The sequence below is a fragment of the Dermochelys coriacea genome, chromosome 18 (genome assembly GCF_009764565.3).
Source record: "Dermochelys coriacea isolate rDerCor1 chromosome 18, rDerCor1.pri.v4, whole genome shotgun sequence".
Classification (NCBI taxonomy): domain Eukaryota; kingdom Metazoa; phylum Chordata; order Testudines; family Dermochelyidae; genus Dermochelys; species Dermochelys coriacea.
Genome location: NC_050085.1, coordinates 6,635,538 through 6,864,689, shown reverse-complemented (window position 1 = coordinate 6,864,689; position 229,152 = coordinate 6,635,538). Strand labels below are relative to the sequence as shown.

Genomic DNA, 229,152 nt, shown 5'->3' with positions numbered 1-229,152 from the left:
TGATGATTCACCAGGCGCTGGCAGCTCACACAGGGTTTGTTTTCCCATTCATCATTATAGGTGCTACTGTCCATCTAGTCCAATGTGTCCCTACAGCTCCCCTGCTAGTTCAAAACAAGTTTTCTGCAGCCTCACCAGGTCTGTTCAGCCGCAAGACTGACGTTCCGCGCCGTGCGTTGAGGCAGGGCTCCACCCAAGCAACAGAAGGTCCTGCTGTAACCCCAATTTCCCGCTCGCCTCCAACTTTTACTGGTTCTGAGGCATCCTGAGCTGCGTGGAAGGCAGGCCGCAGAGCCGCTGGGAAGAATGCCCGAGCGCCAGAGGGTTTTGCAATGCTGCCGTGCACGGCTGCACAAACTGTTTGTACGCTACTCACCCGCTTGAGCCAATGACACCAGCCTGATAGAACATGGCTGGAGCTGGAGCAGCGGGGGCTGTTTTGGTAGCCATGACAACTTTGTGTGTGTGTGTGTATGTGTGTGTGTGTGCCTGTATGCAGAGAGAGGCTTGCAGGAGATCTAACACAATTACCATAGAGGAGATAAATCTACTAGATCTCTCCAACTAGATCCCTTGCATGACTCAGTGCGAGTTAACCTTTTCCCTCCCAGCAGATCATTTATATCAGGGGTTCTCAACCTTTGTCCTTCTGAAGCCCCCCAATGTGCTATAAAACTTCCATTGCCCTCCCCCTCCATGCCACAACACCTGTTTTTCAGTAGATTTAAAGCCAGGGATGGTATGAAGGGGTAACAAGCAGAGCAATTGCCCAGGGCCTCATGGCACAGGGGGTCCCGTGAAGCTGAATTGACCAGGCTTCGGCTTCCGCCCAGAGAGGAAAAGCTCAGGGTTCAGCTTCAGTCCCAAGCAATGGGGCTCGGGATTTGGCTTTCTGCCCTGGGCCCCACTGAGTCTAATGCTGGCCCTGCGCTCTGGTTTATTCTGGTGAACCCCCTGAAACCTTCTCGTGGCCCCCCCGGACCCCTGGTTGAGAATCGCTGATGTATATGACTCAGTAAACAAGGGATACAAGTATTGACAATGTTAATAACAGGACAATCAGGTATCTGCCCAGGACAGGACTTCCCAGCAGCAATCAGTGCCCATAGAGAGGCAATACGGTCTAGCGTGGGGGTTCTCAAACGTATCTGATCGCTCCCCCCTTCTTTGTATCTGGAGTAGTTTACATCCCCCCTCCCTCCCTGTCCCCACCACACAAGGACATTTACCGATCTATGCAGCAGCGCTGCTTCACTTGAATCAGTTTCAGCTTCTTTTTCGCTTCAGTTGTTGGGGTGTTTTTTTTACCAAACAAACCACTGTAATAAGAGCAAAAGCAAAACTGCGATTGTGGTCCGTGCTGACAGTGAAGTGTGCACACTGCATCGTAGCAAACGGCTTAGCATACAGAGGGCAACGACTATTTTCTATAATGCTACACAAGCTTCACAGAAATCCGTCAAAATGCACAGCGCCATCTGAGGACCAGATATGGAGGAATCCATTTTGCTAGTTATTCATTGCCAGGGGTAAAATGTGCTCACTACGGGTTTTTTTTCCTTAAGCTCTTCACGCCCCACTAGAATATAATTCTGTTATTCTGTCCACCCCATCACCACCCAAAAGGGATCTGCCTCCCAGTTTGAGAACCTCTGGTCTGGTGGATAGGGTACTGGGCTGGGAGTCAGGAGACGTGTCCCCTATTCATAGATCTATGATTCTAGGACAGGAATACCAGACACATGTGGTATATAGCAGGAGTTCTCAAACTGGAGGTCGGGACCCCTCAGAGGGTTGCAAGGTTATTACATGGGGGGTCGTGAGCTGCCAGCCTCCATCCCAAACCCCGCTTTGCATCCAGCATTTATAATGGTTTTAAATATATTAAAAAGTGTTTTTAATTTATAAGGGGGGGGGGTCACACTCAAAGGCTTGCTATGTGAAAGGGGTCACCAGTAAAAAAGTTTGAGAACCACTGGTATATAGTAACACACCATTCAAGCCAATTTCCTTGACCTGGCTAGACAAGCCTGGCTTGCTGCATGTGGCTGGACAAATCCATTTCCTTGACATCCTTGGTACATCATCAGCTCCATTACTATTAATAATCCTTAGCACTTCTATGGCATCTCCTAGCATTTGATAGACATTAATTAAGTCTCACAACTTGTCCCCTGTGAGGTGGGTAAGGATTATGACTCTCCAGGGCAAGGACCATCTCTTCACTTGTGTTTCTATAGTTTCCAGCACAATGGGGCCCCGGTGCTCTTAAGTGCTACTAAGAGCACAAATGAACAATTATTATCATTCGCATCTTTGAATTGCAAAATTCAGGCACAGGAAGACAAAACCAATGTCTCTGAAAAAGATATCTAGGGAACCTTGGATAAATCAATTCAAACATCTTAACACACAGCGAGGGGTCCAAAAGCAAAGAGATCAGGTGCATCGAGAAGGTATATGCTACTAGCCATTACATGCATTTACAGGGCTGTCTAGAGGAATGAGCACAGAGTGGATGAAGTCTTAGGCTAGTCACTCCACCTCTCTGCCTGGCTTTCCTCATCAGCAAATTGGGGATAATATTATTTCCCTATCTTAGAGTGAGGCGAAAAATGGTCACTGGTTTTGGATGCCTCATTTTTCGGCTGCTGAGTTAGAGACTTGAGCCTGATGCACCCGCTGAGCACCTGCAGTTCCCATGAGTGGTGGGAGTCCAGCACCTTTGAGAATAGGACTCCTGGCATGTTAAGTTGGGCTTCCAAAAAATGAGATGCCCCAAATCAAAGGCCACATTTTGGCCTTGCTGCCTGACCAGTAAACATGTAAAGAGATGGGTAGCTGCTAAGCGTCATCGTTTAACCAATGGCATGTCCTTGCCCGAAACCCGAGGCTCAGGGTTGGCCACTTCCTGTCAGAAAAACCAGAGAAATAGAAGAGACCAGCTGAAAGGTCACAAGAATGGAAGAGGAAGGGTGGTGCAGTGGTTCCAGCTCTAGCCTAGAATGCCAAAGAGCTTCCTTGCTACAGACTTACTGTATGACCTTGGGCAAGTCACCTAGTCTCTCTGGGCCTCAGCTTACCATGGGTAAGTGGAGATGACAGAGGAGTTGTGAGGATAAATGCATTAAAAAGGATGAGTGCTACAGCAAGGGGGCTATAACCTAAGATAGAAAGAAAAGTGTTTACATTCGGGGTGGGGGTGGGATTCGGCTGGCAGGAATTTAGACAGGACAGGAAGCAGTGACCTTAAATATCAGTTTGTCTCTTGGATTGGTTGGTAGGAGACATCACCTTCCAGAAGAAAGTGGTGTATGTTCCATCCAGCAATATGCACCGCTGATGGACGATGGACAGAGAAGTATACAATACATGAGTATTAAAGAAATGGTAACTCATGGGGGAGGTGCATTAACTGGTCCTTGGTGACCAAGGGGTTAAGCTTCCTTCTTAATAGGTTATATGTATAATGACTGCTTCTTAGATAGAAGGGAGAGGATACCTTTGGGAAGGCCAGGGTCATAGGAGTGGCGTGGGGCGAAGTGATACTCAGGCCAGGAGAGTTTCTGTTACTCTTTTCTGCGTGTATTAACCTGCACAGCATTACAGTTATAAATATGGGGCTAGATCCTCAACTGGTGCAAACTGACTGACAGCCTCTGCGGAGCTAGTCGCAGGACACTTTGAGGAAAGCCCTTGCCAAATGTGCATTGCTTCTGCTGAATCAGTCCCCCCAGCTGTCAGGGAGATTCAAAGCACTGGGTATCCTAGAGAAGGTAGCCAACATTGACAGAACCAAGCCAAGAGACTGTAATCATCAGAGATGTGTTCAAAGCTGCACACCTGCTGGACCCAAACTCTCCAAGCACTCAGATTGGGGATTGGAAGTTCAAGCTGTTGTAGTAATTGGGCCTACATATGTAACCCGCTTGTGAGCCCAACTGCGGGAGAGAGGATAAAAGTTTGTAAAGGGTCCCAATAACCTCTAACAATGAACCCTGATGGGAAAAGGTGCAAAAGAGAGACAGACAGGCTGGATGAGTCCACACAGAGAGGCCTCATGATGTAACTCAAGGGCTGTGTTAAGATCATGCCCGGTAAACAAGAGAGGTGTGGGACCAAAAACCAGTGAAACCAAATTGGTTTGTTGGAAATTAGGCTTAATTGTGAGCAAAATGAGGGGATGAGTTATTCCACACACCGTTCTCTTGTGGGGTTCTTAAAAAGAAAAGACTTTGGGGAGGAATTAACACCTCCATCTCCTGGGACCCACCAGGACATTGCTGGGCCGTCATCATGCTGATTCAAAGAGATGTCCTGACTAACCAGGCCAAGAGAGGGACCCAAATAACACCCCCCATCTTGACTGACTCTGGGTGAATCCCAAACACCCCCGGGGATGTGAGACTTTGTCACACACACCCTCACTTTCTGTGTCTTTTTCCTTCCCCACCTTATCTCATCTCTCTCCTTTTGCCCTCTGACTTAGTGGACCAAAACTGTCTATTTTCAACATTGTGGCCAGAAAGGCAGCTAAAAGCAACGCCCCAGCAGCGTGATGCTGATACAAGTTCACCAGCTCTCAGAGGGAGTGATAAAACCATGTGCTGGGCCTGCGGTTTTCCAGCGATAAGGTTAGAAGTGAGAGTCCACCCCAGAGACAGAAGCTGCATTTTCTGTCTCCGCTGTTCTTTTCTTGTCCCTCGTGTGCGTTTGGCTCTTGTTGTTAAAGACTGATCCCGTTTCCTAAGAAGACAAAACACAGCTCCAGCCCATCTCAACTAACGTCTCTTCTCCCCAGAGGGAGAGTTAGTCCCATATTTCATACCATCTAAAAAGCTGTCAAACAAGGAGTTATTTCTTCGAGAAACTCTCTACAGCCCAGGGAAGGGAACATGGAATACAGCTAAAAGAAAAGCTTTACTTATTACTTTACATTTCAAATACTTTAACTGATTTTCTTTCTTTTCCATAGCTGCGACAACAGGTTAAAAAGTTGTTTAATGAGGTGTTTGCCATGGTACCAAACAGGCTAAGGTCTCTGTATACCGAACTCTGAAATTTGTTTAAAACTTGTTTAATGTTGGACAGTTTCTGCTTTAATGTGCTCTAACTTGCAAGTGTAGCCAAGCCCTTAAGACTCCTTGGACCCCTTTATTCCATGGAAATGAATACAATAAAGTCCATCTCCAGAGAAGGAGAGAATGAAAGGAAGATGCAGAAGGAAGACAGACAATCCCAGCCCCCTCTGGAGATTATATAGGGAAATCACTGCATATTAATATAAATAAATGCTGGATAAGAGGTATAGTATGCAACTGCCCAGCCAGATTCATGCACAAACTGAAGGTGAATACAACCATAAGCAGGATCTTATGCACTCACTGATCTTGGGCTGGTCCACTGCACAGAAGTCAATTTCCCCCTGAGTGGAAAGAAAGAAGTTTTCAAACACAGAAGGAGCAAGGAGTGGCTGGAGGCAGATGTAGGACCCACAAGTGAGTCAGCGAAAGCAGTTTAATTGCAAAAGGAATTGTCGCTGCAGAAAGCTGAAGGTGCCATGTTTGCCAGGAGGAGGGTGGGGAGCGAAAATGCCAGTGAGAAAGAAATACATTTTCCAAGGGGAGGAAATGAGAAACCCAGAAGGAATTACAAGGGTTGCGCCAGAACAGTTGGTGAAGAAATTAATGTTACCAAACAATGGGCAAAGCACCAAGAGCAGCCTGGCTCATTCATCGCATCTGGAGGAGGCGGCAAGAGATTGGGAAAAGTACAGCAGTTCTCAGAAAGCAGACTGAAGGCAGCGGAGATGCAGAGATGGGGTATTCAGACGATTAAGAATAAAAGAATAGTTTATAACAGTAGCACATAAAGATCTTAATCAGGATCAGGGCCCCATTGTGCACAAAGTGCTGTACAAAACACAATGAAAGACAGGTTACAGTCAAAATAGACAAACTCTTTCCCTTGGAGGGGAAAGAGAGGCCCAAACTGGTCACACAGCAGGTGTGATTTAGGATTAGAATCCAGGTCTGAGCATTCTCCAATTCAATCCACAGACCACAGAACTTCCCTACAGAACCCAAAGGCTTGATTCTCCCCTTCCTGCGATCTTGTGTCATCATCCCACATACAGGGGTACGTGGAAAGTAGGCACAAATATTGCTCCCAAATCAGGATTCTCCACTCACTACCAGCATCGGGAGCATTCCACACCTATGGTGCCCAGGTCTAGATGATGACACAAGGTACAAAGCTGGGGAGAACCAGGCCCAAAATGTTTAGGGCCAGCATTTCAATCACAGGGCTCATGACCATGCAGAGTTGCATTGGTGCAACATAGGGTATGATTTGAAACCAGTTTAGTGAAACCAGCACAAAAGGCTGTGTGGACACTCTTATTCACGGCTGCTACTCTGAAACCCCTCTTATTTCAGTGTGACTCAAGTTTATTTCAGATTAGTTCAAGGTCAATTAGAAATTAAAACCAAAATAAGCAACTCTTAGGGCATGTCTACATATAGAGATGTTCCTGACTAATCGTTCCAGTTTAGCTCAATGTGTAGACACACTTATTCCACAAGTGTGCCTTGTGCCTGTTCAATTTCACTTTAACTTCAAAGTGGGTTAAACTAGCAGAAACAATGCTCTTGTTAGTGGAATACAAGTGCCCACACATTGAGTTAATCAGGAACAGCTATTGTGCTTTAAATTCACACCCTACCTTAATCCACATACATTTTCAAGTGTAGACAAGTCCTGAAGCTGAAATAAGAGCACCCACACAGGTTTGTGTGCCAGTTTAAGGCTATGTCTACACTACCGCAGCAAGTCAACCTATGCTACGCAACTCCAGCTACATGCATAATGTAGCTGGAGTTGATGTACCTTAGGTCGACATACCACAGGGTCTACACCGCGGGGGGGTTGACGGGAGAAAATCTCCCATCGACTTACCTTACTCTTCTCGTTGGCGGTACAGTACAGGGGTCGACTGGAGAGTGATCTGCAGTCGATTTGGTGGGTCTTTACCACAGTGGATCGATCTCAGAGCGTCAATCCCTGCCGTAGTGTAGACCTGCCCTAACTAAATTGTTTTTTAAAATGGTTTAAATTAAACTGATACAAGTTGCTCTTGGAGACGCCCAAAATATAAGCCACTCTTAAACCGAAATAAGAGCATCAACAAAGGAGTTTGAACCAATTTAATGGAACCAGTTTAGGTTTTGTCTACATTACAGACATATATTGGTATAACTACCTCACTCAGAGGTGTGAAAAATCCACACCTCTGAGCAACGTAGTTATACTGACCTAACTCACACACACACGGTGTAGCAGCGCTATGTTGGCAGGAGAGCTTGTCCCGCTGATATAGCGACCCTCTCTTGGGGAGGTCTCCCATCAGCTTCGAGTGTCTTCATTAAAGCGCTACAGCGGTGCGCCGGTGCAGGTGCACCAATGCAGCATTTTAAGTGCAGACTTGCCCTTAATTAATTCAGCATAACCAAAGCAGTGCTACCCTTGGGCAGACAGGGCTGGGGTTCCAATGCTGCTGGACTTGTCTAGATGAACGGCTAGCATGCAGCAAGCTGGGGTATTCATCTACCCCGCAGTAGCATGCCAAGCACTAGCTGTCCGTGGGGACCCTGTTGCCATGCAATACAAGTAGGGTGACCAGATAGCAAGTGTGAAAAATCAGGACCGGGGGGGGGGGGGGGTAAATAGGAGCCTATATAAGAAAAAGCCCCAAATATCAGGACCGTCCCCATAAAATCGGGACATCTGTTCGCCATAAATACATGTACCTAGTGCTCACTGATCTATTCCCATCTCAAAGCAGGCAGATCACAGCACTCTAGGGAACCTTTAGTACGTGGCAGCAGAGCGCACACAGCCAGTTCGCGCACGGCAGGTTACTGCAGGGTAGACTGACACACCGGCATGCTGCGCACAAACAGATCACGAGTGTTTCTCAACGACCCATCTGTGGACCGGCACCGGTCCCTGAGATCTCCCTGACACAGTTTAGGAAGGCAGTAAGCCGGTCCCTGGTATCAAAAAGGTTGAGAAACACAGGTCTAGATGAGCCCAATCAGCAACGTGGGTTAGTTTGCTCATTCCCAGACCAAACTTGCATTTTCTGTGGCGTGAGGCGAAAACATCCAGAACTACACAATCAGCTCAGTTTAGACAGGGCCCGATCCAAAGGCCTTTGATGGCAATGGGAAGACTCTGACTGACTTCAACAGGCTTTGAAGCGGGTCCAGACTCTTCCAGTGTTGAAACCAACCAGGGAAAAATCAGAGGAGCCCCACGCCTGCCTGCCTGACTGTGTCACTGGCCAGGGGAGAAGAGCGGGAATGCTGATCAGAAACAGAGGCAGACACATATCGTCCAGTGAAAGACCCAGGGTGAACTGCAGAAGACCATGGCTAGCAAACCCAGAGGAACGTTTGGAGACAAACAACACAAGGAGTCAACCCAGGGGTGCGGAGGAGCTGACAGCTGTAGATTCAATCCCCTCAGCCTTCAAGAAAGGGACCTTTCAACACACTACCAATCACAAGGCCACAACAGGAAGCATGGTCCAGGGGTTAGCTATCTGAGCAGATGAAAAACTGGCTTTGATATCCAAGACAGAGGGTTGCTTGTGTGTGGAAGTAACTCATGACAGAAGAAGGGGGACTGCTGAAGTGTCTCAAACCACTTGGAATAAAAGTGCGGCTGCCCCAGATTTCTGTGCAAGCTTTCCTGGGGTCTAAAGAGTTGAGTTCACTTTTTCTTGTCATTCTCAGCAACTTTTGCCACCCCTCTGCATGTCGGATGCAGGCAACAGGGTGTTGGTAACAGGACCCTGTGGATAGATATTTTTATATTGAGCCAGCCTGTAAAGCTCCCTGAGGCTATATAAATAAATGCATATTTTATTATTACTGTAAATAACCAAAAAGCACAAAAATAAACACATCTGACATATCCTAGATTCAAAATAATTCTGGATTCTCCTTTACCGGAGTAAAAAAAAAATCCCTTTGTTTCTTTCCGGCAAGGCTGAAAGCTCAATAACTTCGACCCAGTTTGTGACGCTGTTGAAAACTAATCCTGCAGACAGATGCTCTCTCAGTTGTACTTTTGCAAAGGGCCTGTTTTCTGCACAAACATTAACAATTTATTGGGAAGGAGAAGCCAGGGATACTTTCTCTCTCTAAACTCCACTCCCTAGCCCTAGAGTTGGAATAACTTCCCAGCCAAGGAGTGTATTTTCACTCCTCTTCTGGATATTTTTATTTGCTTTACATTATCATTTGCTATCTGTATTATAAACATACCATTCCTCTGCATGCTCTTCACAGAGGCTCACCCTTTAAATGAATCAATGAAGAGGGTCCTCGCTCCCAATGGATGACTGAATTTTATGCTTGTAAATGGAGGCTCACTGAACTATGGTAAATCCACGAATGCACAGACCTTCCTGGATCAAACTTCTCCAAAGTCTAGGCTCCTCCCATCTGAGCTAAAGGAGAACCCTCCCTGGCAGCAGTATAGAGGCTATGACACTCAGTTGAGCAGTTCTGATTCCAACCAGTAAGGGCAATGGTGAAGATACCCCTAGCAAGCCCATTGCCATACACTGTGTGCAATGCGCTATCCTCCCAGATTCAGGTACCTGATTCCCTACATTCACTGTGCAAGTCTTTCCAAATGAGACTGAAGAAGACCTCCTAACATGACAGAAAAAGACGCAAGCACTAGGAGGCCTCCACCTGTTCCAATGCCAAGTACAGCAACGAACCACCAAAATGCACCCCGAGCCCACCAAGCATCATCTTTCCCCCAGCTAATGACAGAGCAGCATGTCCACATTCCCAGGGGGAAACCTATCGCTGTGCCCAGCTCCAAGGAAGGCTTGAGTAGGACTTAGTGCAATGGACCCTCTGCTAGCGGATCACAACTCAAATACCCTGTGTGGGTGGCAGCAGGAAGGGGGGAGAGGGTCCCAGAAAAGGCCACAGGAAGAAACACTTGGGAGACTTAAAGTTTATGTTGGCAAACAGATTTCCTCGCTGGTTTTATAATTCCCCGCATTTTGACTCTTCCCCCTTCTAATGAAAACGAACAGCTCTGTTCATTGGAGATCAAAATAATTGGAGCAACAAATAAACACATTATCAAGGCCTAGAATAAAAGATGGGATCAGCCCACTGGATTTCAGGAAGCTATCAGAGATGGGGAAGGCAGATACCGCTTTGACAGCCAACATATGCTCGATAATAGGCTGATTTCTCCTACAGCCAGTTATTTTACCATCTGGCTCCTGCAAGTGAGGGCATTACGGAGGGGAATTAGTGAGCTAGTTCTCCCTCTCTGAATTGACGGGTGGAGATCCCTAACTGCTATGGGGGGGGGGGAGATATCTGGTTCCTGTAAGGCAAGTGCATTAATGCAGACTCGAAACAGCGAGAACAGTAGAAGCTGTGCATAGCTATACTGGACAAGGGCCATCACTTATGCCTCTGCAAAACATGCCGTATGCCACATGGTTGTCCTGGGGGTTTAGGGGAAGAGATCTGTCCCCTAGCCTTTGTATAATGGGGTGCACGGGGTGGCAAAGAACAGTCTCGTATCAGAAGCGACACAGTTCTCATGGAATTCTTTTATTAGAAAATGTTGCAACAACATATAAGGGAGAATAGATGCAGAGAAACAAGATAGTGAGATTAAAAAACAGGCCTGATTCCCTATCGATTGCCTTGCCCAGGCTCCCATCACACCAGGCGCTGTACAAACACAAAACAAAAAGTCTCTGCCTCAAAGAGCTTCCAATCTACGTTTGGGCAGTCATTTATACCGGTACAAAAGGGCTGTAAAATGCTACCCTTGTGATTTGTCTCACTGTTTCCTTGTAGTTCCCTGTCTGTCTGTAGATACCTGTTCTCTCTCATCTTTTATTTAGACTGCAAGCTCTCTGGGGTAGGGATTGTCTTTTTGTTCTGTGTTTGTACCGCGCCTAGTGCCACAGGGGCCTGGTCCATGACTAGGGTGCTTAGGTGTTACAGCAGGACAAATAAATAATAATAGTTTTACACCCAATGTGCTCTGGTAGTACACCATTTGGGGTGTTTCTCTTAAAGTCCCAGCCCCTGGAGGCATGTGATCAAGTGAGCATCTCAACGTTCATTTTTTAAAAGTTTCTAGCCCTCACGGTGGTGGGAAGAGGTTACAGATGGGACCTGAGTCAAAGGGAAAAGATGCCTTATTGCAAAAATCACCTAACCAGAGAGATTTCAGAGTAGCAGCCGTGTTAGTCTGTATTGGCAAAAAGAAAAGGAGTACTTGTGGCACCTTAGAGACTAACAAATTTATTAGAGCATAAGCTTTCGTGAGCTACAGCTCACTTCATCGGATGCATTTGGTGGAAAAAAAATTGGTGTTTTTTTCCACCAAATGCATCCAATGAAGTGAGCTGTAGCTCACGAAAGCTTATGCTCTAATAAATTTGTTAGTCTCTAAGGTGCCACAAGTACTCCTTTTCTTCTAACCAGAGAGAGCGTCTCGAATAAGATTACAACCAGGCTACTCCCCAGGCCTGCCAATAGCCCTGGGTTTGCATCTGACAATGCAGGGCGATTATCCCTGACTGAAGAGGCTACAGTGTTAGAAGTTGTGAGATAGGACAGTTTTGTAGCTAAGGCACCAAACTGGGACTCAAGAGATTTTAGTTCTATTTGCAGTTCTTCCACAGACTGCTTGGGCGAGCAAGCCCTGTCCATAAAGTGGGCACAATAATCCTTGTCTGCCTTGACTAGTCAGACTGTGCTTTCCTTGGGGCAGGCTTCTCTCTCACCACAGGTGTGTGCAGTACCTACACAATGGGGCCCCGACCCTGCCTGGGGCCACCACGTACTAGCATAGTACAGATGAGCGTAATCAATCCAGACCTGTAATACAGGGGACTTTTTAGTGCATCCTAGCGAATGACATTTTAAGAAGACATGTTCTCCCTAGCAAGTAAAGGGGGAAAAAAATTAAAAACCAGGAAAGTTGAAGCATCTGCTGCACCTCGCCAGCCCAGGTGACTTAATACGCGTCTAGGAACAAGCTGGCAAATCTTCTTTATTAGTTTATTTTTAGCCTTTATTTATTGACAGCTTCCAGGTGCTAGAACTGCAGCCAGCGTGCTCTGTTCCCATCCTCTGTTTGCGCAGTTGCTTTCCTTGCTCACTGTTAATCATGCAAGCCAATTTCATCTGCCTGGGTCTCTCTAGCAAGGCTCCGATGTTAACGCCACTTGCCTAGGACCTCGGTCCTCTCCACATCCCCATGAAGGCTGGGCCTTCCCAAGCAATGGATTCCACACCAGGCATTCCACATGCAGGGTTCCAGCTGGGATGATTCTTTGCGGCGTGACACAGCAGTCGTGAACTACAAACGGTTTCCTGGCACCACGAGCAGATAGGAGAGAAGATGTTTCAGCCCGAGCTGCCCTTAATGGTTTTGAAGATGAAACAAAGAAAACCAGACTATTTCAGCAACTGCGTTTACGTCACAATACGGCACGTCACTAGCACTAGCATATTATGCACGGCTGCTGGCATGGGAGAAGGTAGAAATAATAAAACTATAAAAATGGAAGGAAAAAAAAATATACAAGGACATTTCCAATTTTTTAGAACAAATATTTTCCAAAACCCAACTTTTTCGCAATTTCTATTTCGCGGGAAATGCCACAATGTTGAAATTTCCCGCCAAACAGAAATTCTGAGTTTCCAACGGCAATACCTGAGACCATCCTCACACAGAACCTCACTGTTCATCGCAGCCTCTTCTCCAGTGCTATGCTCAGTCCAAGGTTCAGTTCCTGGAGCGACAGGGTTTCCATAACCGCCCTTGGGACGCTGCTGTGCAGCAGAGGGGCACTGTTGCAATCTGAAAGCATTTTGGAACCGACCTCAAATGTCTACTTCCCAGTTTCATTCTTGTGCCTCAGTTACATCATTTAAATCCCCCTGAAATGTTCCTTTCCATCATGGGAGCTTACAAAGGACTGGGGTAACTGCATATCACCCAGCAACACTGCTGATCTCCAAAAGCAACACTTCAATATTTCTCTTGGCCACGAAGCAGGGTCTGCTGGGACAGGCGGTGGAAAATGGTTGGGATTCCATTATCATCTGACGAGGATCAAGACGCAGAAGGATGAGAGGATTAGATTCCTTGGGCCATTTTAATCAAGTTACAGAGCCCTGCATCACGATAACACAAGCCAGCCAGCAGGGCTAGGCCATCATGATTTTACCGCCACATTTATCCTCATGGTGTCTAGTTGCCCATCCTCAGCTGCATTTTTAGGAATACGGAGCATCTGCTACGCCCGCGGAAGCCCAGGGGATCTGCAGCTGCTCAGCACCTCTGAAATCCAAACCCAATGGCACCTTCCGTTGGGCACCCAAGAATTGAGATGCCCAAAATGGAGTCATCGACTTTAAACCCAGGAGGGACCACGAGATTCTCTAGTCAGACCTCCCGCACCTCTGAGGCCACCAACACCACCTGGTCACCCCCCTACCAAGCCCCATAATCAGAATTAGACCAATGTATTTCAGCCCTTTGGAGACTAAAGGGTCGTGTGCCCCAGACAGAGACCACCAGTGTCTGAAGGCCCCACAGTGGCAGGGAACAGAGTAGGTAAAATATGCCCAGATAATCCTGGCAAGTGATCTATGCCTCACACTGCAACAAAAGGCAAGAAAACCCCCAGCTCTTTCCTGACCCCACATATGGTAATCAGTTAGACCCTGAGCATGTGAGCCAGAACCAGCCAACCAAGCACCCAAGAGAGAATTCTCTTTGCCATTTCAGTGCACCAGCCCACCCCATCCACTGTTTTATCTCCAGCCATGACCATCTCTAATGCCTCAGAGGAAGGAGACAACTGCAACAACAAAATCCGAGTACAATGGTGGGGGGAGGGGATTGCCTTCTGACCCCGCAGGTGAAGTCCTAAAGCATGAGATTGGAGATTTTGGAACGTTTTGACATCCCCTTCAACTAGGGTGACCAGATGTTCCGTTTTTAAAGGGACAGTCCCGTTTTGGGGGACTTTTTCTTATATAGGCGCCCCCACCCCCTGTCCCATTTTTTCACAGTTGCTATCTGGTCACCCTACCTTCAACACACAACAGGTCAGCATTAGGACTGCGATTAGAACTCATGAGTCTCCCGCCTCTCAAGGCCACGCTCCGGTGGCTGGACAACGCCGCGTTCCACACTGTCTCCGAAGTTATGTAATTTTAATCAAGAACACTGTTTTAAGAAGGCAGGGCTCCAGGTTCCCACGGTCGGACTGTTTGTTTTATTTTAAATCTTATTTATTACCTCCAAACCCCCATTAAAATCTGCCCTCCGGCTGGCTTTCCTGTTGGCACTTGCTGTCTAATCCCTCTAAATTACAACCAGCGCCACTTGCGTCTTTCAAAGCACCTTCTCATGCACTTGAATGGTCTTTAAAGAGAGATACCCTAGAGTATGTAAAGGTGACTTTCAAGAGGGAAAACACAATAAAGTGGGCTTGTGCACTTTTCTGTTTCTCTGTATTGAATAAAGAACACTTGGAAAAGCTTTATTTTATTGCGTTAAGGTTTTCTTTCTTCTCATTTTTTTACATGAGAAATTCATGTTATTACCGGCCTGGGAAAAGTCTATAATTAGCAAGACCCAGTCTGGGGTGTTTTGTCACGCAGGGCAGAAAATAGTCCCAATGCCCCCTGAAAGACCAAGCAAAAAGCAAACCAAAACAAAGCCAATGTAGCGCCCCCGATGTTGATTTGATGCTCCCAGAAGTTGCTGCCCAGGGCAACCACCCTCGTTGCTCACCACTAAGGCTGGCCCGGATGTTTAGTGAAGACCTTATGTTGGGCTGTTCTGGGGTAGTGTGTGTGCGTATGTGTGAGGGAGTTGCATTTGAGCAGCTACATTAGCACAAGTCCCCGTGTAAATGTATTGCACTAGTGTAAGACAAGGCCTGCACTAAGTTGCCAGTGTAAGTCACAGTGGTGTAGTTTGTTTACGTAAGAGGATTGTCCCAATTTCCCTAGTCTACACAAGCCCTTAGGAAATTTCCATTGTATAGACAAAGTGAAATGACAACAGCACGTTATGGAAATTGAGAACGGAAGAGATTTTTAATCAGGCAGCTTAAAACTCTTTGATTGTTATTTTTGCCACCGCCTATTAAACTATAATAACTGATTCACATTTGGGATAAAAGAGTCTTTGTTAATCATTCAATAGCTCGCCCATTCAACTGAGGTGGCAGAGTTCAAAGTACAAATCCTGCAAGACTTTGTCCTCCAGTAAAGCGCGAGGAGACCAGGATAGACATCATGGAGATTTTGAAGGTTGAAATAAAAATCCCTCTTTTGTTCTCAATTATACAGAGGCAAGAAAGAAAAATAAGGAACAAAGGCACAGCCTAATTTTTAAAAAATCCTTTGCAATTCAGCTTTCAAGCCCTAGATTCAACCTACTGTATGTTTTAATTGTTCATACATAGCAGGAGCAAAGAGGGGACTTCTCCCAATTCTAGAGAGATGAGAATGAACCACAAAATTCCAGTCTGGATTTTGATTATTCGCCCTACCCCAAATTCAGGAGGGATGCTTGGATCCATGATTTTCAGTTCAGGCCTATCACACGGGTAGAAGTCCGCTGTAAAATTTGGGTGTAGATCCAGATCTGGACTCTGAATCCCCTCAAAGAATTGATAGCATTTGGATCCGGGGGCATTTACAGATGACAGATAGGCTTGGGGTTAAGGCACTGGTCTGGCTTTGAAGAGGTCCAGGTTCAATTGCTGGCTCTGCCACAAGCTTCCTTTGTGACCATGGGCAAGTCACTTACAGGCCAGATTGTCAAAATAGCTCATTGCACTAGATGCAGAAAATCTAGCCACATGGTTAGGTGCTGAAAATGGCAGCTGTTAGGTGCTGAGCTCTTTTGGAAACCTGGCCCTGCCTTTCTATGTGCCTCAGTCCCCCTTATTAAACCCTGGGATACTAGCACTTCCCCACCCCACAATGGGATGTAGGGACAAATACAAAATGTCTGCGAGATGCTCAGATTCCATAGAGATGGGAGGCAGGTAAGCAGGCAGATTTCTGATTCTGAAGAATCAACAACTAAATTTCACCAGGAAATAAACTGTCATTTATGCTGGACATGGCCGAAAACCTAAAAAAGTTCATGCTACAGTGATGCATTCCTAGCCCCAGCAGCTCCAATTGCGCTATACCCACAAGGAACAAAACTGAATCGCATGGGCCCTTGCTCCATTAGAAACACAAAAGACTGGATCCTCTGCAGATGCACTCAGCACAGCTCCATTGACTTCAGTGGGGCAACCCTGGTTCACACCACATTTGGGGACAGGAAGGAATTTCTCCCCAGGTCAGATTGGCAGAGGGGGCGGGGGGAGGTTTCGCTTTCTCTGCAGCGTGGGGCACAGGTCACTTACAGGTTTAAACTAGTTTAAATGGTGACAGGTTTCAGAGTGGCAGCCGTGTTAGTCTGTATCAGCAACGAGGAGTCCTTATGACACCTTAGAAACTAACAAATTTATTTGGGCATGAGCTTTCGTGGGCTAGAACCCACTTCATCAGATGCTGTTTCACGTTGGAGTCTGTTTTTGAAGTAATTTTTTTTGTTAAAGAATGGCCACTTTTAGGTCTTGAGTGACCAGGGAGATTGAAGTGTTCTCCTACTGGCTTTTTAATGTTATAATTCCTGATGTCAGATTTGCATCCATTTATTCTTTTGCATAGAGACTGTCCGGTTTGGCCAATGTACATGGCAGAGGGGAGAACTGCAGAACTGGAATTAATTTGCAAACTGGACACCATCAAATTAGGCCTGAATAAAGACTCGGAGTGGTTAGCTCATTACAAAACCTAAACCTAATTTCCCCCTACTGTTACTCACACCTTCTTGTCAACTGTTTGAAATGGGCCCCTCTCATTACCACTACAAAAGTGATTTTTCCTTCCTTGGTATTCTGTTAATTGAATTGTCTCGTTAGACTAACCTCACACTTGGTAAGGCAACTCCCATCTTTTCATGTATTTATACCTGCTCCTGTATTTTCCACTCCATGCATCTGATGAAGTGGGTTCTAGCCCACAAAAGCTTATGTCCAAATAAATTTGTTAGTCTCTAAGGTGCCACAAGGACTCATCGTTGTTGTTTTTAAATGTTGAGTTCTCTGACACTTGAAGTCTTTAAACCATGATTTGATGACTCCAGTAACTCAGGCAGAAGTTCGGGGTCTATTTCAGGAGCAGGTGGATGAGGTTCTGTGGCCTGCGATGTGCAGAAGGTCAGACGAGATGATCACGATGGTCCCTTCTGGACTTTAAATGAGGTGCAGCCTCCTAGACCATGAGTTGTTTAAGAAAACTGATTTAAGCTACTGAGCCCTGTACATTTTAAGTTCCCTGTCCAGATCCAGCATCTCCCCATATCAACATGCAAATGCTGATCTTGGGAAGGGGATGTGACTAACACCAGGGTTTAGATAGCAACACCAATATGGACTGCTGATCCATCCCCCCTTTCCAAAGTCCATGCGCTGGAGTAAACATTCCTCGTGAAAGAGATAAGGACCTTTTCCCTGGCAGAGAAACCCAACAAAAATAAACCCATGCTGTGCTCAACTCAGCTGGAGTTTCCTGATTCAAGGGCTAGCATCCAGACACACAAGTGTGAAACCCTACTGATCTACGGGGAGGTTTGGGTGGGTTTGAAGTTTCTAGTTAAAATTCTGGCCTCTGAAAAGTTTTGTTTCAGGAGAAAAGATGCTTTGTTTCCTGCTTCCTACTTCCTCTGGGAGATCAAAGATTGAGAATGAGCAAAAAAGGCTCAGATGGCAGGAGGCAGCCCTTAGCTCTAGCCTATGGATGGGAGAAATTGCACAGTGAAATTTACAGGGTTGCTGGGAAATCTGTCACGTAATAAACATGAGCTGGACATACAGAAACAGGACCTGAATTACAGCTGCCCTGGCATGCAGAGGCTCCTGATGAAACTACAGGATAAACATATAATTACCATTACACAAGCCAAGTGGAAAAATACCTAGTTGCTGCAAATGCAACACACCGTGCAAATCGAAGCGAGCAAAGCAGTCACATCCTGAAGGAAGTACAGGTGGAATTTCAACTGATCTTGAAAACAATAGTGCCACCTGGACTGATGACATTTTCGGGAGAGCAGCACAGAAGCAGCACCCAGAGGCCCAGTGCTTCAGAGAGTGAACTCACACATGCATAGGTGGTGGCCCGGAGATTCATCTAAGCACTGCCACCCATTATGCAAAGAGCTGCTTTTAGCAGGAGAAATGAGACTAGGTAGAACCGCCTTGCCTTCGTCTGGGCATAAGGAAAGCTCAATCAAAGGTCATCCAGGACATTTAGGAATAAGACCCTAAACTGAAATGTCAGCTCTGAAGACTTCCACAAGCAAGGAGTGGATGGAGGTTGAATTCTACAGCTGAATCCAAAGCTCGGGGCATTTTGAACTTGGTGTTCAGACTCCATCCAACAGGGAGAGAAGTTGGAGCTGCAAATTTGGATCTGAAGCTCGGCTGTCAGCTCAGACCTGCTTGTGTCTAAAAGAAACCTCCCAAAGCTCTCTCTCCCTTAGCCAAACCCAGTGAGGGAGAAGGAGATACTGACGAGGCAACAGGGGGTTTCCATGCAGGTTGTAAATGAAACAGCCAATAGAGGCAGAAACAATGCTGGTACTTTCACAGGGAAAAGGTATCCGAGGCTATTTCTTTCTCAACTCTTCATCAATCCCTCCCTTCAGCCAATGCAGATTATTTCAGCATTTTACCCAGTCCGTTTTAAAGTGTCCCAAACGACCTGCTTCTGCCTTTTCCCTTGAGACTCTGCTCCCCAGCCCTGCAAACTCTCACGCATGTTCTTAACTTTTCCACGGGGAGTCGTCCCATTTAGGGAGTCCTCGTTTACTGCTTTGTATATCTACTGCTTTCAGAGGAAAGCAGGTGTGACTCCGTGCATGCTGATGGGATTGGGGCCAACAGGGCGTTTTCTACATATTCATCACAATGTGTCTTTGCTCAGTTTCCTCCCATAAGCCCTGGTTATACCCTTAGGCCACCTAAACATTTGCTCTCCGTGCTTGTAGTTGCACCTTTCAGCTCTCCATGGACACTGATGCTAACCTCCCCACCAGCCCTTGGTTAGCCAAGGGGCACATATGCAGTCCATTTACTCTTTTTTCCTAATTAACCTCCGGCCTCTTCTCCAAATTCCCTCTATTTGAGCAATGTCTTTCTAGCACCGGGGTGCCCAGAAACATACGCAATACTGTAGATTCCGGGTCGGATTCTCATTTATACCAAGACCCCTTTACACCACTCTGGCAATGCAAAGGGCCTAAATTACAAGCATAAATGGGCCGTTATGTAAATGAGAATTAGATCCCTTATTCCTACGTGTTTCCTGATACAGACGATCATTTCCATTGTCCAATATACCTCTGTATGTACACTCCCAAACATGCATTTTAAGTTCTCCCCTACCGTGCCCTCTGCTGTCACTCCTAGATCATTTCCAACACTGACTGTTTTCCAAGGATTTCCTTCCAGATCTGCCGTTTGGATTCCTGCTCCCCAGAAGGATTAGCTTGCCGCTTTCCAGCCCAACTCTCATTCTGTTATTACCAGCCTGTATTTTCAAACTTGCAAACTGTCAGACACAGCCTCAGCGAGTGCAAGGATACTGCACGTGGAATGCCCGCAGCAGCAGTCGCAGGCCAGTGAGCCACGGTGTTCCAGCCATTAATTCAGAATACGGACGGCAGTCAGTAAAATCTGTGCTTGGTTTCATTGCAGTGCCATTAAAATGCAAAACTTACCTGCACTGGGAGAGATCCAGTAGTCCAAATAACACGTTTGGTACCTGACACATTTCAGCCAGAACTAGGGCTGTGCACTGCACTTAACTGGACACGATCTGGGCAATGTAGCAGAACACAAGTATCATGCTTTTGGTTTCTGGGGAACTTAGAACAAGGCACAGAGACTTGATAGTGAGGTCTGGAAACTATGGCCCTGATCCAGCAAAGCGTGTTAGCTAGTGACTAGTCCCATCACGTTGATGTCAAGTGGTCAAACTCACATGCCTGAAGTAAGGACACGCTTGAGCACTTTGCTGGATTGGGGCCCAGTAGTTGTGCCGATGATGTATCCTCTGCATGGGTGTTAGCACTGCACCAGATAAACGCCCAGTACCTCCTGTCCCAGCATGCAGCAGGCACTATGTAAAACCTGGAGTGGATTGCTCCCGTCTGTCTACATCCACGTCTTGTCTTATGTTTAGTTTGGAAGTTCTCTGAGGCTGGAACTGTCTTTTTTGGGCTGGGTTTGTACAGTGCTTAGCACAATGGGATCTTGGGCCATGCTTGGGGCAAATCAATTAACAATCGTAATAATCTAGACCAGCACCGTCTGATTTTTTGGCTTGTTCCAAAGACCAGGTCGGCAAATAGAGATGCCAATCCCAAGACAGTGTAAAAAGTATGAACAAACCAGTTCCATCAGTAAAATGGGACCTGTCCTGATCTTTCACTTGAAACTTGCATAGAACTTTAACTTTGAGGTCCACTAAAGTGCATTTAGGTCACACACACACATACACACCCCATTTTCATGTGCTTCTGCACCTCCTTGCATCAACCAGGATTCAAAACCAGAGGCAGTGGAACACCAGGGGAAAAACTCCTATTCCTGAGCAATCTGGGCCTGAAGATCAGAAGCAGGAAGGATCTTGAAATCACACAAAGTAATCTGTTCTCTTGAGATGTTCAGCCTGATTTTTGAAACCAAAAAGGAAGCCACATGTCTAGTTGAAATAGACTGATTAGAGATGTTTAGCAACACCTGAATGTTTAGCTGTTTAGCGAAAACCACCGATTGCCCTTTGAATAGTCATAGTTATTACAGATACGCTGGAGATACGCGAGACATAATGGGGGCTTACTCTGCAGCAAAGGAAATTTAGGTGAGACTCTCAAGTTAATTTGAAACCCCAAGGAGCCCAAATACAGGACTCAATGCAGTAGAACCTCAGAGTTACAAACCGACCAGTCAACCCACACACCTCACTGGGAACCAGAAATACGCAATCAGGCAGCAGCAGAGACAAAAAAAAGGAAATGCAGTACAGTGCTGTGTTAAACGTAAACTACTAAAAAAATTAAGGGAACGTTTAAAAAAAAAAGGAAACCGTTTCTGTGCTTCTTTCATTTGAATTAAGATTTTTTAAATCTCCATTTTTCTTCTGCATAGTAAAGTTTCAAAGCTGTATTAAGTCAATATTCAGTTGTGAACTTTTGAAAGAACAGCCATAACGTTTTGTTCAGTGTTATGAACATTTCAGAGTTTCGAACAACCTCCATTCCCAAGGTGCTTGTAACTTGGAGGTTCTACCATAGATGAAAGAGAGGGTCAGTTTGGATGACATTGTATGGTGGATCCATTATAGCATCCAGTCATCAGGTCAATGACTGCTTGTCTATCCCCACCGCTTGTCTGTCTATCATCTCTCTTTTGTTATCAAGATGTTGAATCCCTCCTCCGATCAACTCATGCCAGGCTCCATCGCCCACTTGTTACATTTTGTGTTTTCTCCCAGGCTGCCCCCTCCCTTGGGAAGCGCTTCCCGTAAGCATCGGCAAAGCTACCTCTATGCTTCAGATCCCTCTTTAAAATTTTCCTTTGCTGCAATGTTTAGAAAACACTTGGAAATGGTTCGGCTGCGGGTCTGTGGCGACCATTGCCTATCCTATTGACCCGTACTGTCTCAGTGTTTCCTTGGGCTCCCCCATCTGCCTGTCCATCTGTCATCTCATGATCTATACTTAGATTGTCAGCTCCCTGGGGTAGGGAACCACCTCTTTGTTCTGTGTTAGTACAGCACCTGGCACAATGGGGTCCTGGTCCAGGACTAGAACTCCTAGACACTACCTTAATACAAGGACATCAGCAAGGTTCAACCCTTAGGATCTTCAGCACCAGAGCACTTGAGCTAGAGGAATTAACCCCATAAACTAGGAGCAGTAGTAGGCAGTTATTCACTGTTTCAATCAGCCACTAGAAGGGGACACAACACTCAGTCAATCTGTGGAACTCTTTGCCAGAGGATGATATGAAGGCCAAAACTATAACAGGGTTCAAAAAAGAACTAGATAAGTTCATGGAGAATAGGTCCATCAATGGCTATTAGCCAGGATGGGCAGGGATGGTGACCCTAGCCTCTGTTTGCCAGAAGCTGGGAATGGGCGACAGGGGATGGATCACTTGATGATGACCTGTTCTGTTCATTCCCTCTGGGGCATCTGGCATTGGCCACTGTTGGAAGACAAGATACTGGGATACATGGACCTTTGGTCTGACACAATATGGCCGTTCTTATGCTCTTATGAAACACCATACACATGACAAGCGTGCTACAGAGCAAGGGAGCAAAAATGTGATCAGAAGAGAGTGAAAAGAAATGGGGAGTTGGCAAGGCAGGGAGATATACAGGGAGACTGCTCCAGACAGCAGAAGATGTAGGAAAGAAGGCTCTTGCACCAGCAGTGCTGAGATGGGGAAGGGCCAAGTGAGGAGGCCTTGAGAAAGGGCCAGTTCACAAGGAGTGTGTTCTTCCAGCAGTCATCTCTTTCTTTCTCTAGGGCCCAAGTCTACCACCCCATGCTGAAACAAAGCAGTACTTTACTCCGCTGATTTCACTGAGCCAGACTGTCTCCTCTCCTTGCACTGTGTGCCTTGCTCCGCAGGCAACCCCTGGAAATGAATGAAGCTGTTTGCCAAGCTGGGAAAGGAGGCAGAAACTGGCCCAATGGAGTGAGGTGCATAGTAAGGCATGCTCAGCATGGGGCAGAATGGAGCCCTGAGTGAATTCAACCAGGAGGAGACCAGGATCTGTCCCCACCGTGGAGCTCACTAACGCCCAGGATCAAACTCAGTTATTACTGCTGGGAAGTTTCTGAAGCTGCCCCCTGCCTGCCACACAGTGCTGTGACAATAGCGTGGTTAGAGCGCCTCCTGCCGGCCACGAGGAGGCAGTACTGACTCAGATCAGGATGACGGCAGAAAAAGTGGGCTGGCAGAGGTGGGAGGATTCCTTAGATGGTAAAGCAACAGAGAGTCATAGCTTTCTAAAGCCAGGAGGCACTGTTAGCATCATCTAGTCAGAGCTCCTGCACAACCCAGGCCAAAGAACCTCACCCACTAGTCCCTGCATGAAACCCATAACTTCTGGCTGAGCTAGGGCAGACCTCTGAGAAAGACACTGACCCACTCTTGGTTTAAAGACTCGGTAGGACAAGTGAGAGTAACTGGTGGGGGAGGAAAGAAACAGAATCAGAAGCAGCCCTCTCTCCTTAACATCTGCACAGCCTGCCTATGGGCCACTGAGCCTTTGTAAGGGGGATGGGGCTACAGCGGCTCCCAATCGCCCTCACCACCCCAGAGAAATGTCATCCTGCATTCGCCACAAAATGAGTTTGTTGTATCAGGCCTTTTCCAGAAGCAGCCGCGGTTCAAATCCCCTGCACAGCCTGTTGTTTTTCAACATCTATTAGCCGCATGATTGAAGCGGCACAACAACTGAAGGCAAGAAAATACTTGTGACATTAAGCAAATGTTGGGCAGCCTGACCAAGCTAGCAATGGCCACACATTCCACAGTGCAGGCCCTGGTAACCACCATCAGCTCTGAAAACATAGTGAAAAAGGGGCAGAAAAATTCTTGAGTTTCAATTGCCATCCAAGTCAAAAACATGTGACCTTTAAAGTTTGATGGGAAGCTAAACAAAAGGCCATGGAAAGGTAGAGACGGGCTACACTCAGCTAGTGGACACCATTATTTACACATTGGTTTCATTGTGGCACCTTAGAGACTAACAAATTTATTTGAGCCTAAGCTTTCGTGAGCTACAGCTCACTTCATTGGATGCAGTGAGCTGTAGCTCACGAAAGCTTAGGCTCAAATAAATTTGTTAGTCTCTAAGGTGCCACAAGTCCTCCTGTTCTTTTTGCGAATACAGACTAACACGGCTGCTACTCTGAACCTGTCATTGGTTTCATTGTTCATGAAGTCACATTTCCCTCCAGCTTCATGTCTGCAAAACCCCTGGTGAAATTTGCCCCTGCTCGAAGCAAGTTCTGTTGTTCTATTCTATATCTGTTGTTATACCACACTCATCACCACAATATCTGAGTGCCTTCCAACACTGCATTGAGCAACAGGACTACCCATCTGTCACTTCTTGTTTGTTCTCTCCTCTCCCCAGAGGGAGAAAGGTGTGGAGTGGCGTGTCCTGTTTTGGTAGGGGCGGTTTGACTGTTATCTGTTAAATACAGCTGTTGCTGTGTGTTCATATTAGAGAAGGAAAGGTCAGAGAAGTCTGCCTTGCACGTGGAACGGAAAGTGGTGAGGTTTGTGATAGTCCTGAGTTCTTCGGGAGTTCATAGGGTGCACAGAGCCTGGCCCAAATAAATTTCACACAATCTCCCCCACACACACACTGCATTTCACATGCAAAACTTAGACGCATGCCCCTTTTGTGCCTGTGACTCAGGTCAGTGCACCATCCCATTGTGTGCACACACAAATATCATGCGAGCCACATGGGTGTGTATGCACTTGTACAAATACAAATAGCTGTATGCACAGCATTGGCAGCCAGGACTTCAAATCCAGCCCCTGGCATCTAACCCATCCCATAGACCGCAGACAAACAGAACAAATGTGGAGCCACCGTGAGCATCTTGCAGTTGAACCTCAGATTGGAAATGCACATTTCTCCCAGGTCCTGAACATGTTCTTGCTCACAAAGGAAAGGCTCCTACCGAAGTGGCAGCCAGAGCACATCTCAATTATGCCATCTAGATCATGCTGCTTATCAGAGGATCTCAGACTTTCTGAACCCCAGGGCTCCTTCCTGAGTTGGGGGGAGGGGGCAGTGTGTCACATGCGTTTGGGTAAAAACACAAGGCGCAATGCAGATCCCTGCCAAAGTCTTCATCGATCACTAGGCGGTTGTGAACCCTAGCTTGGAAACCTGTCTGACATGGTACAGCCCAACAGTCTGAGGTAGAACCTGAATGGTACGAAGGGGAACTCCACCCCCCGGTGAATCAAAACAACGGGCTTGGCCGAACTCTGAGCCCACCACCGTCAACAGTTGATTCCAACGGGAAGAGAGTGAGGCCAACGCTGAGTGCGCATGCAAACCCCACCCTGAATTCCCGCTGAAAACAGGAAGCCTTCGTTCTTTTGAAACCTGTTGCGGGAACCAGACACAGTATTATTGCATGGGTCAGCAATATAAAAACTCTGCCTTATGCACCCTTGGTCCTGACCAACAGCACCTCCTGTTGCTCCAGTCCTGGGCTTCCCCACCCCCCCCCCCCGAGTTGTGCCAATCGGACAAGACTATGGGAGGGTTTTGTGGTGTGGGTAAATCACTTAATCTTTCTGTGCCTGGAGATTAATAATACTCTCTTTCCCACCCTTTGTCTATGTAGCCTGGAGGCTCTTTGAGGCAGGGACTATCTCTCACTATGTGCTAGGCACTGTATGTAAACATTGGGACCCTGCTCTCAGCTGGAGAGCCTCGATGCACCTATACCACCACGAGTAAAGATACTTTCCCCCAGTTTTCTGCATTAAAAGCTCTTCTGGGTGAACCTGTCTTGGTGGGGCAAAACCCATCTGAGATCAGCTGGGCTTGGCCCAGGGTTTGAGCCCAGGGTTCAAATGCTCGCACCTAAACAGGGCTTGCAGATCCTGCATTTACAGGGTCAAACTGACAGGGCAGAAATCTGCCCTGCAAGATGGAGGCACAGTGGAGTGGGGATTGGAGGGGAGGGAGACGTTGCTGGAGCACGCAGGAGCTGACGATTCTCCTGGGGTGCATGTCACTGATCAAAGGGCTCCATGCAAAGCCCTTTCACTCAGCATTTGTGCAGGAACCACAACGGGGCCCTAGGAACCTTTGGTTGCAAAGCCAGACACGCTAGAGGACTCACATGCATCTTCTTAACTTCTGCCCTCTGTGCACGTGCCCATCCCCTTCCCCCCCCACACACAGAGGTGATCCAAAGCTCATGGAAACCAATGAACAGACTCGCCCTCGGCTGTGGATCGGGCCCTAAACCCTGATGGCTTCTGCCATCATCAGGTCCCGAGATACACTCATTCAGCTGATCACCGTTGTCCTTGACTGGCTACTTGCCTTTGATTGATTATCCAGTCTTCAGGGATTCCCCCTGAGCAGATGGCTCTGCTCTGGATTCCCCACTTCCTTGTCTTTGCTGTTCCCTAAGTGTTTGGCTTTTTTATTGGTACAGCACTTCCTCTGCAGGAGAGACACCGGCTAATGTTTACCACTTGGTACCTGGCAATCTGATTGTTTACAAAGCAGGGTCCTCATTAGAAATAAGGGCTTGACTCCTCTCTGTTCCTTTATTGCCCTCATGCTCTCACATCATGCTTTTGTTTCTTAAAGCCCTATGATCAAAATTATTCCTGGCCATTTTTTAACAGTTTTGTGGGGTGTCGTTGCAATAATTCTTTGGAAGCTTGAAATGTAAAACCTGTTTCATCCCCTCCCCATGGGTTTTCCTCTTTTACATAGACACTCTACCGGTGCATCCAATGATGTGAGCTGTAGCTCACGAAAGCTTATGCTCCAATAAATTTGTTAGTCTCTAAGGTGCCACAAGTCCTCCTTTTCTTTCTGCAAATACAGACTAACATGGCTACTACTCTGAAATCTACTGGGTTGTTATTGTAGGGTGCTTATTTATTTTGATTCATAAAAATTCTACAAAGAGCATTTCTAGCCATATTCTGTAGGGCTCAGACTCTCAAAGGTATTTAGGCCCCTAACATCCACTGAAATTATTTAAAATCAATGGAAGTTAGGAAACAAAATACTTTTGAGGCTCTGACCTGTGTGCCTAAATTTATCAATCTAACTCACCACAAATCCCCCTCCAATAATTCCCCATACTTACAATTCCCTGCCCACCCTATTTTCAAATGCCTGTGAGAAAATATTTACCTTGGCCCGTACTCTGAAAGGCCCCAGATTTTGCACTGTTTTAGCTTGCATGTGCTCACTTCAGTCCACTGATCTATTACTGTCACACTGCTCATCACAAGTGCAGGGCTGGTGAGTAATTTTTAAAAATAATAGTGCAGCATTTTTTCCAAAACACTTTGCGTGTTCAGTGGGCTGTGGATACCGCTCTGTGTGACTTTGGGGTGGGAAAACAGCCCTGGCACAGTGGGTTGGCACAAGGCCTATGAATCAGGCGGTTCCCATTTAAGCCCTCAAAACAGGGTTTTATTTATGGCTGGGCGTTGCGCTGGCTGTCTGCGCAGGGCTGAATTTCACCTTTGGTGAACAGATGCAAGTTACAGCCACAGCAGATAGGTCCAGAGTTTGACCCATCCACTTTGATAAGGCCCCTTTAGCACTGCAAGATTTTTAGAAGCCAGTTTGTTCTTTCCCCCTCCCTCCTTCCTCCAGTGTCATTAATTTGGTTAACTTTGTATGAAAAATGAAAAGGATCCAATACAGAGCGAGATCTCAGAGGTGTTTCAATAACAACCAGATCCCGTGGCTGGAAGTTGAAGCTAGACAGATTCAGAGAAGAAATAAAGTGTAAATTTTTAACAGCAAGGGCAATTAGCCATTGGAATAACTTACCAAGGCTTGGGGTGGAATCTCCACAACTGGAAACTTTTAAATCAAGATTGGATGTTTTTCGAAGAGCTCTGCTTTAGTTCAAAGAGGGATTATTTCGGGGAAGGTCTATGGCCTGTGTTATGCCGGAGGTCAGATAAATGATCACAGTGATCCATTCTGACTTTATAATCTATGAAAAAGCACCTGTATCTTAAACCATGTTTGGAACTGGTTCCAGTAACAACTTTAAGTGGTTTTAATCTCATCTTCCTGCTGTATTAAATCATGCTAAACTCCAAGCAATAGGTGAGCAGTTATGGTGCCGCACAGGCAGATCTCGGGGCAGGATGCTATTAATACTTAATCGGATGTAGAGGTAGGGTCTGTGTCATATATGCAGGTTTCAGAGTAGCAGCCGTGTTAGTCTGTATTTGCAAAAAGAAAAGGAGGACTTGTGGCACCTTAGAGACTAACAAATTTATTTGAGCATAAGCTTTCGTGAGCTACAGCTCACTTCCTCGGATGCATCATGCATCCGAGGAAGTGAGCTGTAGCTCATGAAAGCTTATGTTCAAATAAATTTGTTAGTCTCTAAGGTGCCACAAGTCCTTCTTTTCTTTTTGTCATATATGCAGTTTCCCAGTCACATCTATATGAGACAGGGTGTATAATGGAGAAACAAGGTGGGTGAGAGGATATCTTTTATTGGACCAACATCTGTTGGTAAAAGAGACGAGCTTTGGCACTCCACAGAGCTCTTCTTCAGGTCTGGGAAAGGTACTCAGTATGTCACAGCTAAATACAAGGTGGAACATGTTGCAAGAAACCATTCAAAATGAAGTGGGCAAGTAACCCCTCTGCCAATCATAGACAAAGTCTATGAGTATGTAAACACAGGTTTTATACCACTTTAACTATATCCCTTGGAAATCTGTAGTTAAATCAGCCCAATTTATAAAATCAATTATTTAAATCAGCCCAGTGAGGACCCAATTATACCAGTTTAAAGGCCCATTTATAATATACCTCATTCCTGTACATTTAGAAGAATAAATTCTACCACGATAAGGCACCTCTAGCCTGTATAACTGCATGTGCTAGGGACTGTACCAATTTAACTATTGCATTTAAACACAATCACTCCCCTCACTGACACAGTTAAACCAGTACAAAAACTGCATAGACCAGACCTTAGTGATAAGTGGCCTCCTGTTAGCAGACTCCGCAGAAAGGCCAAGGACACACCGGGCCATAGAAACTGAACTCCCCTGAGCCTTATGGGTGAGCTCTCCGGGAAAAGGTTGAGGCCCACGGATGGATTAGTAAAGGGAAGCTCCTACACGTTCTGGCTATAGAGCAGATCCTGCCTGGACAAACTCCCCTTCTCTAGAGCGGCTGACCTGGCACTGTCTATCAGCATTAAAAGGACATGAAAACTTTCAGAGATGATGATAAAACATTATCGCTATTTTTCTGAGCCTTCCCCTTTCCTTCACCAACCTCAGTGTTTGCAACATTTTAATTAACCGCCCCAGGGAGAATCTGCCATGCCTTCATTACCACGACCCCTTGGCCCGGAGTTTTGCCCACAATAGCAGGAAAGAGGCGACCTTACCCTAAAAAGATGCAACCATCCATGCAGACATCCCACTTCCTCCCGCCTCCGCGGCCCTGGGACAGGCCTTATTCCACCCAGCAGGGTTAGCTAGCCACCGCAGCCCTGACAGGGCCAGACGCTTTCTTTGATCTGGGAGAGGTTACATTTCCTCCGGCTTTGTGCCTGTATTCCCAGCGTGTGGCAATAAGGGCAGTCACAGCCTAGCCCCCCAAATCCTGCAGCTGAGCAAGATTTTCAAGCCAGGGGCTGAGCTCTGGGGTCCATTCCTTAGCCAGTCCAGCTGTCTGTTTTGTGGGGTGGGGGTGGGGGGGGTCTTGTTGCCATGCCTGCAATCGACATAGCCACATCTAACCCAGGCTGGGCTGGCGCTGGAAAGAAGCAGGAGGGAATCGGAGCGGTCACTTACCCCAGTTACACGCCACAGCCTTTGTTGTGATGTTACAAAGGAGCAGGCAACCGAGCAGAAGGCTCCCAGCAGCAGCCCATGCTCCGACTGACAAGGCAGATCGCTCCTTGCACACTCACTCACACACACACACACACACTCGTGTGTCTCCTCTAAGTCTCTCCTCCCCCTGCCATCTCCCAAAAGCCGCGGGGGGGTGGGGGGGTCTCATCCGCTAGCAGCAGCCCCCGGCTCCGAGCCGCTCTGGGCTTTTGCAGCTCCGCTCTAGTCCGTGCACAGGACCCAGCCAAGCGGGTCTCTCCCGGCCGCCCTCCCGCACCCGCTCCCGGCCAACCCCCTCGGCTGCTCCCGGTGCCAGGAGCCTCCCCGGCAGCCAATGGCAGCGCGCCGCTGCCCACCCCCGTCGGCAGGGCCGCTTGGCTCCCGGCCGGCCGGCGCGATGAATATTCAGGAGCAGGGCCCCGGCCGCAGCGGCCCGCGCTGGGAGACGGCCCGTTCCCGCTTTGCACCGGAGCGACTCCGGTGTCACTCCTGCTTTCCACCGGCCGGATCAGGCCCCTCCATGCAATCTCTCATGGGCTCCGCTCCCCCTCCCCGGCTGGTAGGGTGACCAGGTGTCCCGATTGTATAGGGACAGTCCCGATTTTGGGGGGGGGGGCTTTTTCTTATATAGGCGCCTATTGCCCCCCACCCCCGTCCCGATTTTTCATATTTGCTGTCTGGTCACCCTGCCAGCTGACCCCAGCACCCAGCTGGCCGTGCCTGGTGCAGGGCCACATCTGGGGCGTATGGGCACCCGTGGGCCAATCTCTCCCACTGCACCCCAGGGCGACTGATTTTTAGCCCCTCTTTTTGTTCAGTTGGGAGGCGCGGTGAGCTGCTGAGGACTGGCGATCTCAACACAGCTGCAGCCGGTGGACAGGGCCCTGGGCGGAGGGCATCGCGCTGGCCGCCTGTTACACACCCCTGTGCGCACACGCCCCCCACTTCAGGGCCTGTTCCCCCAAGTCAGCGTGTCCTGGTGGCAAGAAGATTTTGCAGCTCCCAGATAGCAAGGATGAAAAATCGGGACAGGGGTGGGGGGGTAATAGGCACCTAGATAAGAAAAAGGCCCAAACCTCAGGACTGTTCCTATAAAATCGGGACATCTGGTCACCCTACTCCCAACGACCAGCTCCCAGACAGCTCTGCCACTGCCCCTCAATGCTAGGTTTGCTAAATTTGGTGGGACATATTCCTGGAAATTTAATCACATGATGTAATCTTTAATTAAAGGTTCATCTTTAACTCCTGGAGACTCCAGGCCAGTCCTGGAGGGTTGGCAACCCTACTCAATCCTGCCCTGCAGCCCCCCCCCCTCCGTTATCCCAGCTCCTGACTCCCCAGATACAGCTCTGCCAATGCTCCTCAATCCTGTCCTAGTTTTTCTCCATCCTGGTGTCTTCTGTTACTTGAGTCCTGAGCCGCTGCTCCTCAATCCTGACCTGCAAACCCCCCCCCCCCACCACCACCACCACCACCACCACACAGGCGCACACACAGATGTTATTCTCGCCGTGGAATTTTGCTACAGATTTGGAGAGAGGCGATTGCGGTTTAGGGCTGGAAGAAGAGGGGAAAGTTTGTCCGAAGAGGTGTGCGGTCCATTTATTATCTTTACTGAGCTCTTGAGAAGCGTCAGGCTACGTGGGAATTAATTAATTAAAGGAAATGGGCATTTTTATAATAAATAATGTTTTCCATTTTTATAGCACACGGAAGGAACAAAACTGTTTCAGTCCCTATTAACCACCGTGCCACTGAAACGCAGCCAGCAGCCTCCTTTTGCGCGAAGGGCAGCAGCCAGCGGGAAGCACATTGAACAGCAATGCCCAGGAAGAAATTAGAAAAGGAGCATTTGTGGCACCTTAGAGACTAACAAATTTATTTGAGCATAAGCTTTCGTGAGCTACAGCTCACTTCATCGGATGCATTTGTTAGTCTCTAAGGTGCCACAAGTACTCCTTTTCCTTAAGGTGCCACAAGTACTCCTTTTCTTTTTGCAAATACAGACTAACGCGGCTGCTACTCTGAAACCTGTCATTATGCAGGGGGAAATTGTGGCCAAGCGGACAGTGGAAAACCTCTTCTTTAACAAAACACGCCCTAGGAACCTTAGATAAGACAGAATCCTGGCTTTTAAGGGCTCAGCCCAAGGCCCCCTACATCAGGTGGAAACCTACGTATCCACCTTTGAAGGAAGAAATATCTTCATGAACGATTTAGATAATGGCATAGAGAGTGCACTTATAAAGTTTGAGGACAATACCAAGCTGGGAGGGGTTGCAAGTGCTTTGGAGGATAGGATTAAAATTCAAAATGATCTGGACAAACTGGACAAATGGTCTAAAGTAAATAGGATGAAATTCAATAAGGACAAATGCAAAGTATTTACTTAGGAAGGAACCATCAGTTGCACACATACACAATGGGGAATGACTGTGTAGGAAGGAGTACTGCGGAAAGAGATCTGGGGGTCATAGTAGATCACAAGCGAAATATGAGTCAACAGTGTAACATTGTTGCAAAAAAAGCAAACATCATTCAGGGATGTATTAGTAGCAGTGTTGTAAGCAAGACACGAAAAGTAATTCTTCTACTCTGCACTGAGTAGGCCTCAACTGGAGCATTGTGTCCAGTTCTGGGGCCACACTTCAGGAAAGAGGTGGACAAATTGGAGAAAGTCCAGAGAAGAGCAACAAAAATGATTAAAGGTCTAGAAAATACAACCTATGGGGGAAGATTGAAAAAAATTGGGTTTGTTTAATCTGGAGAAGAGAAGACAGAGGGGACATGAGAACAGTTTTCAAGTACATAAAAGGTTGTTACAAGGAGGAGGGAGAAAAATTGTTCTCCTTAACCTCCGAGGACAGGACAAGAATCAATGGGCTTAAATTGCAGCAAGGGCGGTTTAGGTTGGACATTAAGAAAAACTTCCTAACTGTCAGGGTGGTGAAGCACTGGAATAAATTACCTAGGGAGGTTGTGGAATCTCCATCATGCGGGATTTTTAAAAGCAGGTCAGACAAACACCTGTCAGGGATGATCTAGACCAGGGATTCTCAAACTGGGGGTTGGGACCCCTCAGGGAGTCGCGAGGTTATTACATGGGGGGGCATGAGGTGTCAGTCTCCACCCCAAACCCCACTTTGCATCCTGAATTTCTAATGGTGTTAAATATATTTTAAAAGTGTTTTTAATTTATAAGGGGAGTCGCACTCAGAGGCTTGCTATTTGGAAGGGGTCACCAGTACAAAAGTTTGAGAACCACTGGTCTAGATAATACTTAGTCCTGCCATGAGTGCAGGGGACTAGACTAGATGACCTCCCGAGGTCCCTTCCAGTCCTACCATTTTACGATGCTGTGAAATTGACTCACCCCCAGAATTCAACCTATGACCTGAGCCTCCAGTGCCTTGTGTGGTCTTGTCTTTTATCGTTACTCGCGCTAGTGCTGTGCAAAGCATGGGTAAAATGCTATCAACTCAGAACCCTCCACGCTCGCACATTCACTTTGCACAAGCATAAGTGATTCCATCAGGCAGCAGGTAGAGCTGGTTAAAAATGGGGGGGAGGGGAATGTGGAAAATCTTGAAATTGTTTTTGTTTTGCAGGATTGAGAAACACACCACAACCAGCCCCACAACATTTTCACAATGTCTTAAAACTAAAATCAGTAAGAGCAGGAAGCAAAACAACCACCAAGGCCACAGAGATCAGAGCAGAGGGGAAACGTGCAAGACAACGTTAACCCTATTGTGTTTGGGAAGAGCAACGGAGCAGAAAGATTTAGCTTAGAGCTGGGCTCTGGGCACCACCCTCGGGCCTTGTCTTCACTAGGAATAAAGATGCGTTCTTACCTCATGTTAGCTCACGTGGTAACTGACATGAGTTAAAATCCTAGTGAAGACAAGGAAATTTGTAGTTTTCACGTGTATGTGTTAACAGGTCAAGTTAAACCCGAGACTCCCCAACAGTCTTTACCTCGACCTGCTGACACACGTGAAAAATGACAAACCGTCTTGTCCTCACTAGGACTTTAACTCACGTTAACTCAGTCTCTAAGGTGCCACGGGTACTCCTTTTCTTTTTGCGAATACAGACTAACACGGCTGCTACTCTGAAATAACTCACGTTAGTTACCATGTGTTAGCCAAAGGTAAGAAAGCACCATATGACCTAGAGAAGATCCACCCTCAGAGGGAGCCATTCACTTGTTATTCTGAAGAGATTACAAAATTAACTAAAACTATTTAGTTTAAACTAAAAAACAGCCATTAAAAAAAAATAAAACAGCCAGTGTAAAGCAGGCAAAGTGAAGGAACGGACCTGGCACAATCCTGAAGAGAGTGAACAATTGAGCAATGTTACCCTAGTAACCCTGCTGTTTTGAAACTTCTAGACCTAATTTTCCATGAAGCCAAGGAGAAAAGATGCTCTGATCCTGGCAGCAGGAAAGGAAATACCATGATGGGAAGAGAAAACATGTTACTCACATAAGCAACTCTGGGAGCAGCAGGGTAAACCAGCCGGCTTAGAACTAACAAGCCAGTGAGTCCATGTGGTGGACTCTGCCATTGGCTCTTGAGACAGGGTCTCCTGGGTAGCAGATTCCAGGTAAACATGGTCACACTAGGGGCTATCTCCTGGTTCATATGAGCACAGTGGTGAGCAATCGCATCTCTTTTGGATGGAGCCTCACCCCGGGGCCTTGCAGTTCATCATGGAATAAACACACAGCATTGCAGAACCCACTGCTGTGCATGCTCCAGCATCACTGGCTTTTCACTGCCCTGTCCAAAGCCCTCCCGTTGGTGACGTAGAAGGGAAGGGCCCAAACCGCATCATTGGAGCCGCAGTCTTCCCTGGATCTAGATCACATTTTGGGTGGTGTGGGGGTGAGGCTAATCCAGCCGGCAGTGATCACATCAGAGGCTGAGAGATCCTGTCCTTCGTCGTGACTGCAAACCCTGCTCCCGTAGGAGGAATCATGCAGTGAGAACTCTGCGTGACTCAGGACAAGAGTGGGCGAGGGAACAAGGCTGACAATTACTATTGGTCCGACAGTTCGGCTTGTGTCTTGGTCAAGACTCTCAGGCCAAAGACCTTTGACAGGACTGTAAGGAAGATCTGAAGGGGTGAAAATCCACCCCCACTGTCCCCCCGCCTTCTACCCAAAAATACAGCTGGTGTAAGGACTCTACCTGGCTCTGCTTTCATCACAAGGTATCAGGGTAATGGCATGGCTGTTTTCTTCCTCCAATGACATCTGGGGACCCTTGGGAACAAAGCTTATGTTAGAGCAGCCTTGAGACTGCTCTGACCTACACCAGGGACTTGGCAGGGCCCTGAACAGCCCCAGAGTGCAGAAAGTACAAAGAGCATTTAAAGTCCTCACCCACTGAGCCAAGCACAAGTAAGTGAGAATCATCCCCTTTGTTTGCGGAGATTACTTGTTGTAAAAGGAGAGTTTCCCATGCACCTAAGGCATTTAGGAGCATATGTCCCATTGTCTGTCAGTGACATTTATGCCCCTAAATTTCTTAGATGCTTTGGAAAATCTCCCCCATAAATGTTATTTTATTGGAATTTAAGGGGGGTGTTTGGGATTTTGGGGGTGGGGATCAGCCATGAACTATGCGTGTGAGATTTGGGGTTAAATTGTTCAACCTCACATAGTCCCCTTCTCCAACATACAGGAGTGCTCAGATTGAGGGGAAGGAAGGATTCTCTAGTAAGGTTATGAGGATTAAAAATACATCAAATGGGCAGGTAAGCAATGGATTTAAAATGAGCTAAGACCAAAAAAACAGAAAATGTCTGTCACTTAAAAATCATAGACTCAAATTGTTGGACAGATAAGATCATGCACCAGCACCCTACTGTTTGCTGGGGACATCCCACCCTGTTAGTACGTGTTGATCCCAATGGGAACATGTTAAGTGTTCCAGTGACCAGCTAACGAAGGTGGCTCCTTACTCCACATGGCATAGGATGGCGGGGGTGGTTCTCTAGAGAGAGAGGATCTTGGACAGGGGTTCTCCCTATAAATTTGTTAGTGGCCTCGAAGTGTGGCCACCACTTCTTGCTGGTGGCTGCTCTGACAATTTTTCCAAAAATACTTAATTAACTTGAGAAAAAACAAATAAATATGGACATACACATGTTCAAGTCATTGTAATTTATTTATATAGGGTCTTTTTGCAGATTCAGTAATAAAAATCATGTACAATTGTCTCTATTCTTTACGGGACCCAAACAGAATAGAAACACAAATAAGGTGCTTTGCATGTTCTTGTCTTTTTTTGTTGTTGATTCTTTTGCTTTTTTTTCTTTTTTAGACTTGCTAGCTAGTAAGCCTGCTGCTGTGAAAAGTGATACTTGTATGTTAATATCACTTTTCACTGCCTCCCAGCTAGCTGCCAAGTCTTCTGTGAAAAGTGATATTAACAAACATACAAATATCACTTTTCACAGCAGGTTTACTCAGTCCTGGCAAGATGAGGGACAAATTAAGCCCTGGATGGGGAGGTGGGTAAGGAGGCAGCGGGGGTCAGAGGTGATGGGGAAGGTGAGCCCAGGGGCCAGAGCCTGGGGGCCAGAGCCCAAAGCCCCACACCTGGGGGCGGGAGCTTGCCACCACGTGTCTGGAGCCAAAAGCCCCGTGGCCTACTGCCCGCCACCCCAGGGCTGAAGTCTGACCCCACCACCTCCAGGAACTCAGTGCTTGCCTGCTCCTCCAGTGTTTGTGTCTCCAGAAGGGGGAAAGGCCCAATTCCTGCTGGGGGCCCAGTGTGAGGGGCCATTGGTTCCTTCCCCCCAAATCACCGCCCAGGAGGCTGTGGCCACAAGAAAAACCCCTGGTGGCTGCATTTGAGAAACGCTGACCTAGGGTATGGGCTAATCAGTCTTGAGAGAGGAACCTAGGAGCAGCCAAGCCCTGGGAGGAGGCTTGAGCTGATCTTTGTTAATTTGTCTTTTAAATCTACATATTGCATGGATTCTCTCAGAGTGGGTTGGGTGGGGCAACCCTCCATAGACCAGTTAGAAAAGGATGTATTGGCAAGTGCATTCCTATCAGCTCCACGATTTCCTTATTTGACTGCTAGGCAGTTCATAGTGAGGCAAGTATTAAACTCAAACACATGGAAACCTTCCCAGCTCTGTCATATCATTTTTAAGGCAGGTGAGATAAGATTATTTCTAAGTATTGTCATTGTGCACTCTGTATTAGCTCTAAGGGAAGACAATTTACAAAAAAATTAGCCTACTGAAGAGATCAATGGGATTTTAATTATTTCCTTTATGAAATACCAGAGCCACCACCAGAAGTGACTTATAGCACAGGAGACATTCACATTAGACAATGGAAATACAAATAAAGGAGAGACGGAAAAGAAAGAGGAAGAGAAAGCATAGAGTAAGTAATTGTCAAAAGGTAAAATGCCAAACCAAATCAGGAGTAAGGCCAGCATTGTGAACTGAAAGCTAGGAGATGTGGGTTCTGGCCCCACCCGTGCCATCAACTCCCTCTGTAATATCAGGCAAATCATGTAAAATGTGGGTGTTCTCTAAAAAGTAGCTAATGAAGCAGGACACAGTGCTACTCACCATTTCTGCTCCCAGTGTCTACCTTTGCATTAATTCAGTGATACTCAGATCTCTGTGGTTCAGGAACCAAATTAACAAACAACATGATTCAAAAAAGCCTCAATAGTGTGAGTGCTTGGTTTCATTTATTATAGTACTATTCATATTTAAACAGCATGATGGGGAAATATTTAGTTTTATATTATTCTCACAGCAAATAAATTAATAAGTTAGTGCAAGTTGATAATTTCATGGGTTAATAACATAGAAAAAGCATCCTGATTGGTTAATCATTAAGTCATGCAGTGTTTTAATCTCATGTGCTGCAAAGAGCTGCAGGAGACACATGAAAGAGCCACTTGTGGCTCCCAAGCCGGTCTGAGTATCACTGCATTAATTAGTCTTACACCACTATACTTCAATGGCACTTTTCCTGCTTTGTGCTGAGGTCAGAGAGCAGAGAATCCGGTGGATAGTCAGTTTTTCTGCTGAGGTTAGTGAAAAAGAGCAGGTTTCACTCCCAATCACCCTGCAGAAGCAGATGCAAATTCTCTTTCCTCTCGGGCACCAATGACAGAATAGCTTACTGCATTACAGTTAGCTCCACCTGCACTAACCCACCGATGGCCAGCCAGCTGCATTCATGTCACCAAAGGCCACAGTCAGGAGGCACTGAACCTGCACAAGTGTAATCGAGCCTGTATTATCGGCCAGGAGGCCAGAGATGGAAAGGAGCCAGCTGGACTCACCCATCCCAGCACCAGTGTGCAAAGCAGACAGAAAAAAGAGCAGACTGTCAGACAGTGTCAATCGGTGTTTTGGAGCAACGGCAATTTATGCCAGCTGAGAAGCTAGCCTGACATTTTTTCTCTTGTCAATGGAGCACAACTGAAATCCTCAGAGATAGACAAATCAACTTGCTACTTTTTTCTTTACAAAGCTATTTTGAGAGTGTACCTATGCGTTAGCCCCACCATGCCTCAGTTTCCCCTTCTGTACAACAGGGCACAGTCCACCATTGTAAAGCACTTTGAGATCTGTGGCTGAAGCGTGCTTTACTGCTGCTGAGTATTAGGATGCCTGAGTGCTCATAAGTGAATGTTTCCTGTTTTGAATTAAGTGCTCTGGAAATTGCAGCTGTATGCATTCCAGCTTCTCCACTCACTTTCACTGAGACAGCCCCAGTGCCGTATGTGACAAGCCACTTGAAGACATATTAGGAAGCAGTACAGCTGGTCAAACAGTGTGGACAGGAAACCTCAAGCCAGCCCTATGCAGCACGGCTGCTAATGCTGTTCGGACCACGTTGCCCACTCTTCTTGAGGCATAGGCTCTCTGCTGGGATTGCCGGCCCTGGTGCAGCTGCACAGTTCAAAGACACAGTTTATGCTAGTGCGGCAGGATTTGCGCTGGTACAGCTTCCCCCCTGTTTGAAACCAAGAGAAACTATCCCAGTGCAAATTCCAACGTGTTTGTGTCTCAATTAGAGGTCTGTACAACTGGTGCAACTCCCCTAGTGACTGCAGTCCCAGAGTAGACACAGCCTTATTGTCCCTTAGCACAGCTGATTCACGGTCCTTGTATTTCCCGAGGTGGAGGCAATGGATAATCCCATCCGGTCTGGATTTCTACTCTCATTTCCTCCTCTCCCCACCTCCATCTCTCCCTCCCATGCTCAGCAGCCAGGCTGCCCCCTATGCTCTCTCTCTCCTCTTCCTCACTGTCACTCACAGTCCCCAGGCCCGCCCATCTCTGATCTGCTGTCCCACGGTTATCTTGTCTTGGTAACGTGTGAGCTCAGACTTAACAGCGGAAGCAGTGTTCTGGGGCCCAGCCCTGGGAAAAGGGTAGAAGATGCCAGGAAGGGCCAGCTTGCAGGGCTGTGGCTGTCACCAGATATCCCAGCAGTGCATCCCTGAGGGATGATCTGCAGGAGAGGGCTGGGCATTGCAGAAGTGGCTGAAGTGTGCCCAAAGCCCACCCTTAAGTGGAGACTGATGGAGGAGACTTGCTGGAGTGGTTGGTCCAGAAAAGCTTCCCATTTTGAAATGTGCCCCAAACCCTCCTCCCAGCTGCCAATCCACCCCTTGTGGGATAAGTCACCTAACTCACCTCCCAAGTCCATCAGAGACCAGGTCTCTTGCCTCCTGGGCCAGGATGGGTGGGCCTATGGAAGAGGTAGCACCCATGAGGAGAAAGGAGAGAGCAGGCAGAGAGCATCTCACATCACCTCTGCAGGGCATGCGTTTGGCTAATACAGGAGAGGGGATGCAGGGTAGCTCTCACCTGCCGGCAGGTGGCCATGAGTCAGGAAAGGAAATGGCAGGCCCAGCGAGAGACCCAAGGAGTGTTTGCTCACTGTTTGCTAAAGCAGGACATCTCCTAGTGCAGGAAGAGGACAGACTCCCTGTTTTCTCAGCAAGCATTTAGCTCCCTTGCTGGGATGGAGCTAAGAGGAGCTGCATTTCAGCCAGGCTGTGTTAGCTAGTGCTAGAAGGAGGGGAATGAGAGACAGGGCTATTGGTTTAGGCCCCGTCTACACTGGCAAGTTTCCGGGCAGTAAAGCAGCTTTGAGCGCTGTAACTCCTGAGGTGCACACACAGCCAAGCCCCTTAGTGGGCAGAAAGTGTACCGTTGCAGCGCTCTAAGAAAGCCACCCCGACGAGAGGCGAAAAGCTTTCTGCACCGGGGCTACAGCACTGCAGTGCCAGTGTAGACACCATGGCGATTACGGCGCTTCGAATGGCGTCCAGGTGTCGTCCCACAATGCCTGTTCTCACCTCTCTGGTCATCGGTTTGAACTCTATTGCCCTGCCCTCAAGTGATCAACCCTCAGCCCCACCAACTACATTCCTTTGCAAATTTGAAAGTCCTCTTCCTGTTTGCTCGGTGACGCATGCAGTGGTTTCAGTGCATCTTTCCAGGTGGCCAGGCCCGCTATACCCACCAGGCGATCCCCCGCTTGGAGCAATGCCGAACTGCTGGGCCTGATTGGCATTTGGGGAGAGGAGGCTGTCCAGTCCCAGCTGTGCTCCAGCCGAAGGAATTATGATACCTACAGACACATTTCTCAATGCATGACAAAAAGGGGCGATGACCGGGACACACTGCAGTGCAGGGTCAAAGTGAAGGAGCTGTGGAACTCCTACCACAAGATGCGGGAAGCAAACCGCTGTTCCAGTGCTGCGTCCACGAGCGGCTGGTTCTACAAAGAGCTGGACGCGATACTCAATGGAGACACAACCTCCACTGTGAAGGCCACTGTAGATACTTCATTGGCTCTATGCCAGATGAGAGCAGACCGAGCCAGGAGGAGGAAATCTTGGAGGAAGAGGGGGAGTGGGACCCAGAGGCAGAGGATGACCCGTTGGCCAGAGATGCAGGCAGCCAGGAGCTCTTTTCTATCCCAGAGGAGCCTAGCCAGTCACAGCAGTAGAAGCTTGGCGAAGCGCAAACAGGAGAGGAGGCCCCTGGTAAGTGGATCTGATTTTGGGAATTGCTGAAGCGAGTTGTTGGGGGCAGGTGGGTTGCAGAAAGCAGGCTTGTCTCCCATCGCATGCTTAATCTGAGTGGCAGAACAAGCTGTTGATAGCCCCCCCTCCCCCCACTTCATGGGAATCTCCCTCAGAGATCTCCAGGAAACTCTTGGGGAGATACTTGGCAATCCGCTGCCGCAGGTTCCTCGGCAAGCTGCTTCGTTTTTTGCCCCATTAACGGTAACTTTCCCGTGCCACTTTGCCATGATGGGGGGGGGTTCCACGCTCTATCCGTAGCATTCCACTCCTCCCTCCTCACAGTCCAGCACTGTGGACTCCCACTGCCCACTGCACTCAACACCCGTCCATCTGCAGTTTGGCCCTGCTGAAGTACAGAACCTGCTGCATTCTACTCCAAAGGAGAAGGTTGGGTATGATCCCTGGACATACACAAATCTGTAGCTGTCCCGGGACCCCTCCTCCTCTTGAGACCTTCCCTTCCCCCATGCCCCCTTCCCCACCCTGGTGATGAATTTTTTCATTTGACTCTCTTCTCTGGTTGTTGTCTTTCAATAAAATAATTGTGTTTGTTTGAAAGCAATCTTTATTCTATTAAGTAAAAGCAAAAAGAGCACTGCAAAGCAACATACAATTATGTTTAGGCCCCTTCTTGCATCATGTGCACCAATCACCTCCTAGCATTATAAGCACTGCAATCCTGAGCATAGCAACAAATATTAGTGGCTTTCAGCTTCAAATTGCTGCCTCAGCGCATCCCTGATCCTTATGGCCCCACGCTGCGCCCCCCTAATAGCCCTGGGCTCTAGCTGTTCCAACTCAGCCTCCAGGCGCTGAGTCTCTGTGGTTCAGCCTGAAGTGAAGCTTTCACCCTTCCCTTCACAAATATTATGGAGTGTACAGCACGCGGGTATAAGCATAGGAATATTGTCATTGGCCGGGTGCAGCTTGCCACACACGCATTGCCAGTGGGCTTTTAAATGGCCAAATGACACTCCACAGTCATTCTGCACTTGCTCAGCCTGTTGTTGAACTGCTCCTTGCTGCTGTCAAATTGCCCCGTGTATGACTACATGAGCCACGTCATTAAGGGGTGGGTGGGGTTTCCCAAGATTACAATGGGCATTTCGACTTCCCCTATGGTGATATTCTGGTCCAGGAAGAAAGTCCCTGCTTACAGCTTCTTGAACAGGCCAGTGTTCCTAAAGATGTGTGTGTCATGCACCTTTCCGGACCAGCTTACGTTAATGTCTGTGAAACACCTATAGTGATCCACAAGCACCTGGAGAACCATTGAGAAATACCCTTGCAATTACTGTACTCGGTGGCTAGGCAGTCTGGTGCCAGAACTGGAACATGCGTGCCATCTATCACCCGTCCACAGTTAGGGAAGCCCATTTGTGCAAAGCCATCCAGAATGTCACGCACGTTGCCCAGAGCCACAGTCTTTCGGAGCAGGATGCGATTAATGGCCCTGCATACTTCCGTCAACTTGAGTCCAATGGTCAACTTTCCCACTCCGAACTGGTTAGCAACCAGTCGGTAGCAGTCTGGAGTAGCCAGCTTTCACAGTGCAATCGCCACACGCTTCTCCAGTGACAGGGCAGCTCTCATTCTTGTGTCCTTGCACCGCAAGGCTGGTGTGAGCTCATCACACAGTTCCATGAATGTGGCTTTCCTCAAGCGAAAGTTCTGCAGCCACTGCTCGTCATCCCAGACATGTATCATGATGCGATCTCACCACTCAGTTCTTGTTTCCCGAACCCAAAAGAGGTGTTCCGCTCTGTTCAGCGCCTCCATGAATGCCACAAACAATCTCGTGTCATAGCTACTATGTGTGCTGAGATCAATGTCGCACTCCCCTTGCCTTTGTAGTTTAAGGAATAACTCCACTGCCCTCGTGACGCAGCAAGCAGCATATTGGTCAGCAGTGTGGGATCCATTCCTGAAGCCCGGAGGCAGGACGCGCAGTACACAAACCATTGAAAGATGGCGCCAAATGCGGATGGAAGCACAGGGATTGATGGGATGCAAAGCAATGCATCATGGGACATTGGGACTGGACCCAGGATGCCCCGCAAGCCTTTCCTCCTTCCCACAAGTCTTAGCGGCAAAAGAGAAAGAGGTGCTCTGTGGGATAGCTGCCCAGAGTGCACCATTCTGAATAGCACTGCAAGTGCCGCAAGTCTGAACACACTATTGCTCAGGCAGCTGTCAGTGTGAACACACAACAGCGGTTTTCCTTCGGCGCTCTCTGAGGGGCGCTGTAACTTTGCAAGTGTAGATGTGCCCTTATATTCCCAGCTCTGCTACTCGCTCACTGTGGGACCTTTTATTATCTCTATATTACTGTAGGGCGTAGCAGCCCAGGTAATGAATTGGGCTCCCACTGTGCTAGGTGCTGTACCAACAGAGAATAAAGACAGTCTCTGCCCCAAGGAGCTGACAATCTAAGTGTAAGACAAGAGACAACAGCACACAAAGCACATTATGACAAACATTATTCCAATTAGTACAAAAAAACCCCAATCATGGGATGCATTATAATATTTAAAACTGATGTTCATGAGGGGTGACCATTTTTTAAAAATGTTATATCAATGGTACACCACAATTTGATGAGCTTGTGTGGATACTTTTCGAATTTTAGTTTTTTGGTGCAAAATAGTCAGACTTTGTGTTAGTACTTTTGTTTGAGTTGCTGCAGTTAATTGACTAATTTGCTTATTTCCTCCTAGCCATTGATACAAGGTGGTTGAATTAACCCGCAAAGAAAAACAAAAACTCAGGGCATTATTGGCATTTGCTCGGTGAACATATTTATTTGTATGAATCAGAAAATAGTAAGTGACAGTAGGGGTCTGCAGTATGGTTACATTACACATATATTGTTGCCCAGGTGCCTTTGAGTACACCTTTTGTTGCCACACAATATTTTAACATTTAATAATACAAACACAAGTCTTGTGTTGACTTATAGTTTTTGCTAAAAGTAACAAATTATTTTTACCTTGCTGTTGCCATACTGGCAGTATTTTAGAAAACGATTATTGCCCTATTTTTAATTTTGACAAGGATGTGCTGATGGGCTTTTTTTCATTTTTGCATTTGAGCTGTACCGTAACTTTGTTTGCTAATACCTTTATGTTTGTAGCATTTAGAACTTTAATTTTTGATTTAGGTTTACTCAAAGCAGGTTTTAAAACTTTTATTTTTTATTTTTTAGCCTTTTTTTTTTTTTAGGCTACCCTTTTTTAATTTTTTTTATTTTTTGGCTGCTGAGCAAATGTCATAACCTTTATTAGTTTACATAAGGTAGTTTTAAGGCAGCTATACCTTTACTGCTCTGCCCCTTACCGTAGTCAGGGAAGGTGTTATAATGACCTTTCTTTATATATATTTATTTTTATACAAACACCCACGTGCATTTAGCTGGGCTTGCATGCTGGAAATTGGTTGACTTGCTAATTATTACTGGGGGGAGGGGGTTAGTAATTAATGTTTTTACATTTTTTTTTTGGTAATTCTATTTTGTGCTTAGAATGTATGTTTATTATTGTTTTAATGCAGTATTTTTTTAAAAAAACATAATACACAACAATGCCAGCAACACAAAACAATTTTGGTTGCGACGGTAGATTCATGGTATTTGGAGTTGCTCTTCAGCTGGTACCAGCTTTTTTTGATTTCTGAAAGACAAACAGAACATGTTTCTACCCCTTTGGGGGTGGCAGATTATTGCTTAAAATATCCCTTTCTTTTACAAATACGCTTGCTGACTGCAGGCAAAACAGAAGAATTACCCCCATACTTTCCTGTGGTTTTTTTTGTAGGTAGGCCATGTTTTAATGGCTTTTACCTTTTAAGGGTTTAGGGTGAATTAGTCCACTGTGCAGTTATGAGGTGATGTGCCTCAGTTGTTTGTTTGTTTTTTTTATACAGCAGACCAGGTATGTACTCATTTTTTTGCTGTGCTAAGCTTTAAGTTTATTTGCAGGTAATAGCTGAGAAGCATTATTACTAGAATGCCTTAAAGGTGGTTTGTTTGTTTTTTAAATTATACACACTATACATTGTTACAAGGGGTACTTATTAACATTAAATTTATTCCAATGTTTAATATTAACATTAAATTTATTAAAAGTATTTTGTTATACCATGCCTTTTATTTAGACATTTGTTTCTGAGGCCAGTGTGTTCAATGTTTTTTTGAAATATTTGCATAGGCTTTTAAATTTAAATTATATTTTGGGGGTTTTGGTGAATTAAAAGTTCATGCATATAAGCAGACCCCTTTTGTACTTGTCTTCAGATTTCAGCACAGCATACACAAAAAAGGTCTATTTTTTTCTAGTTAGGGTTAACCTGTCCCTCTCTTATTCTTAGGTTTGACTTTTTTTTTTTAAACACGTTATTTGGAGGGTTATAATTTGAGCCTTTTGCTTTCAGGTAGTATGTTTGCTGACCAGGTATGTTCTTTATTTGCGGCTTTTTTGTGCTGCCATTTATGGGCAGGGATTGGTTTTTTCGTTTTTTATTAGTTAGGTAATTTGCATTAACAGAGATGCTTTTTGGCTTGCTTTTGGATCCAAACCTATTAGCAGCTCAGAGAGTCTATCTTAAAAGGGACACAATTAACTTCCACCAGAGTTTTGATTACTTTTTTACTTTTAAAACAAACAGCGATTTGAAAAAGAAAATACAACCTATGATGGCTCCTTTTTGAAGACCTTGCAGGATTTTAATTAAGTAGCTGTTTTGTTTGCATTTCTTTACCCCTTCTACAATATACACTGCACATGTCCTGGGGGAAATGCACTTTTTTTTTCCATAGTTTAACTTCTAGAACATAAACCATATTAATTTTTACATAAGGTGTAACTGGTTTTTTTGTGCTTACCAAGTTTTTATGTACCCTTACCAAAGCGACAGTCTGATTACTCAGAGCCACCTTCAGGCTCAGTGTTTTTAACATTGCTTTTTTGTGCACCTTACCCCTGCTTGTGCTCCAGAGGCCCACTGTCCTTTTTTCCTTTTTTCTTTTTTAACTGCAGCTCTTGGCTGCCTTTTATTACATTGATGACTTTGTTTTTTATTTAAAAACATATCGAATGTTATAAATCATTAAGGCACCTTAAGGGTTAAATGCTAAATACCAAAGCCAAACAACACTAGTTACCTGTGTCTGGCAAAAAGTTTGTCAGTTTTGCAACTTTGAATGAAAGATCTAAATGGACTTTTAGTGTATTATTTAAAAACAAAACAAAACCAATTCATATTAAACCTACAAAACAAGAGTTTTACAAACGGGGAGTGTTGATTTAGGTTCTTAAAACCTTACATATTTACATAATATATTTACACAGATGTACACAGATTATATCTTTTTTTATACATTTGGGGGCAGTTCCATTCCTGTAGAAACCCCCTTATGTTCCTTTAGCAATTTTGACTAACTTTACCATTGTCAAATGATTTAAATTAGATTGTTTCTTTGCCTGGATTACTTACAGACATTTATAGATTCATAGATACTAAGGTCAGAAGGGACCATTCTGATCATCTAGTCCGACCTCCTGCACAGCGCAGGCCACAGAATCTCACCCACCCACTCCTATGAAAAATCTCACCCATGTCTGAGCTATTGAAGTCCTTAAATCATGGTTCAAAGACTTCAAGGAGCAGAGAAGCCTCCCTCAAGTCAACCATGCCCCATGCTACAGAGGAAGGCGAAAAACCTCCAGGGCCTCTCCAATCTGCCCTGGAGGAAAATTCCTTCCTGACCCCAAATATGGCAATCAGCTAAACCCTGAGCATATGGGCAAGATTCACCAGCCAGATACCCAGGAAAGAATTTTCTATAGTAACTCAGATCCCATCCATCTAATATCCCATCTCAGGGGATTTGGCCTATTTACTCTGAATATTTAAAGATCAATTACTTACCAAAATCCCATTATCCCATCATACCATCTCCTCCATAAACTTATCGAGTAGAATCTTAAAGCCAGATAGATCTTTTGCCCCCACTGCTTCCCTTGGAAGGTTATTCCAAAATTTCACTCCTCTAATGGTTAAAAACCTTCGTCTGATTTCAAGTCTAAACTTCCTGGTGGCCAGTTTATACCCATTTGTTCTTGTGTCCACATTGGTGCTGAGCTTAAATAATTCCTCTCCCTCTCCTATATTTATCCCTCTGATATATTTATAGAGAGCAATCATATCTCCCCTCAACCTTCTTTTAGTTAGGCTAAACAAGCCAAGCTCCTTAAGTCTCCTTTCATAAGAGGAGACTTCCATTTCTTTGGAAAAGGACCCATTTTCCCTTCAGAATGGCTGCAAAGAAACCAAGAATTTTTTTCCTATAACACTTTTTTTAGAAAACATTTTTACAAAGTTCAACTGCTTAATTCCCTTCAGCCTTTGCAGAGTTAACTTTTTTTTTAAATTACTTGCTTATTTTTTAAAATGACATCTTTATTAACTCAGATATCACCATTCCAAAGTATTGTTCCAGGGATTTGAATTCCCCAGGCCTGTACTTACTGCTCCTCAACTAGCCCCCACACCTTCTGGTCCTTTTTTTAAACATTTTTTTTAATTGTGAAATTACAACAATATTACTTACAAAAATAAAAATAAACCACACTGCCCAAACTTCTATATTCTTCAGAGTTTGGTTTAACACAGCAAGATCTGTTTAAAAGGAGTAATTTCTTGAACAAAAGGTATTGATCCTTGTTCTTCCCCCTTGGAGGTGTCGTCTTCGGATTGCTTTCTTCTATACATTTTTACACGGTGCTACCACTATTTGCCCATGCTCCTATATCCTTCAGAGTTGGGTCTCACAAGAAGTATTTGCCCAAAACTCCTGTATCCTTCGGACTTGGGTCTCACGTAGAAAATACTGCCTGACACTCCTATACCCTTCAGAGTTCAGGGTCAGAGTGAGAAACTCTTTTGTTTTACTCGACTCCCACCGCAATTCTCCATCAAAAATGTTATGCTTATAAGAAGCACACGGAAACTTTTTAAAGGGGATAAGGCAATATGCCGCATTTATTGAGAGTACTATTTAAGCATTGAAATCAGTATATGCTTCCATTCGCACACACATACGAAAAGGTTCTGCAGCTGGATCTTAGGGCTTGTCTACAGTGGCATTTTACAGCGGTGCTACTTTCTCTCTGTGGGGTGTGAAAAAAAAAACCCTGAGTGCAATAAGTTTCAGCGCTGTAAAGCGCGAGTGTAGACAGTGCCCCAGTGCTCCCAGCACTGGTATTTTCGCCCCTCGTGGAGGTGGGTTTTTTAGAGCTCTGGGAGAGCTCTCTCCCACTGCTCTGCCACGACTTCACAAGCCAGTGAAGACTAGCCCTTATAGTTACCAGTCCTTTGTGTTGCTCGGTCAGTTCCAGTAGCCAGCTGAAACTGCACACAAGGGAGGGGAGCTGGGCTCTGTCGAACACATTAGAAGCTCTGATGTTCATGCAGAATGAATCCAAAGTCCCATGGCAATACACCCTTCTTTATAGTGATAAGTTCCCATACAAATCTATGGACCTTGCTGTGTCACACCAGAGCTGTCAATTAGGAGGTATTCAAGGTTGCTTTATTCAAGGTTAGCATTATTTTGAGTTGTTACCAGGAGGATTTGCAGCTGTCTCTTATCTAATCCTTTGGCTCAACTCCTTATTTTGTCCTTGGGGTGTATGCCTTTGTTTTAGGGTCATCAATCTGCCATCCGGGTGAAAGTTGGCACCTCTTGACTCCTCCACTCCCTTCTTGACCATCTGGCCTAGCTGGCTGTCCTTTCTCAGTTAATTACCAGACATTCTTTACTCACACCAAACAGCAAAGAAGGCAATTACAGCCATAAAGCTTTTATTCATCTAAGAACAAATGTTAACACAATCAGCAAAAAATAAACACAGAACAATTTTTTCTTACTACGTCAAAGTTAGCAAAATGGAGTATAAGGCAAAATAAGCAAAATGGAGTACAATTTTACTTGAGACAATTGGCCTACACTATGTCTCACCTTCCCCCAGAGGATCCGTGCGCGTCACCAACATGAATGGATTTATCCTGAAGATGCCCGTCCAAGAAAGGGCAGGACAATTATCCCCCATTCACAGATGGGGAACTCAGGCCCAGAGAGATTAAATGACTTGCCCAAGGTCATATAAAGAGATGGTGGCTAAGTCATAAGTAGAATCCAGATCAGCTAAGTCCTAGTTCAATGCCTTAACCACAAGACCATCCTAACTCATTTAGGGGCTCTTTGGTGTTAGGGTGTATGAGTTTAAACCATGCTTCTGCTAAGCACTGCACTCACCTTGTTATTTTTGTCTCCCCCACTGTCCCCCCGACCCACTTGGTTGTCTCACCAACCTGTCACGTCGTGTCTTTTAGACCGTTATGTCTTTGGGGCAGAAACTGTCCTTTCCTGTGTGTTTGCACAGTGTTTAGCTCAGTGGGGCCTGACCTGGTTGGCCTCTAGGCACCACCCCAAGATAAATGCTATTAAAGCAGGGCACCTTCCATACTGGTCATTAACAATGTATATTGTATCAGTATCCAAGGCCACTAAGGACCTGCCTTGTTATCACTATGCTGCACCCCAGTCACGATCAAATAAAGCTGCATGGTCAGCAGCAGGGACAGAATTCACGTCCTCCTGCTCCCAAAGGACCCCATCACTTAAGCCAAAGGAGAATCCCCATAATCTTTTAGAAGTATAGCGGCTATGATACATAGCTAAACTGTCCTGATTCCCTCCAGCAGGTGGCAGTGGTGCAAAGACATGTTACTTCATGAGACTTTATATGTGCTAAGAACACATGTGCACAATGGAGAGACGCATGCAAACTCACTGATGGGCTGTAGTCAGTAAGGTGTGGTTTTGCTCAGTTCAGTGGATGTCGTTTAATAGGTGCTTGTTCAAAAGGGTTCTGTGGAGCTTTCCTTGACAGTCACATCTCTGCCCATAACCAGAGGCTGCTGGAAATTACCCTTCCCAACTCTCTCAGTGGCTGGGCAGTTGCTATCCCACACATCACTAGCTTCTGACCAGTCACACCCAGCGTTCTGCCTGCCAGACCTCAGTCATAAGAAGATATTTCATGATGCCACCTCCGCCCAGCTTGGCTTATTAAAAAAAACACTTCAATTATTGCCTAACGAACCAGATAAACCAGATAGACAGCCCCAGCTAAATCTAAGGGAATGGGATGATATTACAGCAGCACCCTGGCCAGACCCACATACTTTCTAAAAAACAAACAAACAACCAAGTCAGCCTTTATCAAACTAGCACTGTATGGTGCTTTACCTTCTGGGGGTATATCATCTGCCTGAGTTGTTCCACTGCCTCTTGCTCTTACCTCCCAGTGCCCTGAATCTGCAATCAGATCCACACAGGCAAACCCTAAAGCCCCTGTGACATCCCACTGGAGGCAACAGATGGCCACACATGTGTACAGTTCTAGCCACACAGATGCAATTGCACAAATGGGGCCGGTAGCGCTTCAATATTGTCCCACCTTTGCAGTGTTGCCAGCTCTTATGATTTCATTGCAAGTCTCATGCTATTTGCTGTTTTTACTACAGCTCTAGTTTGTGGAGTCAGGGGACAGCAAGAAAGAAAAGGGACATTTCTAGATTTTGTGGCTGCAGAGAAAAGCTTGAAAATCCTTTAAAGGTTCAAAAGCCACAAAGCAAAAAAAAACAAACAAAAAAACTCCAATATTATTATTATTATTTTTAAATCTCATCATTATTTTTAAGACAATCTCATAATTTTGGGACCCTGCCTTATGATTTTTGGTCATTTTAAAGCTTTTCTCTGCAACCAGGAGGGCTAGAAACTTTTTAAACGAAATACAAGAATTTTGCCTAATCACATGACTCCAGGTGCGGGGGTTTTATTAATAAATAACAATCCCTAGCTCTTTTATAGCACTTGTCATCTGTAGGTCTCAAAGTGCTTTACAGAAGGAGGTCAGAATCTTTATTCCCATTTTATAGATGGGGAAATTGAGGCACAGACAGGGAAAAGCAACTTGCCTAAAGTCATCCAGCAGCAGAACCAGAAATAGAATCCAGATCTCCTACAGCCCAGCCCAAAGTGCTAGCCACTAGTACACAATGCCTCCCAAAGAGCAAACTGTGATGAAGTGGGACTGTTCTTAATGTTTCCTCTGAATACTGTAGGGGTGCCTCAGTTTCCCCTAGGCATTTCTTAAGTCTCTAGGTGGTGGGATAAGAGAGTATAATTGTTGCAGAGCAAAGGGCCAGGGTACATAAATGGCCAACACTCTGTCTCCTGGCAACTGATGGCCTGGGCCCTTCCCCCCTGCAAGGTGAGAGCTAAAGGGTTGGAGAACAAAGGAATCAGGTGACCTCCTGACCCGGGAAAGGGACAAAGCCCAGAGGAGGAGGGGCTGGAGGGGGAATCATTTGGGGCTGGCTGGGGATGAGGAGTGAAGTGCAGACATGGTTGTCTGGCTCACTGCCCCCCAAAATGGACCCGGCTGAGGGGTCCTGTTCTCTGTACCTACAAGCTCTGTTTTAGACCATGTTCCTATTATCTACTAAACCTCTGTTTTACTGGCTGGCTGAGAGTCACGTCTGACTGCAGAGTTGGGGGGCAGGACCCTTTGGCTTCCCCAGGACCCCGCCTGAGTGGACTCACTGTGGGAAGCGCACAGAGGGGAAGAGGTTGCAGAGTGCTCCGAGGTCAGACTCAGGAAGGTAGAAGCTGTGTGAGCTGTGTGACCTGCAGACAGGCTGCTCCCAGAGAGGAGACTTCCCCAGAGTCCTGCCTGGCTTCGTAGGGAGCAGTTCCAGAGCATCACCCGGGGACTCCGTGACCCAAATATCACAAGACTCGCAATAAAATCACATCATTGGACATCATGGGAATATGCATATGAGCGATGATAAAAAAAAAGAAATAGACAGTCTGGAACAGGTTATCATTTTCTTTACTGATTTTCTTTTATTCACATAAATCAAACAAATTCTGACAGGGATTTAAATGACAAAGCCGTTATATTCTCTCCATATTAACAGCATCTACCTCCCCAAGGAAACCTTAGCCAGTCTGACTAACTGCAGAATGGGGTAAAATCACAACCAATCTCCCAGCACTTGATAACAGTAACTCGCAGCGGGTTGAGTAGGAACCAGTCAGACCTTGCAGAGAGAGACACAGTTGGGCCTTTGTACTTGATTTTGTTTCCTTTGCTCATTCTGAGAAGGAGGAACATTGAGGATTCCACAGTGAGCCACAGCTCCGAATGACTCAGGAGAAATGTTACAAGTGTTTAACGCAGCAGCAAAGGGTTAAGCCTGGGACCAGAGCACAGAGGATTCAAACCAAAGGGCTGATCCCTGGAGAAGAAGTCTGAGCACAGCCCTGGGCCACTCTTCCTTCTCTCATTGTCTCCCAGGCTTGCATTTCCCTGGAGATGAACCTTTCCTCTTGCACTCTGGTTCTGGTTTTGTTTCCTTGTCCCAACGAAACAGGATGGGAAAGAAGGAGAGCAGGTGTCTGCATTCATCCACTCTTAAGAGAACACACTAGCCATGCGTCAGGTTTTGTCATGTTACACCGTTGCAAGTAAATGTCATGAACTCAATGCCACCCTGCTATGTGGGCACTTTACTCAGTTTCAGAGTGCCTGCCTTCTATCAACGGAGCACAGGTCGATTCCTTAGTGAGCTTGAACCAGTCTAAGAGTGACCGCTCATGAGGGTGGCAGCCAGTGCTTAATTTGTAATGAAAGAGGTGCTGGGGTTCAAGCAATTTTTTTACATTCATAACTGATTCATAACTGATGCAGCAAGCCCAGAGGTGCCAGGGCTATGAACTGCCTGTGACGGGTTCGGTCACAGAGACCGGTCACAGAGCCCCCTTGGGACTGCCACCTGTTGTGCTGAATTTACCTCTGAGCCCATTTTTTCTGCCAGCTTGGGACTCCAGACCCTGCCTTGTTGAGCCAGACATGCTAGCCTGCTCAGCAGGTCACCTATCTCCAGCATCCAGACACTCAATTCCCAATGGGGTCCAAACCCCAAATAAATCTGTTTTACTCTGTATAAAGCTTATACAAGATAGACTCATAAATTGTCCACCCTCTAGAACACTGATAGAGAGATATGCACAGCTGTTTGCTCCCCCAGGTATTAATCACTTACTCTGGGTTAATTAATAAACAAAAGTGATTTTATTATGTATAAAAAGTAGGATTTAAGTGGTTCCAAGTAATAACAGACAGAACAAAGTAAGTTACCAAGCAAAATAAAACAAAACCCACAAAACTAAGCCTAATACATTAAGAAACTGTTACAGGTAATATTTCACCCTTAGAGATGTCCCAATAAGCTTCTTTCACAGACTGGACTCCTTCCTCATCTGGACCCAATGCTTTCCCTTGGTACAGTCCTTGTTAGTTCCAGCAGACATCTTAGGTGGAAAGCAGGGGTGTTCTCATGACTGCGACCCTCTTTGTTCTGTTCCACCCCCTTTTATAGCTTTTGCACAAGGCGGAATCTTTTGTCTCTCTGGGACCCCACCCCTCCTTCTAAATGGAAAGGTACCAAATTTAAGATGGATTCCAGTACCCTGTGATCTGGTCACATGTCCTGTAAGATCCCAGCCTTCGTTCTTCCAGGGCTGGCCTGCACACACCCAGGAAGGTTTGCAAGTAAACAGAGCCATCTACAACCAATTGTCCTAGTCAATGGGAGCCATCAAAATTCTAAGCCCCCATTAATGGCCCACACTTTGCAAAATTACAATAGGACCTCGGAGTTATGCTTCATATTCCTAGTTTCAGATACAAGAATGATACATTCATACAAATAGGATGAACACACTCAGTAGGTTATAAGTTTCGTAATGATATCTTCCAAGAGACCTTTTGCATAAAGCATATTCCAGTTATATTATATTTACACTCATAAGCATATTTCCATAAAACATTATGGAGTGCAATGTCACACTGCTAAGCCCAGAGGTGCTGGGGCTATGAACTGCCAGGCCCTGGCACAAATTAAGCACTGGTGGCAGGGCAGCATTTTAACTAAACCAATTTCTGAACTAACTAAGGGTACTTCTGCACTGCAATCTCAGAGCCCAGGTCAATTGATTTGGGCTTGCAGGGCTCGGGCTCTGGGGCTAAAAATTGCAGTGTAAACGGTCAGGCTTGGGCTGGAGCCCAGGCTCTGAAACCCTGCAAGCAGGGAGGGTCTCAGCCCGAGCCCAGACGTCTACATTGCAGTTTTTAGCCCCACAGCAGGAGCCCCACAAGCTGACTTGGGCCAGACACGGGTCTCTTATTGCAGTGTAGATGTACCCATAGTTACACTTGTGCATGCAAAACAAGGCCTCAGCACCTGGGAATTCATCTGCCCTTCCGAAAACATTGCCTGGAGTCAGCTCTGCTAGCTCTTTGCTCCCTTTCAGCCCAATTTCCCGCCTCACACTGGAGTCATTCGCCCCCGGGCAAAGAGAAGAAGAGAATCAATTTGTCTGCATGCTAAGCCCGATCACATCTGGGTTCTCAGGAGCTCCTGCTCCCCTCTCGCCACAATAATTCGGCAGCAGAATAGCCAGGGAAACTTCTCCCGCTTCCTGGAGCAGCAGGGCCGGAGAGCACTGCAAAAGGGACTCAGCACTTGCCCAGGAGGGAAAAGTGCCTCAAAGTATATAATGGTGACTAACTACGGGTATAGCTTATCCTCCTTTCTACATGGGAAGAGCAGTGAGGACTAATGGATAGTGCACTAGACTGGAGGCCTGGGTTCTATTCCCAGCTCTGTCACTGACCTGCTGAGTGACCTTGGGCAAGTCACTTCCCTGCTCTGTGCCTCCGTTTTCCCAAGCTGTAAAATGGAAGTAGGGATCCTGACCTTCTTTGTAAAGCACTTTGGCATGCACTGATGAAAAGCGCTATATGAAGAGTAGGCATTATTATTTTACTGATATAACTGCATCCAGATAGGGCACTTGGACCCAGTCTAGTCAAAGCAACACAATTTCCTAATGAAAACAAGCCTTTAACTGTAAAGAAAATCAGCTGGGGAATCAGAAGAGGAACAAACTTCCCACAGGAGGTTCCCTCGCTCTGATCCTTTAATATACCAGCCAAACCACCTCAACCCAGTTTTCATCAAAATCCTATTGACCGCACAACACACTCAGCCAAGCGCAGTGCCGTGGATCCACTCCACCTGGGAAGACAGACAGTAAAAAGCTTACTTGGTTCCTTTCAAATCCTCCGCTTGCCCTTCAAAGAAGCAAGCCCTTTGGTGCTGCGGACAAAGCTGACTTTGCTCCTGTGTAGGATACTGGTTTGGATTCTCTGATGTCTTGTCTCTTCCTCCCAGCTACAGCAGCTCAGGGACACAGGAGTCTGGAAGCTAGTCAGACACTTGCAGGAGAAGCAGAGAACCTACAGGTATGGGCATTACCTGTCTCCAGAGTGACTACTATTGACTCAGCATGGGCTGGGCTCTCTGAGTCAGCCAGTGACTTAGGGCTAGGAAAGAGCTGGAAATTAAAGCTGTCCTGGCACCACCTAATGGATGCCTAGAGGCAGAAATCCTTCCTCCTTCATTGTCAGCTGCAGAATCCAAGTCAGGATTAGAATGCAACTTGGCACCAAGGGCTAATTTCCGCCTTTGGCATCTGTTACCAGCAAGGAAGGCTGTTTGCTGAGGACAATTAGCCTAGGTCTCCTTCATGAAGAGCACCTGGAGAGGCCTCCCTCATGTGTACACACTAATAATTAAAACCACTGTAGCAGCTTTGAATTGCGCATTGCCCGGTGCAAGAGGTGAGTGCTAGTAATATTGGTCAAAGAAGGCACATCTACCTCTCCTCCCAGATTAGTGTCATCTGCAAACTTGCTGAGGGTGCAATCCACACCATCCTCCAGATCATTAATGAAGATATTGAACAAAACTGGCCCCAGGACCAACCCTTGGGGCACTCCACTTGATATCGACTGCCAGCTAGACATGGAGCCATTGATCACTACCCGTTGAGCCCGACAATCTAGCCAACTTTCTATCCACTTTATAGTCCATTCATCCAGCCCATACTTCTTTAACTTGCTGGCAAGAATACTGTGCGAGACTGTGTCAAAAGCTTTGCTAAAGTCAAGGAACAACACGTCCACTGCTTTCCCCTCATCCCCAGAGCCAGTTATCTCGTCATAGAAGGCAATTAGATTAGTCAGGCATGACTTGCCCTTGGTGAATCCCTGCTGACTGTTCCTGATCACTTTCCTCTCCTCTAAGTGCTTCAGAATTGATTCTTTGAGGACCTGTTCCATGATTTTTCCAGGGACTGAGGTGCGACTGACTGGCCTGTAGTTCCCAGGATCCTCCTCCTTCCCTTTTTTAAAGATGGGCTCTACATTAGCCTTTTTCCAGTCGTCCGGGACTTCCCCCGATTGCCATGAGTTTTCAAAGATAATGGCCAATGGCTCTGCAATAACAGATACATTTTTTTCATACAATATGGCCCCTAAACGCAAGCCAACTACTTCATCTGGTGCTCAACTGAAGAAACAGCGATCTGTTCCAACGCTGGAGGAAAAACTGGCTATGTTGGACTTATTGAGAGATGATATGTCGGTCTCCAATATGGCACATAAATATGGCCGCCACGAATCTAGCATCTGTGCCATCAAGATTCGAGAGAGAGAAATTTGTCAAGCCGTGGCATCAAGTGCTCCAATAACTGCTAAGCTGATGAGCCAGGTGCATGATAAGACTTTAGTGAAGACTGAAAAGGCATTAAACTTCTGTCTGGAAGACATGAACCATAAACGTATGCCTATCGATGGCAACACATTGCGAGAAAACGCTCTTAGCCTCTATGTGCTGTTCAAACCTCCCGACGAAGAGGGACAGCCTTCTGATGAGAAGGAATTCAAAGCCAGCCAAGGTTGGCTTAACCGTTTTAGGAACCGCTTCAACCTCAAAAACGTGCAGACTACTGGTGAAGCTGCATCTGCCAATGAAGAGGCAGCAAAAGCCTACCCTGAACAATTAAAGAAAATCATAGATGAAAAGGGCAATCTTCTGGAACAAGTTTTTAATGCTGACGAGACTGGGCTCTTCTGGAAAACAATGCCCAACCGCACTTACACTTCAAAATCAGAAAGACAAGCCCCTGGCTTCAAAGCAGCTAAAGACCGTGTGACTGTGTTATTTTGTGGCAATGCGGCTGGGCATTTAATAAAGCTGGGCTTGCTCTACAGAGCTGCAAATCCCCGTGCCCTAAAAGGCAAGAACAAAAATCTCATGCCTGTGTTCTGGCAACCAAATAAAAGGCTTGGGTGACGGCAGCATTATTTCTGGATTGGTTCCCTAAGTGTTTCATTCCGGAGGTCAAGCGGTACCTCTAAGAGAAAGGATTTGACTTTAAAGTGTTGCTGATCATAGGCAATGCTCCCGGCCACCCTGCGGCACTCCAGCTTGCGCATAATGCCGTTGAAGTCGTCTTTCTTCCTTTTTTATTCTTTCATTCTTCCGTCTCTCTCTCTCTTTTTGACTACACACGATTTTCGCCTTACGCGCTGACTTTAGAACCTAACCCCTGCGTAAGATGCGACTCTACTGTATTCCTAGCTTTGCTTGCTTCCTGACTCCAGTTCTGATCCTCAGTGCTGTTCTTGGTTGCTGACTTCAGCTCTGACCAATATGCATGACTGCCCATGCCCTGCTCCATGACAGCACCAGCTGTCACCCCCTCTCCTGCCCACCACTAAGCATGTACTTGGAGTACCTCTATAATACAGCAAGTGCTATAGTCTCTAGCAGGTGCACGTCTCTCATCATGGGAGGGAACATGGAGATGTTTTCACTGATCTGAATGAACAGACACTGACTTCCTCAGGAACAAACCCTGACAGAAGGGCCAGGGGGTCTGGAAGCCATGGCTGTAGCATGGGCTCTTGGGGCCTAGGCTCCCCAGTTTGGTAACCAGAAGCCTGGAAAGTCCCCAATTCCATTGTGTGAGGAAAAAGGCTGGAAAATGGTTGTACAAACTGTTCTGTGACAGGCTCATCCTGCATAGCAAAGAAACCTAATTGAATGGGCCTGCATCTGAGTGCTCTTTCCATATTACTTAAAACAAATACAATGAAAGGGGGTAAAGATCATTTGCTCATACAGCTCCTCCTGCAGCCAGAGCTCTCAAGGCTTCCATGTTCCATGGTGGGATGGACCTTGTTAGTCATCGCTCACCCAACATGATGGAACCATAATACAGATCAGTTGGAACAATGCAATAAACTGGCATACGCAGATAAATTTAATATTATCTGAGCAATGCATCGAAGAGCTTTAAATATGAGCAACACATTTAAAGCAGTGAACATAAACATCTGACCATACTGGACATGTGCCTGGTATTGGCTCAATAGTTACTGAAGTAGCAGCTGGAACATTTCCTGGTAAGCCTTGATTTACAGAGTAGGGCCCAGATCCTCCCAGGGGATTTAGGAACCTAAATATCTTCAAGAATCTGGGCCAAAAATCTCCAGGCCCATCTAAACACTTAAGGTCCCATCCTGCAAAACCTTTTCCCACCAGGTATTCCTATTAACCTCAGTGGTGGCTGTTTGCTCGAGTCAAGATTTGCAGGGTCAAACCCTTCATTTCTCTAGGATGACCTCGCTGTCTGGCCAAGTCCCCATCTTTGGCTTTCAGTATTTCCTGAACCAGACGCTCTCTTCAGTGCACAGTGTACTCAGCCATTCAGCCGACTGCCTGAGAACGGCAATCAGCACAGATCTCTAATCTAGTGCCAGGGCAGGAGTGCAATTGCCTTCAAGGGTTAAGGATTTCCTTCAGACTTCCTCTTTGGAAGGAATCTGGGGCTCTGCTTGCTGCTTAAGCCCCTGGAGACATGGAAAAAATCCTGTTTTGCCAAGAAAGTTCATCAGTTTGGGGGCAAGCGAGAACAATTTTGTTTTGATTTGGTTGGATTCCCTCCCCCTCCTTTCTGGTACATTCTTTAGCAGCATTAAGCAAGTGCTGATTCAGTCCTCAAAGAATGAAGTGTTATAACCTGGCTGGCACCGCTCGACTAGTTTCTACCTTCCCATTTGGTCCGCGTCAGGTCAGCACATGTGTTGAGAGGAGGGGGAGAAGAGAAGGCTGCAGGGAGATCTGATGCTATTACAGTGAGCAGAAATCAGCTGGATTTTCACCTGGATCCCTTGACTTGCCTGAGCCAATGGTGGTTAACCCCTTCCCTGCCAGGAGATTGTGCATACAATGTGATTCAATAAACAAAGGATATGGGGAATTGCTAACCAAAGAACAATCAAAGGTCTGCCCCAGGGCTTCACACACAGAAGGGGGGGTGGTAAACACAGAAGAGGTGTGTGGGCTTCACATACAGAAGGAGTGTGTGGGTGGGTGAGAGAGAGACAGAGAGAGAGGGTGGTTGTAATGTATCTCTCACTTCAAACTGTATATAGGTATAGAACTGAAAATACAATAAACATATAGCCAAAACCATGGGGCTGGCCCGCTTAGGGTACATCTGCCCAGCCATCAGCAATGAGACTCAGATCCCAAATTGACACACTCGGGCTCATCATACCGCACTAAAAATAGCTGCATAGAGGGCGCAGCTCCAGCTCTGAAGCCCACCCTAGTCCCTAGGCTTCAGAGCCTGTGCTCCAGCCAGATTAGCAATGTCTACACAGATATTTTTAGCTCAGAGGCTTGCTACCCTGAGTTGGGTGGAGTCTCAAAGACTGGTCCGTGGACCAGCGCCAGTCCCTGAGATTTCCCTGATACAGTTTCGGAAGGCAGCAAGCTGGTCCCTGGTATCAAAAAGGTTGAAAAACACTGGTGTAGACGTACTCCTAAAGGTTAAAAGCCTACTGCTGCTATTGATTAATGAAGCTACTCTTTTAGCTCAAGTGAAAGAGACTGAATTTTAGGAGCTGAAGGGCCCCAGTTCGACCCCTCCTGATGACTCATGGTGCTGGCCATTACATTTGGTTTTCCAACCATAGCAGCAGATAGTGCTATTGTAATGGTGCTCACAGGGCTTGTTGGATATGGACACCCACGAAAGGGTTAAGCTGTTGGAAGCAGCATCCTGCTCATACCATCTGATCAGCCAATCAGAGTTTGTTTTGATGATGTAATGCAGAGGATCTCAAACTATGTCCCATGGAGCTCTGGGACAGGTGGCTGGCCACATGGTGCTGGTTCCTCCTGGTTTCCCACTGCTTTTCCATATGCCCATCCTGGAGGCCTGTAAAAGAAGCTGCAAACAAGGCAGAGGAACCAGCAAAGCTGCTTGCGTTAGGGATTGCTGCTAGATACGCTGGGAAACGGGAGCTGCCCATAGGCACTAGCAAGCTCAGTTAAGCCCAGTTGAGTTCATCTCTTAATTCTTAATAAACTCAGTTGTTGCTTTTCCAGCTCACCAAGTCTCGACTCTTTAATAACTGTTGTTCCAAAGGCAACGGGGCAATGCTCCCCTTTCTGGCTAGCCAGAGAGCAAGAGGTGGTTTGGGACGGCGTCCCATTAACACAAGCCAGGATGGAAAGTTGGGGATTAGTGGTGTCTGGCAGCAGCATATGGAACTAGAGAGCTGGTGAGATCAGAGGCAAGGGCAGTGACAGAGCGGGCATAGGAAGGGAGAGGATGTTAATAGGAAGCGGGACCATGTATGTGAAGGAAACGGGGCCAGGGAAGTGGAAGGGCAGCCAGGGAAGAAAAAGGAAATGAAGAAAATGTCACTGCAGAACCAGCTAGAAAGAGACTAGGAGAGGGAAGACCTGAGCAGCTGCAACATCCTCTATTGTGGGAACTCTGCTTCTATCAGGATCGGGCCGCCCCCCAAAATGAAAGCAGTAGAGGAAAAGGAGAATGGGAAATGCACCTGGGGAGGTGAGTACAGCTTTGGGTAGTATCTCTCTCTGCACTGAGCAGATGAAGGGCTAGAACAGCTGCTTTCTGACCAATCATTTAGTTCAATGTAAAATCTATGGGCAAGATTCTGTTACAGTTACACCTGTGTGAATCCAGGGAATCTCTAGTCAAGCCAGTGGAGTCATTCCAGATTTACACCTGCAGAACTGAGAGCAGAATCTGGCCCTTCCCCTGGAGTAAATTCTTGCCTCAAAAACAATGAGCCAGACCCCTGCTCCCTCTAGTCCCCTTCTCTCTGCCAGCACTGCATACTTGAGAGGAAGGTGCAACACAATTGGTCATCATCAAAAGTTTCAGAGTAGCAGCCGTGTTAGTCTGTATTCGCAAAAAGAAAAGGAGTACTTGTGGCACCTTAGAGACTAACAAATTTATTAGAGCATAAGCTTTCGTGAGCTACAGCTCACTTCATCGGATGCATTACATCCGATGAAGTGAGCTGTAGTTCACGAAAGCTTATGCTCTAATAAATTTGTTAGTCTCTAAGGTGCCACAAGTACTCCTTTTCTTTTTATCATCAAAAGTGTTCACGTTTTTGTCGAAAAACTGAACATGCAAAAAACAAAAGCAAAAAGGGGTTTTCCGCAACCAAAACTTGTTTTTCACATTTCTGAGAAAATTTGGGATGCAAATGTTCATTTTTGTTATTTTTTGCAGGTGAAAAAATTCATTCCCCAGCCAGACCTATCTTTCTGTCTGCATTTCCAGCTGTCCACCATGGCGGTATCTGGCTATCAGTGTCTTGGTAACACGATGGATGGAGAGACACAGAGAAAGCATCTGATCAGTAAAATGATTTGGGATAAAATTCTCTTTCTTCTACCCTTTGTAACTCAGTATGGGAACGTGCCTGACACCAGCATAATGACATGGGACTGGTACCCTGTTAAAGTGCATTCTGTCATATTCCATGGAGATGATTCTGGTGCCAGGGTACCCTCTGCTGGCACTGATGAGATAAAGCACCTACCACCGCAAGGATTTTTTTTACGCCCAGCAACAGCAAGAGCCTTTGCTTTGCAAGCAGTTCATTAATCAGTAAGCCTCACGACACTCCTGCAAGGTAGGTAAGCGTTATCATCATATTTTACAGATGAACCAGCTAAGGCACAGAGAGTATGACTACACTGCATTGTAAACCTGGTGAGACCCAGGCTTGTGGACTTGTTTCCAAGCCCTCGCTTGAGCATCCCATACTTAATTGTAAACCTCGGCTTACAATTGCTGGACCTGGGACTCACAGCTGTGCTTTCAATCCATACTGCACTGCACAGACCTTCTGACTCAAGTCTGCATTTTGAGCTGCATCCACACTGCAAATCAACAAGGCTTGGATCCAAGACACAGCGGGACTTGGGCTCTAACTCACCCTCCTACCAGGATCCTAGGAATCAGGTCCTGAGTACTTGCTGAACCGAGTGACTGATTTGTGTGTGGATGGAAGGGGGGCTTGGGCTCAAACCTGAATCAGAGCCCCGGCTCAGTATGCAGTGTAGACATTCCCGGAGAGGTTAGATGATTTGTCCGAGTTTGCACAGTGGCAGAGATGTGAATAGAAGAATCCGTGAGTCCTGACTCCCAGGACTCTTCTCTAACCACTAGATAACACTGCTTCTCCCAAACAAATTTAAATACGTGCCTTAGTGTGTTACAAAATAAATCTGAGGTGCTCTCAGTGCCAACAGTCACCTTATTTTTATGATTTACATTCCAGTAGCACTAGAGACCCCAACGGAGACCTGAGCTCCATTGCACTAGGTGCTGTACATATCCATAATAAGACCCCCTTCCTTGCATAACGCAGAGTCTAAAGAGACAAAGTCAGGAGGGGAAACTGAGGCACAACAATGTGAAGGGACAGAAAGAGACTCTCAGGCTCCTGACTCCAACTCCAGTGCCCTATCAGCTCGGCCATCGTACTAAACAAGACCCTGTGTGAGGTGAGGAGTCATCCAGAGACAATCTACAAGCCAGGAGCTGGTCTGGCGGCTCTCAGGGCAGGTACATAGCCTCACAGGAGAAACAGCTGCTCAGTCTGCCCAGCCTCACTTCACGGCTTCGACTCTCCCCTACCTGATAGTGCTGGCAGACTCCACAGACTGTAGCCTTCTCCAGGCTGCTCCAGCTCCAGCCCTGCCCTTCCTCCGGCCTAGCTCCCGGCCCGGCTCCAGCTCCAGCCCTGCCCTTCCTCCAGCCTAGCTCCCAGCCCTGCTCCTGCTCCAGCTCCAGCTCCAGCCCTGCCCTTCCTCCAGCCTAGCTCCCAGCCCTGCTCCAGCTCCAGCCCAGCCCTTCTTCCAGCCTAGCTCCTTGTCCGGCTCCAGCTCCAGCCCTGACCTTCCTCCAGCCTAGCTCCCAGCCCTGCAACTGCTTTGTTCTGGACCCGCTTTCGACTCCTGGCTCCAGTTCCTGGCCCGACTGCCACTGCTCCGACCACTAGGCCCGACCCTCCACATCTTGGTTTCTGAAATCCCAAACCCAAGTGATCACAAACAGGCTGTAGCGAGGAGGCCTCCCTCAGGGAGTGACAGGGAGGGACCCACAACACGCCCGGTGGTGGGCCGAACCAGGAGAGCCACGTCCGCCTGCTGGAAGCGGAAGAGCAGGAGAGGAAGGGGAAGTACAAAAGGCAGACCAAGCAGCTCCCATGCAGGACTGGCCAGAGCTCCCCGAAACGATAGACGCGGGAACCCCCGAGAGGGAGATTAGGAAGCAGCCCAGGGAAACCAGGCCACAGTCTGGTTGGGAGCTGGCCGGTTACAAGATCAGAGTGTTGCGGGCAGATCCCTGCTGACCCAGTGGCGGACACAGTTAGGGCCCTGGCCTGGGATTCGGAGGAGTTTGGTGGGCCTGTGTCCCCCCTGCTCCCCGCCTGTAGTGGCAGTACTCTCCCTCCTTAGGCCAGGGGCCCTGTGCTTCTTGGGCAACTCTACCGGAGCCCCATAGAGGCTCTTGGTGCTCTGCCCGAAGTGAAGGCAGAGCTTACCCTTTGCTTTGCTGCCCGGCCCTGACTGGGTCTGGGGCTCACAGACTGCCGTACTGTTCTGCCCGGCAGGAGGACCGGACCACTAGTGTGACGGCTTGGGTCACAGAAACCACCTTTGGGACTGTCACTTGATGTGCTGGGACTACCTCTGAGCCCATTTTTCCTGGCAGCTTGGGACTTCAGTGCCCTGCCTGGTTGTGCCAGACATGCTAGCTGGCTACACACACAGACCCAGGTCTGAACCACGTCCCCTAAAAGCTGCAGGATTAACTGAAGACAGTTTAAGAAGTACTCCTTTCTCCAGCACCCAGATTCCCAGTTCCCAATGGGATCCATACCCCAAATAAATCCATTTTACTCTGTATAAAGCTTATACAGCTCATAAATTGTTCACCTTCTATAACACTGATAGAGAGATATGCACAGCTCTTTGTTCCCTCAGGTATTAATACTTGCTCTGGGTTAATTAATAAGTAAAAAGTGATTTTATTAAATATAAAAAGTAGGATTTAAGTGGTTCCAAGTGATAACAGACAGAACAAAGTGAATTACCAAGCAAAATAAAATAAAGCATGCAAGTCTAAGCCTAATACAGTAGGAAACTAAATGCAGGTAAATCTCATCCTCAGAGATATTCCAATAAGATTCTTTTACAGACTATACTCCCTCCTAGTCTGAGTCCAGCAATCACTCACCCCCCTGTAGTTACTGTCCTTTGTTTCAAAGTTTCTTTTAGGCATCTCTTTGGGGTGGAGAGGCTATCTCTTGAGCCATCTGAAGACCAAATAGAGGGATTTCCAGGGGCTTATATAGTCTCTCTCTTGTGGGTAGAAACCCCTCTCTTACCCTGTGTAGAATCACAGCTACAAGATGGAGTTTTGGAGTCACATGGGCAAGTCACATATCCATGCATGACTCAGTTCTCTACAGGCCACATGTTAGCCCGAATGTTCCCAGGAAAGCTCAGATGTGGATGTGGATTGGCGTCTATCAAGGTCCATTGTTAGCCAAGTACTTCCATTTACCTGAATAACCCCTTCACACTATGTTGATCAAATCTGCCTTAGGTGCTTTCTACAGCAAACACTTTAAATACAAGCATAGAGCCAACACTCCTAACTTCAGATATAAAAATGATACATGCACATGAATAGGATGAATACATGCAGTAGACCATAACCTTTGCAAAGATATGTTACATGGCATTTCTAGCATAAAACATTCCAGTTATGTCATATTTACACTCATAAGCATATTTCTATAAAGCATTATGGGGTGCAACATCACAACTAGAGGAAGCTAATTCCCCCCCTTTGGGCACCTTTACAGGTATGTGACAGTGAGGAGGCGTGGCCTCCCTCAGAGACTGACGGCCATGCAGCCTACTCAGATCAACATGCCCAAATATTCTGCTCTAATTTATGAGCTTCAGGAGAACAATAGCAAGTAGGAAAGATTCTTCATAACTGTCTTCTTCCTTCTGCTCTGCTGAGGGTCTAGGCAAGCTCCTTCCATCACAACTGAAAGCGACTCCTTCTGTTTAACCAGCCACATTCTGCAGGCCCAGAAAATATTCAAGGTTGACAATATTCAAGTGTACAGCGGGTTGCGTCAGCAAGTTGCATCCTCAGAACAAAAGAGAAAGCGGCCAGGAACAGGATGTTTACAGTATAGGTGGGCCAGGAGATCCAGCAGATCCTGATTTAGACTTTGAGCTTTGAGGCCATGGGTTTGTGTTCTGCAGCAACCCAGATAAACCTCTCAGTATCCATGTTATTTTCCACCACCTCAAGAATGCCTTTTAAGGGTAGCAAGGAAATTGATCTGGTTTCTTCACGCTCTTCCCGCCTTCCAGGAGATGAAGTGCTAGGAGCACATTCAATCTTGCCTTCGGTCAGCTCCATAAATGGCTCCCTTGGGCATTAAACCCCACAAGAAAGGAGAATAATCATACAAATAAACATTTAAAAACATAGGATCCTGGAGCGCCAAGGACACACCTACCAGGCAGCCTTCCCCTGAGAGGTACCTCTCTCATTTCTGTTTTCAGAAAGCCTGTCACCTTAGTATCTACTTCACTTTGGAGTGACAATTGGGATCCTTTGTCCTGCCTCCTACATATTCTTTGTGATACGAGCTTCCTTGTCTCAATTTGCTGATTAAATATCCTGGATAGCGGGGCAGGGGGGGTTACTTGCCTGATTTATCATATTTATTACACCAGATTACACCCATTGTGAGCCTCTCTAGCAGCTGCCCTTTCCTTTATGCTCCCCAGTAACAGTCAAAGCTTCATTTAATGCTGCCTCCCTACCAGTAATAATGCCTCACTCGGAATTGTTTAAGGCAACACAATGCAAATGTAACAGCCATCATCTTGGTCAATGAACCAGGGACCTCTGGAGCATGAGCTAAACAACTCATCTAGTAGCAGACTCCATATCATCCATGGACAAGACATGAGGTACTGAGCTGAGCTGAACTCTTCTGTTGTGTTAAACAAACTGGGACCCCAAGAAGGGGATGTGATTGGACCATGTGAGTCTCTGTCTGTTCTTCAGGGAGCTGAGTCAGGGAAAATGAGGCAGCAGGTGGGGAAGTTGACCCCATCACAGGGGTGGGTAAACTGGCAACTCCAAGCTGAACACCCCCATTCCCTGGAATTTGGGGATGGGCTGTATTATGTTCGTCCACGTACTTTCAGCCTGAATGATTTAGATTTTCGTTTAACAAAATGAGAAAGAGTCAGGTCTCCTGGAGATGCGCCTCTTCTCTAACATGCTGCCTCACAGTAACGACGCCCTCGGCCGACAGACTCGGAAAGGCATAGCACACCGAAAACGAAAGCATAGCAGCTACCTAACTACATATCCAGGTGGAGGTGGAAGCTGTCCAGATCTGAACCCCGCAAAGCCATACCTGCCACTAATGTTTGGGGGGTGGGTCAAACCTCAAACTGGAAGCAGGAGGCCTGTTTTCAGAGTCCAGTTCAGCTATGGATGGAGATGAATGACATCTCATGAGAAGAATTTGTGAGTGTTCCCAAAATGTAGCCTTGATTCGGCCCCCTAGCTTGATCTGCCTTAGCCTTAACTTGATTGGAGAACCGACTCCCCCTGCATGGGATAGAATAGCAGCCACTGACCTCAATAGAAGTTATTTGTGCCTTATGGCTGGAGAATAGAGCCATGGTATCCCAATTCTATGCCCTTTTTCCATCTCTAATCCACAGGCAAGAAATAAATATTGGTATGTTACAGAAGGGACCATCAGATCATCTAGTCTACCGCCAACACCACCCCAGCACCCATACACTGAACCCAACAACCAAAATCAAACTGAAGTATCACAGCCCACAGGAGACTAGAGTGATCTGTGCCACAAACAGAGGACAAAAGGGACCCAGGTGCACCAGTGCCCAAGGCACCCAGAATGGCAGAAAATTGATCAAGTGAGATGTACCCAGATAATCCTGGCAAGTGACCTGCACCCATATGCTGCGGAGGAAAGTGAAACCCCCCCAACTCACTGCCAGTCTGACCTGGGGGGAAATTCCTGCCTGACCCCACCTATGACAATTAGTTAGGTCCTGAGCATATGAGCGAGAACCAGCCAGCCAAGCACCTGAGAGAGAGAACGGTTGGTGCCACCACAAAGCCCTGCCCCTCCCCATCCAATGTCCCATCTCCAGCCGTGGCCAATCCTGATGCTGCAGAGGAAGTAGATCAGAAAAAAGAAACTCAGGATACATGGGGGAAGAGGGAAGGGAATGGGTGGCCATCTGCAACCTTGAAGTATGAGCTTTTAGGAACAAAAGACATAAGACAAGTTTCCTCCCTTGTATACACAGAACTTACCAGACCAAATATCAGAACCTAGCCTTACAATTTTGACCTGGGAGTCCTGAATTACATGTCACATCATGTTTTTGTAGGAATAGTCTCTTAACTGTAACTGAGCGCTGGCTAATATGGAGCAGCAGGAGTGCCTAGAGAGCTGATTATTTACCGTGTCTACCACTGTATCATCAGGATCTGCTAATACAGGCCTGTGCACATCTCACTGAACTCAACGGGACTTTCCACACGCAGGGGGATCTGGGCTAGCAGACCCCAATGCAGGATAGGGGATAAAGGCTCCTATTAGCTTTCCAGTAGTCACTCCATTTTGACCACCTCTCCCTAACTGGGTCAAAATAAAACAGTTCAGTCTGAAATTCCTCCGGTCTGATATTCTGGCAGAGGTGCATGAGTGTAAAAAAAAGTCTTTGTGGGGAGGTTATTAATGGTGTTAGCTCGCTCTGCTCCTTCCCCACATGCACCTTGCTTCGCACCTCTTGCCCTTGGCATGCACCGCTTGTCCCTGAGCGGAGCCATCTTGGAACACTTCTAATAAAAAAAGCTAAATTAAGAGAATGAGCTTTGCCCTTCTGTGGTCCCTGGTTAGCTTCAGAATGTGACCTCCAGGCATTTCCAGGCAGCAAAAAATAAAGTTCCATAGTGAAGAGAAATTAAAATAGGCCAAGTCGTATAAACGAGTCCCTTGTTTCATTAAAGTCCTCGGGGGATTCCATTAGAGGTGTTCTTCCATGCAGCCACACACAGAATTACAGCCCTGTTGGCTACTGTCTCGTAAGACAGAGTCTAACAATGGATAGCAACAGGCACTGACTTTTCTTGTTCCCAGTGGGTGCTCCCCGACTCTGCCCCTTTCCCCCAGGCCTTGCCCTCGCTCCGCTTCTTCCTGCCTGTGCTCTGCCTTCTCCTCTGGTGCAGATTATTTCCAGACCAGAGCAAGGCCAGCATTGGATTGTGATTGTCTGGGATAGGATCTGCTTCCCAGTTTGCTTGTGGGGCAGCACAACTATGCCTTGACTCTCGCTCAGGGTTCATGGCCAAATCCTCTGTGAGCAGTGTCCTGTTGAAATTGTCAAAACCACTCAGCAGGAGGATGGCAGAATCGAGCCCTGAGGGACAAATCTGAGACCAGTGAATACTTTGAATCTCTAAGACATTTAAAGAAATTCCAAGAACAGAACGTTTGGCGGTTAATAGGACAAGGCCCTTATGAAATTTAGGAGTTTGAAAACTTAGAGGTAGGGTTGCTATAATCTTGGTGTAGCGCTGTACAACCAGGGCCCTATAGTGCCACCTGCTGGCCAAGCCTGGTGCTGCAGGCACTCTCTGCCTCAATTTCCCCCTCCCAGGTGGGTCCCCCACAGCGGCTGGAATTGGTGCTGTAGCTTAGCTCTCCGCCCAAGTCAATCATTAAAACTTAACCCCTTCCAGGATAACAAAAGTCTAAACAAACCACAAATTCTTTCACCCCACTTGGCTCCTCTTCAGCCCACCTTCTGGACTCCCTTTACAATTCTCCACGCTAGGAGGAAGCCCTTACTCCCAGGCAAATTCCTTCGTGTCCTTCCAGACCCTACTTCAAGGCCTTCCATAAGAGCCAACTCAGCGTGCTCCCTGGAGTTCCTCCTCCCCTACACTGACTTCTCTGCCCTTTTATGAGGCCCAGGTGTTTATCAGGCTGTCACCTGACCCCAATTAGTTCAGCCCCCTTAGGCTGGAAGGCAGCTAATTAGGGCACAGGTGGGGCTGATTGAACCTAAGCCTCCTGGCCCTTAAAGGAGCAGGCCATCCCGTAACACCAGGATTTTAAATACCTTGTATTTAAAAATAAAATCCATGATGCCATCGCTGGGAAATTCAAAGCATAAAAGCAGGGACCACTGTTTGCATAGTATCTACAGGAAAGGAACATGTGCGTTCCAGTTGCCGGCTCTGCGTCAGCTAACCAGTTCTCTGTTTGCCCAGGTTTCGATAAGGACGTCCATCACCATGGTATCTGTGCCTGTGCTGACCCTTATCGAGGGTGGCACTCTGTAAATCAATCAGCTCTGTTAGAAACAGAATAAAACAAAATAAACGTTTGTCAGGTTAAAAAGACCAGATTTGCAGCATTTTATTTTCCAGCTTCCTGGGAAGGGTTTAAAAAACAATGGAAAATAAGAAGAGGTCTTTCCAAATATGGCTGAGAGTTGTTTTAGGTGAAATGTGGCTGAAATATGAGTTGCAATTGTGCACCTGCTTTTTACATTTGCCAGTCTATCCACAGAAGAGCTCTGTGGCGCTCAAAAGCTTGTCTCTTTTCCCAAAAGAAGTTGGTCCAATAAAAGATATATTGCCTTACCCACCTTGTCTCTCTACATTTATTCTGCAATTTCACCTCTCTTAGCCAATCGGCGCTCCGGTCTGCTGTTGAGTTACTGAACCATAACTTTATCCTTATTTCTTAGTTATGCAGTTCTCTGCGTTATGATTGACTGAGGAGTTGGGCATTTCACAAAAATTGTACTCTTCTTTCACAAGAACCATCCAACATGCAAATCCCAGTATGCTGGCTGGCTGAGGGCCAGTATTACCCACTTGAAGAGCGGTGATTTGAATAAACTGGCATGCTTATTTGCATGAATTGCATAAGGCGCTGATTCTGTAAGGCACTTAAGCATATGCTTCATTTTAATTTGTGAGTACTCCCAATTGACTTCAATAAGACTATCCTTGAGAAATTCAAAACATAAAAGCAGTGACCACCATTTTTGTAGGGCCTACAAAAACAAGCAAAAAACCAAAGCCATATGAACGCCAGTGGCTGGCTTTGCATCAGACGCAGCAATGAACTAAAAAACTGTCTACCTAGGATTCTATAAGGTCATCCATCTCCACTGGATAAGGGCCAAAAGAAGCACCTAAGTAATACAGTCAAGTGAGTTTTATAAGGCTTGATCCTGTACCCAGTAAAGTCCTTGACAAACCTCTCATAGATAGCTAGATTAGAGCTGCAGAATAGGTCTTTCTCAATAACCATAAGGAGGTTATGCAAATTCCTTCTCCCCAGTTGGCTACTACCCTCATAACTCCTCCCCCCGCTATCCCACCACATCGCAGCTACTATGTACAATGTTATTGTTTAAAATGTATTTATTCATGGTGGGAGGAAAGGAAACTAACTCTCCTCAAAAGTCCAGGAGCAGCGTGGCGGAGACACTGAGAAGCTCGGGAATAGGTGGGAAGCGACAAGGGGGGAAAGAATGGCAGGATGAGGGGCCCGTGTTTCTATGGGTCTGCTACAGGTGTCTGCATCACCCCCAGTGTAGCCAATTTCGCATGGGCAGTGGCTCAGGCTAGCTGCCCAGGTATATACCCAGGGGGCCTGGAAGGGGGTTCTATGCAGTGATTAGCCTGAGCCACCTCCCATGCTAAACTGGCTACACTGCTATTTTTAACTCATTAGCTTGAGCAGAGCTAGTGTGTGTCTATCTACCCACACTGGAAAGCTCACTGTCAGCTACAGTGTAGACATACCCACTGTGACAGATATGGTAATTTCCTCCAGTATATATGGGAGACCTTATTGTATTAAGGCAGTGGTTTGCAGCCTTTTTCCATTTGCAGACCCCTACAAAATTTTGAATGGAGGTGCGGACCCCTTTGGAAATCTTAGACATAGTCTGTGGACCCCCAGGGGTCTGTGGACCACTGATTGAAAACCACTGTATTAAGGTGATGTATTACTGTGGGCAGGGATTGTATAATACCTTTCTAGGGGGGCAAACGTGACAGATTTAAGACCTGAGAGTTCAAAAGACTATACTGAAAATGTGCCAGACAAATATGCACTTTGGGAACAAAAAGTGCTAATGGATTTCCTGGGGAATTCCTAGGGAGAAATTAATGCAAATTCCCTGACTCAAGTTATGCAAAAAACCCCCAAAAAAACAAAAAAAACAACCACAGCCTTTTGAAGCTATGCCCTGAGGAGAGGGTCATTGCCTGCTGATTACCTCTTGCACAAGGCTGAGATCAAAGACCAGAAATGACTGCTCTGCCCTGTCTTTGTTCTGATTCTGAATCTAACATGGATGAACTTATAACCATGAGGAAAACCCAATGCTGAGTTTTGAAGAATTAAAACTACCAAAGCCCTAGGCTGGAGTTGCAGGGTGATTCTGGTAATCTTTTTAGCATACATGTAGGTTCTTTTATTGTTTAGTATGTTTTCTCTGTAATGCTTTTACCTTAAGATTAAGTGTGCTTGCTTAGAAGGAGGTGGATGGTAACGTATAACTGCAGGCAATCCACTGGTCACAGCCCTTGAAGAGAAATCAAAGTGGAGGCCCTGGCCTTTTAGGCAGTTTGGCTTGCTGGGGATATCACAGTGTAGGCAGGGCACTGTGCAGCCTCACCACCCCCCCCCCCGGCCCCGGCCCCGGCTCCACAGCTAGAGGAGACTATCTGCTCCTGGCCCACTGCCCTCTTATAAGGGCCAGCTGAGCCCTGACTGGGGCATGGCCACAGCTGAGCCTGCTTCCCCACTCAGCCTGGGAACTGCTTGCTCCCAGCCACAGACTCTCCTGGGCTGTTTTCAGTCCTTCAGGGCAGGAGCGGGTGACCCCCCATCACAAAAGGGAGAGGTCAGTCTGCTTGGGCTGCCCTGCCGGCTGGAGCTCTCTCCCCCTGGAGGGCCACTGCTGGCTGGGACCCCTTCTGGAGCCGCCGCTGCTGTGGGGTAGGGGGGGCTTTGCCGGCCTTCCAGTTACTTACCCCAGGCCTTCCCCACCCTCTGGCAGGAGTCCCAAAACCTGCAATACCACAGTCAGGAGCTAGTGAGACGTGGGTCTCCAGCCAAGAGAAGTGACGGCTGAAGAGATGGATCCTAAAGTGGATACCCTCGGTGGAACCACGGAAGGGGACTGCAGCTGCAGCTGCTCTGAACTCGGATGCCCATCAGGAGTAAGAATTGTTTAGTGGTTTGGGTGCTGACTAGTTCCCTGCTCTACCCCAGATTTGTTGTGTGAGGTTGTGCAAGGCATCTGGTCTCTCTGGGCCCCAGTTCCCTATCTGTACAACGGGGATAATAGCACTGCCCTGCCTCACAGGGAAATGTGAGAAGAAATCCACTGACGACTGAGAAGTGCTCAGGTAATATAGTGAGGAGGGCCGTATGAGCACCTAGAATAGTGAAGGTGATTTGGATACCTAAACCTCCTTTAGCTGCTTTGCAAATCCCATCCTACAAGCATCGCTACTGGCAGGTCTCAGTGACTTTTATTATTTGTTAGTTATTAAGATCTATGGGCCAGGTCCCCATTGTGTTAGGTGCTGTACAAACCGATCATAAAGATGATCCCTGCCCCAAACAGCTTGTCACCTTCTCCCCATCCCTTTCCTTTTCCAAATTACAAGCACAACTAAAAAGTAGGTTCTAATGAAAACCCTGAGTGATATATCCTTCACCATAACAGAAGCAGGGAACACAGAACTTTGGGCATCCTGTTTTAGGCGAAACCCTGATGTTATGGGTAAACACCCCTTTGAATATGTGCAACTATCTGCCTGTTTCTTACAGAGCAGCAAAATGATCGAGAACTGGCAGAGAAAAAATACAAAACCCAAACAAATGTATTCCTGGCACTCCAAAGAAATCCAGAAAAAAGGACAGATGTAAACCAACTCCATTGAAATCAATGGAGCTACAGTGACTACACCAGCTGAGAATCTGGCCCCAAATTCCTGATGATTTATGTGTTTAATTCCTGGGGGGAAGAATTATTGTTTGTTCTTTGTATTGCTGCAGCACCTAGGAGCCCCAGTCACGGACTAGGGCTCCACTGTGCTAGGCGCTGTACGAACCCAGAACACAAAGATGGTCCCTTCCCAGGATAGCGGTGCTTTAATCATGGCAGTAAAACAGTATCCCAGGAGCCTTTCTGCAAGAGCCACAGAATGACAAGTGAAAAATGAACTAGCCTCCACCACTATTATGTGCAGCAACCCTACCTGTGTAGATTCTGAACTGTCCACCTGATTGGAGTTGCATATTAGGAACAAAGCAGCTGTCTCATGGATAAAAGGTGTAATTCCCTGCATGTTTCTGTTGGGAAACTCATATTTCTTCTCTTCTTCTCCTCCTCCTCTTCCTCCTTCTTCTTCTCATAATTATCCTCATCCTCACTGTATTGCCTACAAGCCCTAATCATGCACCTGGATTAAACAAACACACACAGCCGGTGCCCCAGAGAGGTTCTGGTCTAGCGGCATAATGCAGTGCTGTGGTACACCTAACTGATGACTGTCCACACCCACTTCAATTGGAGAAGTCTCTGTAAACACAGTCACAGGCCTCCTGAGATTACATGACAATGCATATCATGCAGTACCATAACTACTCCGGGGAGTTAACAGGCAGGACCAGTTCTTCACTCTCCAAATTACTTTCCCAGGGCAGTCCAACCGCAGGAAAAACCAGTTTCTGGAAATCCACACCTTAGCGTCATATGATTCTGGCGTCGAGTTGCATCAGCGCTCATGACACTCAAGGGGAAAAAACCTTTATTTTCCTGCCCGCAGCCCAGACATCACCAGGTTTGCCACATGGCCACTTTGTAAAGGGAGAACCAGTTCTCTAGTAGAGACCAATTGCAGTGTGCCATTTTCCTAAGGAAACCTAATGGCCATTATGTGATAGAATGAATTCCTTGATAGCAATCTTGCTTGTGCTTGATATCAAAGCATGAGATATCATACAGGTGTTCACAATAAATTATAATAATAAAGGAAACTACAGTGCTGGGTGCCATTACATAACAGATAGATAGATAGATCTTCACACTTCTCTAGCTCCTGTCATTCCAGGATTTCAAAGCACTTTACAAACATTAATGAATGAACTTCATAAGTCCCCACTGAGCATTGTAGAGCATTGTACAGTTGCGAAAACTGAGGCAAGGGAGGTGAAATGACCTTGCCCGAGGTCCCACATTGGGTGTGTGGCAGAGGCAGACATACAACCAGTTCTGATTCCTACCCCTGGGCTTTAACCACAAGATCATGCTCTTCTGTATAAGTGAGACAACCGCAAAAGGACTCCGGGTGAGTCCCAAATGATCCATATTCTTATCTAAACCTTAGCAAAACCTTCAGATCTCGCTTGTCAGTCCCTAATTTGAACCCCTTTCTGTGCCTTTTCCGCCACCTAAGCTATGACCTTATACATGTCGCTGACATCCTTAGACTAAAATAAAAAAAGTTTCAAGAGGTAGTTGGTGACCCTTAGTCCGTGACTGGCGCCCTTATAGACTGTAGCCATCTGCCGAATTGTCTTGGGTCGCTATTGCTGGTCTATTGAGGGCACCAAACAAAAGTAAAACCCCTAGCACTTCCCCAACCAAATCTAATAATAATACTCAGGGTCAGCACTTAAACTGGGATGAATCAGCATTGCTCCATTCAGCTGAGGAGTTGTCCCTGAACACTTACATGCAGTATTATATGTGCAAAGCACTGTATAAACACCAGCTAATTAATACTCACCCTTCTGAGGTAGGGATGCAGCTCGGTATAGTGGAGAGAGTACGGACTTGGGACTCAGGAGACCCGGTAGGTAGGTATTATTCTGCCCATTTTACAGAGAGGGAAACTAAGTCAGATTAATAGTCAAACTCTGCTTTACACTAGTGTAAATCAACAGCAATACATCTGAAGTCAACGGAGTTACACCAGGCTTCCACCAGTGAATCTGGCCCGAAGTGATTTGCTCAAGGTTATAGAGTGAATCAATGGCAGAGCGAGAAATGGGCATCAGGGATTCCTAGCCCATTAAGGTTGAGCAGTAGCCACTTCCATTAAGCTAATTGGGATTTTTTTTTACATCAAATCTTTTAGTGTAGTTCTTGAGTGAACATCCCCTATACCAGCCCCAAAGGAATGGGATTAAACTGGTGAATTATAGTTCTGTATTCTGCCTTCTGATTGTTAAACCTCCAGAACAGGGAAGAATAGAATGTAAAGAGGTAGTGTTTTTCCAGTAGTTAGAGCAAAGGCTTGGGAGATGAGATAGTCCTGGTTTCTCATCCCTAATGTGACCCAGTTATAGTTTTCAGAGTAGCAGCCATGTTAGTCTGTATTCGCAAAAAGAAAAGGAGTACTTGTGGCACCTTAGAGACTAACAAATTTATTAAAGCATAAGCTTTCGTGAGCTACAGCTCACTTCATCGGATGCATTTGGTGGAAAAAACACCAAATGCATCCGATGAAGTGAGCTGTAGCTCACGAAAGCTTATGCTCTAATAAATTTGTTAGTTATAGTTTTGTCCTTCACAACATCCCCTGGCAACAAGTTCCACAGGCTGACTGTGCATTGTGTGAAATACTTCCTTTTGTTTGTTTTAAACAAGCTACCTATTAATTTCATTGGATGACCCTTAGTTCTTGTGTTAAGCGAAGAAGTAAATAACACTTCCTTATTGACTTTCTCCACATCACGCATGATTTTACAGCCCTCTATCATCTCCCCTCTTAATCATCTCTTTTCCAAACTGAAAAGTTCCAGTTTTTTTAATCTCTCTTCATATGGAAGCTGTCCCATACTCTTAATCATTTTTGTTGGCCTTCTCAGTACCTTTGCCAATTCTAATGCATCTTTTTTGAGATGGGCTGACCAGAACTGCATGCAATATTCAAGGTGTGGGTGTGCCATGGATTTATATAGTAGCATTAGGATATTTTTCTGTTTTATTATCTACCCTTTTCCTCATGGTTCCTAACATGCTGTTGACTTTTTTAACTGCCGCTGCACATTGAGAGAACTATCCACAATGCATACATGTATCTATAGCACCTATTAGCAGAACAGGGCCCTAATCTCCATTTGGGTCCACTGACAGTACTGGAATACAAATAAATAATAATAATAATAAAGGTTTCAGAGTAGCAGCTGTGTTAGTCTGTATCCGCAAAAAGAAAAGGAGGACTTGTGGCACCTTAGAGACTAACAAATTTATTTGAGCCTGATAAAAGAATACCAAGACATAACAAATAGGCAGTTTTACCATTAGCCTTCATTCACGCAGGAGGATTTCATTGTAGCATTTTAGTAAGGGAAGAACTCCTCCCTCCCATATTAACTGAATTAACAGCCTCTGCCCCCCCACCCCCCCGCAAAGTCATCCTGTCCTAGAGATGGAGCTGTTCTCAAAGCTGGACTTTGCCTGCCTCCTTCTTTCACAGCTCTTTCCTTTTTCGTGTGCATACATGTGTTTCTGTTTTGTATTGTAGCATTTGTTCTGGTGGCTCATATTTACATTTTAAGTGCATCTGGTGGGTGGGCGCTAGGGGAAAAAAACCAACCCTTTTCTTTAACAGGAAACAAAACAAAATTAATTAAAGCTTTTGAATTCTTTCTTTTTGTTGCACTCTTCCTCCAAACCAGGTAGAGTTTTGAAATTCGATTCGGATCTCTTTGGGAGGAGGAGAAAGTTGATTTTTTTTAAAGGTAGTGGTGGGGGGGGGGGGGAGCGGATAAAAAAAACCCTAAGAGGAGGGGGGTTGGGGTTGAATGAATAAAAAAAAGGGAAGGAAGGCGGATCCACGTGGTTTAATCGGAGACAGACAGAGATCCCATTGTTCAATTTTTTTTTTTTTTTAAAGGCAGAGCCAAAGAAAAAGGGACGCTGGAGGAAAATCTAGAAGAGGAGAGCCGGGGAAAGCCCTAACCTGAATCAAAAATAAACCGGCGGAGCTACACGGGCGAAAAATAAAAATTAAAACCTGCTGGAAAGAGTTGGAGAACATTAAAGTTTTTTTTTTCTTCTTCTTCTTGATTTGGAGCAACTACAAACCCAACTCCCCGAACAGGTGTTTATGGATTTTATTGGGGGGGGGGGGGGAAGCGCATCTTTCTGTGTGTTTTTTATCCTTTTCTTGAAAAGGCCTGGGGACGGATCCGGCTAATAGAAGATCAAGCTCTGAACCCTGGAGGCATGAATTAGATTTTTGTGTCATTTTTGAGCCGGGCGGGGGAGATAATTGAGTTGATTTTTTTTTTTGTAATAAGGGGGAGGGGAGTTCAAAGACAAAAGCAGCTTCAGGTGAGGGGAACCCCCCTTTCCCCCCCCCCCCGCAGACACACACTTTGCGGGTGCCTTGAGGGGAGAGACAAAGTGGGGGTAAATTTTACTTTTTAAGAGACTTTAAAGCGCTTTGTAAGTATCACAGTGATTCGGGCTGAGGGAGGATGTGGGTCGATAACTCTCACCTATAGTTTTTGGAGCCGGCTGCGGGGGGGGGGTGTCCCCACTTGTGTGCGGGGTTTTTTGTTTGCCAAGGTGTAAAACCGTCGCTGGAGCTCATCACCCCCTTTCTCCCTGTGTGTAGGTTCAATGCCCGGATCTTTTCTAGATTGTCAATTTTAATGGGGGGGGGGGGTTTCCTCGCCCCTTACATCTTGTCTGTTGGCTAGTTTGAATGCTAATGGGGGGGGGGACGACGACGACACACATTTACCCCCTAAACTTTCGCAGGAGTAGTGCCATGGCCATGCCAGTTTGTGTTTTTGTTTTTTGTTTTTTTTCCAAGGTAGCAAATTTTAATCCATCTAGGAGGAAGGGGGGAGATTTTTTCGGTGCGATTTTCGTGCTTTTGGGGGGGGGGGGGCAGTTTCCCTCCACGAGGCGGCGGCGGGGGGGGGGGGGAACTATTTTGTCTTGTGAGGGGTTTTGTTGTTGCTCGATTGTGTGTAACCTGCGGGGGTGGGGGCGGCCCGCTTTCCCCGGCCGCCTCCAGCCCCGGGGGACCCTGCCGCGATGGGGGCCCGGCGGCCGGATCGGGGCCCATGACCGCCTGTGTGTGTGTGTGTGTTTCTCCCTCCCTGCCCAGCCGGCAAGATGCCCCGGAGGAAGGCGGCGGCGGGGCCCGGGTGGGAGGCCAGCTCCGGCAACGGGACGGCCCGCTCGGCCGGCAGGAAGCGGCCGGGCCCCGGGCCGAGGAAGCGGGGCCGGCCCGAGCGCGGCGCCGGCGGCGGCGAGGGCGGCAGCAGCGGCGGCGGCGGCGGCAGCAGCGATGAGGACGGGCCCCGGGAGCTGCTGCTGGCGGCGGCCGAGCTGGACGGGGCCCCCGGCGGCAAGAGGGCGGCCAGGCCCGGGGCGGGCGGCGGCCGAGCGGGAGGCCAGGCCGTGGTCATCAGCGAGCCCGAGCACAGCAAGGAGCGGATCGTGAGAGACGGGCGCCGGGGGGAGCCCCCTGCCCCATAGGCCCAGGCCCGGGGGGGGAGGGATGGGAGCCCGGCCCCATAGGCCCAGGCCTGGGGGGGGGGATGGGAGCCCCCCGCCGGCCCCATAGGCCAAGGCCAAGGCCTAGAGGGGGCGGGATGGGAGCCCCCCCCGGCCCCATAGGCCAAGGCCCGGGGGGGGAGGGATGGGAGCCCCCCGCCGGCCCCATAGGCCAAGGCCCGGGGGGGGGGGGATGGGAGCCCCCCGCCGGCCCCATAGGCCAAGGCCCGGGGGGGGAGGGATGGGAGCCCCCCGCCGGCCCCATAGGCCAAGGCCCGGGGGGGGAGGGATGGGAGCCCCCCGCCGGCCCCATAGGTCAAGGCCAAGGCCTAGAGGGGGCGGGATGGGAGCCCCCCCCGGCCCCATAGGCCAAGGCCCGGGAGGGAGGGATGGGAGCCCGGCCCCATAGGCCCAGGCCTGGGGGGGGGGTGGGAGCCCCCCGCCGGCCCCATAGGCCAAGGCCAAGGCCTAGAGGGGGCGGGATGGGAGCCCCCCCCGGCCCCATAGGCCAAGGCCCGGGGGGGGAGGGATGGGAGCCCCCCGCCGGCCCCATAGGCCAAGGCCCGGGGGGGGAGGGATGGGAGCCCCCCGCCGGCCCCATAGGCCAAGGCCCGGGGGGGGAGGGATGGGAGCCCCCCGCCGGCCCCATAGGCCAAGGCCCGGGGGGGGAGGGATGGGAGCCCCCCGCCGGCCCCATAGGTCAAGGCCAAGGCCTAGAGGGGGCGGGATGGGAGCCCCCCCCGGCCCCATAGGCCAAGGCCCGGGAGGGAGGGATGGGAGCCCGGCCCCATAGGCCCAGGCCTGGGGGGGGGGATGGGAGCCCCCCGCCGGCCCCATAGGCCAAGGCCAAGGCCTAGAGGGGGCGGGATGGGAGCCCCCCCCGGCCCCATAGGCCAAGGCCCGGGGGGGGAGGGATGGGAGCCCCCCGCCGGCCCCATAGGCCAAGGCCCGGGGGGGGAGGGATGGGAGCCCCCCGCCGGCCCCATAGGCCAAGGCCCGGGGGGGGAGGGATGGGAGCCCCCGCCGGCCCCATAGGCCAAGGCCCGGGGGGGGAGGGATGGGAGCCCCCCGCCGGCCCCATAGGTCAAGGCCAAGGCCTAGAGGGGGCGGGATGGGAGCCCCCCCCGGCCCCATAGGCCAAGGCCCGGGAGGGAGGGATGGGAGCCCCCCGCCGGCCCCATAGGCCAAGGCCCGGGGGGGGAGGGATGGGAGCCCCCCGCCGGCCCCATAGGCCAAGGCCCGGGGGGGGAGGGATGGGAGCCCCCCGCCGGCCCCATAGGCCAAGGCCCGGGGGGGGGGGATGGGAGCCCCCCCCCGGCCCCATAGGCCAAGGCCCGGGAGGGAGGGATGGGAGCCCCCCGCCGGCCCCATAGGCCAAGGCCCGGGAGGGAGGGATGGGAGCCCCCCGCCGGCCCCATAGGCCAAGGCCCGGGGGGGAGGGATGGGAGCCCCCCGCCGGCCCCATAGGCCAAGGCCCGGGGGGGGAGGGATGGGAGCCCCCCGCCGGCCCCATAGGCCAAGGCCCGGGGGGGGAGGGATGGGAGCCCGGCCCCATAGGCCCAGGCCTGGGGGGGGGGATGGGAGCCCCCCGCCGGCCCCATAGGCCAAGGCCAAGGCCTAGAGGGGGCGGGATGGGAGCCCCCCCCGGCCCCATAGGCCAAGGCCCGGGGGGGGAGGGATGGGAGCCCCCCGCCGGCCCCATAGGCCAAGGCCCGGGGGGGGAGGGATGGGAGCCCCCCGCCGGCCCCATAGGCCAGGCCCGGGGGGGGCGGGCGGGGCGCCCCCCGCCGGCCCCATCGGCCACGGCCCGGGGGGGGAGGGATGGGAGCCCCCCGCCGGCCCCATAGGTCAAGGCCAAGGCCTAGAGGGGGCGGGATGGGAGCCCCCCCCCGGCCCCATAGGCCAAGGCCCGGGAGGGAGGGATGGGAGCCCCCCGCCGGCCCCATAGGCCAAGGCCCGGGGGGGGAGGGTTGGGAGCCCCCCGCCGGCCCCATAGGCCAAGGCCCGGGGGGGGAGGGATGGGAGCCCCCCGCCGGCCCCATAGGCCAAGGCCCGGGGGGGGAGGGATGGGAGCCCCCCCCCCGGCCCCATAGGCCAAGGCCCGGGAGGGAGGGATGGGAGCCCCCCGCCGGCCCCATAGGCCAAGGCCCGGGAGGGAGGGATGGGAGCCCCCCGCCGGCCCCATAGGCCAAGGCCCGGGGGGGGAGGGATGGGAGCCCCCCGCCGGCCCCATAGGCCAAGGCCCGGGGGGGGAGGGATGGGAGCCCCCCGCCGGCCCCATAGGCCAAGGCCCGGGGGGGGAGGGATGGGAGCCCCCCGCCGGCCCCATAGGCCAAGGCCCGGGAGGGAGGGATGGGAGCCCCCCCCCGGCCCCATAGGCCAAGGCCTGGGGGGGGAGGGATGGGAGCCCCCCGCCGGCCCCATAGGCCAAGGCCCGGGGGGGGGAGGGATGGGAGCCACCACCCCCAAGTAACCAGGGGGAGAAGAGATGACAAATAGTCCTCATCTTTCTGAACCAGGGGGTATGGGTCCCCTCGTGCCCCCCATCACCTAATTGGAGCTAGGTGGACTCCCTACTTGTCCCCACCCTAGAATAACTAGATAGAAAATGTGGAAAAACCAGGACGAGGGGGGAATAGGCGCCCATATAAGAGAGAGCCCCAAATATTGGGACCATCCCTATAAAATCAGGACATCTGGTCACCCTACCCCACCCTGAAAACCACGTGTGGGCAGTATGCCCCCCTTTCTCTGTGAACTGCTGGGGGATAAATCCCTCTTGTCATCCCCCACTTAGTTTTTGTGCAGAGGAAATATATAAATAGCTGCTTTTCTTAAAATTGACCTAGCTAGGGTTGGGGGCGTGTGTGTGTATCTCTCTGTGTGTGTGTGTGTGTGTGTGTGTGTTCCTTTTCTAAAAATTAACAATCCATGGGTTAAATACGTTTAATCACATCAGGTGAAGATTTCCTTCACTTCCTTCCTTCTGCAAATGGCCTGGACCCCACCCCAGTCCCTTTAACCCACAACAAAAGCCTTTTAAACTATCTCCTCCTTGCAAAAAGAAAAGGAGGACTTGTGACACCTTAGAGACTAACACGTTTATTTGAGCATAAGCTTTCGTGAGCTACAGCATCGGATGCATCCAATGAAGTGAGCTGTAGCTCACGAAAGCTTATGCTAAAATAAATGTGTTAGTCTCTAAGGTGCCACAAGTCCTCCTTTTCTTTTTGCGAATACAGACTAACACGGCTGCTACTCTGAAACTCCTCCTTGCAGTTACTCTTGATATTTATCAAACATTTTCTCTCCTTCTTGGCTTGATTTTTTGCCCCCCATGGGGAATTTTAGCCTCTGTGGTGTAAGCACCTGTCTTCCCACTCCATGTGGGTCAGTCCAGGGGTTGGCGTTCTTCCTGGAAATGTAGGGGTACTTGCATTTTGGATGGGGTAACTGTTATGGCTACTTTGGATTTGAGGACAGAAGTTCAAACATGCCCTGAAAATGGATTTCCCCCCCCCCCCCCCGTGTCTTAGATTAGGCCCCTTGCTGAATCAAATGAGCTCACTTTTTTTGGAGGTGTGGGGGCCTTCTCTCTCCTAAAAGAAAAGGGAATTTATGCACTGCGAAAAAATCTGGCTGGGATCTTTGAGTACCCATGTTTTGTTTGATTCCTTCTTTATTTGGGGAAAGGGAAGTCCTTTTTGGGTGGAAGGGAGGGAAGTCTGGATATTCCCCAGGCCAACAGAAGAAAAACAAGCCTCTCAAATGTTCCACAGGAAGGATTTCGATGTCAAACTTACCTTGGTCACTAACAGCTCTTCCCCCTAAAAAAAGCAAACCAAAAACCCAACCCCTTAGTTTTACGATCATGTGAGTGACTGTGCTTTGCTGGGAAGTGGGGTACGTGATCCGTTTATTACATGTGCAGGCAGACATTGATGTTAGAGAGGCAGAGGCTTTGCTTTTATCATGAAAGAGAAATCATGATCTTTATTTGAAAGAGAGTCCCCCCTCTCTGGTTGGGATGCCATTAGAGGAGCCCAGCTTCCTGAAAGAAATTTACTGGCATTGGAAGCGGGGAGCCTCCCCGCAATTCTTCAGCTTGAGAGAAAGACTTCATGCTACACGTATTTGCGGTGCTGTAGCCTTGTTGGACCCAGGGTGTGAGACAAGGTGGGTGAGGTAATATCTGTTACTGGACCAACTTCGGTGGGTGACAGAGGCGAGCTTTGGAGCTCCATAGACGGGTGGAGCTGGAAGGCTTGTCTCTCTCACCCACAGAAGCTGATCCAGCAACAGATGTGTAACAGGGAAGATCTTGCCAATGCTCCCTGTCTGGTATTGGCCTGTCTCTGTCAGGGGAAGTGTGTAGGGTTGGGGGCTGCATTGGACACTCCAGGGGATGTTATTACAGGGCAGGAGGATTATTTGTTGTTTGGAGAGAGACACTGTTAAGAGCTTTGAGGTTCCCGCCTTGTCTCTGGCAATGGCAAATGACTCTGGGGGCTGGGGGAAGGAGAAGAGGCAGGCAGTGCACATGCCCAGTTGCTCCCAGTCCTTTTTTCCCTCCCTCCCATCTCCCCAGGACGTGGGGGAAGCCCTGCTACTGTAGGAGGGGGTCAGGCAGGCACTGCGCATGTGCGCGTTCCTGGTGTTTCCCCTCCCCAGGATGCAAGGGAAGCCTGGCTCCCTTGTAAAGGCATAAGCTGGAGAGGGCTTGTTGCGCATGCCCAGCGTGTTCTCTCACTTCCCCTCCTGTCTCACCAGCAGGTGGGGAAACCCTGCTTGTATAATGGGGGTAGAGACAGTAGAGAACTTGATTAGCATTGTTGCCAGCCACGCTTCTCTTTTTTCCTTTTGTCTGGGGGCAGGGCTGTTTGCAAGGAGAGAGGCAGGGAGCTGGAAAGTGCACAGAGCTGCTGTGGATCCCTAATTAAAATGGTCTGACTAATTATAAAGCTCCTGACTTTTGCAAACCCCCCCCCCCCCCCCCCAAGCATCTGGAATAAGATGAGATGTTCTGCCGAAACAAGCACTGATCTTAAGACACTTTTGTACTCTTCTCTCGCAAGAAACAGCATGTGAAAAACCACTGAAATCATGACTCCTCCATGCTGCGTGTATTAGGCTGAGTGGTCTGCATTATAGTGATCAGTTTTATACAGCAGCCAGAGTTTGCTTGGCACAGAATAAATAAGATGCAGTCCCTACCCCCAAGAGTTTACAATCTAAGCTCCAGATTTTACAGTCTGAACCATGCGGGTGGACCCTCGTGCCCATGTGCAGCCCCATTGAAGGTTATGAGCGTAAGAATCCAACTGTGCTGACCCAGATGGATGACTGAGGCTTTATCAAAAAAAAAAAAAAGAGAGAGAGAGACAAGGGGATTGGCGCAAAAAGATGGAGAGTAATTTGAATAATGTTAATGTAGTTACTTAGTTTTGTTACGAAAGCATCTTGGCAGCTTCTGTTTTAGTTACTGTAAGTTTTTGTTTGCGGTTGTGAGCAGAATCTTCCTTACCCCTGGGATCTTTATAGAAACAGCATGTCTTCCATGAGGCTGTTCAGTAAGCAAAACCTTAAACACATGCCTGACTTGTTGGCATTGCTTCTGCAACAGTGTTTATGATGTTGCATTTTCATTTTTATGGGGGGTGAGGGAGGGTCCCATGTTCTGGGACTGACATCTGTGCAGGAGGCTGAGCTCCATTAGATGATGGTGGTGTGATGCCAGCTACAATGTTAAAGATGTCTGAAATAGCAGAAGTGTCGGTGACGCCATGAACAGTTGGTCTGGGTTTTGTTTGCTTCCTTTTTACTGACCAGTTAAGCGTGGAAGTGTTTTTAAAGTATTTGTTGGTCTTGTAGTTTTTTTCCTTGTAGAACAGAAGTACGTGCCAGACTGAAAGGTTAGTACAGTGCAGACTGTTTTAAACCTCCGAAGACCACCCCCGGCCAGACTTCAGAAGAATATTCAAAACTGCCTCCAGTCTAAGCCTTTGGGTTGTCATGAGGCATCTACTTAAACTTCCAAGCATGCAGGAAAACCGGGGCTTTGGATCTGCAGGTGCTCAGCCTCTCTGAAAATTAGGCCTAAAGTGTCCACTGATGTCATGATGCAAAGGCCAAACTTGACTATTGGGTCTTTGATTTTCCCTGTGGTAACCGTGCTCTAATTTATTTGAATCTTGTGGCTAAAGCCAGCTTTCAGTATTTGACTTGTGGGTAGGGGAGTAAGCATTGGGGAATAGCTTTACTTACAAACAAGCTATGGAAAATGTTTTGCTCATTTCTTTGAAGTAGAAGTTGCTTCTGCATTGTCATGGCTTGGCCACTTCTTTTCTTGTACATTATGAGACTTGGAAAGGGAAGGACCCATCCTACAAACAACTTCAGCCTGCTTTGCCAATAAGGTCTACGCTCTGCTGTTGCACGTGCATGCAAGTTTGTGATCTTTGTCTGAGCTGACGTAATGTGTCGTAACAGTCCCTTTGCTCTGCTCACGCAAGTGATGTTGGTCATTTAGTGGGGATGCAAGTTAAATTCAGCAGCGAGATCACACAGTGCTGTGTGAACATGTGCATTCAGAGGGCTTGTTAACTCTGGGATGAATCCATGACGTAAGCCAGACTTATTTACTTGCCCTGTTTTGTAGCTGATTGCAATAATACACTCTCTAACGGACAGGCACCTTTAACACCCGTTGCTTGTCTAAAAGATGCAGCCTCCCAATGAGTCTGTTAAAAGGTTGAACATCAGCCTTTCAAACATCTTTTTTCCCTTGAGATACAATTCCAAAGTAATTTTACCCTGAAAACCCCATTTTGCTGATTGAAGAAAGCACCGTATATTTTTTTCCCCTTCCATCACATCCATCTTAGCACAAATTACGTGACTAGGATCTAAGTAGGCAGCAAAGGTCCAAAGAGCGTGCTTAGGTTAGTGTACAGGGAAGACTTCTTTTATTGCTAACTAAATCTTTGGTATAGTCTTTTAACCTGGACAATACTGAACGTTCTGGACTTGGCACCTTCCATTCAGGGAAATTGGACTCCACTTGCGATGGGTCGAATAGCCTTAGCTTGTTTTTGCTGCGTTGCTGTATTCTTCCCATAGCCATTGTACAGCATCTTGTCATCGTGCCTGTCCTCGCAAAAGGAAAAAAAAACAAACCCAGACCAAATAATATTAATCCCAACTTCATTAATAAAGATGACAATTAACTCTGAAAACCTGTCCGGTCTCCCAAGCCAACATATCAGTCACTGTGAGAAGCATCTGTAATTACCGCAGTGTATTAAATTTGAAACTTTTTTTTTTTTTTTTTTTTTAAAAAGCATGGTTCCTGTTGCCCCATTTCTAAAGTATCTGCAGGCAAGCTGTTGTTTGGTAGCATTGTCTAGATTCTGATTGTGTGATGGCAGCAGAATATCTTGGTATCTGAACGCTGAGTGATGTGCTAGCCATGTCGTTCGGTACCAGACCGTATCTCCATCATTCCCGATGTGGTACAGCATCAAATACTCAATTGATTTGACTGGATGTTCTGTGGAAAACAGCTGCTGGAAAACAAGTTTTTCTCCTTTGCTCTATTTCCTGATCCATTAGGCAGACCAGGAAGTTGTAGGAGTAAAGTCAGTTGAACCTACAGAGGGGTTTGCCTCAGGAAGAAATTCCTGTTTCTTAAGACAGATGCTTTGATGTAACATGTATTCAGGAAGCTCAGGCTCTGGAATCCCTGCTGGAGAAATAAAATTTGTGGCCTATCAGTTACAGGAAAAGGGGGACAGAGAAAATTGGGCATGATCTGAAATAGTCGGAGCATTTGAAAGGCTTGTGGTTCTAATATCTCTGATAAAGATCTTTAAATAATTTAAATGGAGTTTAGGTGGCTTCCCTGTCAGATTCTTGGGCTGTTTCTCTTCCTTTTCAAGGGTGTCTGTGACGAACCCTCCCTCCCCCACTGCTGTTTGTTACAGAAGTGTGCTGTAATGTTGGCTTTTGGCTGTGTACTTGGGAGTAAAACTAAATGGATGCATAATTTCCCCAGCCTTGTAAAAGTCAGAAGCCATCGTTTGAAGCATTCTCTTTCGGGGCATTCTATTTTAGTTTGTAAGTTGCCAACCAAAGGTCAGAGTGGCTTCTTCTGGGGTTTTATATTATCAGTGATTGCAAACATAATGACTGGGATGTTCAAAGGAGCCTTAAGGAGTTAAGCCCCCAGCTCCTATTGTATTTCAGGGCTGATTGGGTGTCTAAATACCTTAGCTCCTTTGAAAATCCCAACCAATCACTTAAATTTAAGCTCTAGAATTCTTGTTCCCACTCTTATTTTTTAAACCTTCTTAACATGGGTAAATTCAGTCCTGTGGAGCGGGGTATTCATTTGCCTTTGTGAGTGGCACATGGACAGCATTGCAGGATGGATGATGCTGGCTTTTGTTTTCTGAGCTGTGTGCACATTCGGGGCATAAAGGACTGGATTTTTCAAAGGTGCTGAGTACCCACCTCTTCCAGGCTGCAGCTGGAGACATGTAAGCCCCAAGCTTGAGAAAATCAGGCCCACAGCTTTGAATATGGCTATGCTATGTCAGCTGTAAAGGGTCAGATTTTTAAGGCTGGAGAGTCTGTGTTCCCCAAAGAATTTGAGGTTCCGAAAAAACTCAATTGGTCCTTTTGTTGCTGATTAGTTCAGAATAAGTGATCTGACTAGAAAGCCTGCTTTCTTACTTTTTGGGGCTGCCAGGAAGTGCTGTGGGGCGCAAACAGTGCTCCTGAGAGCAGGAGTGCTGTGTGATGATGCTCAAAGTGGGGGGTGAGATGGCGGTGGGCTCTGAAGAGAGTCCCATCTTGACTTGTAGGATGATGGTCACAGTGGTGGGCCTCGCTTTGGGAGAATAAGGGCTAACATGCAGTGGGCTGCCAGAATAAAGTGGGGGTGAAGGGAAAAGGTCCCTGACGTTAATGAAGGTTTGAATCCTGTGCATGGTGTATTTGACTCAACTCTCTGAACAATTGAAATCTTCAGCCTTAAGGAGCTAATATATGTTCAGTACAAAGTGTTACATCTGCTGTATCCTAATGTCTCTAGCCAGGACCTTTCTAATGGCCATCCAGTTTTAGTTGTGGGGGTTTTTTTGTTTTTTTTAAAACTATAGGCCAGTTTTATTGGAGTTTATCCTCTCTCTCGGTACTGTGAATGTAACTTGCAAATACGTGTACTGATCGTTAGTTGCTGCAATGCATTTGGTACTAATCTTCACCAGATTTTGAAAAAGAAAAATCAGTCTAAAAATAAACAATAGGTATAACTGCCATGCTACAAGCCGCAATGCTATTGCGATGCAATAAAACACTCCACGATTGCCCAGAGCATCTAAATGAACGGTAGCGATACTAACAAACTGTTTGGTTTCATGCCACCTGCTCTCTCTGTATGCTGAGGTAATTGCAGAACAGTTGCAATTCCTATTTGCCTTTCCTGTATGCTCACCTGATTCTTTCTCTTTACACCTGGCAGAAACTCGAAGGGTCCAAGTGCAAGGGGCAGCTTCTGATATTTGGAGCAACCAACTGGGACCTGATTGGCCGTAAAGAAGTGCCGAAACAGCAAGGTAGGAGAAGCTAAGCAACATATGTGTCTGAGTGGCCCATTGTGGATAAAATGACAGTATTAACGATACTGCACTGCAATCAGGAGGTGCAATCAGGAGCTGCAGTGTCTCCTCCTGATTGCAGTGTAGACATACCCTTTAGGTGACAAGCCTGATGTCTGTTGCTTGTCTCTTTTTCTACTGTCCCCATACCAAAAACAGTCAGTCATGCTCTGAAAATCTTTTACATATTCAGGACTAAGCCCTTTGAAAGGAGGAAGATGCAGTCTTAAAACTGACATTCTTGGGATAGCCAAATGACCTGCAAAGGAATTAAAATACCAAAGCAGTGTCTGAGAGAATTGTGGTTTGCTGTAAGGCATTGTCCAAGCTAGAATCTGCCTACCGCCAAACTGTCGGAGTGCAATGAGATCGTTATTCACCAGCAGTAGACATCATCACAACGTTGTCTCATCTGAAAGGGGGCGCCATGACCAGTACATTTCCCCCGTTGTACCATGCTCGGGGTATTTGTTCAGTGCCAGCTCAGAGGGAAGCGTGCCCTTGCATCCCTTCCTTGAAGATCTCCTGGTCTGATTTTTGACAAGCTCAACCATATAGATTCTAACAAGCGTCTCTGCCAAAGACACAGTGACCAAAGCTTAACATCTGTGGTATCTGTGAGGTTGGTGGCCTACAGTGCTTCCTCTAATTTTTCCCACCCATGTGCAGAATGAATTTTGTTATGTGCACCAATATGGAGGTGAAGTGTGACATGTCCCCTTCGGATTGGAGCACATAACAAAATTCATGTGGTTGAGGGGTTTGGAGTGTGGGATGGGGCTCAGGGCTGGGGAAGAGGGTTGGGGTGCAGGGGTGTGAGGGCTCCAGCTGGTGGTGCAGGCTCTGGGATGGGGCCGGGGATGAGAGGTTTGGGGTTCAGGAGCGTGCTTCGGGTCTACGGTGGGGAGAGAGGACTCCCCCCAGCTCACTGTCCCTGTAGCAGCGAGGCAGAGGGTTGGGGTGCTGGGGTGAGGGCTCCGGCTGGGGGTGCAGGCTCTGGGATGGGTCTGGGGATGAGGGGTTTGGGGTGCAGGAGGGTGCTTTGGGGCCAGGGATGAGGGGTTTGGGGTGCAGGAGGGTGCTTTGGGGCTACAGCAGGGAGAGAGGACCTCCCCTCTCCCCCCCGCCGGCTCCCTCTCCCCGTAGCAGCACCTGGGCTGGGGCTGCAGGATAGGCGCCCCTCGCCCGGCCCCAGTAGGTCCGGGCTGCATCTTTGGGTGGGAGGCAGGCTGGCACAGGTTGGGGGCTGGGCTAGCTTGGGGCCGGGTGCGGGGCTTCCTTTCCCTGGCCACGGCAGGTCCCCGAGGGGGTTCCCTGAGCGCCCCCACGGCGCTCAGAGGCTGCTGCGCGGCCGTGCAGCTTACAGGGAACTTAAGCGATCTAGAATATTTCATGGATGCTGAACAGCTTTCACTTTGGCACTTGTTGGAAAGCTAGGCCAAAGCTCCTGGAACACACAGCCCTGCATTAATGCACCTTTTGCTTTCAACGGCAGCATGTGGGGCAATGCGGAGTGGAAACATTTGAAGCCTTAAACATTCTGAACAAGGGCCGGTCGAGGAGTGAGTTTGCTTCCTCTTTCTCCAGTCTGTGCAATGTGCCTATTCTCAGCGAGCAGCAAGTGGATCTGATCCTCCTGTTGGATATGGGAATCCCTGTATCCTGTAAAGCTGCTAGGGGGACAGGCACTCCTGTTGACTTTTGCAACGCTTCAAAAATTCACATCCGTGATCGGAATCTAGTTGGAGAGCCATCTGAAGCCAAATCTACGACGTCAGTGCTTTGCTGGGCAGCTTTCTCTGTTATTGTGGTTAGATGACTTAGAGGGCTCCTTTTTTCATGAAGTTGACAGATTTCCACTCTATACGGCTAAATTCAGTGCCTTGCATAATGATAGGTTTCAGAGTAGCAGCCGTGTTAGTCTGTATTCGCAAAAAGAAAAGGAGTACTTGTGGCACCTTAGAGACTAACAAATTTATTAGAGCATAAGCTTTCGTGAGCTACAAATTTGTTAGTCTCTAAGGTGCCACAAGTACTCCTTTTCTTTTTTAGAGGGCTCCTGTGAGGCATATGGCTTCTTGCTTCTTCATGTGAAGTTATTGAATTCTAGGTGTCTGTATTTGAGGCGCTGCTGCAAGAGATTGCAGCATAGCAGATCAGTGGCCACTTATTTGTAAAACACCATTTGATTTTTAACAGCCTCTGAATGTTGTCAGTATATAGCCATGTGTATTACTTATTGGCATGCCTTAGGAAAGAAGAACAAGTGATGAACAAGAGCTTAAAATATTTCTGGTACTTAGAGTTGTTTGGGGCGTGAAATGATAGGAATGCAACAACAGCAAGGTGATTAGACTAAGAAACGGTGGTTGAGGACTTGCCCTGATTTGACCATCTGGGGGAAAACTTGTTTTCTAAAATGTTACAAAAATTGCTGTGGGGGAAAAATGTGTGCTTTTCTTCATTATAAAATGTTTAACTTAATTATGTAACCTTGTAGACGTGTGTCATGCTTTCTATAAAAGACAGTACCAGGGTCCAATATATGTACTGATGGCCTGATTTCCAGAGTTGTTTAGCACTTCTGAATATCAGACCAGGCATTCATTGAAATATTCTCTTTAAAGACTTACTTGTGGAATTGGGTTCTCAGTATCATGTGAGAATGAAGGACAAAGACACCTTCTCCACTGACCTTGAGAACTCATAGCCTGTCTGTTATCAGGAGGTTGCCTCCTTGTCTGTACTCACAGTGAGCTCTTTGTTTGGTCTCTCATTTAAAGGCAAACTGCACCTATTGTGTTCAGCTCAGTAGTCTAGATGTTCAAAGTAAAAAGCATTTCTTGCTCTGGAAAATTAGGAAATGTGTGGATTTTTTAAAATCTATAATTAGTTAGCGTTTCTGAACCTTGGACTGAAGACCGCCATCAGAGGAGGGTGGTGCAGTGTTTAGAGCACTAGCCTAGGACTTGAGAGACCTGGGTCTGAGTCTCTGCTGTGCCACAGACTTCCTGTGACACCTTAGGCAAGTCACTTAATCTCTCCGAGCCTCAGTTCTTTGTCTGTACAATGGGGATAAAAGCCCTGCCCTTCTTCATGTGGGGGATGGGGTTGTGAGGATAAATGTGTTAAAGGTTAGGATGCACTCAGATACTGTGATAACAGGGGCCATAAAGTGCCCCAGAATAGCTAGATACTGCTGATGTTCAGTGATGCTGACGGAAGTTAGACCTTCCAATGACGGCTTGCCAAACCGTCAGAACTCTGCTATTCAAACAAGCTACTGATTTTTCAGACTGCTAAATGAACATCAAAATGGGTTTATAGTCTTTGGAGTGTGAGGATCTGCAAAGCAAAGGTCACATGACAGCACTTTTCAGCAAGGTGGCTGCCTCCAGTAGGCTCAAACATGACAATTGTTGCTAATCATTTATAATATTAATAATAGCTCGCTTTTATCTAGCATGTCTCATCTGTGTACCTCAAATGTCCTTTACAAAGGAGATCGGGATCATTATCCTCATTTTACAGATGGGGAAACTGAGGCACAAAGAGGGGGAAGTGACCTGCCCAAGACCACCCAGCAGGTCAATGGAAGAGTCAGGAATAAGACCTGGGTTCTCCTGAGTCCCCGTCCAGCACTCTGTCCACAGTGTAACTTCTCTCGCCATTGATTCCTGGTAACAAGTGATTCTTACCTTGTGGAGTCAGACTGTTGGACTGAGTAAAATCAGCATAACTTTCTGTTGTTGTTGTTTATCTCCATGGTAGTGCCTAGTGGATCCAACCAAGATCACAGCCCAGTTTTGCTATGTGCCGTACAGACACCTAGTACGAGACATCTCTGCAGTGAAGAACTTACAGTCTAAATGGAGGCGACAGACAAAGGATGGAAAGGGAAATAGGGGTAGAGGGAGATGAAGCAACACTTGCCCAAAGACACACAGCACATCAGCGGTAGAGCTAACAATGGAACCCAGATCTCCTTAGGTCCTAGTCTAATGCTTCTCCATCTAGACCATGCTACCTTGGTTCTAAATCTTTTGTTATCATTTTGACTGTTGTACTGTCTCTAGAGCCTTCGAGCTGAGACCGATTGAGATGTTCAAAGTCAGTTAGGGCAGGGTTTCTCCACCCGTGGGTTGGGACCCAAAATCAGGTCTCCAGAATGTTTCCCAGGGTCGCTTGGCAACTCCTTTGGCTCCTGTCCCATGAGGGTGGCTGGGCTCACCTCCCTGCTCCAGGCAGCGCAGCCCCTAGGGTCCAAGCACCACTTGGGTTTGGCCCAGCCATCATGATGATGGAATCTGGGTAGGCCAAATTTGAGTGAGTGGCACTGCAACCCCATGAGCCAGGTCACCAATGGGGCCAAACCTGAGCAGCGCTACAACACCTGGAGCAGAGAACCAAGTCCAGCCAGCCCCACAGCACAGGAGCCACCACTTTGGGGTGAGTGCTGGGCAGGATTTGACAAAAACCACCCCAGGGCCTCCCTGCCCAAGACTATTTACTCTGTTGCGACAGGTCATAACCATTTACAAATGGGTCCTGAGCTCAAAAAGGTTGAGAACCACTAAGGCTATTTAGGCATGCAGCTCCCATCAAATTTAACAGGAGTTGCGTAGTTAAATGCACTAGTTGGCTCTGTAAATTTCGAGTGCAGCAATGAACAGACTTCCTCCATCTTAGTTAGTCAGAACAGTTAGTGCAATTCAGTAGACACTGACAGATGTAAGCCATACCAGAGGGAATTAAAAACCCCAGTTAAACTGCATTCCAGAGTTGTTAGCAGATACACCATTTTTAAATAGTGTCAAATAGACCAGTCCTGCTTGATTTCTGTCATCCGAGATAAGCATGTACAAACCACTCCTGTTGTTTCTCTTCTCCATGTTTGGAACCCACTGGCCATAGCTGCATATGTGTAGTTTCACTACCCCAGTGGTAAATGGTGATGATTCCTCAAATAATTAAAATGGGGGAAGTGCTTAGCTCAGTAATTTGTCAGTCATTCAGCTTCTTTGTGTTAATCCAGTCCGCTCTGAGTCCTCTCCCTCCAAAGTGCTCTGTTCAGTGGCATATCCTCTAGTACATCATGTGCTAGTGTGGTCCCTTACGGTATCCCACCACTTATCCTTGTTGGCCTCTGTCTTTTTCCCTTCAATCTTGATCTGTTGGACTCTCATAGCCACATGTTATTAGGAATGCACTTTACCTGTCTAAACCATCTGAGCCTGCATTCCCTAATTTTTTTCATGGATGACTGTTACTTTGAGCACATCTCTATCATGCACAAGAAGAACAGGAGTACTTGTGGCACCTTAGAGACTAACAAATTTATTTGAGCATAAGCTTTCGTGAGCTACAGTTGCATCCGATGAAGTGAGCTGTAGCTCACGAAAGCTTATGCTCAAATAAATTTGTTAGTCTCTAAGGTGCCACAAGTACTCCTTTTCTTTTTGCGGATACAGACTAACACGGTTGCTACTCTGAAAACTACCATGCACGTTCCTCCCATGGTCTTTCTTGTTTACATCACTTATCCATCTTAACTTCTTGTGGAACAGATTGTTTGTTCATGTTTCTTCTGTTGTGTAACACTGAGTATTTGGTTTTTGTGAAACACCATTTGATTTTTAACAGCCTCTGAATATTGTCGGTATATAGCTATGTGCATCAGCCAGACATTTAAAACTGGATGGACCATCGTTTTTTAGGCTTTCCCTTTAATCTTACTGGTATCTTCCTGTCACATATGACACCACTTCTCTCTCTCCATGTGAGCTAGGTTTTATTAGCCTACTTCTAATGTTGTCCTCAGTTTCCCCATTTTCCCAGAATCTGGAACCCAGATACGTGAAACTTCGTATTTTTGGTATTGTCTGCCCATCTGGTTTCAAAGATAATTCTTCAGTGTTCATATTATTGAAATTACACATCATATATTCTGTTTTCCTGTTAATTTTGAGCCATTGTCTCTCCAGTACATCTCTGTATTCATCAATATCGTCTTCTATGCAGTGAAGAGAAAGATAGTTTCGAATATCCTCTGCAAATAATGTGCACCAAGGTGCCTCTTTCTGTGCTCTTTCTGAGAGTATCCAGGGCAAGTATAGACAGCATCATCATCATTCAACGTTTGTAGCTAAAACAAACAAAATAATTACAGGTTTCAGAGTAGCAGCTGTTAGTCTGTAACTCCAAAAAGAACAGGAGTACTTGTGGCACCTTAGCGACTAACAAATTTATTTGAGCATCAGCTTCCATGGGCTACCGCCCACTTCATCAGATGCATAGAATGGAACATATAGTAAGAAGATAGATATATACATACAGAAAATATGAAAAGGTGGAGTAAGAGGCTAGTTAATTAAAATGAATTATTATCAGCAGGAGGAAAAAAACTTTTGTAGTGATAATCAAGATGGCGCATTTAGACCGTTGACAAGAAGGTGTGAGGATACTTAACATGGGGAATTAGATTCCCATATGTTTAATGACCCAGGCACTCCCAGTCTCTATTCAAACCCAAGTTAATGGTATCTAGTTTGCATATTAATTCAAGCTCAGCAGTTTCTTGCTGGAGTCTGTTTTTGAAGCTTTTCTGTTGCAAAATTGCCACAATTTAATAATAATAATTGGTAGCTGCCATTATTGCCAGCTGCCAGTCTCTAACAAACTTCTCTGTGGTATTCTCAGTCACATTTCACACACAGACTGCAGAATTTGTGACTAGGAAGCCCAACAAAAAAATGCAAGTTCTGTAGTGCTTTGCACACTTATAATGCTTTCCACTAATGAATTAAGCCGCATGATGCCCCTGTGATGTGGTGGAGGTGGTTTTTTTTTTGTTTTTGTTTTTTTTTTTAAGTACAATGACAAAGTATTTAAAAGTGCATGAAATTGTTTAGAGCCCAAGATATGAGCTTATTGTAAATCTAAATAATACAGTGTCGTAACTACAGTGCTTTGTGGTGGTAGATCATTGGCAAAGAAAGGCTAAAGGCATAAAGTAAGATGGCTAGAACAAACAAGATCTAATATGCATAGAGTGGAGTGTATCCATCAGAACTCAGTTTGTAGGTAGTGCTCTTCATCAGTCAGAGGCTCTCATTCCTGGTGCTGAATGCCTCAGCTATCATTGAAGTCGGTGGGTGCTTGATACGTTGCAGGATTTAACCCTTTGTTCCTTATGTGTAAAATTGGACAATCTGTAGGTACCCAGCTGGGTGCTGTGAAGCTAAACTCACTGATGTTTGCAAAGCACTTTTAGATCCCTGGATAGAGATGCTGTATTACAGCCCCATTATACTTATGGGGAGAATTAAGTCACGAAAGATCAAGTGACTCCTGAAGTCATTTGTTGTTCAGTATTTTCAAGCCTCATTGCGTGGTATGGTCAAAGCCACCTAAGCAGGATGCAGGTAATTGCAACAGTGATTTTAATTGGTTCACTGAGGTCCCCCATTCTTTCTCTAGCTCTGTCACTTTGTCAGGGTGCCTATAATTGCTGGGGTTGCTTTGTTGGGTGGTTTTTGGTGTAATTAACCTCTCAATAGAAATCAGCGGCGTTAATATAACTCTGAAAAGTCACAAATATCCTGCGGTCCTTTCCCTGTTCCTGTCTCATGTTGACAACCAAGACTATCCTGTAGCATGACAGAACACTGAGGTGAACGTAAGATGTCAGTGGTCAGCTGGAAACTTTTTTGGATCTCTGCAATAGCAGGTACATAAAATATAACCACGAATCAGCTGAATGAGGTGAGTTGCAGGAACTACATAGCATAACCCTAAATTTTGGATAAACTCTGGGATAAAACTGAATCCACATACCTGTCCCTATTTAAGTGGGTTTTCTGTGTGGACAGTGACTTGTTAGAGATGATTTTAGTGCACTTGCTGCTGACTTCATGTTATTTGTAAGACTTGTCTGTATTCCGCTTTCTCTACAGTGGCTTACCGTAACCTGGGCCAGAACTTGTGGGGGCCTCACAGATATGGGTGTCTCTCAGGGATTCAGGTACGGACTGTGGTTTCTGGACCATGTGCAGCTCATAGTCTGCTCATCACCACAGAGGGGAAGCTCTGGAGCTGGGGTGAGTAGTATGCAAAAAGAGTGCATCAGTAACCCTTAGATCATGAATCAAGTAAAGATATTGCTGGCATAAAGGAAGGCAGTGGTCTCTGCACGGCTCCTAAAATTATCAGCTGTCTGTACCGGAAGTGCTGAAAACGTGGCTGAAAACATTCAGAACTAGTTCCTGAAACAGCCTGGCTTCTGCCCTAGTTTTGAAGGGATATGTGGAACTAATTTGTACATTCCCCTAAACTCTTCTGTTAAGTGTTTGAGTCAAATAATCTAGCCTCTTTTCCCAGCTTCCACCAAGTGCACCAAACTTGCCTGGTATGTTCTAAGAGCTGCCCTTGAAACAGAGTTCAGTGGAATGGATTAGATCTTTGACAGCTAGTGGGTGACTTGCCCCTTGCTGTATGTTGTGAATCCTGAGGAGACTAGTTCGGATGCACTAGAACGGCAGTTCTCCACCTTTTCCATATCATGTCTCCCAAGCTGCAACTAGCAAAGCTTCAAGGCAGCCATAAGAAAAGGAAGTATGGTCACGCCCCTTTGAGACCTGTTGCTATCCCCAGGTTAGGAACTCGTACAATAGGCAAGCTCTGCTTGGGAAGGATGGAGGAGTAGATAAAGTTCAAAGGATTGTTTCTCCTAGTGTGAGGCATGGTCACACTGAGAAGGGGTACAATGCAATGAGCAGGAAAAGGGATTGGAGTGTCTGTAGTATGTTCTTCCTTTTTAAAATTAAAGGTTATTGCCTGCTCATGCGTGTTGTTTGTGTGCACACTTCTCTGTAGGTCGTAACGAGAAAGGGCAGCTAGGGCATGGAGATACCAAGCGTGTGGAGGCTCCAAAACTCATTGAAGTTCTCAGCAACGAGGTGATCGCATCAGCAGCTTGTGGACGGAACCACACGCTCGCTCTGACAGGTACGGGAGGCTGCTGGGAAAGAGGAATTGGGCTTGGGCTATCAATCTTCTTTCAGGACCCTGCAGAATACTGGGGCATACAGGGAACTGGTGCATCAAATACTGATCCTCAGGAAATGCACAATGCACCTGGGAATGAGAGAGATAACCTAGGGCTAGGTGGCAATGGGAGATGGAATCTTAAGGTGCTCTCCTGACCCCATTGAAGGTAATGCATGTGTTGTTTCAATGGGACTGGGATTTCACCCTTAGTCTTTTGATCCCAAGGCTATCAGAAGCTGATAGGGTCTTGGAAGCAGCATATTCAGCTCCTGGTGGGTAGCGGACACCTTGGCTTGTGAAGGGATGCAAAGGGAGTCCTTGGCCAAGAGCTGCGTTGCAGGGTCTCGTGGTCAAAGGGATCGTAAAGAATATGAAGGCTATTGAAAATGGTCTCAGTCTTACTCCACTTCTGAAACTTCCATCACTGGGCATGAAAGGAAAAGGTACTTGAGGTTTGTCTGCGTGGTGCTGCAGTCTGGACTACGGGGATGTGAATTGTAGAGGGCTCTAAATGCCCCGGTAGACCGTGCTGGCACAATGATACCTAGTGCTTATTAATGTTTCAAGTGGGACTACATTAGTGCCTTTTAATTCACACCAGCGGTGTCTACACGGGGCAATTAGAGTGACCCATATGAGCATGCTCTACGTTTCATATCACAGTGTAATGTAAACAAGCCCTTGGTCTTGTTACTTAGAACGTAAGACATGGCCACCTGTGCGTGGCCCCTCCTGCAGATAACTATCTCGATAGCAGTGCTATAAAATGGTGATTATGCCACCTTATTGCTAATTTCTCTTACTGGGATACATTCCTTCTCTGGTCTGGGCTGTACTACAAAGTTATGTCTGCTTAACTACATTGCTCAAGGCTGAGAAAAGTTTCACACCCTGTGTGATGTAATGAAGCCAACTTTAAGCCCCAGTGTAGATGCCGCTAGGTCGATAGTTCTTCCATCAGCCTAGCTACTGCCCTGGAAAGGTGGATTTGCTACAGTGACCGAACAGCCCCTTCCATCGCTGTTGTCAGGGTCTGCGTGCTACAGTGGCTCAGCCACACTGCTGTAGCCTTTCTAGTGGAGACCTACCCTGAGATTCTGGATGGCTTAAAGCTTATCTATGTGGGGGCCTGGCCTTTACTTAAAAGTTAGGCTGACATAGGTACGTAGGTCAGGGCTGTGAAAAATCCATCCCTGTGTCCAGAATTTGGTGACCTGACCCCCACAGTAGATGTAGCTGTGTTGATGGAAGAATGCTTCTGTGGATGTAGCTACTGTTGTTCGGGGAGGTTGTGTCTACACTGATGTGGGGGGAAACCCCAGTGTGGCAGCGTAGGCAGTGTCTACACTATAGGGTTAGGCCAGCATATCTATGGCCACAAAGCTATGCCAGTATAGTTCCCGCATATGTCTGTGCTACAGAAGCACCCAGGAAAATTAATCCAAATTAACTAAAGCTGTGACTTTAAAGTGGATTTGTTAAACTGCTGTGTGGATGCTCTTATTCAAAATTAAAATGGCCTTAGAAGGGAATTAAGACAAACCAAATTAAGGCCATGTTAATTCCAAATAAGAGTGTCCACACGGGTTTAATATGATTTAGCTAATCCACATTCAAAGTCACTAAAGGTGTGAATTTTAAATAACTTGAGTGTCCCTCTGTAGACAACCCTAATGTTTAAGTTATGGCACTTGGGGCAATATGCTTTAATTTAGCATGGATTGGAATGACCACCTCCATTCTGTGTTAATGGTTTTCCAGCAACTCTGCATTAACATGGAGGTTTAAACTTCTCCCTTAACTGCCAACCCTCCTCCTTCCCCTGCATTTGTTTCCCTCTTGTTCCAGAGAGTGGCTCTGTATTTGCGTTTGGAGAGAACAAGATGGGACAGCTAGGTCTTGGCAATCAGACAGATGCAGTTCCAAGTCCCACTCAGGTACTTCTAATGCTCTTCTTTGGGTTTCCTCTGTCAGTCAACGGGTTCCTTAATTTCTCACGTCCTGGCTACTGCACTGGTGACCATTTTGGGGCATGTTGATCCTTAAAGCCAAATTGCTTGGACTTGGTTCCAATAGGAGGAGTGAAGGTCGGGGGAGACGTGGAATCTTCATCCAGAACAAAAAGTCTGCCTTATATTTTCTTCTGTTTGTTGTTTACTGACTTGGAAAATAAATAGACAAAATACAAGATGTGATGCTATTTGCTGGACTAGTGGAAAAGCCCTATCCAAACTGAAGATTATACAGTGTTACCTGAGTCAGTTTAAACCTGATGTCAGATTAGTACTGGCTAACATGGCTTACCTGGCCAATGTGGATGGTCCAAACCATTTTAAAGCCATGCTCTAGATTAGATCCCTATGTAGTTTAGAACATAAATTTATAAAGCCAGAAGAGGCCAGTGTGATCATCTAGATCCTCCTGTAACTTTTAAATGTGGTTTTAAAATGTTGTTTTCCCCTCAATGGCCAGGCAATCCAGTGTTCAAACGCTCAGCTGCTAGATTGGTCCCTGGTGTGGCTGGGGACTCAGAACATCCCATGTGAGTTTTTGGACCGCCATAAATTGAATTTTTGATAGACAGGCTCTCGGATTTTCATATCACAAAGTCAAAACAATGGTCAAATTGGTCGCCCATGGAGGAGATTACCTGTTTCTTAGCCATTCCCATTCTTGTCTTGGAAAGCAAAATGGATCAGGGAGGAGAGCTTTCGCACCTCGGCTTGGAGATTAAACAGAGCCCGCCGCTGCCTTATAATCACTGGGATCCATTCTCTTATGGGTCTGGGCTGAAGACGCAAGAGTCAAAGGGTAGCAAAATATTGCCCCAGTGCATGAAGTAATTGAAGAGAACATCCAGCTGAGGGCAGAGTGGAAGCTTACCCGAGGAGCTGTCCTAAGAAACGCTTACAGTCTGTCTACACGGGAGCTGGTGGTGCAATTTCCAGCTCGAGTAGATATAACCTACTGTAACTCTGATGGAGCTGGAGTGCTAAAATACAAGTGTATCCACCGTGGCACAAGCAGCGGGAGGGGCTAGCCTAGCCACCGGAGGATGTACCTAGCAGCTCAGATGGGATTGTACTGGAGGCGGCTAGCCTCTCCCACCAGCTGGCTGCACTTCCATTTTTAAGATGCTGGCTTGATCAGCACTAGCGTCTCCTCAAGCTAGAACTTACACCCCCAACTCCAGTGTAGACACACCTCAGTTCTGTTTTCTCAGTCTCCTTTCATATTTCTGTGGGTTACTAATCGAATTGACCATTTCCCAAACCCCTTTTTTCCTCTTCCCCAATATCGGGACAGTTATTCAAATGACAGGCCAGGTTTCTTCCGTTAGGTTTGCACAATTTTGGGTGTAAATTGGTACACGCTAAACATAGCCACTTGGTGTATGCAAACGTCCTGCTTCACTGTACATGCAAATACCTGATTTGCCTAGGTAAGTGGGGCCTGGTATTTGCATATGTGTCAGAAAACAACCGTGTGCCCCTTGAAAGCCTAGCCATGTATTTGCTTTGTGAGTCTGGCGGTGCTCACTGGCAGCCTAGAAGGGGCACTTGAGTCACTCTGTTTCATCTGTTTCCAAATGCTACTGTTGTCTGCTTCCTTTGTAGATAATGTACAATGGCCAGCCTATTACCAAAATGGCCTGTGGGGCTGAATTCAGCATGATCATGGACTGCAAAGGAAACCTCTATTCCTTTGGGTGCCCCGAGTATGGACAGCTGGGTATGGTGGCTTATTTTTAAAGGACTATCTAGTTTTAATGACCGCAGACTTAAAATCCAGCCTGAGACAGCCACCAAGTTTTTTTGTAGACTGGCATGTTGATATGATCTAAACAATAATGGAGGCCGGGGGCGGGGGGGGGCAGGCACATCTTATCTCAGTCCCCTTCCAGAGGAGATGGTGTCCTTGTGTTTAAAGCCTACAATCTGGCTTCTCTTCTCTCTGCTCTGTTTGTATGACATTGGCCAATATGCTTCTCCTTTCTATGCCTTGGTTTCCCCAGGTATACAATGAGTGCTTCTACGCTGCCTCACATGGGGGTGGTGAGGCTTAATTTGCCAATATTTGTAAAGTGCTTTGGAGATCCCCTGATGGAAAGGGAGAGAGAAATGCAAGGCGGCGGTGTTACAACAAAATGAAAGCCATTGCCCCTGGAGTGTCTATAAACCCCCATCATTTGGATTGCTAGACTGTGCAGCCTATCGTTTCTGTGACGCTGACAATATGCCACTGTGCAGCCAGGCAGCGTGTTAAATTATTCATGAGCTGTACTTTGTCTGGTTAATGTCTAGTAGCTGTGATCTACAGAGCAGGGAGTGCGCATGCTTTCCTGCAGTAGAGGCTTTGATGCAGCCACAGGGTGCATCTTCTTGGAGGGTGGTGAGGATTTCCTCAGCAGGCTTGAAGGGTCTGCGAGTATGTCTGCACTGCGGGAAAAGACCGGTGGCTGGCCCAGGTTAGCTGACTCAGGCTTCCGGGGCTATAAAATTGCAGTGTAGATGCTCAGGCTGGATCCCAGGCTCTGAGGCCCCAAGCAGGGTCGGGGAAGAGTCTCAGAGTGCAGGCTCCACCCCGAGTCTGAATGTCTACACTACAATGTTTAGCCCAGAAGTGGGCAAACTATGGCCCGAGGGCTGCATCCGGCTATTCAGATGTTTTAATTCGGCCCTTGAACTCCCGCCAGGTAGCGGGATCCCAGGCTTGCCCCGCTCCAGCCAGGGAGCGGGGTCGGGCACTTGCCCCGTTCTGTGTGCCATGGCTCCATGCGGCTCCCAGAAGCAGCAGCATGTCCCCTCTTTGGCTCCTACACTAGGGGCAGCCAGGGGGCTCCGCATGCTGCTTCTGCCCCAAGCGCTGCCCCTCAGCTCCCATTGGGAGCTGCAGGGGCGGTACCTGCAGACGGGGCAGCACACAGAGCCGCCTGGCAGCGCCTCCGCATAGGAGCCGGAGAGTGGACAAGCTGCTGCTTCCAGGAGCTGCTTGAGGTAAGCACCACCCGGAGCCTGCACCCCTGACCTCCTCCCGCACCCCAACTTCCTGCCTCAGCCCTGATCCCCCTCCCACCCTCCAAATTCCTCTATCCCAGCCCAGAGCACCCTCCTGGACCTCCAACCCCTCATACCCAGCCCCACCCCAGAGCCTGCAGCCCTCGCCAGAGCCCTCACCCCCTCCCATACCCCAACCCCCACTTTAATGTGCATTCATGGCCTGCCAAACAATTTCCATATCCAGATATGGCCCTCAGGCCAAAAAGTTTGCCCACCCCTAGTTTAGCCTCATGAGCCCAAGTCAGTTGACCTGGGCTCTGAGACTTGGTGCCGTGGGTTTTTTTTATCACGGTGTAGACATACCATGACGTGCTAGAGGTGCAGTTTCCTGACAAAATGGGAAATGACATTAAATTGCCGGTAGGGGAAATCAGGTGGAAATCCTTTATAAATGGGAAAAGCTCCAGGAATAGCTGCAAGGAATTCTTCCTCCTTTCCCTTTAATGAGAGGGGAAGCGCTTTTGGGAGCTTTTGTTCTGTGTTTGTACTGTGCCTAGCACAGTGGGGGCCCGGGTCATGACTAGGGCTCCTAGTGCTCCTGCAGTACATGTAATAATGGCTGTATGTAGTGAGAAGTATTCCACACCTCCCTTTTCAGAGGGAGTCAAAGGTTAGCAAAGAAACTGTTACCCCTATGAGTGTAGTAACTTAGAATGGTGCTCCTATCCCATGGGTCATGGGATGCCTCTTCAAGAGGGTTCCTGCTGAGTTACTGAGTGGTGTAGGCCAGGGTACCGGCCACGCAGAGTTCCTTTTCACATCTGTCTTTGCCCTACAACAGGACACAATTCCGATGGGAAGTTCATCGCCCGTGCTCAGAGGATAGAGTACGACTGTGAGCTGGTGCCCCGTCGCGTTGCCATCTTCATCGAAAAGACAAAAGATGGGCAGATCCTTCCTGTCCCTAACGTGGTCGTGCGAGATGTGGCCTGCGGTGCTAACCACACGGTAAGGCTGGGATTTCACTTGGCAGTCTGAAGCACTGCCCGCAGTATTGCTCCTCAAAGAAATCGATTCCCTATCTAGCGTTGCTCAGTGTTTGGTCATTGGGATTCTGCTGGGATCTGACAGAAATTGATTTGATGAGTTCCCCTCAATGTGCTGTACGTTCCACATGTAGTTAAATCACTCCCGGTGACTGGCAGTTACGTAGTCTCTAAAAATGACTTTCATTTGTGCTGGATTCTCGGTAATGGGCACAGAGCTGCACTGAACCGATCTGGTCCAGTGCCAAGAATTTTCTGAGTTCCAGGAGTTTTGGGTTTGGAATCTTGGTTTGTCCCATCTCTAACCAGAAGTTACACTAGACCTCGCTGAAAACCTTCCCTCATGTTTATCCTCCGAGGCGTTAAAGCCTTCGGTGCTTTTTCTTCACTTCTTTCCATCAGCTCTAAGTAAGGGCATACCGACGCTTGGGCCAGGGGTTTTATTCCCAGCTTGAAGAGACATACTCACGCTAGCTGTGATTGATTGAGCTAGTGTAGTTGCAGGAGTGTAAAGGACAGGACAGCTGGCTGCCCTGAGTATGTGCCTGTGGTCTCTGATCAGCACATACTCGGGACTGCTAGCACGTTCTTCTGCTTGTCCTGCTGCAGCTATGCTCTGCTTTCAGTGTGCTAGCTAGGAATCCCATCCCCAGCTCCAAGTGCAGACCTACCCTAAAAGTATGTTCATTCCAGATTTAAGGCTGTAATCCCGTGACTGTGGACTATTTGCAAGGCTTTAGCCCATGGCACAAAGGTTTGATCACAACTTTGTCTTGGTGCATGTTGAAACTTCTCTAGGGATAGTTGGAATCAGACACCTTTTCTTAGAATCGGTAATTCACACAGTGGAAGGATGGGAAATGTGCTAAATCTGCTGACACTAATCTGTAATATAGGCCATCGCTTGCACAAACCTTCTGTTTCTCCCTGCCCTGCTTAGGGTTTGAGTCCAATCTTGGTGTAATCAGATTATGATTTTTACTTTGCGTGGGAGGTGTCCTAATCCAATTTGAGTAGTTTGAATCCTTACCATTTAGGGGTTTGAAATGCGTAATAATAGATTAAAAATAATAAACTCCCTCCAAACCTGAAAATCCACTCTGTAATAGCTTGATGAGACACAGACGGACTTGTTAAGCAAATAACAGAGGAAAAGATACATGTGTACCCACAGGATGCCTGAAGTATAAATGTCTTTTGCAATTATTGTTACTGAGACGTTTTATCTGACTGAAGCTGCCATGTGACTTAACCCCTCTAGTACTGGAGGCCACATCTTGGGTGGCAGCTAAATTCTAATTGTTGTGTAAATGCACCAGGCAGAGCCCTGGGATTTTATGGCCCATTGTTGAGTAGCTCTGTACAGAGCAGCACAAAAGCTCTGAGCGGGAATCCTGGGGGAGGTGTAGGGGTCCTCAGCTTGTTTGCTCTTTCTCCAGTTTAATCAATATTGGAGTATGAAATTGATGGAATTACCCAGCTGTCTAGACACCTAGCCCTTTTTGCTTCTGGCTTTATTACTCGAGGAGAGGAGTGGGAAGACATGTGACTTAACAACAATTAAGATAAGAGGGGAAGAATGGAATAGTTGGCAGAGAAAATAGTGGAATGTCCTTGTATTAAATGCATCATCTCAGTGATTTCAGCCCCTGCAGTGTAGAATTCGCCATAGGTTATCTTTATGCCTCTGATAAGCTGCATTTGGTTGTCTGCCAAGATCTGTAGAGCAGAACCGATAATCTATTCTGCAAATAGCTGCATGGTGGGGAGACATCTTCCTATGTCTAACCCAACTGCATGTCACCATCTGTCCCTTTGCAGCTTGTTTTAGACTCCCAGAAGCGTGTGTTCTCCTGGGGCTTTGGTGGCTACGGCCGGCTGGGCCATGCCGAGCAGAAGGACGAGATGGTGCCACGGCTGGTCAAGCTCTTTGACTTCCCGGGCCGTGGGGCAGCTCAGATCTACGCTGGCTACACCTGCTCCTTTGCTGTCAGCGAAACAGGTCAGTTGCCCCATCTTTCTTTGCAGATGCCTTGGCACAAAGCCATCATTCTGCACAAAGTCTGTCTTGTGAGAGCCATGCTCCAATAGACAGCCTTTGTCTCTGTTCAGGGAGAGCTCACTTATGAATCTTCCTGGTATGTTTAGAACAAAACCTGGAGTGATTGACCAGCATGTGTTACATCGTCTCTGCAGATCCCTTTCATAGCGTCCGTGCATGTGCATTTCAAATGGATTTCTGTGTCCGAGAATATCTCAGAGCCTGACGTTGGTTGGTTTGTTCTGTTTTGCAGGTGGCCTGTTTTTCTGGGGAGCCACAAACACCTCCCGTGAGTCAACCATGTACCCCAAAGCTGTGCAGGACCTCTGTGGCTGGAAAATCCGCAGCTTGGCCTGTGGGTAAGTGACCGTTCCTGTCCCCAGAAATGAGGAGGTGGGAACCGTTGTCCACAGCTTGCCTGAATGACATCATAGAAGTAGTGCTGTTAGTTGGCAGATCCAAGGACCGAAGGGGCTGATAGTAGGAGCAGTGAATCTGGCCCCATGAAATGGCTCTTCCTGACTAGTTATATTTACATACACAGAGATCTGATTTGATTATCCAGGCCTTGGGTCCAGCTCTGCTTGATGGATCCAGGCAGTGGTGTTGATTTTGTTTGCTTTTTGACCCTGTGGTAGGGGAAAACCTGCTGGATACATAGGGTGGGTATTCTTAATAGCAGTAGAGAAGGAAGGGAGGTCTGAGGCCTGGTTAAAGCAAGGGCGGAGGGAAATGGCCAACAATAAACGAATGTCTGGGTGCAAATATCTCCTCCTAGAAAAGGCTTGTTGCATTGTCCTGTGCTGGGAGGGAGCTGACGTCTTTGTTTAGATTCATTAGGAAAGGTGGAGAACCCATCATGGGACGTCTGACCTTTCAGTTCCTGCTGTGGAGTTGAGATGATGGGTTTCGTGGGGGGTTGTGTGGTTGCTGCAGTCAGTGGGGCGTGGGGGAGAAACTGTCGTCAAATCTTTAAAAGAGACCAGGTGGGTGAGTAATGTCTTTTATTGGGCCATCTTCTGTTGGTGAGAGAGACCAGCTTTGGAACTACATAGAGCTTCTCTCCCAACAGAAGAGAGAAGATCTTTGGCTCTATAAAGATATGACCTCTCCCACCTGGTCTCTCTCATATCCTGGGACCAACATGGCTCCAACACTGCATGCAAATCTTCAAATCAAGTGATCATTAAACAGGTTTTAATCAGTGTATTCTAAAATCTCATCCCTTCTCCAGCACTGATTTGTAGCACTCCCCTGTGTGTGTGTGGGGGGGGGGGGGGGGAAGAAGGGGTGCTGTTCAGTGTGTCTAGGTTGCTTAGAGGATGCTTCTGCTTGTATTAATGGGAGGTTTATGAGCAGCATGAGCATTTGATTAGAGGTCCGAGAAAAATGAAATGATTCTATCTCCTCCTCACCTCTTTAAATCCCTCTTTCTCCACAAGTCCTTCCTCCTTGGTCTCCTATCCTCTTCACCCTCTCCCTTATCTGGCCTGTTGTCTCATGCCACACCTATCTTTGTCTTGTCTCTCTTTGACTGCAAGCTCTTCAGAGTGGGGAACATCGGGATCTGTTTGCAAAGTCCCCCTGTAAATATACTGTTACTAATTTTACTATGCTGCAATGAAGAAACCTAGCACATGACCTCTAAGGGCCCTACAAACTTTTAGAGTAAATCTTTACACTGTGACGTAAAGATTTCTTTTCCCACTTTCTCGATCTAGGCATTCCCCTGCATGTTCTTCTGTCACTAAAAAGCAAGCTTCTGATACGTGGATGTTCATTCAAATGAACATTGATCTCTGACTTGCCTGACTGCTGTTTGAGTGGGAGCATTGTATTAGTGGACATGGGAAGGGAATCTCTTTAAGACCTAATGTTTGTTCAACCTCTCCTTGATTTTCTGTTAAAGGTTTTTATCTTGAGTATGTTACAGGGCTTCTCTCAAGTAATTTAGGCCACCAACTCTTGCTGGTGGCGGCTCTTACAAACCTGGCTCTCTATTCCTGCTTCCCGTGCCCTTCAGTGAGAGCCTGCCCCAGGGAAGGTGGGTCAGGAACTCACCTGCCACCTGCAGAGTCACAGGTTCCTCATGTCCCAGCCGGGTGGGAGCAGGGGAGCTGCCCAGGGGACTGTTCTTGGGACCGAATGCCACAGCTGCCTCCACTGACAAGAGCCACCTCTGGCGCTGTGCCCGCTGGCCCCATGCATCTCCAGAGGCGCTGCCCAAAGCCTCCGAAGAGGCTGGGTGGTACAGAGCGCTGATCCCCATTGGCAGTGCCAGCACAAACGCCAAGGCAGTGCTTCTCGCTGCCTTTGGTAACGGCTATTCAGGAGCAATAGCTGGGCGGTGCAGGGAGGGGGCGCTGCTTTGCCCCGATCTCTGCCAATGCTTGGGAGGTTGTCGTGGCCACACAAAAATTCCACTGGTGGCCACGTTTGAGAAACGCTGCATTAGGGAATGAATGGTTATGGGAATCCATTTTGAGGCGGGCCTCTGACTTCAGTGGGGCTCCACAAGGATCCACCCACCCAGGCCAGTTGCAGCTGGATCAGGCCTTGCAGCACTTTGGAAAACAGCTGGACAAGGGTTTGCATCTGAGGAAGAAAGCATCCAAAAATACTTGGGGAAATTCTCTTCTGGTACCAAGCGGCCAGTTGGCATGGGAAACGAAAAAATGGGGCTGCCGGGGGGCGGGTGTGAAGGCAGATCATGTAGCAGTAACAGCCTGTGTACCTGTTTCAGGAAGAGCAGTATTATAGTGGCTGCAGATGAGAGCACAATCAGCTGGGGCCCATCTCCGACCTTCGGTGAACTGGTAAGAAGGCAGCTGTGGACTTGCACAGAAACCCTAGCCAGGCTGGTCCGGTACCAGAGAAGATAAGATTGCAAGCAAAGAGATGAGGAGAAACAGCATTACAAGTGGACTGCTGTGATCACTAAATTAGTGGGGTGTTATATTTTTAAATGGTCACTGTCCTCAATTTAGTTATTGAAGGGAAAATTTTTTTCCTCTAGCACATGTTGAAAAGTTAGCCTGGAAGATGCAAATAATAGGTAATTTACACAGAGATGAAGTGCTACACAGAAACGCACCTTTCTGCTCACTCCTACACACACAACTACGCCGAGTATTCTCCCAGAGAAAATTACCAAAATATTCCAAAATGAATTTTTCTGGAAGCAGGGAGCTTGTGCGGGAGGGAAGGGGAGGAGAGGGATGCGTGGGTGCACTTAACTCATAAACCCAAGTGAATTCTGTATCTCAGTGAGAACTGGCTTCCCAAATAGCTGGAAACACTCCGCGTTGCCTTGTGCCTAACAACCTCTAGAAGGCAATAGGCTTCACCCTAATTGTCTTCTTGTGTCTAATTATCGAATGTTTTAATTATCGAATGTTTTATCTCACCACTTGTTTGAGCCCATGTAACAGCCCTTCTATCTCATTCCTTAAGAACTATTTGAGGGCTGGGGTAGTGTGACATAACAATCTAATATGCACCATTTTCCCAGGGAAATCATAGTTTGACTACTTCTGCTGTGCTGGGGTGGCCGAATTGCACCTTGCAGGCCACATGCGGCTCTTTTACCATTAAAGTGTGGCTCACGGAGCCCCCCGGTCTTCATCTACCAGACTGGGAGCGGGGAAGCTCAGGACCTCTGCCTTGCAGCAGGGTGATGCAGAAGGTCCTTCTGCCCAGTGGAGGGTGGAGGTCTTGAGGCTTCAGCCCTGTGAGGTGCACCTTCCAGGGCTCGGGGCTTCAGGAACAGGGCTGAATACCCAACCCCTGGCTCCCGGCAGGTGTGCCCCCTGCTCTCAAACTTCTGAAGAGTGTTGTAGTGGCTCAGAGGGCCAGTAAATTTGGCCACCCCGTGCTATACTTTTGTATGGTGACTTTATATCTGCCTTCTTGGTTCGAATTCTCAGAGTCCCAAGTGACTGGGGTAGAGCTAGACTGCTTGTGGCTCTGGATTTCTCTGTGCATGCATTGCAGTGTTTTGAATTTTCAGTGGTTTCAAGATTTAGCCACCATATTGGGTTTTTTGTTTCATACTGATTTAGATGTTCTGATCTCTTCCTCCCCCCCCCCCCCCCCCCCCGACCTGTCTATTAGCTGCCTTATCAAAATCCCGTTGCTCATCACATTTGACTGCTACTCTTAGAACTTTGGAAAACGAAGTTTCTTTGGCCTACCTACCCCTTTTCCAAATGAAGCTGAAAATAACATAATTCTGAGTTGTTGGTGAGGTGTTCTTTCCTTTCCTCATGCCTCAGCATCAATACCCCACACGCATGCTGGCAGTCTGGCTTTGGGGATAACATTTTGTTTTCCTCGGCAGAACCATTTTTGTAGGACCAACAAAAAACCCAAGGATTTTATAAAATACAAACTAGAAGCCAGAGCCTTTTTCCTCTTGGTCTTCAGGAAATCTTTTTTGTAATTGCTAGTTCTTCCCATGTCTCTGCTGCCCTTGCAGGCAGTTAAACCTGCCTAGGAGAATCGCTGACCTCCATACCTTTTGGTTATTCCATGGGGCTATTCCAGAAGCCGGTGCAAACCAAGGGAATGGGCCAAATAACACAATCCAGCCTCTTGGACAATGGTTAGATGGTGGTTTACCCTCTGATCTTACAAGTCCCCTTCTGCATTTCTCTTCACAGGGCTATGGAGACCATAAACCCAAGTCCTCTACTGCAGCCCAAGAGGTGAAAACCCTAGATGGAATTTATCCAGAGCAGGTGAGAGCAGACCCAGCAAATAAAAACGCGAGCCGTTAGCATAGCAGACTGGATTGCAGCCTGAGAGGTTCATTTCACGTCTCATGCTTCTGAAAATCATCGCCCTATTCATAATCCCATTCCTCGTAATACTCTGCTTTGATGCTTTGAAGCATGGCAGCGAGATCCCTGTTTAAACTCAGGATACTGGGTAACGGGATTGTCCTATGCAAAATACACCAGCAACTGGAGGTGGAGAGAAGTGCAGGGAAGTCCGTTTTCCGTAGGTAACGGAAAGGCGTCTGTGTATAGACAGTGTATAGGCGTCTGTGTATTGCTGCTCTCAGAGAGGACTGCATAAGTAGAAACCTGGCTCAAACAAATTGTTTCTGGGGTGGGTATGTGCCATGTGTATGCACAACAAGTGGGGAGGAAGGCTGTAAAATGGAGTAAAATCCCCGTAGGTGTAGAGTAGATGCTTGTTAATGTTCATTAATCCATTCATTTCAAATCTGCACAGAAATTGACCAGAATCCCTACTCCATCCCTTATGCGGATACCCAAGCAGGGAGATGGTGTCCATCATTCGTGTCACCATGACACCCATGATAGATGCGTCTGCAAACCTCTCACAAGGAGTTAGAGGAACGTGGGGATGGGGTGTAGTTTAAATCAAGACTGGATGCTGTTCTAAAAGATATGCCCTAGGAACTAGTCTGACCACCTTCCCCAAAGTAGATGATCACAATGGTCCCTTCAGGCTTTGGAATCTAGCGATTGTGCACTTTGCTAGTCCTTGCACACTGTTCCTCCAAAGGTGAGTTGTAAGAAGCCACTGATCATAAAAAGACTTGTGGTTTCTCTAGCTCTTACTTAGCAATTTTTATCAGTAGAATTCCGTGTGCCTTATAGTCTGATCAGTATCATTACCTTCATTTTATACCTGGGGAAACTGAGGCACCATCACACAGCAGAGCCAGGAATAGAACCCAGTCTCCTGAATCGCAGGCCAGTGCTCTACCCACTAGACCTCCCAACTCAGCCGTTTGTTAGCAATGGAAATCCAGTATAACCTTTAGGGTGGCAAATGCTTTGTTCTGTCTACCCAGGTGGCGATGGGCTACGCCCATTCTTTGGTGATAGCCAGGGACGAAAGCGAAGTGGAGAAAGAGAAACTAAAGAAGCTGCCTGAATACAACCCCCGCACCCTCTGATAAGGCCAGGGCCCCGCGCCCCCTTGCCATGGCAGCTGTCATTTCCAATGTGCACTGGGACCGAAAGAGATTGCAGACCGGCATTGAGACTTGACCGAAGCTTTTTGTTAGACTTTCCAAGGTTCAATTTTATAAGCGATTCGCAGTTTTAACTACCTGTTACTGTATCATTTCCAAAGTGTTCGGTTCTTTTAAACGTTTGACATTTGCTCCTGGCTCACGAGTTCCTATTCCAATGAAAATGGCAGGACCTTTTGGCATATAAACCCCACGTACTTTGGTGAGCAGTGGAACAGCTGCTGACGCATAAGAAGGGCCATGTGGCGCCTGTTGCATTGAATTGAGGAGAGTCCCAGTTGCCATGAAGAGCTTGGGGGAAGATTTGGAGAGGCACAAATGGCCATAAGCACCCAATTCCCATTGCCTTTCAATGGAAGTTAAACCCCTAATAGCCCTGTGTGCCTTTGAAAATCTACCCTGAGTGTCTGTGGGGCCATCTCTGGTGAACCGAGGCAGTCAACTGCTGAGATCTCTCTACAGAATCAAATTTACATTTTCATCTCTCTAGTTTTAATGTGCTGGTCTCTATTCTGTGTGAGGAGCATCTGACATAAGCCCCAAGGAGCGGGTATCCAGCTGTGTAACCCCTTGGTAGATTAAGCTGCGGGACTCTGGCTGCCACCTATTTCATGGCTGTTTCATAAGCGTTGACCTTTTTGTGCGATTTAAATTGTTTCCATTCAGATTAAAAACCTCCATTGAGACAAAATCTAGGCCAACTCATTCAAATAGCCCCTGGTGCCTTGGTAGATGGGTACCCCCAAATCTGACACACCTTGGGGCTCATTTTTCAGCAGAGCACTCTCAGCTCCAGTTGAAAACAACATGATCGGCAGGTGCTCACCCACGCGGAAAAATGAAGCCCTAGGTATGTCAAGTCAGGATTCAAAACTTGTGGTCACTTATGAAAAGGCTGTCATGAGTGGTGCTCCTGAGTGTTGATTGTAAATGAAGTTGATTCGAAGTGAGGTTGATTCCAAGGGTGATTGTGTTTTGTGTGAGGTTTTCATAGCAATTTGCCCAGCTGATGATTTCTTTGGGAGTCTGAAGTCTTCAGAAATGGGGCCTAAATGAAAACCCAGGATTCAAACACCGCTGAATTTGTTTGGGGATGGAAGGGTTCGATCAGAACTTTGCAGCTCAGGCCTTTCCCTTTGGTTGGTGAGACATGAACCTTGATCAAATAAGTCTTATTTGCCTGCTTAATACATACTATACATAAGGAGCCCACTGCAGTCAGTGGGCTGCTCTGAGCGCATAGCTGAGCATGTGTATAAGTCTTTGGAGGATCAGGGCCTCCGACAATAGGGGGGTTAGAATTAGTCAGAAAACAACACCTCAACGCTGAAATTTCAATAAACGTCTTTCCCTAAAAACTTGCGGTTTTTTTTACCAGATCTCTGCAGGCATTCGTTAGGGGATCCTTTGTCTTCCTCTCCTTGGAAATTACTGCCTCCTGCTGATCCATGAACCCTGTCTATACAGTCGCATCCAATTCCTCCAAACTGGGTGTTGGAGCAGGTGCTGGGCCAGACTCTGCTGGTGAAAAAGGACAGCATTTCCACCAGCAGGGACTTGGCCCTCGATTTAACTCTTGAGCAGCTGTTGAACCAAATTGGTTTTGCTGGTGGAGAGACGCAAAGAGCTCCCAGCCCTGGACGGTCTGGAGGTTTATTATTTTTCAATTACAATCAGATACCCACCAAAAGTTTCTTCCATTCCAATATTCTGCACTGTGCTGGAGAAACAAAGGTGCCTTTTAACAGAGTGCTCTGCTCTGTCTCCACACAAATGTGAGCATGGGCTTTTCCTTTCTCGTTACCCTAGCAAGTTGCACTGATCTCTAGAGGCAACATTTGCTAGCATCCTGGTACACTGCAGTTCTGGGATTCTTGCTGTACTTACTGCAAAAAAAAAACTTTGTTTATTGTGTTTAAAGTAAAAAAAAAAATTCCTCGAACATGGAAAGCAGCTGGGAGGAGAAGTTCTTCAATTGAGTCTTTACTTTGCTAGTTTAATAACGTTAGTCAGCCTTTCCCATTTACAGTATTGAGTAAAGCCAGTGGCCTCAATCTTAACCATCTTCCCTCCCCCCCCCCCCTCCAGCCAGGTATTTAGGGCCCATTTGAAAGCCCAATAAATTTAATAGGAGTTTTTTCTATTGACTTCTGTGATTCCATAGACTTTGGATCAGGTGGATTTCCAGAAAATTGGGATTTCCCTTGCGATGTCAGACCACAGCAGTAGCCATCTGCAGTGTTTGCACCTGGTTAATTCTGCATGGAGCAGCATCGAGTGTTTAATGAAACTGAACTGAATTCCTGTTCAACAAGGTGCCTACATGTACAGTTATTCAAACAGTGCGGCCGCAATTTTTCCAAAATATCTGACTAATTTTCAGTGCCTGTGTTTATGGGAGGCTAATTTAGTCACCTGGAATTTCTTTTGCTTTGTTTTTTCTCCCCAGATGCACTAGGCACCCAGAGCTCCCATTTTAAATCAATTGTTGTCATAGGCACTCAGTGCTTCTGACAATGGGCCCCCAAGTGTCTTAAATGGAACACCCTAAATTAGTCAGCCTGAAAGTAAGAGAGATTTGTCCTGAGAATTGAAATCCAGGCCAGAGGTTCTGCAACAGTCAAATTCACCTGAGCCTTTTCACCCACATCACCAAAACCTTTTCACTGAACTACAGTTGCGGCCTGTCTGTCTCTTCTCGGTGTAATGCCAGACTCCAGAACAAAAATCTCCTTTCAGACTGTGTCCTGAGCTCACTTACTAGCCCACTAACAGATGCAGGACATAAGCGGACAGAGGTTTGACTTGCCCATTACCAGTTCCCAAGATATTGGTTTGCAGCACTGGAAATCTTAACTCTTACGGACCCTTTCTGGGGTTGGGAGTTTGCATGCCAGAGGGCCAGGGGCCAACTCTCCGTCTGACCTAGGATTAAGCTGTTTCAGCTATTTAAAAAAAAAAAAAATTTAAAATAACCTTCACCCAAAAGTTATTCAAACCAAAAGGGGCTGAACCTCCCAAGGCAGGCGGAGTCCTGCCTGTGATAGTTAGAAATTAAACATTATTCACGCTCCTCATTAACTTCTCCCCCAGCTGCCTTCTTCGTGCTCTTACCCTGGGAGAGTGAAGGAGAGTCGGAGAAAAAGGATCTTGGAGCAGTTTTTGGTTTAGACGAGATGAAAGGTTCCTGGGTTAGTGCTGTAATTGTATTTTCATGGGGTTTTTTTATATTTCTTGGAGTAAATGTTTAAATAAACAACATCATTGTGTACACCCTTTGGTTTACAGGCCTCTGTTGATAGCCTGGAAGTGGGCATGTGTGCTAATCCTCAGTATTTTCCCCCTTCTACTCCCCTAAGTGAATTTACTTGTGAAAAAGATGCCATACTGATAGGAAACCCTTCAAAGTTAATCTTCTGTGCTTGCACCCCTCTCATGCCTTAGAGCAATGGCTCTCAAACTTATTTGATCATGGGCCCCCCCCATTGTGTCTGTATTTGTGTGCGCCCCTCCCTCTTGTGCCGCACAAGTACATACACTGTTTTATGAGCACCGCGTCCTCTGCTGATTGTCTGGGGAAATCAGCGTTGCTAGTTATTCACAGCTGTGGGTAAAATGTGTGCAGTAAGGTGTCTATGTGTCTCTCTCTCCCCCACCCCGCCCCAAGCATCTCATCCCCCCCAGTGATGTACCCCCCACCCTGAGAGGGGCTCACTTGCCAGTTTGAGAACCTCTGACCTAGAGGAAGCACTTCCACTCAGAGCGCGGTCTCCTTGGCCCAATCAATCCCTGGCCTCTGCTGAAACTAGCAAGGGTGCCAACCGCCAAAATGTTGGCATTGTTCCTGATTTCTAGAAACTCAGCTGAGATCACAACTCATTCCTCCTGGGCCACCAAACTGCAGTTAGATCAGGCCTTTTCTTCGCTGCTGACTGTAGACTGTGGCAACATAGTAGCTTTTAATGTCTCTGGCCGTTTTGTGCCTATTTCCTGCTGGGTTAGCACAGTATTTCATTGGCACGGAACAGTTAAACAGCGGACAAATGTCCTTTGCACTTTACCAACACTGCATGCACGGCTGCTTGTGCACCAAATGGCGTGGCTAGCATATTAACGTCTGTAGAGGGCAGGGAAAGCAATGCCTGTTGTAGAAGTACTTAGGAGCCCCTGTCATGGACAGGACCCCATGGTGCTAGGCGCTGTACAAACACAGAACAAAAAGATCGTCCCCGCCCCAAAGAGCTGACAGTCTAAGCCTCTTGGGCTTCCCATCATTTTGATGGAAAGAGGTTCTGTGTTACAGGCTAAGCTATCTGGCAGACTTATGGGAGTTTTCTGTTCTCCCTGCTCTCAACCCCATTTCCAAACACTTTCTTAGTTCAGCTGCAGCTTGATAGGGTCTCTCTTCAAAAGACAGCTCACTGGGAGAGGGTTGTGATCCTACATCTGAACGGGGAATTTCAAGAGCACTACTGCAAATTTCACCTGCCCTGATTGGCGCCTGCTTGAAGTGCAGTTGCTCTCTGAGAAGTGACCACAAGAATGGCAGGGCAGGATTCCACAGTTGTGCCGCAACGGCTCCCACAGCAACTGCCTCAGTTTACAAATAAAAACATGGGGAGAAGGGTTTTTCCTCGTAGTCACTGCTGCAAACTCCTCCGGGGCTCTGCGGTGTAAGATGGGTTCTTTCCTTTACCTGAACAGTTACATAGAGTCTGGGTTGCTCTCCCAGGGCTGATCCTGGCTCTGCAGGGCTCACAGGTGTCAACTGCTCTGTCGCTATGCTTTGGGCACGATAGTCAGATATTGTACCTCTGCTGAGTCGTGATTGGAATAGCATCTGTTGAGTAAGAAGCGGCCATAGAGTATTGCCAGCTGTTCCTACCCTAACAGCACTTTTAAGATTTCTTCCTTGATTTCTTAAATTGATGCCTCAAGCATTGTATTACCACCCAAACTGCTCCTTTCAGACAAGAGCATGTGTCCGTGTCAGCTCTTTCCTTACTCTATTCCCTCGCCCTTTCTCTTCAGCGCCCCAAACTGAATTTGTCTTGTTCCAGTCAGCACATAAGGCAGATGGTGAGAGGAGCCAGCCTCTCTTACATAGAGAAACCAAGAGGTTAAAAAAAAAACTTGTGCACTTCTAAAAACAAAGGCCTCTAGGAACGCTTAGGAGCAATACACTGGAATGCGTTACCTAGGGAGGTGGTAGAATCTCCTTCCTTAGAGGTTTTTAAGGTCAGGCTTGACAAAGCCCTGGCTGGGATGATTTAACTGGGACTTGGTCCTGCTTTGAGCAGGGGGTTGGACTAGATGACCTTCTGGGGTCCCTTCCAACCCTGATATTCTATGATTCTATGATTCTATGAATACCAAAAATCTGCTTGGTACAGAAGTCTTTTGGGTGCCGATACTGATTGCAATCCACTCACTAAAACGGGTTTATTAGATCAGAAAGTCTTTTCAGCTCCTGGATCCTATGTATTCTCACTGCTTTACCCAATTAAACATGCTCAAGCACTTCAATGTAAAGACTCCATGCTAGAAAGCTGTTTAAATTGTCAAGACAATATGAGTTAACCCTTTTACCGCCTCTCCCCTAGTACTGTGGGATTATGAACTGTGGAGGGTTATTAGCCATGTCTTGTAATTTCCTAATCTTAAAAAGGGGCTTAATTTACAAAATGTATCGGGGATATAAACCCCCATGCTCCAGTCCCTAACTAGCAGGGGCTAGGAAGGCATTTTCCCTTTACATGGTTCTGTTTTAGTTACCCACTGCAGGGTGTCATGCTCTTCCTGTGAACCGTTTAGCACCGGCCAATAGGGTTGCCAACTTTCTAATCACAAAACTGAGCACCCTTGTCCTGCCTCTGCCCTGCCCTTTCCCCAAGGCTGCACCCCTTCTGAGGCTCTACCCTCCACTCACTCCATCCCCCCATCACTTGCTCTCCCCCACCCTTACTCACTTTCACGGGTCTGGGGCAGGAGGTTGGGGTGTGGGAGGAGCTGTGGGGTACAGGCTCCGGGAAGGGCTCAGGGATGGGGTTGGGGTGTGGGCTCTGAGAGGGAGTTAGGAAGGGGTTACAGCCACGGGTTGGGGTGCAGGTGGGGATTCAGGCTCCAGTCAGGTGGTGCTTACCTCAGGCACTTGGCAGCTCAGCGGGACTAAGGCAGGCTCCCTGCAGCACCCGGAACTGGCTGACACGTTCGCCTCCTAGGCGCAGGGGCAGCCAGGCGACTCTGTGTGGAGTGTGACCCACATCCGCAGGCACTGGCCCTGCAGCCCCCTTTAGCCATAGTTCCTGGCCAATGGGAGCTGCGGGGCGGAGGCAGCTTGGGGAGCCTCCCTATTGCACCTGCACTTAGGGGGCCACAGGGACATGCCAGCTACTTCCAGGACCCGCGCGGAGCCAGGGCAGCCAGGGAGCCTGCCTTAGTCCCACTGCGGTGCTGACCAGAGCCACCAGGGTCCCTTTTCGACCAGGCTTTCTGGTCAAAAACTGGTCACCTGGCAACCCTACCAGCCAATGTCCCAGACAGAAGGCTGGACTATATGGATCCCAGGTCTGACCCATGCTGGCAGTTCCTACGATCATGTTTCTATAGCACGGGAAGTGTGCTAGGCATTCCGTGAACTAGTCCGGCACGGTTCCAGCTCAAAGAGCTGACTTTAGAGATGGGCAGTAGCAACAATCAAGACTGAGGGAGGATGAAAGTTACAAGAATATTATGTGGTTACATAAACTGGGTGTGCATGTGTTGGAGCATGTCTCTGGGTGTGGGGGTGCTTTGGGTTGTGGATCTGAGCATGGGAAGTGAGAGCTGGAGAGGCTGGGTTGGGGGAGGGAGGTGGTGAGGACGGGTGTGAGGGATGGGCAATGGGAAGGTGGTGGTGACCAGCAGCATGAATGCAGGTAGTGGGGTGAGCCAAGAAAGGGAGGTAAAATCAGCTGAGGAGCAGTGGAATGGATTAAAGCAAATGGCAGGTGAGTCCGTAGTGTGGGCCCCAGGCTGCTGCCAGGTGGTCGGGTCCCGCAGTGAAGGGAGAAGGTGAGCGGCAACGAAAATGATCCTCTGATACCCGGCTGCAGCTGTATCAGGGGTGTGGGGCAGGGGGATGCAATCACACACCCAGTAATGCATATCAAGCCACTCTGGTCCAGTGGCAGCCCGTCTCCATCGCGGAGTGGGGCAGGCTGCTGCTTCTGAAGGCCTGTTGTAGGAGGTGTACGTGGAGGAGGGCAGGCGATGGGAGCGGGAGCAGATTTCCAGATTGACCCAGAGAGGGAGGGCAGGTGTGCTAGGTCCTGGCTGCAGTGGGATGTCGCCAATATTCTGGGCATTCTGCCTTTCTGGGGCTGGACTGTTCTGCTGCCCCTAACCACCAGGAGGAATAAGGAATCCAGACATAAGCCCCAATTTGCATCTGCTGCTTTAACCAAAGGACAAAGGGACTGGATCAGCCGGTAGAGGGCAGTAGCACGTCACAAGGAGCATCCTAGCACAGTCCACAGTTCTTTCTCTTACCATATGAAGTGGGTAAGCCAGGAATGCAATGGGCCCAATGCTCTTCTCCCATGGCTGTAAGTCAGGATTGACCCTACTGGAAATCAAAGGAGCTGAATCTGTGTGAAAACAGACACCGGAGCAATGGGCTCAATGCACTTACTGTTTGTTTCTGCACCGACGTATAGAAGAATAAGCTTTCAGAAGAGTTTATCCAAAGTGGATATTGCACTGCCGTTCGGTCTGTGACGGCATTGGCTAGCTCTTAAATCAAATAGCTCATTCGGAAGCAAGCTGGATCTCAAACAGCTGGGTGACAAAAATGCTGCATGTTTAATTCTGCCCTTTCTTCACATCCTCCACTGTGATCTTTTTAAAAAAAAAAAAATGGTCTGATGATTCCCTAGGCTCCCTCATAGCCTTTACCTTGACCTGCAACACAGGTGAAAGCTACAAACTGCTTTGTCTTCACTAGGATATTGTGTCATAACAACAGTCATGTTGTGTCAGACCAGTGGTCCATCTAGCCCAGTATCCTGTCTCTGACAAGGGCTAGTATCGGGCCTTCAGGGGCAGTGTATAGAACAAACAGGGCAATTTTGGAGAGATCCACCCCTGTCTTCCCTTCCCATCTTCTGGCAGTCAGAAGCTAAGGGTCATCCCAAGCGTAGGGTTGCATCCCTGACCACTTGCCTAATCCTTATTGCTGGACCTTTCCTAATGATGTCATGATATTTTTCTTATGTTCTATCCCTTTCCTAATCGTTAATAAGAAAAGGAACACTTGTGGCACCTTAGAGACTAACACATTTATCTGAGCATAAGCTTTCGTAAGCTACAGCTCACTTCATCGGATGCATCCGATGAAGTGAGCTGTAGCTCACGAAAGCTTATGCTCAACTAAATTTGTTAGTCTCTAAGGTGCCACAAGTCCTCCTTTTCTTTTTTTGCGAATACAGACTAACATGGCTGTTACTCTGAAACCTAATCATTAATGCTAACATTCTGTGAACTCTCAAACTTTACATAACACAGCATGGTGGTCAACTTCCAGGTGGTCAGAACTGTATTGTCCAGTCAGGTGTTTTCTCCAAACTCAGGGCATCTGGCCATTCATGTGCTCTGTGAGAAATATTACCATGCCAGGTCTGAAAGTTGAATGGTTGGAGTGGAAGTGATGAAAAGTTACTTTTCACCCTCCAAATGGAAAAAGCTACAGCCCTACATGCCACTTGACTTCTTGTAATTCAATAAGGTGTGGTTGTGAGGAGGCCCCTGTGCTTAAGTACTCAAATAACTTCTTTAAAGCGGTGGCTCTTAACTTTTCTAGATGACTGTACTCCTTTCAGTAGTCTGATTTGTCTTGTGTACCCCAAGTTTCACTATACTTAACTAGTTGTTTACAAAATCAGACCTAAAAATGTCTCAGCACCCTACTACTGAAAAAATTGCTGACTTTCTCATTTTTACCCTACAATTCTAAAATAAATCAACTGGAATATAAATATTGTACTTACATTTCAGTGTATAGCATATAGAGCAGTATGAACAAGTCATTGTATGAAACTTTAGTTTGCCCCAACTTCGCTAGTGCTTTTTAATATAGCCTGTTGTAAAATTAGGCAAATATCTAGATGAGTTGATGTACCCCAAGGATCCACATTGTGTACCCCCAGGGATCCACGTACCCCTGGTTGCCTTAAATGACAAACCAACACAAAAAAAAAATTTACAGGGAAAGTTGCAGCTCCCCCAGGGAATGTGGAGAGGAGCGAGCCCGAGAAGACGGGTTCAGCTTTCACTACTCTCCCTAACTTGTAGCTTTTCCTTTCTGTAGCAGAAGTGGGACCCTGTGCTTAAAACTGGAGTTAACTTTTTTCCAACAAAATATGTAGTTTCATCAAAGCCAAACCAGGGAGGAGGAGGAGAGACTATAGCCTGGTGGCTAGGGCCTGGGCTTGGAATTTGGGAGACCCTGGTTTACTCCCTGAATCAGAGTGAGGTGAGATGAAAACAATCTGCTTTGAATGAGCTGAACAGGGACTTGACTTCTGCATCCCAGCTCAATGCCCGCCCCATTGCCTGCCTTCCTTCAAAATCTTGGAAGTTGCCATGCAAGGGAATTGTCATCCTCCGATCAGCTGTAGTTAAGGCACAGAACTGGGATACTAGACTATTCTTTTCCCGTCTCTGCTACAGTCTTCCTATGTGACCTTGGCCACATCACTTAAACATTCTGTGCCTCAGTTTCCCCAACTGTAAAACAGGGCTGCTAGTACTTCTCTGCTGCATAGATAAGGATAAATACATGGTGACTGGAGGCCTTCTAGGTTCCTAGGTAGCTATAATAAATTAGGTGACACACACACCATTAGGGTCCTATATTTGATAAGCGGCAAGAAATAGTGGTGGGAATTACAGTCCCAGCAAACTGTCTGACTCATGTGGCAGAGAAGGGAATGGGGTAGCTAGCGATTTCATATGCAGGTTAGTAATGGGTTTCTTTAGAAAGTATTGTTTTTATTGAAGTTACAAATTCAGTGGTGGGTGAAGCGAACCCCAGGAAACTGTATGTCACATTCATCTTTAGGTTCCCTCCTCTGGAGGAAAAAAAAAAAAAAGCAGTGAGCTTTATTTCACCCCCTTTGCTCAGGGGATCATATTCCACCACTTGAAGGAGAAGGGTTTCCTGCGGACATTGGTGCCGCAATGGATCTCCCCGGAGAGGGTGTGGTAGGTGAAAAAGTCATTGATGAAAGTGCAGGTCAGGCCCAGGGGCTCCAGCAGGGAGCGAACGTTCTCTTCCAGGCAGCACCGCCCGTCAACAATCGGCCCAAATGGCTTCGGGATGCCCAGGTGTTTCCCCAAGACGATCATGTTCACCTGCAGCCAGGAGAGGAAAGACAGGATGGGAGCACTGAATATATTGTTACACCAGCCAGATGCATTCCTTTACAAATTTCACTGCAGTGTCTTCTGCATAACTCCAGTGTGATGACAAGAAAGATTGCAGAGCCAAGTGTTGGGGGATACAGTGAAGACAGCCTACAAAGCTACAGTGTGCAGATGGACTCAAGCCACAAAACTCAGCTGCAGATCCAGCTCCAGACACCTCAAAGTTTGGCGTGAGCCCCTCTGCTACTGAGATTTTTTTTTTTTTTAAACAATGCATAGTATATTGACTCCTTGTTATACAGTCCCTGCACTGACAAGTCACACGCAGAATCGGGGGGTTGCTGAATAGTTTTAAGCTGAGGATCTCAAAGTTGAGCCCCAGCTTAATGCTGAAATTCTTATAGGCACTAACTCCCTCTCCTGTTTGTGACTGGGAGACCACTTCCCTTCCCATGCGTGATTGTGCACGGCAGGAGAGAGGGTCCATGCCATGGCCCAACAGCCCCCTGGCACCTACAGCAATTGCCCTCCTGGCCAAGGACAATAGGGAAATCAAGGCCGCTGAGCTGTTCTTAAATACAATCTAGCAGCTGGAAATGGGAAGGAGCCAGAAACGTGTAATTTCTACAGTTCCTAACTGATGGGGGGGAGGAAGAGTTTTGAGACGCATGGCCTTGCCTGAGCCAACTGGATTATGTTTAGCCATCAAGTAGCAGATGCTGTCTCCATTCTTATAGAAAAGAGTGTACAGTTAATGGAAAGCGACTCCCATGGGTGTCCCTGGCCATGCTGCAACCAGGGTTAGCTAGTCTCTACCGAGGTCTCCTTGGCTATGCCTATGCTGCAATAAAACACCCGTAGCGCCAAGTCTCCGAGCCTGGGTCACCTGATTCGGGCTGCAGGGCTAACACTAACAGTGTAGGTGTTTGGGCTGGAGCCTGGGCTCTGAGACCCTCTCCCCTCGCAGGGGTTCAAGCCCAAATGTCTCCATGACTATTTTTTAGCTCGGTAGCCTGAACCACGTATGCCCAAGTCTGCTGACCCTGGCTAACCACGGCCCTGCCTTGGCTCTGATTGCAGCGTAAATGTACCCTCTGGGTATGACTACGCCAGAGCTGGAGGTGGAATTTCCAGCTTGCGGAGACGTACCCACGCTCGCGCTGATTGAGCTAGTGCACTAAAAATAGAAGTGTGGCAGAAATCCAAGGCACGTGCTCAGGGTGGCTGCCCTGTCCTGCTTCTATTTTTAGCAGGCTGGCTCAATCAGAACTAGCGTGGGTACGTCCTTCTAGCTCCAGCGTGGACGTGCCCTGCGTGGCAGAAGAGAATGATTTTGCTCCTCTGCATGGACAGGAGGCAATGCTGCCCAGGCAAACTCTAACGCATCATTTTAGGATCCATTTTTATTTTCGGCTATTTTTAATTATGAATCACCGATTATCGTGGTGGTGCCTGGGGGCTAAGATCAGGACCCCCCCTGTGCTGGGCGCTGTCTGAACACAACCCCTACCCTGAAGCACACCTGACAAAGGGCCTGACCTGAAGTCAATGGAAAGGTTCCCCCTGACTTCAGTTGAGCTTTGGAGTGAGCCCAGAAGGCAGGCCAGGCACCTAAAGGAGGCAGCATTGTCTAGTGGAAAGAGCAACTATACTGAGATTCAGGAGACCTGGCTTCTATACCCTTCATTTGCTTAGTGACCTTCGGCAAGTCTCTTCCCCACTCTGTGTCTTAGATTTCCCCATCTGTAAAGTGGGTGTAATGAGACTGGCCTCCTTTCTAAAGTGCTTTGCGATCTATTGATGAAACGCACTAGGTACTGTTAATTAAAGCAGCATTGCCAACCCCAAGATGAGTCAGCATGTGCACTCCCCTCACCCGCCCCACCATCCAAAAACCCCAAATCCCATCACACTGGATTAAAAATCATGTAATTTTTTGCAATAATAAATGTTTACTCTTTTGGATTTGCCTTTGGCTTTCAAGCCATTAGGGGACTTCACATTTTCAGCTTTCCTGCACAACCATGAGGGTTACAAAGTTAAAAGCAGAGATTCCCATGCATTCACTTGACTCCAGTAGTTGGCACTTTGTGGAAAAACAGCTGCCCCAGAAGAGACTGTGCTACTCGCAATAAAATCGTGAGAGTTGGCAACAGTGATCCCAATAAAACTGCAAGAGTTGACAACGCTGTGAAGGAGGCTGGACTCTGAATGGGCTGTCCGAGGAGGAGGAGGACTGGTCACGAAGATTAGCCTTGTACTCAGCAAGGTTTGAATGTTTTCAGTGAAACCCAGTCCCCAGAGAAGAATCCAGTAGAACGGGATGACATTTTTCAGGTGAAACTGTTTTTCTGGTGAAAAATGCAGATTTGGCAACACTGAAATTTTTGTGAATTGAGGTTGGTTTAGCCAAATAGGAGAAACGAAACAAAAGTCTGGAGAAACCCTGTGTTTTGTGTGGACATCTTTGAAATGTTTTGATTTTTTTTCAGTTCAAAGGGACTTTTTGTTGCAAGATTTCCTTTAGTTTTGGGTTTTTAAATCGGAACTATTTAAACATAGTCCAAACTGAAACACTTCACCTGAGCCAAAACCTACTTTTTAACCCCTAGAATTGCAAGAAAACGGGAGAGGCCCTTGTTCCTACGGCTCTTACCATGTCTGGGAAAAAAGCAGTGGCTTCCTTGTTGATTACAGTGAAGAGCTGGGGGAGGTCGATGATGTCTTTCTCGCTCAGGCCCAGCTCCTGTTTCAGGATGTCTCTGTTCCAGTCGATGCAGCTCTGGGGAGGAAGGACAAGGTCACAAAACCCTTCCTCCTACAGGCAGCCGTGGGAGGAGCAGATTGGGGAGGCAGTGTTTTTGCTGTCCATTCAGTAAGAGACAACGTGGGATGGAAGTAAATTGGGAACTGAAATGGAGAAAGAACCTCGCCTGGAGGGCCAGTGGTGGCGGCATGTGAAACCCAATGCCCAGCCATGAACCCAACTCTCCCCATGCTAGGGCCTTATATCAGATCTGAGATAAATCGAGGCAAAGTCTCCCCTGGCTATTTCACTGGTTCTCTGGCTCCACTGTGAATCTGGACACACTCGGCACTTCCTGTGCTCGCTCTCTCTCTCACCTGTCCCAAGGGTTGCGGTGCAGTAGCCCTGACATGCTCATGGTCGGGCCACAGCCATTTCTTTTACTTTGGCCACAACTCCACCTCCTCTTCCCGTCATAAATGACCCATTTTTACTCAGTACTTCATCCCCTTTGAGCTAGACCATGGCCCGTTGTGAGTAAAAACAGGACAGTCTGAGTACAAGAATCTCAAAAAATGTCAGATTTTCTTAGTAGTGGCAAAATCCCATTTTCAATGTGGCTGCGTGTATTTTGAGCAGCCCCCTTACAGCAGCCTCTCTAGGCCACATCTCCAATCTGCCATGAACTGCTTCCAACCAGACATTTTCAGTAAGGTTCTCGCGTGCAACAGTGATCGGTTCTTACACTGGCACCTAGATGGACAGAAGATGGGTCAATCGGGTTACCAGAGTCCTGCATCCAATATTGCCGAGTTATTGCTCTGTCTCTCTCTCTCTCCATACCTGAACATAGTCGTTCTCCCGCCTCAGGGTTTCATTGGCCAGAATCTCATCTATTGTTGTTGTGGTGACTGTCTCTAACTCTGCAAGAAGAAAGAAATTTAACAGGCGAATGAAAATTCATGTGCTATGCGGGGATGTACATGTAACCTATGTGTATATGTAGATCTAAGAGCCTCGTATCAGCTGGTCAGAAAATGTTTTTTTTCCCCAGGGGAAGTTGTGACAAAAAACAAAGCAAGTGGCATTTATGTCAATATTTTCCATGGAAAATTTGAATACTAAAAAATTAAAATTCAAAAAATATATGCTGCTGTCATGCCTCATGGTGGTTGTAATTCAGGTGCCTCAAACTCGCATTCTCCTCAACAGATTAGGTACCTTGGTAGGACTACATGTCCCATGATGCACTACGGTCTCCCCTCTTGGAGATGGGAGGTGGTGCATCATGGGAAACCCTGGTCATGGTGTAGCATGGGAGATGTAGCTTTATTCCAGGACCCTAGTCTATAGAGAAGATTTTGACATGAGGCACCACACTGCACAACCAAATAGAAATTTTACCTTGGGGGAGGGGGACAGGGGGGAAATGAAAATCAAAGTTTTCCATGGATAAACTTTTTTCTCGACAAAATTTCTCGTAATTAGAGATTTTCTGTTAAAACAGTTTTGACAGGAAGTTTTTGAGCAGCTCTTTGCTGAGCCGTCCTGTGCCCGTAGAACAGCTTGTTGAGGCAGGCCTGTTCACCACAGACGGAAACTTCCAGATGGTTTGTTCTAATGTGTGAAGTGGTGCGAGAGAGAGAAAAAAGATGAGCTATCCTACCTTCAAACATCCTGGCTTCTCCATAGCCCTCTTCCTGCTTCTCTTTGAAGAGCTTGTAACAGGCACTGGGGCTGGCTAAGAGCAGCCGAAAACCCTGACAAGAGACAAACCAGTTCATTGACAGATCTTTGCCATTCAATCACATTTCACATTACAAACCCTCTGCCCAGTGGGTTCAGTCTACAAGGAGCGGTTGCAATAGTCTGGATCAACAGGTGTGATACCCATGCTCATTACACCCTCCCTGGAGCAATCAGTTTTCTGGAGCGAGGTAAATTCAGCTTGAAAAGTGGGATCTTGCAGAGGAGAGTTCCACATGTTTTGACCTCCCTAAAATGTTCAGGTATCTAAAAAGCACATGGCAGTTCTGGAGCAGATGTGTGTTCTGGGGGTTTGAGGTCTCAGCCAGTGAGCAGTACCTGTCTGCCCGAGGCCAGTCTGAGACATCTCACCCAGTGTGCAGTACCTGTCTCCCTGGGCTGGTCCGAGACCTCTCACGCAGTGTATGGTACCTGTCTGCCCGGGGCTGGAACAAAGCTCAGGAATTCATCCACGTGACCCACAAACAACCAGTCAGAGTAGAGCTCCACGGGGGCCTGCACTTTCTGGGCATAGAGGAAGTCCCTGACGGCCCTTGTCATCCTCCTGCCACCAATCCTAGAGGCCAAAGGGAAGCAAGAGAAGAGCCAGACACATTCTTCAGTTAAGAGCAGAATTGGGACGCAAGGTGGACAGGGCCAAATTAAGGCATAAATGTTACAGGCTCATGGCTAGGCCCCCCTCCCGCCCCGGGAGTCAGATGAAAGTAAATTTCTAAGCCCTCATGGCTGCAGGGGAAAGCTTGAAAACATGACGAGAGTGTAACTCATGCAGGGACGTCGGCCTGAGTTTGCAGAGAACCTGAAACGACTGCTCTGAGAAGACCAGCTGGGTGCATCTCAGGGAGGAGCTAACCCCATGACTCGCTGATCTGGGGGCCCCACCCAGCCAGCAGCCCTGGGTGTGGCAAGAGGAGAAGAGTGCAGCAGTTCTGGCCTAGTCACATATCCAACAGCTCCTGGGGTAAGTACTGGGGTGGGGCAGGGGAGGTAGTTAGGAGGTAGTCGGCTACTCTTTCTCCTGCCTCTGTGGGAGGGCAGGGAAGGCCACCAACACTCCAAGCAGGGAGCAACGCCATGAAATGGAGATGAGACACGGGCCCCCTTGTCATGACATGCCTGTGACCCCAGATTCCCTTCGTCTAGCACTAAAGGCCGATAAACTGTAGATCAGTGGTAGGCGTGTAATTGCTAACCTGACTGCCCCATGCAAAGTGAAAATACTACTTCGTGGCTTACGTAATACGTTGCCAGGAAGCTGAGGCCATCAACTTGAATGATCCTGAAATCGTCTCAACTGCAACTTGTCTAATGTGTGCCTAGAATCTGCCTCAATTAGGCCAGGGTTCCTGGTGATGCTGCTTTACTTGGTCGCTTCCGCCAAGGGCTTGCAGCCTGTCTTTTCATTAGCTATGTCTGTGCAGCCCCCAGCACAAGGCCCCGATCCCTGATGACTTAATCTCTAGGTGTGCCTAATCTTGCCTTAGCACAGGGGGATGGACTAGATGACCTCGGCGGTCCCTTCCAGCCCTGCATGTCTATGATTCTACCACTGTTGTATGCAGTGTCATTGGAGCCGTGTTGGTCTCCGGATATTAGAGCGACAAGGGGGGTGAAGTAATGTCTTTTATCTCTTCCTCAAGCTCTGTGTAAGGTCAAAAGCGTGTTTCTCTCCCTGGGGAATCCACCATGACCCTTGGTAGACTGTTCTAATGGTTAATGACTCTCACTGTTAAACGTACCCCCATTTCTCAGTCTGAATTTCTGTGGCAGCCCTAGCACCTACAATGCAAAAATCACACAGAAAATACCTAGGCCAAATATAGAGCAAAGCTTGTTTTTCAAGTGATCCCACATCTCAGCCTGGCCAGATCATAGGCTTGTATCACTGCAGAAGCCTGGACATAATTATTGCTTGGCCCCACGCTGATTAGCTCATCAGATGCTTCAGGGTAGCTTTATTGGGTACTGGTTGCAGGACATTAGCCATCAAATAAGGGATGTCCATTAAAATGGAAACCCAGTGGTTAAAATATTTGGAATTCTCTCTGGTGCGGAGCATGTCATGAGGTACTTCTGTAAGTTCTTTGGGGCAGAGACCAGCTTTTCTCAGTTTGTACAGCATCTTGCACCTTGAGATCCTGGCCCAAGACTGGGGCTCCTGCATCCTAACACAATGCCAATAATAAATGATAAGCCTAATTTGTAGGTGTTCCATCAACGTAAGAATGTTCTGTGATGAATTAAGTGAAGGACTGCAGCAGTAGGCATGGAGGAATTCGCTGGTTACGGCTACTGACTGTCTGCATATGAACAAGCAATTCAGTAGTTAAATGTCTGTCTTGTTGTAGGATGGGAGTAGGTTGTTCCCCTTTCTCTGGGTGTCTATCTCCAGGGCTGCCACTTTCCCTTCTGCCGTGCTTCCCTTTATCCTCTGCTCCCCTGGCACTGATATTCCACGGGTGCACCTGGAAAGCTTGTAGCACTTGCAACTTTGTCTTGTTGCCACATCTACTCCTATTGAGCTCAGCTGGGAGGAGATGCTGGTCTCCCTAGGCACATGCTGTCCCGAACCACGCTCATGCCTCTCACCTGGGGAAGCTGCTGCCAATGAGGATCCTCCCCAGGGGATACTCCTTCCCTTTGACCGTCACTGGAGGGCTGACTTCCAGGTTCCCAAAAGAGTCGAGGCTGGAGACTCTTTCATTATAAGGTTCTCGGGTCACGTAGCCAAAATCGGGGCCCTTCCAGGGAATAAGATGACAATGAAGTTGAGAGCAATGAATTGCTTAACTCAGACAAAGTGAGGCCCAGGCCTTAAATGGGCATGCTACGCAAGATACATTGCACCCTGCTGCAACTGAAACAGTAAAAGTCGCCGCCTCACGGGGCTGGTGTTGGTGCTAAAAGCTCTGTCTGGAGTGGCCAAATAAAGAGGCACCATGGTCCAGTGGGCCAGGTACAGCATGGCAAGTCAAACCTACATTATTCTATTCCCAGCTCTGCCACAAACTCCCTGAGTCACTTTGCCTCTCAGTGCTTGTTTCCCAATATGTAAAATGAAGGCATGCTCCCCTCATTCTTTGCAAACGACTTGAGGTCTGTGGATGGAAAACCCAAAGAAGCCTACGCTTAGTATTTTGAATACAAGTTAACAGGGCTGCACATCTGGTTGTGAAGAACAGAATCTGATTTGGTCCTACAGCCCTCCAAAGGAGTCAGGTTTCAGAGTAGCAGCTGTGTTAGTCTGTATTCGCAAAAAGAAAAGGAGGACGTGTGGCACCTTAGAGACTAACAAATTTATTAGAGCATAAGCTTTCGTGAGCTACAGCTCACTTCATCAGATGCATGAGCTCACGAAAGCTTATGCTCAAATAAATTTGTTAGTCTCTAAGGTGCCACAAGTCCTCCTTTTCTTTTTGCCAAAGGAGTCAGAATCTCATCGCAGAGGCACGGAGCTGGACGGAAACCAGATTTTCTCTTTCACCAAAAATAAGACACATCAACATTTTCTGCTAAACAAAACGACCCCAAAAAGTTTGTTTTGGGTCAATCAAAACATTTTCGTAAAATCACAACATTTCATGTCGATTTTTGAACTTTAAATAAAAATTATATTAAAAAACTCAATGAATTTAGTCTTGAAAAATTCTTTCGGAATGAAGAATTCAAATGTTCCATTCTGAAAAACACTTCATTCGATTTTTTAAATGAAATTTAGTCAAAATCGATGCATTTTTCAAAATGTCTCAATAGCTGAAAACTGCAATTTCTGTCCAAAAAACCAAAGCCTTTCAACACAAACTTTCCAACAAGTTGGTGTTAAATTGAGGGCTGGCACCATTAGACAGCGTCACGTACCAAGATGCTCTTAAAAGGGAAGTCCTGCAGCTCTCGGTCCCTAGGTGAATCGAAGACAACGGGAAACGTTTTATGGGGAGCCTGCACATAGCCAAACTCCATCTCGTCCTGTTAGAGGGGACAAAGAGAGTGGCAAATAAACAGCCAGCCAATACGGGGCTTGAACCAGAACCTGCAGAAGTGATTGCTGTTGATTTGGATAGGCTTTGGATCAAGCCCACATGGGATTGCGGTTGTACCATTGCTGAACAGATGCTTTCGCAGCAGCTTAGAGACCAGGCATGTTCTTCGTTTCAACCCAGCATGTTCTTGGAGCTACATCTTTAATGTTAGCTCTACTCCTCCAGCTTTGAACCTCGCTGGTTTCATCCAGGGAAACTTGTGATGCAGCAGGATGTGACCAAGCTTTATGGCCCGCTTCCCCCACTGCTCTGCACTGAGTGACTGAGAGCCACGTAACAAGGGCATGAAACGCCACCCGGCAGCTGTCAATGACTCCGCAAGGCAGCAGAGACACAGGCCCCGTGCATTTGGCTTTCCCATTCCCGGTGGTATGACCTGGATCCAGCGGTCGCTGCGGTTCTCCACCTCCGGGCAGATGGTTAGCTTGCAGCGGGCTTTCCTGGCGAGTTCGCTCACGGCTTCCACAAAGTCGGCATTGTCACTCACACTGGGAATGAAATGGGGGAGGAGAGTGAGGTCTAAACTAGGGGACAGACAGACCCACTCCTGCCACCCCAAAAAAAACCTATCATTGGGGAGATCCCAGCAGGCCCGGGTCAAACAACAGTGGGGAATGGATTGGCCGACCATTATTTATCCAACAGGGGATTTAGTATGTTAATGAGGCGCTAATTGGCTTGGTGCCTGAGAGTAGCCAAGCCCCTTTCCTGGGTATCAAGAGAGAATTTTTCACCCATCAGTCTCACTGCCACCACTTGGGGCTTTTGGCCCAGGTGTTCTTGCCCTCCCATGGCACAAAGGTGTGTTGACGGAAATGGTCCAGGCTATAATCAAGTGATTCCAGGCATGATGGGTCCAGGGACAGTTGTAAGGTCTCCACAGTCTGACTTCACGTGCCTAAAGCACGTGCCATGCTAGTATGGGTCTTTGGGGGTGGCCTCTTTAAACCTGGCTTGCTCTTAAATCCCAGTTGGGTCCTTGGGGCTTGATCCAAAGCCCATCGAAGTCAATGGGGCTACGCATGTGTTTGATGTTATGCGTGTGCTGAAGGGCTGCGCTGGACTGGCAGCAGAGGGCTCAGCACCTTGCAGGATCAAGCCCCGGGTAGAAAACGACAGCTCAGCCCATTTCCCCAGGGCAATTGACCCATCCTGCCCTCACCTGCAGACAAAGACCTCCAGAGGCCGCTGAGTGTTGGGGGTCATTATCCAGGGAGCCATGTGGAAAACCACCGTGTCTGTGAAAATCGGGGTCTCGGGAAGATTCTATGGGGGGGAGAAAAACAAGGGGTGATTTATGGATCTTAGTCCAACTTCAAAGATCTCTCTGAAGCAGGGGGGAGATCCCTGCTTGCATGTGGCCTCTGCCATCTCTCTGCTACGTCCTCCCCACAGGATCTGGAGGGCAGTGATGCCTTTTATCATTCCCTTTGCTGCTCCCATGCATTTGGCCCTTTACCCCACTGTAATTCAAGCCTCTGCCCAGAAGGAAGGAGGAACTCAGGCCTGGATTAAATGGCAGGAAACCTCGATTTAGTTGCTATTAAAAAGCAGTTTCCTCCTGTTAAGTGTTTAGCATCAAAACCCTTGGCTCAGCTAGGGTAGCCCCTCATCCAGCCAGGACATTTTTGCCTTCTCCTACCAGTGTTATGACCCCCAGCATGGGTCAACCCAACGACCTTTGCTGCCGAAGCCTGCTACCACATCAGCTAAAGAAGCAATTCCATTAGCTGGCAGCAGTCGTAGGTAGTTATCCCATGGTGAACTGGCTACTAGCTGTGAACACGCCACGCGCTCTTTGCCAGTGTGCTTCATTAGTACCGAGGAGGTTGGCACAGAGATCTCCACAGCAGCAGTTATGGACCAAGCAGCCCACTGGGAAAGCATACCACTCACATAGAGACCGGCGCCCAGCTCTGCTGGCTTTAGGGGCCATGGGATGTGTTATTCTGATGCTGTTCGGTTTCCATCCCCTCTCCCCAAATCCTCCAACAAGCCTGTCTAGAAGCAGCTTTTCCTTTGGGTGACCCACCAGAGACACCAATTCTGCAAAGGCTAATCCTGCAGGCTAACAGCCAGCGGCCTGGCACCAGTGGCAGGACTCCAAAGCTGAACCGTTCCATGACCAAAACATCCAGCTCAGGGGAGGGGGACACGAGCCCTTCAGTCCCCATGGCTGGATCTCCTACACCCATGATGTGCAGTGCTCTGGCTTCCTCCGGTGATGGCCATGCCACATGCAGCAGTTGACAGGCCTGCCACGGCTGAACCTTTGCTCCAGCAGTAGAGACTCAGGCTTTAAGATCCAGCGGGCCATGGCTCAGTCCTTGCTGCTGCTGAGCCACCGAGGGGTGTGGTGGACTGGCAGCACCCCCGCTAGAGAAGCCACTTCGTTCTCTCCAGCCCAGATAGGCGCAGGCCAAGTGAGCACAGCGGTTTATTGTACCTCAACCGGGGCGTCCAGCAGCGTGACATGGAAGGACACCAGCCCTGAGAAGTCAGCGTCCGGGAAGGCAAATCCCTCCACGTAGAAGATGTCCTGTTCTTGTCCACTGGGACGATCCACTACGTAGGAGAGCTCATCTGCCCCCAGCACGTGCTCATACTGGTGGAGAACGTCATCACCTACGAATATAGAGGAGTATACTGACATGTTGGGGGAACTACACTGAGCACAATGGAGCTAGCAGAGGTAGCTCAGCTGTTCCCAGCTCCTGGGGATCAAGCTTCCAGACATGACAGGAAGGGCATTGTTGGACGGATTGGACTAGACCTTGGACTAGACCTAGACCTGTGTGTGTAGGGCCTTGTCTACATGGAGAATTAGCCCCAACAGTGTGACTGCATCAGTGCAAACCCCTCATGGCGAAGCCATGATTTGCACCAGTGGACCAAATTTCTCACAGGAGTTAAATCCACCAGTGTAAATTGCAGCCTACACTGATGCAAATACACCAATGCTAGCAACTGGGGCCAATTTTCATGATAGAAAAGACCAGAGTGAGTAGACTTAAGGTCTGATTACTTCAATCACATGAGAGGTGCTTTACAGGCCTGGATGCGGTCTTGCTGGCTCTGCCTCAATCTCTAGTTTGGACTGGAATTTACAAGAGGAAAGGCCGGGGGTTAGAGGTGATGTTACCCAAAGCCCTGAAAGCAGCTTCATAGTCTTTTTAGAGCTAGTCAGAGAGCATCCAGTCAATGGTAGCCTTGGGATTTCAGGTGTGAACCAGCCCCATCAGCTGCCCAATGTATTTGGTTGGATGAGTAGTTTCCAGGTGATGGATTTGAGAACCAAACATAGGTGCCTAGCTAATGACAAAACAGTGGGCAGTGCATTTCAGCTCTGAATTCATGAAACTTTTAGGTTGGGTGAAGTGTTTCAAAAACACCTAGAAGTCATTGAATGTTCACAATGAATAGTCTGACCCTACAAACAGCAGCAAGACAGATTGGAGGGGTTTATTCACCATTGATTTGCCAACCTGCTATCTCTCTGCACTCCATTATTTCAGCAGAATCCGGGGCACCCCAATTTTGATCTTTTTATCCATTTACACAGCACGGGGGCGCGGTTGCACCTAGGAGCTTACTGACAATATTTAAGAGGCATTACTTAAATATAACCATATTGGGTCCACCCAAGTAACTGACGCCCCCACCTACAGAGAGGCTAATCCCAGCTAATCTCAGCCCTGGTTTACACTATGAGTTTAGATCAAATTTAGCAGCGTTAGATCGATTTAACCCTGCACCCGTCGACACAACGAAGCCATTTTTGTCCACTTAATGGGCTCTTAAAATCGATTTCTGTACTCCTCCCTGACGAGGGAATTAGCGCTGAAATTGACATTGCAGGGTCAAATTTGGGGTAGTGTGGACACAATTCAATGGTATTGGCCTCTGGAAGCTATCCCAGAGTGCTCCATTGTGACCACTCTGGACAGCACTCTCAACTCAGATGCACTGGCCTGGTAGACAGGTTAAGTCCTGCAAACTTTTGAATTTCATTTCCTGTTTTGCCACCGTGGCAAGCTGATCAGCACAGGTGACCATGCAGATCTCATCAGCAGAGGTGACCATGGAGTCCCAGAATCACAAAAGAGCTCCAGCATGGACCGAACGGGAGGTACTGGATCTGATCACCGTATGGGGAGACGAATCTGTGCTATCAGAACTCCGTTCCAAAAGACAAAATGCCAAAATATTTGAAAAAAATCTCCAAGGGCATGAAGGTCAGAGGCTATCACAGGGACCCACCGCATGAAACTTAAGGAGCTCAGGCAAGCCTACCAAAAAAACAGAGAGGCAAATGGATGCTCGGGGTCAGAGCCCCAGACATGCTGCTTCTATGATGAGCTGCATGCCATTCTAGGATGTGCCCCTACAATTACCCCACACCTGTATGTGGACTCCTGCAAGGGAGTCTCAAGCAACAGGGATGAGGATTTTGGGGACAAGGAAGATGATGAGGTGGGGGAGGTTGAAGATAGTGCACATCAGGCAGCAGAGAAACTGTTCTCCCTGACAGCCAGGAACTGTTTATCACCCTGGAGCCAATACCTTTCCAACCCGAGCTCCCGGATCTTGAAGGCAGAGAAGGCACCTCTGGTGAGTGTACTTTTGTAAATATAATACACGGTTTAAAAGCAAGCGTGTTTTATGATTAATTTGCCCTGAAGACTTGCGATGCATTCATGGCCAGTGCAGCTACTGGAAAAGTCTGTTAACGTGTCCGGGGATGGAGCGGAAATCCTCCAGGGACATCTCAATAAAGCTCTCCTAGAGGTACTCCCAAAGTCTTTGCAAAAGGTTTCTGAGGCGGGCAGCCTTATTGCATCTTCCATGACACACTTTACCACGGCAGGCCAGTAGCTCATAGTCTGGCATCATTGCATAAGAAAGCATGACAGCGTGTGGTCCCGGTATTTGCTGGCATTCAAGCAACATCTATTCTTTATCTCTCTGCGTTATCCTTAGAAGAGTGATATCATTCATGGTCACCTGGTTGAAACAGGGGAATTTTATTAAGGGGACATTCAGAGATGGCCATTCCTGCCAGGCTGTTGCCTGTGGCTGAAAAGAAATCATCCCCGCTGTTAGCCACGCGGTGGGGGGAGCGGTGAAGCGATCATCCCAGAGAATTGGCGGGGGGGGTTAGTTGGGTTTGTGCTGCACGTTAACCTGAAAACATCAGGCGCTCCTTTTAAATGGCCAATGTGTCTTTTTCAATTTTACTTTCCCTTTTTTTCCTCCCGCAGCTGCAAACATTTCAACGCTGCCACTAGCATCTCCATCCCTGAAGCTAGTGCAGATAAGAAGGTGAAAAAAACGCACTCTTGATGAAATGTTCAATGAGCTCATGCAGTCCACCCAAACTGAAAGAGCCCAGCAGAATGCGTGGAGGCTGACAATGGCAGAGTCCAGGAAAGCACAAAATGAACATGAGGACAGATTGCTGGAGCAACAGGACAGGTGGCGTCAGCATGATGAAAGGAGGCAGGATGCAATGCTGAGGCTACTGAAGAATCAAACTGATATGCTCCGGCGTAAGGTTGAGGTGCAGGAAAGGCACAGACCGCCACTGCAGCCCCTGTGTAACCAACAACCCTCCTCCCCAAGTTCCATATCCTCCTCACCCAGACACCCAAGAACGCAGTGGGGGCCCCTCCAGGCACCCAACCACTCCACCCCAGAGGACTACCCAAGCAACAGAAGGCTGGCATTCAATAAGTTTTGAAGTGCAGTGTGGCCTTGTCCTTCCCTCCTCCCCCACCCCACATGGTGCTTCCCTCCCGGACTATTTTGGCAGTTATCCCCCCATTTGTGTGACGAATTAATAAAGAATGCATGAATTTGAAACAATGACTTTATTGCCTCTGCAAGCGGTGATTGAAGGGGGGCAGGGAGGGTGGTTGGCTTACAGGGAAGTAGAGTGAACCAAGGGGGCGGGTTTTCATCAAGGAGAAACAAACAGAACTGTCACACCATAGCCTAGTCAGCCATGAAACTGGTTTTCAAAGCTTCTCTGATGCTCAGCGCGCCATGCTGTGCTCTTGTAACCACCCTGGTGTCTGGCTGTATGTAATCAGCAGCCAGGCGATTTGCCTCAACTTCCCACCCCGCCATAAACGTCTCCCCCTTACTCTCACAGATATTGTGGAGCAGACAGCAAGCACTTACAACAATGGGAATATTGGTTTCACTGAGGTCTAACCAAGTCAATAAACTGCGCCAGTGCACTTTTAAACATCCAAATGCACATTCTACCACCATTCTGCACTTGCTCAACCTATAGTTGAACAGCTCCTGACTACTGTCCAGGGTGCCTGTGTATGGCTTCATGAGCCATGGCATTAAGGGGTAGGCTGGGTCCCCAAGGATAATTATAGGCATTTCAACATCCCCAACGGTTATTTTCTGTTCTGGAAAGTAAGTCCCTTGCTTCAGCTGTTCATACAGACCTGAAGATGCGAGCGTCATGTACCTTTCCCGGCCATCCCACGTTGATGTTGGTGAAATGTCCCTTGTGATCCACTGGTGCTTGCAGCACCATTGAAAAGTACCCCCTGCAGTTTATGTACTGGCTGCCTTGGTGATCCAGTCTTAAGATAAAAGAAAAGGAGTACCCGTGGCACCTTAGAGACTAACAAATTTATTAGAGCATAAGCTTTCGTGAGCTACAGCTCACTTCATCGGATAAATTTGTTAGTCTCTAAGGTGCCACAAGTACTCCTTTTCTTTTTGCGAATACAGACTAACACGGCTGCTACTCTGAAACCAGTCTTAAGATAGGGATATGCGTTCCATCTATCACCTCACCACAGTTAGGGAATCCCATTGCAGAAAAGCCATCCACTATAACCTGCACATTTCCCAGAGTCAGTATCCTTGATAGCAGCAGCTCAGTGATTGTGTTGGCTACTTGGATCACAGCAGCCCCCACAGTAGATTTGCCCACTCCAAATTGATTCCTGACTGACCGGTAGCTGTCTGGCATTGCAAGCTTCCAGAGGGCTATTGCCACTCGCTTGTGAACTGTGAGGGCTGCTCTCATCTTGGTATTCTTGCGCTTCAGGGCAGGGGAAAGCAAGTCAAAGTTCCGTGAAAGTGCCCTTACGCATGCGAAAGTTTCGCAGCCACTGGGAATCATCCCAGACTTGCAACACTATGCGGTCCCACCAGTCTGGTGTTTGTTTCCCGGGCCCAGAATTGGCGTTCCCTGGCATGAGCCTGTCCCATTGCCACCAGGATGGCAAAATTGCTGGGGCCCGTGCCTTGAGAGAAGTCTGTGTCCATGTTCTCATCACTCTTGTCACTGCGCTGCTGTCACCTCCTCGCCTGCTTTTGCAGGTTCTGGTTCTGTGTATGTACTGCAGAATAGTGCGCAAGGTGTTTACAATGCTTATAACTGCCGTGGTGATCTGAGCGGGCTCCATGCTTGCCGTGGTATGGCATCTGCAGGAGAGCAGAGTTGCAGGAGAAGCGGTGGTTGGATGACCAGTTTTGCAGACCTACTGCACCGTCTGCTGCCAGGACACCACAGCTGAGCGAGTTGCACGCTTGCCATAGTGTGGCAAGACAAGAGCAACCGAGCAGAGTTGCAGCGGAAGCAGCAGATGACAATGGTCATATGGAGGACCTGCGAGACCACCAGGAGAGCAGAGTGGCAACAGAAGCGGTCATTCAATGATAACGGTGTGAAGACCTACTGCACCGTCTGCTGAAAGCAGTATGGTGCCCGCACGGAAAAAAGGCGCGAAACGATTGTCTGCCATTGCTTTCACGGAGGGAGGGGCGACTGATGACATGTACCCAAAACCACCCACAACAATGTTTTTGCCCCATCAGGCATTGGGAGCTCAACCCAGAATTCCAATGGTCAGCAGAGGCTGCGGGAACTGTGGGATAGCTACCCACAGTGCACCGCTCCAAAAGTCAACGCTAGCCTTGGTACTGTGGATGCACTCTGACAACTTAATGCGCTTAGTGGGGACGCACACAATCCACTGCAGAAAATCGCTTTCTAAAAAATCGACTTTTATAAATTCGACCTATTTCGTAGTGTAGACATACCTTTAGTGTATGGCAAAGACTTTCAGAAAAAGGAGCCTACGTCCTTAAATCTACATTTGGACTCCTCGAGACGTGCTCTGGTTTTCAAAAGTGCTAAGCATCCAGCAGCTTTCACTGAAATCATCGGGTGGCTCGGCAGGTTTGAGAACCAGGCAGTCTTTTTCAGAGCCCAAATGAGGCTCTAGGAACCATGATGGGGGGGCACTGAGCGGGAGGGGGTGCATGAGGCCTGTGGACCCAATTGGCCCTTGTCCAGCGACACTGGCGGCAGGTGTCACACGTGGACAGAGGAGTTAAAAAGGAGATGGCCAAGCTCAGTTTGGAGCTGACCAGGAAGGAGACAGAGCTTTATGACTCCCCCGGTGAGGGAACGCTAGTTAGAGCCAGGAGTCTGGGACAGCTTACGGATGGGACAACTGGACCCAGGGAGACCAGTTTGAACACAGGCCCTAAACAGAAAGGTTGGGTGCTAAAGACTCATTGGCCAATCCTATTTTGAATTCTTACTTTTTTCTTATTTTGGGGACTTCAGTACCCGGACGGGGTGGCACTCGAGCCTTCCTTAGTCAACGGGCTAAAGCACCACTGCATCAAACACCACAAGAGGGGGTGACCGATACTTGGCGATCTCACGGCAGGGTAAGTTGGGCCACAAAGGGGTCTTGCACAGGCAAGTCCTGGCAAAGGATCCTAACATTCAGTTCTGGTTTGGAATTAGTTTGACCTACATTCGGCTCCATAAGTAGGCTTGGAAAGGTTCGATTTTTATCAGTAAAGGTCGATTTCACCGTACACATGCAAACCAACAACTAAATATTTTCACCGACAATAATTGAAATTTACAGATAGGCAAAGTGAGGAAAAATGCTACATAAGACCATATTAGAATCAAACTCCAGTGATTAAGGCTTTTGAATTAGGCTTGTTACAAATGGACTAGCGAACGGCTAGTAAAAACGGGTTAGCGTTGTTGATTTAAGGATATATACTTCCTATATTGTGACTTGTGATGTTGAAAAATTTGTGGTTGAAAGGTTTATGAAGCTTTGACTCTTTGAGTCTCAGCGTCTGGTGTCACTAAGTACTTGTTTGACAACCCCCCACTGCCAAAATTCCCAGCAACTGTAAAAATGTAAATCAATATTATTGGTTGAAATTATAAAAAATCAGATTCTGCCAAGCCTATGCTCCACACACATCAGCCTCAAGCACCGAACAGAATCTCCTTCTCTCGAACCCTCACCCTGTCCTTGCGGAGTTTTTAAGAGTGAGGTAGGGCGGTCAAGTCAGTTACCTCTAACTCTCCCACAAATTGTGTCGTTCTTTGCCTGGAGCCCAGTACCACTTAGAAATGGGTGAAATTCTCTCTCTGCCTTTGAAAATCATCAAAGGAATTGCTTTCACTCTGATCCTGCTAGCCAGCCGCCCCACTCATCCATGTACTTGAAGATCACTAAGACTGAATTCCCCCTGAGCATCTGATGTTTGCTTCTCACTGACCCCCAGGAGTCCCATGGGACTCTCTGGATTTTCATTTCCCAGACTGGAAGAGAAGCAGAAGCAGTCAGTCTCCAGGTGCACTGCCCCTTCCCTCAACCACAGTACCTCTGTCCTTCCCCAGAAACTTTAGGAGAGCCCAGCAGACACTCTGCATTTACTTGCTGCCCCTGTTCTGGAACTGGTCATGTCTCTCTGGGATGTCTGGTCTCAGTAACTTATTTGGGCAATACTCTCCTTTTCACTGCATTGGTAGCTGATATCACATCTTCACTTCCACTGTCCTAATCCCAGTGCACTAAACACTTATAATTCAGATCTTCCTCAAGTTAAGATACTGTTCCATAAAACAAACACCCCCTGTGCTGGATCTACTTGGAGCAGGTCAGCAGCGGGGATGTGGTGGATCTACTGGGAGCAGATCAGCAGGGGGCATGTGGTGGATTGTGGGAACAGGTCAACAGAAGCATGTGTTGGATCTGGTGGAAGTGGGTCACTTCTTCCAGCTGGGGAAGACACTGGCAGGAGGGCACTTGCATGTTGGGAAGGGTGGGGCTCTGAGTGGCCTGGAAGGAGGGTGGTGTTGGGGGCAGTTGGCAGAGCACACATTGGAGCTGCAGCTAGCAAGAGATGTCAAGAGTAACAAGAAGGGTTTCTTCAGGTATGTTGGCAACAAGAAGAAAGCCAAGGAAAGTGTGGGCCCCTTACTGAATGAGGGAGGCAAGCTAGTGACAGAGGATGTGGAAAAAGCTAATGTACTCAATGCTTTTTTTGCCTCTGTTTTCACTAACAAGGTCAGCTCCCAGACTGCTGTGCTGGGCACCACAAAATGGGGAAGAGATGGCCAGCCCTCTGTAGAGATAGAGGTGGTTAGGGACTATTTAGAAAAGCTGGACGTGCACAAGTCCATGGGGCCGGACGAATTGCATCCGAGAGTGCTGAAGGAATTGGCGGCTGTGATTGCAGAGCCCTTGGCCATTATCTTTGAAAACTCGTGGCGAACGGGGGAAGTCCCGGATGACTGGAAAAAGGCTAATGTAGTGCCCATCTTCAAAAAAGGGAAGAAGGAGGATCCTGGGAACTACAGGCCAGTCAGCCTCACCTCAGTCCCTGGAAAAATCATGGAGCAGGTCCTCAAAGAATCAATCCTGAAGCACTTAGAGGAGAGGAAAGTGATCAGGAACAGTCAGCATGGATTCACCAAGGGAAGGTCATGCCTGACTAATCTAATCGCCTTTTATGATGAGATTACTGGTTCTGTGGATGAAGGGAAAGCAGTGGATGTATTGTTTCTTGACTTTAGCAAAGCTTTTGACACGGTCTCCCACAGCATTCTTGTCAGCAAGTTAAGGAAGTATGGGCTGGATGAATGCACTATAAGGTGGGTAGAAAGCTGGCTAGATTGTCGGGCTCAACGGGTAGTGATCAATGGCTCCATGTCTAGTTGGCAGCCGGTGTCAAGTGGAGTGCCCCAGGGGTCGGTCCTGGGGCCCGTTTTGTTCAATATCTTCATAAATGATCTGGAGGATGGTGTGGATTGCACTCTCAGCAAATTTGCGGATGATACTAAACTGGGAGGAGTGGTAGATACGCTGGAGGGGAGGGATAGGATACAGAAGGACCTAGACAAATTGGAGGATTGGGCCAAAAGAAATCTAATGAGGTTCAATAAGGATAAGTGCAGGGTCCTGCACTTAGGATGGAAGAATCCAATGCACCGCTACAGACTAGGGACCGAATGGCTCGGCAGCAGTTCTGCGGAAAAGGACCTAGGGGTGACAGTGGACGAGAAGCTGGATATGAGTCAGCAGTGTGCCCTTGTTGCCAAGAAGGCCAATGGCATTTTGGGATGTATAAGTAGGGGCATAGCGAGCAGATCGAGGGACGTGATCGTTCCCCTCTATTCGACACTGGTGAGGCCTCATCTGGAGTACTGTGTCCAGTTTTGGGCCCCACACTACAGGAAGGATGTGGATAAATTGGAAAGAGTACAACGAAGGGCAACGAAAATGATTAGGGGTCTAGAGCACATGACTTATGAGGAGAGGCTGAGGGAGCTGGGATTGTTTAGTCTGCAGAAGAGAAGAATGAGGGGGGATTTGATAGCTGCTTTCAACTACCTGAAAGGGGGTTTCAAAGAGGATGGCTCTAGACTGTTCTCAATGGTAGCAGATGACAGAATGAGGAGTAATGGTCTCAAGTTGCAATGGGGGAGGTTTAGATTGGATATTAGGAAAAACTTTTTCACTAAGAGGGTGGTGAAACACTGGAATGCGTTACCTAGGGAGGTGGTAGAATCTCCTTCCTTAGAGGTTTTTAAGGTCAGGCTTGACAAAGCCCTGGCTGGGATGATTTAACTGGGACTTGGTCCTGCTTTGAGCAGGGGGTTGGACTAGATGACCTTCTGGGGTCCCTTCCAACCCTGATATTCTATGATTCTATGATTCTATGGAGGCCCCCAGGTGTGAAGGAGCACAGAAACTTGGCAGCTGAATCACTTGTGGCACTTGCCTCAGCTGTGGGGCATCTGGCACACGAGCAGGGGTGGTGCCAGGACAAAGGCTGGCCCGGCAGCACTGCAGACACCCATAATGGGCAGCAGTGACACTTGGTTACACTAGGATGTCTCACTAGAAGGATGTTAAGGTGGCACGGAGGAGTACTCAATAAAAAAGCAGAGAAGTGCAACAGTTAAGGTCAACCAGACACCCTTAACTCTGCCCCCTCCTGTATCATCATTGTGAGACAGTACAATTACAGCACTGCACTCTGGCCATGAGCCTCCAGTGCTGCTCAGGAGTGTCCTGGAGTGCAAAGAGGGCCTGTAAGTTCCCCCAGTCCAGGGCTAGGCCACTGTTTCTCAAACAATACAATAGAAAACCCCAACTGTGCAAACATCCAGGCACAAATTAAAGCACCTGAATAGTTCCACTTGAGTCCATGGAAGTACTCACTCGCTTAGAGCTGAGCCTGTGTGTAATAGGGTGGTCTGCCTCTTTAAGGGCTGGCGCCCTGGGATCCCCCCACCCTCAGCCCTGTTTGCAAGTGGAGCCTTTTTCCAAACAGGGAGGGGAGTGAGCAGACCCAGCTGGGAAGCGGGCAGGAGATTCCTTGTGCTGGCCAGGCCTGAGCACTGCAGGAGGGATGCTGGCAGGCCCTGGAGTAGGAAGGAAGACAACAGGGGAAAAGCCACTGAAGCCTGCTTTGGCTGGCGGAATAGCTTTGTTTTGATATGCTGCGGGGTTTGTGCCTAAAGAATAAAACTGTGCCCTGCAGGAAGGGCCGGGCCAGCTTTGGGGCCTGTCATTGGTCTTCCCTGAGCTGGGGAGCCAGGCCAGCAGCATGCCATGAGTGGAAGTGTTTGCGAGACCGGGGCGAAAGCGTGGAGGCAAATGGACGTGGAAGCAGAGAGCAGCCTTCCTGAGAGGGAACAGCTAGAGAACAGCTAATTGAAAGGCAGATTTAGAACTTGATCCCACTCCCCTTGAAGTCAGTGGCAACGCTCCCATGGGCTTCACAGGGAGCAGGAACAGGTCCTCGGATGGATTCAATATTCCAGCCAATTTTTTTTCCACTTGCTGTGTAGCAGACTGTTAAAGTGTCAGCTCTCACCATAATAGGTTATCATGGCATGAAAGACTGCAGTGTAACGTGGCGGTGCAAAGGCAGAGAGAATTCTAGACACTCTCAGAATGCCTTGGCCCAAAGCTGTAATTCCAAGTCCGCAGCAGCCAGAAGGCCAGATACTCACCTCGAGCGCGGAAAACTCCCACTTTGTATGCGTCTGACACGGAAACGTGAAGAACCAGCTTGTGGTCATCAAAAATTGCATCAGGGCCTTGAGTTCTCAGGATCATACAGGACATGTCCCGAAGGTCTGAGGGTAAGAGGAGACCAAAAGAGAAAAGAGTGGGGCTTATTCAAGCAGCTGCTTTCAGATTTGGATCATCACGTCTCTGGAACCTAACGTTCAGCTATTGCCTATCAGCCTAGTCCCACCAATGTCACTGGATCTAGGCCAATGTATACTGGCTGAGGATCTGGTCCATAGTGTATGTGATCCCTCTACAGAAACTCAGGTAACGCTATGTCTGATAGGACCACTGTATATATATATCAATTGTATCAAGAAGGGATGGGGAAATCACTTCTTCTGGGCTGGTCCTAAAGGAGGAAGATGCAGCTCATTATGAAGCTATGAGGTTAGAGAATCAGAATCATAGAATCATAGAATCATAGAATATCAGGGTTGGAAGGGACCCCAGAAGGTCATCTAGTCCAACCCCCTGCTCAAAGCAGGACCAAGTCCCAGTTAAATCATCCCAGCCAGGGCTTTGTCAAGCCTGACCTTAAAAACCTCTAAGGAAGGAGATTCTACCACCTCCCTAGGTAACGCATTCCAGTGTTTCACCACCCTCTTAGTGAAAAAGTTTTTCCTAATATCCAATCTAAACCTCCCCCATTGCAACTTGAGACCATTACTCCTCATTCTGTCATCTGCTACCATTGAGAACAGTCTAGAGCCATCCTCTTTGAAACCCCCTTTCAGGTAGTTGAAAGCAGCTATCAAATCCCCCCTCATTCTTCTCTTCTGCAGACTAAACAATCCCAGCTCCCTCAGCCTCTCCTCATAAGTCATGTGCTCTAGACCCCTAATCATTTTCGTTGCCCTTCGTTGTACTCTTTCCAATTTATCCACATCCTTCCTGTAGTGTGGGGCCCAAAACTGGACACAGTACTCCAGATGAGGCCTCACCAGTGTCGAATAGAGGGGAACGATCACGTCCCTCGATCTGCTCGCTATGCCCCTACTTATACATCCCAAAATGCCATTGGCCTTCTTGGCAACAAGGGCACACTGCTGACTCATATCCAGCTTCTCGTCCACTGTCACCCCTAGGTCCTTTTCCGCAGAACTGCTGCCGAGCCATTCGGTCCCTAGTCTGTAGCGGTGCATTGGATTCTTCCATCCTAAGTGCAGGACCCTGCACTTATCCTTATTGAACCTCATTAGATTTCTTTTGGCCCAATCCTCCAATTTGTCTAGGTCCTTCTGTATCCTATCCCTCCCCTCCAGCGTATCTACCACTCACCACTCTACAAAGAACACGGGACCCCTGTGCTTTGTCCACCCCATCGGTTTCCATTATGTTCCTTTTTTCAGGTGTGGGTTAGGGAAGACTGTAAGCTCTATTGTCAATCCAGGTGTCTCTTGTTTAGCACTGGAGACTCAAAGGTGACTCTGCAAAAATCACAACTAGAAGTGGTTGGGTACCCAAGAGAGAGAAGGAGATATATGCCCCCTTGGTTATTCCATTCAACAGGCTTATTTCCAAGAGACTTGTGCCTTAAGGTTAGTAGCATCACAATGTAAAATAAACCCCCTGGATATCTTGGACACGCTGTTCCATAAGAGGCACCCAACATCTAGACTTCCCGAGAAGGTAGACCAGCTGTGGGTTGAAAATTGGCCTAAGCTGGAGCTGTCTCACTGCCCGACTAGTAGCCTGGCTCAGGTAGAGGATTACACTTCTAACACAGCCACTTGGCAAACATTTCTGCAGTTCTTATGATATCATTGAGATCCCTTGGATGTGCCTGGAGCTGTGTTCGGAATAAGTGAGACATTCTGATAAGTGGCGGTTATAGTGGACTATCTGGGCATTTTCCAGAGTACATGTTTTATAGCTCTACTCAGAGGTGAAAGTAAGCCGGTACGCCCCGCTACGGCGTACCAGCAAGAGCCGGTGCACCGAACTGGGGAAGCCTGGCTTCCCCAGGGGGCAATTTAAAGGGCCCCCAGAGCCCCAGGCACTTACCTTACAGGGTGGGCTGGGGCTGGCTCTGACCCCCTCAACCCCGCCCCTTCTGCCCTAAGCCCCGCTCCTTCCAGGGGCAGAGCTGGCCCCAGAGTACCGGTAAGTCACTCGACTTACTTTCACCCCTGGCTCTACTGGTAGCAATTTATGGATGTGGGCCATGAAAATCCAGGCCTAGCTCTGATGAGTGGAGCCCATGAACCACTCCTTGGTTTAGTGCCCAGTGTTCATACTCTCACTACTCCCTTTTATATAGGTGTAGTTTCTTCTTAGTACTCAGCTAACATCTTGCATTCTGGCCTGACCTGGCTGGAATTTCAAACATTCTGCATCATCTGATTAATGCCCATTCCAAAAGCAGTGATCCATTCCCAGCCAGTACCTGCATATGATCGCACACAGAAATCCATGTTGTCCATATCCGAGGACTTTGGGTCATCCCTATCACAGTTCACTAGCAGGATAGCTCCTTGCCCATCTGGGCCCCACGTCCAGTCTCTCTGCAGAGGCAAGACAAAGACAGGCTTGGTACGGAAATGAGGAACAAGACCAGAGAGCAGGAACCCAATTCTTTTCACTACTACAGTAATAAAGGCTAAGACGACAGGCATGAGACATAGCTACTTCCTATTGCACTAGCCCCTATGGAAAGTGTTTCCCTCCCAGCTGTTCTCCATGTTACTCATTCCCAACTCAGAAATATATGAGCTTCCAGGTTCCAGCCACTCACACACATACACTGTTGTAAGGCAAGTGGTGTGGTTTGAGCATAGGGACTGGGAGCCAGGGTCCTACTGATACAGCTGCGTGGAGAACTGTCTTCCCATCCCAGGAACATTTCTGAGAGACCAACAAATTTTGTGTCAATTGAAACACTTCAATCATTTAGAAACATTTTGGTTACTATTTTTACTATAATTAGTTTGAATTTCTACATGAAACCCAGAAAACTAACATTTTTTTTATCTTGGAAATGTCAAAACCAAAGATGAACAATTTCCAAACTTCTCAGATTTTTTTCCAAGTCAAAAAATTTGTCAAAACTGACCCTTTCCTGTGAAAAGTTTCTGTTTTGATGAAAAAAGAAAAGGAGTACTTGTGGCACCTTAGAGACTAACAAATTTATTTGAGCATAAGCATTTATTTGAGCATTGGATGCATCCAATGAAGTGAGCTGTAGCTCACAAAAGCTTATGCTCAAATAAATTTGTTAGTCTCTAAGGTGCCACAAGTACTCCTTTTCTTTTTGTGAATACAGACTAACACGGCTGCTACTCTGAAACTGTTTTGATGAACTGACATTTTGCAACAAAAAAAATAAAATTACTTAGGGCTTGTCCACACAGGGGCACTCAGGAAAATTAATCCAAATTAACTAAAGGTGTGAATTTTAAATCAATTAGTTAAATGCATTAAACCCCTTTGTGGAAGCTCTTCTCCAGAATTAAAGTAGCCTTAATTCAGTTTACTTTAATTAATTTCCAAAGTGAATTAATAAATTGAATTAAAGCCACTTTAATTCTGAATGAGTGTGTTCACACAGGGGTTTAATGTCATTTAACTAATCCACTTGAACTTCACACCTTTAATTAATTCAGATTAATTTTCCTGAGCGTCCCCATGTAGACAAACCCTTAATAATGCTGTTGTAGCTCCTTTAATGCTCCCTGCAGGTCACCAGCTGGTGCTCTAGGCTGCACACCACAGTACTACATAAACCATGTCTCCTTTACACTCGATACTCTGCTGGGGAGCTCTGGGATGTTCAGCTCAGAATTTACTCAGCCTACTGGTCTCCTTTATTCCTTGGGTACAAAGATGAATCGTACTTACCATATCTGTTATATTCCTCTTCACCGCCCCACTGCGAGTTGTATCAGCATCCAGGGAGATGTCTGCAATGGCACAAGAGAAGGAGAGAACCCAACAGGCTGGAGGGCTCTGAAAACCAATGAACTGGACTTGGCCATGTTCTAGCCAAGCTTGGGATCTTCAGTACCAAAAGCGGAGATAGAGGGGGATCCTTTGGTGGGTATGTGCCATTATAGGCTTCTTTAAAAGTGTGCAGCGCCCCATAGTCTCAGGGCAAGACAAGGCCTGGACTGAACACAGCTCAATGGGGAGAGGAGTGAGCTACAAGGGAACCGGTCTCCATTACAGCATGGGGCTCAGATCAGCTAGCCTGTCCCTATAAGCAGGGCTGCTTGAAAATTTTCCATCAAAACTGTCTTTGACTAAATGAAAGTATTCATGAAAAGCATTTGCTTTCCACAGAACATTTTGATTTTTTTTTAATTGAAAAACAGAACACCCAAAAACTGAAATATTTCAAATCTGTGGGAATGCTGCCACAGTGCCTTATGGGTGTTGTAGTCCAAGTGCCTCTTAATCCCATTAGCCCCTGTGGTCCAGTCTCCTGGCTGGACTACATCTCCCGGGATGCACCATTGCCAGCGCCAGCCATAGTGCACCAGCCCCCTCCCCAAGGGGGAGATAGTGGTGCTTCCTGGGAGATGTAGTTTGACTAGGGATCTTAGTCTACAGAGGAGAATGGGAGCATGAGGCACCCAAACTATAACTCCCATGAGTCACTGTTGCAGCATTTCCAAATAGAAATATTTTGGCTTTTGAATTTCCCCTGAAAAATTGAAATTTCTGTGCCCCTCTTCCACCCTCGCACACCCATATTTTTGCCAGTGTTACCCAAAAGCCAGCCTAAAAAACGTGTCCTCCCACCTTCCTACCCAGTGAAGGGAGCGGCATTTTGGGGCTGAGTTTATTGAACAGCTGGATTCTTCGGTTCTACTTACCAACACAGGTAAGGTAGAGCATGGCTCTGTGCATAGGAAGCCCCCCATCTTGTCCATAATATGAAATCCTAACCTGCAAAGACACCACGATGAGCACTACTATTTTCAGGACACCATCGCCTGTAGCGAAGCTAAGAGTAAAACAGATATTGCCTGGGGACATAACGCTGCCACGGATGAGACCAGAGTGTGAGTCTTGTATGTGGTCTTCCATTCTCTACGCTGGGAGCAACTGGGAGTGCTGTGCAGAAATTCATTAGTTTAAGACAGAGAGGATGGTCCTGTGGCTTGGGACCTGGGCCAGGACTCAGGAGGTCTGGGCTTAATTTGTGGCTCTGTGCCATCAGGCAAGTCCCTTATTCTCTCTATGTCCCTGTTCTCCATCTGTGAAATGAGGATTATACTTCCTTTATCCCACTGTCTGTCCTCTCCATTTAGACCAGGGGTTTTCAACCTGTGGTCCGCGGACCCTTGGGGGTCAGCAGATGATGTCTAAGATTTCCAAAGGGGTCCGCACCTGCATTCAACATTTTTGAGGGGTCTTCAAATGAAAAAAAAGTTTGAAAACCACTAATTTAGGCAGCTCTTCTGGGCAGGGATGGCCTCTCGCTGTGTTTGTACAGCACCTAAGACAAGGCGGCCTGTGGGAGCTACTGTAATACAAACTCTAATGCAGATTAGAGTCGTATTGCTTCCTCATGGAAATGCACAATAGGATAAGCATCGGCAAGTAAAACCAAAGCAACAGGTCCCGGCTGCTGAAATGAAGCGGTTTTACAGCTGGGCTGTTCTCTCAGTCCGTGAGGTGACGAAAGCCCCGAATGGGAATGCATCGCCCAGGGATTCATGGGATGCCCCGCTCATTCTAATGCCCAGGATGTGGGCACCCTTAGCCAGCAGACATCCCACCAGCCAAGGCACAGTGTCTGTTGACCAATTTCAAACACCCTTTTGCCTGGTCCAAGTCCCAAGTAACAGCTCTTTGCTCTTGTGCTTGTGGAAGTTTGACATCGTTTTTTCCAAGGGTGCTTCTCCCCCTCCATGACCAACTCACCTTGTTATCATTGACAGCATTGCTTGGCGCCTTCATAGTCACCACCACCTCCACCCCGGCATCCAGGGGCCATCTGGGCACACACGTTGGTACCTTGGCAACCTCAGGGTTGTGGACAATATAGACGTCAACACCAGGGGTGCCACGGACATCGAACGATGTGGCGTCCTTCGGGGCTGATCTGAGGCAGAGGATGACATTCAGTTACTGTTGCAGCTGGAAATCCCATCCGCTCCCGACTTCAGCTCCGTAAAGACGCTACAGAGCCAGACAGTGGTCATGTGACCGCTCCTGTTCTAAGGTGAGGGAATTCCGCAGTAAAGGCAAAGATTGTGGGTGAGGTAAGTGGCACCCATGGAAGCTTCTGATGTAAACTGCAGGAGTCTGTACTCCATGATGGAGAAGACATGCTGTAGGCGAGCAGATTTTATTCAGTATTTTGGTGTGATCTGGTGTCAAAAGCTGCACAAAGGAAACTGATTACAGCGGTTCTCAAGCAGGGGCACGTGTACCCTTGGGGGTACGCAGAGATCTTCCAGGGGTACAACTCATCTAGATATTTGCCTAGTTTTACAACAGACTACATAAAAAGGACTAGTGAAGTCAATGCGAATTTCATACAATGATTTTTTATACTGCTCGATATACCATACACTGAAATGTGAATACAATATTTATATTCCAATTGATTTATTTTATAATTATATGGTTAAAAATGAGAAAATAAGCAACTCTTCAGTAATAGTGTAGCTTTTACACTTTTGTATTTTGATGTCTGATTTTGTAAGCAAGTGGTTTTTAAGTGAAGTGAAACTTTGGGGGTACGCAAGACAAATCAGACTCCTAAAAGGGGTACAGTAGTCAGGAAAGGTTGAGAGCCACTGGTTTACAGTGCATAAGTAGTCTTACTAGTCCTACAAAACCCTGAGACTATGCTACATATCCATGAGAACAATTAACTATTTACACATATTCACTCATGTAATATTTCCCCAATTTAGATCAAGTTTTTGATACACAACTGGGGGCGGGGGGAATGGGTGGTATCATAGAATCTCAGGGTTGGAAGGGACCTCAGGAGGTCATCTAGTCCAACCCCCTGCTCAAAGCAGGACAAATACCCAACTAAATCACCCCAGCCAGAGCTTTGTCAAGTCTGATCTTAAAAACTTCAAAGGAAGGAGATTCCATAACCTCCCTAGGTAACGCATTCCAGTGCTTCACCACCCTCCTAGTGAAAAAGTTTTTCCTAATATCCAACCTAAACCTCCTCCACTGCAACTTGAGACCATTACTCCTTGTTCTGTCATCTGCTACCACTGAGAACAGTCTAGATCCAGCCTCTTTGGAACCCCCTTTCAGGTAGTTGAAAGCAGCTATCAAATCCCCCCTCATTCTTCTCTTCCGCAGACTAAACAATCCCAGTTCCCTCAGCCTCTCCTCATAAGTCATGTGTTCCAGCCCCCTAATAATTTTTGTTGCCCTCCACTGGACGCTTTCCAATTTTTCCACATCCTTCTTGTAGTGTGGGGCCCAAAACTGAACACAATACTCCAGATGAGGCCTCACCAATGTCAAATAGAGGAGAACGATCATGTCCCTCGATCTGCTGGCAATGCCCCTACTTATACAGCCCAAAATGCCATTAACCTTCTTGGCAAAAAGGGCACACTGTTGATTCATATCCAGCTTCTCGTCCACTGTAACCCCTAGGTCCTTTTCTGCAGAACTGCTGCCTAGCCATTCGGTCCCTGGTCTGTAGTGGTGCATGAGATTCTTCTGCCCTACGTGCAGGACTCTGCACTTGTCCTTGTTGAACTTCATCAGATTTCTTTTGGCCCAATCCTCTAATTTGTCTAGGTCCCTCTGTATCCTATCCCTACCCTCCAGCATATCTACCTCTCCTCTGAGTTTAGTGTCATCTGCAAACTTGCTGAGGGTGCAATCCACACCATCTTCCAGATCATTAATGAAGATATTGAAAAACCCGGCCCCAGGACTGACCCTTGGGGCATTCCGCTTGATATTGGCTGCCAACTAGACATGGAGCCATTGATCACTACCCGTTGAGCCCAACAATCTAGCCAGCTTTCTATCCACCTTATCCGTCCATTCAGCCAGCCCCTACTTCTTTAATTTACTGGCAAGAATAGTGTGGGAGACCGTGTCAAAAGCTTTGCTAAAGCTTTAGGTTGGGATCAGCCACTTCATTTACACCCGAAGAAAAATACTTAGAGATTTTACCAATCATCTCTGTGACAGACATGGCAATTTCCTGCAATAGTCTTAGGAAACCTTACTGAATTAAGTTTGTGTGTTTGGGGTCTATTGTATTAAATGTATTTTTACGTGTGGTTTATGTATTATTGTGGGTTGGGATTGTATGTAGCCTCTCCCTAGAAGACAGAGGGGGCTTGAATCCTGGGAAGTGTTATGAACTTCAAAGTACTGTAATGAACAACGTGCCAGACATGAATGGGCTCTGGGGACAAATAGTGTCAAGTGGTTTGCCTGGTGAATCTCCAAGGAGTTGAATGCAAATTCCCACCTCTGGTTATGCAAAAACCCAGCCTTTGGAAGTGGTGTCCTGAGAAGGAGATCATTGTCTGGTGATTGCCTGTTCTTGGAATCTCAAGGTCAAGGGCCCAAGCTGTATAAAGGAAAGATTAACACTATGTCTCCACTACATCATTTGCAGCAGCGCAAGCTGCACTGATGTAACGTTTCTGGTGAAGACGCTCTAAGCAGACGGGAGAGAGCTCTACCATTGGGTTCACAACTCCTGCCTTCATGTGAGGTGGTAGCTATGTCGGCAGGAGAAGCTCTCCAACTGCCATGGTGCTGTCTATACTGATGCTTAGTCGGTGTAACTTATGTCACTCAGGAGCATTGATTATTCACACCCCTGAGCGATGTAAGTTGCACCAAAGTGATTTGTAGTGTGGACATAGCCTATTCATGGTGGTGTTATTTCTGAGCTAAAGCTGTTATGAACTTGTAATCACCCCATGTGATGGAGTCTGAAGGACTGCCTCCTACCAGAGCCCCTGCCGGAGTTGGGGGGTGATCTTTGGTAGGTTTATTAGCACATGTGCAGGATCTTTATTATCTTAATATGTTTTCTCTGTAATGCTTTTACCTTAAAAATAAAGATGCTTGCTTAGGAAGGACTGTGTGGTAACTTGAGATTGCTGGCAGTTACATTGTTCATAGCCGTCTAAGGGTATGTCTACACTACCCGCCGGATCGGTGGGCAGCAATCGATCCAGCAGGGGTTGATTTATCGTGTTTAGTCTAACCGCGATAAATCGACCCCTGAGCACTCTCCCGTCGACTCCTGTACCCAGAGCCGGGAGACACTCAGGCAGAGTTGACGGCGGAGCAGCAGCAGTTGACTCACCACGGTGAAGACACCACGGTAAGTCGATCTAAGTATGTTAACTTCAGCTACGTTATTCACATAGCAGAAGTTGCGTAACTTAGATCGATCCCCCCCCCCCCGCAGTGTAGACCAGGGCTAAGAGAAAGCAAAGTGCAAACGCTGGCCCATTTAAAGCAATCTGGCTTGCGGGGGATATCATGGTATAGACAGGGAACTCTGCAGCCTGGAAAAACCCCAATCAGGAGGAAGAGAGACACTGGTCTCTGCCCAAGAAAGATGATGGCTGAGGAGCCAGGAGTGGGTGCCCTCGAGGGACCTCAGAGGGGGAATAGAGGTGCAGTTGCCCTAACTTTTGACAAGTTCATTCTCCATTTCTCTGGGTACAGTTGTGGCAGGTTATAGGAATAGACGTTGGTAATACCACATTGGAGAGTGGTAATAAATCTTTCTATAAACCTACTACTCCCCCCCAGTACCTTTCCTTGTGGCTGGAATTAGCAATGCTTTCTTATGCTCTGTAAATGCTCTATTCCATGTGGTGGTTTCCTGAGCAGGGTTAGAGGACTGGGGGTGTGCAAGGGTAAGTATAGGAATACATGAGTCTTTATCAATCTAAGGGATTTCTATGGCTGACATCACTGTAGTATCTGAGCATCTCAGACTTTAATGTACAGCTGTGGAACTGAGGCACAGAGAGATTAAGGGTCTCAGAGACACTGAGGCTTAGGGAGACCAAAAAGTCCCTAAGTGGTTTAGGAGCCTAAGTCTCATTAAAAATCACCAGGACCTAGGAGTAAATCTGAGACAAATAGTTATTTGAGGAAAAATTAAGAAAAAAAGGTGGGTACATAACTGGTTGGAAAATCATTCCCAGAGAGTAGTTATCAGTGGTTCACAGTCATACTGGAAGGGCATAACGAGTGGGGTCCCGCAGGGATTGGTTCTGGGTTTGGTTCTGTTCAATATTTTCATCAATGATTTAGATAATGGCATAGAGAGTACACTTATAAAGTTTGCAGATGATACCAGGCTGGGAGGGGTTGCAAGTGCTTTGGAGGATAGGATAAAAATTCACAATGATCTGGACAAACTGGAGAAATGGTCTGAAGTAAATAGGATGAAATTCAATAAGGACAAATGCAAAGTATTTCACTTCGGAAGGAACAATCAGTTGCACACATACAAAATGGGAAATGACTGTGTAGGAAGGAGTACTGCGGAAAGGGATCTGGGGGTCAGAGTGGATCACAAGCTAAATATGAGTCAACAGTGTAACAAGGTTGCAAAAAAAGCAAACATCTTTCTGGGATGTATTAGCAGGAGTGTTGCAAGCAAGACACAAGAAGTAATTCTTCCACTCTACTCCACGCTGATTAGGACTCAACTGGAGTATTGTGTCCAGTTCTGGGCACCAGTTGTGCACCCACCCTGTAGTAGCTCCATCTAAGTTGTATTTCTCTAGTTTGTTTATGGGAAGGTCACACCAGACAGTATCAAAAGCTTTACTAAAGTCAAGATATACCACATCTACAGCTTCCCCCTATCCACAAGGTTTGTTACCCTGTTAAAGAAAGCTATTAGGTTGGGTGTGATACTATTTGTTTTTGACAAATCCATGCTGACTATTATTTATCAACTTATTATCTTCTAGGTGTTTGCAAATTGATTGCTTAATTATTTTCTCCATTATCTTTCCAGGTACTGAAGTTAAGCTGACTGGTCTGTAATTCCCCGGGTTGTCCTTATTCCCTTTTTTATAGATTGGCACTATATTTGCCCTTTCCCGGTCCTCTGGAGTCTCTCCTGTCTTCCATGACTTTTCAGAGATAATCACTAATGGCTTAGATATCTCCTCAGTCAGCTCCTTGAGTATTCTAGGATGTATTTCATCAGGCCCTGGTGACTTGAAGACATGCCATAAAGCAGAGCACTTCTGGTTGACCAGAGACAATCCAGTCCATGCATTCAATTCAATCATTCAGATGCATGTTTTCAACCCCCTTCCTAACCAGGGACAGCAGAATGGCCCCTTGGAGCCATCAGGGGCAAAGGACACCGGTCACAATTGGGAGCCCTAGCTTGTCATTCAGCATCCACCTTTCCTGTTAACTCCCATAAGTTACGGTCTTAGCACAGTCTCTGTGGTTAGGGTGAGGATCCTTCAAGTGGCAGCCATGCAAACCTCTTCTAGAGAAAACATTAGTCACACCTGGCCAGAAGCAAACCCAGGAAACAAGCTATTGCCAAACAGGTGGAGTTAAGATTTCCTGCTAATCAATAAAGCAGAAAGAACAAGTTTATTCCAGCCCTCCTTCACAGATGGAGGAACCTGCCTGCTCACTGGCAGGCCCTGGCTTGTGCTGCCATTTGGGCAGTGCAGAGTCAGGAAGGAGACAAGCATTCCAAAGGCACAGTTCACCCAGCATGTCCTCCTCACCTCAGCAGAAAGTGCTGCCCCTGCCCCAGTCATCGGCGACCCTCTGCATGAGATGACAATGGCCAGTAGCCCTACCTGGTTCCCAGCAAACAAGGGATTAAATGCAGCCCAGCTTTCCCCTTGTCTGGCGCAGAGTGGGGGGGATGCCTTGGGAAGGTCCGAATCTGTTCCCAAAGCTCATAGCCCTGAGCCGAGTCCCAACCTGAGAGACTGTTTCCTTCACCTTTTATTATTTATGACTTGTGTTACCATAGCCCTGAGGAGCCCCAGTCACGGACCAGGACCCGATCGCACCTGGCACTGGATAAATCCAGAACAAAAAGACGGTCTCTGCCCCCAGGTGCTTACAAATCAGCAGATGGATACAGACAGACGGGGGAGTACAAGGAAACGCTGAGACAGCACTGGTCAGCACGTTGGCAGTGGTCCCAGCACAGCAACGGCCTAACCATTGTCCAGTTTTTTGTGGGCATTGCAGCAAAGGAGAGTTTGGAGGAGGGACTGCCTCCTTGTTATAAGGGTTATCACTTGAGGAAAAGCCTGGGTGAACACAGCTACTTCGTCCTGCCAATTCATGCTGCTCAGTTAGGGACGGGGTGGAATCTCCATCCTTAGAGGTTTTTAAGGCCCGGCTTGACAAAGCCCTGGCTGGGATGATTTAGTTGGGGATCAGTCCTGCTTTGAGCAGGGGATTGGACTAGATGACCTCCTGAGGTCTCTTCCAACCCTGGTATTCTATGATTAGCGAGGACAGTTGGTTCCGTGATTGAGACTCATGACAAACTCATGTCAGTCCACTGTTTTTCCAGCTGACCGGGAGTCAGGTTAGATTGCACTGAGGGAACAGCCAAGTGTTAATCACCAAGCACTGAACAAACAAGAGATCACATCACAAAAATCTGTGACCAGTATGTTGCTGCCTATGTAGATAAGGATTAGCAAAGCTTTCCCCACCTTGCAGCCCCAGCCTCAGCGACCCGGGTATTAACTGTTACTAAGACTCACAATGGGCAGGGCACAAAGATGATTAAAGACAGGAGAGCCAAGATGTGAGGCGGGTCTGTCAGGGATGTAGTCAAGTCTGGCAGGCAAGGAATGCAGCTACCACCCTTAGCCTCTACCTGTGGGTATTTTCCAGGAAGTTCCCTGTTCTTGTTTGGGACATGCTGCATCTAGCAAAGGCACCATAGAACAGTATTGCCAAGCCCAAGTGTTTAAAAACTAATGAGTTAGCCCCCAAAATTCATAAAAATCATGAGAAAGAAAAAATACCCTGGGGATTCTTAATCTTTGATATCTGGTTTCTGAGCCATTTTCATGTCAGCATGAACGAACCGTTTTGCCATTTTGTTTTTAAATAGCCAGGTTCTTTTGAATGGTTTTGCAATTCATTTGTTTTTAAAGAAGCCGGGTTCTTTTGAATTGACATTTTCTAATCGAAGTGTCACTTCAAAAACAGTATTTCAAAATGTTTCCTTCTACCCGAACAAAGTATTTTTTCAGTTGTTTTGTTTCAGCAAGAAAAACAAACCAAGAAAAGAGTTCTGTTTCAGTTTGAAACTCCAACAAATTGCATTTGGGATTTTTCCGTTGGGTCTCTGAACAGAAAAAAAAAATGATTCACTCAGCTCTAATTGAGGGCATTCCACATCGCCTGGTGCTTGATTTCTTCAGTTTGGCAATCCTGCCCCTTGGCAGTCACACCCAGAATTGCCCCCCGTGCTCCCTTCCTGCAGTCCTGGTGGTGGCTGGCCCACCAAAGCTACCGGATGCAGTTACACAACAGTGAAGCTCCCTCCCTTCCTCTGATTTCAAGGACAGCCTGAGCTCTAAATTTACGGTATGCATCAGTGACACTCCAAGACATTCTCTGAGCCAACTATAAAACTATTAGCCCATCTACTTCCCTGCTGTGCAACCGTGAGATAGCACAAGGAAAAGGAAACACAAGAGCAACTCAAACACTTTGAAAAGGAGTACTTGTGGCGCCTTAGAGACTAACACTTTGCCCTCTCTTCCCCTAACACAGGCAGGGCTCCCCTTCTGTATTTAAGTCCAAATAGCTGCCTGAAGGGAATTAGCATCTGCAGCATGTAGCATAGAGAGCTTTGAGGAAGCCATGAGCCTGAGCAACTGGACAGTCTGTGGAGGAAATGTGTTTATTTAGATGGACTATATGGGCCGAAGGTGTTAACATCATCCAGTCACTGTCCAACATTAAGCAGCATTAAATAAGGTTCGAGTTTGGTGCACAGAGACCTCGGTCTGCTTAGTACCACAGCAAACACACTATTAGAATCATAGAATATCAGGGTTGGAAGGGATGTCAGGAGGTCATCAAGTCCAACCCCCTGCTCAAAGCAGGGCCAATCCCCAATTTTTGCCCCAGATCCCTAAATGGCCCCCTCAAGGATTGAACTCACAACCCTGGCTTTAGCAGGCCAATGCTCAAACCACTGAGCTATCCCTTCCCCCAAATCTAATCTAATCTAATGTAATTAATATAATCTATGATTAGAAATCCTTTCAACCCTTTATTAAAGATACAGGAAAAGGACAGTTAAAGCATCTGAAATGTACTGTATTAAATAAACCTTTCTTTTTAACAACATTCCTTGTTCCCTTTCCTTGAGCTGGGGGGAGTTTTTAGAAGAAAAACCCCTTGTTGGACAGCCTCTCAGCTAATATCAGAGATGATAATCACTGTCCTTTGGGGCAAAAGAGAAGTTAGCTGAGATGGGCTGGAGGTGTTGTTGTTGTTAAAGTCCGATCCTGTTTCATCCCAGGTGGTCCCTCTCTCTGGTCCAGTCCGGTCAGGACATCTCTCAGGATCAGGATGACAAAGGTCCCAGGAGATGGTGGGGGAGGCAGGCATGAAAGTGAAGCTTGTACCAGTAGCCAATTTCTCTACCTACGTCTCTTTTCGGAAGGTCCCACAAAGGGAGTGGTGGGCAGAGTGGCCCATCCCATCATTATCTGGTCCACCATTTAGGCCTCGTTTCCAACACCCCACATTTGGTTCACTGATTTTTGGTTCCACGCTTTTCTTGTTTACCAGACGTGATCCTAACACAGTCCTAGAGTTATAGCAATCGGCCTTTTTGTTTGGACCAATCCAGTCTGTCTCCCTTTCCCCATCCCCATCTGTTGTAGGAGGTGATTGTGACATCTTATGACCTTACACTGACTTTTGCCAGTTGAGCTCACTATGAGGGTAAATTGATAGGCCCTGTGACCACAACAGAACCAGGGAGCTGCTGCTGCCAGAAGAGGGATGGAAACAGAGGGGCCGAGTAGCTCTAGGAAGAGCAGATTGAAAGTTGTTCATCTGGAGGGTTGGGGGGAGAATGCAGGAACCAGACTGCACTCCCAGCAGAGTGTATGCTGCGGTCTCAGTGAAGAGGAGCCATTAAGGCAGGATTGGAGGACACAGAAAATCAGATGCGTGCCTGATTTACAGAGACTCGTTGGGATTTAAAAGTTAGTTTGTGGTTCAGGCCCCAGGACTGAAATTCAGGAGATCTGGCTTCCATTTCTGGCTCTGTCACCTACCCCATGTGTGACCTTAGGCAAGTCATGTATTTCTCACTGTGTGTCACTTTACCCAGCTGTAAAGGTAGGGGAGCATAATCTTTTGACTATTTAGACTGTAAACTCTTTGGGGCAGGATTATGGTGACCATATGTCCCGTTTTGGCCAGGACGGTCCCTTTTTTAAGCCTTGTCCAGGCTGTCTCGACTTTTTTGACAAAAGTGGGCATTTGTCCCGTTTGCTCTTGCCGACATGATCAGTTGGGCCGAGAGAATGTGTGAGGAGAAAGCCCGGGGAGGAGTAAGGCCCTGGGACTGTATCCTGAGTAGGGAAGTCTGGCAAGAGGGTAGGAGAGACGAAGCAGCCACTAGGCGTGGAACAGGCTCCAGCGATAAGCCCTGGTAAAAGGGCAGGATCTAGGCCTCCAGGGAGGGAGAGAGCCCAGGGAGGTGTTCAGTGAAGGAAGGCATGAAAGGCCAAGCCCGAGGAGGGTGGCAATGGGCTCAAGATTATGCTTTAATTTGGGGTTCTGAGAGCCAGGTGAGCCCACAGAGGCTGTGGGGAGAAGACCTGAGAGAGGCTGAGTAGGAAAAAACCCAAGGAAGTAGCAGCAACGTGTAGGACTGAGCAGACCTGGGCTACTGGTTATAGGATCCCCAAGCTGGAGCCTGGTGTAGAGTGAGGACCTGCATTTCCCTACCAGCCACTGGGATGGTGACACAGGCTGAACAAGGGGATAAAGGATGACTGGAACCCCTGAGCATAGGGCGCACAAGGACCACAGGGCCCAGAATTGGGGCCAGAGACCTGATATAACAACAGTAAAGTTCTGTTGGTGGGACTTTGTTACTCCAGAAGGAGTGGACGAAACTATGACATGACTGGAGGGCCCAATCATGGGAAGAGGCAGGGGACCAGAGAGGCCGTCAGCAGGGGGCACTGGATGGGGAAAGAGACACTATGCGATGCTTGGCCCCATAGAGGCCCTGTAGCAGTGAGTGCACTCCCTTCGGAGGGTCCCCAGTCTCAACTGGGCCCACTAGGGGCTACTGTAATATACATGATGATAATGATGAAGATCGGGGACTGGACTGTGGTCCAACACGATTGGCTGCAGGATGAGAACGGGGAAGGAAAGCAGGAACGGATTGGTTCCCAAAGCAGATGCCTCTCAGGCAGCAATAGGGTGAACTTCCCGTACACTGCCCGGCCAACATGCATCAGCACTGTCCTGGGGAGACCCTTCCTAAGGACAAGAGGAGACTGAGTTCAGTGACCATGGGCCATTCAGTCCCTGGCCCTTCTACTGAGAAAACGAACAAGGGTGCCCGTGTTGGCAGACACCTGTCTCCTATGAACTGTGCTCAATTCAAATAGGCCATCAGATGTGTAATCATCCCCCCACCAAAAAGGGTGTCTGTGGAGACTGAACCCCACTTCTTGAGATCCAAGACACTGGTCTCTGCCATGTGAGCTAAAGGAGTAATTCCACTATGTGGTAGCAGTAGAAGGCTTTTATCTCTATGAATCAGGCACTGGAGGAAGACAACACACTTAGCCAGCATGTTACCCATACTAACAACTTCTAATCTTCTTTGACTGGATTTGAAACAGTGACTGTTAGGGTCACTGAGTGGCTCCAGACAGCATGAGTGCCAACTCAGGGCAGACTTTTGAGCAGGGCACCCAGCACAAATTGGGTATGAGTTCTATACTTAGATTTCACAAATCAAGTGTGAACTCCTCAGGCACTACAACAGCCTTAACATACAGTCACAGACTGTCTCCTTGGGTACTCCTATCTATCTTGCCACCCAGATAAACCTACCTTTGTGATACGTGATCCCTTACACCAAAAATCACAACAATATTCAGGTTAGTCCCAGTCCCAAAGGACTGATCATTCACTTCAGGCCAATTGCACCTTAGATCCTACTCCAAAGACAACACTTGTAGCCAATCTTATAATAAACTATGTGAAGATCGATTAACTAAGAAAAAGAAATGAGTTCTTTAACCTTGTAAATACGATAAACATACACATACCAATGAGTTCCAGTCTTCGGGTTCAAAAGGGGATAGAAGCTGCTGTAAGTCTTATGTCCAAGCCTTAGTCCTCTAAGGCCAACCCAGGCCAAGCACTGGGGATCCCTTGCTTATGCTTAGAAATCTTTGCCCCTCAAAGTCCAAGCATCATAAAGACCCAGTTTCTTCCTGCCAGGGGTTTTTATCCCCTTCCCCCACAGTTCAAGCTGATAGGATAATTACTTATGCACTTTCATGGGTGTGGAGCAAGCATAAAGTCTTTTGTCCTCTGATGTCTCACCATGGTTTGTGTGGTGTCGCTGTGCCTTCTTTCGCTGGGCAGGAGATAATGCCTCCTGGGGCAAACTGGTATTTCACACTTGGTAATGCTCCTTTCCTGACTGGGGAGGTTTCCAGTTTCAGAGCAAGCATGTAACTATTACCTTATAACTAAGGCTACGTTTTAGTCACAGGTATTTTTAGTAAAAGTCACAGACAGGTCACGGGCAATAAACAAAAATTCACGGCCTGTGACCTGTCTGTGATTTTTACTAAAAATACCAGTGAGTAAAACTTGGGGGAGGGTGGCCTGGCTGCTTGGGGGGGCGGAGGATGCGGGGAGTGGCCTGCGGCCCCGTCCCCCCGCTGGTGCTGGTTCAAGCTGATGAGACAATTACTCATGCACTTTCATGGGTGTGGAGCAAGCTGGCCTGGGCCCCCTACTGGTGCTGGGTGGCATGGGCAGCAGCGCACAGCCCGGGACCCCCGCTAGTGCTGGGGGGGGGCGTGGTTGGCAGGGCCAGCAGGCTCCCTACCTGGTTCCTCCCCCACCCCCAGCAGCAGCAAAGTTTGGGTGTGGGAGGAAGTCGGGGTTGTGGCATGGGACAGGGTGAGGGGGGGCTCCCTGGAAACAACGACATCCCCCTTGCTCAGCTGCTAGGCAGAGAGGTGGCCAGGCAGCTCTGCGCACTGCCTCTGTGTGCAACCACCGCCCCCGCAGCTCCCATTGGCCGAGGTTCCCAGCCAATGGGAGATGCAAAGCCAGCACTGTGGGCAGAAGCAGCATGCAGAGCTGCCTGGCCATGCCTCCGCCTAGCCGCTGAGCGAGGGGGATGTCGCCACTTTCGGGGAGCCCCCCAGGTAAGCACCACCCAGAGCCTGCCTCACCCCGACTGGTGCCCTAACCCCTTGCCTCCTCCCACAGCCAAACTCTGCTGCTGGGGGGACATGGTGGGCCGAGACTGCCCCAGCAGCTGCCGGTATGCCTGGCGCAGGGGCTGCCTGAGCTGCCCCTGAGCCAAGACCACCAGCCGCTGCAGAAGTCATGGCAAGTCCCGGAGTCCGTGACCTCTGGGACAAACTCACAGCCTTACTTAAGCATGAGATACAGTTATTGTAAGTAAGATTCATGCAGGCAGCAACTTACAAGCACTTCATAAAGTCTAAACACTAAACACATTTATCATTTTAATACCTAGAATAACAACACTAAGACAAAAAGAAAAGGAGTACTTGTGGCACCTTAGAGACTAACAAATTTAGTTGAGCATAAGCTTTTGTGAGCTACAGCTCACTTCATCTGATCCGATGAAGTGAGCTGTAGCTCACGAAAGCTTATGCTCTAATAAATTTGTTAGTCTCTAAGGTGCCACAAGTATTCCTTTTCTTTTTGCGAATACAGACTAACACGGCTGCTACTCTGAAACCTAACACTAAGACAGGTGAGCCACACTGGTTACCAGCGATGCATTTGTCAGTGTTCAGGTAAGGCCTAAGGGCCTTGACCTGAGCTGGCACCTGGTCTGCCAGCATCACAGTGACCAAGAGATGCAAGGCTCTGTATCCCATCCCTGGAGCCACCCAGCAGCAAAGAGCTGGCCTTGGAGCTCTGCAATGAGGTTGGGGAGCTGGCTAGACCCTCTGTGTCACTGCAAGTGGCAGCAAGAAGTTGCATCAGACAGACACTCAGTTATTTAACTTCTGGCTTCCTGCCAGGCAAGTGATGTTGAATAATAGCTGTCAGATGCTTTTTATTCATCTCTGGGTGAGGTCTGGGATACCTCAGGTCACCTGCTCCCTGCTAATGAATAGTCACACCTGAAGATAAGTAAAAAGAAAAGGAGTACTTGATACAACACAGATCTTTTCTGTTTCCCCCTGGGAGAGAAACACAGCTGCAGATGGGCCTTGCACAGGGAAGCCTGGAGTTCAGCTGCAATTGCAACATGCAACTACAAAGGTTCAGACTTCTAGGGAAGAAGAGGGAGGGACATTACAGGATAACAGATAAAGACCTGTGGATGTCTATAGGGAGGCGAACCTGGAGCTCTGCACTCTGATCTCACCCCACTTTCAATTCCAATGTATTCTTTGCAACTTTACCTAATTTCCTACAGCCCTGGGTATCAAACTAGGGATAATTCCCCCTGCCTTCCCGACCCCAAGGTCTACCCATAATACAAATAATAAAAGATGGCACTGCTAGAGATGCTACGGATTCAGGTCATTTATTAAGTATTTGTATTACAGTAGCATGCAGAGGCCCCAGTCTGGGATCGGTGCCCCACTGTGCTAGGGGCTGTACATATGCATAAGAAGAGAGAGCCCCTCCCCTAAAGATCTTACACGTACAATCTCAGGTGATGGTAAGGAGTTCCCTGGACCAAGCAGCCCTGTGTACTTTACCAACAGGAGGGACTCAAGAGTTCCCATTCTAATGCCTGACTTTGTCACTAGCCTGCTCCACAGCTCTGAGCAAATCACTTAACCATTCTGCCTCTGAACTTTCTCCTCATCCCTTAGTGTCAGTAAATTAACTCCGTGAAGTTCCTCACTCCAGACAAAATAGGATTCTGGGGCGAGGAAGCCACATTATAACCCAGAAAGCTGGTGCAAAATCTCCCCTCCCTCAATCTCGGCCTCCACGCCACTGGTATGAGAAGCCAAGCACTGCCAGCGGAGAGCTGGGATTCGCAAAGAATCTCAGAGTTCTACAGCCAAGCCGTTCATCCCTAACAATAATGCGTGCACAAACACTACGTGTGCAGAGCATACCAAACAGAGCCTCAGCTGGGATAGACCCGCACGGCTCTACTGATTTCAGGGGAGCTGAGCCACTTTGCACCAGTGAGGATCTGGCCCCTGACTTTAGACAGACACACATCTGGAGCCCAGTAGAAACTGCCACTTCCCTTATCTGTTTAGTCGTTCCCAGTCTGATATGTGCCTGCTGGCACCCAGGGTATAATTTTCAGTTTACAACAACGTATTTCTAGCTGAGTTCATTCCAAGTTACTTTTACCATCGCTGCACCCCTTGCCTTCCCCAGCCCAGGGAACAGTATCCATTTAAAGCTGACACCAGTAAAGAGCCAAATGATCAGAGAACCGCCAGCTATTAAAGCTCGCATTGCTTACCCATGTATGTCAATGGAGATTTCTGTGCCCAGCACATAGACCATGCTAGTATGCTCCTGCAAGGATAGCCGTATGGTTCTTTGCTGGGACATGTTTGTACCCTTCTCTCAGCTGCAGTCTTTCTTGTGCTGCTCTGTTTGCAGCGGATGAGCCAGCACGATCAGATTAAAAGGCATGGGCCAAGTGTCCCACCCCTCCTCTCTCTCTCCTGTAGGCTGTGATTAGCTGGAGATAGATGTAATCCCACCTCCAGGATCTCCGCTTGGTGATTGGAGGGGCAGGTTGTGAAGCAAGCAGAACTCTACTTGCTGTGATCAGCTGTTTAGAGGTCAGCAGCATCAGCAGGGGGTGAAAAAAATGAGAGGAGAGACAGGTTAACTTGGGGAAACACCAATTGTTATCTAAGGTACTGCTGATTTCAAGGCTGGGAGTAGATCAGCATCCTCTCTGGTGCCTGCCTGTCCATGTACTGTAGGTTTCTTTTACATACCTGCACACCAAGGAAACAGAAACTGCGGATGTAAGAAGAGCCAGCGTCTTAAAATATTTAGCATGTTCCTGGAACAAACTTGGTCACTCACCGCGATGGAGCTCACTCGGGGGGCGTTGTATATGTTTGCACATGTCTATGATTTTGCCTATAAAGCTGTAACAACAATAACTCTCAGCAGTCATGTAGTGCTTTACATCTTCTACTAAGCCCCAATACTCCTGGGAGATAATTGAGGGAGTCCTGTTATCCCTATTTTCCAGATGGAGAAACTGAGGTACAGAGAGGCTTAGGCCTACATTTTCACTAATTTTGGGTGCCCAGTCTGAGCCACTTCATTTCAAGAGCTCGTGGGCCCATGCTCAATGTGTGTGTGTGTGTGCAACAATTATGTCTTACCTTACTGGTGTTTTGGGGAGCAAAGCATGGAACTGAATTTGTACCAAACTAAAAGCAAGCCTCAGATTCTGACTTCTTTGGTTTATACTTTTATTGTTGGGAAATGACCTTGTGCAATGCTATTGCCTCCCAATGGGGGTTGATCCCTGGCAAAATAACCCCAGCAGCAATTAATTATGGTTAGCTACGTGCTGGACTTAATGATGCTTTCAAGTTGAAAGCAGTAACATCATGAGCGTTTAGCACACTGCCCAAAACAGAAGAGCCTGGCATGGAATTCTACAGTGACTGTATTTGGGATGCAGAGGCCTGAATGTGGGCTGGGGAGGGCATAGGCATTTAGGATAAAGTTTTCAAAGGCACCAAAGTGTTTTAGACTTCTGAGTGCCCAAGACAATTTTGAAAATTGGGCCTAAGTCTCCTTGTAGGTTGATGGGACTTGGACTAGTGCCTAAATATGTCTGAGGATCTGGGCCCACGTGCGTAAGTCACTTTTGAAAATAGGGCTTAGTTGCTTTGAAATGTGCCTATAGTGAGATCTCAGGCTCAGCTCTGGTCCACCACGCTCAAGCTCACCAGTTTGTCAAGAGTCCTTCAGTCTTGGCTCAATTAGCTAAGCCCTCCTCACACTGCAACAAGGACCAGTGACATGGAATTGTGCCATGGGCAGCGGGTATCGCAGGCCAGGGGAAGCTGAGCCTCACCAAACAGCCAGGCATGGCCCTGCCCATGCTCCGCCCCGAGGTCCCCTATTGCTTCTCGCTCTTCCCCCATAGCCCCAGCCTAGGCTGCTCTTCTTTCCCGAAGGGGGCTGTGACTGGGGGTGGGGCTATGGCAGGCCAGCCTGCGGCCCGGGTCTTAGGGCAGCTAGGGCCGGTGCTGGAGCCACCTGGCGCTGGGGCCCACCCACCGTTCCGGGGCTGTGGGTGCTGGAGCCACCCACCCAGCGCTGGGGGTGCTGAGGCATCCCACCAGGTGCTCCAGGGCTGGGGGCTCTGCTAATCTAAAGCAACTCCACTGGATAGCTAAAGTGGAAAGACTAATTAGGGTATCACGCACGAAAGAGGGTCCTGGAAATGGTAGGCATTTTTCACTGGAAAACTGATTTCAAAATTCCAGGGGTTCGGAAAGGCCCTGCACAAATCATACTGAACCGACATCTTCATTGTGAGGATTGCATCCAGGACCGTTAAAGCAGCAGCACCTCGTTCTCCTGGGGTAAAGGCCTGAAAGCAATTGACTTGTACGATGGTCAGGGTTGCAATTCCGCCCCCTGCATGATGTGCTAAGGACGGACCAGTCTCTGTCGGGGAGCAAGAGTTCTCTCTCCTGCCTGGGAATGGAGATGATTTAATAAAAGCCGAGAAATGGCTTGAAGCACACGGTGCATCCAGTGATTTAGGCCCCGTTCAGAGAGAGGGAGGCTATAACACCCTGCAGGATCTTGCTGTTAAATGAGTGTTGTCCCCAGAAGCCGGTCCTGGGAGGTCTGTTTTCAATTCCTCCCTTGAGCACCCGTCTGAATGGGTGCAGAGCGCCGTGTGGCACGCTGGCTAGGTGCGTCATGCTCCTCTCTAGTGGAGCAGCAACCTAGAGGATAACTGACCCAAAGAGTCCCAGTGTCAGAGGGCCCAGCACCCCATAACTCTCATCAGGCCTGGCACACTCGTTGCCCAACTCGCTGTTGTCATCATCTGAATCCAAAAGGTATCGTATGATGTGTCAAAGGCAGACTGGTAACGCGCTGGCCATTCATACTATTGTGTGATGTGCATCTGGGTGTCGCATAACGAATTAGAGAGGTGGGCTGGGAATCTGTTCCTCGGATGTGTTTGGCAGACAGGGCTTAAGCCCAAGGAATGTGGTTTCACAGGTTCTGTGTCTCCAATGTAATCTAAGCCAGGGAGAACCTGAGACAATGAAAAGCACATTTGCATGCAAGGTAAAGAAAGCCGTCAGGTGAGCAAGTGGGAGAAAATGACCATGGAGCACCCCCAAGGAGGGATGGAGGTGGCACCCCCAGGAAGAACTGAGGTTTGTGGTGGAGGAAAACTAGCAACTGTCCAATGTTCCCGCTAATTTGTCCATCCATGTGCGGAATGAGTTTTGTTATCTGCACCAATATGGAGGTGATGTGTGGTGGGGGTGGGGCTGAGGGGTTCGGAGTGTGGGAGGGGGCTCAGGGCTGTGGCAGAGGGTTGAGGTGCAGGGGGGTGAGGGCTCTGGCTGGGGGTTCAGGCTCTGGGGTGGGGCCGGGCATGAGGGGTTCAGGGTGTGGGAAGGGGCTCAGGCTGGGGCAGAGGGATTGGGTGTGTTCGGGGGGTGAGGCCTCTGGCTGGGGGTGCGGGATCTTAGGTGGAGCCGGGGATGAGGGGTTTGGGGTGCAAGCTACTCCAGGGCTACAGTGGAGAGAGAGGACTCCCCGCAGCTCTCTCTTCCCACAGCAGCACCTGAGCTGGGAGGAAGAGGCTTGGGGGAGTTAAATGCACGGCCCTTGGTGGCCTCCTGCACAGCCACACACCTTAGAGGGAACTTAGGTGGTGACTAGTAAAACACAAAGCAACAACTGAACTTTGGGAAGATACAAGCATAGACAAAAGCCATTTTGTCATCCATGACTGAGGGGACACGATGGGTGCGGCACCCTTCGAGCCAGTCAGAATTGGGACCCCTAGTCTGGAGGACCAGGGATGCTGAGAACATGAGGTAGGTGAGGAAACTGTGTAGGCAAAGACTGTAACTTGCGAGGTTTTACTCGCCAGGAAGTGTGTTATGTTTGTAACCTTCCTTGTCTCTTTCACTCGCGCTCATCATCGCTTTCGCCTACATTCTTTGTTAATACACTTATTTTTGTTTTATTACAAAATCAGTTCAATGCTGTATATTAGTGTGAGTCCTCAGCCAAACTAACAGGCTAGGGTGGGCTCTGTCTCTTTGAAGACAGAAACTTGAGAACTGTTGTGTGGATCCAGGCAGAGGGACTGGACTCTGCAGGGGAGATGGTTTTGGGGAGACTCGGGACTGGAAGGTTTGTTGGGGTCACTCTGACAGGAGTAACCTTGCTGGGAGAAGCCATGGTGAGGTTATAGTGCTGCTTGGGTCAGGGCTTTGACCCAAAGAAGCACAGCACAGAGGCACCCAGGGCTACAGGGAGGCTGGCGACACAACCCCTTACTGGTGTGGGTGAACCCCCGAAGTGTCAAAGTAATAGCTTACTACTGCTATCAGCTGATGGAGCTCATACTGTGGTTCAAGTGGCAGAGAATTGTGCTTTGCAATTGAAGGTCTTGAGTGAAATCCGGTTGATAATCCATGCTGTGCATCGATAAGATGCAAATACACTTGAGGCAAGTTAGTAATTAATAAATTAGCGCTTACCAACAATTTACAACATCCACAATTCAACATGGAAGAATACATGGGAAACAGGAGACATCTGGAGAAAGCCCTGGACTCTAGTTGAAATAACCACATTCTGCACGGTCATGTGATGACCTAAGCAGCATTTCTGCAACACCAAGCCAGAAGCAGTGCAAACTCTTAATGAGATTTGATGACAGTTAAAAATCACTGCCCTGCCAGGGAAGTTAGGGGGAAAGATGTTTCCTCCTTGACTATCTGGATATATCGTTTAAAAATAATACTTTGCATGACCATTGGGCTTTTCAGCCCTAGATCTCAAAGCCCCATATGAAGGAGGGGAAGTATTTTACAGACAGGCACAGAGAGAGGAAGTGACTTGCCCATGATCAAACAGCAGGTCACTTGTAGAGCTGGGAATAAGAGACCTGGCTCCCTAGTTTGGCCTCCCTAATAGGTGACCATAATACTGGAACATCAGTAGGTTTTGAAACTAATACAGGGGTAGGCATTGTGGCGGGGGAGGGGAGACCAGGCTTATGGCTAAAACACCAAGCTCTGAAGCAGGATCTGCTGTAGGTGGTGAAAAGAAAAGGAGTACTTGTGGCACCTTGGAGACTAACAAATTTATTTGAGCATAAGCTTTCGTGAGCTACAGCTCACTTCATCGGATGCAACGAAAGCTTATGCTCAAATAAATTTGTTAGTCTCTAAGGTGCCACAAGTCCTCCTTTTCTTTTTGCGAATACAGACTAACACGGCTGCTACTCTGAAACCTGTAGGTGGTGAGTTTGTGGTGGATATTAAAATGCAGAGGAATAATGGAGCCGTGCAGCTGTGCATTATGTACAGCTATGTATGTGTAGCTGTAATTAAAATGCACCTCTAAAGAGCACCTGAGCTCTAATTGCAGTGGCAGGAACATGTGTGTTAGAGGAATGAAGGAATGGCATGCTAGTTAGAGCTTCTAGCTTAGGCTCTAGGGCTTCCTTGAATGGTGTTCTCTTTATTTACAAAACTTCTTAGATTGCCAGATTCCAGGAGCCCTTATCCAGAGTTTGTTAGCATCAACTTGGTCCCATGTTCCCTCGTTAATGTTGAGCAGCGGGTTGGGGCTTCACCTCCTCTGCTCAAGGGATCATGTTCCACCACTTGAAGGAGAAGGGTTTCCTGCGGACATTGGTGCCGCAATGGATCTCCCCGGAGAGAGTGTGGTAGGAGAAAAAGTCATTGAGGAAGGTGCAGGTCAGGTCCAGCGGCTCCAGCAGGGAGCAAACGTTCTCTTCCAGGCAGCACCGCCCGTCGACGATCGGCCCAAATGGCTTTGGGATGCCCAGGTGTTTCCCCAAGACGATCATGTTCACCTGCAGCCAGGAGAAAAGGGACAGATGGACTGTGGAACATACAACCGCCAGACGTGGTTGTATTAGCTAGAGCTGATCTCAATTATTCAACCAAAACTTTTTTTAAACTAAAAAATGTAGTTTCAGTGACACTGAAATGTTTTATGAATTTGTGTTGATTTCACAGAATTGTTCATTTTTTAAAAAAAAAATCTTAAATTTCCCCTAAATCAAAACTTTTCATTTTGCCTTTTTCCTCATGGAAATTTTTCCATTTTTCATTGTGAAACAACCCTTTGCTTTGAAATTTCCTTTCATTTTATTTTTAAGTTGTTTTTCAAAACTTAAAAAATGATCCAAATAAAAATGAAATGTTTTGAGGGGAACAAAATGTTTCCTTCAACCCCTCAACCATTGATTTTTACTCTTTGCTAAAAACGTCAATAATTTTCTTTTTGGTCCGACCCAAAACGATTTTCCCCCTGACTTTTCTAAACCACCACAGAACTGAAAAATCTGTCATTTGCTCAGCTCCGCTTTCAACCTTCCTGCATTTAGCGGGGAGATCTCGCTTCCTGCCTGAGACCCATTCTCTGATGGCATGGGAGCTGAATGAGTTCCAGGAGGTCACCAGAGGGAAGGAGAAAGGCAGGGAAAAGAGGGACATTATGGAAGATAAGGACTGAGTGCTTGGCAGAGGGAAGCAAAGTGGGGAATAGGAGTCTGATGGGCAATGCAGAGGATGGGACAGAAATGAGAAGCAACTGCATGAGCAGGACGGTCCCCTCACCATGTCTGGGAAGAAAGCATCCGCTCGAGAACTGTTCAACACGAACAGCTGAGGGATGTCAATGATGTCTTGCTCAGTCAGTCCCAGCTCCTCCTTGAGGGCATGTCGATTCCAGTCAATGCAGCTCTGGGGAAAGAAAGAGATGGGAGAGGAGGGAGGTGACTATGGGCCAGTTGGGAAGAGTGGAGCGAAAGCGCTGTATTTCTGCTGCTTGTGATTTGCAGTGACAAACGCGCAGGTAATTCTGTATGAGGAGGAGTTTTATTGGGATAAGTTAATTTCCCAGGGCAAATATTCTACACCTTCTAGATGTTGTCAGGAATCACTGTACAGTCCATCCCTGTTATCAGCTTGAAGCAACTGGACACAACATAGCAACTCCATGAGGAACCTGATTGAAAGCCCATTGCCGGAAAGATTCCCGTTCAGATCAATGAGCTTTGGATCAGGACCCCTGGAGCCTCTCATTCTCCCCCGTCTGCACTGGGACTCCACCTGAATGTTGTCACGCATGGCCCCCTGACACCAGATACCATGTTCTCCACTGCTTTTGTACCATTAGATGCTTTAAACCACTGCTCCATTGCAGCTGGTCTTCCCTGTGCTTTTCTGCTCTCCTGTCTATGCAGCACCTGTTCTAAAGTCGCTGTTACAGCAATGAAGGTTGTAACTTGCTATCCACTAGAAATCTCCCCTTGCTTTGCTATAAAAGATTCTCTCCCTCAGACATATTGCATATGTGGTCTTTAGGGAGAGGATGTGATGCTGTATGGCCATTTATAATATTATTGATACCAATATTACAAAATTGCTATGAATCTTACAAGATATGCCATGTACGGTATGAGTGGAGAAGTTATGCTTTGCTAAGTATAAAGAAAAGCAGTACTTGTGGCACCTTAGAGACTAACAAATTTATTAGAGCATAAGCTTTCGTGAGCTACAGCTCACTTCATCGGATGCATTTGATGGAAAAAACAGAGGGGAGATTGATATACACACACAGAGAACATGAAACAATGGGTTTATCATACACACTGTAAGGAGAGTGATCACTTAAGATAAGCCATCACCAGCAGCGGGAGGGGGTGGGGAAAGGAGGAAAACCTTTCATGGTGACAAGCAAGGTAGGCTAATTCCAGCAGTTAACAAGAATATCAGAGGAACAGTGGGGGGTGGGGTGGGGGGGAGAAATACCATGGGGAAATAGTTTTACTTTGTGTAATGACTCATCCATTCCCAGTCTCTATTCAAGCCTAAGTTAATTGTATCCAGTTTGCAAATTAATTCCAATTCAGCAGTCTCTCGTTGGAGTCTGTTTTTGAAGCTTTTTTGTTGAAGGATAGCCACTCTTAGGTCTGTGATCGAGTGACCAGAGAGATTGAAGTGTTCTCCAACTGGTTTTTGAATGTTATAATTCTTGACGTCTGATTTGTGTCCATTCATTCTTTTACGTAGAGACTGTCCAGTTTGGCCAATGTACATGGCAGAGGGGCATTGCTGGCACACGATGGCATATATCACATTGGTAGATGCGCAGGTGAACGAGCCTCTGATAGTGTGGCTGATGTGATTAGGCCCTATGATGGTATCCCCTGAATAGATATGTGGACAGAGTTGGCAACGGGCTTTGTTGCAAGGATAGGTTCCTGGGTTAGTGGTTCTGTTGTGTGGTGTGTGGTTGCTGGTGAGTATTTGCTTCAGATTGGGGGGCTGTCTGTAAGCAAGGACTGGTCTGTCTCCCAAGATCTGTGAGAGTGATGGGTCGTCCTTCAGGATACATTGTAGATCCTTGATGATGCGTTGGAGAGGTTTTAGTTGGGGGCTGAAGGTGATGGCTAAGTATGATCATCTTGTTTATAGGTATGTATCATCGTTGTATCATGAGTTAGAAATATGTGTGATATAGCTGTATCTCAAACTTGTGCTTTGCAGACTGTCTGACACCCCCAGACAGACTGGCATCAGCACTATCTAGCCTGTTTGATGGCCCACCAAGGACAATCAACTATACAATGAGCCCATTGAGAAGCCAGGGGCTACCCCTATGAGTCAGCAGGACATGTAGGGACAAGGACATGCCTGTGGACAGGGACACCAAGAGCTTTTCCATGCCCATGTGCTGTGAGTTTGTGTTTGGGACAAAGGATTTTCAAGCCACATGGCAAAGGATATAAAAAGGCAGCTGTCTCTTCCCCATTTTGTCTTCACTCCTGAGTCTCACCTCTGGAGTAACTTCTCTACAATCTGAAGCTTTGAAAGGACTGAGAGACCCATCCAAGCTTTGGGTGTGTCCCAGAGGGACTTTACAAGCCAGCTAACTCACCAATGCTGCTATGAACCTGATATACGGACTCTGAAGTCATATTATGTATCTGATTGCTTTGACCATTTAACAACTCTCTTCTCTTTTCCTTTCTTTTATAATAAACGTTTAGTTTTAGATACAAAAGGATTGGCTGGCAGCGTGATATTTTGGGTAAGATCTAAACTAGTATTGATCTGGTGATGCGGCTGGCCCTTTGGAGATCAGAAGAACATTTTGTATAGTGAGTAGAGTTTTAAATAACTTCTCACTTTACTGGACCTATTTGCTGATTGGAAGCCTGAGACTGGAATGCAAGAAAGGGGGCTGATTTCTTTTTGGTTGGCTTCTTGATAACCAGTGTGGGGGGAGCAGGAGCACAGTTTGTGACTGGTTGGTGAGTCCAACTATAGTGTTAACCACCAGTTCGGGGAGCAGCCTGCCCTGACTTTAGCATTTTCAGTGTGGGCTACCCTAGGCACCTCGAGGACAGATGGGGGATTTTGAAGTTAATTTGAGAAGATGGACATAATCTAACCATCCAACTAGACCATCTTAAGGACTTAGCTAGAGATCAACCGGGGTGGTCTTGATCTGCAAGGAGACGACTTCCTTTTGGGGTGTTCCGTGATGATGATGAAGAGCATTACTCAGTATGGGTAGCTGACCCTCTGCATGTGGTGGAATTCATGAACTTCACGCCCACAGTCACACCTCCGCCTCTTCATGGATCATATCCAAGGTGACTCTGGGACAAAGCCCATGAGCTGATCTGCTCAAGCTGCAGGAGGATGCATGCTCCTTCAATAAGGGGGGAGCCACAGGACTTCTAGGGTGCTGCATTTGGTATTACTGGGGTCTTTTTCAGGCCTTCCCTCTTCCCCACTCCTACCTGCACGTATTCACTGTCACTCCTCAGGGTCTTATCAGCCAGCATCTCGTCTATTGTTATGGTCTTCACATTCTCCAGCCCTGGGGGGAAAGGAATACAGCAAATGAGAACCACCAGACAGCCTCTGTGAGTGCCAAAGGCATCCTGACTGAGCCACTCACCAGCAAACTGGGCCGCGCTGCCATGACCCTCTCTTTGTTTCTCCTTAAACAGCTTGTAGCAGGCATCGGGGCTGGCCAAGAGCAGCCGGAAACCCTTAATGCAGAGAGTCAGTCAGTGTCTGGCCTTGTCTACATTAGACTTCTTCCTCCGAGATCTCTCATCTCACTGGTTCAGCCTCACTGGTGACACAATAGTGTGAGGGCTCCTGTAGCTGAGGAACTGGTGTTCACCGGCCCTTGATGCATTGCCTCACGCAGACTTGCTCTGAGCGTGGTAAGAACATCAATGGCCGCCGGAATCCTGTCTACACTAGAGTGCCCACTGTTGCTATCTCTGGGAGAGCTGAACCAACGGAAGCAGCAGTGGGGAAACTGGGGCCAAAAAAGACCCTCACAGGAGGCTGTGTGGTCTAGTACATCCAGGCAATGAACCAGGTAGTAGCCTAGGAATCAGGAGACATGGATTCTAGCCCCAGCTCTGCTGCAGACTTGTCTGTTCCACCCCACCTGCCTGTTCTAGATTGCGTATGATTTGGGGCAGGACTATCTGTCACCTTGTGCAGGTACAGCTGGCCCCCAACTATAGTTGGGGGGGGTTTCAGCACTACTAAAATATACATTAGATACATGTGCATCTAACCCAAACTTCCTAGTACATTCCTCTTCATTTCATGTGATTTCTTCCTCCCCCCCTTTCCTCCCTCCCCCCCCCATGAGAGACAGTGGAATTTCAGGGAATTGGAAGCTTTTTTGCCCATGGAATCATGAGCAAAATGAAAGGCAATTGGGCTGAAAATCTGCATTTGGAACCAGAAGTGTAACGAGCCTGGTTCTGCTGAAGTGATCGTAGAATCAGGATGCAGCCATGTGCTTGGAGCTGTACAAGGTCCCAAAGAGAATCAGGTAACAGAGGCAAAGAGACTTTCTTTTAAAAATATATGTTGTTATTATCACATGACGCTGTACCTTGAGGTAAGTCAGTGTGTCATTTCAGACAAGTCACTTCCTCTGCCTCAGTTTCCCTAATCTATAAAATGGCCATGCTATTTACCCATCCTAACAGAAGGGTTACGGGGCTTATTTGATGTATACAGAGAGCATCGAGAGTCTGAGGTGAAAGGCACTAGAGGAATTCAGAGTATGTGTGGAGAGGATTATGCAAGCCCAAAATAACAGGAACGCTGCCAAAAATACATCCATGTGGTTTACAGACTAAGTTGCTGCAAGAGTGTAACTATTATAGACACATGTTCTGTGACTTCTCCCCCTCTAAAAGGAGGCAGTACAGTCTAGTAGGTAGGGCACCAAACTGGGAGGTAGGAGATGCATTTTCTATTCCCAGCTCTGCCACAGACTCACCTTTTCACCTCAGGCAAGTCACTTTCCCCTCCCCATCTGCCCCGATTTCCCCATCAATCAAATGGGAGGAATGCTTCCCAACCTCTTTAAATTGCTTCCAGAGGCGCAGATGAAGAATGCTCTCCAAGCACCATGCCTGACTGGAAGGGAGGGAAGGGCTGGTTAGAAACGTCACCTGGGGAGTGGTACCTTCCTATCGGGGGCCGGGACAAAGCTCAGGAATTCATCGACGTGACCCACACTCAGCCAGTCAGAGTAGAGCTCCACGGGGGGCTGCACCTTCTGGGCATAGAGAAAGTCCCTGACGGCCCTTGTCATCCTCCTGTCACCCGACCTGGGAACTCAGACGGAGGGGAGAACACAGGAGTTCGTATCAGTCCCAGAAGTCCCGACTCCCAACCCTCCCTCGTAACTAGCTGTTTCTTGATAAAAATAGCCAATACGCTGCTATTCTGAGACAATGCCTTTGCTTGACCTTTCCAAATGCCTGAGTTTGTGCTTGTAATGCTATTCCATTGAATGGCCCACATAAACGCCAGGCCAGATTCGGGGGGAGGGGGCTGTTTGTCTCAGTGAACAGACTGCTTTGTAAAGCAGGGTTCTTTATTACACAAAGCACATCTCAGCCCTCTTGTTTTAGCTGAACTGCCTCGTACTGGCTGCCCGGTACAGCTGCTGAGTTCAAGTCACCAGTCATTCGGAGCAGAGCAAACCAGCCTCCACTAACTCCAGGCGTTTAACCTTTTCTGAGCCGTCCCTCTTTTCCTATTTAAGGCCTGCCTCTCCCTTGCCCAGCAATCTGTGGGTGCAAAACGGGTGTAGACATCAGAATGGTAGCAACTTGTACTCATGCACTGGGGGAAATGATACTGCATGGGTGCAAGCCAATGAGGAATCAAGCCCCTAAACTCTATATTTTAGCTCCGATCGCTAATAGGTTGACATGCACAGTGGAGCTCAAATGACTTTATTACATGGGGAATTTAGGTCCCACTCTTAATCCACTGAGTAGCATTTATCCATGCTAGCTGTCCCACTCAGATCCACGGCACTATTCAGATCGGTGAGACTCAGAGCAAGGAAGGGTCGCAGATCAATAATATTTCCATTGCTCAAACTGGGAAATGAGCTCAACCTGCAGAACTCAGATCCAAATGTCTCCATCGTTTGGTGGTGTCCCAATCAGAGGGGTTTGGTTCAAGCCATTCTAAAGTCACGGAGGCCAGCTCCAACTCTAAGCGTGGAGATATTAAAAACCAGACTTCCACTCTGGTCCTTCCTCTAGCCGAACATCATGGCTGATGAATTCTTCCGCAGCAAGAAGCAGGATTGTTCTTCCAGACCCTGGTACTGACAATGTCACCAGGATCTAGACTGCAGAGCTGCCAGCTAGCTGAGAGTTTCCCAGCAGCCCTTGCTGGGCTTGGCTCAGCTTCATTCAAAGGGCAGATTCAAAGCAGAATGCTTTCTTGGTGGGATAACAGGTGTCTCCTAGGTCGGCAGGCAGGGATCCCATTCTCTGTCCATATAATGTAAGTAAGTGGCATCACTTCTTCCTCCACTTATGCTTTACTATCCTCACTGTAAGTATATTACCTTGTTACACAGGCTGATAACAGTGGAGGTGGTGAGATGAGCCTTGACCTGCTTCCTTGGACAGAACACCTGTACGTGGTGCTTGGAGATACATGTCTCTGTGCAAACGTGACCTCAGAAGCTTGTTAAATAAGAGCACTCCGGGAGACTTCCTATTCCTGTAGCTTGGGACGGCTGGATTAGATAAGGCTCTTCCACTGCTGCTACCATGTTCTATCAACATGCACTCCAGGGTCTTCAAGTCTATTAGCTCTGGGGATGGCTGGCGCCTAAGGTTGTGTGTTCAAATATACATTGTTTGGCAAGCCTTGCAAACTGCAGGCCACAGAAGTGCGCTCCATTGAAACGAGGGGCAATACTGGCCAATGAGGAAGGATGGCCTGGTGGTTCAGACGCCAGCCTGGGCTGACCAGCCTTTAGCTTCCTGCTCTGCCACAATCATCCCCTGTGACCCTGGGCAAGTCACTTTGACTCTCCCTGCCTCCGATCTCCATCTGTAAAAGGGGGCCATAGCATTGCCTCATTTCCCAGCGGCGTTGTGAGGATAAATACATCAAAGACTGTGAGATGCTCAGATACTGTGGTGACGGGAGCCATACAAGCATGGTATCTAGCTAGGAACAGCAGGGGTGTGATCTTGTTGCCCATCCCCTCCCATTGCATGATAGAGGCAGTCGGAGGGTGGGAGTATAAATTCCTCTGGCTTCATTGATGTATCTGTGCAGAACGGGGCTCAGACATTGCATCTCCACATGGTTAAAAAAAACCTCTTCCATGTTAAGGAGATGATAACAGACTTGAAGCAGCTGAAGTGACTGGCAGCAGAGGGAACATGAAAATTCTCTTTGCTGTTTTCAAAGCTCAAGCAGCAATCCAGCAGCAAGCTGACAGTGTTGGTTGTAGTGGAAGATCGCACCACTGCCAGCATTAGTAGTGAGCTATTAAGCAACCTGCATCTACAAATTTCCCCTCCATCTCTCCCCTCAGGAGCTTTATTCCATTAGCTGCACCTTTAATCCTCTTGCACACCAAGACCTCAGTGTAGGAGGCCTAAAAGTCCCAACTCATGCTTCTCCCTCACCTGGGCAAGCTGCTTCCAATGAGGATCCTTCCCAGTGGGTACGTCTTCCCTTGGACCGTCACCGGAGGGCTGACATCCAGATTTCCAAAGGAGTCGAGGCTGGAGACGTGTCCGTAAGGAGATATTCGGGTCACGTAGCCAAAATCAGGGCCCTTTTGGGGACGAGAACAACACAGTGCACCATCCAGTTAGACGCGCTATTCATTGAGGTGATGAGTTGCAATCCTGCCATGCGCCCATGTGCTAAAGGCTTGACCTGCCCATCTAAAATAATCCTTACCCAGGCTGGCCATGTGGAAGAGCCGAGGAGCCAGTCTTCCAGGCAAGGAAATCTGCTCCTCTCCTAACCCTGCCAGGAGGGGGCACTGTTCCTTTCAACCAATCGTTCCTCACCCCAATAAAACCTATCATTGGAGGGTAAGCATTCAACCTCCTTTGCGAAACCAAATAATACTCCATCTAGATCCACACTTTGGCACCTCCCTGAAGTGGTAAAACATGCCCCATCCATTCCCAGGAGTTCTTGACTTTTGTTCCCAGCTGGTGAGGGGTGTAAGTCAACAAGAAGCGACATAGAAATAGCTGGGCTGGGCTAGTTTAACCCACACTGGTCCCGCATGGCTCTCTGACTCCCTCTCGTGACTAGCCCTAGGAGAGTTTATGAGTACATCTGGGCAGATGATGGATTTTTCAGTTCACTGGCAATTCCAAAGAAAATCGAAAAAAGGGCTGTTTTGGGTTGAACTGAAAATGAAGATTTTCAAGAATTTTGGGTGAATCGAAAAGTCAAAACATTCTGAGTGGGGTGGAGCGACACATTTCCTTTGACCTATCTCCAATTTTCATTCAATTTTGGGGCATTTTAACAAGAAGCCAAGATTCACAAAACACATGGAGGAGGAGCTTGTCTCCTTATAACTCTCAGCCCAGGACCTCACCCAGGATGTGAGAAACCTGGGTTTAGGGCTTTACGTTGCCTGCTGTAGAGAAGGGATTTGCACTCAGGTCTCTTACAGGGTTAGAGAGCAGCCCAGCCACTAAGCCACAGGCCGGGTTTTCTTCCTTACTCTTGCTCACTTCCCCCCTACTGCTGTTCCACTCTGTATAACTAATTAAATAAGTCATCAGAACAGAGATCTAAACTTGCATCTCCCTCATCCTCTGGACATACCCCAAGCACCAGGCTGTAAAGTCACTCTCGCGCTTTCATTGCCCCACTGACTCTTCACCATCTTCATGATTGACAGCAAATAATTGATATATATATATAACACTCACTCACTCACACTCACACTCACACTCACACTCACACTCACACTCACACTCTCTCATCTGAACTAACACTTGCATTGTCTTGATGTACCTAGCTTGTTGGAGATCAGCTTTATAGTCCCTTGACTCCACCCCCTTTTTAGTTTCATCCAATCATCCCTCTCCAGTGGAGCTTCCCCCCCCCCGGGATCCCCTCCCCCACCTTTTTAAAAAAAAGTGCTTTTGTTTTAGCCATCCAAACGAGTGGCCCCCTTAGCGTCCCCAAGCGAGGACAGAATATGAAGTCCCCAGCACCAACCGCCCATGAACACAACAGCCAAGAATATGAGACCAAAGCAAGCGAAGGTCAGGCAGTTTTAATGGGCGGCTGTGGTGCTGTGTTCCTGGCACAGGCGGTGCTGTGTGGGAGGGTATAAAGATCCGTAGTCACAAGCCCCCTTCCTTCCATCACAGGACGTAGAAAGTTAGTCTAGTCTCCGCTAACAAAATGCACCTGGGTCTGGCGGCATCGCAGAACACGCCCACCAACATCCCCCTCAGGTAAGAGTGGCCAGGCCTCTGCTTTGTGTAACATAACTGCGAAAGGAAAGAGCAAAGCAACTCTGCAGCTGGATTCTGCTTCTAACTTTGCCCAGGGCTTGGTCTTGCGTTCAGTGAAGTGCTGTTTGGATTGATCCGTGAACAGCTGGGCTTTCTAGCCCTTTCTGGAGGATGGCTCCGTTGCAGTAAGACAGAGATTTTTTTTCCAGCGAGAAGTCTATGCAGAAAGGCTGTGGGGGGAGACGGGGGGTGGAGTGGGGGACAGGACATAGTGGTTGATGGTTGGCATTGTTTAGAACCAACCATCCAGGGCAAACTCTCCTGCTGAGTCTGTAGATTCAGGCCTTGCAGGGAGTGAAGCCAGATGTAAAACACGAGTGATTCCATCCTCTGGCATCAAACTGGGACATTAGAGGCTAAACTGGGAGTGATTCCACTGTAGTCAGTGGGGTTGTGGCCCTGTACAATGGAGGTAAGCAAAAGGAGAATGCTGCCCTGTGTTTGATTGTCTGACTCATCTATTGCAGTTTTTTCTGGGGGTTAGAGCAATGGTGCTTTAATGGATGCTAGTTGCTTATTGGCCGTGTGCTGGAATTAATGTGTGCTGAATGGTGCTTCTGCATTTAGAGTTTTTAATCTGTACATGTTGGACACCTGACGAGTAAACTCACCAAAGTCAGAAGGAACCCTCCAAGCAGCCCCCAAATGAGCAACAGCCCCTCTCCAGGGCGGTGAGTTCCAAGAGACTAGAGGACACTGAGCGGCCAAACCTCGCTCCAGGATCAGGAACACCCTGGAGAGAGTCTGTTCTCGGCCGTTTCAAAAAATAGTTACTAACCAGAATCCTTCTAAAAGCAAAATCCTTCAGGCCTCTGTCCCGGGGGGAGTCGAAGACCACGGGGAACATCTTGTGGGGAGCCTCCACGTAGCCAAACTCCATCTCGTCCTGTTGTGGGGAGAAAGCGGGGAGGAGGTCTCTTACAGCAGCAGCGCTATCCGTCGCTAACTAGTGGGAATGGGTGGTGCAGGCTAAGCGTGCATGGGGAGTATTTGGGTGATGGCTCCCCTGGTGGTGGACACGCCAGGGATTGAACTGCAGCTCTCCAGAGCTGCTACAACGTGAGCTTGCACACGTAGCTGGGGGCTGCAACAACTCCAGGGGGGCCTATAATACCTGCTCACCAGTGGCTTACGTTTGTATATGCCAAACCTTGCTCTCTCCTTCAATCCCATCCTTAATCCATGCTGTTCCTGCAGGGCCTATGAACCCTCGTCCTTCCCCTTCAGGCTGTGTCTTAACTAAGCAGAGGACCACAAGTATGAAATAGGCCCCACATGACAAGAGGGCGTGGTTTTCCTTTCTCCCGCAGCGCCTGGAAAATGATGCCTTGGGTAATGCCAGCTGAGAGAGTCATTGCTGAGACAGCGAAGGAGTGGTTGGCAGGGTCTAGCTACCTATCTGGCGTCATTTGTATAGTCCTGATTGCCGTAGTAGACAACCGCTGATCAAAATGCCACGTACTGATGAACGTCGCTAGTTTTTATTTATTTGATTCTGGCCCCAGATAAGGCTCCTAGTCCCTGTTGACTTGGTTTGGGTTTTGAGGAAGCAGTGGTGACACAGTGATGGGCTACACAGTCTGTTCTAGTGGCCTGGGATTTGAAAGACCTGGGTTCTGTTCCCAGCTCTGTCCCTAGCCTGTTGGGTGAGCTTGGGCAAATCACTTTGCCTCCCCGTTCCTCAGTTTTCCCATCAGTAAAATGGAGATCATGATAAAGCATTTTGGGATCTACTGATGAAAAGTGTTGAGTAAGAGTCATGTATTATTATTACCTGGATCCAGCGGTCGTGTCGGTTTTCGACCTCAGGGCAGACGGTCAGCTTGCAGTTGGCTTTCCTCACCAGGGCTCTCAGAGCCTCCAAAAAGTCCCCATTAGGGTTTGAGTCTCTTTCCATGCTGGAAGGAAAATGAGTAAAGAGAGGGACCTAAATGGATCAGAGAGGCCAATTCGTTACGGGGAATGGGTCACGGGGACCCAGCCAGAAACCAAATTGTGTCCTGCGCTCCCCATTCACAGGCTGCTCTGTTTGTTAAATGTTGTGAGTTTAACTCCCGTGGAAGGAGGAACTTTGCAAAAGGGCAGCATGACAAATGGGGCCTTGATGCTCATCCTGTTTCAATGGATGCCAGTGGCAGCAGGTCCAGGTTCTTCAACATTTGGACCGGGGCACCTGGAGAACAAGAGAGCAAGCCTGCAACATGGCTTCCCCTGCAGTCTGGGCTAGATTGTCCTTGGGGAGGGGAGTGGATGGGGGGCAAGACTCAAGGAGAATCTTCCCGTGGGTGCCACGGACAATTGCAGTTTCGGCTGTCATGAAGCTCAGGGACTGCCCCTTCCATGCATCCCCAAGGACACAAATTGCCCCACAAACAGCAGATGGCTAGATGCAGGGAGGGGAGCCGACTGTACCATCCTAGGGGCACCAGTATGGTTTGAATTTGCATCCAGGCTTCGGCGCCGTAGCACACACACCTGTGCTACTTGAACTAAAGGAGTAAGTCTGTAGTTGGTAGCGGTAGAGGGTCATTGTACCGGGATACGTAACATACTGTGTGAGTGTGATACACATGTTCCCACTGTGCTCCTCTGAGCCACGGAAGCAGCGTGACTCCACCCCACCCCACTACAGACGGGTGACTGAAATGATCAGTCATATGACTCGTATCACCCTCACCTGCAGACAAAAACCTCCAAAGGTTGCAGGGTGTTGGGCGTCATTATCCATGGGGCCACCCGGAAGACCACGATGTCTGTGAAAACCGGGGTGTCTGGCGCGTTCTACAGGCAACAAGAGATGAAAATCACTGAGCGCCGAGCAAAAGCAAAACCCGGTCTTTGAAGGGGCAAAAGGACTTGCTGAGCACCTAGATAGACGCCCCATTCACAGCTGCTGGCTAACAGTATGGCTCCAAAACGAAGGACTCAGAAGCCAACTGTGCACCACTCTCCACTAGGCACACTGCAGCAGTGACAGGACTTACGGGAACTGAACTGCAGAGCAAGCTGAGCAGAAGACGGAGAGCTCCTGGCAAGAAACGCCTTTAAATTACAAGTGTGCAGCTAAGGAGGGCCACCCGATAGTTAGATCCATGGCTGCCACTTCGCTTATGATGCCATCTCCACACAAGGTGCAGGGGACGCTGGCCACTTTCAAGGTTTTTTCTTAACCCCTTCTTTTACCCATGGAAGGGAGCGGTCTTCTCCAGTGCCACTCAAAGCCCCTTCCCGTGGGAACATAGGGTGAAACCCCAGTCTGAGTTTTGGAAGGGCTCGGCAGGGAGAGCTGAGTTGGTTTAACATGTGCTGAATGTGATTCCTCTCTGTTGGGGGGCCTGGCTAGCCTAATTACATAGACGTGGTCAGGAGATCCTGTCTACACTGCACAGTAACGACACTTTGTCCCGGTGTAACTGAGTTCATCTCTAGCCCTGGCAATGTCGAAACACAAATGTGGTTAGGAGCCGGGCCTTAACTACCGCGAGACCCCTCCATCACATCTAAGGCTGCGATTTAATCCCGGGTGTTTTTAACAAAAGTCATGGACAGGTCCCGGGCAAGAAACAAAAAATTCATGGCCCGTGACCTGTCCTTGACCTATACCATAAATACCCTTAATTGAATCTTGGGAGGGAATCCCAGGGGGCCCGTGGTACCAGCTGCAGGGAGGGAGCCCTGGGGGACCCGTGGCACCAACTGTGTGGCGGGGGCCCAACTGCCACTCCAGCCTCCAGGGGGAGAAAGCCCTGGGGGCCTCCCTGCCACTCTGGCCACCACCAAGCGGGGGAAACCTTTGGGGGCCAGCCACTGCCCTGGCCGCCCCGAGTCGCTCCTGTGACAAACACAACCTCCGTGACTTCCTGCGACCTCTGTGACAAACACAGATCCCTAATCACATCACAAGCTGGCAACAAACGCAATAAAACATTGTAGTGCGTACGGCCCTTTAAAACAATGGTCATTCAGACTCAGGGTTCAGTCAGCAGCCCCATCCTTTCAACTGGAAGAGGGCTCGAGGGGAGAGCCATGGATAGCATCAAACTGTCCAGGGGAAAGTTATTGATTGGGGGTAGAGCAGGTTCTCCTCACAGAGATCCTGGTGGGTGCCAGATTTGGCTGCAGAGGGTAGATGAGTGTCACAGGCCAGCCCACCTCATGGGGCATCTGGGAGAGGCTGGTTTAATTGACTTTATTCTGTCTTATGCTTCCTGATGTGTTCAAAAAGTGCTCCCAAGGGAAGGTTCCTCTCTGAGCAACTGACCAGAAGCTCAGGTTCTGGGAACCCTTGTTTAATGCAATGAAAGCCATAGCCAGAGCTGGAAGGCTGGAAATTTCTAATTTGTCTGAGCCTTTTGGTCTTTCCGAAGCCCTCCTCCCAGGGAAGGGGACTACGCTGGCCTGGGGAACCCTGTGAGGGCAGTGTCCTTGAGCCTTGCCTCCCTATGTGATCATCCTTCCACTGGCTGAAAGGCGCTGCAGTTAGAAGCATCTCTCTTTACTGCCCATAGTCCAAGAGTGTATTGTACCTTATCGGAGATCTCTAGCAGGGTGAGGCTGAAGGAAACCAGCCCTGAGAAGTCAGCGTCTGGGAAGGCTAATCCCTCGACGTAGAAGGTTTCCTCTTCTTGTCCACTGAGACGATCCACTATGTAGGAGAGTTTATCCGACCCCAGCACATGCTCGTACTGGGTGAGTGAGCCGCTGCCTCGGGACACAAAGGAATACACACCACAGTGTGACCAGGACATTTCACACACTGGAGTGGATGGGGCAGCCAGGGGAAGGTGGTGTATACCAAAGGAGAGCGTCTCCTGCATTATCCAGTGGATACAGTTAATATTCCTTTGTACACCCTGGAGCCAAAACTTTCAAGTGTGAGTTGTCTAAAGTTGGCTCCCTAAATCCATGGCCTCATTTTGGATGGGAGCTGCAGGGGCTCTGCACTCAGCCATGGATTTAGGTGTTGAAATAAGAATCTGTTTGCCCAGCGAGATACCCAGCTTTGATCTAAGTGTCATGCCCAAGTTCACGCAATAAGTCAGTGGCAGGATTGGAACTTGGGCAATCTTGGATACTAGCCTTGTATTTGTTCCCCTGGGTCACACTGCCCCCCTCTGAAGTTTGTCCTGCAAAAACTGACTTGCATCATGATTTGGTGGGGTGGGTGGGCTGGCAGTCATATTACAGAGCAATGCCCACCACTCATATGTATTTGGGCTCTCTAGGCAGTCAGGCTTGCCCGAGGCACGCTTAGAAATGCCTAATGGAACGTCAAATGCAGTTCATCGTCGGAGACGGAACAGGTGTGAGAAGCAGACCTTGCCCTCTGAAATTTCAGCAGGCTGCTTCAGACAAAGCCTTCTTCTTCTTTTTAATAACCTAACAGTCTTGTAACCTGATCTTATAAAAGGGCTAATGCAAGGGAATGCAGAGATGCTCAGAGGACAGGAAATACCTTTGAAATCGGAGGACATCAAATTGTACAGGAAAAATGAGTCAAAGGAACAGGAAAGTAAAATGACACAGATGCCTAAATTATCAGGATGATTACAAAGCCAGAGAAACCAGAAGAAGAACGATATTGACTGTTGAGAGCTGTAGAGTTATACTCCAAGTGTGTTGTCAGATCACTGGACGTCAAGAGACTGCCATGGAGGAAGGATGGTCTTGTAGCTAAGGCTCTGGAGAGATGGATTCTGTTTCTGGCTCACCCACAGGGGACATCTACACTATGCGCTAGGGGCGGGATTCCCAGTTCATGCAGAAATACTTGTGCTAGCTCTCGTCTGAGCTAGCATGCTAAAAGACAGTAGCATAGCCACGGCGGCTGGCAGGAGCTGCCCGGTGTATGTCCCTATGGGTTTGTACTCAGGCGGTGAGCTCATGCTTCTGCCCTTGCTGCTGAAGCTATGCTGCAATTTTTAGCACGCTAACTCAACGAGGGGTAGAGTGAGTCTGTCTGTGCGAGCTGGCAGTCATGCCCCTCGCTCGTAGTGTAGACATTCCCACAGACTCCTTGTCCCTGAGCAAGACAGCGGGGCCAGCGTTAAACCCCTTGCTCACACTGCTGATCAGTTATTCACACAAGGAGGGGGACTGTTGGCAGCGTAAAGCATTTCCCAGTCTGGTCCTTAATTTCTAAGCGCCTCCGTTAGGGTTGGTACTTTCCTGCTTCGTGCTGATATCGGAGACAGACGGTGGAACAAAGTCTTAAGACTTGAACTGGGGGGACATTTTTGGGCCAAAACTTTTTTCCAGCAAAAAATCCAGATTGAGCAACGCTGAAGCGTGTTGCCAATTTGTGTCAATTTTCACTGAATTGTTTCGGTCAAAAAAAAATCCACGGTTCCAGAATATGACCTTTTCAAAATTAAGCTTTTCAGTTTTCCGATTCAAAATGACTTTTCTGGTTTGAAATGTCCTTTAATTTTATTTCACAGTTTTTCAAAAGTTAGAAAATGTTCAAAAATGAAATAAACATTTTATTTGGGGTTGAATTCAACATTTCATTTGACTCAAATCTACTTTTTTATGTTTAGCAATTTTCAGCAAATCAAAACATCTGTTTTTTGTCTAGTTCTGCTTAGCCATCCTAGTTCATTTAGGCACTCAAGCAAATTCCACCTAAACTCATTAATATATGTGAGTGGCTCGATTTTTCTGGTGATGGGGCCACCCAAGCCCCTAGATAGACAGGAAGGCTAAATGCTCACCACTGGCATGGAAAACTCTCACTTTATCCACATCGGACACAGAAACATGAAGAACCAACTTGTAGTCAGCAAAGATGGCACTGGGTCCTTGGATCTTCAGGATCATAAGTGACATGTCTTGAAGATCTTGGAAAGAGAAGAGATCGGCATTAGCCCTGTTATTATTTGTATTATCATAATGTCTAGAAGCCCCAGTCACGGACCATGGTGCTAGGAGCTATACAAACACAGAACAAAGAGACGCTGCCTACCCTGCAAAGAATTCATAGTCTAAGTATGAGACAAGCGACCACAGATGGGTCAGATGGGCGGAATACAAGGAAACAATGAAACAACATTGGTCACCATGACAGGCAGTGGTCTCAGAACACCAGCAGCCCACCCGTTGTCCAGTTTTCTGTAGGCTTTCTGGCAGAGGGGAGTTTTAAGGAGGGTTTGAAGCAGGAGAATGAGTTAGTTTTGAAGATGTCTATAAGAAGCTTCTCTCAAGCGTGAGGGGACTGCCTGGGAGAAAGCATGAAGGTGCTGGTTTGAAAATTTAGCAAGTGGGTGAAGGTGGCTGGCATCATGGGCTGATCAGAGGTGGGAGTCGACCTTCTGCTATTGGATGAGAGATGGGGGGGTGGGAATATGTTGTGAGCGGCCTTGAAAGTGAAGACAAGCAGCTTCTTGCCGTGACCTGTTGAGGTCTTCAAGTTCAAGCCTTGAAACTTTGACTTTCCCAGTTTGTGTCCAGACACAAAGTTTATACTGAGCTTATACCTGGCTGTCAGATTATATGGCATGCCTGCTATGTTTTTATGTTATTGATACTAGGGCTGTCAAGCGATTAAAAAATTAATCCCGATTAATTGTGCTGTTAAACATAATAGAATACTATTTATATAAATATTTGTGGATGTTTTCCAAATTTTTGAATATATTGATTTCAATTACAACACAGAATACAAAGTGTACAGTGCTCACTTTACATTTATTTTTTATTATACAATAAAAGCTGTTTTATCTGGCACGTCACCAATCAGAAAGTTCTATAAACCAGCATTTCTGATCTTCGTTGAAAGTCCGGTTGGCGCAGGACTGGCAAGGGTTTGGGGCACGGGAGGGGGTGTGGAGTGCAGGCTCTGGGAGGGATTTTGGGTGCGGGAGGGGGCTCGGGGCAGCAGGTTGGGGCATGGGAGGGGGTTTTGGGGTGCTGGATCCAGGGGGCGCTCACTTCGGGTGGCTCCCTCCAAGTGGCGACCTCTCCCAGCTGCTCCTAGGTGGAAGCACAGCAGGTAGCTCTGTGCGCTGCCCCCGCCCTGAGCACTAGCTCCACAGCTCCCATTGGCTGGGAACTGCAGCCAATGGGAGCTGCAGGGGTGGCATCTGCAGGCGAAGGCAGAACACAGAGTCACCTACTGCACCTCTGTCTAGGAGCAGCAGGAGAGGTCGCCGCTTGCGGGGAGCTGCCCAAGGTGAGCACCCCGCCCCGGATCCGGCACTCCACACTCGCTCCCATGCCCCAACCTGCTGCCCCAAACCCCCTCCTGCACCCAAACTCCCTCCCAGAGTCTGCACTCCACACTCCCTCCCAGGCCCCAGCCCCACACCCCTGCCAGTACCCAAACTCCCTCCCTCTTAGTTAACTGGCATTTTTCACTTACCGGTAACCCCCATTCCCCCATAGCATTTTTCAATTCACTTAATACAAGTACTGTAGTACAATCTCTTTATCATGAAAGTCGAACTTACAACTGTAGAATTATGTACCAAAAAAAACTGCATTCAAAAATAAAACAATGTAAAACTTTAGAGCCTACAAGTCCACTCAGTTCTATTTCTTGTTCAGCCAATTGCTCAGACAAACAAGTTTGGTTACAATTTGCAGGAGATAATGCTGCCCGCTTCTTGTTTACAATGTCACCTGAAAGTGAGAACAGGGGAGGGGTTCTGCTCGATAACAATCCAAAGCAATGCAGACCAATGGATGTTCATTTTCATCATCTGAGTCAGATGCCACCAGCAGAAGGCTGATTTTCTTTTTTTGTTGTTTCAGGTTCTGTAGTTTCCTCCTTGGAGTGTTGCTCTTTTAAGACTTCTGAAAGCATGCTCCATGCCTCATCCCTCTCAGATTTTGGAAGGCACTTCAGATTCTTCAACCTTGGGTCAAGTGCTGTAGCTATCCTTAGAAAAATCTCACACTGGTACCTTCTTTGCGTTTTGTCAGATCTGCAGTGAAAGTGTTCTTAAAACGAACAACATGCTGCATCATAATTCGAGACTGATATAACATGAAATATCTGGCAGAATGCGGGTAAAACAGAGCAGGAGACATTCAATTCTCCCCCAAGAAGTTCAGTCACAAATTTAATTAATCATTATCTTTTTAACGAGTGTCATCAACATGGAAGCATGTCCTCTGGAATGGTGGCCAAAGCATGAAGGGGCATACAAATGTTTAGCATATCTGGCACGTAAATACCTTGCAATGTGGCTACAAGAGTGCCATGCAAACACCTATTCTCACTTTCAGATGACATTGTAAATAAGAAGCAGGCAGCATTATCGCCTAGAAATGTAAACAAACTTGTTTCTCTTTGCGATTGGCTGAACAAGAAGTAGGACTGAGTGGACTTGTAGGCTCTAAAGATTTTCATTGTTGTTTTTAAGTGCAGTTATGTAATAAAAAAATCTACATTTGTAAGTTGCGCTTTCACGATAAACATATTGCACTACAGTACTAGTATGAGGTTAATTGAAAAATACTATTTCTTTTGTTTATCATTTTTAAAGTGCAAGTTTTTGTAATAAAAATAATATAAAGTGAGCAGTGTACACTTTGTATTCTGTGTTGTAGTTGAAATAAAATATTTGAAAAGGCAGAAAAACATCCAAAATATTTAATAAATTTCAATTGATATTCTATCATTTAACAGTGCAATTAAAACTGTGATTAATCTCAATTAATTTTTTTAATCGAGATTAATTTTTTTGAGTTAATTGTGTGAGTTAACTGTGATTAATTGACAGCCCTAATTGCTACTGTTTATATAGTGCCAAAGATCTGTGTGGGGCAACAAACAGAGAAATGATAGGCCCTCGCCTTGGGTCCAAACCAGACACAACCCACCAAAGGACAGGATGGGATGTAACAGGTGAGAGGTGCATTGGGTTGGGGAGGTAATTTTGCAAAGGAAGGGAACCTGTCAATCTTCTGTCATGAAGGGGTCAAAGGTTGAAAATTGGAGCCTCTTTTGAAGCCATGAGGATACAATATTAGACTCCCGCTTCTGTTTGTCTACTCGGTTTGTTTTCCCAGCCAGGATAGCATCTAAGCGTTTGTTTACATAGGGGAAAAGTCCCCCAAAGTTAGTGCAGAATAGCCAAATAGCTGTTCCAGACGAGTTTCCTGTGTGGACACTTCCAAAGTGGATTAAGCCACACTGCGTAAAAAGCACTGTTTGTGAGGAAAAGGAGCATCTACATGGGGAGTTAATGCAGAATAGCTACTGAACTTAAATTCATACCCTCACTAGCTGTTTTTCACTCACTTCCCTGGGTAGATGAGCCCTAAGAGGGGAGGGGAGATGTGCAGAGAAAGGGGGATGGCCTCCCCACAACAAAAGATAAGTAGCCGTGGTTGGAGACATGAGTTGAGGGACTGTCCGATTCCATCACCGGGTGTCACACACTGAAACTCACTTCACCTGTGTTGGAATCGTAGTGGTAGCACATGAGAGTTGGCCCATCTAGTTCTGGCCTGGCCTGGCTCACGTTCAGACTTCCTCCTGCACCTGTCTAAAGCTTGGCCCAGAGCAGAGGTCTGTTCCCAGCGAGTACCTGCGTAGGACTGCACATACTGGTAAGCACTGTCCATATGCTCGGCGCCCAGGCTGTCCCTGTCGCAGTTCACTAGCAGCACGGCTCCCTGCCCGTCAGGGCCCCACATCCATTTCGTCTGTAGAGGAAACACAAAAGGATCTGGAACAAAAACTAACCAGGCCAGTGAGCCTGAATTCCATCTTCCTCCTCTCCCAGAATCTACCCTTCCTTTCCTCCATCCTAACAACCCTGGCAATGATCAGGGCATGGGGCCACACCTGTGATGGGGTGGTCAGGCATGTACAGCAGATGTGCTGAGTCAGCACATCTGGATAGCAGCCTCCAGCAGAAACGACAGGTCCATCTGCAACGTGCGGGGAAGGTGATTGCAGCACAAGGAGACATTCCTGAGGTCAAAGCTAGCTCAAGAAACAATAGCTGTGAAGCTACAGCAGCAGGTGGCTGCATGGACTAGCCCTGTCTGGACAGGACTCTCGGTGGCCACTCACGTATGTACCCCTGGGTGGGCAGGGTTAGCAATCAAACCTCCCAATTGCAGTGCAGACATACTCTAAGGGTTCCCCTGGCTGGCAAAAACCCAGAGCCAAGTCTACACTAGGAAAATAGAATTTAACATGTTAACAAACTAATGTGCTAAAACCCTAATGTAGACAAGGGAGTTAGTTGTAGTTTTAACCCATTGGTAAAATCTCAGCCCCATATTAAACTCACATTAAACCTACAGCTGCCGGGTCTACACTAGCATTTTAATCCAAATTAGGCCATGTCTACAGAGAGATCTTACAATGGCACAGCTGTACTGATGCGGCTGAGCTGCTGCAAGATCTCCCGCGGAGCCGCTCTGTGCCAAGGGGACAGACTCTCCCGTCAACATAATTAAATGACCCCCGCCGAGTGGCAGTAGCTATGTCGGCGGGAGAGCGTCTCCCACCAACAAAGCGCTGTCCACACCGGCGCTTCTGTCAGTGAACTTATGTCACTCACGGAGTTTCACACCTGTGAGCAACATAGGTTGTACCAACGAAAGTGCTAGTGTAGACATAACCTTAGTTAACCCAATGTTTTTTTTTCTAGTGTAGACATGGTTTGATGAAAAGAGGAAGCTACTTGCCCTCCCCTGGGAGAGTCCCTATAGGGGAGCAGCTGGGGTGAATCTATCCCTGTATTGTTCCATGAAAAAACATTCCCTGGGAACTTGGGCATCTGACTTTTTAACCTAGGCATGGAGCAAGCTGGCACTCGCAGCAGATACACAGATCCAGGACCAAAGGGATAGTTTCTTTCTTTTTGCACAGCCCAATGGAAAAAGATAGGGAGACAAATTCTTTTCTCTAATGCTACTTCTGCTCTCCTGACCCCTGACTCTGCACTGGAGTATCAGGGAGGAAAATTTTGTCCAGGGTCAATGCCATGGTTTCATAGTGGTAGGGCATGGAAAAACAATACCGGAATTAGGCTGGCTTCTTCAGAGATCCAGAAAACAGCCTGTCTCCACACACAACCTTTGTCACTGTCAGCTTCTGGTGGCTAGTGCCCTTTAGGAAAGGGAATGGAAGTGGATCCACCCAGTGTGTTTCAATGCCGATTGCTTTACCTTGCTCCTTGCTTACAAATATGAATTAAGTCTCATTACCTTGTTGGTTCCATTGCTCTTCACCATCCCGCTGCGGTCCATGTCGGCATCCAGAGAGACATCTGAAATCACAAAGGGAGAAAGAAGCCCTGGTCTCAGATGGCAGGAGAATGATCACACTCAAAGCACTGATGTCTTGGGTGCTTCCTTAATGCTATCCATCCATACCTGGACAGCACCAACTCTCTCTTCCCCACCCCCCCATCAACACACGCAACAGGGTAGGACTGTGTGAACAGGACTCCCCGGGTCTCCATTCAGAATCTGTATGTTGCAGCCTTTTCCTGCCACTTCCTATGATTTTCATCTGTCTACTCCCATCTTTGGTCCCTTGAGCAGGAAAGCACGGGTGGAAATAGTTTCATGGATGCACTGATTCTTTTACCCGTTTCTTTGATATCTGTCTTTTGTTGTTGAATGAAAATTAAATGCAGTGGAAGCAGGAAGAAATGTTTCCAGAATATGGGCATGTAAACTCCAAAATATTTGCTTGCAATAATGAAATATTTTAAAGGGGCCCTTCATAATCGAATGCTCCTTCCCCCCCCCCCGGTTTCTGATTATATGGCACCTTACTGGACTGCTACTCAATAGTAGACATTAGGTGGTTCTCTGTCTGGTAGTCCACTGAGCTGATCAAAAAAAGACAGTGGGAGAAACAAAGTGAACATCAGTCAGAGGGCATAGGAATGGAGGAGGAGGTGGCTACTTCTCTGAAAATCAAAAGGCAGGTCACAATGTAGAGTGTGGTCAATATGTTGAAAACTGTGTTAAAATGAGATGCCATCACTTTATTTGCAAGGGCCTTCCTGGTCCTGCTTGCAGGCTCAGAGGATCTGCAGGAAAGCTTGAAACCTGGTCTTTCAGCAGTCAGTCTGCGGAGAACCACCCTGAAGTACAGTGGGGTGAGTTGTGCCTCTTTGTTTTAGGGAGCAGCCTGCTTTGTCTAACTCTGGTTTGGGGTTCTTGTGTGTTAGGGTTCTGAATGCTAAGATATAAAGTAGTGTTACATGGCAACCTTCCAGCAAGAGAGTGCTGTGTTTATCTAACTTCTCTGTGTGTGTGTGTGTGCTGTGAACATTACATGGAGAAGCTGAATCACTTTGTGTGCCCTGGTAGAATTGGAGACTAAGGGAGTGTCCATACATGCCGAGAGTTTGAGCTCAGGGCAAACATTTGGTTGAGAAGCCAGTGTCCATCACCCTACTTCGTAGAGTGTACAGTAGAAACTCAGGGTTACGAACACCTCAGGAATGAGGTTGTTCGTAACTCTGAAATGTTCATAATTCTGAACAAAACATTGGGGCTATTCTTTCAAAAATTTTCAACTGAACATTGACTTAATTCAGCTTTAAAACTTTATTATGCAGAAGAAAAATGATGTTTCCCCTTTTTTTTAGTAGTTTAGGTTTAACACAGCACTGTACTGTATCTTTTTTTTTTTTGTCTCTGCTGCTGCCTGATTGTGTACTTCCAGGTGGTTGACTGGTCATTTTGCTACTCTGGTGTTCGTAACTCTGAGGTTCTGCTGTATCTGTCTTTTTTGAAAATCCCGCACCCAGTTTCCTTGTCACCCTTGCTAGCCAGCCAGATAGTTGTATTGTTCATGATAAAGGGGTGCAGAACACCAGGTGGGTAGGGCCATGACACAGCAGATGGATTTGCTGGGGTGGGCAAGATTAACACGCTAACATTCTATTTCTTGCATTCATCCACTTAATTATAAGCTGTTCAAAGGGAAGAGAGAAACGTACAAACCTCCCTGCATTAATATATATATGGTGAGGGTGTGGGTGTATAATATGTTTATATCAGTGGATTTCAACCTTTTTTCATTTGCAGACCCCAATAAAATATTGAATGGATGTGCAGACCCCTTTGGAAATCTTCGACTTAGTCTGCGGACCCCCAGTGGTCTGTGGACCACAGGTTGAAAACCACTGGTTTCTATTATATACACTGCATATATATTAAATATACACATAGACACAAACATTTTATTTATTTGAAAGGAATGTTTGTACATATTATATTTAATATATACACATACATATATCTTATATATTTAATGAAGGGAGGCTTATCCATTTCTCTCTTCCCTTTGAATAGCTTATAATGAAGTGGATGGAAAAATAGAAAATGTTACAGTATTTATACACGCACACAAACTAATTCCCATTTGCTGAATAGGTTGCCTGTCTCAAGGGTATTTAGCCAATTGTTTTTACAATACTTACTGATGCAGGTGAGGTACAACCAAGCCCCCTCTATAGGTGCATTCTCTTTCTGTCCATAGTATGAAATCCTAACCTGTGAAGACATTGCCTGGTCACGACCAATTCCAGCAAATGTCCATATCACGCCATGCTCCCGTTGTCGAATGTGATCTCTTCATTGCCCTCAGAGAGGTGTGATGCCCGATATCTGCTGAAGTTGGGTGATGGGGGTATGGAAACCACCCTCAATAAATCAACTGTAGGACCATCCTGCATGCTCATGGCAGTTGATGATTCAGTGGGGAGACATTCATTCAAATAAAAAGCCAACTGTCCAATGGGCCTCATTCACGCTAAGGGAAGTTGGGAAAGGTCTTGGCAATGGATTTATACCCTCGGGTAATTTACCGATGGAACAGTGAGTGGGGAAGCCCATTCCATGGAATCCTCTGTGTCGTTTCTGGGCTCATGGCTCATGTGTACTCAGCTCACGGCAGCGAGCCTCCCAGCCCTGGTTAACAAACTGAGGCTAGCAGGGCTTGCGTTCGCTTTCTAAACATAGCTGTGTGTTCAGTGCTTTTAAATTGTGGCTTGGCCTGGAGCTTGTGTTCTGAGGTCCACTGCTATTTTTAGAGACTCTGTCGACCCGGGCTGGGAGGCTCTCTGCCCCAGGCTATGCAGACCAACGGTGCGCAAACTTTTCCAGTCACACACACACACCCCTTGCCATTCACAGAATTTGTCACCATCCCCTTCCCCCCCTTACGTGTAATCTGAAGTAATCCCTTACTTCTGCGCTGCTTTTGGCGGCGACGCTGCCTTCAGAGCTGCACGGCCAGAGAGCAGTGGCTGTTGGAGTGGGCATTCATGGGACCCGCGGGATCCCAGTTTCTTTTCGCCCTCCCCCCGAACCTCTTGAGCACTGCCAAGAGGGCGCCCCCCCAGTTTGCGCACCACTCATCTAGACAATGCCTATGCGCAGTTAATCTCCACTGGGGGTACCATTGCCACAAATGCATTGCACGAGCCAGATGAAAGAAGGGTTTTCCCTTCTCTTGCACCAGCTCCTGAGCGTCTACTAGCAGACTTTTCAGTCATTGAATTTCCAGCACGTTAACCCTTCCTCTCTCCATTATTTGGGCAACCTCTCTCCCCTTCACATGTATCCTTACTCACTTCTATGTCTTTTTGTGGCTGTTAATGAGAGATTTAACTGGGAATCTATTCTTTAGACGTTGGGTGATCGCTGTGCTTCTGACATACAAGCACTCTGCAACTGTGCCGCATCCCGTAGTTAAAATATCCCCTTTCCTCTGATTCTGTAAAGATTGACCCCATGTTTCCAGGAGTGATCATGTGATTCTTTCAAAGCCCAGCAATCCACGCACCTTGCTATCATTGACAGTACTGCTTGGGATGTCCATGGACACTATGACCTCCACCTGAGAATTGAGGGTCCATCTTGATGCACCAGCAGGTTTCTTCACAGCACTAGGGTTGTAGACAACATAAACCCTCACTCCAGAGGTGCCACGGGCATCAAATGACGTGGCACCACTTGGGATGGATCTGGGACAGAAAAGAGCGCTTGGTTACTGTATCATAGAGAATCATAGGTTTCAGAGTAGCAGCCGTGTTAGTCTGTATTCGCAAAAAGAAAAGGAGTACTTGTGGCACCTTAGAGACTAACAAATTTATTAGAGCATAAGCTTTCGTGAGCTACAGCTCACTTCATCGGATGCATTTGGTGGAAAAAACAGAGGAGAGATTTATATACACACACACAGAGAACATGAAACAATGGGTTTACAGTGTGTATGATAAACCCATTGTTTCATGTTCTCTGTGTGTGTGTATATAAATCTCTCCTCTGTTTTTTCCACCAAATGCATCCGATGAAGTGAGCTGTAGCTCACGAAAGCTTATGCTCTAATAAATTTGTTAGTCTCTAAGGTGCCACAAGTACTCCTTTTCTTTTTATAGAGAATCATAGAATCAAAGAATCATAGAATATTAGGGTTGGAAGAGACCTTAGGAGGTCATCTAGTCCAATCCCCTGCTCAAAGCAGGACCAATCCCCAACTAAATCATACCAGCCAGGGCTTTGTCAAGGCAGGCCTTAAAAACCTCTAAAGATGGAGATTCCACCACCTCCCTAGGGAACCCATTCCAGTGCTTCACCACCCTCCTAGTGAAATAGAGTTTCCTAATATCCAATCTAGACCTTCCCCACTGCAACTTGAGACCATTACTCCTCGTTCTGTCATCTGCCACCCCTGAGAACAGCCGAGCTTCATCCTCTTTGGAATCCCCCTTCAGGTAGTTGAAGGCTGCTATCAAATCCTCCCTCATTCTTCTCTTCTGCAGACTAAATAACCCCAGTTCCCTCAGCCTCTCCTCGTAAGTCATGTGCCCCAGCCCCCTAATCATTTTTGTTGCCCTCCGCTGGACTCTCTCCAGTTTGTCCACATCCCTTCTGTAGTGGGGGCCCAAAACTGGTCTCAGTACTCCAGGTGTGGCCTCACCAGTGCCGAATAGAGGGAAATAATTACTTTCCTTGATCTGCTGGCAATGCTCCTACTAATGCAGCCCAATATGCCATTAGCCTTCTTGTCAGCAAGGGCACACTCTGGCTCATATCCAGTTTCTTGTCCACTGTAATCCCCAGGTCCCTCAGAGTTGTCCCTCTCACTGTTTATGTATACGCATAAAAGCACTAACTAAAGATCCCCATAGGTTTCAGAGTAGCAGCTGTGTTAGTCTGTATTCGCAAAAAGAAAAGGAGGACTTGTGGCACCTTCGAGACTAACAAATTTATTTGAGCATAAGTTTTCGTGAGCTACAGCTTACTTCATCGGATGCATTCAATCTCCTCACTGTATTTTCCACTGAATGTATCTGATGAAGTGAGCTGTAGCTCACGAAAGCTTATGTCTAATAAATTTGTTAGTCTCTAAGGTGCCACAAGTACTCCTTTCCTTTCCCAAGGTTAGAGAAAGTGTGAAAAGTTACAGAGTAGCAAATGGGGATGACCCGGGATGTCATTCATTTAATTGCATTCAACAGCACCAGTGAGGAAGGGAGGGCCTGGGAGATGCATTTAAAAACATCTAAACATTTTGAAAAAGTTTCACGATTTTTGGGGGGGAGGGGGAAGAAAAAAGGAAAAATAGTTCCATTTTGGAGCCTACAACACAGAAACAACGTAGAACGTACCAAATTGTTCATGACAGCTTTTCAGTTTTTCTGCTAGCTCTACATTTTGTGCCATTACATCAGCTGATGTAAATGATCATAGCTCCTTTACAGTCATGAGGATCTGGCATGTTATGTACTCAGAGCTGTATCCTTATAGCGGGGTGGCCAACCTGTGGCTCCGGACCCACATGCGGCTCTTCAGGAGTTAATATGCGGCTCCTTGTCTAGGCACTGACTCCAGGGCTGGAGCTACAGGCTCCAACTTTCCAATGTGCCGGGGGGGGTGCTCACTGCTCAACCCCTGGCTCTGCCTTGGGCCCTCCCCCACTCCACCTCTTCTCGTCCCCTCCCCTTAGCCTGCCATGCCCTCACTCCCCCCCCCCCAGCATCCTGCACACCACGAAACAGCTGATCAGTGTGGGGAGGGAGGGGGAAGCATTGATTGACGGGGCTGCCGGTGGGTGGGAGGCGCTGGGAGCGGGGGGAGCTGATGCGGGGGCTGCTGACGTATTCCTGTGGCTCTTTGGCCATGTACATTGGTAAATTCTGGCTCCTTCTCAGCCTCAGGTTGGCCACCCCTGCCTTATAGGTTTGGGGGCAGATGATTTACTGAAACTAACAAATCATTTCATAATTTCTTGGAGGAGTTGGGGAAAACTCGATTATCTTTGGATACGCGGTTGATTTGTATGAGTAGAGTTGGACCAAATTCCCTTCAAATTAAGATGTAGGATGAGATGACCCATGTAGAGGAGAGAAAGAGAGATCCTGGAGCCCTGGACCTGGTGCAAGACCTGAGGTCTAGACCAGAGGCTCTGCACCAAAGTGAGGCCATGTGTTCAAATAGATGCTCAAAAATTCACTGTCCAGTACATGACCTTGGCAAAAGTATTGCTACTGTTGCTAAAACACAGGCACTCCTGAGAAGCAAGAGATACTGGGTATGTGTCTGATTAGCCCAAGGATCTCCTGACCTAGCACCAGATAAGAGGGTTTGACAGAAGTGATGAATAGGGATGTTTTGCCCCAGACACGTGGAGCCAGGGACAAGGGGACCAAACAAACCGATGTCATAAAACCTGTAAGGTGGTATGTAAATTGTTTGTCTCAACCTATAAATGTGAGGGTACCTCGCCTTAACCCTGTGTGCAGCCTAGGGGACAGCAAAAAATTCTGCTGCTGAGCTGCTCCTTGCCACAGGACACTCGTGTTAGCCAGGGTGCTGGGATGGTAAACCTGGCCAAGAGCCTTTGTCACTGAACCATGCCACTGGTCGTTCTTTCTGGGTAGTACTATCGAGGCCTGCTGAACCACTGAACTGCACAGGGCTGGGACAGCATCTGGAGAGCGCACACACACACCTAACTGACAACAGCCACTTGGAAGCAAAGTCTGAAGAACCCACTGGTGTTGCTGATGTTGCAGTCACACTGACCCCTAAGTAGCAAATGTAGCCATGATCTCCATCACTGACCATTTTAAAATCAAGGTTGGATGGTTTTCTAAATGATCTGCTCTAGGAAAAATTTTGGGGCAGTTCTCTGGCCTTGTGTTATCCAGGAGGGCAGACTAGATGATCACAATGGTCCTTTCTGGCCTTGGAATCTACGAGTGACATCAGCTCTCACAGAACACAACTCTCACCTTGGTTCAATTTAAAGAGTCCAACCGGTCCCCTGACTCTCTCTGCTGCTCTGGTGGCTGCACAAGGATCAGGGAAAGAATTTCTGCCCCTCCCCACAAGCACATGAGCAACCTAGAGCCCCCCACCCCACTCTAGGCCCTTGCTTAGAGGGGATGCCAGGCTGGGAGGGGGTGGATGAGGAGTTATATTCATATTGTCCAGTGCTACAAGAATTTTGGGCTGCCGCACAGCCTATAGACAGCTGTGGAGAGGCTGCTGTAAGGTAGAGCAGTCCCAGGGCTGCTCTAATTTATACCAAAGGCTATTTTGACCCCTGCATCAGCACTGAATTCAGGCAGCACAAATCTTTGTCCCTGGACTGCATTTTCTATGCAGTGTCTTTCAGGAGATGCAGCCCAGAGCCTGCCCCTTTGTTCAATAGAGAGGACCCTGTTCCTGAGACCAGCCTGGTTTGATTTTTGTTTATAACCAATGGCTCCCCAGCATTTCCCTCAAATCAGAATGCTGCATAGAAGCAAAATCTCTGTTCCGCCGGGAGCGGGGAGGCTATGAAAGGCAGTTTAACAGACAGGTTGACCCACTCATCACTGGGATTCACCAGCTCAGCCACAGACTGTACCATGCTTCTGCAAGCGGGGACCACTCTGAGAGGGAGGAAATACCTTGGCCTCGGGTGCGTCTCCCAGGCTCTGGCCCAGCGCGGGGGCTGGATGGATTTGCACCACCCCAAAGGAAGCCGCTGCTACATACAGAGTGTGCTCCTCTCTGCGGCTAGTACAGCGGGAGCTGGGCCATGACCCTACAGCCTCTTCCCTCTTCTGGCATGGCTGGTGTCCACACAGACACTAGTGGGGAGGGCAAGGGCCATAACTGGGCATCCCTGTTTGAGGTCTGGCGGGGGGGAGAGGCTCCGTACACCTTCCCCTCCTTGTGGACCCGGGCTGGGCTAGGGTGACCCGATGTCCCAGGTCTTATAGGAACAGTCCTGATTATTTGGGGCTTTGTCTTATACAGGCGCCTATTTCCCTCCACCTGCCCCCCCCCCGTCTCAATTTTTTCACACTTGCTTTCTGGTCCCTCTAGCTGGGGCCGTCAGAAATGTTCGCCAGGTCACTTCCAGTCGGCTCCTTAATTCTGAATCCGAATGGCCTGCATGAGATTTAAATACACCCGCTCCAATGGAAATTTGCTTTTGCGGCATGTGACTTGATCCACCCAGAGCTCCATAACCGCTGCGAACGGGGATCATTGACACCTTCCTCCACAAAAAGAAAAGGAGGACTTGTGGCATCTTAGAGACTAACAAATTTATTTGAGCATAAGCTTTCGTGAGCTACAGCTCACTTCATCGGATGCATTCAGGGGAAAATACAGTGGGGAGATTTTTATACACAGAGAACATGAAACAATGGGTGTTACCATACACACTGTAACCAGAGTGATCACTTAAGGTGAGCAATTATCAGCAGGAGAGCGGGGGGGGGGGGGGGGAAGAGGGGACGGGGGGGGGGAACCTTTTGTAGTGATAATCAAGGTGGGCCATTTCCAGCAGTTGACAAGAACATCTGAGGAACAGTGGGGGGGGCGGGGGGGAGAGGATAAACAAGACTCCTTTGCTCACTTCAATCCAGGGCTTGTCTGCACAGGGAAGTTGTGTTGTTTTCACCTCACACGTGACTTTAAACCCATGTGATTAAACCCCCTTTTCTTTAGGTTTGATTTAATTGGATTCAGAACAGAGTTAAGTGAACTTAGCAAATTTCCAATGGTATTGGAAATTCCCACCTTTCACCTGGCTCCAGCAATCAGCCTAGCTGAGAAGAAGCAGTAGGAAGATGTGGTTAGAACCCAGGTTGGCCTCACCTGCTCTTGCCTTTAAGACAGGCGTGGGCTGCGTCCAGCCCATCAGACCTTTTAATGTGGCCCTCAAGCTCCTGCTGGGTAGCAGAGTCGGGGACTTGCCTCACTCCATGTGTGCTGTGGCTCCACGCAGCTCCCGGAAGCAGTGGCATGTCCCCTCTCCAGCTCCTACGCGTAGGGGCAGCCATGGGGCTCTGCGCACTGCCCCTGCCCCAAGCGCTGGCTCTGCAACTCTGATTGGCCTGGAACTGTGGCCAATGGGAGCTGCAGGGGTGGCACCTATGGCCGGGGCAGCACACAGAGCTGCCTAGCTGGTGCCACTCCTCCGTGTAGGAGCTGGAGGGGGTATATGTTGCTGCTTCCAGGAGCTGCTTGAGGTAAGTGCCACCCTAAGCCTGCACCCCTTACCTCCTCCCACTCCCCAAGCAACATACCTTGCCCCATCCCTGATCCCCCTCCTGTCCTCCAAACCCCTCGGTCCCAGCCCAGAGCACCCTCCTGCAACCCTAATCCCCAGCCCCACCCCAGAGCCCGCACCCCCAGCTGGAGCCCGCACCCCAACCCGCTGCCCCAGTCCGGAGCCCCCTCCTGCAGCCTGAACTCTTCATTTGTGGCCCCACCCTGGAACCCGCACCCCCACCCCAGAGCCCAGACCCCCTCCTACATCCCAACCCTCTGCCTCAGCCTGGAACTCCCTCCCATACTTCAAACCCCTCTGCTCCACCCCCAGCCCGCAGCCCCCTCCTGCACCCAAACCCCTCATCCCTGGCCCCACCCCAGAGCCCACACCCTCAGCCAGAGCCCTCACCCCCTCCTGCACCCCAACCCCCAATTTCGTGAATATTCATGGCCTGCCATACATTCCATATGCAGCTGTAGCCTTCAGGCCAAAAAGTTTGCCCACCCCTGCTTTAAGAGGTGATTCTCAGACCAGTATGTTGCTCATGTTCCCTTAGTCATATGTTCTCAGTGTAAATAATCCTGACTGGTTTACATTAGGTAGTAACCATGACAATGACTCAAGGGAATGGGGAAAGGAAGGAGGACGGTGACTCCCTGGTAACACGGGGAACCACGTCCACCACTGGATGGGTCCGAGTTGTTCTATTATTATTTTTTTAATTCCGTCCCGAAGTCTGAGGCCATGCCTGCCAAAGGACGTGGCTGGAGATGGAAGAGAGGAATCGAGGCTTGGAGCCAGACGTGCGTGTGTTCTCCTGGTTTTATTGTACATGCTTGGGGGAGAAGGAAGTCTATTGACTCAGGCCTAAATCCTCAAACACAGCGAGGTGCCTAACCCCTGCTGATTTCAATGGATCTGGGCCGCAGCGCCTGTCAGGCAGCAGGACCGAACAGTGCCGTGACTGTGAAAGGCAGAATAGGGCTGCTAGTGAGGGTGGAAGGTCCTAGCCAGCCAGGGCTTGGCACCCCACCCAGGCTTGATCTTCATAGCCAAAAACTATCGTTAACCCTTAACTTCCACGCTTACCCCCAACCCTGCAGCACCTGCAGTCAAATTCTCACCCCCACAACCTGGGCTCCTGCACCACCATTGCTCTTGTGTAGCAATAAGGCAACAACAGGTCAATGTTGACCTTTAAATGACGACCATTGTGTTACTTAGACGGCAAGTACTTTTGTTCTGTGGTTGTACAGCGCCTAGCGCAGTGGGTTCTGGTCCCAGTCTGGGGCTCCAGTCATAGAAATGCTTTTAATAATCATGTGTAGAACAACATCTAGCAAAATAGGTTCCCAGCGTGGTTTGCCTGTAGGCACTATATCCGTTCAAATGTCATTAAATCATAATAATGGAACAGCATTCGCAAATACAGCCTCAGTTCTGTACAATAAAGTAACTCTTGGTCTTTGCACAGGAAAAATCTTCTTTTCCTTAGGTTACCCCTTAAAACTTTCTCTGGTATATTCATGTATTTTTATGCGCTTAGAAGAATGCATATTTATTCTTTCATCCAGTTTAATTCTTTACAAGTTACTCACCCAGCAAGGTTGCTGCCGAGCACTCTGATGGCCAAAAATAGCATCCATTTAGCAGGGGTGTGCACTGGCTTTAGTATCTGCAGTTGTCTCAGCTGTCTGTGTTTGAATCTATGGATTTCAGAACTGTTGTAATACCTCACGTAGCCATTTAGGGAACACGGTGATGCAAGGCCGTGGTCTCCTTCCAGCAGTGGAAATGACGCAAGGAGACCAAGGGAAAATTTCCAAAAGTGCCTAAGTCCCATTTTCAAAAGTGACCTAGTCACTTCCCTTGAGTTTCAGTAAGTGTCTGATTCCCTTTTGAAAATGGGAGCATTTCACCCCAGATCTCTCATTATGCTAAAGCTTCATAGGAAGTTGGGATGGAGGGCCAAAGACGGGATCCAAATTTCACCAAGGGAGTTTAGATCCAAGTTTTTCATTGGCGCTCATCTGTAAAATAAACATGAAATACTAGAGGCTGCTCCCCACCCTACGGCCTTGGACAGTCGAAACGGATTAGAGAAAGTGACAAAGATCAGCAAATCTCCCAGTATTAAAAATGAATATCTTACCCATAGATGTCTATAGAGACCTCTGTGCCCACCACACAGACGGCGTAGCTGGGACTCTCGGTGGACACCCGGACTCTCCGCTGCGTCATGGTTGGCCTTGGACCATAAACGTGTGCGAAGTGAGTGGCTGTGCTCCTGTGCTGTTCTGTTTTTACAGGCAAACCAGCATGACTGGATTACAAGGCATGGAAAATTTGTTCCACCCTCCTCCCTTCCCTATCTGAACTGACTAGCTGGAGGCACAGTCCCTTCCCCCTCCAAGGTCTTTATCTACTTCTGTTTTGGCTTTATATTAGGGGGTGAGGGAAGAATGGGCAGGAGCTGTGTTGACCCAAGCCCCAGTTGGAGTTTGTCACTTCCAAGCACTGACTGCATGGTAGAGACAGGCTCACGGCAAACTCAGGTGTGGAAGATGGGAAAGTCATGGGCGTTTGGATGGTGTGCTGTTCCTGGGGATGATCATATGGAGCACTTCACACGGGCTAAGGGCTTTATAAGGTTACTTGATTCTTAAAACCCCCTCTTGAGGTAGACAAACGGGAGGGTTATAGGAGGTGGTGTCCAGACCCAGCTCTGGGTTCCATTCTGCCCAGAGGTCTGGGTTCAGGTTCAAGGCTGAATCAAGGCTATGGGTAGGATCAAATGGTGGTGAAATCCCATGAGATTTTTGGCTTCCTCTGAGCAGAGCTGGCCTTAGGAAAATTGGCACCCTGGGCCAACTTGTATTTTACCATCCCTGGCCCCCACTGCCTCCCCTTCCATGGCCTCCTACCGCAGGCCCACCCTGCTCTGCTCCTTGCATCATGACTGTGGCACCTCCCCTGACTACGGCAGTCACCCCATGTCACTCAACCGTCAGGCCAGCCCTGCATCCTTTTTGTTCTGTGTTTGTACAGCACCTAACACAATGGGGTCTTGCTCCATGACTAGGGTTCCTAGGCACCACCACAATACAAATAATAAATAATATTAGCAGGCTCCTTCTACTGACCCCCTGCACGGAGTGGATTCCATCCTGTCTGACGTTACACCTTGGGGAGAAAAGAGAGTCTTTTTCACTTTGCATAGTGATTCTGGCTCTCTGACGCCAACTGAGGAGGCTTTGTTTTACCCAGTGAAAATATCTGTTAACTTGGACTGGGGAGAAAATGTCTTCCCAACAATCTCAGGGGTCGGCAACCTATGGCATGCCAGCCGATTTTTAATGGCAAGCTGCTGCCTGCCGCCAGCCCCGCTCAGCCCGCTGCCGAACCCAGCCCGGGACCCCGGCAGGCGACAGCGAGCCATTAAAAATCCTGCCCGCCCCGGCCTGCTCTTCTCCACCCGCCCTGGGGCAGGGTGAAGAAGCTTGGTCCTGCCGGCTGCTGCTGCAGGACAGGCAAGGTGCCCCCTCCCCACCTCTTCCCTCGCCACGCTGGGTTCCCACCTCTCGTCTTCTCCCTCCCTGCCGCCCATCAGCTGATGGCCCTTGCTGGGGAGGGGGAGAAGTTGGCCTTGAGGAAGGTGGGTGGAATCAGGGCATATCCCCTCCAGCCCCCCTGCCATGAGCCGCTCTGGGCAGCGGGCTGGGAGCACCCCCACAACCCCAGCCCACACCCCCAGCCCTCTGCCCTGACCCCTGTACTCCCCTCACACACTCCCAGCCTCCTGCCTGACCCCTGCACACCCCAGTCTCCTGCCCTGACCCCTGCACCCCCCTCACAACCCCTGCCCTGACTCCAGCACCCTCCACACACCCAGCCCTCAGCCCTGATCCCTGCACTCCCCCACGACCCCAGCCCTGACTCCAGCAACCCCACACATACCCAGCCCCCCCACACCCCATGCCCTGACTCCTGCACCTCCCTCACATGCCCCCAGCCCTCTGCCCTGACTCCTGCACCCTCCTCACACACTCGCACCCCCCTGCCCTGACTCCTGCACCCCCCTACATACCCAGCCCCCCAACACCTTATGCCCGGACTCTTGCACCCCCCACACATTCCCACCTGCACCCCTAGCATCAAATGGGAGCTGCCCAGGTAAGCACTCCACACCCAAACCTCCTGCCCCAACCCTGAGCCCCCTCCCTCATTCTAGCTCCTGGCCAGACCCTACACCCCAACTCCCAGCCTGCTCCTTCACCCCCAGCCCTGTGCTCAGTGCACTCCCACCCTCAGCTCAGTGCAGAGAGAGAGGAAGAGAATGGGCTAGAACCAGGGAGAAGGTAGGTACCCACTCTCTGTGGGCAGGGCCAGGATCCCAGACCGGTAGCGGGCTGAGCGGGGCCGGCAGCTGGGACCCTGGCCGGCAGGAGCCGGTGGACGGAACCCCAGACCGGCAGCAGGGTGAGCGGCAGCGGGCTGAGACACTCAGCGCACTGTTGGTCTGGGGTCCTGGCCACTGGCCCCGCTCAGCCCACTGCCAGTCTGGGGTTCTGGCTGCTGGCCCTTGCCAGCAGAACCCCAGGCCAGCAGGAGGCTGAGCGGGCCGGCGGTGTAAGATCAGCATCTTAATTTAATTTTAAATGAAGCTTCTTAAACATTTTGAAAACCTTGTTTACTTTACATACGGCAATAGTTTAGTTATATAATATATAGACCTATACAGAGAGACCTTCTAAAAAAAGTTAAAATGTATGACTGGCACGCAAAACCTTAAATTAAAGTGAATAAGTGAAGACTCGGCACACCACTTCTGAAAGGTTGCTGACCCCGGTCTAGAATGAATCAAAACAAGTACTGGATACCAAAAGGAGCTGACGTACTCATAGACTTTAGGACTAGAAGGGACCATCAAGGTCATCTAGTCTGACCTGCACATTGCAGGCCACTGAACCTCACATGCTCACTCCTGTAATAGATCCAGAACCTCTGGCTGGGTTACTGAAGCCCTCAAATCATGGTTTAAAGACTTCAAGTTACAGAGAATCCACCACTGACACTAGTTTAAATCTGCAAGTGACCCATGTGGCAGAGGAAGGCGAAAAAACCCCAGGATCTCTGCCAATCTGAGCTAGGGGGAAATTCCTTCCTGACCCCAAATAAGGCAGTCAGCTGGACCCTGAGCATGTGGGTGAGACTCAGCAGCCAGACACCTGGGAAAGAATTCACTGTAGTAACTCAGAGCCCTCCCCAACTAGTGTCCCATCTCCAGCTGTTGGACCTATTTCCTAACAGCAACCATGGATCAGCTACATGCCATTGTAGGCAGTCTAATCCTACCATCCCCTCCATAAAGTTATCAAGCCCAGTCTTGGAGCCAGTTTGAGGATCTTAACAAAACTTGTTCCAGAATCACTGGCCTTTTGCTGACAACCAGCAAACCCTCCTAGTGTAGATGCAGCTTATGCTGGCATAAAAATGTTTCTGCCAGCATAGCTGATACCTGTTCCCTGGGAGACACAAGCTATACCAGCAGAAGAATTTGTATGTCTATGTAAGTGTTTAGAGCTTATACCGGCACAACCATATGTTGGTTAAAAAAAAAATCACACTTGTAACTGACATAGTAATACCAGGATAAGTTTTAAGTGAATACCGGCCATAGTAAAGTTAGTTGAAGGTTCTTTGTTCAGGGGTGTGATCTTTAGACGGGTTTCAGTGTAATCCCTATTATAATCCCTGTGTTTTCCGGTTGCCTTTTCTTTTTAGAAATATTTTAGTTCCAGAGCCACTTAATAGATACATTTTCTTCTCTCAGTTGGTCAGTTGCAACTCTGCCTGCTTCAGGAGCGCTGACTGAGGTGTAGACACTTTCTACATTAACGGAAGAGGTTTTTCCATCAATGCAGGTCACCCACATTTCTGAGAGGCCGAAGAATTCTTCTGTCAACCTACCTGTGTCCACAGTGGGGGTTAGGTCGGCCCCAGTAAGTCACACTCTGAGCTAAATTCTTCACAGCCCTGAGCGACATAGCTAGGATGACCTACGTTTTAGGCATAGACCAAGCCCAAGGCACCTTTATACTCCTAGAACTCCATCCACACCATATAGGGGGTTGTGCAGCTTTAATTACACTGGTAAAGCGGTACAACTTCTGTAGACAAGCCCTTAATGCCTGTGAAAGAGTTGGTCATGGGAAGCTGTGACAGAAAAACTGCTCACAGCCATTTAATATTTAATTGTTTAAAACTCTTTAAAAACCTTCAGTTTGCTGGGTCTGATCCTGCCCTGTTGAAGTTCATAGCAAAACTCCCATTGATTTCAGTGAGATTAAGGTCAAGGTTACAAATTTCATGGAGGAGTGGTACTGAGGACTGCACCTTTAAGGGCTGAGCTTCCCAGATAGAGTCTGGGTGAAGAGCTGGGATAGCTCTTGTTTAACATGGAGTCTTGTTTGCACAAACATATTATATAGCTTTGACTGTATATACACGGATATACTTTAAACTGCACAACCACCCCAGTGTGGACACAGGTGTAATAATACTGTACCTACCTCACAGGGCAGCTATGAGAAGGAATTCGTATTTGTTATCTGTCGTGAGATCTGTGGCTGAAAAGTGCTATATATCCGTGCAAGTGACATTGTCACTGCTTATCAGTGAGCTCCTGGTTTGAGCTGGGTGTAGTGCTAGCTTCCTCAGGTTGTTCTGGCATCTGCAGACCAGTCCTGAGCCACCCACTGCCCTGATAACTCCCCTCATTCCTCTCCCACAGTGCCCTGCTCTGCCAGTCCACCAGCTGCAATGAGAAATGAACCAAGATCGAGAACCTTGTCAGGGTGTCGAGGCCTGTGGTGTAGAATTTGCTCCCAAGTCATGGGAGCTCCAATGTTTCTGTGGTTTAATCTCCATCTAAAACAGATACCAGCATGTCACACCCCCTGCCGACACAGCTATGTCAACGAAACCCCCAGTGGAGAAGCAGCTATGCCAACAGCTAATGACATTCGGGGAGGTGCCAGCAGAAAAACTCCTTCTGTTGGTGCATGCTGCGTCCATACTGGGGCAGAGGAGGAGAGATGGAAAACTACCAGGCCTGTGGGTACTGTAGCTGGACCCCTGTCTGTTTACGGCTCTCTGTGTCATTAGCAGCTATATTATGGGGGTGACCTCTAACAGTTCCTCCTGTTAACACACACAACTTTCCTTGCTCGAAAGCTACACCACCTCTTCCTCCTCCATCTGTCAGTGGCTAGTGCATGGCTCTTACCTGCCCACCCAGCAGCAGGGGTGCTTCGAACTTTAAATCGTATATTCGGTGAGGGCTGAGTGTTTTCTCGTAATTATACCTTGTACTGGAGGCTGCTTATTAAAAGCTTGGAAAACACCCAACTAAGGGTGGGTGGAGGAATCTGGACCACAGATTGATCAGTGAACTCCCCTCTGTGCTCCGGAGATGGGTTCCCCTGGAGTGTAAAGCTCTCCTGTGGCTACTCTTCTCCTGTGGCCCTATCCTCCTGACCTTCTGATGTCTGCGTCCTGTGACCGACATGTCACGGTGCCTCGACACGCCACTGACATGCACATATCTATTTGGTGGTAGCATTATTCCCCCCCACCCCCCACCCGTGGCAAATTGAATTTGCTGAGCTGGGGTGGGGCTTGGCAGACTGTAAAGGAGCTGGTTTGGTCAGGCTTGTTTTTCAGCCTGACTCGTTCCCCTGGCTCTGATTACAGCACTGGCCACCCAGGGAAGATTCTCTGCCCCTCTGTAGTTTCATCTCCTGTGTCATCGTGTTTGAAATGGCTCCTGGATGCAGCCAAGCCTGTGCCAAGAACAAGCCACTGCTCCAACCCCTCTGTGCATCAGCAGCTCTCAGAGGCAGCGGCGTATTAACGCCTGGGCCAACAAGGCCTAGCCCTAAGGTGGCAAAATTGCAGGGGCGGCAAATTTATAATAGCAGCCAGAGGCTGCTTCCCCTGGCGCCGGTTCGCGCCCTCCTCCCCCGGCCCCGCCCCAACTCCACCCCTTCCCCACCCCCTCCCTGCCCGCACTGGTCCTCTTCCCCAAATCCCCGTCCCCGCCTCCTCTCCTGAGCGCGCCACGTCCCCCCCCTTTCCCTCCCTCCTTCGTGAACCTGTTTCGTGCACAAGCACTGGCAGGGAGCGGGGAGAGGCAGGACCCGGCGGCACGCTCAGGGGAGGAGGTGGAGCTGGAGCGGAGGTGAGCGGGGGCGGGGGGGGAGCTGCTGAGGGGTGGGGCGGCAATTATTTCAGGGCCTAGGGGCGGCAAAATCATTCATCCGCCACTGCTCAGAGGTATAAGCAGGTTTTTTTTTAAAGAGATGCAAGAGGCTACGCTAGACACCTGTGCACCCTTCCTCTCTCTAGGGTACTTGTGGCACCTTAGAGACTAACAAATTTATTAGAGCATAAGCTTTCGTGAGCTACAGCTCACTTCATGAGCTGTAGCTCACGAAAGCTTATGCTCTAATAAATTTGTTAGTCTCTAAGGTGCCACAAGTACTCCTTTTCTTTTTGCGAATACAGACTAACACGGCTGCTACTCTGAAATCTCTCTAGGGTGGCACTCGAGAAGCCCTGTGACCGGAAGGACCTCTTCTCAGAAGCAGAGGTTGTAGGAAAATACCTGGTTAGCTCTAAGGCAATGATCATGCCCTATTGAGAGAGAGGCTAGGAGGCTGCGAGGAGACAGACAGGAACCTGAGGAACAGGGAAGGGCAAGAGGTGGAAAATCTACTCCATTGACTTTGGGGCTGGCAGAAAAATTCTTCAAGGGCGTCAGCGCAGTTGGGTGCCAGCACAAAAGCAGGTCTCCATGAGAGAGAGTACAGTGTGCATCTCCTCTGACCCGAGCTGCCACTGACTTGAACCCAAAATGGCAGCCACCTCCGGCAGACCCAGGAACCCTGAAAGGTGCAATACACACACCCACACCAAACCAGTTCAGGCTGCCCAGCTGCTTGTGACCCAGAATGGATTCACAGCAGAGCTCCGTGCTGATTAATTCTGGGGCAGAGGAGAGGGAATGCTCCCTCAGAATGTTTTGTTGAAAATTCTTTCCATGTGGTCCATTTAAATATCGCTGTAATTATCATCATTATTTGTATTCCTAGAAGGACCCCATTGTGCTTGGCACTGCATGAACACAGAGCAAAAAGATGGCCCCTGCCCCCCAAAATACTGTTTAAGTTAATTTCGATCATGCTACACAAATCTCTCGCAAGGGGAAAATATACTATTTATAACTTTATAAGCAGTGTTGCACAATTGGGTGCTGTGAAACTAACATCGCCCTGAAAAGCGTGCAGCAGGGCCTGCAGAAATAGAAATGTCTGTGTGACTGTACTCTAACAAGGGGGAGCAAGCTGCCTACACATTGGACCTGATTCTTTAATACCCTGGGCCTTCTGGAATCGCTATCAACTGTGCAAACTGCCTTCTGACTTGCACAGGTGTCAGTGACTCCACACTGTGCATGGGGATCGGGCCCATCTTTTATCTGGAAGTGACTCTCCCGGTGAAGGTCGGTGCCAGTGTCTACAACGGATAGAATCCGTGAAGAGCAGATGGCCTGTGGTATATGGAGATTACTGAACCTCAATGCAGGCTCCTCCCTGGCATGGAATCACACCCATTCCTCTATGTCTAGATCTTTCCATGAGCCTCAAGTAGACTGAAAGAACTGGCTCCTCAGTGGACTTGTCCAGCTCCTCTGCGTTTAATCTATTCTGCTTAGATTCTTGCAACCATCCTTCCCAACTATCAACTTCTTGCCTGTCCTAAGGGAGGGCAACCAAATGTCTGGAGCTGCTGCCCATGAGAGCAAAAGCTGGGACTTTTTAAGTCGCATAGTAACCAGATATCAAACCAACCCATGGCGCCTCCACTCACACCCCTATGCCAAGAAAACAGCTTTGAGCATAGCACAAGGACCTGCAGGATCAAGGTTTAAGAACTAGATGTGTTGGACTCCAAACCTCAGGAAGACAAGATATAAAGGCAATGATATCTCCATGGCTCCTTTTGGTTTAGCCTGATGTTTCATAATTCTCTTTCTCTCTCTGTGGTGCTTGCTTGGCTCACCTAAGGAGGTTTTCAACCAGAAGTGTTGGCCTTTGTGTGTCTTTGGAGCATGTCTCTGATCAAAGCATGTTATGTTCTCTTCCTTGCTGGCAGTCTCCAGGTGTGACACACTTTGGGATTTCAGTTGTTGTTTAGCTAAAATTTGGACAAAAACGTATTGCCACTTGAAATTCAGGTAAATCCAGTTGCTTTTCTCATCCTGTGGGTGTCACTTTCCCGGCACCTTATACCAATGGCTACACCTTGGTTGGCTGTGCACGTACGCCCATTTTCCCATTCTGAATACCAAGGTCAGCTAAGGGAAACGCGGTATGTGTCTGTTTCACTTCCTGATCTGTACAGCTAAGCTTTCTCTTGTACTCCCTCGTGACAGGAGTTTGTTGTGGGCCTAGATATCCTGTGTGTCATTCAGTGACGTAAGAGCACAGACACATGAAGGCAGGCCAGTTTTAAGCCAGACGGTCCTGGCTTTAAATGGTTTGTCCTGGATCCAATACCGATCACGCCAGTGGAGGTGCAGTCGTGCTAGCAGGGGCAGCCCCAAACCATTCCCAGCAGTACTGGAATGTACAATATTCGGGGAATATGTGAGTGGCCACCTTAGAAGCACAGTATCAGTTTATCAAGCAACGCTTGGGTCTCACAAGTAGCACACGGGAGCTAATTCAGCAAGCAACTGTTGCTGATCCATTTTTTCATACTGAGCACGATATAACTAGGTTCAACCTCCTCGGGGGAAGTAGCGTACCAACGAGTGACACAGTGACGCTAAACTTTGAAAAGGGAGATTTCAACAATGAGAGAGGATGAGGAGGTGGGGAAGCTTAGCAAACTTCAAACAGCAATTGGACATTTCTCATGCTTACGAAGGGGTAAAGAATGTGTGAGTTTGGGGATTTACTAGCCCATTTATCACTGGCCTTGTAAAACGCCATGAGCCCACTGGACTAACTTTGATGATTCAGTATAACATCATTGGTTCTTTTCATGGCCATCTGAGTGGCAGATGGGGTGCCATTTGGAGGGGTGGAGGGGGCTCCTACCCGCCCCCCGCCCTCCCAAGTTTCCTACCAGAGGTCTTCTCATAGCACACGCCCTAGCCCCAGATGGAATGTGATGAGTTCTGTGCTGCTCCCAGCTTCCGTCCTTAGGGCAGAGAGTTTGTTTATAAACAGAGGCACGGTGATTAAGATAACAAAAGGCTTGTCATTAAATTAAATGAAATTAAATGAAATTAAGGATCTTTAGATGATCCTGAAAGCATTGCCAGGCACTCCAGTTGAAAGATAGGAAACAAAGGGTAGGAATAAATGGTCAGTTTTCAGAATGGAGAGAGATAAGTAGTGGTGTCCTCCAGGGGTCTGTACTGGGACCAGTTCTATTCAACATATTCATAAATGATCTGCAAAAAGGGGTAAACAAAATTTGCAGATGATAGAAAATTATTCCAAAGCTGACTGCAAAGAGTTACAAAGGGATCTCCCCAAACTGGGTGACTGGGCAACAAAATGGCAGATTTCAGAGTAGCAGCCCTGTTAGTCTGTATCCGCAAAAAAGATTTAAGGGTGGCAATTTTGCAACAGAAAAGCTTCAAAAACAGATTCCAACAAGACACTGCTGAGCTTCAATTAATACGCAAACTAGATACCATTAACTTGGGTTTGAATAGAGACTGGGAGTTCTGGGTCATTACATATATTGAATTTATTTCCTTAAGTTACCTTCTTGTCAACTGTCTAAATGGGCCATCCTGATTATCACTACAAAAGCTTTTTTTCTCCTGCTGATAATAGGTCATCTTAACTAATTAGCCTCTCACAGTTCGTATGATAACTTCCAACTTATCTGTATGTATATATATATTACTATATGTTCCATTCTATGCATCCGATGAAGTGGGCTGTAGCCCACGAAAGCTTATGCTCTAATAAATGTGTTAGTCTCTAAGGTGCCACAAGTACTCCTGTTCTTTTTAAAATGGCAGAAATTCAGTGTTGATAAATGCAAAATAATGCAGATGCCAAAATATAATCCCAACTATATATACAAAATGATGGGGTCTAAATTAGCTGTTACTGCTCAAGAAAGAGATCTTCAAGAGATTGTGGATAGTTCTCTGAAAACATCCGCTCCATGTGCAGCAGCCGTCAAAAAAGCCAACAGAATGTTGTGGATCGTTAGGAAAGGGATTGATAATAAGATAGAAAATATCATGTTGCCTCTGTATGAATCCATTGTACACCCAGATCTTGAATACTGCATGCAGTTCTGGTAACCCCATCTCAAAACAGAGATATTAGAATTGGAAAAGGTACAGAGAAGGGCAACAGAAATGATTAGGGGTGTGGAACAGCTTCTGTGTGAAGAGAGATTAAAAAGGCTGGAACTTTTCATCTTGGAGAAGAGACGGCTAAGGGGGGATATGATAGAGGGCTATGAAATCATGACTGGTATGGAGCAAGTAAATAAGGAAGTGTTATTTACACCTTCACATAACACAAGAACTAGGGGTCACCCAATGAAATTAATAAGGAGCAGATTTAAAACAAACAAAAGAAATTACTTCTTCACGGTCAACCTGTGGAACTCTTTGCCAGGGGATGTTGTGAAGGCCAAAACTATAACAGGGTTCAAAAAAGAACTAGATAAGTTAATAGAGGATAGTTCCATCAATGGCTAGTAGCCAGGATGGGCAGGGATGCAACACCATATTCTGCATGTTCCTAGCCTCTGTTTGCCAGAAGCTGGGAGTGGCCAACAGGGGATGGATCACTTCATGATTCCCTGTTCTGTTCATTCCCTCTGGGGCACTTGGCATCGGCCACTGTCGGAAGACAGGATACTGGGCTAGATGGACCATTGGTCTGACCCAGTATGGCCATTCTTATGTTCTTATATATAACCCAGTTGTATCTGTCCCCTACCCCACTCCCCTCCCAAAGCCAAGCTGGAACCAGGAGTCCTGACAGGGTCTCTCTCTCTCTCTCTCTGCAGAGTTAGTAACAAAGTAAGAATATACATTATAATTTTAAATGTAACCAGGGTCCCTTAAGTGACTTGCCATGTTAGTATTAGAGTTGAGTGGGTCTAATATTTATTTAATTTTCTTTCTTTATATAGGAATTAGATACAGTTCTCCTGGCAGCTAATTACTAAGTTATCTGCCAAAAAAAGTAAAAATAAAATAAAATAAAGAGAGTTTTCAGGTGCCTAAGTAGCCCCCTCCAAAATCTGAAGTGGCGTCCCTGGTGGGAGAGTAGGTTTTGTTCCCATATACACATGTGACAACCTTGCAAGGCTTTCTGAGTCCCCAGTCTGGTCCACCTGCTATGGGGCCATTTGAGAGAGATCTCCATAAGAGGGGTCAGCAGGGGAAAGGTTCAGACTTGGCGAAGTTATTTTAAATTGTGAAAAATCCCTCCTTCCCCCGTGTTTCCATGCTTGTGAGAGGAGCCATGGTAGAGGGATCAACGTCGGTAAATCCGGACATCTGCATAGAAGGAAGTTTTGTCATTCCTCTCCTCCACCTCTGATTCCTTTGATGGCATTGTGTGTCCTGATTTTTCTACTGATCATTCAGGGTGGACCCGTCCCAGTACAGATGGGCCAGCACAGGGGCCTTTGCTTCATTGAAGTCAACAACTAAACCCCGTTTTGAGCTTATGTTGACCCCCTGCCTGGGGTGAGTCTGGCCCCAGGGTCGCACCCATGAAGCTCAACGTACTGTGGCATGACCACTTGCGCTGCTGTAAAAGTCTGTTGAGGTGCCATGGAGACCAGCAGTGTGGCCGGTCACCCCTGGCTGGCTCTCAAACATCCTGGCCGCGTCCCAGCTCTACGTGCTTGGCAGGTCTGGCAGCAGCCAACAAGAAAAGCGCTTGTACATTCAACGCCAGGAATAACAATCCCTCTTGGTAACTTCTCGGCTTTCCTCATTTAAAGGAGGGGTTGAGCTTAGAGTGCAGAGCTGGTTTGTTTAGCAACTGGTTGGTTTGGTTTTACATGGCACCTGCTTGGAGGTTCTGCGGGGGGCGGGGCCGAACTTTTTGATTTAAGGGGTTGATTGTCCCCCTGGTTTCCTGGCTATCCCCAAGTTGGGCAGATCGGGGCAAGGAGGGGCACAGAAGAGCATGAGAGCGGGCTCTGTGATGTGCTCCCCCTTTCCTTCTGATTCCCCCTCTCCCCCCCAGTCCCTCCCCTGGTGCTCTGTGGGGACTGGGCTCTGAGCTGGGAAAGGGGTAGGTCTGGAAGGACAGCTGCTCCCCACTGGCCCTGCCAGAGCTTGTCTGGGCAAGGATCAAAGATCTTGATGATTCTTTGGGGTTCTTGTATAGGCTCTCCTTTCTCTGAGAGAAGCCACCGCTTTACGAGCTACCCATTTTGGGTGTGTTATGGTAGTGTCTAGAGGCTCTGAGATCAGAGCCATATTTCATTAGGCGCTGCACATGGAGACAGAGAAGTCCCTGCCTCAAAGAGCTTATAGCCTAAATGGAGATGACAGACAAATCACGTGTAGGGCCCACCTCTCTATATAGGAGGGGTTTATCTGTGTGACTCATGGGGACCTCAGTGGCATTGAGAGAGTAATTTGCCCAAAGTCATGCAGCGGGTCTGTTATACAGACAAAACTGCACAGGATCGTTTTAGGGGACAAGACAAGATGTCACATTTATTATAATAACACAATTTGATTTAAGACCAATGACTAATATCTAATACCTATACACACACACACACACCTCAAATGTTCTGCAGCTGCTAGATAGTTACCAGTCCTGAATGTAGCTTGAGTTTGTGACTTAGGTTCGTAGCTTGTGGCGGCTAACTGGCCAGGAAAGCAAGGCACAAGGAAGACCTGGGTCTCTGTTGGGCATGCACCGATGCCCTTCCATGTTGGCAGCAGAATGTTACCCTCCAAAGTCTTCCATCTCACCCATCCTTTTTGTAGGCTTTAGTTTGAATCCAGAGTCCATAGGTCTTGCTGTGTCATCCTGCCTCTGGGTTCGGTGTGATTGATCACCCGTCAATTGCAGACATGCCTTTCAGCCTAGGACCTGGCTTTGATGTTTCTTCAATTGTACTTTTGTTCTTTTCTTTTGAGGGTGGACTCTTCTTGCTTTGTCAGGGCGGCTGTCTGCATCTTCAGCGGTTGGTGTTTACACTTTATTTCATCAGGACAGGCTGGGGCTGGAGGTTGATTCCATCATCCATACATACCTCATTCCCACATCTAAACTACACTAATCAGATTACAGCAGGGTTTTAAAAATGAAGTGAGCATTTTAAAATGGAGTTTGAGTTACGATATGGACAAGTGTAAGGAATGACAAACAGTGAGAAGAAGTTACAATGTTGAAACAAGAAAAGGAGTACTTGTGTCACCTTAGAGACTAACAAAGTTATTAGAGCATAAGCTTCGGATGTAGCTCACGAAAGCTTATGCTCTAATAAATTTGTTAGTCTCTAAGGTGCCACAAGTACTCTTTTTCTTTTTGCGAATACAGACTAACACTGCTGCTATTCTGAAACCTGTCAATGTTGAAACAGTGCAAGTTTCTGCGATTTAAGCAGCAATTGGATTGAAAGTGAAACTCAATTAGCCAGTTATTGGGGTACCTGGTTTTATGAATGAGTGTAGTTTCATTCATAATACTTTACTTATGAAGTTATATTAATAAAGTGAACAATTAAAAACAATTTAATTGATCAGTTCTACAGGTCTTTATTCCAACCTGTGCCTAATGACAAGATCCACCATCTTCTCGGTGGTGGGGGGATTTCAGGAGAAGCCTCAAGGCAGCCAGAGCCCAACCAGAGCTGGTTTGTGGGGAAATTTCACATTTTTTTTCCAAATTCCTCTCCCCCTCCTCCCATTTTAGTTTTGAAAGTTCAAAACCTGTGCCCAGCTCCAGCCCCAGGAATCAGCCCCTCCTAAAGATGGCAGCAACTTGAACAAAAGGGATGCCCGAGAGATGCCGCCTGGGACACATTGCGGCAGGTTCGGCCTCGCTCGTAAGATCAGCAATGAAACCGGTTTGAACACTAGGAGTTCTCCCCGGATTAGTCCACTGCAGGAGCTGTGCTGGGGGAGCTTTCAACCAGCACCAGGGGCTGGGAACAGTGGATTGAACAATGCCAGAGCTGAGTGAGGTTTTGGCGATGTCAGGGTTCCTTCCTCACTCTGAACTCTAGGGTACAGATGTGGGGACCCGCATGAAAGATCCCCTAAGCTTATTCTTACCAGCTTAGGTTAAAAACTTCCCCAAAGTACAAACTTCGCCTTGTCCTTGAATCCTATGCTGCCACCACCAAGCGTTTTAAACAAAGAACAGGGAAAGAGCCCACTTGGAGACGTCTTCCCCCAAAATATCCCCCCAAACCCTACACACCTCCTTTCATGGGGAGGCTTGAGAATAATATCCTAACCAATCTGTTACAAAATCATCAAAGACCCAAACCTCTGGATCTTGGAACAATGGAAAAATCAGTCAGGTTCTTAAAAGAAGGATTTTATTAAAAAAAAAAAAAAGAAAGAAAGAAAGAAAGATAAACATCATCTCTGTAAAATCAGGATGGAAAATACTTTACAGGGTATTTAGATTCAAAACACAGAGGATCCCCCTTTGGGCAAAACCTTAAAGTTACAGAAAACAGGAATAAACCTCCCTCTTAACACAGGAAAATTCACATAAAACAAAAGATAAACTAATCCGCCCTGCCTGTCTTACCTCTACTGGTTGCAATATTGGAGACTTGGATTAGGATGGGTTGGAGAAGATGGATTTCTGTCTGGCCTCTCTCAGTCCCAAGAGAGAACAAACACGTAAACAAAGAGCACAAACAAAAGCCTTTCCATCCCCCTCCATCCCCCCCACCCCAAATATATGAAAGTATCTTGTTCCCTTATTGGTCCTTTGGGTCAGGTGCCAGTCAGGTTAGCTGAGCTTCTTAACCCTTTACAGGTAACAGGATGTTGCCTCTGGCCAGGAGGGATTTTATAGCACTGTATACAGAAAGGTGGTTACCCTTCCCTTTATATTTATGACAGGCAAGCTTCTCAAACCGTGCGTCTCCCAGGATGAAACGCACGCCTGAGCCGACGTGAGTACAGCACCCAGTCATATGGGTGCTGAGAGCCCTCGATGTCTGGAGCTAGCTTAGCAAGGAGACAGACGGGACCCTGAGGCTGAAGCCTTCGACGGCAGGTGAAGACAATGTCTTGGCCACGTCTTTGAAGGGTCTCCCCTTTGTGCCCAGCATCACTTTGGTCCGGCCAGGGCTCAGCTGCAGCCAGGGGCTCTTCACCCAAGAACTGACTTCCTGTGGACATTCTAGCAGTGACCATGGTTGTGTCAGCTGGGAATAAAATGTACAGCTGCGTGGTGTCAGCATCCTATTGGCAGCTAAACTGGGGGGTCTAAGATAGCTGGTTTGGGGGCGGGGGGTTATGGTTCATTTTATCATATAATATATGGTGATGCACTCTCGGCGGAGGGTGGGGTCGGGACAGTGGACAAACAATAGGAATCCCACATCTGAACTATCAATCACCCTCTTCCTTCTCCACCAGGCCTGGTAACCCCCTCCTCCACGGACCCCCAACCATGTCCTCCTGATCCTCAGCAGCACTCAGTCCCTAAAGCTCTCCCCGCTTCCCTCCTTCACCCTACAGCAAAGGGCCTGGGGACACCTTCCTGCCCGGGCTGGGCAGCAAATAGAGAATTCAGTTCTCCCATCTGAATTGTGCCACATCCCAGCCGGTGCTGAGAACCGTGATGTGGTGCCCAGGCGACACCTAGTGGCCACTGGGGGGCTGGTGGCATTGCTTGCAGCATGTTTCCCAGCATGCACAGGTCAGGCTATTTCCCAACCTGGGAAAAGCTATTGTCGGGTGCCCCTGTCCCCCCAATCTGCTGACCCCAGAAACATGCGCTCCATCTCAGCCAGGAGCACACGCTATGTGGGGCTCTTTGCTCCAGATGCAGGAACTTTGTGTGTTGAGTGGCTAGGAGACAGTTTTATCTTCCCCCATATTCTGGGTTACCGTTTTCTCTTTTATAATCCCAGCTTCCTCCTGGTGCACACACACACACACGGAGCAGCGCTAGCCCAGTGTGGGGTCCATACACCCCCTCGCAGGGTTGTCCTCAGACCTGGTCCGAAGCACAGGGGGTCAGATGGAATTAAGACAGCCAATTAACCTCTTTCCAGACAAAGGAGTCACGGTGTTGACAGCTGTGAAGACTCTGAGCTGCCCATTTGATTTTAAGATTGTTGAGAGGATGTTTAAACCCATTCAGACTGTTTCAGCAGTACTAGATCCAATGCTATCAATGAGAGAGCCCCGGGGCGGTCCTTCAAGCCCAGAAGAGGGGACAATAGGAAGTATGTTGGGCCAGATTTATCCCTTGGGTAACGCAGCCAATTAAAACACGTTGGCCCCACAATTCAGGCCTCCCTGGATTTTCCAGCAGTGAGATTCCTCCCCTCAGACAGAGAATCGTTCCTGGCTGTAAAAGTTCATTATCTCTCGGGTCATTGAACTGGAACTGAATGTGGTGGTGAAGAGGTTGGCCCACCAAGTACCAGGCACACCCCGTGAGAAGGGGGCAGGCAAACACAAGGGAACTGGATGGGGACACCAAGCGGAGAACTCTAGAGAGCACTTGCTGCTCCATGGAAGTGTCCAAGGAGTCAATGGATGCTGCCCAGAGCCAGTGAGGGAACAGAAGTAGACCTGACCGTAGCACAGAATGTCTCTGGAGAACTTCTGCCTCCTGGATTGGTAGATGGCATCCTGGCCGGTACCAGGAAGAGGTTGGCGAAGAGGCCTGTGGGCTCTGTGGAGCTCCAGATATGGGGCGTGTTCAGGAAAAGCAGAGCGAGAACCTCAGCATCAGGTTCTGGAGGACCTGGAAGAGGGGCTGTGACCTGGTGCACTGAGGGTAGGGCACTAGGATCTCCTTGCTGCAGGAGGGCCAGGTGCCTAGAGCCTGTGCTCCACAACCATGCCCATGCTCATGGCTCCATTCAAGGGGGCTGGCTTGAGAGCCCTGGGGAACGGCAGCCACCTTGTAGCCATAAAGCGGGTACAGGTAGGACACTAGCAGTCAGATCTCCTCACCAATGAACCTCAGCTGTGTCCACCAGTGCAAGAGGGGGCAGCTTGGTCTGCACAGCCCTTCAGTTCTTAACCTGGCTGCTCTGGCTGCCATTGAATGGGGAGCTGACCTGATACCTGTTCAACTAGCAACAGGACCCATTGGCTACTCTCCAGCTTGGTAATCAGGGGTGAAAGTAAGTTAGAGGACTTACCCGTATGCCAGAGTCCTGAGCAGGGGGCGTGGCCTTAACCGGAAGAGGCGTGGCCTTAAATCCCGGAGCCCTTTTAATCTTGATTGAAAGGGCCAGGGCTCCAGCTAAAGGTCTGGGGCTCCGCTGTGGTAGTGGCTGCCGGACCCCCGAGCCCCTTAAATCCCCGCCTGAGCCCTGCTGCTGAAGCTCCAGCCACCACTACTGCCCGGCCCTTTAAATCCCCGCCGGAGCCCCGCTGCCGCCACTACCCCAGGGCTCAGGCAGCAGGGCTCAGGCGGGGATTTAAAAGGCTCCGGGATGGTAGCAGGGGCTGGAGTTCCAGGGCTCTTTAAATCGCCACCTGAGCCCCGCCGCCGGTACCCGAGGGCTCGGGCAGCAGGGCTCAGGCGGGGATTTAAAGGGCCCCAGGGGGGTAGCGGCGGCTGGAGCTCCGGGGCCCTTTAAATCCCTGCCTGAGCCCTGCTGTCCGAGCCCTGGGGTAGCAGTGGCAGGGATTTAAAGGGCCGGGGCGGTAGCGGGGGCTGGAGCTCCGGGGCCCTTTAAATCCCCGCCAGAGCCTGGCCGCCGCTACCCCAGGTCTTCGGCAGCAGGGCTCAGATGGAGATTTAAAGGGCCGGGGCGGTAGTAGCAGCTGGAGCTCCAGGGCCCTTTAAATCCCCACAGCAGCCCTGCCACCGCTTCCCCAGGGCTTTAAATTGCCTTCTGGGAAAGCTGGTTCTGGTACGGCACACCAGCTCTTATCGGTACACCATACCGGGGCGTACCAGCTTACTTTCACCTTTGCTGGTATTTAACGTTTGGTCCTTCCCGAACTAGGCTGGATGTAAACCAGTCCCTTCAAACTGAAAGGCTCCATAGCTCAGCACTGGTCACATGAATCACCAGCTGTTCAGCCGGGAGGTTTCTTTAGCCACTTCTGCTTTTGCTGCATCTGAAGAGGAAATAACTCATTAGGCCTCATTCCCACAGATGGGCACCTGTCAGCTATGCAGCTAGAAAAATTTACCCTACTGCAGGGGCATTCTGTTAGAGTCGTCCCCTGGATTAGGGGTTCCTGAGGCTGCTCCCCAGCCACTTACAAAGAGCACAGCTTGAAAGTTAAGAAGGGAAGAGTCTAGCCAGTAGCTAGCTGGGACACGTCCTAGAAAAACCCAGCTGCTACAAGGGCAGAAGGTCGTGATTCAGTAGATGGCACTCTTCTTCTTCTTCTCCTTCAAGTGATGGTCCCTATTGTATTCCACTGAGAGTTATGCACATGCGCTATGCGCCGCAAGTCTGAGCTTTTGAAATGGGGTAATGAAAGATCCTATGGCCCTCTTCACAAGGGTGGGGCTGTTAGCCCTGGAGAGACTGGCCTGAGTAGAGCATGTCAAGCTATGGCTGCATGTCAAGAAGAATCTCTTCTAGCGCTCAAGTGGAAGTGTGTTTTTTCTGAGTGGAAGATCACATTCAGTTCCTGCTCTGTTGACCTCTAGGCTATTAATTGGCCAGAGTTCCCTGCACATATATGCAGCCATGGATTGTAAAGTGGATCCAGTATGTCATGCTTGTTTCTAGCCAGGGCTATCAGTCTCTCACTGTGAAATCTTGAATTCTGCCTCTTGGTAGAGAACAAATGTCTCAGGGTTGAATTTGTAAGACATGCGCTTCCCCTGTAAATATATGCATACTTTGATCATGCTGTTCAACCATTGTATGTCTCTGAGCTTTATAGAATTTCCAGCAGGGTGGCATCCCTGGTAAACAAGATAGACAAAGCTGGGACGCAAGCCACCCTCCCCACCACCACGCCCTTCCTTATCTCCCGGCCCAACCTGACTTGCTGAGTCCCTCCTCAGTCCCCAACCCACTGCTCCCCTCCTCACACCCCCCGCCCGTTGCTGGCCCGCCACTCGCCTCTTCACCCCCCTGCCTGCCACTCACCCTAAGGCACCAACTTCTCCTCTGCCCGGTGGGTGCTTGCCCACCCCCCCGCCTCTTCCCGCCCCTGCACTGCCCTCACCCTTCCCCCATTCCATCCCCTTCCCCCAAGTCCCCGCCCTGCCCTACCTCTTCTCCACCTCCTCCCCTGAGCATGCCATGTCCCCGCTCCTCCCGTTCCCTCCCAGAAAGTCCTAAGCACCGCTAAACAGCGGTTAGGTGGCGGGGAGGGGGGGACGGAAGTGCTGGGAGGTAGAGGAGTGGGGACGCGGTGCACTCTGGGGGGGGAGAAGGAGGCAAGGAGCCGGGAGCTTGGCTGCCGGTGGGTGCAGAACACCTGCTAATTTTTTCCCGTGGAGTCGGCGCCTTCCTCCTGTTCGCCTCCTTACCTGAATATCAGGACAAATGGGGTCCTGATCATACATCAATTAGGATGCAGGACAAAGGGTTAAATATCGGGACAGTCCCAATTTTATCGGGACATCTGGTCACCCTAAGTCCACAGGTTGGCTGTTGTGTGAAGAATTACTTCCTTATGTTTGTTTTGAACCTGCTGTCTATTCATTTCATTGGGTGTCCCTGGTTCTTGTGTTATGTGAAGAAGTAAATAACACTTCCTGTATTCATTTTCTCCACACCGTTCATGATTTTATAGACTTATATCGTATTCCCCTTTAATCATCTCTTTTCTAAGCTGAACATAGAATCATAGAATATCAGGGTTGGAAGGGACCTCAGGAGGTCATCTAGTCCAATCCCCTGCTCAAAGCAGAACCAACCCCAACTAAATCATCCCAGACAGGGCTTTGTCAAGCCGGGCCTTAAAAACCTCTTAAGGTCCCAATCTTTTTAATATCTCCTCGTACAGAAGTTGTTCCATACACCTAATCATTTTATTGCCTTCTCTGTACCTTTTCCAATTACAATATATATATTTTTTGAGATAGGGAGATCAGCACTGCACATGGATGAACACAGATTTATACAGTGGCATTATGATATTTTTCATCCTATCTAACCCTTTCCTATAGGTTCCTAACATTCTGTTGGCTTTTTTGACTGCCACTGCAGATTGAGCAGATGTTTTCAGAGAACTATCCATGATGACTCCAAGATTTCTTTCTTGAGTGATAACAACTAATTTAGATCCCATCTATTTGTATGTATAGTTGGGTTTATGTTTTCCAATGTGCATTTTTTTGCATTTATCAATGTTGCCAGTCATTCAGTTTTAGGAGATCCCTTTGTAACTCTTTGCAGTCAACTTTGGACTTAACTATGGTGAGTAACTTTGCACCATCTGCAAATGTTGCCATCTGACTGTTCACCCCCTTTTCCAGATCATTTATTAATATGTTGAACAGCACTGGTCCCAGTACAGATCCTTGGGGGACACCGCTAGTTACCCTTATCCATTGTGAAAACTGACCATTTATTCCTCCCCTTTGTTTCCTGTCTTTTAACCAGTTACTGATCCATGAGAGGACTTCCCCTCTTATCCCATGATAGCTTACTTTGCTAAAGTGCCTTTGGTGAGGGACCTTTGTCAAAGGCTTTCTAAAAGTCCAAATACACTATATCCACTGGATCACCCTTGTCCATGTGCTTGTTGACACACTCCAAGAAGTCTAATAGATTAGTGAGACATGATTTCCCTTTACACCTGCCTGCTTATAATCAAAGAGCTAAAAGTGGGCAGTAAGCGATCCCCACTAAAATGAATCCCTTTTATAACTGTTAGGTTTGCTTAAAAAATTGTTCTTGCAAAATTATGGTGATCACATGTAAAAATAGCTTTAGCCGTTCTGTTTAGGTGTTGATCTGGGCCTCCTCACGGCAGTACTTATCACATTCATTCCTGAATTTATCCTCGCAACAGCTCTGTGAGGTGGGGAAATATCATTAGCACTTCCATTTTCCAAAAAGGGAATGGAGACACAAAGGCTGCGTTTACATTACAAGCTAGGGTCATGACTCCCCTGCTTGCAGGCACATACTCAGGCTAGCTCTCATCGGGCTAGCTTGACTATAAATAGCAGTATAGCCACGGAGGCTCAGCTTAGCCATGCTGAGCATGGATCCACCAGGTTTGGGCAGATTGGTGCTTGGCATGGCTAAGCCATGCCTCAGCTGCCACTCCCCACGCTACTGAGGCTACGCAGCTATTTATCCTCCTGTTCGCTCAATAAGAGCTAGCGCTAGTATGTGCAAATGGACTCACACCCCTAGCTTGTAATGTAGACATCGCCAAAGCGGTGTCAGGTGAGATCTCTGAATAAACTCCTAGCATTCAGGCACCTATTGTGTCTTGCGCTTCTGACACAACAAAAATCAGGTCAAGAAATCACAGAGGCACCGTGGGGTCCCAAACAACTGTGTTTGCTAACTGCATATAGCAGCTCGATACACACAGCTACTCAGGCTGGCTTCAGGTGGGTTCTAAGTCACAGCACAGAGTGAGCACCACAAGAGGGTCTCAGACTATTTACAGGGATATTGACCCTAGTGCTATCTGCCAGAGAGCCAAAGGGAAGTGACTGCATTTGTAGACGCACTCAGCACCCAACTGTTCTTAATGAAGTGATGAAATCAAGGCTGTTGAGTTCTTTTGAAAACTGGCTTTGTGACTTGCCCAAGGCCACACCCATCCCTCCCAAGTCCCAGTTCAGTACCTTAATTGCAAGACCATCTTTCCTCCCCACATCCGCCAGGTCCTCTTCCTGGGGACCTCTGTATTAGTTAACAAGAGCAGATGATCCAATATCTAAAATCCCATCAAAATTCCCAAAACTCCAGGGCCTCTGAAATCACCCAAAATCCCAAAGCTCCAGGGCCTCCCCAAAAGCTCCGGGGCCTCCCAAAAGCTCCAGGACCTTTCAGGAACACTTGAAGACTTTTTGGTTTCCATGAAAACCACCAATGGAATTGGAACCCATAGCTACAGCACCGAGGAGGATATTCCCGATATGAATAGCCTCTCTTTAGCAATGCTGAGTATTTAATCTCCTCAGAATAGACGAACATCCTTGTTACCACTGATGAAGCAGGGGCTGGTCAGCAAGTCTCTGCTGGCATCACCTCTTGGCTGAGAAGGGTTAAACGGAAAACAAAAAAAGGAAATGTCGGCTGGCCATCGGTGTATTCCATACTTTTATGGCTAAGCTGCTCCCTGATTGGCTGAATCGCACTAATCTTCTTCCCGGAGCCAATCAGAATGTGGTTATTCCTAAACAGTGCACGGTGCGTGTCACTCCCCAGAAGCGACATCCACCAAGCACAATGAACAATGACATCTCCCTCTGTTGTTGGCCTCATTGTAACAGAATGTTGTCAAAAGAGCAATGATCCAGCTATGCTTGGGCATTCCTTTTCCATATATGCTCTGGCTCTGGCTCTGCATTTCATTGCTATCAACCAAGGACCATCCCTGTCGCAGGGATGTGCATTACTTTGCATTTATCAACATTGAATTTCATCTGCCATTTTGTTGCCCAGTCACCCAATTTTGAGAGATCCTTTTGTAGCTCTTTGCAGTATGCCTGGGTCTTAACTATCTTGAGTAGTTTTGTATCATCTTCAAATATTGCCACCTCACTGATTACCCCTTTTTCCAGATCATTTATAAATATGTTGAATAGGACTGGTCCCAGTACAGACCCCTGGTGGACACTCTTTACTTCTCTCCAGTCTGAAAATTGACCATTTATTCCTACCCTTTGTTTCCTATCTTTTAACCAGCTACCAATCCATGAGAGGATCTTCCCTCCTATTCCATGACTGCTTACTTTGCTTAAGGGCCTTTGGTGAGGAACCTTGTCAAAGGCTTTCTGAGAATCACGATAATGATAAGTACACTATATTCACTGGATCCCCCTTGTCTACATGCTTGTTGACCCCCTCTAGTAGATTGGTGAGGCATGATTTCCCTTTACAAAAAACAGGTTGACTTTTCCCCCAACAAATTATGTTAATCCATGTTTCTGAGAATTTCGTTCTTATAGTTTCAACCAGTTTGCCCGGTACTGAAGTCAGGCATACTGGCCTGATATTGCCAGGATCACCTCTGGAGCCCTTTTTAAAAACTGGAGTCACATTAGCTATCCTCCAGTCATTTGGTACAGAAGCTGATTTAAATGACAGGTTACAAACTATAGTTAGTAGTGCTGCAATTTCACATTTGAGTTCCTTCAGAACTTTTGGGTGATACCATCTGGGCCTGGTGATTTATTACTGTTTAGTTTATCAATTTGTTCCAAAACCTCCTCTAATGACACCTCAACCTGGGGCAGTTCCTCAGATTTGTCACCTAGAAAGAAGGCTCAGATTTGGGAATCTCCCTCACATCCTCAGCTGTGAAGACTGATGCAAAGAATTCATTTCATTTCTCTGCAATGGCCTCATCGTTTTTGTGTGCTCCTTTAGCATCTCGATTGTCCAATGGCCCCACTGGTTGTTTAGCAGGCTTCCTGCTTCTGATGCACTTAAAAAAATTTTGCTATTACTTTTTGAGTCTTTGGCTAGCTGTTCTTCAAATTCTTTTTTTGGCCTTCCTAATTATATTTTTACACTTCATTTGCCAGAGTTTATGCTCCTTTCTATTTTCCTCACTAGAATTTAACTTCCACTTTTTAAAGGATACCTTTTTGTCTCCCACTGCTTCTTTTACTTTGTTGTTTAGCCACGGTGGCACTTTTTTGGTTCTTTTACTATGTTTTTTTTTAAAATTTAGGGTGTACATTTAAGTAGAGCCTCTATTATGGCAATTTGTCAGTAATAGTATAGCTGTGACACTTTTTTGTATTTTTATAACTGATTTTGTAAGCAAGCAGTTTTTAAGTGAGGTGAAACTGGGGGGCATGCAAGACAAATCAGACTCCTGAAAGGGATACAGTAGTCTGGAAAGATTGAGAGCCACTGCATTAGATCATTGAGGCTAGGGCATGGGTATCCAGAAATTAAATTGACTAAAATGTCACCCAGGGACCCAGACTGTAAGCTCTTCAGGACAGGGACTGTGCTTTGTTATGTGTTTACACAGCATCTAGGACCAAAAGGGATCTCCATTCTGACTGGGATCTTTGATGTTTCTAAATTTCTAACAGGTTTAATCATTTAAAGCTGGTTATCTTGTACCCCAGGGAAGACATTTTCTTTTTAAAACATGTTTCAAAAACATATATTTAACTTGAGCATTAATAAACTCATTAAATGAGACACTATAACAAAAGAAAAATCTATATACATCTATAAACATATTTATCCTATTTTTTTTCCACCGAATGCATCCAATGAAGTGAGCTGTAGCTCACGAAAGCTTATGCTCAAATACATTTGTTCATCTCTAAGGTGCCACAAGTACTCCTTTTCCTTTTGCGAATACAGACTAACACGGCTGCTACTCTGAAATCTATAAACATAGTGCATGTTAAATGATTCAATAGTGGATGAATTACGACTGCCCTACACATCAGAAAAGGAGTACTTAGTGGCACTTTAGAGATTAACAAATTTATTTGAGCGTAAGCTTTCATGAGCTACAGCTCACTTCATTGGATGCATTCGGTGGAAAATACAGTGGGGAGATTTATATACACAGAGACATGAAACAATGGGTGTTACCATACACACTGTAAGGAGAGTGCTCACTTAAGATGAGCTGTTACCATCAGAGAGATTCATCTTGCTGCTTTTTTTCCCTACACACAATTTTTAGCTATGGCACTGTCCCTTTAACTTTAGTGTTAAAAATGTGACAGTTTTGAGAGAGAGACTTCTTCAAATCATCAGACAACTGTCTCTGCTTAGTGAGACCAGCAGCACACTGGAGGAGGAAGG

General features: G+C 47.8%; 3 protein-coding genes across 5 annotated transcripts; 1 reads left to right on the top strand and 2 right to left on the bottom strand.

The window, feature by feature from the left end:
- The first annotated feature begins 77,015 nt into the window (after positions 1 to 77,015).
- Positions 77,016 to 113,173, top strand: RCC2 (regulator of chromosome condensation 2). Of its 3 annotated transcripts, XM_038376663.2 has the most exons (14): positions 77,017 to 77,174; positions 77,393 to 77,599; positions 78,620 to 78,954; positions 88,535 to 88,628; positions 96,626 to 96,769; positions 97,545 to 97,676; positions 99,567 to 99,655; positions 101,336 to 101,450; positions 103,560 to 103,726; positions 105,586 to 105,766; positions 106,059 to 106,164; positions 108,549 to 108,621; positions 110,467 to 110,544; positions 111,633 to 113,173. In XM_038376663.2, exons 3-14 carry the CDS (start codon positions 78,628 to 78,630, stop codon positions 111,735 to 111,737), a joined length of 1,611 nt encoding a protein of 536 aa, XP_038232591.1. In that variant the 5' UTR covers positions 77,017 to 77,174; positions 77,393 to 77,599; positions 78,620 to 78,627; the 3' UTR covers positions 111,738 to 113,173. The 3 variants fall into 3 exon arrangements, with proteins under 3 accessions (XP_038232593.1, XP_038232591.1, XP_038232592.1); XM_038376665.2 differs by lacking the exon at positions 108,549 to 108,621 and having other exon boundaries at positions 77,016 to 77,174; positions 111,633 to 111,694; XM_038376664.2 differs by lacking the exons at positions 77,017 to 77,174; positions 77,393 to 77,599 and adding an exon at positions 77,859 to 77,946.
- Positions 113,174 to 121,688: 8,515 nt separating this feature from the next.
- Positions 121,689 to 165,070, bottom strand: LOC119845218 (protein-arginine deiminase type-3-like). Its single transcript, XM_038377188.2, has 16 exons — positions 164,820 to 165,070; positions 150,029 to 150,209; positions 148,975 to 149,047; positions 147,998 to 148,059; positions 146,547 to 146,664; positions 144,097 to 144,222; positions 133,219 to 133,397; positions 131,935 to 132,038; positions 131,149 to 131,260; positions 130,591 to 130,698; positions 129,322 to 129,473; positions 127,144 to 127,288; positions 126,632 to 126,725; positions 125,809 to 125,888; positions 124,876 to 125,001; positions 121,689 to 122,207 (listed from the first exon to the last, which is right to left on the bottom strand). Exons 1-16 carry the CDS (start codon positions 164,909 to 164,911, stop codon positions 121,974 to 121,976), a joined length of 1,986 nt encoding a protein of 661 aa, XP_038233116.1. The 5' UTR covers positions 164,912 to 165,070; the 3' UTR covers positions 121,689 to 121,973.
- Positions 165,071 to 169,063: 3,993 nt separating this feature from the next.
- On the bottom strand, positions 169,064 to 204,198 carry LOC119845082 (protein-arginine deiminase type-1-like). Its single transcript, XM_038376868.2, has 17 exons — positions 204,110 to 204,198; positions 196,243 to 196,423; positions 194,876 to 194,948; positions 192,639 to 192,700; positions 191,003 to 191,120; positions 187,181 to 187,306; positions 184,994 to 185,172; positions 183,145 to 183,248; positions 182,242 to 182,365; positions 181,246 to 181,353; positions 178,596 to 178,747; positions 176,108 to 176,252; positions 174,560 to 174,653; positions 174,399 to 174,478; positions 171,202 to 171,327; positions 169,845 to 170,432; positions 169,064 to 169,641 (listed from the first exon to the last, which is right to left on the bottom strand). Exons 1-16 carry the CDS (start codon positions 204,196 to 204,198, stop codon positions 170,199 to 170,201), a joined length of 1,995 nt encoding a protein of 664 aa, XP_038232796.1. The 3' UTR covers positions 169,064 to 169,641; positions 169,845 to 170,198.
- Between the last annotated feature and the right edge of the window lie 24,954 nt (positions 204,199 to 229,152).

Bases quoted from the DNA above. Each gene is read 5' to 3' on its own strand.
- LOC119845218 (XM_038377188.2), bottom strand. From the start codon at position 164,911: ATGTCCCAGCAAAGAACCATACGGCTATCCTTGCAGGAGCATACTAGC. The intron at 144,223-146,546 runs GTACTGGCTGGG...TCTTACCCTCAG, and splicing joins CTGTGTGCGATCATATGCAG to ACCTTCGGGACATGTCCTGT. The intron at 122,208-124,875 runs GTAAGAGCCGTA...TCCTGGCTGCAG, and splicing joins CTGCTTTTTTCCCAGACATG to GTGAACATGATCGTCTTGGG.
- LOC119845082 (XM_038376868.2), bottom strand. From the start codon at position 204,198: ATGACGCAGCGGAGAGTCCGGGTGTCCACCGAGAGTCCCAGCTACGCC. The intron at 174,654-176,107 runs GTACCACTCCCC...CTCTGCATTAAG, and splicing joins TCCCGGCCCCCGATAGGAAG to GGTTTCCGGCTGCTCTTGGC. The intron at 171,328-174,398 runs GTAGGAGTGGGG...TTCTTTCCCCAG, and splicing joins GTGACAGTGAATACGTGCAG to AGCTGCATTGACTGGAATCG.
- RCC2 (XM_038376663.2), top strand. From the start codon at position 78,628: ATGCCCCGGAGGAAGGCGGCGGCGGGGCCCGGGTGGGAGGCCAGCTCC. The intron at 78,955-88,534 runs GTGAGAGACGGG...TACACCTGGCAG, and splicing joins AGCACAGCAAGGAGCGGATC to AAACTCGAAGGGTCCAAGTG. The intron at 105,767-106,058 runs GTCAGTTGCCCC...TCTGTTTTGCAG, and splicing joins CTTTGCTGTCAGCGAAACAG to GTGGCCTGTTTTTCTGGGGA.